Source organism: Ptychodera flava, chromosome 8 (assembly GCF_041260155.1).
Source record: "Ptychodera flava strain L36383 chromosome 8, AS_Pfla_20210202, whole genome shotgun sequence".
Taxonomy (NCBI): domain Eukaryota; kingdom Metazoa; phylum Hemichordata; class Enteropneusta; family Ptychoderidae; genus Ptychodera; species Ptychodera flava.
Genome location: NC_091935.1, coordinates 26,082,967 through 26,371,324, shown reverse-complemented (window position 1 = coordinate 26,371,324; position 288,358 = coordinate 26,082,967). Strand labels below are relative to the sequence as shown.

The 288,358-nt window shown below is 38.5% G+C and overlaps 9 protein-coding genes and 2 long non-coding RNA genes across 26 annotated transcripts; 8 read left to right on the top strand and 3 right to left on the bottom strand.

The window, feature by feature from the left end:
- The first annotated feature begins 4,280 nt into the window (after positions 1 to 4,280).
- LOC139138907 (excitatory amino acid transporter 3-like) lies at positions 4,281 to 45,361 on the top strand. Its single transcript, XM_070707501.1, has 7 exons — positions 4,281 to 5,036; positions 20,861 to 20,903; positions 21,731 to 21,975; positions 30,750 to 30,986; positions 32,399 to 32,593; positions 37,529 to 37,663; positions 38,670 to 45,361. The coding sequence occupies exons 1-7, from the start codon at positions 4,516 to 4,518 to the stop codon at positions 38,938 to 38,940; spliced, it is 1,647 nt and encodes a 548-aa protein (XP_070563602.1). The 5' UTR covers positions 4,281 to 4,515; the 3' UTR covers positions 38,941 to 45,361.
- Positions 45,362 to 55,962: 10,601 nt separating this feature from the next.
- LOC139138906 (sterol carrier protein 2-like) lies at positions 55,963 to 77,204 on the bottom strand. The gene is made up of 14 exons (XM_070707500.1): positions 76,973 to 77,204; positions 74,634 to 74,828; positions 74,003 to 74,131; positions 73,209 to 73,335; positions 72,080 to 72,143; positions 71,695 to 71,781; positions 70,860 to 71,010; positions 70,105 to 70,252; positions 67,620 to 67,727; positions 64,569 to 64,722; positions 61,244 to 61,322; positions 60,713 to 60,845; positions 59,884 to 59,960; positions 55,963 to 57,273 (listed from the first exon to the last, which is right to left on the bottom strand). Exons 1-14 carry the CDS (start codon positions 77,156 to 77,158, stop codon positions 57,181 to 57,183), a joined length of 1,731 nt encoding a protein of 576 aa, XP_070563601.1. The 5' UTR covers positions 77,159 to 77,204; the 3' UTR covers positions 55,963 to 57,180.
- Positions 77,205 to 77,230: 26 nt separating this feature from the next.
- On the top strand, positions 77,231 to 104,518 carry LOC139138904 (DNA polymerase nu-like). Of its 5 annotated transcripts, none has more exons than XM_070707498.1 (26): positions 77,231 to 77,383; positions 77,467 to 77,632; positions 78,223 to 78,428; positions 79,366 to 79,493; positions 79,904 to 80,016; positions 85,001 to 85,201; positions 85,748 to 85,923; positions 86,703 to 86,809; positions 87,718 to 87,843; positions 88,294 to 88,426; positions 90,286 to 90,350; positions 90,985 to 91,068; positions 91,351 to 91,449; positions 91,924 to 91,980; positions 92,253 to 92,306; positions 94,111 to 94,176; positions 94,729 to 94,792; positions 96,375 to 96,452; positions 97,586 to 97,701; positions 98,654 to 98,736; positions 99,516 to 99,587; positions 100,155 to 100,325; positions 100,683 to 100,761; positions 101,337 to 101,404; positions 102,480 to 102,541; positions 103,290 to 104,518. In XM_070707498.1, the coding sequence occupies exons 8-20, from the start codon at positions 86,750 to 86,752 to the stop codon at positions 98,660 to 98,662; spliced, it is 1,011 nt and encodes a 336-aa protein (XP_070563599.1). In that variant the 5' UTR covers positions 77,231 to 77,383; positions 77,467 to 77,632; positions 78,223 to 78,428; positions 79,366 to 79,493; positions 79,904 to 80,016; positions 85,001 to 85,201; positions 85,748 to 85,923; positions 86,703 to 86,749; the 3' UTR covers positions 98,663 to 98,736; positions 99,516 to 99,587; positions 100,155 to 100,325; positions 100,683 to 100,761; positions 101,337 to 101,404; positions 102,480 to 102,541; positions 103,290 to 104,518. The 5 variants fall into 5 exon arrangements, with proteins under 5 accessions (XP_070563599.1, XP_070563596.1, XP_070563598.1 ...); XM_070707497.1 differs by having other exon boundaries at positions 77,259 to 77,383; positions 78,223 to 78,509; XM_070707495.1 differs by having other exon boundaries at positions 77,235 to 77,632.
- Positions 104,519 to 108,999: 4,481 nt separating this feature from the next.
- Positions 109,000 to 165,003, top strand: LOC139138903 (nipped-B-like protein A). The gene is made up of 47 exons (XM_070707493.1): positions 109,000 to 109,154; positions 118,044 to 118,155; positions 127,873 to 128,041; positions 129,061 to 129,182; positions 131,484 to 131,756; positions 132,453 to 132,614; positions 132,789 to 133,258; positions 133,604 to 133,807; positions 134,192 to 134,345; positions 134,942 to 134,998; positions 135,346 to 135,438; positions 135,991 to 136,097; positions 136,846 to 136,932; positions 137,303 to 137,537; positions 138,127 to 138,281; positions 138,655 to 138,735; positions 139,341 to 139,441; positions 139,580 to 139,721; positions 140,349 to 140,437; positions 142,336 to 142,465; positions 142,901 to 143,044; positions 143,424 to 143,585; positions 143,995 to 144,173; positions 144,805 to 144,907; positions 147,250 to 147,348; positions 147,796 to 147,942; positions 148,590 to 148,724; positions 149,192 to 149,344; positions 150,252 to 150,332; positions 152,324 to 152,432; positions 152,880 to 153,022; positions 154,923 to 155,063; positions 155,329 to 155,422; positions 155,952 to 156,103; positions 156,903 to 157,100; positions 157,540 to 157,606; positions 157,984 to 158,038; positions 158,401 to 158,536; positions 159,123 to 159,233; positions 159,783 to 159,983; positions 160,939 to 161,085; positions 161,708 to 161,882; positions 162,123 to 162,237; positions 162,469 to 162,643; positions 163,028 to 163,435; positions 163,986 to 164,072; positions 164,754 to 165,003. Exons 2-47 carry the CDS (start codon positions 118,089 to 118,091, stop codon positions 164,808 to 164,810), a joined length of 6,672 nt encoding a protein of 2,223 aa, XP_070563594.1. The 5' UTR covers positions 109,000 to 109,154; positions 118,044 to 118,088; the 3' UTR covers positions 164,811 to 165,003.
- A 6,172-nt stretch (positions 165,004 to 171,175) lies between these two features.
- LOC139138902 (uncharacterized) lies at positions 171,176 to 174,654 on the top strand. The gene is made up of 3 exons (XR_011553692.1): positions 171,176 to 171,384; positions 173,962 to 174,026; positions 174,336 to 174,654. It is a non-coding gene; the product is annotated as an uncharacterized lncRNA (long non-coding RNA).
- A 2,798-nt stretch (positions 174,655 to 177,452) lies between these two features.
- On the top strand, positions 177,453 to 203,372 carry LOC139138896 (YTH domain-containing protein 1-like). Of its 11 annotated transcripts, none has more exons than XM_070707480.1 (17): positions 177,453 to 177,654; positions 178,005 to 178,106; positions 180,407 to 180,984; positions 182,141 to 182,189; positions 182,502 to 182,750; positions 183,622 to 183,783; positions 185,762 to 185,856; positions 186,164 to 186,272; positions 186,486 to 186,603; positions 186,882 to 186,966; positions 187,632 to 187,768; positions 195,726 to 195,799; positions 197,267 to 197,288; positions 197,869 to 197,911; positions 198,437 to 198,514; positions 199,186 to 199,362; positions 200,089 to 203,372. In XM_070707480.1, exons 1-17 carry the CDS (start codon positions 177,627 to 177,629, stop codon positions 200,200 to 200,202), a joined length of 2,220 nt encoding a protein of 739 aa, XP_070563581.1. In that variant the 5' UTR covers positions 177,453 to 177,626; the 3' UTR covers positions 200,203 to 203,372. The 11 variants fall into 11 exon arrangements, with proteins under 11 accessions (XP_070563581.1, XP_070563584.1, XP_070563582.1 ...); XM_070707483.1 differs by having other exon boundaries at positions 177,454 to 177,654; positions 183,622 to 183,732; positions 195,684 to 195,799; XM_070707481.1 differs by having other exon boundaries at positions 177,454 to 177,654; positions 195,729 to 195,799.
- Positions 203,272 to 211,056, bottom strand: LOC139138899 (pleckstrin homology domain-containing family J member 1-like). The gene is made up of 7 exons (XM_070707491.1): positions 210,490 to 211,056; positions 209,442 to 209,521; positions 206,882 to 206,960; positions 206,142 to 206,232; positions 205,686 to 205,749; positions 205,206 to 205,284; positions 203,272 to 203,874 (listed from the first exon to the last, which is right to left on the bottom strand). Exons 1-7 carry the CDS (start codon positions 210,593 to 210,595, stop codon positions 203,855 to 203,857), a joined length of 519 nt encoding a protein of 172 aa, XP_070563592.1. The 5' UTR covers positions 210,596 to 211,056; the 3' UTR covers positions 203,272 to 203,854.
- A 125-nt stretch (positions 211,057 to 211,181) lies between these two features.
- On the top strand, positions 211,182 to 217,613 carry LOC139138898 (probable rRNA-processing protein EBP2). Its single transcript, XM_070707490.1, has 9 exons — positions 211,182 to 211,321; positions 211,410 to 211,493; positions 211,782 to 211,930; positions 212,316 to 212,439; positions 212,971 to 213,060; positions 213,578 to 213,653; positions 213,780 to 213,894; positions 214,649 to 214,784; positions 216,731 to 217,613. The coding sequence occupies exons 1-9, from the start codon at positions 211,220 to 211,222 to the stop codon at positions 216,794 to 216,796; spliced, it is 942 nt and encodes a 313-aa protein (XP_070563591.1). The 5' UTR covers positions 211,182 to 211,219; the 3' UTR covers positions 216,797 to 217,613.
- LOC139138900 (cilia- and flagella-associated protein 144-like) lies at positions 217,492 to 222,112 on the bottom strand. The gene is made up of 4 exons (XM_070707492.1): positions 221,304 to 222,112; positions 220,511 to 220,570; positions 219,724 to 219,827; positions 217,492 to 218,123 (listed from the first exon to the last, which is right to left on the bottom strand). The coding sequence occupies exons 1-4, from the start codon at positions 221,437 to 221,439 to the stop codon at positions 218,010 to 218,012; spliced, it is 414 nt and encodes a 137-aa protein (XP_070563593.1). The 5' UTR covers positions 221,440 to 222,112; the 3' UTR covers positions 217,492 to 218,009.
- A 110-nt stretch (positions 222,113 to 222,222) lies between these two features.
- On the top strand, positions 222,223 to 254,406 carry LOC139138897 (fizzy-related protein homolog). 2 transcript variants are annotated; one of them, XM_070707489.1, is made up of 12 exons: positions 222,223 to 222,409; positions 222,534 to 222,589; positions 223,045 to 223,166; positions 223,409 to 223,619; positions 224,298 to 224,481; positions 228,948 to 229,013; positions 229,326 to 229,428; positions 229,787 to 229,971; positions 230,446 to 230,679; positions 231,249 to 231,353; positions 232,075 to 232,167; positions 254,193 to 254,406. In XM_070707489.1, the coding sequence occupies exons 1-12, from the start codon at positions 222,335 to 222,337 to the stop codon at positions 254,232 to 254,234; spliced, it is 1,476 nt and encodes a 491-aa protein (XP_070563590.1). In that variant the 5' UTR covers positions 222,223 to 222,334; the 3' UTR covers positions 254,235 to 254,406. The 2 variants fall into 2 exon arrangements, with proteins under 2 accessions (XP_070563590.1, XP_070563589.1); XM_070707488.1 differs by lacking the exon at positions 254,193 to 254,406 and adding an exon at positions 233,315 to 233,940.
- An 8,823-nt stretch (positions 254,407 to 263,229) lies between these two features.
- LOC139137934 (uncharacterized) lies at positions 263,230 to 266,886 on the top strand. The gene is made up of 3 exons (XR_011553501.1): positions 263,230 to 263,359; positions 264,272 to 264,376; positions 266,615 to 266,886. It is a non-coding gene; the product is annotated as an uncharacterized lncRNA (long non-coding RNA).
- Positions 266,887 to 288,358: the final 21,472 nt, after the last annotated feature.

Sequence of the window (288,358 nt, the reverse complement as noted above, 5' to 3'; positions counted from 1 at the left end):
GATAGTGGCTATTCACAAAATGTATCTACACACGCTAATACTAACTTCGATTTCGACGAATGCGCCGGAAAGGAGGACGAAGAGATCCATTAAACATGTTAAATATGCTTTTCGAGCACGACGCCATTTCTGACCTTACGGTCTAGCGCCACCTCACGATGATAACAACAACAAATAAGGCAATTCCTCTTCTCTAGTTTGTGCCATCCATTAATTTGTCTATGACATGGTTATCCAATTCCTGTTTGTTTCATTGATAAAGTAACTCCAATGCCGCTGTTCATCCGTACAGGTACAAGAGTAAAGAATGAACTAACAAACCCTCACCGCTCATTCTCAGACGTTGCACCTAGAATTTGAAAGTGGCTTAGAGGAAAGTTCATTTGTCAAATTTCTGTAACCATTATTCGGTAAATGCGGATGTGCTGTGGTCTTTCTTCACTTCATTGCATTACATTTGAACTCTGTTATTCCATTCTCTGCCAAATGACATGGGAAAAAGTCGCAAGAATAGCCTGGCAATAAATGGAATGCAAATCCAGCCAGGAAGGCTTCATCCCCGTGTCTGATGTAAATGCCAGTGGTGCGGTCATTCTGTCAAACAATAATGCTTATTATTTTGTTATCGATTGGCCGACTCTCTTGACGTCATCAAGTCAAAAACGCCATTTTTACCTGTGCCTGCTTTTGTTTCAAAGTTGAATATGTACGCCCTCGCGACAAGCAGACTGCAAAATACACGCCTTCTCTGCTTCTATTCCCTTGATGAAAGCGATTAAAAAACGTACCAGGTTTTAACAAGATGCTCCGGACTGATCTCAGACCAGCCAGAGCCGAGTATCCACTCAAAACTTTGTTTGAAAACGTCATTGTGCCGTTATCTCTTGCATGACCTTTAGGCACATGAATGAACACAAGTATGAGATCTAGACCTTGGGAAACAAACTTTTCACGTTTTCCTGACGTATTTTTTTAAATATTTTTTGCTTTGATATAACCAGAGATGACATTAAAATTAATGTGTGAATGATATTCTCACTGATCTCACCTATTGTTTGACAGACGGTCGTGCGGTTTTGATTGAGTATACAAGATAACGTTTTATATTGTTCCGTTGATGTCAGCTCTGGTCTTTCGTGACCTCCGGGTATGACCTTCAGATTTTTTTTTCATTTGATTCGAAGTTATGAAAATTGTTCGGCGTCACCAAACCAAGTATTGCAAGATTATTCTTAAACCTTTTACATGTAATGTACATGTGGTTTTTCCGTTTTTCTACAACAGAGTACTGGGTTAAGAACAAAACCACAGTCGTCTCAGCTATGTCCGTGGTTCTCACTAGGCACCTGCACGTATAACGATAAATCTGTAGACAGATAGCTCACTCCACAATCATATCCCCGCTGTCAAATTAAAATGTGCATGTGTGTTTTGCAGTTCACGGATTTATGATGGTTTGGTATGGATGACCACAAGATTATGGTATTGTTGAGGTACAGATTCCAGAAATGTTGGTGTCGTTACCATGACTTCATTTTGAAGACTTTCAACGTCTTTGTGAAGCATCATTCCCACGAGATAAGCTATTGCCGTTATTTGTTCATTTCAATCTAAAACAATTGTTTGTCCAACAATTATAGCTGTCACTTCAGAGTATTTGTTTTATCGATGACAAATTTCGCCATAAATCCCCCAAAGTGCAACGACCAGCATCGCTGCAGGGTTAACGTGCCCTGATCAGTCGCTGTCACGAACTGTCTCATATCCGAGCCGCGTGTCTGATTAAGCCGGTGATTTAAAATGAGTGGACAAACACGGTGCATTCTTTGACTCGCGTTTCTCTGACACAGACACAAACGGTGAATCTTCTTCCTTGGAGAGTTTCTCACATGTCTGAGATTTGCTGATCCAAACTCTCTCGGACAGATAGCAGAACAACATGTTAGGAAAGCGTACGATTGATGCAACATTGCGTGTAGGCTGCAGAGCACTTGCGCAGCCTAGGGGCCATAGATTCACACAAACTACAAAAATGTTCTCATTGAAGTTTATTCCGATGCGTGCACACTTCAATCGATGATAGAGACTAAAAAAGGTGGAAACAAACAAACAAACAGAGGTATAGACTTGAACGATTAGCAAAACACACCAACCGACTGAAAACCCAGTAATAGCTATAACATTTCGTATATATTTCTGTGTTTCGTGACATATCATAACACTCTTGTACACAATTATTCAAAGAAAACGTACTTTCGAACAGGAAACCATTGGAAAACACTTTGAACGAATAGGGTGCCCTTAAAAGGTCACGGAAGTACACAGAGGTCAATACGACAGTAATCAGAGAAAGGAAGTAAACAATTGTCCAGTTCTAATCTTAATTTCCCAGTAAAAGGGACATTATAATTTGTCGACAGAGCCACCGCTTGCCGATGAGTTTGGAACCAAGGCCGTCTGTTGTCTCTTTCATTGTCATCATCATTACCAACTCGGAGATTACCTTTACCTCGCGGCGTACCTGTCGACGACCATTAAACATGTAATTTGTCATCGCTCGGTGACAAGGTGACGTGCACTTCCTGTCGGCAACGCCAATAACAATTACGTCACTTTCTCTTTGGAAGAAATTTATTGTGGACCACTGGTAAAATGTTCATTCTTCGATGTAATCCAGTGAACAAATACCGATTTGCTGTTTCGTCAACCGACGGGTATATAAGCTTGACATGACCAGACTTGGGTTTTACACTTTTTTAACATATTATGACCATAGACTGTATCTTGTCTCTTGAACGACATTGATACCCGCAATCCTTTTGGTTATTATTATGCACAATTTGACGATCAAACTATTCTTGTTCGTATATTATCTGCACGTCTTCGTCATACTATCAATTTACTATAAATTTCGGGCTTCTCTCCTAGATTCGACAATAATTACGAAGCTCGCTGTTACAGTCCAAGTCAACCAGCCCTTTGTATATGCTATGTAAAAGTCATATACCAATTTTATGAACGCAGTTGCAAGTTTTCGTTTGGCTATGTCATTATTTTTTCTCGATAAGCCAACTCGAATTTTGCACGCTCCTAATAAGCATACACGCATACTTATTAATGATTGGTTTGCTATCTGTCCGTACGTCTGTTCTGTTTCTAGCATCGGTATTTTTGTCCGCGATCAACCTTTCAATGTCTTTTATTCTAATTGGCCGACTAAGATGAGATTAATATTGATTGAAGATGTAGTCTATGTTGACATCATGACTTTTCTATCAAGTCACGGTCACAAACCGAGGATGTTAAGATTAATATCAGATAGGAACCAACCTTTGTTATTCAGAGAATCCCGGATGATAATATAGTGAACAATTCAAAATTCAGAAAGGGAAAGAAAACTCCGAGTAAAACTGCAGTTGTCAATTAACATACTCTGTATATTTTCGGTTCCAACCAGAGTGGAAAGTAAGTTGGTGACACGGTGACTTACTGTGAGTTGTGATGTTTGAAAATATTTTTCTCTTCGCCGCGTCGGCCACAACTGTATATTTAAACCCCCATTCGGAATACGCAGTTGTTGTTAAAAATAATATTTACACTGACACCAAAAGAGAGACCGAAAAATAGAAAACGTCACAATGTTCAACAAACTTCTTGTGACCTCGCATTGCTGGGAATATCTTGACCTGACCGTGGAGGTAGTAGCGTGACCGTCACGGCTTGACATTGATTTCTGTTCGCCGCCCGATTAAGATTCCACCCGATACCGCGCTCTCGAGTCTATTAGAGCTCCCAGAGCCGCAACAGAGAAATGGACAAGTCTTGACCTTACAAATTGCATTGCTTGTTAGAGGAATACGTGATGTTTTCCCGCCCTATTAAAAACTTGTAGTCGACAGTCCCAGCAGAGTTCTTCTGTAGGCCATTACAAACATACAGTTATTCGCGCGCTCTCTTTTTCACCGACGAGTCGCATATCCTTATCGTTACGTGCGTCATATGTGCACGATCGCCAACAGAGAGTGATGCCAAACCAGAGATGCGTTATCTGCGGTTTCGAGGCCCCTCTTCTTGTTGCGACTCAAAAACTCACCAAATGGCAGAACAGTCACTCTTTCTCGGTAAGAACTGAGAGAGCGCCCTTCCCAGGTACGAAGACGTTGAAGAATAAAGCGAGAGTACATAATATTTCAATATTATTTGCATGATTATCATATTATTTCAGGTGTTTGGTCTTCTGCACGGCCAGTCATATTGATAGGGTCTGCCCTCCGTCAGTCAGTCACATCTCACCCGAGTCTGCAAACACACACATGTCAAAGAGGCCGGCTGGGACATAATTTACTGGTCTCAATATTTATTATAGAAAGCCACAGGCATTGGACACAGGCACCCGAAGCGGCCCTGACGAATCACAACGTACTACACACTCTCACGGCCGGCGCAAACTCAACTCCGCTGTAGTCTCTCACCGCGCAGTTTTATATCCCCTGTAATAGGCAGTCGCTTGTCACTATGAACCGGCAGAACGGCCAGGCTAGAAGCTCAGACCTTGATCTCTCTGCTATAGCTATGGAAGAAAACACCGGCACGCATCGAACATGTTGGCAGAGGTTTCGCGCCTGGGTCACCGCGGATAAAATTTTGGTGACGCTCCTTCTGTTCTCGGTCTTGCTCGGATTTCTGCTGGGCTTCACCATCGGGAACCAAGTTGACTTGACCGATGAGGAGATCGACTACATCCGATTCCCCGGCGACCTCTTCATGGGCATGCTGAAGATGATGGTGATACCTCCGATCACCTCCAGTTTAGTCGCCAGCTTGGCATCCCTGGACAAAAAGGTGTCGGGAAAACTCGGTTTGTACGCCGTTATTTACTACCTATGCACAACAGTCACCGCTGTAATAATCGGCATCATTATGGTAATGGCGATCCAACCCGGCAACCACGGGAAGAAAGATGACGGCCCCGCGGAAGAATCGGACGACGACGACCCACAGGCACCAATTCAGTACGCGATGATGGATTTGATTAGGTAAAGTTTTTACCTTTGTGAATTTTATAAAATGTGCTTTTTAATGCGAGCCCCTTCAAAGACGACCCTGATATAATGATGGCGACAGCCAAGTTCAATGGAAATGTGTGGCACCAGACCTCTTGTTTACTTCATATTTTAGCAGATTTTAAAGTAAAATATGGTGCGAGAACACAATGTTTCCCTTGAAGTCTCTGTCGCTTTTGATCTCGTTTATTATGTTTGTCCTTCATAGACACGCAAATATTTCTGACAAACAATTGTGTGCTTGAACACACGAGTGTTATCACAGCCAGCCATTTTGCCGGACTATTAAGTTGGTCGAGGACTTTTATGCCAAACTTTTTATTGCGCAGAGTAGTTTTTAACTATTGTTTATGTTGTGTAGTTTCCTTTCGAGACTACTGCGCCATTGCCAATCGATGTCGCGTCAGAAATGACCGTCGTTTCCCGCCAAAGCTTGGCCTTACCCCTGAAGGAGGGACCGTTCCCTGAGTCATATCTCAAGATGTCTGACACCTGGGCCAACGCCCACAAGTGAGTTTTCTGGTACCTCGCCTAGTACTTCTTATGATCCGAGACGGGAGTTTGTCCCTTCAGTGTCGATGAAACAGGATTGCGTTTGTTCGAGTACATTTTGCCATGATACACTTTTATGTTGGGATTTTTCCTTATAACAAACAGAGGTTCGTTTCAGCTCGAGGCAAACATTGAAAATGTATCGCTATACCAAGATAGAACCAAAACATTTTGAACTCCTCGTCAGTGTGGGCACTTAAAGGCATGGTTCAGGCGTCAGATTGTCTTGCCAGGAAATTTACTTTAGATTACAATTTCAATGGAAAACAAAAGGCTATGACACCTTCATAATCCTCTTACAGACTAGAACAAACTCGATCCCTGGGATCGATTCCCCTACCTTTAATTGAAGTTTGAACCAAATGATTGTTTGGTTTCTGTTACGACGCTTTGTACTTATTAACAGAACAGCTAACGCTTGCTTAAGAAGTGGCAATATCATTTATATAAACAGTGCCTTGGTTTCCACTCCAAACCCTTCATCACGGGACACAGGTACTTGACTGTATTACAACTTCCCAAGGATGATGTCGTTACGTTATGAGGAAATACATCAACATTGGGTTTCGTAAAGAGACTGCTACCAATCTATCGGCATGCCACTTGTATTTGATGGAATGTTCTGTTTGGGGATATCCGCATTACCTTGTGGACGGAACTTCCTTGTTAAAATTGATTGTAAAGTTTGAAGTGCGCAAGGAATGCTACAAAACATACAGAGTGATGCCAAGAGTCTCGGAAACCGTCTCCGATCTCCGTATCGCGCGGGTTTGCTATGAACACACCGGTTGGCGAGTGCATGTAAAAGTAAAGAGCAAATCCAACAATTTAGGGCGGTGTCATTGACTGGTGCTGTAAATATTGCCAATGCCGGTTGTAAATTCCAAAAAAGTGCAAACTTTCAATTCCTCACACTCGCGCATGGCACTCTGTTGGTGGACGGTGACTTTTTTCTGTGTTTGGCGGAAAGCAGAAAGCCTGAAAACGATGCACAGTCGATCGAGACATGAGAGAAATTGACAAATATCATGGCAGTCCTTATCGTGGCGTTTTCATGCCATTTAAAGTTTAAATTGTGTCATGAATTGCGGCCATTGAAAAAAAAGTGTTTACTTTAATATATTACTATTCATGATATATTGTAGTTTGGCTATGTTTGCATTTGGTTTATACAGTGTGTCATGCCATAACTCAATGTCTTAATTTAGACCATGGAAGATACAACAGTGGGATATGGCGGGAACTTATTATGATCGTACTTAGTACGACTCGACTTCACGCGAGAAGTTGATATGGAAATTTTTATCAATGCAAATAACTCTATCACGTCGGAGCAAGCTTCTCCCACAATCTACATGCGTAGAAATTCATAACGATCGCTCGCAGGCTATCGTTTTCGGCGTTTTAACACGGCAAATAAGAAAAACTAAATAAATATAGCTACCGAAGCCGTTCTTAATACTCATGGCATCGAGGGGTCCATTTTGCAAAGTTTCAGTGTAAACGAAGCAAAGAACAGACAGACCATCATAGTAAAACGTATACATTAGAATGATATATTTGAAACAGTGACGTTTATGTTTTGTCCCCAGAAAAGTCTATTTGTGATATTTCACGTACGTTGCTCAGGATAGAACGTGTATTCATATCCGACATTTGAGAAAAAAGAGCAAAATAACAAAACAAACAAAAAGAAAACAATAACCCAGGCCAGCTGTTACAATATTCCTCTATTGACCCAGTGTTGTTGATATGTGGTTATGTATAAATAGACTTTCCAGTTAATCTCCAGCGTTACTCCGAATCGCATATCGTCGATGAAAGCTATCACCGTTTACATGCGTTCCCCTACTTCTGTACTTGCATTCAAGGCACTGGCTCTTGGCGAGGACTTTATTTGATTTTAGTTACCTTATCACATTCACTCGATTCTTGGTGCTCCATTTAGGTCCTGGCAATTTGCAACGTAAGAAATGTCAATCTTTTCATAACAAGGGGAGTGATATATATATATATATATATATATATATATATATATATATATATATATATATATATATATATATATATATATATATATATATATATATATACTGCACACACGAAGTTTCCCATGTTTCTCACCTTAGCTAAGCCAAAACGCCCATACATTGATTGTTTATCACTTTGGATTCAGAGTAGCCTGCCAAAGCTGCTAAGACATACGGTTACACCATATCGACAGAGGAATTCATTATTTTTGCGAAACTTACAGACCCTAATCCGTTAAAATTAGAAATCATAATTCGCCGAAAGCTGTCCCTTGTGGTATGTCAGTTTCTTTTCAAGTAATTGAAACGCCGACTTCCATCAGTGTCTCGCACCGGGTAAATCAACCGTTATCTCCCACAATCCTGTGCGTCCCCGCGCGACATTCGTTCTCTTTGGTGTTGTGCATAGGGGTTGTGTATTAAAATGAGCGTGAAGCGGCGCGAGTCAATATGGATACTATGTTTGCCCGCGATTTTACACACAGATAAAAGAGCGAGCGGGCACTTTCACCGAGCGCTCTGTTCAGCTTCCAGATGACAGCTAAGAGAATTGATGAGCCGAGAGATAGAGAAGCAGCATTTACACGCTAACGCGAAGTGTTCCAAAGGTGCTAGGGAGAGTTCTTATCCTGATGTATCGTTTGCTTAAAATAGTCTGTAGAAGAAGATACAAACCTCTTTGCGTACGACGGAGCGGCTCCCTATACAATTGAAAGCTAACTGTGTGTACTTTCTTTGTCAGCTTTTGATCTGAAAACTCAATGCCTGTACGAGCGAGCAGTCGACCCAGCACAGTGCCTTGTACTCTTGCCGTCTGAAAGCACATGGTTTTTATACATGTGTCCAACACCAATGGCATGTGTGCAGCTTGTACAGTGTTGCTCAAAAAGTTAACGAGCTAGCTAATATTTCCCCCCGTCTGAGCAGTCACTTGCGACTTGCAAACCACAACTTTGACACTTGTAAACGCTGTACATGTAAGTCACAGGATCGCTCGACGCTGCTACCTATCTCCATCCATACAACATCCAGATTTTTAAATTTCTGCGAAAGTTGTGTTTATCGCGGTATCAGCGCTTTGCCGGTCTATTTGCTGTGTTACTCGGGAAAGTTTGGTTGGTCAATACGTCCTCCTTTGTTTATTGCACAAATTTGCTTTTCCAAACACCCTGACGTAAAATTTTAACAGGTGCATTCAACCACAGTCCCTCTGTGATTCGACGTTCAGTGAGTCACAGCGTCTTACAACATAAAAAGCCATTCGAATGTAACTTTATAATCTTGCTGATAAAGCCATTACCTCGCATCACTTCAGCACTACTTTTAGTCTCACGAAAACCTGCAAAATCTTTTCCTGTGAAACGTGTGCTTCAAAGGGCCAATAGCTTTAACTTAAGCGATGTTTTTCACTTTTTTAATTTTTAATGTCAGCAACACATTCTTGTTACACTCCAAAGCACGTTTAGATACCAAGTATTCAACGTGTCAGCGCTCTCTCTGTATAAGTTGTACTGATATTGTTGACAAGTGAATTCAGGTCTCGACTAGAATTCAAAGGTAAACAATAACAGAGCACTTTAAATGTATATTACATGTGTTGACAAGCTAAATAGAAGGTGTTTCGGCATGCTTTGGGGAGTAGAACAAGAACTAGTAATCGGCATATTGAACAAAAATAATGAAGAAACCGTCAAAAGTTTTGCAGCTACTGTTCCCATACGTCGCAAGGTATTGGAGCAAGCTAGACAGCAATTTAATCAGTAAACGTTATTCAACTTTAGGTTGTAGTGTTTGTAAATTTTGCAAGAGAAGGATGCTTTGCTTGCATAGCGAGCTTTAGAAATACTTTCCATCGCTCGATTTCAGCTCTCGAATGTCAAAGTTTTGATACGGTTTGTGCGTGCGTAAACCATTTTGCATGTTTAAAAAGAAGCAGGCCATCCTTAACACTGCACCTGAAAAGTCTCTGACGGACTGTTTTGACTATCTCCGCGTTTGTAGCGTCAACAGAGCACTTTTTACGCGCCAATTCAATCTTCGTTCAGATAGTCCAAGCCAACCGTCTTGACATGTACACAGACTGTCTTTCGTCGGCTCCATCGACGCAACGAGCAAAATGTCAGGGGTGACCAAACCGTGTTTTGGCGGGGTTTATTTACGGAAAGGTCGTGCCCCAATGTCGAAAAGACAGTTGTTGTACAAATATTGTGCCCACGGGATGAATGCAATAATTAGTAACAAACAAATGCCATGTTTTCACTTGCTATTTCGGACTGTCTGACCACCCGGCGGCCATCTTGCGATGACGTCAATCGCAGATGGCTGAAGAGAGATCGGGCCGCATGGTTGACATCATCTCGAAGATGTGACGTCGGCATGTGGAAAAGATACATACAACTTGAGAATGGATTGATGGAACAGTTCTTCAAACACTCATATGAGGATTATTACTAGTTTGTATGATCAAAGCGTAAACGGTCAATAGTTTTGAAGTCAATATTACGATCACAAGTTGTTCAAGATGGCGGCGACCTCTCTGTGACCCTTAATAAAATTCACGTCATATGTTACTTCGTTCACTTAAGAAAAATTCAATCTGGAGCCTGGTACTTTTTAACTTATAGAACTTAGATAAATCAATGTTACGTGTCTGCTTGTTATATTTGATTTGAAATCTATACCGCAAGTGCGTAGGTATAATAGTAATTAAAGGTGTTTTTCTAATTAAATCAGTGTTCATTCGGTGCACAACCTATGGTGTGTTTGTGTTTTTGAATGCGCCATGCTTGCACTTCAATGTCAAATTCGTCCTGACCTCGCCTTAATTAGCAGATTCATAGCTCTGTCCCCTCCTAGTTACACCATAGACCAAATTCTTGACATTCGCTTTCTTCATACCAGCAGGCAAAGCCGTGCTCGCTACATAAAAAACCCCGCCCGTCTCCAATTAACATTGTTTCCCGACATCGAGAAATGTTATTATTTACTGACGAGAGGGGAAATCGCACTTTGCAATTTGTGTAGATTTCAAGAGTGATTCAAACTCGGCGACTAATGCATGCTTAATGCAGCAGAAAGTTGGTACTGTATAGACTAAAACGCCGATAAAACACTTACTCCAACAAAACGGATATCATAAAATGTCGAAAAGGACTCCGAGGCAATTCATCATTTCTTGATAAGAAACGATAGGAACTCAACGAAGAAAAGATTACAACGAGGAAGAGCATTCACGCACGCGCACTCATTATCTCTGTTGAAAATTAGTATTCCGGACAGGTGTCAGGGCGCATTAATCGTAAAGAATAAATTTTGACGTTGGCGAGATGAGTAATTCCAGAAAGGGGAGACTAAAACCGTCACAAAAGAAGTCTAGCAAAGTGAACGAGCTCTTCGGAGAGACGAGAGAGTGCGATAGAAAAATATAATAAGGCTAAAAGCCAGGTAACTGCAGCGAGCGTGACCCGTGGAGTGTGGATACAAACTTCCATTAAAACACGGCTTGTCAGGTTTGATAAACGTTTACGAGATCATGATACACAGGGCAAATCTGAAAAACGGAAATAGAACACAGAGTGGTTTCATGTGACTTCAATTGATGAGATTAAGCGTGCATTTACTTTTATTCCTCCTCGTCCATCTGCACTCTCGGGGGGAGGAGGGTCATGCTGTGACCCTCCCCCGGGTGCCACCCATTTCAAGTTGCTTCGCATAAGCTTTATTTTTCGGAAGCTTTGCAAGGGGGAGGAAACGCCAAGCACCGCTTATAGTGTGACTTCTTCGTTGTTCGATTGACTTCTATTTAAGCCCACTCTTTTGCCAAATCCGCCGTCTTTATGTCATCGCGGGGACGCCGTACTTCTATGCGTAGCCATGGTGATTAAACCTCCTCTCCAATTTGATCGATCACGTGACCTACCTCCAGGGTAGCGGAAAATCAAGCGAGATTTATTTTGAGGGGGGGTGAAAGGGGTTTACATCGCTCACCCGGCCGCTCAAATAAGTCTGGATTGTTGATAAATCGAACACTGCTGCCCTGAGAGATTCAACCCTTAGTGTTAAATACCATACTAAAGCCCAGAGATCAACATTCTTGTGCCATGAGGATGATTGAAATGAGGTTTTCTCGTCTTCTATTAACCATTCTTTATTCTCTTCGCCTGTATTCTGGGTTTTCACTGAAATATCAAAGGAATGTAGCTCTTTAAGCTTTGAAAACGGAAATAAAGGATCAAGATTATTCTTGTCACCTGAAATGAACTCACTTTTTTACGCTCCAAAACAACTTTTGAAATCTCCAAGTGAAAGCTGTTTATCAGTCTGAAAGGTTGTTAGGCCTAAACTCTCTCTACTTTATCACGCAACGTATATTGCTCCGGCGTTATCATGTAAACCGGTTACTTTCAAATGCAAAATGGCAGATCTCTTCTCTGTGTGACCGGAACTACTTTCAAACTCGCACGTAAAGGTATACTTGACGTAAATTCAACTCAACTATTTCGGTAATGGTGCAAGACTTTACAATTATACCATTCTGATTGAATCTCGCAGAAAAGTCTCAGTGTTAACGGGTTTCATCTTGCGAGCATCTGTGAAAAAGTATAAATCCCCGTCAGCCTGGCATGCCATTGAAGAGAAACATGCAGACGACAGAGGTTGGCGCCGAGCTTTCTTTTGATCCGCATGCGACCAAGTACAGATGCAGTGAAGAAATACAGCTGTGTTTGGTGCATCAACTCGATGCGTCCACCAAATTTAAAGGAAGAATAATGGTATCGCAGCTTGAAATAACGCATCAAACTTCTTTTTTCTTTGCATACAGCTTCATTGTGACAGTTTGTATATATATACTGCATATGTTTTTCTTTGATACATTGTCAATTATTTGAATGACCCCGATATCGTCATCTCTACATTACATGAGTTACAAATATACAAATGAACGACGTTTTGTTGACAATTTGCTTGAAGACCAACGAGTAGAGAGGATTGCAGTGGCATGCAACGTGTCGTTCTATTTTGTTTATTTACCTTTTTGTTCGATTCTTGGCATGTGACGCTGAAGTAATTTCAGTAAACCTTTGTTCCGTACATATAGTCATGCGCACATTTCATATCAAGCTTTTGAGATATTGTGCAGTACATTGAGCAGTGCGACTAGTACCATTCCTTAGGGTTGCCCACAAATCGTAATGTACTAATTTTACTACCAAACCTCACAACTCAATCTCTTGTATAAATTACGCTCTTTAAAATTTTTCCCTATCGGTTTTTTTCTGCCCAACAGTTCCTGGAAGGTAGACATTTTGAAAGTTGAACAGCGTAATTTGACAACTTTGGCATGTTTTGATGATAAATGTCACTGTTATGGCGGACTGATACTTTTTTAGTAATGCGGTTGCTGTACAGCAGTGTACCTATCACTTTTTAAATGCCGCGCAATAGAAAAAACCCGCCGACAACACGTCGTTTATTCATGGATATTGACCGACGTATCATCGAAATTGAGCTAAGACATCGTCATGACGTTTTCACAGCTGTCAATATCGAACAGCCCGTTATATATTGCCTTTTTCTCTTCAGTTTTAACGAATGCGATTACAAATCGTCTCAAATCCCATCAATTATCAATTTGGTAATCGTCTTGATGTAATCCTTTTCGATCAAATCTGTAGATCAAAACAGCGCACACCAGAGCCATGTAGTGCAGTGAGAAGAGCATAAATCTGTGACACGAAAAGAGTTAAAGTTGTCGACATAGCATGTATGTTTGCTCATTTCGTGCCGTGTGCAACGCGTGTCAGTTTAATTGTCGTGCCTTTAGTCGCAAGAAATGAAAATTGCGCATCGCGAATCTGTGAAAAACCTTCAAACATCTTACGAGACTGACTCTAAGCCATATTAAATATGATAGGCGAATAGTAAAAAAAGTTTACTTTTATCTGCTTTTCACGATTTCCTCCGAAACACCGTGACAACGTGTTTTGAAAAATAGTAAAGTGACGACAATGATTTATATAGGTTGACTGTAGTCTAGATACATTGCGAGTGTTTTGCACGATAGCTGTGGTGTCCAGAGTTGAATCAACATTATTGTGACGACAGCATCGATGTTTCATGGCATTCACGGCAAGAAATAACAACATTATCAGCATATCAATGCTTAGGGAACGGGTCGTTCTGAGAGAAAAACACAGCCATTTCCGTCAACAGTAACTGCAGTAGTTGAAAACTGAAAACACTCTCTGGATGCTTGCATAGTACACACATAGACACTTTCACACACTGCGTATCTGAGAGAGAGAGAGAGAGAGAGAGAGAGAGAGAGAGAGAGAGAGAGAGAGAGAGAGAGAGAGAGAGAGAGAGAGAGAGAGAGAGAGAGAGAGAGAGAGAGAGAGAGAGAGGGAGGGGAGGGGGAGGGAAATGCTATATTCCCCCTCCACTATGTCAGTGTATTGCAGTACGGAAGCATGAGAAATAATGCTGAAGTTTAGAGCCACCTCCTCTGAATTCAGTTTGGGTGCCCTACCAAGTGAGTTAATGAATTAGTTCAAGTTTCTCTGTAGCAGACCACGCACACGGCTACTGAAATACAAGTTCCAACCATCGGGTGCACTGGAAAAGAGACGCAAAGGACTGTGGGAATTTGTTATTTGCTATTTCACTCAGATATCTTCGCTATCGCAAAATAGTTGGACCCAATTGTTTCAAAACACTGCCTTGGACCAATAAAAAAGATATCGAGGTGTTAGCTTTAAAGATTGCAAAAGTGATATTATGTTCTTATAAATGGATCGCTGTAATCGCACTCCCTATTGTCCAAGTCTGAACTCACCAACAGTACACCGTACGTCTGATATTACTCAACAATTATTGTAATTCTCCCTGCGCGAGAACTATGAACAGTGCATGTTTAGTTAACATTTTACACGGAAACTACATGTGTAAGGTTGCGAAAATAGTACTATTATTATAGTTCTTGTTATGGATTGGTTTGTTTTGTCCTTCGATTCTACATGGACTATTGATGACTGAAGTAGAATTCAGTCGACAATAACATTGACATCAAACACATTCTGTAGGCTTTGATTTACAAGTTGAACAAAACTATGTTGAAACTTCTAGTGTTACAAGGAATTTCGACGTATTTTTTGGAGTAGAACATAAAATTGTATTTACAAGCAGAAGAAAAATACTGGAGAATAATAATACGTCAACCGTTGCAGCTAATGGCGCTTTCATTTAACGTTTTCTGGTTGTCCCAATAAATATGGCACTTATGAAATATTCAACAATCTAACTCTCTCTAAATATGAGTTTTTCCCCCTACAAATTACCGAAATACGATAACGACACTTTGACTTTTCTCTTCAAGGTGACATCCGTTCCAGCAATTTAACTCTCTCTCTCCCCTCTCTCTATATGCATGAGCTTTTCTGCAAATTAACGAAATACTGTAATCCTATAACGATACACGCTTGAGTTTTTCCTTCATGTCCTGAACGTAAGATTATAACAGGGAAGGGCTACGATGAACTAAGAATAAACGAGATGGGTTGCATTTTAATCACGTCACAAAGGACACTAACCTAGAATTTAGTCGACAATATCATTCACACCTGAAAAGGAAAGAAATGATCACCTTTTATGGAAGACATACGAAAGACACTCCGGTTCGCTCTTAGTTTATTTAAATTTTGAACTGTGTGTAATCAAGTGATCTTTGAACTACGGCCGTGACGTTGTTTGCGAACACGTAAATGCCATTGATTACAATGTTGTGCAATACACATTAAGATCCGACACACCCCAGTCTTTCCCGATGACCTCAATTCAAATCAAATTGCTCCATTCACACCTGAAAAGAAAAAACAAATCATCACTTTTTTATGGAAACATACGGAAGATGAAAAATTGGACGCCTCTCCTCTCTTCAGTTGAAAATTGCAGAATTAAAATAAACGAGTTTTAGGTTCTTTTGAAATGTATATTTTATTCTTTTTAATTACTGTTCTTCAGATCTCAAGCGGAAGGTACTTTGTTAATGAGCAAGGATACAGCTGCAGTGTTGTAGATGCTTTTTCGGATTAAGGAAGGATGTGTCTCGAAATTGAGAGAAATAAACTTTTGCTCAAACCTCACTCAAGCAAACTCCGTTCTCTTTTTGAAATCATGAATAAAAATTGGGTGTCACCGTGCGAATTTTGACACTTTAAAAACAAATTACCTTAAATTTACCTATATTCGAAATTCATGATGGCCGCCATCCCTTTGTAAAACTCAAATCCAAAAATCAAATTTTCGATTTTTAAAAAACTAAGACGGTGGAAGTTTTGCTTACTCCAACAGCCTCAAGCTAAACCCCAAGAAGCGGTATACCAGAAAAGTACCTGAAATTTTTGACAGTTCGATTACCATTTTGCCTTCGAGAGAACGAATTTGCAGGTCTTTTGAAATTTGTGTTCGATTCTACAGACCACTATATAAGGGAGGGTACCTTTCGCATAGGCGAGGAATCAGCTGTGTTGTAGATACTAGATGATGTTTTCCGGGTTAACACGATTGTATGGTACGGTTTGTAACGGTGCCAAACAAACAAAAACTTGTAAACAACGAAAATTGTAAAAATGCCGTGTGGACGGAAGATTTAACTAAATGCATTATTCTAGGAATGTAGGTACTAGTCATAGTCTGTATCCGATAATGCCAACATTTCTCTGCCTCCAAAACTCACGGAGGCGATGCTCAAATCCGTGGTTGAGAGAATATTATTAAAAGCGACAAGACTGGGGCAAAAAATGGCAGACCTTCATTGCTACCTCCAACGAAGACGAAGTGTTTTGATGCATATATGTTTGATATAGTCCGTTAAGTCAAAGTGAAGACTAACGCAAAAAACAGATTTTGAATGGAATGGAAAGATAACGTGAGACCACAGGCTAACTTTATTTGAGCCAGTTGCTGTAAGAATCTGCTTGGCGCTCTGTACACTAGGAGAATGATAAAACATTCGTGCATGCGGATGACGGCTGTTGTATTTAGATGCAGACCAGGCATGCAGACTCCCAGTAACCATACAAAGTTTTCGGTTTGACTGTTTGTCAGTCTGTGTTTGGATGTTGCAATATTTAAGACCTATGATTTACCCAACGACGATAGTACGAAGCTGAAGTAGGTTTACTTATCGATGAAATATAAAAATTATTTCTGAGTAGTATGGCTGTATTTTTCAGATTTTCATGGTATTGGAGAGAGAGAGAGAGAGAGAGAGAGAGAGAGAGAGAGAGAGAGGAGAGAGAGAGAGAGAGAGAGAGAGAGAGAGAGAGAGAGAGAGAGAGAGGGAGGAGAGAGAGAGAGAGAGAGAGAGAGAGAGAGAGAGAGAGAGGAGAGAGAGAAAGAGAGAGAGAGAGAGAGAGAGAGAGAGAGAGAGAGAGAGAGAGAGAGAGGAGAGAGAGAGGAGAGAGAGAGAGAGAGAGAGAGAGAGAGAGAATATCTTAAAATCAAAACCAAGTGAAACACGTTAGGTTAGAGCATAGTAACTTCGTAACGCCCAACTTCCACTGAAATCGAGACATTCCATCTCCGACAACTCACACAGATTTTCAGCTCGTTCATTCTTTCCGGTTCATTTGTATGCGTAGAGTAAGTAATTGAATGTGCCAACGCGAAGGCTGGTCGGACAAATTCACAAGCTTCATCAAAATTCTTCTGTGAGGTTCCTACCACTCGCCGAAGTTTGCGAGGAAGTGCACTGCGCATTGGTGATAAATTGGAACGAGAGAGAGAGAGTGTTTTATTAAAAACCGGCGCAGAGAATGTGAGGTCGAGTTTCAAGTAGGGCGGGCCGAAGGAACGTGATGGAAATGGAAGAAAATAAGCCACCGACGCCTATTAATTGATCTACTTGACGTTTTGTGGAATAGAGAACGTGACACAAGAAGGTTTTGGCCTAATCCCTATCGCTTGCAAGCGAGGTTTATGCTGGGGTATGGATCGTGAACGGCACTGCTTGCATGCATCGCTGACTGGGGCTGCATGTTGGTAGGAAAACCGATCCTATTTCCCCAATACAACCGTAATAATATAAACACCAGAAGTTGAATGACTTTCGCCACTAATTCGGATTAACTTCCCCAGTACATTCCTCGGTACCCTGGATGTAACGGAGAACGCAAAGTTGAGCACAAATTTTTACAGAAATAAAAACGCAGGAGAGGTCGACAAGTAGCAATCGAAAATAGACCAAAGTGGTGACCTTCTCGGCTAGGTTTGGTTCGGTTTTGAAAACAGCATGGTTGCCCCGATCAGAGCCGTAGTGCATATCCATGCACATTCTGCCCTTCCGACAAAAATTTGTGTCGTCGTTTCTCTCTGTGTTTGAATCGGCAGGGATGCAACAACCCGTCCCTGGAAATTTGACCTTGTTTGTAAACTCTCCGATTATCTTGCCAAGATAAAGAATAGTCTGAAATTATTATATTAACATGCGTTCAATCCTTGGATATTGCCTGCAGCAATAAATCGCACTCGCTGTGCGCTACTTTAAGGATACAGTCATAGTATTGTGCCCTTCCAAATAATGAATTCTCTGCAAGCAACTGAGCTTGTAAACCCATTAAAGTATATCTTTTCTGAAAGTCTAAATCTCGGTGAATGCTGTCATTTGTATTTTGTAATCACTGTAAACATAAGGATCATGTGACAGTCACATTTCAGTTTGCATAACCTCGCAAAAACCGGTTTTTTACCTTCCCCTGTTCAAACTCAGTAGTATTTCAAGTTGACATTGCGAGATCAAAAGCTGTTCTTTAATTCTTGCCAAGAGCATTTTCGATTTTGGTTTGAGTCCCTAGCTCGTCTCCTGTAATGTGTCAATTATCAGACTGCTGACTGGTCCCTGGTCTTAAACATTCAAGAGTCTGTAACAAAAAAACTAAGACAGATGAAATACATCCGAGACGCTCTTTGCAAGTTCATTATCAATCGTTTGTGTTAATTTCCACCGGAGACACTGCACCGCAGCTATTATACACGGGAAGGTAAAACCTATTTTTGAGAGGTTTTGCAAATTGACCGTCACATGACCCCTATGCAAACAATGATTACAAAATACAAATCAAAGCAATAACCAATATTTAGGCTTTGAAAATATATTTTAATGAGGTTCCGAGCTCAGATATTTTCTTAGAATTCATTGTTTGAAAGGGTCTAATACTTGTCCTGTATTTATAAATCTCTACGAATTTATACACATGCACAGACAAAGTACGAGTCTTTGTTTACACGTATTCAGTGTATAATAAGTTCCTGTACAAGAACCTTTTGTACACAGTAATAACGCTCTTCCAGTCGACGCAGTTTCAATGCGTATATGGCAACTCGGAGTTTAATCATAGACCCTCGAGGGTCTATGGTTCAATATTGCGATGCCAGTAAGAATTATGGGTTTTGTGAAAACTTTCGAAAGTCGCTTTTACCACTTCCTCAAAATGATGCAACATAAAAGCCGAGTGAACGCCGAAATATGCTGGGTATAACAGCGTCGGACAAGGTGTCACTTAGTTGTCTTATCCGTTCTCATTGTGGGGTCACCGGTTGACGCTGAGTTTTGACGGACGTCTTTGTGAGATCGAGATTGCTTTGCATATGCTAGTGAAAGTTGCAGCTTTTAAAAGTACGAAGACAACTGCCAGTGTCAGATTACGCGACAAGAAACCTTGCAGCTTTACGCAAGGGATTGCAAAAATCAATTCACCAAGTTTGTCCAATATTTGTCAACAAGGCGTTATTCTACTGTATATTAAAGTGTGATCTCGTAATCAATGCACATTATATCCGAAATGCATGGGCTCGTCCAAATATTATAATGAAATCTTGTTTGTTGTATCGGAGCCGTCGGTTGTTGCTGACGAATGATTAAGATGAACGCCATTTTCAAACCTTGAAAATTGATCCATTACGGATTGTACTGCTCTGCTATCTATGCAGAGTTTACTCATGGCGTAATTTGCAAGGGATGACAATTCCGTTTGTTGACAATTTGAGAATGTTTTTTTCGTACCAAGTAAATCAATGACTTTTTTTATGAAATCGACTCTGCGTTACAGCGGCACAGTCAAAGCAAACATGGTCGACCTGATTGACTCATGTTACAAACCCGTGATGAACTTTGAAGGTTGTGTACTTTCCGGAAAAAATACACACTTTTTCACAGGGAAATCGTGATTTCAAAACTAGAATGAGGGTCTATTTGTAATTTTCCGAACACAGAACATCAGAGAACCACGGCACGTCTGTATTTTTCCTTCACATATAATTCCTGATGAAAATGCCGGAAACCGAACGTCCTGTAATTCATCAAACGCCATCTTGATTTATCCTCTGAATCTGTGCATTCAGAGTTTCGACTTTTTTTCATTATTGTAATTTTTTCGCTGCTCCGGGCAAGGGTTTAGCTTTCCCGGGCCCCGCGATCCGCAGATGGGGTTTGACTGACACTTAAAATTCCTCGTCTCACATTGTTTAAGAGCTGTAATTGCGAGTACAAATTCGATTCCGACACAAATGTTACCGATCAATTTCACGAAAGCTATCCAAATAATTATTTCCACACAAAAAAATGAATAAACGAGAAATAACTTTGCCTCGACTCTCCGATAGAAATTTCACCTCTTGACAAAAATCAAAATGTTATTAGATTACATTTTAAGCTTCCAAGATTAGATCCGGATTTGATAATCAAGAAACGTGTTTCTGTAATGGACCTTTCGGTAGATACCATTTTACAAGCAATTTAAACACTTGAAGACTCATCTTTCACTAGCAACGACATAGTAGAACTAACTGAAGCCGAGAGCATGTGTAGAATACCTGGTATTACCATTTTGTTCAGTGACAGTAACGTTAAAATAAATTCAGCGCGCATGCTCATGCTCGGCGAGATGCGCAGATGCTGCTTTGTCTCACCGCAATGATGTGGAGCGCATGCGCCGATCTCAGCGCGCGGGCACACACAGCAAATATTTACTTTCGTTCATTTCAATAACATGAAAATGCATCTCAGTCTGCCGAACGCATAATATTAACCTAAAGATCAGGAATAACGATCCCTGATCAGTAATAAAACCCTACTTCTAATACTTATAATGAATAATTTGCACTAAAAGATGTACAAGGGAAAGTAATATTTTCTTTCTTTTTTTCTCCAATTTGCAGAAATTGTTTTCCTGAAAATATTGTGGCTGCTTGCTTCAGAACGGTAAGTGTAACCGTCAACCAAATAGTCTAACACACAGCACAAGGGTGTAATCACGTGACATGGTGCTTCACCTTTGACCTCGCGAAATGCTTTAATCTGAGCATGGAGCTACTGTTTTGGTAGCTCCATGATTTGAGTGACCCCCGTTACTCTGTCCCCAAATTATGTTGAAATAAGTATTAGTATAGCTAAGACAGTGAATTTCGTACAATATGTAATGTTACAGTTCAAAATTTAACGAAATGTAGCATAAATTAAAGAAACAATTTCAGAAAAAAAGTGCCACAGCTTTAGTCCCAGAAATTTTTACAGAGAAATTTTTTCTCGTGTTCAGCTTAGTACGAGAAGATAATAGTGTTAGGACATCTGATATCCTCCTCGATATTGTTTGAAAACAATTAAGCGGCTAAGCCCCATAGCAAATTGAATTGGAACACTTGTCTCGGTTCTGCACGATAAAGCATGGCTGGACAACGGATGGATCTGTGCCTGGGCCGCCACCAAAGTATGACGTCACCAGACGTGACGTCAGCTCATCAACGACCGATAAAGAACTTGTCTCAGAGTCATTAATGGCCATCCGTGATTATTTCGCGAGGGTCTGGTTGTTGAGTGGTATGGTCCAGAGTTACTCTCAGTTGAAGAGGAGCGATAAAAGATTTTAGACGAGAAAAAATCGTCTCAATAACAATATTTCCAAGAGTCAATGGAACATATCGCAATAATGCCATTTTGAATGCTGGGAGTTTCACGCGTTTTGTTATGAATTAAAATATAGTCATTCTTTGAGGGCAGCATAAACAAACTCTCGTTCTTTCTCGCTGCAGTATGTAACCGACGCCGTCTGGGTGGACGTAGAGACCTTCAACAGCACAACCAATACCACCAACACAACCCAGACTATCGATTATGTCGCTTCCTGGTCCGACAGCATGAACATCCTCGGCCTCGTAGTTTTCTCCATCGCACTAGGAATCGTGCTGGGTGCCATGGGCGAAGACGGAGAACCACTGGCCAAGTTTTTCACTTGCTTGAACGAGGCTACGATGAGGCTGGTGATGATAATCATGTGGTGAGTATGACTCCCGATTTCAATTAAAATCGGAATTAATCGGAATTAATCGGAATTATTCGGAATTAATCGGAATTATTCGGAATTATTCAAGTGAATCCGCTTCTCTCTTCTTTCGAAAGTATTTGTGACCAACACTGCGAGAACTAAGGTTATTGATTCAATTTTGGTGATCTTTTTCTTTAATTTTTCAAAAATGCCTATGATTGACATGCGCTATCGAACATAACTAAGCACTTTAAAATTCATCGAGTTTTAGAACAATGTTTGAACATCGCATCCGTTACTATATGCAAATATTTACAAGATGGTAAAACAATTTACATACCGATAATGGATGGAGACTTGTCCACGAAATGTGAATCACAAATCTCGCTCTTCAAAACTCCTGTTCTGATCGATGATTATATTTGCCATCATCTGCCCCAGCTACTCTAAGCGAAAACTTACACAGCGATTGGCAGTACATTAATCACAAGACTGTGGCGATGTCAGCGGTTATCGCTACGTTGTATTTCAGTGCAAGACGTATCTACCCGCCATAGGCCTAAATGAAACTTCAGCGGCCATGAAATTGTATTAAAAAGAGTGTATAAAAGTCTTACTTGATTTAAAGTATTCCAAACAATCATTTTATCTATTGCCTTGAGAATTGTAATTTCTCAAAAATGATGGGTTGTGTTTGCCCAAAGCCTGGCACGCAGACGATAAAAGAGGAAGCGAGAGGGTTTAAGTTGCAATCTGAGATTGAGGATAATAATCATAAAAACGCTACTGATTAGTAAAACGCATACAGTAATTCATCTGAACGACGCCATCGAAAGTCTCGTCCACAATGTTAATTATTAATTTACGTTCGGGCAGAACGCGTAACGGGACAGTGAGTGAGGTTTGGATGTCACACATCATACTCTATGCAAAGTATATATCTGTGTTTTTGCGTTCGTGCGTGCATGTATGTATGTATGTATATATGTATGTGTGTGTGTGCGTGCGTGCGTGCGTGTATGTGTGTATGTATGTATGTATGTATGTATGTATGTATGTATGTATGTATGTATGTATGTATGTATGTATGTATGTATGTATGTATGTATGTATGTATGTATGTATGTATGTATGTGTGTGGGTATGCTTGTGTTTGGGTATGCGTGCAAATATGTAGATCTGCATATAATACGTATATGTCTGCGGTGTGTGTATAAATTATAGGGCTATGGTTGTCATGTTTTTGAAAATCATTGTTGTTCGTGCGATGTTTGTTTTGTTTTATATTGTTTATGTTGCCTTATCAAACGGGAACACTCGACATACTCTCCCAAAACTGTGAGTTATCTTAGCAACATAGCAAGTAATGACTTGTTTACAACTCTCTTAACCTATTTTCAAACGACCCTTGCTTTTTTGACAATTTTCAAAAGGCTGTCAAATAACATCAGTTTCGTTGACGACAGCTGGAATTTTCAAAACATCGCGTCCAACTATTCAGAATTGACACTGGAAACCGGGAACTTTGGAATTATTTCCACGCCCCAACCAATGATTTGAACCAATGAAAGCTTGCAAACTTGAAATTATAGAATGATTGACTCGACAAGGGTACTCCTCAGAGACCATGCCTTTGGAATCGATGGTGTGGTTTGCACATTTCCCCAGGTAGAATATTTAAATTTTAACAACCACCACTGATAGTCGAAGTACTCATGAAGCACACTCTCTTCTTTTTGACTCCATATAATGTGTGAGCTTATCGTAGGACCCTGTCGCAACTTCACCCCCCCCCCCCTCACGATAATGTCGTCAAGGACTGCCTCAACTTGGTTGATACCGTCGCTGCCACTTCCAATCGCTGGCTCATCACAATATCGTCCCGACTTTGACACTCTTCGTACATCAAAGAACAAACTGCGAAAGCTTTGTGATAACGCAGGATATACATGTACGATGAATCACCTAAACAACTGCGTGGAGTTCAATCACAGGCGTGCATAACGAGTCTATCTCAGTTGCGGGTGATGAGGTTTGATCAGCTTCCCAGGAAATTATGATAAAAATGAAAAAATGATAATGTTGGACCTAAATATTATATTTTATCTATTTCATCTATAAAGTCAATTACGGTATTGTATTTATTGGTGTGCTTGAAGCGTATACGTATAAGTAGAAGTCCAAGATAAAATATTCCCTTTTTTTCAAAGAAACACGTTAACCCTGACAGGGATGTTCAAAATCGCCAGAAAAAATTCCCCCTCCCCTAATTACAATCTCTGTTTTCAAACAAAAGCATGTAATGGTATCATGTACACAATGCGGATCACACTCTTTCACTTTATCGGTGTTGCGAGGGTCTACCGTTTCATCGGGGAGTCGATTCTTACACCCAGGCCTTTCATCCCGTTTTCCTGTGTAAAGGTTCAACTTCGCCATAGATAACAATTGGGTTGTAGCAAAATTTTGTGCTGAAAGAATGGATCAAGGGATTTCTGATCACTTTTCGCCCATCCTGCGCTAGCAAGAAGATCAAGTGTAATGTGGAACACGTCCCAAAAGATTACACGTTGTTCCTTAAAAACCTTTTGAGCGCCAAAGTCAATTTCTGTCACCTATATACAATATACCCCTAGTAAATTTTATCAGTTTTTGCAAAACTTTTGATAAAAGGCTCTAGCCAACGAAATATGATGTCCCTTCGGTCCAAATTATCAGAAAAATCACAGAAAATTCATAAAACTTGGTAAAATGTTGTACTGAAATTTTGGCGGGAAGAAATTCCAGCACTCAAAGGATTGCATGTAATTCCGCACATTCTGGCATGTGTACTCTGAGTCACACCAACAACAGTGGATATCAAGACTTGGCTTTGTGAGTTCTGAAAAGATAAAAAAGACGTCATTTATGATAATCTAGTTCTAGGTCGAAACGCTTGAGGCCTCACGTAATCTGAATATTAACAGGCGCATTTTTCTTATTTTTAGGAGCTTGGAGAACTACCTTTTGAAATATAAACACAAATAAATGATGTTTTGTAGACTGGAAGATAAAATATGCCACTCTTAGGTGTCTAGTTCCCGTATTTGGCCGTGTCATAATTGTCGCATTAAATATCTGTCATATAACCTTTGAATTATCGAAATAACAAGACATAAATCCATACATATGAAAGCTAGAGTGTTTTTCGTTTTTCATTAGTGTTTGTATATGACATCGTCCCGGTACCCTACGTCGCTTTCAGTTTAGTATTTGGCAAGGTGACAAAGTCAACATAGTCTATAGCATTCCAAAGGCGTGGTACCAGTTTAATCTAGAATCTAAAGCTGACGCATTTTTTTTCTCGGAGGGTTTCCAAATTTCTTAATTTGTTGTGACTTACGTAAATTAATGACCGGTAAGAGTAGGAAGACAGCGCAGTCGCCTTTTGCGCTCACTCACCCAGTACGAATGGAATTTTGGCCAAATCAGGGGCGGTATAACCTATGTACTGTATATTCGTAACAACATACAGATAAATGCTTCACTGTTTGTAAACAAACCCTAGCGACAATATGTCAGTAATGCTTAGTCAATATCAAGGTGACCCTTAAACCAGGTCACTGTTTGGTTGGGGCTCTTTGAAATATTGCCTGACTTACAAGATGTAAGTGAATTATTATGGCACCCTCATAAACTGTCGAGATAAATTCACGAAGTCAATTTGAAAATGTTTAAAAAAAATCCGTACATAAATTGACGTCTTAAAGTTTGTAGTTTGTTAATTCAACACTACAGTAAAAGCAATCCTGATAATGCCTCCACATATATGAAGATGACTGTTCGGTGTTTAAAGTAAACCTACATAGAGATTCTCCTGTACCTTCCAATATGGTTGTATGACTAGTTTACCAAACCGCCCATTTTACTAACAGATCCTGCTATTCTATGTAAGGGAACACCGTCTCCTCGCTCGATATCCTAGCTTTGAGATCGAAGAGAGAAAACGCTGTGTTCTTTGTGAAAACGACATTAAGAAAGGAAGATTACACATCGTCGCTCACCGGGGACGATACCATGTAATTTCAGTAGAGCTACCGAACATAACCATTGATTTACTGGTCACCGAAACGAAATTACGAGTTTGTTAGCAACTCTATCGATACGAGCAGGTCTGTGTAATTTGTATCAGGAGTGGGAATATTGTGCTAAATTTTGATGTGTATTTTAACTATGGCTTGATTATTGCATGTCCGGATATAACAAAAATTATTCATACTGACAAAATTATGACATTTATTATGAATATTTTAATATATTTAGCGTTTGAAATCCTACCATATTAGCTAAGTGTATGTATGTATGTATGTATGTATGTATGTATGTATGTATGTATGTATGTATGTATGTATGTATGTATGTATGTATGTATGTATGTATGTATGTATTTGTATGTATGTATGTATTTTGTATGTATGTATGTATGTATGTATGTATGTATGTATCTCTGTATCTCTGTATCTATCTATGTATTCTTTCTAGTAAAACTTTGTATGTTCTGCATTTTATTTTAATGGCAGATAATATGGGTTTTTACCTTTGAAAAATAAAACCAATGACTACATCCAGGAAAAAAAACACATACTATTGTAATCCCTTTCACTGAAACAGAAAAGTGACAGTTTTGCGACTCGAGGATAATCAAAATTTTGAAGGGGAGAGGTTTGGACGAGAGAAATCTGCATGTAGACAGACAGAGAGACAGACAGACAGTTATACAGAGAGACAGACAGACAGACAGACAATTATACAGACAGACAGACAGACAGACAGACAGACAGACATACAGACAGGCGGAACTGAACTAAATTGAGATGTGATGACAGGCTGAGAGACTTATAGAGAGATAAAAATGGAGAGACTGGCGAACAGAGACATAAATGACGGGGTGGAGAAATAGGAAGACATACAATGAAACAGAAAGTTAGGTAGACAGAGACCAAAACACTGAAAACACGCGTGCGCATTACCCATACCACTTGTTTGCTCTTGTCCATCTTGGTTATGGTGACACCGATACCAAAATCCAGCGCTATGCGGCAGTGTATGCAAACCAAACTGTATCGTGACACACGTTAAAGGCCTGTGTAAATATTGTCACAGCGATCGCTGAGTAATGTTGTGAATAACACTGTTGCTGGTCACGAGATAAGAGGGCCAGTTATTGTCAGACAGACCTGGCCTGTTTTGAAGACGGTGATCATTTGCAGTGAAGTGGCTGTCGAAAGGTTTTTAGTTTTTTGATGCAAAGTTGGCTAACGCTGTCAGCTTTGCACGCAAGGAATAAAATAATATCACTTAGCAACTTGTAGCTCCACTGAAACTATTATATGGACAGCTACTTTCATTTGAAAACTTTCTATGACGTTCGACCGATGGACACAGTCGCTTGTGGTCAGGTACAAGGCGAAAGGCTGTGTAACTTAGAAAAATATTATGGTTACAGGGGTTTTCGCCGTATAAACCACAAACAACTGTTGACGGATAGGCCATCGATGTACTTTGACGTATACACTCAGTATGTCGGTGTCTACAGCATGTGCAAACGAAACCGTGTGTTTGCATATACACATGCATATACGCATCACAATAAATGATAGAGGGACACACACGAGTGTGGGAATAAGCATGTCTAGACACTAGCAGTAATTAACAATTACTGACCCAATTTGTGAGTATAAAATGATAAGACAGACAAACATAACAAAGATGACACTTATGACAAATTGTCTGAACCTAAATCCATATTATTTCGTCGAGAATGTCATGCACAAACTGTCAGCCATTTTGTCACCTTATTTGTTTACAGAGAGGGAACTTTTGCCCAGCTCACAATCCTTCCGGATAGTGGGACTGTGCCCAGCTCCAAATAGAAAAGGAAATTAAATTTTTAAAGGGCCAGTAATGCTAACTTTTGATAATTTTTTCACTATTTTCTTAATATAACCATAATTTCTTGTTCTACTCTCCAAAGTTGTTGATATACCTAGTGTCCAGCTTGTCAAGTCAGCCTATACATGTGTAAACTGCATTGTTATTGTTGACAAGTGAATTCTTGTTCGGACTAAAATTGAAATGTAAACAATAACGGTGCCTATTTGCAAATATAAACGCTATGTTGACAAATTAAATGGTGGATGTTTCAACATTCCCTTGGAAAGTAGAATAAGAACTTGCCATTGACATATAAAATAATGAAAAAAATCACTAAAAGTTAGCATTACTGGCCCTTTAAGAGTCCTAGATTTGGTTTCCTTTCTTGTTGTTCACCACTGTGACAAGTAAGCTCACCACTGTGACAAGTAAGCTCACCACTGTGACAAGTAAGCTCACCACTGTGACAAGTAAGCTCACCACTGTCACAAGTAAGCTCACCACTGTCACAAGCAAGCTCACCACTGTGACAAGTAAGCTCACCACTGTGACAAGTAAGCTCACCACTGTCACAAGCAAGCTCACCACTGTGACAAGTAAGCTCACCACTGTGACAAGTAAGCTCACCACTGTCACAAGTAAGCTCACCAATGTCACAAGTAAGCTCAGTACTGTCACAAGGAACATTACCTACGAATCAAGCTCTTGCAGCAGTGAGAGTTGTTCATTGTTTGCTTTGTAAAAAGATGGTGGACAAAGCCTGACTTATGATTTGTAAACATTAAGTTGTGTACATAGCTCGTGGGTCGAAAGTGGCGAACATTACGTGACTTTCAGCGGCAATTCGAAATAATAACAAAATAGCGCCAAACAACGTTCCTTGCGTTGGAAGTTGTCTCCAAGAACGCCTAAGAGGCAATATCTATTTTCTTCTGACTTTATCGTTAAAAAAATGCTCTTGCAGCAGTAAGAGTTGTTAATTGTTTGCTTTACACAAAGGTGGTTTGTAAACATTAAAATCGTGTAAATTGTTCGTGAGTCGAAAGTGGTGAACACATTACGTGACTTTCACATCAATTTGAAATCATCAAAAAATAGCGCCAGACAACGTTCCTTGCTTTGAAGTTGTCTCCAAGAAAGTCTGGAGAGGCAATCTCTGTTTTCTTCCGACTTTATTGTTAAAAAAAATCTCTCCCTTTGTGAGTGGATCTAATCTGTTGTGAACAACACGAACCTTTCACTCTGCTGACTCAGACTGGCTGTTTACAAACAACCGTGGATTGGTGTACGTCAAATCTTATCTCACAAGTGGGCCAGCACAGGTGGGCCAAATCCCACAATGAAATGTTTGGCGTTTTCAAGAGGCACCGATCCTCGACTTCAGAAACACAGAAATATCCTTCTCCTGAAGCAAGTGTAGACACAAACAACAGCCATCTATGCAGACCCGTATACGACAATGTCATTTTGGCCTTTTCACAATCAGCATGATCGCCGGCTTATCCGAGTGGGTCTGCAGTCACTTAGGGAGAGATAAGGTGTCTTCAGTTTGCCTTTCAACCACGACTTACATTTTCATTTTTTATCTCAGCTTCCATCAAAGATAACCTTTAATTGATCCGGTCCCGGTCGAGTCATGATACCGGGACAAAAATAGTTCCCCTACAGCTATAGATCATTCGATAAATGTCGATAACCGATGTATAGACATAATATTAATCGATATCAGCAAAGTGGGCTGTACGTTCCCCTACGGCAGCTGCGCCGTGTCTTTAAGTAGTATGTTGAGAAGTAGCTGGGGTCAAAGGTCTCGGAGCTGAGCAACTCTGGGCCTTGTCTATAGCCTGTCATTGACAATGAGATTAATGTCTGTCATAATTTCAGTGCATTGGAAATTTCCCAAACACGACCCCCTTAGTCTTGTCAATACAATCTACGTTGAAAATGTTTTGAGCTTCAAGCCGACGGAGAATGCGCATTTCTATCGCTCGTTTGAAAATATGAATCATTACTTTATGGGCTGCATGCAATTTCGTCATCGCGGCGAGATTATAACGAAGTTATGTACCTACTAGTATCACATACTCATTCTGTAGCTAATTTGTAACAGTGTATTGTAAATTTGTGCATCAAAACTTTCGATTATCATTTACATACGTTTACTGTTTTGCCAAAGTATCATCAGCCAAAAATCAACGGGACTGTTTGTGCCCTGTGTAAATCAAAGACTGGGCAAAGGGTGGGAAAATGCACAGTCAGCGCTTTATGTTTGTTTGTTTGTGTTTTGTTGGAATCTCTACAAGTTATTAAACTTACTGGGCTATGGTAACCTGACCACCAATTCGATGGTTTGTTACATTTTTTAAATGATGGTGTCGGCCAAAACAAGAGTAATTAATGAGACAAATTTCTTACTCTTTAAAAGTCCAAAGCAATTAGATCAGGTTTACATCTCATAACCATATATATTATCACGGTCCCTCCACAACCGAGTACCACGAACTGGGTTGTCAACAAAACCATACGCACAACAGTTGTGCCGGCCACACTTCTTGAAGGTCACAAGCCTTCGTCAGCTTTGTTTTGTACACACTCAAAGCTGCAGTAAGAACTAAAGTGGCATTTTTGACCGTTGATTGATTTAAAAGAGTCGGTGTTTTTGATGCCAGTCGATCGATTCATCGATCAATCAATCAAATTGCTACGTGTCAACCGAAAAATCTACCGAGAATTTGGTTTCGTATTTGACTGGGTCAAATTGACCTCAAACGGAACTTTTTAATATTTTTTTTGTTCAATACGCTCGCAATCATAAAGTCGCTGAGAATTCTCAAGAAATAAAACCCCGATTTCTTTTTGCTTTCCCCATTCAGGTATGCTCCCATTGGTATATTCTTTCTCATATTAGGTGTGTGCTTCAGCGTGGCTGACAGATGGGCAGAGGTCATGGCGCAGATAGGCATGTATTTCGCCACGGTGTGTGCGGGTCTGGCCGTTCACGGAGTGGTCGTCTTACCGTTGCTATACCTCGTCATTGTCCGCAAGAATCCGTTCATTTACCTCAAGGGGGTCTTCGAGGCTTTGATCACGGCACTGGGAACGGCATCAAGGTAAGTGTCAAAGGTCAAGCGGAATCTCTGGCGGCGCTATAAGGAGTCCGTGTGCAAATCATGTATCCCATAATTCCTTCTAGCGTTGTCAGGAAACTTTCGCAATCGCTCTTTCACTCTGAAGGTCATGAGAGCCAATTGCTCTTACTTGAAAGACTACATCTCGTATGAGTTCCTGATACTGCATCCTGGAGATACTTATATAAACGTAACATCGATAGGACGCATTAAACAATTTTCCTGGTAGAATCTTACTGTGTCAAGGTGAACGTGGACGACATTTTAATGATTTTCATCGTTGTAAAAATACCCATTTTACAACACTAGTGGTGATAAAAGTCGAAGGCATGCGAATGAGTCTTGAGAGATAAGTCGCCGGGCAAAATTTCTCATTCGAGCACCCATAAAACATTCATTGAAACGCCGGTTTATTGTTTTATGGTTCAAACCGAGTCAATATCCCCTTCAGCAAGTGACAAATCAAATTGTCCAGCTTATCAGTGTGTCAAACCCGCACAAAATATTAACAAAACGATATTTTGTTCTGATAATTTTTTTCTAATATCCCAGTTACGTTTACCAATGCGATGAACGATCAAGGTTTTCTTTGTAAAGCTTACAGAGGAGCTGGTTGCTTTTCAAATTTTATCTTGGTACCCCGGATTGAGAAAATGGCCCGGATGATACTTTGACTGCTCCGTTATCGTCTAGTCTTTTATCTTAACTATTTTAGTTTCCGTCTGTGTCGACCGTCACATCCGGTTTATCACACTTTCGAGGAAAGCAAGGCAACAGTGTGTTCGAATATTCCTCACCAAAAGAGAGCAGGGGGCATAGAGGTCCTGTTATCAATGCAGTTTTCTACTCAAACTTAACGACCAATAACTCAAAGAAGTTAAAGGGACAGTAGCTGTAACTTCTCATAATATTTACGCAGTTTTCGCCCTTTAAACACATTATGTTTTCTTTTCCCTTTTCCAAGAGTAGGTTAAAATATTTAGAGGTTATTACCCTGTTCTTGGGTCGTATCTGCGTGAGTGTCATTTCTGCTGCTTTGGACACGATCGCAAAGAAAGCGTGATACTGGGTTCGAACCAATTTTCATCACGCAGTGCTTTGTGTTCTACATGTTATGTTATTGTTTGAGTAATGGATTCTTTTCTTGTGTCAACAATAACGTTGGAAATCTCACAAGCAAAGAGCGCAAACTGGGATTGCACTTCCAAGTTGAACACGGGGCATTTATAGACATGATTTTGGAGTAGAATAAAATATCTGTACAGAAAGAATAAAAATTCCGGGAAAAAACTCAAAAGTTACCGCTGCTGACTCTTTATAGGAGTCACAAACATCTTCGAAAAATACAAACATGGTCTCAATTTCTTGCCATTATTTATCTATCTCCTTCGCAGTTCTGCCACACTGCCTCTAACTACGAAGAATCTCGAAGAGAACAACGGCGTCGACAAAAGGGTGACGAGATTTGTACTGCCGATTGGAGCGACCATTAACATGGATGGTACAGCATTGTACGAGGCAGTAGCCGCCATCTTTATTGCCCAATACAGAGATATACCTCTTGATGCAGGAGCGGTGATCACTATCAGGTAAAAAAGCCGTCGCTCATGGTTTACAGGTTCCATAGATATGAATCGAATGCATCATGGTTCGGGTAATTTATGAAGTCGGTCTTATATTTAACACCTGGGGAGTAAAGATATTGCAAAATGGTGTTGAACAGTAACACGAGGGTTGTTGTACTTCTCATCTCAGCCCAAATCCGAACTTAACGAAATTATGCTGTCCACTCAAAGACAAGGTCATACTTTCTTCACTGAACAAATACAGCATTCCATGTACATACATAAATTATGCCATATGGGAAAAGTAGGTCACTCTCTACGTTGTCAAATCTTGCCCTTAGCATGCCGCCGAAAATAAGGTGAAATGTTTGATTTGTGATAGTTGTAAAAGAATCAACACTGTATATATACCCTATAATATATTTGCGCATTCCTATGCATCTATACTTGAAACAAGGCGACAGTCACAGCAAAATAAAGAATTCTTTCTCTCTTACGTTAATTATGCAAATTTCGTTAATTTTTTGCATCTTGCTGGCATTTATTTCTGACCCATCCTGTTCGCATATGTAAACCATTGAAATTCAAACGGTAAAGGTTATGCTAGACTCTTGTCCATTAGCTAGTAAATAATTAATAATTGACAGCTGTTCATCATAAAAAATCGCGTCGCTTGTGTGAGTCAGATAACAGGGAACCCAAGATGAAAATTGTTCTTTCCTTGTTTCCGAAAAGAATGTTCACAATTAGAGGTAAACACAATTTGAATCATACAAGATGAGAGATGTCTCCGATGTCATGCATAGTTAATGTTATGAACATGTGTTTTGCAAAAAAAAACCCACCGTACTCGACATACCTACAAACTGGTAACAAATTGACATTTTTTACATTGAGGAGTTTATGACCAACCAACAATCATATTTCTTATCTCGAAGACTTTATAACCCATGCCAGATACCCGCTAATCACGAGACCTGATATCGAGACCCATATCTCGATCGCTATCTACAATCAATACGTCAGTTGGCTAGTACAAACATGTCTTACCCATATATAGGCCGCTCATATAATATATAAGCCTGTCGCAGGGTAATATAATGATTATGTTTGTCTCTGAGAAGCGCTGTGAACTGAGCGACCTTTGACCCCGTCACGCTTCCTGTGCTTGGTACAGTCGACAGTCATTCATATTTTTTTATGATTTGTTACCAAATGTATAAATACATAATTTTTGATGACGTTCGTCGGGTCAGGTTGGTAAAACTGGACACGTGTACATCTGATAGTGTTGATCTAATATGCCCCCGGTTTTGGGTACATGAGATCGGCTTTATCCACGAGGCGTATGTGTGAGCTGGTGTAAGTGGCCGCCGATAACTCTATACGGGTTCAGATCACACAAGAAACATCTATGCTGACATTTTTTCGATGGAATCGCATAGCAAATAACCAGTTTACGAGAACTTTCTCGGCATTTTATTCCTGTCCAAAAACTTGCGATTGAAAGTTTGCGGCAAGATTACGGAAACAACGTTTTCGGATAAAAGTTTTGCATTTTGACCTTTCGCCGAGTGATTTGGTCCCTGCGCGAATAAAGTGTCAGAAATAATGAAATAACGATATGTTTTGGAGGATTTGTATGTGGTCGCCTCGACCGTTGTGCCGTGTAGCCACATAAACTGGGTGACCATATGGAACGCTTGACCAGTTGCGTTTTGCTAAAAACCATCATAGTGTAGATTCCTCCGCTGAGTGACATAAGTCTAAGGTCTCCAGACAGACACTTTAATATTTGTTAGCTGTCCATCACACAAGCGAAAAGTACAAAAAGCCGAAGTTGAAAGACAAAACATGGAGCCTAATTATATCGTTGCTGATGAACTGCACACAGAACACGACATTGAGCAATGGAACAATATGATGTTCAGGGGTGAAACATTTTGTTTGATTCTCGGGAAGAGACTAAACGGTTTGTTCTACTAGATAGAAGTGCATGAAAGGAAATTTCAATCAATGTCAACTGAGGAGGCCGGTCTTGTAAAGTGATAAAGTGACCAGAACGAATCTATCACGTGAAAGCTTTGAGACCCCCCCCCCCGGCCTCGCGAAGGAATAGCTATATTATGTGCAGTTTCTAAGCTAATTACTCTCTCCGAAGAAAAAGTTAAAGTGTTCAGTATTCATTGTAACTGTCTAATTCCTCGTTGAAAGGTCGATTCCTCCACTATAATCTTAGGCAAGTTTGAATTTCCCAGTCTTCGATATTTGCTTTAACACCATGGCATGGCGTGGCTGTCCTTTCCACGCATGTGCGTTAACGTTTATCGTTAAAGTCTCAATATTGTCGAAATTTTCACACAGGGCTTGGAATATCCTCGGGGGTACTCTCACAGAAAGAGTTTGCGGTGATGTGCCGCCCGAGTTCGTCCACTTTTCACGATAGTTTTGTTTAGAAATGGATTTTTAATATTTTAATAGCACTGCTTACGGAGGGAGTCCATTTTCATCCTGTTCTACTACGTACGCCAACGTTGCAAAGGAACTTCTGTCTACCCGGAAAGCGGAAATACAAATCACAAAAGTTCGGTTTTCGAAAGGGTACAGTTTAAGCCAAGGGCCTGCAGGTCCAAATATTTGAAGTACTACCAAGGGATGTCTCGAGCGCCAAGTAGCCTCTTCACAATTTCAATGGGCAGCCTTGTTTACTCTTTCTACACCAGAGATTTTAATCAAAAGTAATGGCGATGTTGTTCAGCACTTTATGTATTTTTTCTCCTGTTGATACGATTTGTACAGTCATTTTCAAGGAATGACAAATTTAGCTAGATTATCAAAGTCACAGTTTGCGAGAGGGAACCTTTAGGGCATTTTGTCGAGTGACGGCGTGCATATGACTTTCCAATCAAAGAGAGTTCAGGGAAGTCATTTGTCTCAGTTTTGGTTAAAGGCTGTATCTTCACACTTGTCGAAAACACAATTTTTTATGTATGGATTTCCATACATGGATGGATTATTATGTATGGATTGCCATTTTTCATGTATGGATAAGTTTTTTGGCTTATCCATTTCTGTGGGTAGCCTTCCCAAAATTCAAGTTCTTGAACCCAAAATGGTACTGTAACAGAAGTCTACCGCACACCGCTCAATAAGATGACCGCACGAATTCGTATAGCAACAATGATAGTCGATTTTACAGTAATTGGTACATGATGGGTAAACGGGGAAAATACAGCAATGAAATCTTAGACCAGCAACAAAGAGCACGCATGCGCTGTAGTGCCATATTCAGAACACGAACTCTACTGTACATTGTCCACCATCATCGGTGCAAAACCCGTGAAATCGACAAAAGCAGCCACGTACTTTACATGATTCGAACTCGAAAGAAAAACCCGATAAATGACCCATTTCTCATGCATCCAGATCGCACAGAACAATCAAAGAGGATAACATTTTATTTCGAAGAAAGCGTAGCACTTATCTGTCGTTAAAAAGTAATGGCCACATAAAACGTTTGTCTTTCGTGCTTGATTTTATCGCGCGTCCTCATATCCCACTTCTCAAGCGCAGGAACGCGCGGTGGTTGTGACCCCGGTCTCGGCATCACACTGTGAAGAGAATTTAATTGATACAATAAAAGGTGTGATAATTGTTACACCATGTAAAAGGCACATCACCATCCAATTACGTACTTCGTCCATAACGTAAGTCAGTAACGCACCGATAGAAGCAAAACAATCTCGTATTCTCTTTAAATAGGCAGGATAACAGCAATCGTTAGCTACGATATTTCACATATACTAAAATATTTTTTCAAATTATTTCAAGACATTGAATGCCTGTCTATTGCGAGTAGATATCGTCGGATGGCAAAAAAGCCCTAAATAATATATCTACATATGGATGCAACGAAAAAGTAAGAACATAGCTGATATAATTTCGCGTTAAAGAGTACAAAGTCAATACGGATGAATTTTCGAATGATTTGACGGAGACATTTGCGAAATCGGCAAAGGTAGGGCTATCGATTCCGATGAATTCGACTTATCTTTCATATACCAAGGATTAGCGAAGTTCACAATTTTACTTTCATTTGCATCTCGCGTAGCACTGAACTTTATCTATCAGCACTGTCCCCTGTCATACATTGGCCTCGTCCCCCTCATTTGCATATACATGATGTGCGATCAAATTGACATATGAAAAAAAAGTGAAGTTTTTCTGTCATTTAATCTTTGAACTGTCACGGTCGAAACAAGGTCACAGTGCTTGCACCACTAAGTGGTGGGTTGTTCAATAGAAGCCCTAAACTGTTTAAAATGATTTTTATGTGAGATGCAGCGATGTTTTATTCTAAGCATGTTTACTAAAGAACAGGGAGGATGAATTGCAGGCTTCACTTCTTTCGAAACCATAGACGGTGAATCAGCATACGTGAAACTTGAATTTTAAATCGCGACTAAAATTCACTGTGAAATGTCCTTCCTCATGTTCAGTATTCGTCACTTGCTAAACTTTCGACATAAAAAGTGCAACCGAGCATCACAAAATTGCGAAATGAATGCGGGGCGTTATGGAACATAAAGGCTATAGAAGAGCTGTGTAGGAGATGCAATAGAAATACATACCGAATAAAATGGTCAAAGGTCAAACCATTTTCCCTTGAAGTTACACAATATAACATATAACCAAGATAACGTTTTCAAATGACGACACCGCCCCTCACTGTACACAAACTTGATGTGACAATACAATGGAAGAAACCTTGGTTGCTCAGGCTGTTTTCCAGGGTTTTATAGTGAGATAAAGTGACTTTGGAAATTTGTCCCATTTCAACTTCCATATAACCCATCATGCATTGCCATGCTACATAGCATGCGATCAGCGTGTTCAAAAAACTTCCTGTATACAGCACTGTAGGTTAACTTCTTTGGTTTTCTGTTATTGTGTTAATAGTATCACAGCCACCATCGCCAGTATCGGTGCTGCCGGAATTCCCCAGGCTGGTTTGGTTACCATGGTGATCGTGTTTACCGCTGTCGGTCTGCCACTTGAGGACATCAGTCTCATCCTGTCCGTCGACATCATTCTGTAAGTGATATCAGGGCTCGACCGTATCAGTCGCGGGGGGAGGGGGTAGTTGTGTGTATGAGCACTTCTTCGTTTTCTATAGGAAAAACTCGCGGTGAGTTTGGTCCGGCCTATGGCAGAGGTAAAATAATACCACAACGCCAGGTATTTCGATTTTATCAATGGACAAGACTGTTGTTTGGAGATGACCTTGATCAATTTGTCAATTGATGTTAAATATTTGCAAAATGCAAACTAATTAATCGTTCTATGCTCAGATTTTGCCGTACAAAATCATTTTGCCCTCTAGGCATGCTACGGTTTGAAAAAAATATTCAAATCGTGTGAATAGGAAGTAATTATGCTGCTCAACTGAAAACAGATGTATCTCTTCAGACTGAATATGATAACTGTTCGGTAACATCGATGTGCAGATGGTTGAATATGAAACCAGCATTCTTTGATCGACGCCATCGACACTTGTGTCCAGTGAATAGTGAAATATAAAAAAACTACCCCGCGACGATATACCTCTAGATTTTGACCTGTTCATGACATGTGCACGAGCGATAGCGAGTGCATATATGGAGTGACTGGTCAAAATCGAGTGGTATACCTGAGATGAGATGGTTTATTACTATTATATCATAATATTAAATTGAATTTCTGGCGTAAAAGGTCAAAAAGGGAATTTCATCTGGCTGAAAGTTCGAGCCTGCTCTAACCGTGCTATATTGCAAATATTGCACGGTTATTTTCACATCTCGACCAATTAGATCCCAGTTTTTGCGTCATCAATATACTGGTATGATAAAATAAATGTTTTTAACTACTCAGTCATCGTAAATTTGCATGTGTCCATATATGGCTGAAGAGTACGTGTCAACTGTGTTTACCAATCGAACGTAGCATAATACATCTATTGCGGCGAACTTTTTGTGCAGCCTCAAGTGAAAATTATTATTGGATACAATATTTATAGGTGACCGCATGCCTTTAATTGTCAGACCCTGTCTTCGGATTTCAGGGACCGTATCCGTACAATGATCAACGTAGAGGGCGATTCAATCGGCGCCGGCATCGTTGATAAATTAGCGCGGAAGCACCTAGATCAACACAGCCAGGAAGATGCTCTCGAAATGACCCCGGAACCGTACACCCAGCCCGACGTTAACCAAAAACCACCGAGCTACGACGCCATGGACAAGAAACCCGGTCACCAAGGAAACGCCAACAAACCCACTTCCAGTTGGGAGAACGCTGGTTACGACCACGAAAGCGTGTCAACACCATTATAGAGCTGCCGCCCGTTGAACTTGAGAAATCAGTTTGCCGAATGATTAAATTGTAAAGTCAAATCTTTCTAGGAAGCGTCAAGGTGAAAATATTCAAGGCGATCGATAATGCGAAGTATCATGATGGAACGACATCATGGACAAGCAGATAATAAGTCAGAAACCCCGTTGCTTAGCCTTTTTCTTCTTTTTTCCCCTCATTTTTTGTTATTTCTTACTTTCTGTTTTTTTTATTTGCTCTTATTTCTTATTTTGCATTCTTCAGTGCGACTGCGTGACTTCCTTGATTGGGGTGGAAACGAACCGAATGCATTGACAAAATCGCGTGAAGTCAACGTCAAAGTTTATTCACCTTGTGGTGCGACCTCCCAGAGTTGGTGTAATGAAATGTTGGTTTTAACTTTATTAATTAACTTTTGCCTTCACCACATGATTTCAATGTAAAGAATGATAGTAAAAATTGAGTCGTTTGATTTCTCAACCTGACGGCAAAGAGTCATATTGCTTTGAGATATTGGTTTGGGACTTGCCGTTTTCTGAGTATGTTTATTTCAAAGTCAATTAGGATTATGCCATGGGGAGCGTAAGGAGCGTCCTCGAGCGACGGATCTTTCAGTCAATTGCACCCCTTAAGCTATCATTTATGGTAATTCATTTATTCTTACGTAGGTTGTTTTGGGTGAGGAAATATTGAGCTCAATTTCACTTTCTATGATAAATGGACGCAGTGAACGGTTTCGTCTAAGTCGAAAATTTAACCATGGATAGACGTCCTATAAGATCCTTAACTATGGGTGTGGTTAAACAAAGGGTGTATCATCATTCTGGTGACGTCATCGATGTGACGTCACACCCTCCATATCGTGCTATACTGGGAGACCCCCACCCTCCTTATTCTAAATGAACGACCAGTACTCAATTTAAGCCAATTTTTTCCCTTTTCCAGGTTAAACTAATTCAACCGAATTACCTTCCTGAAATATGCAAAGAAAAATCCTTGAAAATTAATCAGCATTTATAACTAATTAGGTTTTTTGTCTTTCAACAGCGTTCACAGTCCTAGTTCCTCACCGTCTCGATAGTGTTACACAATTATGGCAATTTAAACTTCTGTTTCCTTGGAAGGGGGGAATACACAAGAAAAACGCTCGAAAACAATGCAATAAACGAATATCTGTTTTTGTTCTGAGGGTCTTTATTTGTCTATTGACGATGAGGCTTATCCCTAGAATGTACAGATAGATTATACTAGAATTATATTTGCATGAATTGCAAAAACAATAAAAAATGACAAAAACAGCAAGTAGTCGGCAGATATGGAGTTGAAATAACAATTTTTTAATATGTATGACCCATAACCCGATTATTTTTCAGGATAAGGATTATGTAGTGTTGTAGATTACACACATTTCCAGGTTTTGGTTTAGTTTGGATACCATAGACAGTGGGTCTGTAGAGCCTTCAGTATTTATGTTGGGCGATATGTATAGGTGTTCAATACCCTTCAACTGATTGTGTTTTGATATAAACGGGAAAAAAATTCCAATGCGTAGAAAAACTAGTGACATCAGCGTTGTGATTGTGTGTGACTTGTTCATTTCAAAATGCACGTTTCGTACAGGAACTACTTGTTCAGTCTTTGTGTGGGTGATTTCTGGGTAAATTTTGCCACTTAGTGTTGAATCTTGCAGTTGTTATTGAGCTTCCGAGTCGTCGAGGCTCCTTCAGATGTCAGTTAGGATAAAGGTGCGTGCGTTTTCGTAAACTTGTGATCTCCCCTGTTAAGATGTTCTTGCCACGTGAGGCGTAAACATTAAATTGACAAGTGCAACCAGTTCCAGTGTGTATAATATTGTGAAAAATGCGCTAACGTCAGTCTTCGGAATGTGAGGAAATTTTGTAAAATTAGGTATGGTTTGCACACTGTACTAGTATAGTGTATGTAGAATACAGAGCAAAAGGGACATGATATTTCACTGGGCTGTAACGCTCTCTTTTTCGTTCAACTACTCAAATGCGAACGATGCACATTTATGTGAAAATTCGAGAGTTCGAGATGAACAGTTAATTACCATCCGGAGTCAGCAGAAGACACGGTAATTACAACAGTCGAATGAAAAAAGCAAATCATCGCGTTTGATATGATAGTAACGACAAAACCAATCACGTGCCCACTGGTTTGATTGATTGGGATCGGAAATGGAAAGAGGTCGTGACTTTGGCGCTCGACCAGTGTTGAGAAGCACAATTGTCTTTTGAGCAGCTCTCGTTCTGTACAAAACTGTAATCATTTCTGTCAGAAATAGATACTTGATTTTTCACGATGTTCATATTTCGTAAACAAAAAAAAAATGTTTCATTACACATTTATGAAATTGTAACAAGTACATTTCCATATATGGTAAATTTTGACGATTAGTCGATCATGTGTATCCATGGCAATATTCAAAAGTTCATGTATTTCTCTCAAAATTATTTGTAAAGTGTACAATTGTTAAATGTAAAATGTAAAATTTGATCATTTGATTTGGAATTCGTGGCACGGGGTTCGCACTAGCCGATGTGTCTGTACATGATTGTATACAGTGCTACAGGCAAATCCCAGTCCGCATAACTTCTTGCTGTTCGTCAGTTGTTTCTGTACAAAATAATTACTGTAGAAATAATACCAATTACAACAGAAGTATCGATTCATTCGGCCAGTAGCAAAAGTTCGGTGACCTTCTATCGCATAAGAAGATTCACACAAGATCCGTTCAAGTAAACTGCATCTTCGATACTCTAATAGCACATTGACTTTTCACAACTCTTTTCAAACAGCATTAAGCTTCTAGTTTTCATTTAGGTCATATTCAAATGATTATCGTTTCATTGTCTTCGTTTTCAAGAGTAAACCGTATATGCTAGCGGACACCGGTAAAGAACATCGTCATAATACTCTAAATGTATTGCGAATGAATTATAGATACACATACATACATACATACATACATACATACATACATACATACATACATACATACATACATACATACAGTTTATCTGTATGCATGCATGCATACAGACAGACATATATACAGACAGACAGACAGATAGAAAGACAGTTATATACATATGTATATCATGTATGTATGTACATAAAGATGAACACTAGTACATTTCAGTAAATATACATTCATTTTGCGATTCAATCTTTTACATTAATGTCTTACAAAAATAGCGTGTAAATGTATATATATATGTATTTATATGTATATTTGTTAATGTGAATATGCATACAGATATCATATATAGAGATAAGTGACAGATCTTTTATATCTACATGTGTGTCGTCCTTTGTCTGTACTGTGTTTCTTCTGTCGGTGACTTTTAAATGATTCATGGTACATTAAACTGTTTTGTTGAGACCGCTAATGCTTACTTTTTACTCAATCGTGTTTCAGAGCACAGTGTATTCCGTCATGTCTAGTAATCATGGTGACTGCAATTATGTCAGATTTCATGGAATAGCAAATAGCTTCCATGCACCATTTATTGCTTGTACTTGAATTTGACCAATGTTAATGTCTCTTGGTACAAAAAAAATCAGTTTTTTTCTGAACCATCAAGACAGATTTGCTGTAAAGTATCTGAAAATATTGAAAAAATAACATTGTACATTTAGAGTCCTTTGATCGAAAATCTTGTTCTTTCTCTGGGCACAACAGTAAAATTACCGCCCTGAAGAACGTTAGGCTAAAGCCCCAGTATGAAAACTATGTGTGTTTTTTCTAATCGGTCTCCCTATAGCTTTGTAAATCAACTGGGCCCCTTAGGATAGTGTTGATTTGTATAATTGTTTAGTGGGACCCAGTACTGGTCAGTCATGCCTGAAAATGAGACATTTTGACTTGGCAATAAACAATGATAAAGGATTCATACTATTTCAAACGTTATAAAGAGGAGTTACTGATAGGTTGAATTTCCTTGCTCGGCCCTGGAGACCTATAACTGTACAATCACAAGTTTTATAGCTCACATCAAAATCAGACTGCATGGAAATGTCTTGGAAACTTAAAAAACCTTCCGCCTAAGTGTTGTTTTTTTTTCGAATCTTCCTGTCAAATGTATTTAATGCATATGAAATACCAATAATTCTTATGTTGCAGTCCTGAGCGCAAAAGACTTGACTTTGCTACAGAGATTTTGCATCCTTTTATGTTATGTATGACAAAATCAAGGACAAACAGTTATATTCAGGGTTATGTTTGCAGTACATATATTTATAACCTCATATATTAACTCATCAAATAGGTAGTGGGAATAATATTTGGGTATTGTACTTGTTTGTTTGTTTGCTTTTGTTCCTTGCATCACAGTTGCTGTAGCAGCAGGACACCCAGGAAGACATCGACACGCGAGGTCCTTGACAGTCTCGCGCCTGGCGGATTCAGATTGCGACCGACGGCTCGTTCTGAAATCCGCAGTGTCAGTTCTTTTGAATGGGGAAATAATTGAGAAGTAATTGGAGTGTTTCCATGAATGGGAATCCCATTCATCGCGAGTTATCCCCTGGGTGACCGTGCCTACAGAATTCAATAAGTAAGCTGTATGTAATCGTAATTGTCCCGCAAATCGAATTAATGCTTTATCTCAGGGCTTTCGTTTTAATATTCGAAAGTCGTTCTGGAAAACGAGTTGAAAACAACTTTGAGAATTCTCTCCAAACCCTACCAGTGAGTGCCCTCACTGACACGAGATTGAACGTTTCTAGGTCAGGGGGTGAAATTGGAAACGGGGACTTGGAAATGAGAAAGTGTTGGTTTTTTGCAGATGCCGTTTTTGTATTCTGATAACCGCCGTGGTTTTATTATCACCGTTATGCGGCGATGTCTGTGTTACTATTAAATGGATGATCGTATAGTTTGATGGTCGCCAGAACTTAAGACGCCAAGGCAAGGCCGACTGCCGTTGATGTCTTCCTGGTCTATTGTTGTAGGTTACAAAATATCTGCATAACTGTCGCGAGGCTGTATTAATATTTGATGCTTTAACTAAAACGATATTGTAGAGAACTGGGTTTGCACAACAAAATTCCGGTGGGATGCGTCGGCATCATCTGTATATGAAGAATTGTTAAATCACTGTACAATGTGTAGATAGTTTTGCTGTAAATTAGGAAATATTTCGGACTCATTGTGATTATCGTATGTGGAACAAAGTATAGTATAGATTGCAGTATACCGCAAGCGTTTAGGGTGCACCAAAGTCAATTTCTGTCACTCTATGATAACATTTAGAATTTATATCACGTATATGAATTTCAGGTTATACACTTTCATTTTCCTTGCAACTCGTAATGTAATACTTTACGCCAAGTTACTTTTACCCCATTGAGGGTGGCTAAAAGATGAGGGGTGAAGAAAGGTGAAGTGGGAACAAGGCCAATAGCCATCACTATAGCAATGCTTACATTTCTTGAGGTGACCGAGTTTTGCAGTGTTATCAAAATAAGCTCTGGAAATTAACCAACGTTTTATCTATGTAAGTAAATGACACATTTTGCATGATGGGTATTTATGCGGCGCATAGGGTCCTCGATGAATTTATCGTTATGCGCACATTGACCTCTTTTCAGCATGATTTAAAGAGAAATGCAAAGACGATAGACATGCAATGCTATAAGTCAAATGGTTTATGCTCTGGTTTATGGAATGTAGACGATACCGCTAGAAGTGTAAACCTTATCATCAGTCAAAATGGATGGCTCACACTTTGTCTCATGCACTACGATTTACGCTTTCATTTGATGTTTTGTCTCAATTTGGAATACAATTTGTAACAGAGAATGAGGGTACAAATATGCAAATCAATTTATCAATGCATATACATGGCTAAATAAATACACACAAATGGCTGGCCTTGCCGTAAACGTTCTTCTGTCCTTTTCTGTAACGTAAGAGCGTACTTGAGAAATGTTACCCCTGTGAACAAACGTGGCAACCATCACTGTCGATTGTTAGCAAAGGCATTACGAGTGATTAAAATCAGCTTTACTGTGTAGAAACGAATTTGCGAAATTGTATAAATGTGCATAGAATCAACCAAAGTAAATATGTACACACACATTTCATGTTAAATTTTATGATGAAATAATGTAGAAATAGTTTTATTCATTCATTTATTCATTAACTCATTCAAAAATCGTCTTTCATATTAATTGTCATGTCAATTTTTTCTTAATTGGTACGGTTAATCGTATTACATAAAGAGATTTCTATAAATATGTGATTTTAGTTGATGTAAAGAACATTGTTACACACTTTGATGTCAGATGGTAAACACAGGGGAAATTGGTCAGTGTTGAAGTGTCGAACATGTTTTATTTATGCTAATTTGTTGTAAAGTGGATTTCATAGTAAATTAAAATGATTCGTTGAATAAAGAGTGTCTTCCTGTCTTTACATCGGTGGGATTGATGCATGAGAAAAACGCCAACAGGAGAACAGACAGACAGACAGACAGGCAGACAGACTGACTGACTGACTCACAGAGGAACTGTCAGCCGACAGGAAATATGAGATAATTGAAGTGAAGAACTTTGATTGCTGAACCAAGAGAAGAAAAGTGTACGGAAAACTAATCGTGCGATTATTGATAACTTTTTCGTTGCTAATGTCCATACTCATTCCACACCACTTTAAAAAATCGCCTCTCCTACAAAAGGACGAACCATCCAACCGTCCCCTTTTCTTTGAACAAATATTAAAAACCTTTTAAGTCTTCTTGAACAGGCACCAATACGACAAAAGCCCTACAACATAAAGATAATCGAAAAAATCCCGACTGCCACAGCCTCGGCTGCCCTTTCGAAAATCTCTGAAGAAATTCACCAGAAAAACAGCATACTCCAGAACAAATAGCGGACATTAACCCCTGAAGGTTAGAATGGGTCTGTCAATGTTGATGCTATGCTATCTGAACGCTTTCGATGAATAAATAGGGAAAAAATCTCTTGGGATCATGACCATCATATACTGAAAACGTATAAACCATCACGTATCCGCGCATTCTGTAGAGAGAAATGTTTTAAGATCGCCTTTTGGCCTTGAGTCGACCTTAATGTCCTGCCGGAGCAGTTAAAAGTGGGCAAATGACAAGCGAAATCAGCTGTACACAGACGATAAGATCCTTTTTAGAGAGCATTAGTGTTTGGAGACTTAATTGATCCAACACGCCGGTATATCCGCGGAGTGTGGGGCTGCCAGTCGCGTTCAAGGCTATGTATTACACCGCTCACCCTAGCGACCTCGGTCAAATATTATAGTGCGCGTATTCCATGCATAGGGCGATCTGGAGGGGGCAGAGGGGGATAACGGGGTAACCAGAGGGGAGGGTATAGAGGGCGCTTGTGCGTTTCGGAGGCATTCAAATAGGCGAAAAAAAAGAGTTGTTGAGAGATACCACATTGTGCAAAGGAACCCCCGTAACTACTAAACAAAATTGAAATTAATACGAAGATCATCAGGAAAAAGTATAGTGCCACCCGTTACCATGGTGATCGCATTTTCAAACTTTCGTTTTAACCGCCCACTGATGTGTTTTTGAAGGCCATGCATACATTTCAATCTTAAAAACGGGAACTATAATTATCAACGTAAGATTGAAGTACCGGGTACTTTTCAGTCACGTTTCGAATTGTTACTTTTTCAAAATGTACTTCTGTTGAGTAATATATATCATTTTTTGTATTTTCATACATTTGCGTGCAACAGAGAGAGAGAGAGAGAGAGAGAGAGAGAGAGAGAGAGAGAGAGAGAGAGAGAGAGAGAGAGAGAGAGAGAGAGAGAGAGAGAGAGAGACAGACAGACAGACAGAGAGAGACAGACAGAGAGAGAGACAGACAAACAGACAGGCAGAAACATACATACATACAGACAGTCAGTCAGACAGACAGACAGACAGACAGTCAGACAGACAGACAGACAGACAGACAGAAACAGACAAAGACAGAGGGACAGAGGCAGATGCAGAGAGACAGAGAGGGAACGCCTCCTGGTTTTCCTTGAAAAGAAGGCCCCTAACTCGAGTCGACAGGCTGGACATGTTTTCCGTGTATCGTATCAGAAGTAGTGATCTTGTCGACTGTGGCGACCGAACAGTAAGAGCGTTTCTATAAATACCTCTTCATCGCCTTTGAACGGATTACAAGTGTGAACTAGCCTGTCGACGCCCACTGCATTGATCGATCGTTAGCAGCACTGTTCCAGTTCTCACGGGGAATGACTGAAAGAGTAGTTACGTTTCCACTCACTCTCTCCCAACAATCGCGTCAGAGATTATCAGCGTGTTACTGAGTAGATCAGCAACGATATGACTGTCAGATAGCTCAAGAAACAAATAGAATAAAAAGAAACGTCCATATTTAGACAGAGTAAAAGTTATACGGTTTCACTCATCTATGGAAAAATAGGGCTTAGAAAACGGTGATTCATTGAGTGCAGTAAAATCTCCCTGTACAGGGTATTTCTTGAATTAATCTGATGTTTTATAATCTTCGAATTCCTTACGCCTGAAAGATTAAAACTTAGGCTACGCGAGTTACAATGAAGTACAGAGCTTTTATCTTTCAACTTTATATCTTCTTTTCAAACCCGACTTTTCGATGAGAATACCTACACAAAGAAGAGGCGCACACCTGGACTGTGGAGCGTTCTGTTTGTTGATAAATAGAAAGTTAGGTATTTGGGTAGGAACACGTAAGGCAAAAGTGCTAAATAATCGCGAACACTGTAGACAAAATTGGGTAAAAATTACAACAGTTATCGGTTGATGTTACACACATGTTACAAACATATTTGAGAGCTACTACTTAATAAAGTAAAAATCATCACTGATGCCCGCAGCTTTCCGACGAAACAAAAATAAAACATGAAAAAAATATTTGACGGCAGTCGGTGGAAATCTCCGATTATCTCCGATAAACACAGAGTGTTTGGATTACGGGCTGTTGCCGGCCAACCCATCATGTCGCCGATACTAAACCAACAGTGAGAAATCGGTTTTTACATACAGAAAATGACAAATTACTTTTAAAGCTTGGGATACATGAATCAATATAAAAAATCCTACTTTTGTCATTAATATCAGAAGTCTCGCTCCATCTCGAGATGGCGGCGGATCATGACGGCACAAATTCTGCTAACATGGAATGATTAAGGAAAAAGAACAGTGTGAATATTAAATCTAGTCAAGTCATTGTACATATATATATATATATATATATATATATATACACACACACACATATATATATATATATATATATATATATATATATATATATATATACATATATGTAATATATTTGTATATATGTATGTATATACATATATATACACACACATTAAATACGTACATATAGATATATGTACACATATAAACAAACACATTTTATGTTTGTTTGTTGTTTGTGTGTGTGTGTATATATATATATATATATATATATATATATATATATATGTATGTAATACGTATGTATGTATGTATGTATGTACGTATGTTTGTATGTATGTATGTATGTATGTATGTATGTATGTATGTATGTATGTATGTATGTATGTATGTATGTATGTATGAGTGTGTTAGTGTGTGTGACGTCAGTGACTTTAATTACCAGGAGGGGGTTGGAACAAAAGCAGAGACGACTTCATTATGATAGAGAAAGGCCATGACAGTGAAAAGTGCTTTTACTGACGCCTGGTTGCACACTTTTGCAATTACTGCATCCATCCACGTCTTAAGTGAATTAAACCATAACGCTACGTGTAAATGGGCCTTCGGCAAATTGTAAGCGTGTTGAAATTGTCAGCGGCCAAAACCCTAGGGGGTTTCTATATCAGAATTGTGGACGGGGCATCTTGTGTCAAATAAAAGAGAAAATAATCCGTCGCTGTGATTTGCAATTTAAAAGCTAGCTCAGTAACATTTCCCTTTTACCTCAAACACGTACATGAACAACCAGTGCCCCAAAACCACAATATATGCCTCGGCATTAAAGCAATGACTTTACGTGATTCAACGCCCTCTGTTCACTTTTTTCTGTCCATTTCATGATTTGGTTTGTTCATCAGTTCACTTCCATCGTTGTATGTCATCGTTCTTTGCCCATTTTAAGCATCACGTTTGATATAAATATTACACCTCCAATAATTAATAAATTTATCCAGTCATTGTTTATTGAATGATTGAACGATTGATTGATTGATTAATTGATTAACTGATTGATTGATCGATTGATCGAAAAACTCACTCACTCACACATTCATTCAATCATTCAAACAGAGATATTCACTGTTTCGTCTTATGTAAAATCCCACAATTCACGCAATTTGCTGAAGTACTGTCAAGTAATACAGCGCGAAACAGGTTTTAAATTTTCCTCAAACTTTCCCAGGGGAAACTTCAAACCAATCCTTTCATAATCAAGAATACAAATCAGGTGTCACCTCGCAAAGCCGGGATGAGAGAAACAAATCACTGAAATTTACCGATGTTTGAGATTCAAAATGGCCGCCGGACCCCGCTTTGTTAAAGGTATACTGTCACCTATTCCAATTTTGCCACAGTTAAAGAGAAAATCTAACCAATCACAGATTTTAAGCGGGTAGCCACTTTTAAAACAGCGCCCCCACATGGGCATTTTGAATACTAAGGAACGCCCCTTTGTCCATATATGGGCATATTTAGATTACAGGTGATGTATACCTTTAACTCCGAGAAGGAAATTTTTCGATTTTCACAACAGAAAAGGACGTTGAAAACTTCATTCAAAACACATCCACTTTAAAATGAATCCACACTAGCAGCAGACGAGAAAAGAATTGTAAGCATATAGTCGTCCGAAAAACTGTCTCCGAGGTTCATTCCGCCTTTAATTGTAAGTTTGAAGGATGAAGTGTTGCTCATTGGTGTTGTCTCCTTTCTCAGGTGTTCTCATTGGGTCACGCGAGAGTTGGATGTCCGCTTTTCATACACAGAGCAGTTCAATCAAAAATGATAAGGAAAACCTCGGTGTACCCTTGCCCAATACTACAGGACGCAGGTGCACGAAGATTTCGAAAATTTCCCCGTGAATAAAATAAACCTCAATTATCGAAACATCAGAAGACGATCTCCTCGCGTCATTAAATAAAGGCAAAAAAAACCAAACCCGAAAGAAATGAAGAAATCCGTTCGACAGATTGACAGAAAAGAAGTACAGCGGTTGCAAATTTTCGCCGAGCTAATCGATTCTGTACACAAAGCTATGTCAGTAAGGACAATGAGAAACAGTTCGCCTCTTTAATTGGTCATCGGTGTACACGTCGCTCCGCAGTTTCTGCGCACTCTTTGGAATCTGAGTTGACATTCTGACCCAATTGGGGTTACAAAGCTAACAGAAGCCGAAGTTGTTAGGATCACCAGATAATTCGATTTTTTCTTTTCCCTTGGTAGGCACGAGCGCCAGGCACCAGTGTACAAACACAATATTTGAAATATCTTCGATTAAATTCCGCACAAAACCCAGCAAAGTATACAAAGTGGTCATGTTCTCCTAGGCTTGCCATGCGTCTACCTCTGTGGAATGTTGATTGCAAAAATACGGAATACTTCAGCGTGTTCAAACTCCATGATGCAGTAATGCATCCACGCTGAAGGGAAGGGGAGGGGACTTTGCTATCAGAATGTATACGTGTAATAGGATACCTTCTCTGGCCAAGTGTGGACAACCTCGACCATTACAGGATTGGGGAGCAGTATAAGAAACTGTAGTTGATTTTATATCCTCATGTTATATCGTTATGTTTTGTTTTATCTCTTGAGAACGTTCTTGGAAAGTTGATACATAGCTATTATCAATGAGTCTTGATAAAGTGAAAGTTAGAGTTAATTCAAAATTTGACAGCTTTGATGAACGAGCTTTTGAACTTAAAATTCACCAGATTGACACATAAAGAATTCAAATAACTTTGTAGTCTTTAATCTCGCTTATTACATGTAACTTCGGGCTCTACAATTAGGGTGTGAAAAAATTGCGAAGCCGCACACCATCTGGTTAGATTCTCCGCTAATTACTTTAAGGTCCTTAACAGATTTACAGATGGAGTCAAGCTGTCCTTTGAAGGCTTCAAAGTTGAGTAAGAAGGAGGTATGACAGTTTACCAAATGAAACAAACCAAATGATGATTTCATTGCAAAGATAATGGCAGTCAAAAGGCGTTTTTTTCGTTCCCAGACTCAGGCGTCAACGGAGCTCCTCAAGATGGTGCTTGTCATTTATAAACCGTCTTCGTGTAACGAGATTTCAAAAAAAGTGGCGCCACGTTCTCTTTTCTTTGTGTCAGGAAAAGATAAACTCGGTTTGTATGGGCATAGTCACTGCAACAGTCACAGTGCCACACCATTTCAGTAAAGTATGTCGTAATGTCACAGTCAATATTTTCGGAAAATGTGCATCATGGTGATCGTTCACATTGTGCTATTTTTAGGAGCCTTATTTTTCTCAGTGACATGGATATCTCAGGCTCTGCATTTCTGCGATAAGGTAAATACAGTGACACCTTTGTATATATATTTTCGTTCCAATGTGACTCGTGAGGCATCCCGGACAGGAGCTCTCCATTCTGGAAGTCAGGGCTTCCGAAGTTCTTATCGTCCTATTTTAATCCATCAATGGCGAAGTGCATACTGGGTAATTTTCGGCGCCGAAACAACTATGAGAGTTTTGGCGTGTTGCCAGGAATCATATCAGATGAAATGCGATGCAGAAGATCCTCTGAGTCAACCTTCGACATCTACTATGCATTAGGGTGAAGAAATATTTCAAATAACATTAATCTTCACTGAAAATTATCAAAGACTGTTTAACATTTGTATGTATGTATGTATGTATGTATGTATGTATGTATGTATGTATGTATGTATGTATGTATGTATGTATGTATGTATGTATGTATGTATGTATGTATGTATGTATGTATGTATGTATGTATGTATGTATGTATGTATGTATGTATGTATGTATGTATTTATGTACGTATGTACGTATGTACGTATGTACGTATGTATGTATGTATGTATGTATGTATGTATGTATGTATGTATGTATGTATGTATGTATGTATGTATGTATGTATGTATGTATGTATGTATGTATGTATGTATGTATGTATGTATGTATGTATGTATGTATGTATGTATGTATGTATGTATGTATGTATGTATGTATGTATGTATGTATGTATGTATGTATGTTGATGTATGTTGTATGTAGGTGATGTGAGGAAGAGGAGAGAGAGAGAGAGAGAGAGAGGAGAGAGAGAGAGACAGAGACAGAGACAGAGAGAGAGAGAGAGGAGAGAGAGAGAGAGAGAGAGACAGACAGACAGACAGACAGACAGAGACAGAGAGAGACACAGAGAGATGACTACTTACAGGCTGTACAAATGATTCATGATGGTGTTTCTGAAGTGAAGTTTTGACTTCATATTGACTTCATACCACTAACCGTGCGTGCACGTGTACCGGCGGCATGGCATTTTCGTTTTTGCACTATATTTTGACCTGTACTTTGAAAATCCATGTATAACCTTTCTTGTTGGTTGACAGGAAGCATCAGAGGAGGGCAAGACTGATAACAGGGTGGCTAAACAAAACCTACCCTCAAAGGCAACACCCTTTTTTATAGCTAACCCAATGCCCGGTGCACTTGTGAACAAATTATAGGAAATGTCTATGATAGAAATACATAATGTCGCGTAGATGTGGCTTTATTTGAGCGTACTAGTATTCTTGTCGAACGGTTTGTCTGATTTCGTGGCGCTGACATGATTAAATTATTCTGGCGTAAGCATTAGTATGATGTAGGTTTGTGGCTTTAGATGTAATCGCTTTTAATTTCATTAACTTAATTAGCGTGAACATTTAATTTCATGGTAAATAGCCAGGTAAGTTTGATAGGATCAAAATATCCAATCCTCTGAAGGGCTTGGTCATGGTCCATCTGCCAAGTGGTAAAAAGCGCCTCCTGTGCTCTAAGATATTAATGGTATTAGATAAAATATTCTCAAAATGCAATAAACAGTCCCTCCCATCCGCCCTTCCGGCACAATGCTTATAAATGCTAGCAGAAATCACAAATATAGAGTGCACCGTTTTACGTATGGATTGCATGAGCAACAATATTTCCGCAAGTCACGCCCCCCCCCCCCCCCGCCCCCCTTCGCTAATGTGAAATCTTCCGTGCTTTATTCGTCACGCCCTTGGGATTTCTCTTGAGCTATTCTTGGATTCTTGGATATTGATGCACGGTGGGGGAAATTTTACAGAATCGCTTCTTTCTGATCGCTGGGCAGTCATCTATTTTGCAATTTTTTCCGCTTTCTTTAATGTTCAAACAGGGTAAAACACGAACAAAAGTAAACTGCCTTCAAAGGTGATGACGACCGTAATGTTTACAAAGTAATTTTTAGGCAGGACACATTATGGTCTCTGCAAAAAATATGATCTGATATTCAACGTGCCAAACCCATACATTATTCCAGGTTTTCTGATAAGACAAATCACAGTCACCTGTGATCTTTTCCGCTCTTGGCCTATGAGCCCCATAGACGTTTGTACATATGCCTGAGAAGGCATATGTACACACGTCTATGGGGCGCATAGACGCAGAGCGGAATAGACCACAGGTGACTGTGGACAAATTTACTCAAAAAGGCGCGTCCCAGGTCTAGCCTCATAGCCTTACCTACAAGACGCAAAGTCGATGTCTCTTGACTTCAGATTTGTCATTTTTTTGGCATTTAGGGGTCACTATATAAAACTGGCCATCTTAATACACGCGGACAAGATAGTGAAAGACAGAACTTTGACTTTGCTAACAAAAAGAAAGGATGGAAAAACTGATGATATTATTTCAAATGTCAACCAAAATCAAATTGCTGATTAAAGCACAACAGATGCCAGTTGGATATTTCCCCCTTAAATAATATTGACGTGCAATTCGCTCAGGGTGACTGTACACTGGAAATTCCATCCCTAAACCCTTTACGATTGTTTTGTTTTTGTTTACGTTTTTGTTTTTTATTAATCATGCGTACTTAAGGTTAAGAACATTAATGAAGACGATCATGATGACTGACACTCCGATGAAACGTCTGCACAGATGGTAGGTTCCCCCGGTTCGAGACGGCACGGCCAGTCTCAATCGCAATCGCAGTGTGAGCTTCTCCTGAGCCAAAAGACTGTTTAACAAGTGCATGGGTTTAACTTTCCTTTGCGGTGAGTGGCGAGTTCTTTGACTTTGCTCTCCTGGTTTCACTTCGATGGGGTGAAACGCGACACCCATATGCCCGTGCTATAAACATTCGGTTCAGTCGTAATTGCTTGAAAATTGGCTGAACTTTGTACGACACTTCCTTTCACGCGCCGATACATGCGAAAGTTGGGTGTACCCGATTGACTGCAAAATCTAATCAGTCTGATTTGTCCGGAACGTGACTGGGTAACTTTTTGGCGATAAAACACCAAAGGAAGGGCGCGACACCGTTTATGAACTGAACACACCTAAGGAGACGTTTAATTTTACCATTTCTTTTTTCCGAGCACGAAATCAAATATGTCCCAATAGACTTGGTCCAAGTCTGTGAATTTTGAATGTTAGAGTGGGGTGAACGCGTATTAAAGTAGGGTGAACGCGATGGGTGGGGTGAACGCTATACAGGGGAGTTTCTCCCGGAATCAATTAATACGGCAGACAACGCGTTCAATCGCTAGGAAACCTGGCCTAGGCTGCCAAATTCCAAATAGGTTTGTATGAAATGGGAGAGACACAAGAGAAACTATTACAAAATGATTTCATTTTTTAAAAATTCACCGACCAGAACCAAATCTAATGTCCTAAGTAATCGAATCCGGAATACTGACTATGCGGCTCCAAACAGACACAATGGAAGCAGGATATTGTAAAAAGAGCGAACTACAAAAGTCTGGTACTCACGTGAGGTCATCTGGGTCACATTGCATGACTCCTTATTGTTCTCTGACGGTTGAAGGCATTTAGCCCAGCATACTCCTGGGGAGGTGAAGGACGCATTGTACCGCGAACACCAAAAGGTTGCATTCAGGTCGATTCACGAGACACGCGCTGACTATATCTTACATATAGGCCTAGGGCCTAAAGACGATTTTTGAAGAAAAACTGTGAATTTTGAGTGGCAGTGCTCAGGTGCAGCCAACAAAGCTGTTGGTGCGCAATTTTTCAGCCGGTGGGCAAATTTAAAAATAATGGGTAGGAGGAGAAAAAGGTCAATTTTCCTGTGGGCCGCATAATTTCAGTTTTTACAGTTGGTGGGAAGCAAGTACCTAGCAGTGGGTACCAGAGGTAGAGGGAGGGAAATGCTGTGGTTGATAGAACTTAAGGGAAGATTAAGCGGTATCAGTGTCGGACAAAGGGCAGTGGAAGCCTTGAACTGTTGTGGGGATTGAGTAGCGGGCATTTAATTCAAAGGAGGGCAGTTACGAACAGTTTCACTTTCCCCTCCAAATTATAAGGTCGAGGTTAAAGATTTCTAAAGTCGGTTTATCAGCTTAACGAACATGTTTTGCGATCAGTTTGTAAAATTGTCAGAATTTACTGGTTGGCTGCACCTGAGTGATGGGCACATGCACAACATGAGCTCTCAAACGATGGAAAACAAAGGTATGTGAGCGAAGAATTAATGGGGGCGCTACGTGATTAGCATCGACAACTTTCTGACGGAGTACAAAAACTCCTCCGCAGTATTTATCGAAATCCTTTGTTCGATTTGGTGTTAAAATAAATACTCTACATGTTGCTAAATTTGTCAAACTGTTGAATTACTCAAAGAACTGGTCTCTTTTTGGGTACGGGAGACAGCCAACTGAGTGACATATATTTTGGCATAGACCCTTATGATTTTGGACAAAGCCAGTGGTGCAAGCAGAGTACAATTTACATGAAAAATCAGTCACATCAACTTCAAGTGAACTTCTAAGCGTCTTTATATTTACAAACCAATTTTCAAATTAAAATGCCTTACAGACAAAAGCCAAGCCGATCTAATAAATCCAACAATGAAACTGTTGACATTTCAGTTTGTAATTTCATGAATATATCTCTCACCGATAGCAAACATTCACACTCTATTCCACCTGGAGCGTCAGTTTCTTGTGGAACTGTATACACCGTCCCGTTTTCCCCCGAACTCAAAAAGAAAAATGCAGGAATTCTTTTTGTCAAGCCTTTTGTCCACACAAGAATAATATACATACTGAGTGCTTTTGGTGTAGGAGCAAGCCTACCAACGTTGGTTGTATGAAGAGTGTTGCAAAGGTGATTTTTGTCCAACACATCGAAATACAATATGTCAGTGAAAAACCTGTTGATTAAGCTTTCACTTTAAGATGGTTTAAAATTTAATGTTTTTTAATGACTTGATGGTGTACGATTATGAATACATAACATAGAGTACATTAATATTTGATTCAACAAAATCCATTTATAAAATGTATATTCCCAAAATACAGCCAACCCCATGACAACAAAAGAATCTGGCTGTCTATAAATTGCATAATTGTTTTCCTTTAACACTTAATTAAGCTGTATGCATTTTTTTGAAAGTTGAAAAACAAATTCTGCATGAACGCCCATGTCACACCGTATTGATCTCATCTAGCCATTTAGAAAGAAAAGGATGTATTTAAGATACATGTACCATCTTGTTGCTTACAAGGGTGACCAGAGACAACCTGCCTTGATCATGACTCTCTGACGCCTGCCGCCCTCACAGGCCACACCGTACAATTTATTGAATGCTTGTACAGACTGCAATTCAGAACACATGACTAAAACAATTGAATCTGACTGAAGAAATTTACATAATTCATTTTTTGCAGGTGCAATCATGTCAAAATGATTTGCTAAACACAGAATTTACATGTAAAAATTCAATACATGTATTGATATAAAAAAACCTGTTTCACAGATGTTTGACAAGTGTTGTCTCTTCGACATTCTCCAAAAGTGTTAGACATTGATGTGGTTATTCCGAGACTGTCTATCATTAGTATTGTATGCACTGTTTTGGGCAACAAATGATTTCTTTTCACTAGTCAGTCGTTTTTGTGTCTTTTTTGTAATTGTTCTTTATTTCTGTGATTTCCGTATATGTTTTCAGTAGTACTGTTGTCATGGTGATATGTCTACAATTTGGACTGTCCAGCTGGCTGGAGTTCTTTGAGTTTCATGGCAAGAGCCATATTTCCCGCAATCTTCAATTTACCCTGGAAGAATGCCTGAAAAACAACCAAACAAGAAAAGTAAATAAAACACATGTGATATCCGCTACAGAATCATCAAAAAACACCTTCTGTATTCCTTCTCTAAATCTTTCCGTGCAAAAAAGAGTTTATCTCCTTGGAAGTTAGATTTATTTTTTCTTTGAAACTAATTGCTTGCTTTGGTTATCATTCACAAATATATATTAACTTTGATTGACATTCAAGTGGATTTAATCTCTATCAGCTGTTACTGATGGCATATCTCTCTCAAGTGTTGTCTGTTCTGTTTGTGAAATGCAGCTTCCTAGTCTACTCCTAAAGTAATGTCAACAAGTCATCGTTGATGACACAGTCCCCGCTTGTCCATTTTGTTATAATCTTTGGTGTCTAGGTAGCTGTGGTCTAGGTAGCTGTGGAATGACATTGATGCAACGGGTGCATCAGGCCTGTGACTTGCATAATAAAGTAATCTGAGGAACATTAATAAATGACTCATCTTTGCCGGTAATGACCACTGAAGGAACTTTTGATTACATCACACATAACGATGCCCTCACTGCCTCCAGTGTCATGATGGCACATACTATACACAAACATGGTTTGGTGGAATTTTAGAAATGGTATGGGATCGGGTATGTTGTTGTAATCAGCCATTTCGGATCATAAATTGAAACAAATTAATGTGCACAAGAATGCAGCCATATCACGTTTAAACAAAATCAGTCCATCAAAGGACAGTGACCTATATTTATGTTTCAAAGACATAAAAAAATCACACCAAAATTGAAATCAAATGGCTGTCTATCGACCATATGGATCATAGCACAAAATTAGTAGACATGCATATGTATGCCATTAAGTACTTTATCTTTGTACCAAGTCTCAACAACATTGGATAAGGAATATTTGCATATGATTAAGCCTCAAAGACATGAAGAAATTCAAAAATGACCATCTGGCAGCAATATAGGGGAAAAATGACAATCTGGCAACCATATTGGAACATGTCACGAAGTACATTGACATGTATATATGTATGCCATAGTGCATGATCTTTGTGCCAAGTTTGGACAAAATCGGTGTAATAACCTTTGAATTAAGCTTCAAAGACATGCAAAATTCAAACAAAATGGCAGTTCTGCAGCCATATTGGCTCCTATCGCAAGGTTAATTGATACATGCATATGTATGCCATAGTGCTTTGCCTTTGTGCCATGTTTGAACAAAATTGGTTCAAGTATATTTGAGTTATGGTTCAAAGACAAGAAAAATTCGAAACAAAATGGCCGCCTCACGCCCATATTGGATCGTATCGTAATATAATGCGACATGCATATGTAGGCCATAGTGTTATGTCTTTGTGCCAAGTTTGAACATAATCAGTTCAAGGATGTTTGAGCTAATGGTTCAAAGACACGAAAAATCGCAAACAAAATGGCCGTCTCACGCCCATTTTGGATCGTATCGCAAAATAATTTGACATGCATATGTAGGCCATAGTGTTATGCCTTTATGCCAAGTTTGAACAGAATCGGTTCAAGGATGTTTGAGTTATGGTTCAAAGACATGAAAAATCGCAAACAAAATGGCCGCCTCACGCCCATATTGGATTGTATTGCAATATAATGCATTATGCATATGTAGGCCATAGTGTTATGTCTTTGTGCCAAGTTTGAACAGAATCGGTTCAAGGATGTTTGAGTTATGGTTCAAAGACATGAAAAATCGCAAACAAAATGGCCGCCTCACGCCCATATTGGATTGTATCGCAATATAATTCTACATGCATATGTATACCATAGTGTTATGCCTTTGTGCCAAGTTTGAACAGAATCGGTTCAAGGATGTTTGAGTTATGGTTCAAAGACATGAAAAATGGCAAACGAAATGGCCGCCTCATGCCCATATTGGATTGTATCGCAATATAATTCTACATGCATATGTAGACCATAGTGTTATGCCTTTGTGCCAAGTTTGAACAGAATCGGTTCAAGAATGTTTGAGTTATGGTTCAAAGACATGAAAAATCGCAAAAATATGGCCACCTTGCAGCCATATTGAATCGTATCGCAAAATAAATCGATGTGCATCTGTATGTCATAGTGCTATGCCTTTGTGCCAAGTTTGAACAAAATTTGTTCAGCAGTGTCTGAGAAACGGCTCCGGACGGACGGATGGACGCACGGGACCCAATCTATATGTCCCCGCCAGACTTCGTCCGCGGGGAACAAAAAATCCTGTTACTGAGCCAGTCAAAACAATGTTTGTAATGTCCACCAGTTCTCCCGACTACTGCATTTCAGTCTGGCCCAGAATTCAGGCGTCAACGACTTCATCTCATATTGCACACAATACATTGTGATTGCAAGGCTGATACTTTCTTTCTATCGGTACACATTCTTGACATCTAAGACTAAAGGAAAAGTACTTGTTTTCAAGAGCAAAAATAATGAAAACATACTGAAAGTGACTCAGTTGGGTTTGTGCAAGATAACTAGTTGGCAAAGCTTTATCACATGACCATGATACTCCAATCAAAATTCAGTGATGATTCAAAGTCATGTGACAGGAGGCTGATGTCACTTGACACCAAAGTATTAGATATATCAGATATATATAGATTACCTGCTGGGCATTCAGTTTGCCTGTCATCATACCAAGCATATCCTCATCTTTCATGGTAATTGTCACATCGCCTTTCTCTGTAAGTATGGAAGGGCAAAGCTGTTTGTTGCTATTTGTCATTTGTAAAATATTTAGGCACTGACAAACTAAGGAAAATACCACTTAGTTTTGAGAAGGGTCAGTCAAAATGAGAGAATGCAAGCCTTTTTGCTTTCAGCAGGTTGAACATGCATAAGATTATATTGAAGATTTCCACAAGTCATTACTGACTAGCCAAGTGAATATTTTCTGCAAAAGTGTCAAATCTTACAAATATTTTCAACAGTTCTCTCTCAACAGATTTTTGCCTCACATTTTGGTGGCCATTTTTTAATTCTTGTTTGCAAGAACAACAAATCTGAAACATTTTTCCAACAACTTTCTCTCAACAGATTTTTTTTTTTGGCTCCATTTTTAGCCTCCAGCCCTGATGCAACATAATACCAGACAGTCAAAGCAAAAATGCACAAACAGTCCAAAGAGTGAATACACAGAGTCTGTCTTACAACGTAATAATTGCCCTTATAAGATTTTCAGGAGTACACATTGCTGTCAATAAGAGATTCCTGTGACATTTGTAAGGGTTTACTTTGGTTTACAGATGTTTTGTTCAGGTATTTATATTTGTATTTGCAACTTCAATACATTAGAGAATGAGGTATATATGATTTTGAAAATCGTTGAGTCAATCAAGGTAGTTATGTATAGCCTTGTCATTATGAAACTTTTTTCTGGAATTCACCGTGGGGTGGAGGGACTGAGACTGAGATGGGGAAAATCTTCAACTTACTGTTGGAATCTGCTTCTACGGATCCTTTTCCGTTCTTCACATCCACCAGGTACGTCTTGGTAGCACCGCCCGGTCCATGTGTCACTTTGAAAGCATACACTGCCTTCATTTTCTTTACAATATTTTCACCTTCCTACAAGACAGTCAAGAAAAAACATTCTTGAAAGCTTGTTCCAGTAAAATTGCTCTTAATGGATGTTAGTTTATTGCTTCAGGAATATTCTTCAGAGCTAGTTCAACAGGGATTGAGACAGATGGTAGACCATATTCTCCCTCATGCTACAAAGTGTATGCATGATCTTTGAGTTTTGATTGATTGCTGATAGCACCTTCCTAAAAAGTGTATGAAGGTTAAAGTCTTCAACAGGGTAATTAAGACATAGTTCACTTACTGTCTCTAGAGGGCACTGTTTATGTGAGATGGCAAATTGCCAAGTTTTCATTTGCAAGCACAGACTACTGTTAAGTTATTAGGAAATGAACATTTACATATGCACACTGTACGTGAGATCCACAACTGGAATAACTTACCTCTTGAAGTCTTTTATCTATTTCTTTGAAAATGACAGCAGATTTAAAATCTTCAGAAGATGCTGGTGATGGTTGGATGCTGTGTTCATGAATACAAAAAAATAAAGGCAAAATATAAACAAAAAAATTCCTTCAAAAAAGGTTTCCAACATTTAAAGTGAGTAATTTCCAAATGCCTTTATCAATGCTGGAGTACGGTAACTGTAGGCAAGTCATGACTCTATAACACCAGCGGCCATGCGAAGCTGTGTTTTGACACGAATTTTCAATTCAACTGGTATTTTAAGTGAAGTAGTTTGACTTTTATAGTGGTCTGTGATGTGCGGTTTAAGAGATGATAACTTCCATAAACCTAGACAGTCTTCTGAGACACCATTCAGAACAGACTTTTTCACATGGTATGAGAAACATATCAAAATTGTCATTCCTAATTACAGGCAAAATCTTTCAAGTGAAATAAGGAAATTCATAGCAAGAGGAATAACTAACAGCTGTTGTGACTACATGGAACAAAAGTCTTTCAAAGAATAAGGGTTGCACCCTTGTGAGTCCTTAGCCAGTGAGTTGTTATGAGTTCCCTAACCCACTGACCTGTTCACCCGTAATTCCAAGTGACCAGGTCCACACTCACCATTGGTAACAATAGATAGGTTTGGGATAAACCATTGTGGTGAAGGGGTTAAAATCAACCGCGACATGTAAGGACTGATTCTAGATTTCACTGGATTTTCTAGCGGAATCTGATCAACAAAATGCAAACCTTATTTATTTATTTACTTATATAATTATTTATTTATTAAGATCAACTGGCAAACCTACTTACAGATCTAGAAATAAAACAACCATAAGAAAAACATGACATATGTATATTTCAATGTAATATGGATCTGAATTAAAATCTAGATTTAGACGATTAATATATGTGAAGTGAATGGGAAACATCGGTATTGCATCTGGTTGAAATTTCATCAATAATAGACATACATCTGAGTACTGTGGAAAAATTTCTGCAATTTACTGAATGTGTATTTGTTTAAAAAGAGCCTTCTTACACAAACTTCTTATAGCTTATAAACAGAGTTGATTTGAAGGAGGACACTACGGTCTAAAATGAAAGTTGGTAATTCCACACACTGGGAGTTGCTAGTCTGAACATCAAGGTCTAAATGCTCTGTTGTGAAGTGTCCATTACTCTGAGTTATGGCTATTGCCAGTACATTGTCTGTATGGCATTGTCAAGTAGGATTTTGATAGGCAAGATTACTAGTAGGTTATGTAAAGCAAAGCTCAAGCCAGCTTGGTTATTTTCAGATTCTGAAATTTGATACACAGAGTTTATTTTAATTATCGTGGACTGCAATTTTTCATCATTGGTGAGCAAATTGCTCTAATGTCTCCTTGATAGACATTGTCCCATAACACTCAGAACAGGGAAATCAAAAGTGTTTTAGACGTATAAATTAAGTTTGAAGACAAAACAATCTAAGCAAAGTTGGAATTCAGATCTGAAATAGATCAGTGGAAAGTGCTGACTGCGATTTAGAATCAGGAAAGGCTTACAAGAATCACATAATTTAATGTAAATTAATAGCATTTCTGCCATTTTCATATTGGATGTCAGATTATTAATAATAATTGTACACCTATTTTTAGTTACTGTTATATAAATGAGTCTGCATATAGACGTATACATGTTTTTGCATTTTTTCACCAGTGAAATAAAAGTTTGCCTTTGGAAAAAACAGTTGTCACAGACTGAGAGTATATTTGCTAAAAAACAGAATCAAGTAAATACATGAAGGTTTATATTGTAAATTTTTATGATAGTGTTGATGGCAGATTTATTTTGGACAGTCAAACAAAAACTGAGGAGGTATAGACAAGATAAATACAATCCTTTCAACCCCAATGCCCCTGTATATAGGTCTGCTTTGTGGCAGAAAGAAATAGCGCGGTAACAATATTTGGTGTGAGAGGGGTAGATAACATAACATTATACCACTTTTATTAATAATTGTTCTTGCATTAAGGAAATCAACTGATATTGGGCTCCATTTTAGAAGTGAGTCACACTCTTAGAGTTTGGTCTATATTTTAGAGCCTAGTACAGACAATTTGTTGCAGTGCTCAGTCTGCAAAACAGCAGAGAGATAACAATATCTTCCGACAATATGTACATGTAGATAGTAGATATCTCAAGGATATTAATTCTGACAAGCTCCAACGATTAAAGGAAACATGTTACACAAATCTTACCGACTCACACTCACAAAGGTACAAATCTTCATCATAGTTGAGCAGTAAGAATTTGAAAGACATTTATCAGACGGTAAAAAACTCTACACTGAAGCCATTGATATGTTTTATACATATCTTAAGGTGATGAACCATGTGTTGTTTTTTTTAATTTTGTTTCTTTTTTGCCTCCTCACTTTTACAATGATCACCGCAATCAATACGATTGATTTTTTTCAGGTGAAAGAGGGAGAGGAGGGTTTCAAGAATACTTTCTACAAAGAATATTATTGAGTTGATACCTAAGTCTAATGAGAGATTAATAATAATAAATAATAATTTCATGATTTGTTAAAGGGCATGACCTACTCATGACATTGCTAAACCCCATATCAGCATTTCAATAGACATGATTATAAATATAAAAATTCAGACATGACCTTGAATTACAAGTCCCATGGGTCTTATAAACCTTTTTTTAGCTATGCTGTTACAGTAGTTACAGACATTTGAATATTTTTATGTTAGCGGGAACTTGTCACCTATCACATGGGAAGCACTAAATATCTGCATTATCAGGATACCCCTCTGGCTGGTTAATTTTTTACCACAATAGTAATAACCTGTTGTAAGTTTTCATTCTAAATGCTTCCCTGGGAACACTTTGCAAATGTTTTGGCATTTTGAAAATCAATCTAAAGATTGATGACATGAGAAGAAACCAAAGATACACTGATGTATGGATAGACAAAAATAACTTCTATAAATGCAAGATGGCAGCCATCAAGACCGGGTGAATACGTTTTTATACAATGATAAAATAAGATATTTATACTGCAGGCTGAACATTAATTCGATTTCAACACAATGCATACAGAAATTAAGTTGAAAAGTCTGACAATGTGCAGCACTTGGTACCCTGGTTGAAGTTGTAGAACGGGGTCTACTACTACTATAGAGATTAGACTAGTCATTGAATAACATACACACACACACACGAATGCCTTCACAACCCAATGATTTACATAACAGTGCATTCTCCGATATCATTCACTGTCCGTCCCATTCCACAGTTGGAATTCCGACTCACCCATGGTGTTCTGGGAATCCCAGCCTGTAGGCTGTCACCACGGCAGCACCTCCGAGTCCAATGTTGTGCTGGAGGGCAAGCTTGGCACCGGGAACCTGTCTCTTATCCGCCATGTTTCTCAACTGCCAACACAACTCTGAACACTGGGCCAGACCTTGAATAAGGAGGACAAAGGGTGGAGTTCAAAGGTTGCTCATTAGCTATGCAAACAGTACAAAGAGCAAAAAGCACGAAAGGGGAGTCAAAAAGTTCATTCACACAGTTGGAGAAATCTATGCTGGATAAGAATTCTGTCTTTCAAAACAGATTTAATTTATTTTTCAAATGAATTTTGATGCAATTCATTGTACGTAAAATCACTATTGGGACTGTGATGAATTAAATATTACTACAAATAAAGAATGTATATTACATAAGACCAGCTTTCCTATTATTTTCATCTTTTCTGAATACAAATGAGCATGGGTATTGCAATGCTTACATGGAATGTACAAACATTGGACTTTATTATTGAAATTGTTGTTATCGAAATGCACTGCAGAGGAAAGTAAAAAGCTAAATTTTCACCTTGGATAATATTATTAAAGCCTTGCTTTTGGGGGAAATTTAAATTTCAAAGGTTTGAATATTTATCATCAAGGGGCCGTCAAGGGGCCGGCAGTCACGAGCTGCAAGGTCACACAGAGTCTTGGAACTGTTAGTCTGAATACAGACCCATGAACACTGTACATTGACCTTTGACCCATTGACAAATGAACTATAGAGCTGTGCATGCATGAATAACTCTTGATATTTGGATGTTGTCTAGAATCTCTCCATGGAGTTGGTATGACATTCAAACCAAAATAGCCTTACTTTTTAATGTCATACCAACGCTACAGGAAAGTTCTAGACACCTGTGCATAAGGTACTCAGTGACATGGGGAAGTGGAATAAAGGACAGACAAACTATACCGTACAACGAACAATCAAATGCAAGTCTTAATGAGTAACCAGATATGAACTGTAAATGCTCACGTGTTTCATTATATATTGCAGTTATGTGTGAATTTGAACCTTTGCCACATGTTTGCACTTCATTGAAAGTATTATGATCAACACAATAAACAGTATTCAACACAGATTAACTCTATAGGCCATTAAGTATTCAAATTAGCTGAAATAAAAATAATTGATTTCTTTGACTGCTGTCATTGTATCACCACTTTATATAGCAAGTGTAATTGCCTTTGGTCAAGTCCTTCAAACTATATATTCCAAACTTTGAAAGCTCATTAGATATGCAAACTATAAATTAGCTAATATGAAAACTCAAGTGCGAAATGACTTCCAATATTGGTATAACCTGGTATAATCATCAATGTACATAGCATGTTATGCCAACTTTGATCAAATAAATCCAAGTATATATCCCTAATTAGGAAAGCTCATTAAATACACAAATTTGGAATTGGCTGAAGCAAAAATGCTTAATGCCTTTCAATAATGTTAGCCTACATAATGGTATCTTTAATGTACATAGCAAGTTTCATCAATTTTGGTCATGTAAATTCAAATATATATCCCTAATTTCAAAAATTCATTAAATATGCAAATTAGAAGCTGGATGAAGTAAAAATGCTTAATGACTTTCAATAATGTCGTATCGTAGCATCTTTAATGTACATAGCAAGTTTTGTCAACTTTGGTTTAGTCAATACAGATAAATATCCCTGATTATGAAAGTTCATTAAATATGCAAATAAGGAATTGGCTAAAGTTCAAATGCTTAGTGACTTTCAATAATGTTCTATCATAGTATCTTTAATGTACATAGCCAGTTTCATCAACTTTGGTCTCATGAATTCAGATATATAAACCCGTAATTAGGAAAGTTCATAAAATATGCAAATTAGGAATTGATGTAAAAACGCTGAATGACATTTAATAATGTTCTATCATAGTATCTTTAATGTACATAGCAAGTTTCATCAATTTTGGTCATGTAACTTCAAATATACATCCTTAATTTCAAAAATTCATTAAATATGCAAATTAGGATTTGGATGAAGTAAAAATGCTTAATGACTTTCAATAAGGTTAAATCATAGTATCTTCAATATGCATACCAAGTTTCGTCAATTTTGATCGAGTAAATTCAGATATATACTCCTAATTAGGAAATTTCATTAAACATGCAAATTAGTAATTATCTTTCACGTCACCCCTTAATATCTTTCAAAGCTGATATATCTTGGTGTGATCAACATTTGTAGCGAATCTCATCAAATTGTGTGCAGTTGTTGTCAATATATATCAGCTTTTTCTAAAATCATTAATTATGCAAATGAGCAAAAAGCAAGCAAGCACACACACCAAAAACTAATCAGTTCTTGCCATTTGCAAACTGAATCTATGTACCAGATTTAGATTTGATTGTGATCTGATGAGCCGTTTTTGAGATATCGGGTACACAGACAGATGGACACAGAGACAGACCGACAGACAGACAGACAGACAGACATCGCGCAACATATGCTCACGTGTGTCAACACGTGAGCAAAAAACAGCTCCTCTAATCTTCCTAATCTGAGCAGTTATACATGTAAGCACATTTCAAAGTCTCAGTTCATCGAGATTTAATCATTTCATCCTTGATATTGATTGAGAACTGACTTTTTCATGTTTGATAAAATAGACGATTTCAAAAACTTAGATGGTTATTCCATATTTGAATCTTGACCCCTCAGTAGTTATGACCTTTACAAATTGTAGTATCAATATGAGGAGTCATTTCAAAAACAGACAAGCTATGCCTTCTAGGACTCTAGGACTCCGAGACAACAGAGATCATATAACACTGATGATGGGCACCCGCTGAATTGCACAGCTTTTCACTAATTATGGCTGGCTATTGTCCTCTAAAAACTTTCCTAATTGATCACTTGGGAATGTGCTCTTGGGGAATTTCTCCCCTTCCCTGACCCCCTTATATGTCACAATATACAGGAACAAAAGTTTGAAAACTCTGCATACATCACACAGTATCTCAACTGATCAAAGCCTTCTTACCAGTAGCTCCAAGGGGATGTCCTTTTGAGATCAACCCACCACTAGGGTTGATGACATACTTGCCACCGTATGTGTTGTCATTGCGGTCAATAAGTTCACCGGCCTTACCTGTGAGAGATAGAGCATTGAGTTCAGTGAGCAATAATTTCAAATATATATCCTTAATTTCAAAAATTCATTAAATATGCAAATTGGGATTTGGATGTAGTAAAAATGCTTAATGACTTTCAATAAGGTTAAATCATAGTATCTTCAATATGCATACCAAGTTTCGTCAATTTTGATCGAGTAAATTCAGATATATACTCCTAATTAGGAAATTTCATTAAACATGCAAATTAGTAATTATCTTTCACGTCACCCCTTAATATCTTTCAAAGCTGATATATCTTGGTGTGATCAACATTTGTAGCGAATCTCATCAAATTGTGTGTGGTCGTTGTCAATATATATCAGTTTTTTCTAAAATCATTAATTATGCAAATGAGCAAAAAGTAAGCAAGCCACACCCACCAAAAACTAATCAGTTCTTGCCATTTGCAAACTGAATCTATGTACTAGATTTGATTCTGATCTGATGAGCCGTTTTTGAGATATTGAGTACACAGACAGACAGACAGACAGACAGACAGACAGACAGACAGACACAGACAGACAGACATCGCTGCGACATATGCCCACGTGTGTCAACACGTGAGCAAAAAATGCACAAAGTTGTATATTGTAGGACTTTTAACATCAAGACTATTAATATGAATATTTGACACTCATGTGATGAAGATTTGTATCTAGATAGTATTTTCCTGGGTGGACAATTATAGTCTTTGATTGAATTCTTCAGAAAAGTTGGAATTTACAGTAGAATCAAATTTGATGTAGATTTTTTTCAATGACAGTATAGGATAAATTAATATTCAAACACAGATCCTTTGAAAATCCGAATGTTTACGATACTACACTGTATGTTCGTGGATTCATGACAAATTGTATGCTGTCAAAAGTCTATTCAATCTGCAGACAGGCATGTTCAAGGCATGGATAAGTAACATATGCGTGTGATAAACCAAACCCGCCGGGTTTAGATGGATGGAGTTTTGCTTTATTTTGATCCCTGCGCACAAATTTGCGCTGACCATATGCCATGGATATGTGATGGGAACCATGCATATGCTTGACATTCATCACTTTTCACATTTTGTTTTGAAACTATTGGTGTAAAAAAATTAGGGTAGAATAACACCTAGGGGACAGATAGTAGGCCACTAACACCTTTACAGTACCGGTACTCTTTCGATCTACCACTTGTGGGGGTTCATTGTGAAGTTCATAGGGTAAATAAACTTTTCACTAGCATACTTCTATGAAAATAAAAAATATCAATTTTTTCCTCATAGAGTTAACACAGGATTGACAGCCATTTTGAATTTCAAGTGAAGGTAAAAAGTGGATGTTTTGTTTCTCTAGTACCAAAGTTGGCTTAGAGAATCCTGATTTTTGTTCTGGATTTGGAAAAGGAATGGTTTCAAGTTTGAGCAATAATACAAGTTTTTCAATGCTGAGGCGTGTAAACCTAATTTAACAACAAACACCTCAGTAATTCATCATATTAAGGAAGTTCAAATCATAATTTACATTTGCACTTTCAAACTATTGTTTCTGGTAGGAGGTCAAAGGTCAAATGCACTGAGTTTTGTTCACCATTATCAGCAGTCCCTTGGATAACATAATTATAGGTGCAGTCCCAAATTTATTGTGGTAGGGGCTGTGTTTCCGCTATATGCCAGAAATGATATCATCAATATCCGACTTGTGAACTGCATCTACAAGTACAACTATCATCCCATATGGAACGATCATGATGACAGAATAGTTCTGATGTACAACTACAAATCTTAAATTACATAGTGACCTCAGAATCTTACTGAGTAAAAAGACACTGATTACACATCAACAAGAGAAGTCAATAGAGAGTTGTGTAAACTGATGATCATGCTCTTTTTTTTGCGGGATAACATAGACAACTTGACAGAACTTAGATAAAAAATATTGTCATAGAGTGGTACTTTGTCCACAGGATGGCAAATTTGTATCGGCAGAAATTTAAATGTAAGAAATTTGCTCAATTTCCAGTAAAAAAGTCCGCAATCACCATCAATAACAATTGGTTTAAAGGGAAATGGTCGTTGCAACTGCACATGTGCGACTTTCTTGTTTACAAACATTGTATTTCATGCACTATATATAGATGCATCATGTCAACATAGCTGCAACATTTAAATTTTACAATGTACATTAAGACAAACATGTTTTAACTTTCATCAATCACCAACGTAGCTTGGATACAGTGTTTATATCAGTCGTAGGGGTCCCTAGCGACCTTTGAGCGCCGTTCTGACGACCACCGCCCTTTAACAACGGAGGTGAAAGGGTTAACTCAAAAAAAGAATTTTACTGTGAAATAAAGTTTAGAAATATTCATATCAACCTTCTCCACAGAGTCCCAGAGCTTCATAAGTAATGAGTTCATTGGCTGAGAAGCAGTCATGGAGTTCAATGACATCAACATCATCCGGTTTGATGCCTGCCTTGTTGTACAGTTGCCGGGCTGCCTTTTTTGTCATGTCAAAACCGACCTGTGTTAGTAGAGAAAAACACTGATGATAGCTTATTTATGCTTTTATTTTGGTTTGTATTCTTGTTTGAAACAGCAACCACCGAAGGAAGATTTTTGTATTTGAACTGCATGCTTTCAGATTGCTTACGGATTGTTTATCGGTTTTGTTTCAAAACAAATTTACATGATTAAACTTTCAATGGAGGAAAAAGGACTAACATCATAAAAACAGTCAATGTCAACTGGAACCAATGTGAGAACCAGGGATTGAAACTCTGGCTTTTGTAAATCTTTTCCTCAGAGCTCTAGGCTGGGAGTTTGCAGCATGTAGACCTGTGGGTGGGAAGACGGGCAGGGGGTGGTCTATGATAGGACATGTTCTGTCTTCTGAACACTGTGATCCATGCGTACTCTGTTCAAAATGCCTAGATTATATGACAATAAACATGGTATATACACAAATATTTGAAATCTGGTGATTTTGACTCCTTATCAGACTTTGGCAGAACACTTTTTGACTTGTTTCATAACAGGATCCAAATACACATCAATACATTGTTACTTCCTCATCTTTGCAAAACCAGCATCACATGCAAATCATGGTTTAGATGGAAAAAGAAACTGACCAGTTTCATGTCGCTGTTTTCTTTGAAGGTGCTTGGCAAATCAGTAGCCATTTCCATGCCGATGATTTCCACGGCTTGTCTCTCCAGACCATGCCTCCTGACAAACTCCTCACTGGCAAGAATTGCAGCCGCACTGCCGTCAGATGTAGGGCTGGGAAGGGAGGAGTGGGGAGAATCAATTTGTTTCTTAAATTTATCTATGGAAGTACACATTCCTCAAAGTAAAACGTAAAGGTGTACGTTGTTGTTTTTTTTGTGGTGAATGCATCGTTCTACTAAATCAAATTCAAACTCGCACAGTCTTTCTTTTCAGTTGAGTTTCCTTTGTGTTCATTCTCATTAGCAACGCCCTCTATGAGCGAAATAGGAGATTCTGCTATTTCTTACTCAAGTACATTTGTGAAACTGCACATAGCTCTGTATTTCAGAACATTTTTAAAAAATCTTCAAAATTCTCGTTTGGTTGTTTGAAGGTCATCATTACCACATTTTGACGTTTTCTGGGGATGTTTTTGTTTCATGTGTGATTGGTGACTGAAACGTACACACAAAGTAACAATTTGAACTTTTCACTCTGCTGGCTCATAGCTGTATTAACTGTGTAAACTCAGACTAAAAAACAAGTGGCATGTGCCTACAGCTTCTGTTACCAAAGCAGTAGGCAGCTAGCATTTGAGAAGATGAAAATGAGCAAAAGTCTGGATGACCCTTTGGTAAATGAAATCAAATTCACACAAATAAGATATTTAAAATGACAACATCTTTTTTTCACTGAATGATGCATTAAAACAAGAAAGATATGTGTCAGTAGTAAAAGTGATCATCAAACACATACCAACACTGTAGCTTTGTCAGGGGTTCATAGACCATGGGGGATTTCTGAATGTCTTCCAGACTGTATTCATCTCGGAACTGAGAATATCTGAAATTGAAATGAGGGAAAAGTTGTGTATTAAAAGTTTATTTTATTCCAAACAAACAAACAAACAGACAAACCAACAAACAAATTAAAGTTTGATATTCAGTTGCATTAAAATGCGAGACAAACCCAATGGCAAAGAGATGTGGATGCCCCTGGTCCCTGATTTGATTGGCATGACTGGAACATCAGAATGTTGTCCTTTCTACTGATAGAGGGCAGACTTCCAGAATCGAATAACCTTGCCAGCTATGGCTTAAAATTTGAATTTTCATCGCCATGGAACCAAGTGGCTACTTACGGATTGTTCACAGAGTGTTTGTGGTTCTTGTATGCAATTTTGGCAAAATGTTCTGGCTTGGTGCCTGCAGACAAAACAAACATTTGTCAAGTGTTTAGCTATTCAACTGTTATCTCACAAACTATTGCCTATTGGTTTCTTATATTGCAGTAACATAAATTTGTGTAGTGTCATTATTTTTGTCGTAAATCTCTGCTGTAGAATGTCTGTTAACCCTTTGAGTGCTTTAATTTTTCCTGCCAAATTTTAGTTCAAAATTTTAACAATTTTTATGAAGTTCTTTGTAATTTTTTGACAGTTTTGCACTGAATGGATATCACTTTTTATTGGCTGCAGTTTTTGATCAAAACTCTGGAAAAAATCTGAAAAAAATTGTCATGGTTACAATTTATGAAGGTGACAAAAATTGACTGTGGCGCTCAAAGGGTTAAATATTTGGAAAGGTCTAAATCTTCATACAGGGGCTTTTGTGCATCGTTTATGTGTGTTCTTTAACTTTCATCCTGACAAATTCATATGTCATCATCAGGCCAAGTTGGTTAAAACCAGTGAGGCATAAAAGGCCCATATGCTGCATTATAATGAAAAGTTGAATATTCAAAGGCCGCCGAATACCTAGGTACTGTGAATGTGATTTTTAGTGACCTCAATCTGCTACAACGTACAGCCAAGCAAGTGAAAACGTATATAATTTTGGCTCAGTACAACTTTTCTTCTGACTTGGCACATGGGGAAGTGATACTGACTGGTAGGATCAGGGTTAAATCTAGAAATTGATTGAATACCTATTCTGAACCATGGGTACAGTTCCTTCATTCGGAAATTTACACTTTCCTGCCTTGTGCCTGATCAGGCATTAACTGAACACTTTTCTACCTTGAACATCTTTGTCAAGTCCAAAGTCTCTTTCATGCATGTTGTTTTGGAGTTTTACATTCACATTTGTTGTTTTACAGTCAAAATGAAACAATAAAGGCAATGAAAAACCGAAAGATGAAGTACAAACACTTGTTAGAAAATGCAGCTGTGAACCTTAATCGGTCAAAATTACACATGTAGCACTCATACTATCTTACTGATGAAATAATTACCAGATCTGTGGAAATCCCTAGAAAGTTTAGACACATACCATATTTTTCCATGTGTTCTTTTCCAGCATTTCCGAACATCTGGGCTGTGATTGGTGAGGCAGTCATTCCCCTCTTGTTGAACATAACCTCAGCATGCTTGTCCATTGGATTTGTGCGATCAGTGTACTAAAATTTTAAACAGCATAAATGTCATATCAGTCCTTGACGTGAAAAAAGTCCTAGACTGAAGGTTGAAGATTCATTCATGTGGAAGGATTGAAGAAACTCCCATACAACCCTAGAGGGTCCTAACACAAATGAATTTTTTTTTTGAGGCAAGACAAAGTGCAAATCAGTTGTATATATTATATGGCACAACTTTTAAGCTGTATTTAGTAAAAGAGTGTAAAACAAGGTAAGCCAGGAAGTAATCTGCTTGCATACTTGTGTGGGATTGTACTGTAATAAGTGCTGACAAGATTATATTAAATTTTGAATATCAAGAATGTACTCTTTTGCCAGGTCTGGTCAGGCATTCTCTGAAGTGATTAACTGTTTATAATATCTTAATAATTAGGAAAACAAATGTTTTTAATCAGGATGGCATTTTTCCAGACTTTTGTACCGTGGTCAATTTCTGTGTGTATAGCAACATGAGAACTTCAGAAATCAGTAGATTAACCTGTTATCTGCATATTGCCAGAAAACAGGTCTAAAATCACCATTGATAGCGATAGGGTTTGGATCAAACCATGATCACCGTGGTGAAAGGGTTAATATGACTGCATGTTGTAAGTGATCTCATTTTACTGGAACACTTCTTGGTATACAACAAGTTACAGTGAGAATTTACCTTTGATGAGAGAGATCCCCTCTCCATTTTTTCAAAGCCCAGAGCCATGACACAGTTAGCCAGCCCACCTTCTATCAACTGTTTTGCCATCATCAATGCCGTAGACCCCGTGGAGCATGCATTATTCACCTGTACATGAGAAGACACAATTATTACCCTACAAAGATACCCGTTTTTGAGTATACATTGCTGGGTGAGAGTTGTACATTGGACGGCAGCAAAGTTTTTGGTGGCCTTGGGACCAGTATCAAGGCACATGCAGTGGTCCTCTAGCCTGTTTCATAGTCCTGTATGCAGTTTCATCATAAATACCAATGACATAAACATCACTTGGTCAATTGAACTACCAGAACGGCAAATCTACTGGCAAGCCTGAGCAAAATAATCAATGCTTCCCCACATGGACCACTGGAAATATTCACCTTAGTTTAATGAAAATGGAAATTCAAGCACACAACTGTAGAAAGGGAATGAAGTTTTGAGATACAGAAGAAACAAGTACAGGCAGACCCATGCTGATACAATCAGCTCACTTGAATTCTACAGATTGAAAACAATGCATTGTGTCTGTTCTCGAATGTTTTGTAATATTTAAAGGGTAAAAATAGGCACTGAATCTTCATTAATTTACATTGTAAACTGGTATTCCTGTCAACCCAAGCTGATAGATGGCTCTCTGTCCGCAGGTGGTGTCACCATAACAAAATCCAACAGATGCATGCTCCACTTCCTGATAAGAAATTCCAGCATCTTTCAGGGCCTTCTCTCCGGCTTCCTTGGCCATGTCAGGGTAGTCAAAGTTATCTCGGCGGCCGGGTTTTTCAAACTGCAAATGAGGGAAACAGTTTTGAATTTAGGGTCCCTATGATGACATTTGCAAATCAACCACATTCCTATCATTATCTATTTCATCATCATCATCATCATCATCATCATCATCATCATCATCATCATCATCCTCATCATCATTCTCGTTCTCCACAGGGGGTTTTTAGGGGTTGGCCATCCCTCTATTTTCAAGCAATCTTATCATATGTTAATAACCAAAATAAAAGAAAATATTTTCACTACAAAAGAACATGCAAATTATGTATTGTTATGTAAATTACTGCACCTCTGATTTTCAAGCCTGTGCTGAAAACTGTATTGCCATTACTATCATCATTGTTATCATCACCATCATAATTGTCACGATTTTCATTATCAATATTATTTTTATCATTATCATCATCATTACTACCAATTGACACCATCATGAAAGTTAATCAAAATCCCACCTAGGAAAATTTGAACATATCATCTCCGGCTACTAGATGCTTGATTTCTGTTGAATGCAATTTCCAATCCTTTCATTTTCAACAAGATAAAGAAATATATAGAGCATTGATTTCTTGCACTAGGTGTCATGAATTTGTTCAGTGCACATTCTTTGATAGTTTTGAAATCCACCCAAGATTATGAAATTGTTTTCTGCAACAAAATTAGTCTGCAGGGCTCATGATTATTCAGTAATTTAATTGTTCAGTCGACTTGCATTTTGAATGGCATTGCATGTTGTCTTGTAGCATTGCTGCTTGGGGCACTCTATCTCTAAATAATGCAACTGTACGAATACACATCACAAGAAACAGCTCATTCTTACAATAGCACTGATTGCGATTTCAGGTTTGTTACTAAATGTAGCTGCATGCATGCAACTTCGGACAACGTTGCCTAAAATTCAGACAAATTTTGTTGTTGTATGCACAGCTGTCATTGCAACTTACAGTCTGAGCCATAAATTCATACGAATTAGTGTGACTTTTAGTATCCTTTGTGACACTAGCAGGTTTTATTTTCATCATTTATGCAGAAAATGCAGACAAATATTTATTTATGCATATTAATGAGAAAAAATGACATCATTTGCAATCAGCGCTAGGAAAAAACAGAAAGTAGCATTTCCCGAGTGCTTAGTGGATGGCTGGTAATACAGATCAGACCAGGTTGTAAAAGTTTATTGAACCATTGCAGAGGCTATTGTTTTCCATATGATCTCAGAGTACCGGGGTCAAAGGGCAAACTTCATACTTCAGAGATAGAACAATAGTCAGAATTGGCAGTCTCTGCTCACTTCACTTTGTATTTTGTTTAATTAATTTGAAGTGAATTCAATCAATTATTGGAAGAGCACACGAAATACAGCACAAAACAACTTATGAAAGTGACAAGGACAAAAACTTAGGACAGCAGAGCAAGGTGTTGGAAATATCATCAATATCAAAACATATACAATAACTTGACAGGACTGTGTACTGTACTGAACAAAACAAAAGTTGTTACACCTTTTGTCTAAATTATATCCTTGTAAAAAAACAGAAATATTTTATAGCTTTATAATTTATCATAGGTTAAAACAAGACTCCAGAGTATAATGAATAAAAACACAAACATTCTAAATAAAGGAGCATTCCTAAAATAAGCTTTTAAATATACATGTGGATAAGTATATTATGTGGTAGTTAACTTACAGCATGCAGCTGTCGTTTGTTTTTGTGGAATACTTTATTACGTGCAAATCTTTTTTTCAGTTTTTCTTCATTTGTGCACGGGACATTCATCCAAATTTTGGTGGATTGTAGCCCCGTGTACGATGCTGTGTGTTTCCCGCGTTATACGGGCTCCCACCACATGTAGTGCGAAGCCGGTCACCGTAACACCGGGAACACAGAGCATCGTACGCAGGGCAAGGCGGATTGTTGAGCGCTGCGTCACTAGGCAATCACCCGAAAATGATCACCCATTCATTGTAACCGTCGTTTCTGTTCTACCTGTGAGTACAGGTGTTGCCCCCTTTAAAGCATAAGAAAGATTGAAAATCTAATATCTAATCAAATGCTAATTGCTATAGGAGCCTTCGTCTTGTAATGAAACATCCGACTGATGGCCTGGGATAAAATCACACGGATTGATGAGTGGAGTTTGTCTTACCTTGGTCATTCCTACACCGATTACAAAAATTCGTGGCTTCGTCATCTTTGAAGAAGTGTCAAAGCTTGTTAGCGGGGAAGAATTAGATGTTGCTATACGTCGAGTGTAGGCTCTTAGCCCCGTCGAGCTAAGTCGCAGAATGTGAGATTGAGCAGGTGAACAGCAACTGGTCCACAAGAAGTTCATTACCTGTTATTTACACGATTTATATCAGCAACCTTTGAACTTTTTCTAATTAAGAGCGCCCTCTATCACTGTACTGCCTCGGACAGCTTTTCAGCACAAAAGGAGGCCCAGGCCCGGCTGACGACACCCTATGTTGGTCCGGGATGTTGGTGCTACTATAGAGTAAATAATTGTGAGGAATCTCATAGAAAGTTAGATAGAGGAAAAGTACCGTCTCTAGCACTGGTGAATATTGAACCATTTAAACTTTAGCTGACCAAATTCCGCTGATTTGACAACAAAATCAACTTCTGATTCTACGTCACCAGGCGCTCAGAAAGAGAATGTCGTCAGCCGTGTGGACTCCAGTGCAGCGTCCACCAAGTTTGGGAAATCATGACATTCTCTCATCGGATGGTTGCATCGTAATGAGGGCTCTCAGAGAACAATATGAGCAGGCACTCGGCATGATTAACAGGCGAAACAGAGGATTTGGTAAGAAGTATTTGTAAATAAGCATCTAGCAATAACCAAGCCATACATTTTAGTCAGTTCCATAGTGACCAACCCTGGGCGACAACAAGACCAACTTGAATTGATATCATCGTTATCATCATCATTTGCCAGATCAATATGAAAATGGAGGAAAGTGTTTCCGTGTTTTGCATTACAAGTCTCATATAAGAACAAGAGACACCTATTAAACATGCAAAGAGCTCACTGAGATCATGAGCATAAAACTGTAACATTATTTGCAAATATGAAATTTTGCTCAACTCTTTAGAATTTCTGTAGTATTTTCAACTTTGCAATAAATTTACCATTACCCTAAATTTATTTATTTTTAAATTTTAAACTGCTAATTTTGCGTTGGGGAATCATTTATGGATAGTATTTTCTTAACATATAAATTCAGAAATGCAACACATCTCAATGTATATTTAATATTAACTTTTGAAAGAAATTATCGGGATTGATACTTTTGAAAACTTGTTCCACATTTTCATACTGATTTGCTCTCCACAAATGTTCTTTCCTTCTTATTCTCATGGTGACAATACCTGCTTTCCACTCTTTATTGACAGATACGAGGATAAGGCAACATGCATCAGGAAATATGGAATACTGTAATTCTGAACGAGGTATTAGTCCAGCCCTACAAACCAACAATGCCCACAACGTCGGAAATATCACTGGCATTTATTTTCACAATGGTGACGTTGTTGACTATGCAGCTCAGGACAAAAGACATCACAGCATTGAAATAAAACTTGAAGATGTGGAAAGCTTGGCAAGTGCTCAGCAAGCAGGCCACATCATGGAGGTTGACAGCGTGAACCAAGAGATGCCATTTGTTGAACAAGTAAACAAGGCAAATATTGTGTCAGGGAAGGGTTTCACAGAAACGTGCAGTGATGTAGAAGCTATAACACTAAGTGCCACGCAAAGCATAGCAACTTTTGAGCCTTGTAGAAAGCAGGCAGTATGTTCTGAGTCCAAGAAGGCATCGCAAGACAGAAGTGCTAGATTTGAAGGACTCAGAGAAAGTGCTAGGCAGTTAGACAGGGACCATCCAAAATCATGTACGGTGACAGGGCCGCCTGTGAGAAGTAGCTGTAGCTTTGGTATCAGACCTCTGAAGCAATGTAAGATTGAGGATTTTGGTTTTCAAAGTGAGAATGTAGCCAAGAGTAAGATAGTTGGTTTTAGAAGTGAAATTGTGGCCAAGAATAAGGACTGCAGGCATGAAGATAAAAATAAGTGAGTAGGTTGCCAGTCAGCTACATAGGTGAAAAGAATGGCTGTCATTTGTCATTTATTTAAAAAAGAGACGTTTAAATGGTAAAATCTATCAGGTTATTATATTCCACTAATCAATATACTGAGTCAATCGCAGAATGTAATGTGTCAGGCAGTTGGCTGATATATCCTACATTATCATATAGTTATAGTTTTTGATTTGTGAAGGCACAGGATTCTAGCATCGTTGGACAGGTTTCTTTTGTGAAAAATAAACTTTTCCAAAACGTATTGGACTGAAGAGGATAAAAATCATGCATAGTTGCATAAATTGTGAAATTTTTACCAATGTTCCACAACACTACTGTTTTTAATTTAGTCAGTCACACTTGTTTGTGCTGGAATCTAATACAATTTATTAGTTCCAATTAGTATTAAAATTACCAAGAAGTCATTGAGGTCAATATTCTCTCTTTTCACATCTGTAGATTTTGCAATGATGGGATCAACTTACTGGAAGATCATACAAATGTAAGGACTTCCATCCTGAGATCAGAATTAAGCATACAGAGCTGTAATAGCAGACAGTCAGGTGATGGAGAACTTCAAGAAGTTGGTATGAAATAGTTTTACTTTACATTTACAGTGAAGAAGTTTTCCCCAGTGAAAATGTTGATGCCATGTTTTTTATTAGTTGATATAATTTGTTGTTTTAGGGCAAAAATGAACAGACATCCTCATCACATTGTATAAAGTGTGAATAATGATAAGTAATACAAACAGTTTGACTGATCCAAAAACAGACATTTTTTTACTCTAGTATCATACCCAATGTTGTGTCCAATTGCTTTTCAAAACTTCAGAATTCACAATAATGTGTTTCATTTGTCATACATGTCTAGCCATCACATGCAGAGGTTCAAAAATTCTTGTAATGAAATGGAAAGTCTTCTAACAGTTGTTTGCAATAGTTTTGTGGAGCTAACAAATCCCTGACGATATCGTACCTTTCTTCCTTTTTTCTAGAAAAGCTTATAAATCAGAGCAATCTTACGTCTAGAGCAATCACAGGAAGTCAGAAAGTGTTGTTTAAAGTGCCTTTCAAGAAGCAAACTAAGGTCCGAGTCATCAAACCAGAGGTAAAGCCATAAGATAGTTTTGCCACGTCAACAAACAAAAATTTTAAATAGAAGAAAATAGATGTTTTGCATCCATGGCCAGAAGTCTGGATTTTTTCATTTTAGACATTTTTACATTTTAGTAGTGCACGTTTGACATGTTAGGTCGGAACTAACGTGACCAAAAAAGCCAAACTTGCAAACCTATCGTGTACCGTGCAGACCTTACGTGTAAGAACCTATCGTGTCTAAAATGTCTAACGTGTACGTCATTTTAGGTTCTCAACATGGGTCAAAATCTATCATGCCAATCGTGCAAACCTATCCTGTAACGTGCCGACCTAACGTGTACGGACCTAACGTGTCTAAAATGTCTAACGTGCATGTCATTTTAGGTTCTCAACATGGGTCAAAATCTATCATGCCAATCGTGCAAACCTATCGTGTAACGTGCCGACCTAACGTGTACGGACCTAACGTGTCCAAAATGTCTAACGTGTATATCATGACTGTACCATTCAACTTATCTGGAGCCCCTAAAATGACATACACGTTAGACATTTTAGACACGTTAGATCCGTACACGTTAGGTATGCACGATACACGATAGGTTTGCATGATTGCCATGATAGCTCTTGACTCATTTTGAGACCCTCATTGGACATACACGTTTGACATTTTAGACACGTCAAAATCTATCATGCCAATCGTGCAAACCTAACGTATCGTGGTCAGCACGTTACACGATAAGTTTGCACGATTGGCATCATAGATTTTGACTCGTGGACAACCTAAAATGACATACACGTTAGACATTTTAGACACGTTAGCTCCGTAAATCTTAGGTCAGCGTGCATACGATATGTCTCAAGATTAACGTGATGGCCTACAAACACGGTAAGGTCTAACTCTATCATGCCAATCGTGCAAACCTATCTTGTATCGTGCAGACCTAACGTGTAGGGACCTAACGTGTCTAAAATGTCTAACGTGCATGTCATTTTAGGTTCTCAACATGGGTCAAAATCTATCATGCCAATCGTGCAAACCTATCGTGTAACGTGCCGACCAAACGTGTACGGACCTAACGTGTCTAAAATGTCTGACGTGCATGTCATTTTAGGTTCATGACATGGGTCAAAATCTATCATGCCAATCGTGCAAACCTATCGTGTAACGTGCTGACCTAACGTGTACGGACCTAACGTGTCTAGTGCAAACCTAACGTATCGTGGTCAGCACGTTACACGATAAGTTTGCACGATTGGCATCATAGAATTTGACTCGTGGACAACCTAAAATGACATACACGTTAGACATTTTAGACACGTTAGCTCCGTAAATCTTAGGTCGGCACCTTATACGATATGTCTCAAGATTAACGTGATGGCCTACAAACACGGTAAGGTCAATCTCTATCATGCCAATCGTGCAAACCTATCTTGTATCGTGCAGACCTAACGTGTAGGGACCTAACGTTTGCACGATTGGCATCATAGAATTTGACTCGTAGACAACCTAAAATGACATACACGTTAGACATTTTAGACACGTTAGCTCCGTAAATCTTAGGTCAGCGTGCATACGATATGTCTCAAGATTAACGTGATGGCCTACAAACACGGTAAGGTCTAACTCTATCATGCCAATCGTGCAAACCTATCTTGTATCGTGCAGACCTAACGTGTAGGGACCTAACGTGTCTAAAATGTCTAACGTGCATGTCATTTTAGGTTCTCAACATGGGTCAAAATCTATCATGCCAATCGTGCAAACCTATCGTGTAACGTGCCGACCAAACGTGTACGGACCTAACGTGTCTAAAATGTCTAACGTGCATGTCATTTTAGGTTCTCAACATGGGTCAAAATCTATCATGCCAATCGTGCAAACCTATCGTGTAACGTGCCGACCTAACGTGTACGGACCTAACGTGTCTAGTGCAAACCTAACGTATCGTGGTCAGCACGTTACACGATAAGTTTGCACGATTGGCATCATAGAATTTGACTCGTGGACAACCTAAAATGACATACACGTTAGACATTTTAGACACGTTAGCTCCGTAAATCTTAGGTCGGCACCTTATACGATATGTCTCAAGATTAACGTGATGGCCTACAAACACGGTAAGGTCAATCTCTATCATGCCAATCGTGCAAACCTATCTTGTATCGTGCAGACCTAACGTGTAGGGACCTAACGTGTCTAAAATGTTTAACGTGCATGTCATTTTAGGTTCTCAACATGGGTCAAAATCTATCATGCCAATCGTGCAAACCTATCGTGTAACGTGCCGACCTAACGTGTACGGACCTAACGTGTCTAAAATGTCTAACGTGCATGTCATTTTAGGTTCTCAACATGGGTCAAAATCTATCATGCCAATCGTGCAAACCTATCGTGTAACGTGCCGACCAAACGTGTACGGACCTAACGTGTCTAAAATGTCTAACGTGCATGTCATTTTAGGTTCTCAACATGGGTCAAAATCTATCATGCCAATCGTGCAAACCTATCGTGTAACGTGCCGACCAAACGTGTACGGACCTAACGTGTCTAAAATGTCTAACATGCATGTCATTTTAGGTTCTCAACATGGGTCAAAATCTATTATGCCAATCGTGCAAACCCATGGTGTAATGTGCCGACCAAACGTGTACGGACCTAACGTGTCTAAAATGTCTAACGTGCATGTCATTTTAGGTTCTCAACATGGGTCAAAATCTATCATGCCAATCGTGCAAACCTATCGTGTAACGTGCCGACCAAACGTGTACGGACCTAACGTGTCTAAAATGTCTAACGTGCATGTCATTTTAGGTTCTCAACATGGGTCAAAATCTATCATGCCAATCGTGCAAACCTATCGTGTAACGTGCCGACCTAACGTGTACGGACCTAACGTGCCTAAAATGTCTAACATGCATGTCATTTTAGGTTCTCAACATGGGTCAAAATCTATTATGCCAATCGTGCAAACCCATGGTGTAACGTGCCAACCAAACGTTTACGGACCTAACGTGTCTAAAATGTCTAACGTGCATGTCATTTTAGGTTCTCAACATGGGTCAAAATCTATTATGCCAATCGTGCAAACCTATCGTGTAACGTGCCGACCTAACGTGTACGGACCTAACGTGTCTAAAATGTCTAACGTGCATGTCATTTTAGGTTCTCAACATGGGTCAAAATCTATCATGCCAATCGTGCAAACCTATCGTGTAACGTGCCGACCTAACGTGTACGGACCTAACGTGCCTAAAATGTCTAACATGCATGTCATTTTAGGTTCTCAACATGGGTCAAAATCTATTATGCCAATCGTGCAAACCCATGGTGTAACGTGCCAACCAAACGTTTACGGACCTAACGTGCCTAAAATGTCTAACGTGCATGTCATTTTAGGTTCTCAACATGGGTCAAAATCTATTATGCCAATCGTGCAAACCTATGGTGTAACGTGCCAACCTAACGTTTACGGACCTAACGTGTCTAAAATGTCTAACGTGCATGTCATTTTAGGTTCTCAACATGGGTCAAAATCTATTATGCCAATCGTGCAAACCTATCCTGTATCATGGAAACCTAACGTGTACGGACCTAACGTGTCTAAAATGTCTAGTGTGTATATCATTTTCGGTTCTCCACACGAGTCAAAATCTATTATGCCAATCGTGCAAACCTATCGTGTAACGTGCCAACCAAACGTTTACGGACCTATAAACGTGTCTAAAATGTCTAACGTGCATGTCATTTTAGGTTCTCAACATGGGTCAAAATCTATCATGCCAATCGTGCAAACCTATCGTGTAACGTGCCAACCTAACGTTTACGGACCTAACGTGTCTAAAATGTCTAACGTGCATGTCATTTTAGGTTCTCAACATGGGTCAAAATCTATTATGCCAATCGTGCAAACCTATCCTGTATCATGGAAACCTAACGTGTACGGACCTAACGTGTCTAAAATGTCTAGTGTGTATATCATTTTCGGTTCTCCACACGAGTCAAAATCTATTATGCCAATCGTGCAAACCTATCGTGTATCGTGCAGACCTAACGTGTACGGACCTAACGTGTCTAAAATGTCTAACGTGTATATTATTTTAGGTTCTCAACATGACTCGCATTTCTATCATGCAAATCATGCAAACCTATCGTGTATCGTGCAAACCTAACGTGTACGGACCTAACGTGTCTAAAATGTCTAACGTGCAGACTTTTACAGCGTTTAGTCATGCACGTTTGTCCTGCACGTTTGGGTTCTATAATGTACAATGGCATACAAATGCCCATAGCACGATAGCTTCAACAATGTGAAACGTGCATTTTTACCAACTACTGGCCATAGCTCATGTTTTTTGACAAAGTTTTTGTCATGGACTCTCTGGTGACTAACATTTCGCTGTTCATAATATAGTGTATATACTTTTGTATTATGTTTCCGGAACTGATTGTGAGGTTTATTGATCATGTCTAAAATACTAGATCCACATCTGCAACAAATGCAGTACAGCAGCACTACAGAAAATGTTTTAACTTGGTGCCATCACCCTGTTGTTGTCAATGTTTATTCTTCCAACTTGCCCAGCCGTGTGTTTAGTTTTGCTTGCTATCATTGATATAAGTACTGTGAACAGTGTTTCATCCAGGATGGCATCAACAGGGGGATTTTCGTCCTTTACCAGAAAATTTAGGGGGGTTTTCACCAGTTATTGTGTTCTACTTTTATCTCTAGGGTGTGACTCGTACCACTTCATGGGGGGGGGGGGGGGGGGGGGGGGGGGGGGGGGGGGGGGGGGGGGGGGGGGGGGGGGGGGGGGCTGGTCTCCCCCCCTGACAAATTACTAGGGGGTACCAACATGTCAACAGAGGGGGAATCCCCCATCCCCCTCTCTAGATGAAACACTATGTGAAATATTGTGGGCATAGTATAAATAGAATAGGTAAAGTAACAAGAAAGACTGACTGAACCTTAAGCCAAAGTTCTTCATCCACACAGACTGTTTCATCACTGTTGTCATCATCATCTTCGTCATCATCAGCAACGCCAACAACATCGCAACTTCTTCATGGTGACCAGATTGATGAGAGCACCAGGTCAAAGGTCACAGATTGGGTTCAAAGTTCAGAAGAACTCTGTTTGACATTAGTGTACAGGAATAAATCCACACAACTCAGAGAAGTCAGAGTTCCTCCTGGAGTAAGTTCAGATAAGTTACTTTTTGAACTCTGTGATTGTGACGAGTGAGATCTATCATCATACTTCTGTTGCATGTATTCACTAAAATTTTGGAAATTACATTATCGTAGGGGATGCAGCTGATTCCAAAGCTATGGGAGGATTCAGCAATAAAGTCCAGCTGTTTCCATGACAAAGATCACCAGGGCCGAGGGTCCTTTTGTTCTCAAACCGTGATACACCAAATAGGTCAACCATAGTGACAGGATTTTTTAATCATTTTATTTGGCGCAATGAAAACAGTGAATATCACTTTAGATTCAAAATCAGATTCCTTGAGAACAGAATTGTTCTAACTGTTGTAATGCGTAGAGACAGCTCACTATTGACAAATGGACTCTGATTGGTTGAAAACCTAATGTACAAGGCCAGCTGAAGTTCTTAGCAATGTGCAAAGGTTTCCACTTTATTTCATTAATTTTGCATTAGTTTTGACTATTATAGTGAAGTCCCCATACACACTTACTGGTATAAAAGAAACTGAAATTTTTTTTCTTCCATAAACAGAAGCGGAAAAACAAATTAGATGATGAGAATGGCAGGAGAGAGATTGGTTATGTCATGGCTATATTGTTACAAGAGGATCACGACCCCTGTGATAAAGATGATTTACGATCAAGTAAATGCAGAGTTATAAAACTTGTATTTGACTCAGTAGACAAGGAGTACACAGCATGGGCAAGGTAGATGCACCAGTCACATACCCCTTTCCCCTGACACATTTTGGTATAACCCATCATTTCCAGTCGTAAGGCTGAGGATGAAAGTTTTTCATTCGTAAACTCTCCTATGGAGAGTCACTCAACACTATAGGCTTTCTATACATTGATGTTTAGGGTAGAATGTGCCTCGGGTAAAGATATTTCGACTCAAATTTTTGCAATACTTGTTTGGCCTACCACTTGTGTTGGCTCATTTTGAAGCTCAAGCAGTAAGTAAAGTAATTGCCAACTTATTTTTGTAAAAATTGAAAATCTAATTTCTCCCTTTGGAGTTTGTGTGTGTTGGTTGCCATGTGGAATGTCAAGTGTCAGTAAGTTAGGTAAATTGTTTCTCCAGTACCAAAATTTGCATGGTGACCCCAGGATTTTCATTCTTGATTTTGAAAGAGAGGTGAAAAAAGATTTTCTGTTTTTATACTGCCTGAGTATCTCTGTTAACGACTATTGACAAGTTTGCATTGACAATTAATTATTTCTTTGGTACAATTAACTAGTAGATATGCAATGCATAATTTGGACACTGAATATACCATGATTTGGCCACCAAGACAACCAAAAGCCAGATGGATTTGTTCTGCTCCTTGCCACACATGAGAAAGCACTGAATAAATGTAGGGAAAATGCAACTAATGAGTGTAAACAGAGAGTCACAAAGATTCCTTTGCATGGAAGAATGCTCAATTTACTTTAAAAAATGATTGTTAGGAAATACTAAGCTTGCTTACCATCTTCTTTTCCAGAGAACTGACGAAATGTGTTATGTCACAACGTACCAGGAAGATATGCTATGATGGACAAGAGTTGGCGTATCAGTTTATCAAACATTACAAATTTGACAATCAAGAAGGTATACTCTACACTGGATGACACTACATCATCCTCCAAGTCCCACCATATCTATGTTATCTTGTTACAACTACATTGTGTTCTCACATCTGTGACCAGCACAATGACAATAATTTAAGTTTGGAAAGACCACATCTAAGCAAACATGAGAGAATGGTATAAATTGATAATGATGGTTTTTCTGTTTTTTCATGAGCAGTGGCAAAAAATATCAGATGTCACTCAGCAACCAGGATACTTGAATAATAAAATTGAAAGTAATTTATCAAATCATTCTTTTCGGCAACTCTCAAATTAAAGCAGAGTTTGTATTATTGTACACACAACCTGACATAATTTGTTGAATTATTCTAGACTTTTACTAAAAGGCTCAGCAGTGGTCTCCAACAAAAACAAACTTTGTGACCATGCCCCTGGTCTATTTCACACACATTTCATTGTATTTACATTGTAATAAATGCAGAAAATATGGGCTTCACCATCAAATTCTTATGCTGAATGGGTCATATTTGTTAGTGAAATCATTTAAGAAGTTCTACGGTAGATACGGAGATGTTGTATCAAAATATGACCTGTCTGTTTCTCGAATGATGAGTGACAGCATACCAAATTTTGACTCACAAAAGTAATTTGGTGAATTCACTGAATAACAATGGATTTATCGCTTTGGGTCAATCGTGACTGGTGCAGCTAGCTCGCAGGGTATGCTTACCCATTCCGGACACCTGGTACCACCACTATTTCGTGGTTCAAGATGACCCTATTGCCTTTGTCATTTTCGATATATTCCTTGGACCTGGTATATTTCATAGTTACCTTGAATGATAATGATTATTGGACCTGATTTGATGTCTATTACTATATATATGAATTTTCAATGTTGTGCTTTACTTACGTATTCCCGTTTAGTGTGTACCCAGTGGTGCTTTCTGGATGTCAAGATTGCCAGTTGGGTGTTGGACCCTGACAATCCTCCACAGCAGTTTGAAGATGTTACGGAGTCACTCAAACTTCAACCACAAAAGTACACAGCAGGTAATCTTGAACTTGAGCCTGCTGAATTGTAATCATTCCGTACAGTACAGTGAGGGGTAGTTTGTTTTCATCCTCAACATAGGGGAGTGTTCTGACATTTCTAGCTTCTATGCTGAGGAGCAGTATCAGCTACTATGAGTTAGTTAGATTGTGGTTATCAACAGCAGCATGATTTCTACTAAAATTAAGACCTTTTTTATAGATAATATTGTCTATAGACTAACATTTTAAGCTGTAACTTTGAGTGTAAACCAGCTAGTTTAAAAAAAAAAATCATTAAATAATACCAGAGTTGAACTTTTCTAAACAGAATGGAAACAAAGTGAGTTTTTTGGTGGAATAAGCTTACCTGTCATTGTATTTAACATGACAATGCAGAACAAGGGATTGTTATCTCTGCTTTGAGATTCCACTGCTCTGTATTTTGACCATTTGCCAATTATGATGCAGGGAAACGACACAGTTTGTGAAGATTTGTCCATGCTAAGTACTGCCATGCAGAAACTGTACACAAAGCTGAAAGCAGTACAGCTATGGGACTTGTTCATCAACCTAGAGATGAGATTGTGCCCAATCCTTGCAGGTAAGCCAGGCCGACATTGACTATTATCAACCTAGAAATGAGATTGTGCCCAATCCTTGCAGGTAAGCCAGGCTGACTTTGACCATTATCAACCTAGAAATGAGATTGTGCCCAATCCTTGCAGGTAAGCCAGGCTGATATTGACCATTATCAACCTAGAAATGAGATTGTGCCCAATCCTTGCAGGTAAGCCAGGCTGATATTGACCATTATCAACCTAGAAATGAGATTGTGCCCAATCCTTGCAGGTAAGCCAGGCTGATATTGACCATTATCAACCTAGAAATGAGATTGTGCCAATCCTTGCAGGTAAGCCAGGCTGATATTGACCATTATCAACCTAGAAATGAGATTGTGCCCAATCCTTGCAGGTAAGCCAGGCTGATATTGACCATTATCAACCTAGAAATGAGATTGTGCCCAATCCTTGCAGGTAAGCCAGGCTGACTTTGACCATTATCAACCTAGAGATGAGATTGTGCCCAATCCTTGCAGGTAAGCTAGGGTGATGTTGACCATTATCAACCTAGAAATGAGATTGTGCCCAATCCTTGCAGGTAAGCCAGGCTGATAATATTATATAGGGCTCAGCCCTTGGTGTCGTGCCAGGGGTTAAGATTGGCAATGTTATTTGTATTGATTCATGATAAAATGTAATTAATTGTTACTTCATAAACATTTATATGACAACTATGCCCAGTTTCCCCTCTGATGAAAGCAGTTCAAGTACGTACACGATGTCAACCCTGCAGCAGTGCAGGTAGGCCTATAGATTTTCTGTAACGTGTAAAAATTTTGGACAAAAATTGGCAATTTTTACAATGATAACAGCCTATTGCGTTAAACAAGGGACGTATCATGCAATCATTATCATTGCAATGGTAACCGCACTGCCCAACTTCCACTTGCAAGCTGAAAACTATAGCGTTCCGTCTAAAAACTGGCAATTTTTGAATTTAATTATTGACACAGGGGGCGCTTTTCTAAAATTCAATCCCAGCATTCTTTGCGTATGCCACCGTTCATATGCACGACAGTTTTCTCCCTTTATCTATATGAACGATATTTTGTATCAGCGACAAGGTGCATAATAACATTTACTGGCTAATAAAAGAGGTATATTTTATAAATGGCATGTTATATAATGATAATTTGTTTCGTATTTGTTTATTTACGAGTACTCAAAAAAAAAACATGGCGGCGCCCATGAAAGAAGGGTACACTTCCGGTTACTCGCATAGTATATTATGAATAAGCGCATGCGTAGTCAGTAAGCCGCTGGCGCGACTATTAACCATTATTAACCCAGAAATTGGATTGTGCCAAATCCTTGCTGGGAACCTGGGGAAACCAGGGTGATATTCAGGGTGATATTCACCTTTTCAGAGAAAATAATCTGCACCATGTCATGCTCCTTACCTTTACTTTGATTTGCATCCATCAGCTTGAGTTTGTTCTTTACAACTTCATGAAAATAAACATTTTATCTATAATGTAATATAATGATAATTTAGTTGTTCGTACCCGTAGTACAATATCTCTAGAAGAGACTTATTATAATTATTATAATGTTACTGTGGTTATAGAATAGTACTCTTGAGCTGCTAACAAAGGGAAATATACTGTACTCATTTAACCCTTTCACCACCATGGTTTGGTCCAAACCCATCGTTATCAATGATGAGTGTGGACCTGTTTACAGGGCATTGGGGGTGAACAGGTTAAAGGAGTATTTTCCGGGTCTTCATCTATTCTGACAAACACCAACTGTACCAGTGGTGCTTGTGTCGCCTTGAAATTGTCTTCCAGTTGATGCCAGTATGTTCAAATCACAATGTTCTGTCTGTTGTCTGTTACAGTGATGGAAAAAGAGGGTGTGAAAATAAATGTGGCCAAGTTGGCGGAGTGTACAAATGTTCTCAGGGTAGGTAGGAAATTGATGACTCCCTAAATGAAAATGTATGTATATTACAGTAACTCCTGCAAACTTACTCAATGACATAACCATACTGATAGCGTTTCAAGAGACTGCTGCTATGTATACAGTTGTTGAATTTTACTCTGTTAGATGAACTTAGAATTAGCACATCCACCGTACAACAGTTCATTCCATACAAAATCAGAGGCCCAGGGATGTAGAAAATAGCCGGCAAAGACAACGAGCTGTTGGTTAAAATTTGCCGGCTGTGAAAATTAAGTTTTAGTGAAAAATGAGAACATTTTGCACAAACTTAATGTGCACATACACTACGTGTAACCGCCTGTACTTTGTATTTTTTTCCACCTATAACCAAAATGAAGAAAGCTGAGTCACAGTGGTAGAAATCAGTGCTCGTCTGGGGGTGCTATTCATGAATAATAATTACAAGCATACCCCCTAAGATGATATCTTTTGATACATCCTATTGATGGAGGGACTGTGGTTGGAACTATTAATGGCGGTAGATAATTATGGGTAAAAATGATTAGTTTATATCAATTCCAAACACTGCATTGCCATCCAATACCATGTTTTCCACAATAGTTTGATCATCGATGGTTTTCTATCAAATTCTTAGAAAAAGTTACAAGATATTGAGAAGCGAGCCCATGAGACTGCAGGACATCCCTTTGTACTGAGCAGCCTTGCACAAACCAGAGAGGTAGGTTTCACAGATGTTTGCCAAAATCTCCAAAGAGTATTGTAATACCTAAAACACCCATCCATAGTTTTACTGTGTGAACATTTTATCAGCAACTTTTCAATAAGTCACTATACAACTGCACTTCTCAACCACCCACACTTTAGGATCATCAGCCTACTCAGAAGAACTAAATATATCTGTGATGTTCTGTAGATTGTATTATTTTGCTGGCACAAAAACTACATAATCCAAGAAGCTAAGTCATGCTATTTTACCATCATGGTTTTTCTTGACCAATAGGTGCTATTTAATGAGTTGAAGCTGGATGAGAAGTACCAGGGAAGTACAAAACTTGCACGGACTCAAGTCAATAACTTCAAGTCAACTTCAGAATCGGTTGTATGTACTTGTCAAAAGTGTTATTGCTTTCAGCAAATTAACTGTGGCATTGTACCACACCAAGCTCTTGTTGAATATTTTAATGGTAGACAGAAATGTGACATTGATAATATGAATAATGATTGCTGCCAATGAACTTGGGTGTAATAAAATGTCATGACATGTAATTTCACAGTCAAGTGCTACTGGTATCTGTGTCAATAACCACTGTACCTAATGATCTAACACCTGATATAAGTCTGATACAGCTCTGAAGTTCAAACCAAAAGTGCAAAGCTGACCCCTGAATGCTTCAGTAAAATGGAACTTTTGTCACAAAAGTGTTTGCATTAATCACAAATGTGGATTACAGAAGCTACAAAAAATAAGACATTCATCCAGCAGATTGATTGATTGATTGATTGATTTGTTCATTTAACCATTTTTTTATTCATTCATTCATTCATTTATCCATCTCATCACTTTCAATCACAGCTGCAGCATCTACAAGATCTTCATCCTTTACCCAGGATAATTCTAGAACACAGACAGGTGAGGCAGTCTTTGATCACTCACAAACAAGTAAACAAATAAGCTTAATTTACAACAACCGTCATGCGAATTTTCAAAGGAATATAGATAGTTTGAAATTATTGGATCTGTCTGGCAGAAAATAATTAAATGACTGTAAAACAGAATGTTAAGATTTCAGGAAGGTTATTGTATACTCTATTTGTTAAGAAATGTTATCATTTGTTCCCATGATATTTTATGGAGGCATTTCAGGGTTGAATCTTTCAAATTTTCTCTTTTCTGTCTTACAGATCATGAAACTGAAATCCACATATGTGGATGGTATTCTGTCCTTTGTCGAAAATGTGAGTCTATTGTAATTGTTTTTTAAATTTTACACTGGAAGACTGCAATCTGTGTTAAAAATGGAAAAAAATGCATGTACTGTTGGAAATTACACTATTCTATGAAATCCAATGGACATGCTTTCATAAACTAATTTCTTCATGGTGCAGTGTAGTATAGAAATGCTGTTTTGTATGCTGTATCCTTCAACATAAAAGCTTGAATGTCCAGACAGTGAAATTAGCACTTTCATTGTGTCAGAGAGCATTACTAGTAAAAGATTACATACAATTCAGAATGCTTTGGAAAATTATTTCAGGTTGACAGTCATGACCACATTTAAGAGAGTGAAATTTCTGTCATATCTCTTTACTGTAGTTTGTAATATAGTGATATTCATTTGCGCATGGAAAGTTTTCAATCACAGAGAGTTTTGAAATGTTAAAGAGTTTGTGAAAGTAAAGTCCTTATTAGTCCCCACGGACACCGTCCGGGGGGACTTATAGGTTTGGTCATGTCCGTGCGTGTGTGCGTGCGTGCGTGCGTGCGTGCGTCCGTCCGTCCATTCACGCAGATATCTCAGAGATGCCTGGAGCGATTTCATTCAAACTTGGTACAAGGATTACTTCATATGTCATACAGATGCACGTCGATTGGTTTTGTGATACGATCCAATATGGCCGCCGTGCGGCCATTTTGTTACGATTTTTTCATGTACAGAGCCATTACTCAGGCATGCTTCAACAGATTTTATTCAAAGTTGGTACAAGGACATTGACCAATGTCATAGCTATACACATCAATTTGTTTTGTGATACGATCCAATATGGCCGCCGTGCGGCCATTTTGTTACGATTTTTTCATGTACAGAGCCATTACTCAGGCATGTTTCAACAGATTTTATTCAAAGTTGGTACAAGGACATTGACCAATGTCATAGCTATACAAATCAATTTGTTTTGTGATACGATCCAATATGGCCACTGTGCGGCCATTTTGTTACGATTTTTTCATGTACAGAGCCATAACTCAGGCATAACTCAACTGATTTTATTCAAACTTGGTAAAAGGACATTGACCCGTGTCATGCACATGCACATTGATTTGTTTTGTGATACGATCCAATATGGCCACCGTGTGGCCATTTTATTACATTTTTTCATGTCCAGAACCATAACTCAGACATGTATCAAGCGAATTTATTCAAAGTTGGTACAAGGAGATTGGCCAAAGTCATACATATGTACATTAATTTGTTTTGTGATACGATCCAATATGGCTGCTGTGCGGCCATTTTGTTATGATTTTTTGATGTACAAGCCATAACTCACACATATCTCAACCAATTTTAATCAAATTTGCTACAAGGACATTGACCTATGTCATACATATGCACATTTATTTGTTTTTTGATACGATCCAATACGGCCACCGTGTGGCCATTTTATTACGATTTTTTTCATGTCTGAACTACAACTCAGACATGTATCAAGCGAATTTATTCAAAAGTATTTTTATCACAGACCTAATGAAGAGGACTTTATCCTCTCTGAGGACCTGTAATCAAAGTACCCATTAACAAGTGGGGACTGTGTCATCAACGATGACTTGTTCTATCATTGTAAGTGTATCACAGAAATTCTTGCAGCAAAATATAAAATGGTACATCTGTAGGGGTGTTGTGTTGTTGAGGTCTTCAGAATCTAGCATCCTACTTCTGTGTACACTGTAGTGAGACTCATAGTAAGCATTATACAAAGGAATGCCACACTCGTGCTTCAGACACCCATTTTGAAGTGTCAAACATTGTTCATATCCTCTCAGGGTTGTCTCTACACAACATGGCAACATACAGCTGCAGCAACAGGAAGACTCACATCAGCAAATCCAGTAGGTTAAAACATTCTAAGCTAAGGTTTCCCTCAACCTTTTTAGTGCCCAAGTCAATTTTTGTCGCCTTTACAAAATATGCCACAGACAAATTTTTTTAGTTTCAGACAATTTTTTCAGATTTCCCAAGAATTTTGATCAAAACCTGAAGTAAATAAAAAGTTATGTCCATTTGGTCCAAAAATATGAAAAATATAAAGACAATTCATAAAAAATGGAAAACTGATGCATAAAAATTTTGATGGGAAAAATTACAGCATACAAAGGGTTAACTGTCATAGATGCCACAAAAGCATGTAATAATGAATAGATGTAGAAGAAACCGTACAATATCAAGACAGTTTTGATGTCATAAACTGTTCTTATTCACCAAAGGATAGAGAAAGATGCAGATTATAAACTTAAATTACTGGCTTTCAAACAATGTTTCTTGTTTTCTTCTTACTTTTAACCCTTTGCACCCTTACCCCCTGGTACCCTATGACATCATGCGGACATTTTTGTCTAAGCAGGGTTCAAAGGGTTGAATTTTCTGTACTTTTTTGTCCGCAGAATATTCAAAACATTCCCAAGCAGCCATGTACAGTTACCGTTGCTGATAAAATTGTTTGTAAGGGTAAGTGTCTTTTTTCCCAAAGTACTTCTGAAGATACAAAGTTGGAGTCTTTGATTTTACTTGGCTAAATTTTAGTTTGCAGTCAACTGAAACTCCCTTGATTTCAGTTGAAGTGTCAGTCCTGACGTCATTCAATCTCATCAAATATTTCCGTGGATTGTTTCCCTTTGTCCATGATTGCAAAGGTTGACAGGTCATTACAAGCCATCAAGCGAGCATTAAAGGACTTTTCATTTGAATAGCACTGATCGCAAATGACGTCACTGTTCTCTCTCATTAATATGCATAAATAAATATTTGTCTGCATTTTCCGCATGAACGACGAAAATAAAACCTGCTAGTGTTAAATGGTTACTAAAAGTCACGCTAGTTTGTGGTATTTTATGGCTCAGACTACAAGCTGCAACAACAGTCGCGCATGCAACAACAAAGTTTGTCCGAATTTTAGGCAGCATTGTCCGAAAGTCGCGCATGTGCAGCTATATTTAGTAGCAACCTTGAAATCGGGATCAACGCTATTATTGGTACAAATGATAGGCAGATATAATTTCTGATTGTGATGATGATGATGATGATGATGATAAATATCGCAGTACTATTTCTTCATTCATCATCTATACTAGAAAAGTTTTCTGCAGTGACAAAAACAAGGAATATTGCAAACACAGGAGTATGAAAACTTACAAAGTAATTCTATAAAAAACATTTCACAAGATTTAAAATAAAAAGGTGGCCAGATACCACATGATATCTCAAATAGTAAAAGTGCAAGTTTTTAATAAAAATATTTTAATCATAAAGGAGAAGGTCTCTCCTTAAGGTGGAGCTGCATGTTGCCAACACGTTTTTTTTCAAAGCAATATTTCTCATCAGAGATGACAAGGAAACCCCCTCATACTATTGTGGTAACATTAGTTTACTTGAAAGATGAAGTGGGTGTATATTTGGGGCAAAAAACCTCAATTTTGGTATTAATGATAAAAATTGATTTAAGTCAAAAACTTGGCGCTATTTTTCTGAAATGTAATATTGCACTTGAAAGAAGAGTACATGTAGAAAAAAGCTACTACCAGTATTTTATTTTGCATTATCTCTCCTCATTCTAAAATGGCAAGGGTTGAAAGACTAACACACCAAAAAAGTGATTAAAATAATGATTAGCAAAATTAAAATGCATCTTATTCAAAATGTAAGATGTTTATTGCCAAACAAAATAATTTTTGTTTGTAATATAGCATTTAAAGAACATAATGTAAAAATTTCAGAAAATTTGACCCAGCCAGAGTGGAGTTAGATTCTTTGGAAATTTTGAAATTGGGAGAAAAAGAAGCCAGGAAATTGTGTGATTTGCATACATTTGCATAAATTAGCACTTCTTTATCAATTGACTTACGACTGCTTGATAAGCTAAAAGGTGAACCCAACCATTATTTTAATCTTTGGTTAACAAATTAATTAAATTTGAATGAATATTTGCAAAAAAGTGATTTTTGAGCAAAATACGCCTGTTTGGGTGTAGCGCCCCCTTAATTACTGTACAATGATTTGTCATAAGTTTGTTATCGCTTCACGATCACTTCAGATAAAGAAGACACAGTGTATACAATTCTTGCCAGGGAACCTTTCATCAGTGAAGATGGATGGTCATTTGTTGCTGCAGGTAAGAATGTCCAGAGTAGAGAAAATATTGATATCTGCACACAGTTTTTTTGGCTGAAGTTACAAAAATTCACCACTGGTACATTACCTTTTCCTGCTGTCTCCTGATATGCTCTTTGCTTTAACTTTACCCTCTTCACCATAACTTCCAATAAAGAGGTCCACAATCACCATTGACAACAAATGGTTTTGACCAAACTGTTGTGGTCAAAGGGTCAAGATGCTTCACATATGGAAGGCGTATAGTGTAGTTACAGGAACACATATACATTTAAGTGTGAAGCCAGAAAGACATTTTACATTTTGAACATAAAGATTTTCATGTATTGAAATGCATATTATTTTTTTGAATATTTATTGTCAAGTTTTTGAAAGTAGATGCTTTGTTCAAACTTTCAACAAATGACTTGTGGTCAATTGTGTGGTTTTAAGTTCAATTATGTGGCTACATACCGGTAGAACATAGATGGTTAAAGTACCCTTGTTTTGTCACTGGGTCTTTCACTATTGACTTGTGCAATCTTAAGGCCAAAACTTGCTCAGCGCTGCTTACCAGATGTTATTCTTTTGTCACTGTTGAGAGCATTGGGAGTTACCAGTGTTCCCATTTATTCCATTTCACAAATTCCATCTACCAAGGAAATGTCACAGTAATCCGAAGTTCATTTATCTATTTTGCCTTAAACCTTTGCCGAGGCAGTCTATATTTACGTATCTAAATCTAAGGGGATGACTGAAGGTTAGTGGACCCACCTTTGGTTGCGATCTAAAAGGGATGTACTTAGGGGGCTCTGATGGGAACTGATGGTATGAGTGGACTCCCTAGGTTACTAACAATTCAAGCAAAATTTTTTTGTGTCCACTATTTTTCAGTGTTGCCAATCTAAGGGTATAGGATTAAGGAAGCATGGACCTTGAAATATTCTCATTTTTGTGTCTGTAGGGCAAGAAGAGGGTCAAAATTTATGAGATAATATTTTGCATCCCCTAATTCTGCAATTGACTCAATCACAATATTTCAAACACAAAAACAGCACAATCTCTTTCTTACCTCCTTTTGTATTTCTGTGTTTGTGCACAAGCCTCAAAAATTTCCATTAATATTTTGAAATGTTTGTGCTTTCCTGATTTCAGATTTCCAATCCATTGAGTTACGTCTCCTGGCTCACCTTTCAGAAGATCCCACACTGTTAGCAGTCTTTCAGAAACCAGATTGCAATGATATATTTTGCAGAGCTGGCTTCACAATGGTGAGTGACCAATTCCTTGATAACTTGTCATGATTATGCTGATTTCTACATGTTTTTTCTATAAGAATAAGCTAAAGGCCTGCTTACTTTAAACCAAGCAATGCTCCCATGTTTTTAAAACAGCTAACATGATAGCTGGAATCAAGTGATGTTCATTCCACTCCGTGACCTCTTGACCCCAAAATAATACCAATTAGTGCTGTGATACCTACATATCACAGGCTTTTCATTTGTTGATGAAGGCAACGTATTTTCAGCATCTAAAAATGAAAATAAACAATTACAGTAAGGTAGCATGAAATTGAAAGACTTAAACTTTTGCTTAAACTTTCCTAAAGCAAGGCTTTAAACTGTTCTCTTTTAAAATCAAGAATAGAAATTTGGGGTCACCTTGTAAATTTTGGTTCTATGGAATGAAATTACCCTAAATTTATCGATATTTGAAATTTAAAATGGCAGCCAGGCCTGTGTAAACTCTACAGGGAAGAATGAAATTTTCAATTTTCACAAAACTAAGACTGTATAAACTCTATTTACTTCAAGAGCCTTAAAATGAGGCCACACTAGTGGTAGATCAGAAAAGTTTTTTAAAAGGTGAAGTCCGAATATTTCTCACCAATAGAAGTGACTTTGGTTGCTGAAGATGCGATCTTTGATTGCCCTCAGATTAAAAAATTGCTGTCTAGGTTCTCTCACACATTCACCAAGAATGCATTATATTTTATTATAAGTACAGTCATCTATCATGTTGTGAGCAAATCAAATTAGCATGGTACCGTGCTTTTAACCCTTTCACCACCATGGTTCGGCCCAAACCCATTATTACAAATGGTGATTGTGGACTTGTTTACCGGGCACTGGGGTGAATGGGTTGCGTGAATAAGACGAGTCCCAAATGAAGAATAACTTTTTTCTTACAATAAGTGGATTTGTTTTCCTCTTGGATTTCCAGGCTGAATAAGCCAGCCAGTGAGATTGAAGTGACAGAGAGAGAAAGAACCAAGAGAGTTGTGTATTCTGTAGTGTATGGTGTAGGTGAGTAGTCTAGAACAGTGGACTTGATATGTCATTTGCTACACAGCAATTAGAAATGCCATCAGCTGAGAAAGCTGTTATGTGGAAAAGACTGCATTACACCAGTAGCAATGTAAACAATTTCGAAAAATGTAGAGACAGACATGTGGAATTAAAGGAAAAGACATTGCTGCCTCTTTCAAAATGTGTTATTGTAATTGTGTGTAATCATGAATATATACCGACTTGCACTGATATTGAGTGACATGGGAATTTACATATACATGTACTATGGTTACTGAAGTGTCACTTGAGAGACATATATCCTTCAATCATAACTTGCACCATCAGGTGGCTGAAGATGTAATCTGCTACTGGTTTTAGATTGCCAAAAGATACCATCTAGGACCTAGCTGTCCCAGATTCACCAGAAAGGAAAGGTTTTTACCTTGGACCAGATTACTGGTCCCAGGTTAGCAAATATGGAATATGCAAGCTCTCCCAGTTTGAAGTTCCCAGATTGCTCCCTCAATACCTCAAGTATACTGTATATAGTTATAGGTGCATGTATCTCTTGCCCACATCCAAAGAACTAGGTTGAATCTGAAAAATTGACTACAGCCAGGCAAACTGTTTTTTCTTTTTGCAAGGCGAACGATACACGAAAACTCTGAATGGTTACTGGTAGGTACCTAACTTCTGTCCAGAAGTGAACAAATGTGAATTCACAGTTTTGCTCTGGTCAGTTGCACCTCCAGAGATGTGCCCATTGAATCATTTTTCCATTTTGAACCATTCAGGAAAGGACAGACTTGCAGATACTTTGTCAGTGACAGCAGATGAAGCTAAAGAATTCATCAACAGTTTTCTAGGTGAGTTTTTTCCTTTGCTCATTCTGCCAGGCATAACTTGATGAACCCAAATATAGGATGTAATTGCATATGCATTATGCGTTCTGAGTATGGACACTTTCCAAAGTACGGTCCCAAAACAAATGCTCCAAATATGTAGTACATTCCATTGTCAGGATGCATGCTACAGTTTCATGGAATTGTTAATTCCCATAAAAAGATAATGGCTATCATCGGCTTTGTCATCATTAGATACACCCATAAACTTGCATGGCACTGACACTAGGCCTATAGACTTTCACGGCACTAGCAGAACCAGCATATGTACATGGGAATGGATTCAAAAAAATTGGTTATCCAAACATTTCTTGCTAATGATATGTTAAAGTACGAAAAGGGAGACATTGGTATATTTCAAATACTATTATCAGTTCATATAAATACATGTATTGTTGTTTTCTGTAATTCTATTATACATAGTGATAGCAATGGCAGTGTCTCAGTATACTAGTACTTTGCAGACAGTAATACAGTCACTGTGGTAATTTTTTTCTCACAATTTGTGAATTTTATGTTTTTCTCCCGAAGGCAAATTCCCTGCTTTGAATACCTTCACAAAGAAAACCATTGAGTGTTGTCACAGACATGGCTATGCTGTCACTATGTTCAGACGCAGACGTCTGTTTCCCCACATCCACTCTACAAACTACCAGCTCCGATCACAGGCTGAGAGGCAAGCTGTCAATTTCATTGTCCAGGGTAAGGATCACAAAGTAATCATCTGACTATCACAGTTTGATTTAATCTAAGGGATCTACATAGCAAAGGTGGATCTCTATAGAGATGAATGGGGATTACCTAGTTTGTAACAAATGTTGCAGTGTTATATTGATTCCTCTGAGTTCTATGTGTTCATCAGTCTCATATTTACCATGCACTCTGCTTGGGATGTTCACTTTCTTGCTAGCAATTTGAAATGCCAGTATTATTTCCCATGTATAATAGAACCGCTCATTCTCCTGTGACCCTAACTGTTACATAGATGGACACATTTTTTTTGGTAAAGTCAAGCCAAGCATTGTCTCATATTTTTCCCTGTAATTCTCATCACACCAGGTTCAGCAGCAGATATCTGTAAAGCGGCAATGATTCAGATAGTCCATCAACTTTCACAACATTCAGATATACAGGCCAGGTAAGACTGATTTGTCTACTTGACAATAGCATAATGCATGCTCATTTTAGTAATATGTACACTAATTTATAGTGGGTTTATGCAAAAATTGTCACATCTTCTGAATGTTGTTTTCTTATTCCACAGCAGACTCTCCCTAGATTCACAGATGTAGAGCTATATTTTAGGAAATGGCATATATTCATAGAAACATTTTTTGCATAGACCTGTGCCTAATCATGTGTAAGGAGAAAAGGACTTTGATGTTCACTCGTGCATATAATGTGAAAAGAGGAAAACCCATCAACTCTCATTTTTATATGTTTACGTGATTATGGGGATAGGCAATATATGTGTCATTAACCCTTTCACCACCATGGTTTGGCCTAAACCTATTGTTATCAATGGTGATTGTGGACCTCTTGACCGGGCATTGTGGTGAACAGGTTAAACCCTTTCACCACCGCAGTACGCTACTGAGTCCTATTGTTTTCTATTGCAAAGATGGATCTCCGGTATGTACAGAGAATTTGGAGATAACAGGCTTAAACTTCAGATACAGGAATAAAATGATATTTATGTCCATTTCCACCTAGGTTGTTATATCAAATTCATGACGAACTGCTTTTTGAAGTGAAAGACAGAGATGTCACCGCTGTCCAAGGTAAGTGAGATGAAGGAAACATCTAATTCTACAAGTGCGACATATCAATATTCATTTATGAAAAGTGAATGTATGAGTTTCACTTAAGTATGCAAATTTGCCTGTAATGACACGTATTATCAGTGGAGGATATTCATGAATCTCCAATCATGCACCACTGTATCTTGTTTGAAAACATGAAAGTTAATATTCTAGTAGCAGTCATTTTGATACTGTCTCAGTGTTTAGGTGTGTATCACTAGCAATTTTGAATTCTTGGCACTTTGTATGTCAAAAGCAAGTCAGTCCTCTGAGAGTCACCATGCAATTCTTATATATACCATGTTTGTGTTTCGGAAGACCAGTATAATTATAGTATTACTCTGTGCCACGAACACATGTGATGAATGACCTCTAGTAATACTTGACATACATTTATATCATTCTGCAATACAAGTTGCCTCTAAAATTTAGAAATGGAAATCTGAGTTTTATTATCTGTTCTAGACATGTCCTATGTTAAGTCCTTATACATCTGGGATATGTTTATAAGTACAAAAACACATATCTCCTGAGATATGCCAATCAAACAAAGTTGTTTGGTGGATTTCTCTAACAACACCACTGTCAAGCTAGTATTTTCACACACTTAGGAGGTAACATTGCACTTCAAAACCAAAAGATTTAAATTTTGCTCAAACTTCCTTCAAGGAAACATTAAACTGTTTTCTTCCAAAGTCAGAATAATAGTCAAGGGTTACCGTGCAAATTTTAGTACAACAGAAAAAAATTATCCAAAATCTACGGATAATTAGTTATTTGAAATTCTAAGTGGTTACTGTCCCTATGTTAACTATTGGTAAAACATGGATTTTTGATATTCACATCAACAAGACAGTGAAAACTTTAAAGTGAGTACACACAATTAGCATATAGCTACAGTACTGTAAAAAATTTTAGTCTGAAAACTGTCTTCAAGTGCATTCTACCAATAATGATGTAAATATTCTCGACGCATGTAGGTACTGCTATATATTACAACAATGCCACCTCCCATCCCTATAATTATCACACACTTTTATTCCTGTATGTGCAGATATTTTGAAAACAGTGATGGAGTCCACAGACACACTCTGTGGACACAGAGTCAAGTTGAAGGTGAGCAGTATAAACGTCTCTATATTCCTGAAGCAAGGAAATCCTTATGAGTCAGTCCCCATAGTATATGTATTTTGCTGCATGATGAGATTATCGAATTGTGAAAAGTACTATTGATATTTTTGGTTTTTCATTCGTGATTCCCCCTTGAGGGATATTCTAAGAAGAGAAACATTATTCAACATGGTATTCTATAAGGGAGAAGGGGTAGAGGATCATAGAATACATTTTTTTGAAAAAGAATATTGTTCTTGTTGTTGTCCACCACTAGGAACTTAATTTTATATCATATTCATACCTTTCTATTGGTTTCTATTAAAATTTCACACACTGTGATTATTCATTAATGTCTGTGGGATGCATATGCACCCTGGCAACAAATGTCACTCCATGCTCTCTCACACATGAACTGGTACAATAATATCATGGTGAAATCACTGTGTAACATATATTATGTGGCTAAGCAAAGATTCTTCACACTCCATAGCTGGTCTTTCCACCAAACTTCACATATCCAATCATTCCTGTTATCGCAGTTTAATCCATGCAAGGGTAGTGGCTTATGTACTCATGGATTTAATGACATTTAAAAATATGTGGAGTGGAAAAGGGGGCTTTTACACAAGCAGAGACCAACACTCTGCTGAATACAGCACTTTATACAGTACAATATACTCAGTATGATCGCAATGTATAGGTCAACTATCACACTCCCTCACATGTTAAATGATATTATTTTATACTGTAGGTACCATTGAGAGTGACACTTAGTGTTGGCAAGTCCTGGGCACACATGGCTGAAGTGCCATAGAAACCACCAAAAGCCACACAGTGGAAGACAAGTCAGATGAATTCCAGCAGGGGGAGAGGATGGACTTAGCGGAGGGGGTAGTTAGGTCAAGTTGAGGAATAGAATCCACCAATAGGCACACAGCGGAAGGCAAGTCTTATCAATTCCAGCAGGGGGAGAGAACGGACTTAGCGGAAGGGGTAGTTAGGTCATGTTCAAAATAAGTCTTTAGCATTTGATTACATGTATTATCCTCATTGATATCCACTCTGCATGATTTCTTACACATTAATTCTCAGCAGATCAAATCTACAGTTAATATAAGTATATGATTTCCACCATTGTCTTACCAAGCTTTCACTGCTTGCCCCATGCATCTTCTACGCGCTGTTCCCAGCGAGCAGGAAGCTGAATACTCCAATGATTCTTTGCAAAATAATGAACATGTACACAAACATCCATGAATGGTTACCCCAGGGGTTGATAACAGTTGTCATCACAGCATGTATCGTGTGTTCATATTACTTGCATCTGTCCATGCAATATAGCTAAACATGTTCCTTGGGTGCTCCTATTCCATTGTCTGTGTAAAACAATGCAATGCCTGTTTCTGGTATTCCTGTGTCTATAAAACAATGTAATTCCTGTCAAAGTAACTAACTACAACTCACCTTTGAAGTTCCTCTCTAGCTTGAACATCTCATATAGTAACAACTGTTTCATGTTTATCATCTAGATGTGATCCACAAGATGGACTACGTTGTTACCCCTCAACTGCATTACTTTATCATTGGATGGTTGCTTTCAGGCGGCAAAATGTTATACACAAATGCATGGACAATACTGAAATAATGTACGTGCCAGAATTTCAAATGTTTTGATACCATAAAAAATTGTAGATATTGTTTCAAAATAAAAAAATGTAAACACTTATCAATATGTAAATAAGTATTCTCCTGGTAATGTTTTAGATTTGTCTTCAAGTTTAGCAGAGGAAGTTGGTTTTGTTTTTATGTAAGTTATAAGAAAATATCTCAAGATTTCAATTGTATAAGAGAATTTATTCAGTAATATTCAAAAATTTATCAGTAATATCTATGCGTCATACTGGAAATTTATCTTTACCCTTGCAGCGTGTTAAGATGTAAATTTATCGTTTGTTGAACAAATAAAACCTGTACGACTGATACTTGTGGTGTATTTAGCTTTCGGATGTGAAGTATGTCATATTCTCACATGCTCATGGGCCTTGATCACAGATTTCAAAAGCAAACAACTTTGACGTGAATGTCAACATTCTCAGCCCAAGGACAGGTACTTCCCCATTCATATACTTTGAAGTTGGACAGCGTACATCAGCAGTGATATTTCCAAGTTCATTACTTGTTCATTACTTGCTTTTGAAATATGAACAATGACAATGAGTGAGCACATTTACAAAGATTGATCACTACCAGTTATTATTTTGTTACTATTCAGTCATCAGGGGTCCTGAAATGAGTCTGGAGGATATACCTCACTGGGTAAATGCCCCTCCATGTGATAAAAATGAATTGTTATGTGGTGATCAGAAAGGGCACTACAGAATTTCCTCTGATTTGTTAAGTGCAGTTAATGATGCAGTGTTGCTTATATCTAATCTCAGTATCAGTTTTACGGTGTTGTCAGCGCAATCAGCAAACTTTGCACAGCAAAACTTCTTGATTTATGGCTCTCACAGCTTGTTCAATATCAAATCTACCACTTGTTCTGCTTTTTGTAGGACAAATTTAGTTATGTACATTTTTCACGGCACTAGAACCTTGATAGGGAATATGTCAGCTAGTCCATAGGCTATTTGTGTGTGTGGAATGTTTTGTGGACCTGAAATACACAGGGCTGGATGAGAAACTGAGTGAGAGGTGATGATTAATGCACTCCCTGAAATTGCCTGTATCCTGCATCTTGTTTAGAATGGTACTATAATCATTGGACTCTCTTCTCTGAGATTAATAATTCCCCAATTTCATTGCTAGATCATTTTAAACCTCAGACTATCAAATGATGTGCTGAAATACAAGTGCACCACATGGGAAAGACGATATTCCCTAGCGATCAAACTATAGGGCCTTCTCTGTACAATAAATTTTTTAATAAACACAACCAGGGGGATAAAAATTAATCATGTGAAAGAAGCAATCAGAATCACAAAAGACTGTTATATATTTATAGTCTGGCTCATCTACTGGACAGTCTATACTCCTTGTTGACATTCATCCCTGTAGATTTCATCCATAAGTCACATGTATGCTTCTATAATGAATGACCATGATAGAGCACCTTGCATTTTTGATATTAGCATCTTCCATTATCCAACAGATATTCTGGTTAATTTGGTCCATTTTGCCCCTTTCACTGCACTTTGTGGGGTAGCCCTTCATGTGTGATCTGAAAATGTCCTCCCTGATCATAGTGACAGTAAAATGCCATCTGTGTCATATTTGTCCATTTACTCTGCCATTTAAAAATGTGCTGACAAGCAAGTATGTTAGTTTGTCTACTTTGGAACTGTGACATATCTGTAATTGGGCCTTATTGGTTGTCATGGTAGCATTCACACTTAGGCTCCACTTCCATCCAAATATGAAACAAGTCGTAATTTTTGTTGACATATGGTATGAGGAAGTAATATACCGTTGGTGTTTGATACAATAAATGAAAAGTATCTAAATATACTAGAAAATATTATAATTTACACAGTAAATTCTGATCAAATTTTCATGTTTTGACAGTAAATATTGTGGTGGTGTACTCTTTGATCACAACACTTTGAATGTTTTGATTTATTCTCCTGTGAATTCTGTCATCAAGATTGCAAATAACTCTGTGAATTTGTTCATCAAATTCAGCTTCACACACTTGTATCAGTTGTGTTATGCTGTTCTGCTGAAAAATATATACGAACTTCTCTGATCACAAAGGTCAAGGATTAGTACAACCATCACAGGATGGTGTAGATGATTCAAAATGAGTTTCCGCTTAAAAACACCACGTCAAAACAAAAGTCCTTCGGAGTTTTCATTACGGTCTATAGAGGGCGCTAGACAGTTTGATGAACGTTACACGTTTACTTCCTATTGTCATAAACAACGGAGCCGAACACCGTCCGTGATCACACCATACGGGGGTTTTGAATCGAAGTCATTTTTTTTTCTTTTCTGTTTGTCTGTCTGTTTTCTTTTATGTGTTTTGTTTTGTGTGTTTTAAAATGTCATTATATTGTTATATCTCTAAAGCAGACAACCTCTATGCAGGGCTAGGTCACACATTTTCTGAAAGAGAATTTATTTATTTTATTAAACTTTATTGTCCCGTAACTGGGAAACTTGTCTTGCAATGGCACAGACAAACAACATTAAAATACGGTGATAAAAAGGATAATACACATCAAAATTACGAAATAAAAACTTGTTACAATAAGTGTTGAACAGTGGACTTAAGACATTCTCTGATTGAGAAGTCGGATGGCAGAGGGTACATAACTAAATCGAGCACGACGTGTTCTTAAAGCTAGAGTTTTATACCTGCAACCGGACGGGAGCTCCTCAAAATGCTGAGACAATGGATGGGAAGGATCCCCGATGATTTTAACAGCTTTGACAAAGCTCTGTTCTCATACAGTGATTTCATGCTCTTACATTCACGGCCACAGATTTTGGAACAGGTGTTAACAATTGTTTGTAGTTTGTTCAAGTTCGAAACGGTCAGACCTTCATACCAGCTCAAAAATGAGAAGGTAATTACACTTTCAATGTGACTAGAGTAGAACGTTTCCAATATATGTGGATGAGTATTCAGTGATCTCAGTTTGCGCAGTAGGTACATTCGCTGTTTACTTTTCTTGTATTCAGTGTTCTGTCGAAAATGACAAATATGATAACAGTGCATAAAGTAGGGGTGGGGAGTAAAAGAAATCGTAGAGAATAGTTGCAAACACAAGAATATATGTATGTTCATTGCCTATATAGATCGAGACCCATTATTGGGGAACATTCAAATACATTCCAACTAAATCACAAGGGGTAAAACATTTTTTCAGGTTGGTCTGTAATCATTGTCCAAATAATTGTCAGAACGGAAGAAATATTTCAAATGTATTGTTATCCTCACTGATATCGCAAATGTTGTCATATATAAGAAAAAGAACAAGAAGTTTTCACACTTTATTGACTCTAACATAGAAAAACATTTAGATTGACTCACACAAGAATGGAAATGATATTGTAAAATACAAACAAACCAAGCATCCTCTTGGGTCATAAGATTGTGGCAAGAAAATGTTTCTATACATGAAAAGCATATTGATTTATATTTTTAAATGTAAATAAATATCAATTAACTTTTCAATAGAGTTTTACGATTCTGCAACATTAGCAAAAGGAACACATTAGAACCAACCCCGGGACTTTTGGCATTTCTTCTCAAAAAGTGTCCGTGTGCAAATGGGAAAATGGTGATGACGGATTAAAGTAAACTGAGCGACCAAGCGGATGTGTAAAACAATTAGAGGGTAGTGGAATTTCTAACCGTCAAAAGGTGGCAGTACATCATATCGTAAGCAAGTTAGTTTGTTCTTCTCTGGGTATGTCATCGATTCAATGGACAGTTTCCTAGTTTTTGGTTAAAAGAAACCGATGTCTTAAAATAGACCTGCGTGAAATATGCATTGTGGTCTGACAAATGTAGAAGTTCTATAGAACGTCGAAATGAGATCAGTGTGTGCTGAGACAGGTCATTGTAGAATATATGGGTAAGATTAATCTGGCTAAACTGAAAAGAAATAAGGTCATCCATTCAAAAATGGTGGATTGGTTTCAACGCTCTGTTAGAATATTCCCAATAGCTCCAAGAGACAAATGTTTCAGGTATATCTCAAAATATCCCAGTGCCTTTCAAGCTCCGAGAACTAAATTCTTCACTTTTAACCCTGAATGTACTGCACTTGCCCAAGATGATATATTTTCCAGAATTTCACCAGAATGGGACTTTAGTACTGTAGAATAATTATATCTCTTGAAAAGTTTTCCATTCATTATTGAAGCATTTTTTAGGTCCAGAAGTCCTTTTTTCTGCAGCTGTACACACTCACAACAACATTGAATTTACTTAAGCAGAGAAAACCTTTTGACTCTGTACAAATACCTTGAGCAATTATTATCTTAAATTTGTTATTTTCATGTCCTGAAAATTAAAATGAACGTTAAATTTCATTACAAAAAAGGAAAAGCAGAGCATTTGGAATTCCTTGAGTGATTGAAAGACGAAAGATGCGGGTCATACGTTCCTCAGAAAGGGGGCGCCCTCGTATTCGTCATGAATAAAGTACACTTTGAGAAAAAATTGGACGTACGGAAGGCGGCCATCTTGTATCGCTTCACTGGCGTAAAGTAGATCTACGAATATTTTTCACCTGGAAAGACAGTAATTTGTCGAAATATGCCATAAAGTGGCATTCTGATGAGTATCTCAGGTATCTGATCCAAAATTATATTCCAAAATTATTCGTTCAAAGAGTACTTACGAGCAGACTTTCGCGCATTGATTTACAGTGACGGTCAGGGTCAAAAGAGTGAAGTGACCTCGTAATTTTTGGCGCGGTTATTGTTGTTCCAACATGTGGGGATAGGACATTTTTGCGGGATATTTATAATTATTTGTGGAATTTTAGAATTTATTGGACTCCTGTATGTCCTAACTTTAATACGGTACTTGTAAGGACCAGAATTTTGCGCTGTGATGGTCGATCTTCGGCGAAATCTGTAGTGGGTTCAGAGCTCGGCTGAGGTGAGTGTAAATGACGGAATACGTTCAGAATTACCCATTCAGTCATGTTGGACGCCATAATTTTGCATGATAATGTTGATTTAAACACATTACGTACAAGTACAAATGTTATTGAAAAGGGGTGAATTGGGCCTATTGGAATTTCCGTGAAAAGGGGGGTTTGAAAACCGACCAAAAGATCGGGCGCAAAAAAGCGGTGTCAAAACCGAGGAAGTGAAGTGAGTGATATTTAAACTCACACACATTTCCCGCCAAATTAGAACCAAAATTTTGGATGGAAACAAAAGGTAATCACAAATTAAAATGAGATATATCTCATTATTCTCTTGTGATTGTGATTATCTGAAAGTCCTTTTATCCTAAATTTATTCCGTTCGGTTTTACTCATTTTTGATACCGAAACCATGGCGCTGATACGGAACACCGAATCGCGTCGAGGCTGTGACAAATGTTTTGCAAATTTGTTATTGTAAGACGGCCTTTGTTTTGATGTACTGTGGATTTGAGCGAATGGCACGACTACAAACAGGTATCCCAACTCAAACTTTATAGGATTTACAGTATCTGACATACATTACTGGAAGTTATGTGAATATTTCTCCTCTATCCGATGGCATTTTCCTGGATTTTGACCTGGTTTTTACGGCGTCACTGTTCGACGTATTTTTATCACTAAATTAGGGTTAGGTATTTCTAAAGGTTATTGACTTATCTGCTTCCGTTGTCGATAGGTACCATAACAACATTATACCTCGTGAATTTTTATGCAAGTTCTGCGTAGAGAAATGCTTTTTTTTATAGGGGTTCTTTGCCTTTTGGGTTGCGGTTCCTGTGGCACACTGCTGATATTCGTGGTGGCCTACAGGCGTCACTCGGCATACTGCATGCCTGTGTGTGTGTTCACACATTTGCCTCAAGGAGAAACAGACATTTAATGATAAATCGATCCTTATGAAGACAGGGTCATAGTTTATCACCAAAAGGTAATTCCTTGAAGGCTGTCAATATATGATTGTTTCAGAAGTTGACTTGTAGCAGAACTTGCAGAAAGCAAACTTGGCTGGTTTTTGGAGTAAAGAGTCCAACATTTGTGGAATGTTACTGAGTGCTTGTTATGAAAATTCAATAATACGTTTTGCGGGGATATAATCTCTTTTCACTACTACGAAAATGTACTGACACAAGAACCAACGAGGGTTGTTATCATCTTCATGTAGTCTGGTAGCTAAGGTCTGTACCAAAACATTTCCTCCTACATGTAGTTCTGGCATATGTACTCATCACAGAAGGCATGTACTGTAGTGTGAGGACAGATGGAGCTTAGAGAACATTTTCATATTCTGTGCGCACAAAGTGCAGACATGTACAGTATGTATAACCATGGAGGTCTTTTTTACCTCCTTGGTACAACCATGGAGGTGCTTACTACCTTCATGGTATAACAATTTCTTTCCATGTTTTAATGTCAATCAGTTAATACTGGGTGGACTTGATTGGGACGCCCCAGTTCATCTGACCGGAGTATGACCGGTTCTTTCCGTCACGTGGTCGGGGTCATCCGGTGGATTCTCCAATCGATTAGCCACCATATTGTATTCGTCTGCCCGGACCAAAATCGATCGGGCTATTCGGGGATCCCCGAATAGATGCGCGTGCAGGATCCCCGACCCAATCAAGTACGAACTTAGTTGGCTCGGGTGCACCGGTCTACACCAGGCGTCCCAATCAAGTCCACCCACAGACAGAGCTACTGTGATTACTTTTGAACATAACCTGTCCTCAAGTGCTGTTGGAAACTGGAGGAATGCTTACTAACTCAGACCATATGATAAGTAATACCTGATTGATGCATTGTCCAGAAATTTTAGTATCCAGTCAAATTTTTTCCACCTGTAAAGTCCACAGTACAACTGCAGTTTTCGTGGAGAAGTTTTGCTTTTTCACATTAAAAGGTATGGAAAAATCTGGTAACTTTGTGCCGTGAAATGGATCCTAGGAGCTATTGCTAGCGAACAGCTTGGCAAAATTCTGAAACGTCACTTTTTAAGGAAGCGTTGGCTTGAGCAAGTGAAGTTAAATCAAATTTGACAGCTCAGCAAAGTGTGGACATCATCCAAAGACGCAGTGTCACCAGAAAATGGATAATATTTCACATTTCTGCCTGGCATAACTGGATGATATTCAAACTTTGTAAAGCAATTTGGATTGCTGTAACATCAAAGTCAGGTTACCAGTGCTTACCCGTTTAGTTGAAATATAATGATAAGGTAGTCTGAACAAAGAAATTTACTTTTTGTCAAAGGCAAAAGGAGAGAATGAATTATTAGAAATGCCTTCTTTTTACTGTTGTAGTAACAGCCACACTTTGTAGAAATGAAGCAGCACAGACCTTGCAATGATACTTACGACAAAAATTAACACAAGTTTTTGTAGTATTCCAGTGCCTTTGATATGAACATAGAACCAAACCTGATGATATAAATTTGATGCTAATATTTCATTATAATTGATGAATTCTTAAACACCAAACATAGTCATGTGCTGTATTCAAGCTCATGCAAACAAGTGTTCAAATGCTAAATACATGTAAATGTCATAGGTTAGTAATTGAAAAGGGGTATCTCATTTCTTCTTCATATAGTATGTATCATCTCAATTGTACAAGAAACCTAAAAGCTATTTGGACATATGTTTTGTTTTAGAGTTGATGAGGGTTATGATGAATTATGAAAAGCCATTCTGTTTGTAATTCCATGAATTGAGATAGTTATCAACATATCCTTCTCAAATGTGATGGGTGTCTTTATTAGTTTGACCTTCATTGAAGAAAATAATAGCAAGGTACATTAGTAGTACATGTGGCTAACCAGTGGTTGACTGTGGATGTTATATTCTGCATTATCAACAAAATGTCAATAATGCCAGACCAGCCAATTTCACAATTTTCATGAATTTCTGTGGTGACATTCGTACCCTGACCTGTTCTTTACATGGTGTTCTTTCTGTCATATGAAACACTGAGGCATCAATGCTACATCATGCTACCTGAGAGGGCACATTGGCTACCACTTCATTGATGTGTGCACAAATTGATTTTATTCTCAGCTCTCTGAAGGCAGAGAAAGGTGGAAGAGTTACCGTGTGACATATGTACAATTATTATACATCTACCATTGAGAACAATAGAAGTTTGCGTGCGCTAAAAAAGTTGTACGGAACGCCCGCTCCGTAACACGAACAGTTTCCAGGCTCCCCATCCTTTGCAGCTGTAGCTGTGCGTACATAGTCGAACGGGTTCAACGGACCCATTTGATGAGTACCAGAACAAGTCTCGCGAGTACTTTGTACGTATGTGTGTCATGCACACACTCGAAACCTTGCAGAAGTGCGTCACACTGACATGATAAAATTGGAAGAAAAATTGTTGACATTGCACGAAAACAGTCACTAATCTGATAATTTGATGCCCAAGTAAGGAATGTATGATATATAAAAATAAGGTTATTACGAAAATACCGCAAAGGATGCACGAGGACATTGGCGCCGCGCATCGCCCTCTGCTGCGTGTCAGGCGATATGCTGCACCAATGTCCTCGTACATCCTATGTGGTATTTTCTTAATAACCTCATATTATTCAGAATTAAAGTTTGTGGCATTATAATATCATTTCAGTACTAGTGCTGTCAAAATGAGGCACAACAAATAACAAGGCCTGCCATTACAAGCCGTACTCGTTCAGTTATGTTTTATCAAAGAGATAAGAGGATTCACATAATTAACATACTCATATCTTGGTGCTTGCCTTCTTGCATTACTCAGAATAATACAGAGTACTATTATACACATACTTATGTCATGATATTTGTCTGTGAATGTAAGGTATAACGTGACATTCTTTTCAAGTAGCCTGCCTGAATTCTAATTGCCATTATGGTGCCATATATTCTGTAATTCTGTAGAACACAAGACAAAGGACAGCTAGGCCATCCAAGGAATGACTTTATCATAGTACAGTAATAACTACTAGCGTCCTAGTGAAATTTGCCTGCGGTAATCATGCTACACTCGAGAAGTTTAGAGAGAGAAATGCTAGGATTCTAGCACTCCTTGTGATGGTAAAATGGTGGTAATTTCAGTAATGAATGAAACGTCGGAAATTAGGTAATATGGTTGTGGATATTACAATTTTCAACATGGGTTATTGTAGCAGTACTATAGTTTATCCACCTACTGTCACCATCTGAAAGTTGTCTAACCAGATACCATAAAAACTGATTTACTCTTTCCAAACTGTCAGATCATGAAAGATATTGAAAAGAATATTTCAATAGGCATTGTATGCATAATTAGGTCAGTGTTACAGGATAGCTGTTTGTAAATATATCCAGGGTGTGCATCATAAATGATCATCTCAAAATAGTCGTTCACAAATGTAAATTAGGGGATTTATATTTAGATGTTGCAAAAGTGTAAACAAGGAAAACAACACATGTAGTTATCATATGAAATGATTTTGATACATGTTTTCTTTACATGTAAGTATTGGTGTCATTATTACAATGACACCAATACATACATGTAAACAAAACATGCTTATCACAGATTGAAAACACTTCCTTCATACTGTGTGTTACATGTAAATTTGGAAGTCGTGTGTCATTTTATGGTCTAATGCATAATGTTGGAATAGTGAGTGTGTCATCTTTGTGACAACAGAATAACAAGAAGAAACTTTACTGTCTAAATGTGAAGCAACCCCACATGAAACACACTGACTTGAACAAAACATACAGTTCTATGTCCTCCTGAACATTTCAGTTGTTCCACTATTGTTTGTTACATCTGTGACCATTTGACCCAAATTGTGCATTCAGTTTTACACGTGTAGAATTCACCCATCCAGAGAGAGTTATTATGCAAAGTGATTACATTTGTCCTGTACTCGTCCCTATTGAAGATTCGTCTTTTGCTCATTGAAGCCAACTTGAAAATCAAAGCAGATCCTACTTAGCATTTCTTTTCCCAGTCTCACTGTCTGCTTATTGACCTTGCTGTAGTGCATATTATACTGCATGGTTATTTTTTTAGAGACAGGTATTTCTGTCCTCCAAAACCAACGTCTTCTTAACACGTAGGTTTGATAGGAGAATGTTTATCAGGGTTCGACTATCAGCCCAAGCTCATTTTTAAGAGTGTTCCTCATTACAAATATAGTGATGTACAGCCTTGTCAAGTGTAATAATTCTATCCATATGATTAATGCATATAAGTGGACTTTGTTGGAAGGTTACCGCTCTTGTGTTTATTTAGCAAAAGTTCATCCTGTCATGAAAACTCATCAGACAAGCTGCTACAGTTGCTCCAATGTTTGGCGCCCTCTATTATTGTTTTAGCAGGCAAGAATGTATAAGACATTAATTCATTAAATAGCATGTAATTGTCATGTACATTTTGGCTAGACATATTTCATAAAAGATATCTGATGGACAATTAATATGTCATTGGTAAATACATTTTTGTCGTAAATACTGAGCACAATCCATCCTCAACACTGTGTAAGCAGTCAATGACTTGATTGAACCTTCACGATTTGGAAAAAAATACACAAAAATGGTTAATGCAAAGATTTTTGGTAGTGGTTTTAAAGGTTGTATGTTGATGGTTGTAACATTGCACAAACAGTGTCCACACATATTGAAAACATTTTTGTTGCACCAAAAATATGGATAATCATAAGGACAAAAGTCATGGTTGATTCCAGTTATTTCCAGTGCAATAAAGATGTTACAAACAGTTTTTTGGTATTTTGTTTTTATGAAGTTGGTTATATTGCCTGCAATGAAAGACTTCATCAGTTACAATCAGAATGGTTTCCAATTTTAATGAAAATTAATTATATCACTATTTATTCATTAAATTAAATTAGATTAATGAATAGACATTAAATAAATGTAATAATGATGATAATAAATAAAATATAAACCTAAATGAATATAAAAACTCCTAAATTTATCATGGCTAAGTTAGTGTGTGCATAGCATACTTAAATATTCATTTGTGAAATAATAATTCAGCTATGAGTAAAATTTATGTAAATGTCATGTCAACGTGTACCAGAAAATGTATAAACAAGCCAACTTGAAAATATCAGTGATCTTATGTGCAGGACTTGCGTTTTGCTAGATGTATAGGTAATTTGAACTTAAATTTGTTTTTTTCGCACGTTTTAAGGCTGAACACCCTCTACATGTATAGTTTGGTCTGTTGATACCTATCCTATGCTTTTGTCTGTACATTTAGGTATAATTCAATATAACAGTCTGTTGTATATCTCTTGTATGCTAAAGACATTTCATTTGAGTTCATTTGTTTCTTTGGATATAAGCAACATCTAAATTTAGGCCATGTTATATTTGTAGAGCAATAATTTAACCCCTGATTGAACTCAACATCTGGCCTCTATCAAAGATCATTAGTTGTGAACACTGTCTGTAAAAATGACCAACAACAAGCAGTGATTTCATTATTTTTCTTTGTTGAAAGAAGATTGTAAATTTTTACTTTAGCACAGATTAAATTTCCGAAAATATATTGAAAAATTTCTTTCTCTGCGTTTTGCATGCATACATAGTCAAAGTGCTCTGTGTAGTAATTCTAGGATGCCAATATTAGTGTCGTTGTGCATTTTGAAAGCCTTATCTTCAGTCACGGAAAGACTCATTCTCAAGATTGATTCGGAAGTGAATTGTTTACTGCATTGCGGTTCAATGTATAAAAAAAGATGCTCCCCATTAATCATCTCCTCACCTCAAATAACTAATTCTAGGGGTTAATCCTCTTTCTGCCAAGGGGTCACAGTTCACAACTGCCAGGTTGAGTTCAGTCAAGCGTTAGAATATATTAACTAAGATACTTCCTATAATCTCATTTGATTTGATATATGATTGAACTCACAGCTCATCAGTAATTCTAATGAAACTGATTGCTTTTTATCAAGATTTCTCTCGATATTGTGAATTTGAGTGTATTCATTTTTAGCCAGATGAAGTGACAAGCTATTTACAAATTTTTGCATTGGACAATCCAACCGTAATTGTTTAAATTCATGGAGAAGGACACCGTATTTTCTCATCTAAATCAATAGTTGGCACCTACATATGTATTGAAACATTTTTGAACAGCCATTACTGTAAACCCTGTGCAGGACATAAAAGGCCCCCAACTTATTGAAAATCCATAATGGTGCTTGAGTGACAACTGCCATAAGCAAGGTCGACTGCTTTGTGAAAATCAGCCCAAATGATCCACAAAGTTTCACGAAGTTTTTTCTAAGTACGACAATTATGGGAAAAAAATCGCTTTCAGAAGAAAGGGAAGGGCCCTTTGGAAACAGTTGTTCTGTAATTAAAACAATTGTCAATCATTCAATGACGCAAAGAGGTGTAAACTGCTTATAGATAAGGAAGAAAGCCCTATTGAGTTTGATTCAATTCAACCAAAGAGAAATTAATTCTGCAGGCTTGTGTTAACAAATTACAATTTCAGCATTATGATCATCCAGATCACAATCACACATGGTTTTACAATATTACATGTAAATCAGTGCTCTCTGCCCAGCTTTAAAAATTTACCAGAGACTGAGCTCTAAAAGGAAAGATGTGAGAGATTTACCAAAGTGCAGATAGTATTTGTTCTGTCAATGATGAGAGAACCCTAAGGAAACTCTTCTGAAAATCTTGTTTGACTTTGAACCACAAATAATAAGGTATCTGCAGGCAAGGTCGCGTTTGTGAGACACAGTTACTCATAGTGTAGCAACTGTAGTGCTAATAAAAGAAGAGCTTTTTGACAGGTATTTTATAAAGTTAATAATCTACTGGTAGCATCCAAGCAGGTCACAAGGGTGTCATACCTTTTTGCAGTTCCTAAACTTTTTTATGTGGTATTGTCACATGAGGACATCAGATTCTTTATGAACTGAAAGCTCTAGTGCTAAATGTTTTAATCACTCATCGTGGTCCGTTGATCAGGTGTTATTCATCCTATCAATAGTCTAGTGTCATGGGTGAATTATGGTCTTCACAGGGTTCTTTCAAAGTACATGTAGGTGTACATGTATTCATGCAATGAGGCCTGTACCACTAAGTGAACTCCGAACTGCCCATCTCATCTTCAGAACTGCCAACCTCCAAATCATTATGCAGGTGTTCCTCCTTGCTTGTGACGGAAGATACAGATCCGCTGACAGAGGTGTACTTTTGTACAATGTGACTTCACAGAGTGGTGAACAAATTTCAGTGTGTGGCCTGCAAGGTTACAGTATGGAAAAATCAAGCCACAGCAGATATAGCATATGGAAAGGCAAATCTTGATAATGAGTGTATACAGCTCTCTGTTGATGTAATATTAGGCAGCACTATGATGCAGTTTATAAGAAATTTCCAGAAAATAATAACTAGACGTTGGGGCAGGTAACTCTTGAAAGTTGCCTGCCGGATGTCTTGAATCTTGTATATTGGTATATCTTTCCTCTGATCTAAGCAACCTAAAAATCTACAATACTTTCCATATGCCCATTGGGCAGATAGCTAAAAGATCACCTGCCCTAGGCATTTAGGCAGAGAATTAGAATATTTCCTACCCTGCGTAATGGCTGTTAAATATATTTATGCACAGCATGGTTGCATAAAGTTGATTTCCTGTGGCATTTCAATTGAAATGCTGAGCTCTTTAGCTTCCTAATACCTATATGTTTATCGAGTTCACACTGTACAGTACAAGACAACTTTTGTGCATTAGACATTGCTTACAATACAAATGTACGTAGGAACATGAAGGTATGAATATGAACTAATTATTTCAATTATGTGGCTTCTGTATTTTTGTAGATTTCAAGTTTACTCAGTTATATGATACCTGACTGAAGAATTTTCATGATGAATGGTGAAATACCAAGTGTTCCCATAACAACTCTAGCTGGAGTGAACAGCCTCACAGATTGTAAGTATCATACTCTAATGCCCTCATATCAGTTGCGCATAAATGTTTTCATCCATCTGTGTACTTGGGGAAGTTGCCAGTTTACTATTGCATACGGCCAATGGCCAATGTCCACTCATAACATACAGCAGTGCATTGACCCATGTGATGTCAAAGAGATGGAAATTTGTTCAGTTTATTCGTATTCCACCCTGTTCAAAAAGCCATGGTTGACAATCTTGTAGTAATGATGAATGATATCTATTGTTTGCTTCTGTCACTTGTAATGGATAATTCATGCTTCAAAGGTCCTACAGTACTTGTCCATTAACATGATATCAACATTTAAGCTGTGGTAAATTCATACAGATATAAAAAAGAAGAGGGAATATCATTAATTCTTTAGACCATCTTATAGAAAACAATGTAAAATTGTGTTGGCAAAGTGTTAATTGCCCAGCATGTGGAGTTTTGTGTCCGTCTTTAGAACTGTTTTGCTCATTATGCACACTCACTGAATGGTAAAAATAAGTAAATGATTCAGAAAGAAGCAAGATAATTATTTAATGTAACCCTTTTCCTGCCAGACAGTATCACTTCCCCATCTGCCAAGTCAGAAAAGAGTGGTGTTACTAATGAGCAAATGTAATGTGTTTTCACCCAATTTGCTTAATCTGTAATAGCAGTTTCAATCTATAAAGATCATGTTTACAGTAGCCATGTTCTTAGGGGCTTTCAAATGTTCAAGTTTTTGTTAAAATGCTGATGTTTGACATTGTGTGCTTTACAATTTTTAACCAACTTGACCTGATGGTGAAATATGAACTTGGCAGGATTAATAATAGGTTAACTTTTAAATAAAAAAATATTACAGAACAACAGAAGAGATATGATGATTGATTGATTACAGTGCGATTGATCAATTGCTATGTTGTTGTAGAATATGCATTGCTCTGAACCAGAACAGTGTTTGTAGTCAGTTTAAGCATTACCGTACTCGTCCGAGTATAAGCCCCTGCTCGTGTATAAGCCCCCCTACTGATTTTAGAGGATTTTAGAAAATGCATTACATCCGTGTATAAGCCCCTACCCTAGTGTAACTCAAATACAGAAAGGTTAGGAGAGTATATTTGGTCATTTAACTTGGTAAAATTAATTTTAGATAATAAAGAAACCATTAGAACGATGGGAAACTGGAGTTCCCTTGAAAATATTGTAAGGAAAATGACACGTTTTTCCAGTACTATCTTGATTCTTTGACCCTACTCACCCCCGTCGCCTAAATAGAATAGTCTCACTCACGTCCGCCATTGTTTATTTTCATTCACGGCCACGATGTTTTCATGCTTGAAACATGCAGCTTCTTTTGTTTGAAGCAATTATCCTTTCATTTGTGAAGACTTTTCCTGGTGACTATTACAATTTTTACTGCTATGTTGTTGTTTTCACAAGATGTAGACAGTTTGATATTGGAATATTGAGTTGCCTTTCCGTGTGGGCAATGCATGCCTGTTCACAATCACATTACTGTTGATCAGCAGCATACATGACGTCTTTGTTTCAAGTTTGGGTTTTTTTCGACGCTGAAATTTCACCAAAATGTCACTTCTGTATTCAGAGATTGTACAATCAATTTCTTTGGATGTGTAAGTTGATTTTGAAAGCGATAGAAAGATCGAGTGGTGTTGAAAAAAATCGTGCATAAAATTAGCATAAATTAAGCGTCCATGCCAGATAACATGGGTTGCTCGAGTATAAGCCCCTCCCCTAGTTTTACCGCTGTTTAGTGTTGCCGAACCGGGGGCTTATACTCGGGCAAGTACGGTATATATGCTACTGTCCAGTAATTGACAAAGCCTTACAATACTATGATCAAAGGATTGCTATTGCAGTATATTTATCTCAAACTCACTTGTAAGCAAATAATGAAAATGATAATTATGTGGCAATTTATACAATGCAAGAGCCGAGGTACATGAATATTCCAAATTGATTAAGGGTCATTAGCATAGAATTTTAATACCGAAACAATGCTCATTAATGTAATCTGCATATTTGTATATCATTATACCTCGCATCTTGCACTAATAGTGGCAATTTCATGGAAAGCTGTATTAATCATCTGTCAAAAGCCAGTGAGCCTGTCGTAAAATGTACATGAATATTCCACATTGATTAAGGGTCATTAGCATAGAATTTTAATACTGAAACAATGCTCATTAACAGGGCTCGACGTAAGGTCAAATCATCCACTAGCCCGAAGGACTAGTAGCAGCTCATTTTTAGTAGTCCTAAATGAAATCTACTAGTCCTGCTCAAGCAAAGCCAAATGTTGCTCTCATGTTGTAAAGAGGTGTATATGACCATTCTCATATTTTTTGTCGCAAATGTTTTTAAACCCAATAACTAACTTTCATGCAAGACTAGCACATTTGCTTACTGCAAAATGTTTAACTTTGAATCATATATAAACCACAAAAATAACCTGAATGAAATGTCCTGTGTAGGAGGAGAGGTCATGAAAATAGCCTATTGCCATCAAGAATAAAATCAGAGGTAGGGATGAATTTGTTGGAAAATCCTTCATAGCTCAGGTAGTGCGCCATTAATTTGCAAAGAACATGTTTGTTCATGGTGGGGACAGATTTGTTTCTCCAGAACTGAAATTCATACTGCCATTCACAAATGTTCCAGTGGAGTGCCTTCATATTTTTGACATATTATCACATTTTAACCCTTTTCCTGCCGAGCGCCCCTGTCCGTTATCCTGCCAAGTCGGTCAAAACCGGCCCCCTTTCCGTGTCTACAGAAGATAGGCTCTCCTGCACGCTTTCCTGCCAGGCATTTGGCGGGAAAATACCGCATTTTCGGGGTACGATTACCGACCATATACGTGTTAGACTTCAAAAATTTTTGCATGCCCGTATAGAGGGGCAACCGCTGATGAGGTTGTGTCCAGAAAATGACGAGGTCACGGGCGTTGTTTGCCCCGGGGACGTGCACTTTTATGCCCTTTTCTAGCTTACTTTCGCGGAAGTAAAGCTCGTTCGCCGGCACGCACGGCCACACCGGGGAAACGTCACCTCTCTCGTGGGTTAGTAGAAGACCCAGGGGTTAGTGCTATGGGTGCGGGAGCACCCTCAAACCTGTCCTGTTTCCCCTGGGTTGTGTCACTTGGCCACGTACTTTGAACGACTTGGAAGAGTCGCACATTGCAGTCTGCTTTGACGTAGTGTCAACGACATAGTTCCGCCATTGAAGGAAGGCGTGTACGTAGTTTGGCCAGTTCAGTGAACACTTAGCTCGTTAGTGTTACCGTTTCCTAACACGTTAGTTGTGCAGTTGTTCTAAGGTGCAGTTTTGTACCACCTTAGCTCTGGACAGTGCAACTGCTCTATGCACTAACCCCAACGACAGATGGTTGGTACAACGTCTACGTCGCACGAGCACAGCCTCCGTTGGGCTGTGCCCCTCCACGTGATACAACGCACGTTCATCCATTACTATAGCGTCCTTACGGATCTGCCAAAAACGAAAGTGGGGTAAAAACAAAACAAACGAAAATATGCGATCCATAGATAGTACTTTATTCGGGAATAATTTACATTATGCCGAACAATAAATCTCGGAGTCTGTCTCGACGTCCGAGTGCATGGTCCGTGTTTCAAAAATTACAATCGGGGTGGCAGATCCGTGTTTCAAAAATTATAATAGGGGGAATTGTACAAAATAATCCGTCTAAACAAAACAAAAAAAAACGAAAATATGCGATCCATAGATAGTATTTTATTCGGGAATAATTTACATTATGCCGAATAATAAATCTCAGAGTCTGTCTCGACGTCCGAGTGCATGGTCCGTGTTACAAAGATTACAATCGGGGGATTGTACAAAATAATCCGTGTTTCAATTTACAATCAGCGGGATCGTAAAGCACAAACAAACGGCACAACCGTGCTCAAATGTGATCATGGTCCGTGTTCAGAATACAGTCAAGCCACTGTTAGGCGAAGCTGTCCCCTGTCCGTTATTTACGTCGGGTTCTCTTGCTGATGGGTGTCGTCGGGGCTGTGTGAGTAGAGGTCTGCACGCCAATGCTCCTCTTACCTCGTAGCATCATGCGATGATGAAAAGCCGCAAAACACTCGCCCTCGTGAAGATGAACCCCGCACAGACTACATCCTTTGGACGTCTCAGACAGTCGTCGCTCGCAGTGGTCTTACCCTCTCTGCTACATACTTTACAGCATTTCTGCCGCCCCTCCAAACGGCTGACAACGTGCATCGGCTGATTTTGTGGATTGATGTACGAGGCAAGAGAAACAGTGGCCTCGACCTCTCTCACACTGGGCTGCGATCGCCCACAATAACCGCCAATGAGTTGTTTCCCGACACGCAGATGAAACATCTTATGGGTCAGCTTACTATCAGGGTGTACATGCTTGAAGCATATATATGCATTTACCAGGGCAACATCAATCAGGTAACATGCCAGATATGTCCACCATCTGTGGTTCTTGCGCCCAGTGTGAAAGTACTTGCGCTTCTGGTTGGCTCGGTCGACGCCTCCCATGTACCGGCGATAATTATACAGCGACAGAGGCACTTGTCGCCGCTCGTCTCCCTCCCCCACTGGCACGCACTCCAAGGGTGGATAGACCGTATTCAAGATCAGCACCTGAGCGTTACTATCCTGATAAGCAGTGATGTTAAGACGAGAGTCCGTTCTGGTCGTGGCTTTCATATCCCCAACAGACAGAGGAAGGCGCTTCCTCTTACCGGCGGAATTAATTGAGGGGGCATGGTGCGACGATTACGGCGGTTGAAACTCCCGACCATGTAGATCCGGTCTCCATCAGCTCTCTAGCAGTAACGACCGTGCTAAACAGGCTATCACAGAATAGGCTGTGATTATATCCACAGAATGGCTGGACCAGCTCCATCGTAATTCTTTTCACCACACCTCGCTCCTGCCGTCTCCCATCAGTCCGATCCCGATATTTCACACCTAGGTACGGTGCAAAGTTAGCTATGTATGCAGTGGTGGAGTCGCACAGCTGCCATATCTTGAAACCGTCTCGATCAGGCTTATGCGGTAATCTCTGCTTAAATTTAGAACGGCCCTTAAATCGCACCATGCCCTCGTCGATGGAGATCTCTCTACCCATCTTATAATTATTTACGCACCGGTCAACTATGGGCTCCATCCATGGATTGATTTTATACAGGGGATCCTCCTGACACCGACGTCGGCGGCGTGCCTCATCAGGATCACGACGTGGATCGTTCTCTGGGTCTGCCAGATGAAAGTATCGCATAAGCTGCTGAAAGCGACTGCGGGTAATCACAGTAGAAATACCCTGGTTTCTCAGAAAGGGATCGCTAGACCAATAATCCTCCACTGATGATTTACGGTCGATACCCATACAGACTAAGACGCCAATGAACGCCTGCACCTCTCGGTAGTCAGCGTTACGCCAGTATTTATCTATTTTCCTAGCGATATGTCGCTGGTGGAATTGGCGTATTTATTAGTCTCGTCCTTGGCCAATCTGATCAGTGTAGCTGGAATAAACTTAAAAAAGTAATCGAGCTCACGGGCGTGGCTGGGCAAGGTGAAAGTCGGTCCTCTCTCATGGTCAAAATCGGTCTCCTCAAATATATTAGCATCGGTAGTCTCCGACATACGCCAGACAGGAGGTGTGTCGTCCTCCGCCAACACAGCAGCAGCGTCATCATCGTCGTCAGAGCTTGCCTCACCTACGTACTGCCTGTCATAAAAGTCATCGTCCTCTGCCGCATCCTCGTCAACCTCCGAGTCGGACTCAGCGGTGATATCACCGTCGTCTGAGCGTCTGGGCCTGAACTCGCCCGTAGCGGCATCAAGGATCATATCTGGCTCAAAATCAGGTGGGCTATCCTGATAACGAACCCTCCGCACTATCTTTTTCGGCGGGGACATCGCAGCACACGAAACTATGGCAGGAGCGGGCTCGGCAGCCTCTGCTGATGACGAGGACTCAAGCTCTTTCGCACTGGGCACAGGAACCTCTCCTGACGCAGGATGAGGGCTCATAGTAGCAACAGGTGGTGTCTCTCCCGGAGCAGCCGGGGGAGAACCAATGGCATCAGCCGTCTCATTACTCACTGTCTCACTAGCAGCAGCAGACGTAGTCTGTGCAGGTGAAGTATCTCCCACAAGAGCAGATGTAGTCTCTGCAGGTGAAGTAGTCTCTCCCGGAGCAGCCGGGTGAGAACCACTGGCAACCGGTGACCGTCATCATCCTCATCGGCAGAACGATCGGTCTTACGTTTACGCTTACCACTGGGTTTTTCAGCCGGAGATGGCTTCGCCTTACGGGAGCGTTTCTTGCCCGACTTCTTAGAACGTTACTAGGGACATCACAACGATCGCTACCACTACCGCCCGGAGACTCTGCATCTTTGAGCTTCAGTCGTCTGCTCGCCTTCAGAAAACTTTTGCGGTCCGTCAAGCTCATGTCTGGAACAGTGTCGACAGACTAGCAGGTCCCTCCCTTTTAAAGCCACAGGGAAACAAAGCCGTGGACATGATTGGACGCAGGGGTGTTAATATATGCATCCACCTGTTATTATAATGGACCTACGGCAATCAGTCCACCAACCGGCGCTGACATTCCTACCCGTCATGTAAATTGCCTGTCCGCACCATTTGATATGCTAATAATACTCATTTGCGATGCAAATCAATCGAGCACTTAGCATAACATAGTCAATGTCATTAGCATCTCAACTTGACATTCCGTCCAGCTGGGTACGTGGCATGCGCACCTGCCACCCAAGGACGTTGCCCCAAGCCCATGTTTAGTACGGGTGGGAAACCCGTATCTTTAACCTCATGTCCCTTCTAAGTACGCCTGCGCAGGGCGTATTGTCATCCAAGTCGGTGACAAGCCAACCCGACAGATTGCCCATTAAGCAGTAATGGACTGGCCGTCTCGTTCTTGTACGGCAACGAACAGTGCTTCAGCAGCTTGTTTAGGTCATAACCGTCGCCTGCCGAGCGGCTTACCCAACTAAGGCGGTCAAAGATGAAGGATGCCAAAATTGTCAACGGCTGTCTCGGCCTCGTCCGTTGGGCAAACATGGCTCCTTCAAATAACGTGGCCAGCACGTCTACGTCATCAGCGGTGATGACGACCCGTCATTGACGCCCGAGTGCGTAAAACTCGGAATATACCGACAGGTACCTCTACCTGAGTCGGTCATACTACGGTATAAACCAAACACAGGTCTGCCAACTCCCGTTAGACTCGGCCGTTAGCCGAACTTCACAGGGACAACATAGGCGTAACAAGTCGGTGAACAACGGTTCACGCACCTAACCGCAGCCGCCAAGTCGGTGAACAATGGTATCAAATTTTGAGGCCATGTTCCTGAATGGCAAGGCTGAGGCGGTGTGTTTCGTTGCACGGCTTGAACGTCTAGAGCCAAGTGCAGCCGACAACGTCCGACATCTGAGTGGGTAGTCTTTTCGAGAAGGTAACAAGTCGGTTAAAAGCGGTGGTTACCCTTCACAAATGTCGCTCAAGTCCGTTCGGATCAGTTCCATGTCAGGGACTAATCAAGCCGAGTCCGTCAAATCCGTCCGCACTTCCCGTCAATCAGGACCAAGTCCGTGATTTTCGTCTCGCACCATTGGCAAAAAATTGCACCGCCAGCTGAGGCGGTCTTAGGCGGTTGCCTTCGAGAAAGCCGAGTCCGTCAAATCCGTCCGCACTTCCCGTCAATCAGGACCAAGTCCGTGATTTTCGTCTCGCACCATTGGCAAAAAATTGCACCGCCAGCTGAGGCGGTCTTAGGCGGTTGCCTTACAGATTAGCGTTGCCGAGACGGTCAATTTCGGCCGCAATCTATGTAGTGCCTCAGAGCCAAGTTACCCCAAACTCCGCTAGAATACGTCAACGTGCTAACCTGCCAAGTACGCTACTCGTCCCCCAAAAAAAAACCAGTCCCCCACCGGGGTGGGGGACTGGCTGGGTAGCTTCCGCACCTTTCCTGTCGTTGGACTCTCTGTGAACCCATTTCGAGAGCAAACGCCGTTCCTCGCCCAAAACCTGTCCTCGAACGACCCCTAGCGCGAGCAAGGGTTTGCTACACGTAGTTCCGTCGACTAGGCAGGAAAGGGGGTACCAAAAAGTAGCCCGATTTCCACCGCCTTGGCAGGATAACGGCCGTGGCTGCTCAGATTCTAGCTACACCGAATTTCAAGCGGATTTTCACCGACTTGGCAGGAAAAGGGTTAAAATTGACCAGCTTGTGGGGAGGACCTCTCATTTGTAATAATGGTTTGTGAAAAATTTTGTTTTTAATAGTAAAAATGTTGCATTTTTACCATTTCATGTGCTTGTGTCTTTTATAAGTTTTTGCCAGTTAGTGGTAACAAAATGTGATTAGCACAAAAATAACCAATGACTCCCAGAAATGATTGGATACAACAGTCTGATACACCCATTTCATACGTTGTTTTTTCACTACTGTTTTAAGGTTCACTTCACTGTTATTGCCCCAATAATTTACACTTTTCCACTAAAATGGCAAAACAATAAGTTGCTAGCACCAAGTTATTATCTGTGAGGAATTCCCTCACCTGTAAGCAGTAGCAACTTGCCATAGCACTGTTTTGGCAAGCTAGATGGCTCTTTTTAAGATCAGCTTCAATAAAGCTAGGGGGTCTTGACTATATATGGAGGTCAGCATGTGGAGGCATTCTAAAGCAGGGTCAAGCTGGCTACGAACTATCGGAGGTGTTGTTTGGGAATGCCCCTGAAGAAATCTTGAGAAAAATCTTTGAAAGGCAAGGATACAGTGTTTGAACGAAATTGTGGGGTTGCTCATGTTTTTAGGCGAAGTGATGAGCTTCAAGCAAACCAAAATACACGACGTGCAGACAATTCCGTTTGATGCTCAGCGTTGCATTGAGCCATGTTTCCCGGGGCCATGTTACTGGCATGTACAGTACAATTTGATTCTCCGTAGCAGGTAAACTGTTTCATTTTAAGTTGGTGATCAATAAAGTTTGCTTCACTGTTTCACTGTCCAATTTGTTTGGGTAAAAGTTAGTTTATTTTTATATAAAATGATCGAGGCTTGGTTCATTCTTATCTATATGAGTGGCCTGGCGTCCCATTAGTTTTGTAGCGATAAACTTTCCTAGCTACGGAACTTGAAAATTGCACTAGTCCGCAGGACTACCTCCGAAGACATTTTTACTAGTCCTCTTGAAAATTTACTAGCCTCGGGCTAGTGGGCTAGCGCTTATGTCGAGCCCTGATTAATGTAATCTGCATATTTGAATATCATTATACCTCGCATCTTGCACTAATAGTGGCAATTTCATGGAAAGCTGTATTAATCATCTGTCAAAAGCCAGTGAGCCTGTTGTAAAACTTCTTGTACTACTCTAGATGCCAGAATGAGTGATTTCATTTTCAGGAATTGTGTGCTGTTTCAAAAGCCATAATTATACTGTTTCAACATGTGATTGTTCACTAAAGAGACAAATTTTAGCTTAATTGTAAACATCTTTTTCATTAAATTTACACATATTCTATGTGTCAATATATTTGATTTAGTATGGTTCTGTTTTGTATGTATCTGTGAAATTTTCATAAGCCAGATGCAAGAGTGGGATGCACTGACCTGCAAGGCTGTATATGCAGTATGTAGTATCTAATGATTTACATGTCTTTCGTTCTAGTACTTCCTGAGTTGCCACTGCCATCGCCATTACCTGCAACATTAGGCAATAAAAGTTTGTTGTTCAATAACCGGGTGGCTGATGAAGCGAGGCGGCTCCTCTCAACTCCAGATGAAAATTTGGTGCCTCAGTTACTTCAAGCTCTTAGTCACAGTAGCACTGATCACATGTAAGTGCATGCACTGAGTCTTTTAATACATGTCAATTACCCACAAAGTATTAGTATTTATGCTCTGTCACCATTCCACATAATAAGCCATAATGTCAAAAGCATAAACACTCTTCATCAAAGTGTTAACATTATAACACTGTCTCCAAAGTTATCGCATCGGTGTCATTCTGGGATTATACATATTGCGTGGTTTGATTTGTACATGTTATTTGTGATGTCATTTCTGTATGAATTGTCTTTGAGTTTCTAATGAAAAAATCTCAGAATGTCAGCATGCTTTCATCTTTCATATACACAAAATATTATGACACAATTTGTAATTGTGTGTGCAAGGTTTACATCACTGAGGTCACTGCCCAATTCAGTAGAAATTTATACTGTTCTTTTGGCTTACAATTTAGTTGAGAGCTAAAACTGAGTTAAGCTGTGATTCTGTGATCATTAAACCAAAGTTGTACACAGGTAAAACTGATACACAAATTACAGCATGATGAATGGATTAATCAAAATATTCCTGGCCAACACATGCATTATGAAAAACTGCACAAATTACATTACGTATTTTTCATCTTTGAATTCTGTATCCACAATATAACTGATCAAATTGCCTCCTATTGTTGAGCAGTGCTGCTTTGGATGCAATGCCAAAAGGACAATGATACTGATAACATATGACCTTTTCCCGTTCAAAAAATTGAATGCCTTTTCTCTGAAGTCATTGTAATATTGGCTGGTGAATTAAAACAACCCCAAAATACCTCAAATAGTTGATATACGTAAAAGAGGATGAGATTCCAAAATGACAATGATATTACAAATGACTATATCATTAGACATTTTCACCTTCTAGCAATCTTCAACAGGATTACACCATCAAATCGTTCCTTATCATTTGTGGCATTTGGACAATAATGATAACGGTGTGTTGGCAGAAATGGAAAATAATGACGCAAACATTGATATGGTGTAACTCAAAGTTTAGTTTTGGTTGTTAAGATATGTTCCTTTAATTTCAGTGAGCTGAAAGATAAATCAATTGGTGATGATATTGAGGGTGAGATGCCTGCATTGCTGCAAGCTATTCTAACAAAAAATCCAAATGTCTTCAAACAGAAAACACAGTTGGATCGAATGGGTGGTAAGTATATATACAGTCATGTCTGTTGTTGGTAACTTTATATAGTATCAAGTGGATTTCATCCTTGTAAATCTTACCCCATCATAAGTAACAGAATATTGTATTTATGTATATAGTAAGACAGGGTTTTAGCTGAAATACAAATTTTGGTTTGAATATAAAAATAGTAAATTCTGCTTAAGAACCGGTATTCACATTTACTGGTACAGTGTTCTCCCAGAGCAATTATAGAGTGGTGGCTGCAACTCTTTAATTTTTTAGTAAACAATAGAAACTCATTACCGTAACAATTACAGTAATTGTTATGCAAATTAGCCATCACTCTGCCAGAAATCCTGGGGAGAGCATTGCCTTAGTTATTTAAATTGCATGTACAAACATGCAAGTAATAACAGTGGCAAACCAGTATGCATGGTCAACAACAACAATGCTTTGTCTACATACAACAGTATAATATACAGGGTTCATACGCTCCTGGAAAGTCCTGGAATTTAAAACCACTCCTGGAAACTCCTGGAAAATCAAAATTTACTCCTGGAAACTCCTGGAAAATCGCTAGTTACGATCGCACACGGTCGAGAACGGCCAGATCGTAAAGGCGAATGTCAAACAGTATAATTGTCAAACGTCAAAATCGTAAAATGCGAAAAGTTGTTTTGCGACAGGTGGGGAGCCCTCCTGAGACAAAATTTGGAAAGCGTAGTAGTGTTTCTTATAATGTCGTAAAGGGGTACTCTTGCACTAGGGTGGGCGAGACCATGTTGTGTATAGTGACATCGAAGTAGGCATGAGTTGCTTGTGGAGGGACCGTGTTGAAATTTTAAGTTTGTTCGGGTCATCAGTCACAGTAATGCCTCCTGGAAAGTGTTTATTCAGCGATCATTGGTTGAAACAGCCCGAGTACAAAGGATGACTGGAGCGGGCACAAGATAAATTCGCGGCAAGATGCAAACTTTGTGAAAAGACTTTCGTTGTATCGAAAAGCCTAGCCCTGCATATGATGCTCCGGTGTTCCCGTGGCTCGCCATTCGGTACATTCATGCGAGATATCGCCGGCCTTTGGGCCCTTGACCGTGCATCGCCAGCAAACTAATGGTTTTGGACGTCATGCGAACAGTTCTTTAACAGTCTGTGAGCGGTTGAGTTATTCGGGTAGGCATACGGTAGATTGGAATCGAGTTGATTTCAGCCGAAAGTAGTTAGAAAAATAGTTTTTCGTGTGCGGTCCAAATTGGGACTGCATGTCTATGGACCTTAGCAGGGCTGTAGTGGGAGGCTTCATAACGCCGGGAACACACAGCATTGTACGCAGGGCTATGAAAAGCCATGCTAAAGGAGCAAAACATCGAGCTCTGGTAGGAAAAAAACAGGAGCAAGTAAATCACAAATTAATGATTTCTTTGCCCGATCTTCATCAAATGTAAAGTCATCGACTAATTCTAAGCCTTCCCCGAGTTTATCTTTCCTGACACCACACTCACAACTCACAACTCTCTCAGTCGTCAGTGATGTTATTCAAGATGTCGTCACCATCAAAACCTGTCAACTCGTCATTGACTGCATTTGTCAGCGAAAATTATGTCTTATGGGCTGAAGTTTTGTGGACAATGAAAACTTTAGAAAAAATTAGTGTATGATGCTTATTAAAATTGCAAGCTTTATCGTGCAAACACTCCTGGAAAATGGCATATTTCAACCACAAATACTCCTGGAAAATGGCAAAAAAACTCCTGGAAAGTCCTGGAATTTTGATTTACTTGAAGTGTATGAAACCTGATATAACTATGGCACAGCCCATCTGTTAATACTTCATTGTAAACATTGTAAAGGCTCTTCTTACTCTGTCACATTGCAAACTTTGTTCATCCTATGGAGTCTCACCGAAGATGAAAAGAGGAAACCTTTCAAAACTTGTAATGGCCTTAATTAATTAAAGGTTGATATTCTGATGGGCTTTTTTCTCACCGAAGATGAAAAGAGAAAACCTTTCAAAACTTGTAATGGCCTTAATTAAATTAACCCTTTCACCACCATGGTTTGTCCCAAATCCATTGTTTTCTATGGTAAAGTTGGACCTGTATACATGGAACTGGGGGTGAAAAGGTTAAAGGCTGATATTCTGGAGGGTTTTTCACCGTATTAGGCAAAAACAAGGAAAAGTTTTCTGGAAAACATTAAAACATTAAATCTGATTGACTATGTCAGTGACAATGTCAGTGTGCTATGCACAGCTGAAACAGTCAGTGTCTTGTTAGGAGCACATGCATGCAGTGTACATTTCGAAATTGTTGTTTTCTACAGGAATGTCACCAAGGCAGCCAATGGCGCCATCGCCGTACTACCAACAATCACCTGATGCAATAGTGCAGCACTCACCATACCCTAGAGGACATACTTCTATGCAAGGAAGTCCTTCAGCAGCATTAGTACAAGGGAGTCCGTCGCCTAGGTTCACCCCTGGAAGCCCTGCAGCAAAATTCACCCACAGCAGCCCGCAGAGGTTTCCTCAAAGTCCGAATAAATTCCAGCAGTACGCATTCCAACAGCAGACTCAGCAACAAAACACCACGCAAGGTTTGTGTCCATTCTTCAATACTGCAGTGCCAAAGTATGGAAGCAAGTGGTGCAGCCAAGTTCAGCATGAGTTCATGATGAAATCTCAATGTACCCAAGCTATAGTAGCTATGTTTATTATATACTTCGTTTCCAAATATGCCGAAATTGCTCCAAATGTTGTCCCTTGTCCTCATTCAATATGTTGACTTGAACATTTGAAGGCCTGTGAAAACACATACTGTAAATGTCACCTTTATTGACATAACATACTATGCCAAGACGATAAAAGTGCATATAGGTTTGGCTCAATACCACATTCTCATTGACTCCGCATATGGGAAAGTGATATGCCTGGCAGGATAAGGGTTAAATCAAGTATTATTTCAATTATGCATGGTGATAATATTGAGCAGCATGTTGTCTCATATCGCAGACATAAACTATGTATCATTTTGTTCAGAACTGCTAGAAAGTTTCTAATTTCAGCTTTACAATAAAGATAACACATCATGGGACAAAACTTAAGTGATTTCACATTGTTTTTTATCAGTCTTGCAAGAGCTCAGAATGAGCATAAAGTAACATGCTTTTGTTTTGTATGCTAACAATAGCTTCCTAGTGACATCAATTCAAAAACAGTACACACCAATTAGACGTAACAACGCATCTCAACTGTGAATGAGACATGATGCTAAAACTTGTTGATTTCTCTAGGTTCACCTGCACCAGCACCCCAAGCGTCTATCAATGGTTATCCAGGCTCACAATACTCACCAGCTACTGCTCCAAGCCCGGCAGTCGCTGCTGCATCCCCTGGTGTTATGTCCCCACCTCAGTCAAGAGCAAGGCCAGTACCGCATAGCCCAGGTGCTGCTGGTAAGATCCAAAATATTCCATCATCCTTGTTTTCCATGAAATTGCTTTTTTGTTCAATATTTGTTTATTAGCAGAATTTAAAAAAGAGAGGATACATGCACTGTTTCCGGTGCCCATTTGAATTCCTCTCAGCGACATATTCATTTAGTGGAATGAACGTTTTATATCTTGCAGTTGTCCCCTCAGCAGCTTCTCCTGGTAGTAGTGGCAAACCTTACCAAAGACAAAAACAGTTTCAACAGCAGTTCCAGCAGCAGCCACAACACCACCCAGCCCAGAATCAAGAAGGTCTGCCGAAGCAGCCACAGCCACTACCGCAACAACAACCACCAAAGTCAGAAGACCAAATTGTGCCGGTTGTGGTTTCCCAGGCACAACCAGAAGTCCAAAACAATGTTGCAACACCAAACCAGGATGCTGCGCAAGAAAACAACACAGCTGATGCAGGACATTCAGAGACACTCCCGAAGGCAGAGGAGGAGGAAGAGGATGAAGTGCAGCTTATTCCTATGGAAGACACACCGAACAGAAGGAGAGAGAACTCTGAAAGTGTCTCCTCCTCAGAAAATGGTACCAGAAGGAAATCTAGTGGTTCAGGTGTGAAGAGTGGACCGGTGGTTCTCTTGAAACCCCTCTCAGAGGCAGTAAGTAAAAATCGATATTGCCTGTCGTGCCGTAGGGATGTGATTTTGTAAGTGACCTGGAGTTGTTGATTTCAAAATAAGTCAACATCTTTTTTTTGGTCTCCATAGACAGTAGCGCAATTTTATATTCATGATTTTGATAGCTATAAAGTTTAAAGCAGAACTTGAAACATTTTTTCTACGATGGACTAAAACTCCCAAAAATTCCAAGTCTTTTGCCCTCCACCATCCCCACCACCAGTTTTGCTGAATGGGGCAGAAACTGCCCTTTTCCACAAACAAGCTGAGAAAACATTCTCACACTGCCTGAATGGTTGCATCAGTTTCATGTTTTTTTTTACACAGGATAAAGCACTTGCCAAGAAGAGTGCTTCAGCATTTGAACTGAAATCCCCATCGCAGAAAGGGCCCATGCCCATGGTCAGGCTAGAGCGACTTGATCTCAGTGCTATAGCTGAAGGTAAAGACTCACCGGGTAGGGAAAAGCTCTCTCTGACTTTGAAGAAGAGGAAAGCAGACAGAGACAATGAGGTGCCTAGTTATGATATTGTCAGTGCTCCTGCTGGTGATAAAATTACTTTGAAACTCAGCAAAGCAAGAGAAGAGAGGAGGAGAGGTAAGCTGAACATTGGTATCCCTGTCTACTTGTTTATCCACGCACAACCATAGTTTGACTGTATCCTGTTGGTTTTCAGTGGTGAAGCTGACTTTTACTCAGGGAAATGGGATGAAACTAGTTTTATCTGGTCTGGTAGGGGAACAACTTTGTAAGCTGACCCTGATTTAATCCTTATTTTAACCCTCTACTGGTATCAGTTCAGTTTAATGGCTCTTGTATGGCAACAGGTTTTGCAGAACCTGATTCTGTGAACTGATAAATACAATTTGCCTGTCATATTACAGGGAGACCAAGGAAAAATTACTATGAAGAAGAGCTGTCCCCTCTTAATCTCTGACGAGCCAATATCTCCTCCCTCGCCGATAAGAAGAGGTAGAAAGAGGAAGAGATCTAGTGAATCAAGATCTGTTACCAGTAGCTCTGCAGCTGAAATGGAAACTGCTATGAGTACAACTTCTTCAGAAGATTGTAAGTGTAAATGCAGTTTGTTGTTTCATGTGTCTGTATTGCATATATTTATGTGTACTTGTACATAATTCTGCTTATCTGTCCATGTTTATGTTTAGTTGGAATGTATTGACATTCCCATTATCAAGTTAATTTTTTGGAAACTTAAGTCGTGCTCTTTGATACTTGACGTCATGACTGGAAGCATCAACAAGTGCATCATTTTCATTGACATAGCTGACTTTAAAATATTCCTGTCCTCTAAAACAAATTTTTCAAAACATTTTAGCTGATTCGAAATTTCTTAGCATTTCTTTGTGTTAACCCATCATGATAAACGGACCGGAATCTCATGTCGTACGGCCTAATGTCCTTTCGTCTAGTGGCAACTTTGTAACAAATTGGTTCAAACCATTTACCCTAGCGGAAGAGGGCATGGGAACAGAGCTATCAAATATTGATGTTTAGTTATCAGGTCGCTGTGTTGTAACTCCGAATTTTTCACCCAGTATTTTCTTGTGATATATATCTTCTGAAATTTCAGAAATTCCCAAATCAGCACATTTGAGAAAGTTGCAACATCATCTGATTCATCTATTTTATTGTTGTTATTTCAGTTCCAAGCAAAAGAGCAAGGAAAGGAAAGAATCGTCGACAAGTTCTAGATGATGAAGGTAACTTGTTTTGATTAATTTCTTCATTGGTGTGATTATTTTATTGGTGTTAGCATTTATTTTAAGATTAAAAAGTCTTGAATAAACTTGTCAAATATGCTGCATTACAAATTTATCAAGGTATGCCATTATTTGTTCAGAATTCTGAATGTGCTAGAAAGAACAAGATAAAATGTCTAAGAATTTTTTGTTGGCTGATTCTTTTCAAGAGAGTGATACAATGCATTGCTCACAAATTAAGTTTTTGGACCGTAATGTTCTTCGAGATTTGTAAATTGTAAAGATTTGAATAGAAAGAGCACGACCAGCTTTATATGACATTTTGTGTGCCTGTTATTACCTTACAGAAATGATGGAAGGAGCGACATTTAAGAGGTTCTGTAATGCAATGGAGACTGTGTTTGAAAATTCTGAAGAAATGGATTTAACTGTTGAAATAGGTACCTTATTACACATGTTTACTGTCCATAAAGCATAGACAGTATCTAGGACAAACTGGAGTTTTGAAAGAAAGATATTTTCAACTGATTTTGAATAGTATAATTACGTGGACTTACAACTGAAAGGCTTATGAGTATGCTTTTTTGTTCATGTCCAATCTAATTTGAAAAGCAAAAGCATATACATCTAAGATACGTGTAAGAATACTGAATATCACTCATCACCTGGTTCAGCAAATTACTGCCATGTGCATTTGCAAATATGTAACGTTATTACATCACTTTTATACTTGAACCTGACACTGTCCAAATATATCCTAGCTCCTGATATCTGAGGTGTTCTACATTTAAGTCTGCCAAAGACAATAAATTTACATAAAATGTATATTGGGAAGCTTTTGTATGCTAACTGGGGTGTTATAACACATTAGTAAACTATTACAATCCCTCATTAGTAATAGTGCACAGAAAGTATGAGAGCCCCTTATAAAAAAAAATCCTTGGTATCGATAAGGCTTTGTTCTGTTTCATTGATTTTAAATGCTTTTGCAGATGAAGAAGATGGAGAGTGTTCCCCTGACTTGCTGATCTCAAAAGCACTACTCCTAGAACTCAGCAGCCAAGCTGCCAAACTGAAATCAATGGGAGTCATGAGCAAGGTAAGCCAAATAAGAATATCGTTATTTTGCACATTTAGGTTTGATAAATCTGCTGGAACTTCTAGTTCCAAGGTGAACTTTGTACTTTACTCTGTCTTAATAATTTTAGGGACAATAGGTTTTAAACTTTTACCGTTCAATACTGTTTTTAGAGTTTGAATTTTAGATCAGAAGTGCATACTCTTCTCCAAAAAATATGCTAAATACGAAACGTCGGCCTAGTGAAAATAATATATTGTTTAAAATCAGCAGTGTTTGTCATAACGAATTAGTTCTTGTCTAGACTAAAATTCAGTTGTCAACAATAAGAACATAAAGCCTGTGTTGACAAAACAAACACAAGGTTTTTTCAAATTCGAGATTGTATTTTTCAAAGTAAAAAAATACTTGAAAGTACATCAAAAGTTACAACTGATGGCACTTAATATTGATGAGGCGTTTGAGGTGTAAAACAGCTCCCTTTCAGGAAACATCTGGCATTAAAAGCACCCAAGCAGAATATCGTTGGGAATGATATTTGTATGTATGGAATTACATTTGTGTAACCCTCACACTTGTTGATTCAGGTAGTATTTGCAAGTCTACTTTCCCACCATGCTGTCCTTTATCAGATGTTTAAGTATGTAATTTGTTGATGGTCAGTCATATCAGTGTCCTGATTTCCAATTGAATGTACACAATGATATAGTGTGTCACCCCTCACTTGCTCTCTATCAGTTTTAATGCATTATTTTTCTCTCTGATACAGATACCACCTGAAAAACTTGTTCGCCTGCTTAACATCTTGGAGAGAAATATCAGAGATGGTTGTAGGTTGCAACCAACAATGAACCAGGTGAGTGATGAAGTGAAGCTAGGTTAACGACACTCATCACGTGTACATTCAGTAATATTTCTGTTGGATTTGAACTGGCGAAATATGCTACCATCTCATCTTAGAAAGAAGTTAGTGTCAAAAACCATTCAACATCATTTGCACATTAAACTAGAGATGGTTCATGTTCTAATATCCCTAGTCAATACCTTGAATGTATGCTCAACTAATGGTTCAGGTTTGTTCAATAACGACTACCAGTCTTAAAAATGTATGCAAGTGTATACATGTTATATGTAAGCAAGAGTATCATGAGGAAGCATGAATATTTTGAAGGAAAGAGAGATTCACGAAGAACATGTTGTTTAATTTTCATCAATTTTTTGACCAGGATGATGAGGACAAGCACGAACAAAAACTTTGGCGTGAGTTGACAATGGAGCGTGTGACAAGATCAATCGACGCCAGCCTGACAGCCATGTATATCATGACGTCTCCCAACATGCCAAAGCATGTGTACATTGAAGATGTTATAGAAAGAATGGGAAGTTTGGTGAAGTTCCAGCTGCAGAACACGATCTATCCCGAGTATGATCCAGTCTACAGAATCAATCCCCACGAAAGAGGTAAATTACTGGGATGACCATTTCTCTAATTTGATACATAACTTTGACTCTCCAGCTGCTACAGCTTTATTCATTGAAATGTCACATTTTACGGTTGATTCCACTGGCTGTACTCAGTGCAATATCTGTGAACTCAATAAAAACCCATGTAAATTAACTCAATTCAACCAAGAGTAAGAAATGCCATTCTCAGTAGGATCAGTCGAGGAAATTCAGAAATGCCAATAATTGACAGGTACAAACAATATAAATCTAAAGGTAATAAGTTCCCAATGCTACCCACTGTGATTGCTTCTGCAAGGCATAGTGCAATTATTTTCACATTATGATGCCTCTACCGCTATCATGAAAAAAGCCCATATGTAATTTGAAAAGATGACCAAATAAATGTTCGTTAAAAATTCTGAACTTGATTACTGAGGGGCAACAGGCTTATGGTCTCTGCAGCAAAAGAGAACATTTTGTGGTGTGAGTAATATCATCTGTCTTGCGACAAAATTTTCCAAATCATCAGTGTTGAAAAAGCTAAAATTTGAGTAAATATTTTGTACTATAAATGTTTTTCCTCTCTCTTTCTCCTGTCTTGTAGATTTATATGCTGGCAACATGAGAATGAAACGTGCCAGGGCAAGTGGTACCAAAGAGAAGTCTATCATAGCGATGTACAATAAACTCTGTGAACTAGTGTCGAATTTAGCTGATTTAATCGACCTCCAACCTCTTACTGATACATCAGTATTACTTGTAAGTATCTGTATTGCATGAATTTTCAAACATCGTCTTTAAACTTGGCAATTAAATTGCTAGTGTGTGACATTCTGTGCCACAATTAAACAATTTGACTTTATCTGGTCATGTTCAGTTCTCGTATGGATTTTTACGTTTGTTTTGTTGTGGAATTTCTTTTCCAAGATGTTGACTTGCATTGTTTTTGTCTCTGCAATGAAATTCTTAATGAAAACTAGAAGAGTTGTGGTTTATAATGATAGTTATGTCATAGCAATTGGATATTATTATTTGAAAGATTGAACTGTGAGGAGATGCGAGATCTATCAATTTTGCATAAATATAGCCATTATATAAACCAGACTTACTTGCATGTTGGCTGTCATTTCAGTTATCGACAATTGGTCTCGCTCCGTTCTTTGTCGAGAATGTCAGTGAATTACAACTCAGTGCAATGAAAGTGATCACAGGGGTAAGTCTTTCATTTGTTTTTCCTATTTGCCCAATGATATAATGAATAAATGAGGCAGTGTTTTCTTGATCATCTGGCAAGCTAATTTTGCTGTTGAAACATCTTATAATTTGAATATGAGCAATAATCTAAGTTTGGAACTTTGATAAACTCTTGTACAGTGTTACAATGATTCAGACTTTCATTGTAGTGCTGTCAATAGGTGAAACCCTGAATTTGAATGGACCATGATACGAAGAAAACCATGTGCACAAATGTCATAGAACTATATGTATTCCTGTGTATGTGTATGAGATTGTACTGCTGCAACTTGTCGTTTTCAACGTCTGTTTTCCATAGAGCACTGCCATTAATCAGAGTGTGACATTTCAATCACTGAGTAGACGTATTATGGAAGTGTATATATTGATCAGGAATTTTAGGTGTAAGTTCTCTGCAAGTATGGTCATGGGCAGTTTTGCTTTCATAACTTGATGTGGCTCATAAGTTTATGTTGTATTGCTCAAATGTCTGATAGCTTACAGTTATCCGTGTGGAGTATATTTATACATGGAATAACTCTGTTGAAAAAGTATATCTAACTGTGACCATATCTTTTCTTTTAGGTCTTTTCTGGTTATGAGAAGCACAGGCAGCTTATCTTAGAAGACATATTTGCATCTTTGGCAAGACTGCCATCCAGTAAGAAAAATCTCAGGAACTTTAGGTAATGGCATTCTCATAGATATGTTTCATTGGTGTATTTGTGTTCAAAGCATTGCTGAACAAGAGAAATGCAATCAAACTGATTCCCTGAATTCTGATCTCAGCTGAAAAACTTCTTCTGTGTATGCCACTCTCATAGGCTGAATTCTGAAGAAAACATTCAAATGGTCACAGCCTTAGTTCTACAGCTGATTCAATGTATAGTAACACTGCCCGTAGAAGAGGGCGACGACACTCCTGCAGATGATGATGACAGCGATGAAGAAACTGCCCCAGCAAAGGTATATTTCAGAGTTTTCCATCACAGCTATTATCAAAGATATCTGTCAGTGAGACAGGGATGTTTGAATCATGTTTTGTAAGATTCTTTATGTTTGTTCTGCACAGCAAAGTAAATCAGCCGTCTGTATGTCAGTTGAAGCGGCAGTCCTCAATCCCTGGCTCTCGCATTAGTGGTTGTTGACATCGACTGTGTGTTGGATTTTAGTTCTTTGTTATCCTTTGAAAATTGTCCACAGCTCCCAGTTAGCCAGTTTGTCTAGAGATAAAGCTGGTTAAAAAACCTGTGCCCTGAACAGGCAGTGTCTTCTGGCTATATGCAAGTGAGATACGATAGCACTCTTTGACCAAAGCAAGAAATTCCTATTATCATACTCCCTCATTAAGAAACAACCAATGCTAATCATGAATGACAAAATCACTTAGAGGTTTCCTTTTACAATGCTTGCAAAACAGCTTTTGTCAACAGAAGCAAAAGCACCAATGTTTTACAATGTTCTGTAGGTTAGCATAAATATGTTGGTGAGTTCTTCAGAAAGATGCAGAGGATAAACCAGTTATCGCCTGTCAGCTTTTGTGCTGAACTGTTCTTTCACTGAGACTGACTTTATATTTTGTTGAACTTGCAGGGAGATCTTGATAAAGGTGTCGTCATAATAAATCTCTATGAAACTGCCCTGAGAGTTGCTCAGAATTTCCTTTCAGTCTTCCTTAAAAAGTAAGTACTTCAAAATAATTTTATCTTTATGAGGCCATGATTCTGTTTAACCCTGTTCCCGCCAGACAGTGTTACTTACCTATCTGCCAAGTCAGTAAAAGCAGTATTGAGTCAAATCTATATGTATTTTCACCTACTTGACATGGTATGGTATTGCAGCTTTTCTGGTACCCCGTCATCACAAATCATACGCAAAGCAGAACCATGTCAGCCAAAAGTATTACTTGAGAAATCTTCAAAACTCATGTCATGATGATCCATAAGATTTTTCAAAATTCATTATATGGACAGCTTTCCAACTGGTGAGTGTGGAAAATATCGAGTGTATTTGTATGATACTGGAATCCCAAACCATATGACCATAAGGCATTTGTGCATGGGCTTATCCAGTAGGTAATGGGATGGGAATGGAGAGCAAAAATAGTGGACCCTTGTGAGAAAGGCACATTCCTTCCGTAAAATGAATGGAAAGGTGTGAAAGTTTTGTAAACATTCACTACTATGGCATGTCGGGCAGTGTGTTATAATAGGTGAAATGATTATAAGTTGAAAACCCTAGCCATGTTGATCTTATCACAGGGATCACTTTAGGGCGCGATAACGCGATATTTACGCTCAAAAATCAGAAAAATCGCATTCAGAAAAATCAATTGGGACAAAAAGTCACGCCGATAATTCAAATGGCGCGTACGTGATACATTTACGCGATCTCAATTCATCGGTAATATTTGGCAGGTTTTCAGTACAGAACTACTCATTGTGTCGCCGTAGAGAGCGCTATAATTACGCTAAAAAAAGCTGTTGCAGAGTTACCCGTTTCAAACAGCATTTGTGATTGGTTTCCAACAGGAAGTTTTGCGTTCATTGACAAATCATTGGAGTCGATACAGCAAGTGTTCATTGCTGATGTACAGTGTGTTGTCGTCGCTCAAAATAGCGCTTTCGAAGGAATATTCGTGTCCAGCACGAGTGGTAGTGCGAAGGAAAAATGAAAATGCACTATTCTGGACTACTGTACTTCCGTTACCCCGCACTAGAAAGTATGGATTCGATCGCCTCCGATTACAACTACACTAGTGTCACAGTTTTCGGACAGGGTAGTGAATTTCGCCCAAAGCCGTTTCATAAATGACGAGCACAACGAAATCTTATTATTATACCTTTCAAAACTTTATTGTGTTTATCCTCAAACTGTTAACACCGACAGAAGTGGCATTTAGGGAGTCAAAGTTGCCAAATTTTTGCCCCCATGTGGATTGCGTGTAATCGGACTGCAATCGCAGTAATCCGACGTCCTATTTTGAATGTGATAAGGGGCTAAATATTGATATTTTGAAACTTCGAACCCAGATTTTCAATTTCGACGTGTTTAGAAAACTATATGGAAATATTTCGTGATAATTAGTTACGTTTAATCCATGGACGGCGCAACTATATTTCAACGTGTATAGCGCTTAGATATCGGACACGGGCTGTCCCTGTGTGTTGCGTTCGACACCTCGTATCGTACGGTGTGGCTAACTTCACCAAGTTTGTAGCGCCCGAAATAGCTTCTACCAAAAAAAAAATCCAAAACAGGACGGCAGCGTCACCTGACTTAATATGCTGTAGCATGACTTGTAAAATGCTATCAAAACGGAGCGAAGTGAGTGTAACGAACAGCATGTCATTAAATGTCTGAAATCTGAGGTCTTCTGAAAACTGTCTAACTGAGTGTATTGTTATGCAAATTAACCAATATGCAGAAAATCAGGGAAAGTTAGGTCCGGTTCCCACAGACTTTGAAATTCTCCCACTGTTTTTTTTCATGTGCGATTTTATCTCATGCCGTTCTTGAGCCAGGGTAATCCCTGTTATCACCTTTGTGCTCAAACAGACACTTTCTTTGTTAACTTCAGATGTGTGAGTAAAGATGAAGAAGACTACCGTCCATTATTTGAAAATTTTGTTCAAGATCTCTTATCCACTGTCAACAAACCAGAATGGCCTGCTGCAGAAGTCCTCCTCAGTTTACTGGGAAGGCTGCTTGTAAGTAGCATTTGCACTCACTTTTGGATTACACATAACCAGTTGATAGTGTTTTACTTTTGCACATCATTTAAATTCAACAAACTGAAGTTTTCTGGAAAAGGTTACATTTCTTTCGCTGTCTCTGTTGTATCAGCAAGTGTTTGAGTTTGAATTTCCTAAATATGCCCAAAGTGGTGGTCAGATGGTTTAAAGTTCCTTGGCTGTCTTTTGTATAGCTTTTAAAGTTTTTTCGTTGCAATATTGACTTTTGATCCGTGAACTTGCATTTAACAGCACGAGTTTATGCATTCACAACTTTGTGAATGCATAAATGCATGTGTTTGATGAAGTTTTGTTGTCTTTGCATAGTTTACACTACCCTTGTCTTTCATAAGTTACATTATTTTCTATCTCATTAAGTTTGACATTTTGATCCCCATCTTGTCTCTTTAGGTACACCACTTCAGTAATCGGTCCAATGATATGACAATGAGGGTGTCTTCACTGGATTACCTTGGGCAAGTAGCAAGCAGACTTCGAAGAGATGCAGTGTCAAGTCAGTTAGATGAGAGTACAATAGATGCCATCGTTGATGATGTGAGTAATCTCTTTCAGTCTTTTCTGGTGTGCTCACGCCGCAATTCCCTGTAAACAGGTTCACAATCATAACGGATAACAAAGGGTCAAGACCAAACCATGGTGGTGACATTGCTAAACCTGGTTTTGCCATATGTAAATATTTTGTTTGTTTTGAAGTCACAGGAATACGCACCACAAAATTTGAAGTACAAACTTTTTAGAAGTAATTTTTAAGAAGCAACTTTCATAGAGATCGGGAGACAGAGGAAGAGATGAGAGATTTAGAGGGCGGTAGAGGGGAGAGAGAAAAAATCGGTCACCTTCAAGTTTTGTGTGGAGCTGTTTGAAAACGTCTTACAATTCTATATTTTTGGCCATTGTCTCTGTACCAAAACAGTCAAATGCTTTAACTGGTCAAGAGTCTGATGATGAAAACGATGACAACTCCGACGATTCAGGATCACGGAAGCAGAAGAAGAAGTCAGATAAAGTTCAAAGTCTACAACGTGCAATGTTACATTACTTGGCTCTCCATGGGAAAAATGACCCAGCTTTACTGGTAAGGAGATGCATAACCGAATTTCTGTCAAAGTGTTATCATTTTCTTTCTGACAAAATAAATGTTTTGTGCAGCGAAATTTCATTTTCAATGTTAACAAAAAATTTCTGTTGTATACTGTTGTATATGCAATGCTGTGTGTATGTGAATGTTTGAAATGAATGGACATAGGAAGAGGAGTCTACAGATTTCCACAAAAATTGAAGCAAAGAATTGCGCAGTAATGTCATCTGATATGAGTACTCCTCTCTCGTGATGTTCACTCTGCAAATTGGTCAAGCATTTCTGAAGATTTTCATCAAAAAGATTTACTTTTTCTGAACGGCACATTTTTCAGTTAGTAAAAGTTATATTCTTTTGAATTTCAATTGACACGATGATATTGAAACTTCGTTTCATTTGTGAACAGTTCGCAAGACAATTTTACATAGCACAGTGGTTCAGAGATTCATCATCGGAAGTGGAGAAGACAATAAAAGCACAAGAAACCAATGAGGACACGACAGAATTGCTTCAGGCAGCAGAACAAAGGAAACTCTTCCTTATATCCATGATCAAATGCAGAAATGGACCATTTGGTTCAATAAGGTAATTTTGGTTATCTGTCACAAAAGTCTACTGTACATGTATGCTGTTCAGTCTTGTGATTTCATCGTTACAGGGTCTGTACGCTCCTGGAAAGACCTTCAATTCCTTGAATTTGAAAGACTTCTGGAAAGTCCTGGAAAAGTCCTTGGAAATGAAATTGAGTCCTGGAAATTCCTTGAACAAATATAATGCAATAACAATTTTCAAAAATGACAAGATAATCAGTTGTGATATCATAAAAATGATATATAGATTTAATATTTGTAAAAACGATATCTGGAATATTGTATATTGGGCCTCAAAAAGTCCTTGAAAATCGCTAAAAAGTCCTTGAAAGTCTTGCAAGTTTTTAATGACTTTGAGTGTATGGGCCCTATCTATAGTTCTGTTAACTTCTCTCACCTCCGCCAGGTAATTATGTCTTAATGAAGTTACCATACAACTGTTCAATTCACCTGTAAGTTTGAACCTTTTGTAGAAAAAAAAAGAGAGAAATGAAAGTATGAAATTTAGAATTATAATCATCTCTGTCAGGCCTTGTGTCATTGCAAATTTTTACATCATTGATGTGCACAACATTTTTCACAAAGCAGTTGATAGTTGATAGTTCTGTATATTCGTCTTTTTTCAGACAATCACAATGTAAGCTCTCGTATGAGAATGCTGCTTTAGTAGCCAGGTACCTGACATCAAATCGACCGTTTTCACAGAGTTTTGATATTTATCTCAGTCAGGTGAGTAAAGTTCTATCTATCAAAATTAGTGTCTCCTTTAATGTCAGAATGGAAAGTTACTCCATGTAGAAGGTAGCTCTGAAGCACTGTTCAGTGCTTTTGTAGAATATGTGAATGGAAGGTGACATCTGTCAGCAAAGAGTTGTATTGACTTGGCAACAAATAGCAGCCAAACAAAGGTTGCTGTCTTTGAAACTTGTTCCAGCTCCAGTGCATGTGTCACATGTAACAGGGTAGAAATGCATCTTTAATATTCCAGCTGCTTGCAAGTTAATCTACCATGCCCTGAGAAAAGAAAGAAAGGCGCATTTATACAATCAAATTCTTCATCTTGTATACCTCACCTTATTAAGGTAGTGACTCTGGTTCGTTGACACATATTTTCAATCAAAAAGTTTCACATAAAAAACGGGGTCTCACACCCAACATGTGGTACATTTTCTGTTAGGTCTATATTTGAAGAAGGTAAAAATTTTGTTTAGTTGTCAAAACATGCATTCGTATGTTTGTTTAAGTCAAAAACGTGTGATTTTGAGTTTTTTCACTTAAAAAAGTATAAGTAAGAATTGGCAGCACCACTAAGTGATCTGTTAACGGCACTAGACAGCTGAATATACTGGGGGAAAAACCGTGTTTTGGATTTTTGAAATTCGCTTTTGTTTCTGCGCAGTGGGCCTTCGAAGTGTAAACTGTTGGATTTTTGCATAAATTAACGGCTTTTGTTCACGTTTGTCAAGTTATCGTCCCTTCAGGGGGGTTTATCAAAAATCTGAAACACGGTTTTTCAGGTCTAATCATGAAGTGTTAGCATGCGAAGAATTGGGGAAATCCGCCCACGCGTCGCCGACTTACACTCATTTGAAGGTGCGCATACATAGCAAAAATCGGAACTGAGAAAATCGACGACTTGTGTAAACGTCCCATTTTTCACACAAAATCGCCGAAAAAGTCAGATTTTTGCGCGTTTAAAAAAGATTCATTCAATCTGGGTCTAGGTTAAATATTGGGCATCAGATTGGAGAATTTCTGACAAGTCCTGAACACTAGTTCGCCTAAAAATGATGAAAATTGTGCATAGAAACGTGAGGCTTTACAGCGTAAGCGGTGGGTACTGTTTACACGATAAACACTAGAAAGATCATTCAGGGCATAATCTGTTTGTCAAATACGTATCTAGCTAATTATTATATTAACTGTGCACTGTTTGGTAACAGTTAGAGTCTGGTTACAAGACTAGAAAAGTTTTAAAAAATACAGCCGGAATGGTTTACAGGTCTGCGTTCTGCCGACGACGCGCGTTCGCTTGCTCGCAAGCGCTCGACTTCCGGTCTCATAGCCTGTAATTTATGCACGTAGGCCCTACCAAATGTGAAATGGTTGTCAAGTTCATTTTAGCGCCGATTTTTGTGACTATAGTACCGTACAGGACGTCAGTTGCTTGCTTGCTTTCGAAGATGAGACGACCAACTCTCGATGCTCTAAAAAATTCTGTCGTTGAGAAGTTCAATGCGAGTAAGTCGCACTTGTTTTTGTAGTTTTCACATGTGATCTGCTGCAGTCTTTTTGCTCACCATCAGGAATGATACCGGGCTTTTCGTGCGCTATTTCGCTTTTGACTGTGACATGTACTATTATGGTCCCGGGTATGAAACCAAAATCAACTTCAGTTACACGTAAAAGTGATTCTTCATGACTTAAAATAAACGACTGAGGCGATACTCGACGGATTCACTGATTGTAAAACTGAAACGGCGACGTGTCGCGACACCCAGCGACACTCTCTTGACCACAGATAGAAATAGACAGGCACCGATCGTGAAGCGACATTTCGCGTACGTTGCTGTGCTCTAGACCGACATAACAGTGTCTGATCGACAATTTAAAAACTAAGTCCAAAATATAGCTGTTGTTTTAGAACCATATTTTCCCGTGAAGATTAAATAGAGTCTCTTTGGCCTCGATTACGTTTTCTACACCGCTTATACTGCCGGCAGTCGTCAACCATGTTGGAATTGCGTCTCTTATGAAGACGTACGCGCATGCGCAACATAGTGAGTAAAAATTTACATAATCTCCTTCAAGGTATAACGATAATGCTGACAGTAATCCGGACCGTTAAAACTAAAAGAAAATAATAACTCGCGCAGTGGTTAGAAGGCCGTGCTTTCACTAAAATTTCAGACATTTCGTAGTATAATGTTACCTCACAGTTTTCTCTAATAGAAAGATCTTATTTCAGGGGTTCAGAATGTGAAATAATCACAAAATCGCTAAAATTGACCGGCGAACCTGAGTCACTACCTTAAAAGAACTAAAGACAAGCTTCCCTGCGTTCCTTTCAGATCCTGCGAGTGCTGAGTGAACAAGCAGTAGCAGTAAGAACAAGGGCAGTACGGTGTTTGACACAAGTAGTAGAAGCTGATCCAAGTATGCTTGCCAGAGTAAGTACACCAAGCAGGTTGACAGTTCTCCCACTTTCAGAATAAAGCCAACACTTCAAGATACTAGATCTGAAGATGTCCATACATACTGTGACATGGTTTTAAATTTATCTTTTTTAGCCAACAGATGTATGGAATGTTCAATATCATTACATTTATCAGGAAATTACCTATATATTGTACTGAAATTTACATTTATTAAATACCTAGTGATTCATCATATACTTCTGGCTCCTTCTACAGATACTCTCTAATTTGAATGAAAGTCGTTATGTCCAGAAAATTTGAAAATTCCCAAAGCATGCAAATTTCTTCTCAGATTTCTTTAATTTATTTTGTGGTGAAACTTCAACAGTTTGACAGAAACAATTGGAAAAGTTGTTGTAGTATATCAGCTAGCTCATGTTGCACAAAATGTTTAAATGTCTATTTCATGTGTCTTCACAGCCTGACATGGAGAAGGGTGTCCATGGCAGATTTATGGATCACTCAACCAGTGTCAGAGAAGCAGCAGTAGAACTGGTGGGCAGATTTGTCCTCAAGAAACCTGAACTTATTCCACAGTATTATGACATGTTGATAGAAAGGATACTGGTGAGTCTTTGAAACATTGCTGTGTATAATGTGAATCCTCTTCGAGTTTGTCAAGTGAAAACAACTATATACACCAACTATTTCTCTGTTTGAGTCTGGTACAACCCTTAATCTTTAAAACTTACATGAAAGTGATTGATTGAGAGAATCTGAAAAAATAAACGCTGCATTGTAGAAAATGACTTGATGACAATATGCTTAAATCACATATCAATACTTGTTCACTACGGTGTAGTTTGTACATTACTTCTAAAAATTGAAAATAGTCTGTAAGAGTTTCTTAGATCCTACTTAGAAGTTTCACTTACAGAAATACATCTATTTTGTTTGCATCAAAGAGAATGTCTGTTTCAGCAGTGGATGTTTAGCCATTGAGGGCATTCTATTATTTAAGAAACACCCCACATTATGAACTTACTCCTCAAAAGTAATATGGAACTGATACAGAACAATTTTTTGTATTGTTTTATATGTTTGATGTAAGATTGGATCAAGTGCAACTTCTTTCTTTTTAACACAAGTTTACTGTCATATTGCTGTTAAGAAGTTACAACATCACTTGTTCAAACAAACTATGACAGAAGCTGTCCACTGCATGCAAATCTTCAAATAGTCTTTTCAAATTTTTGTTGTATTTTGCCTTTCAGGATACTGGTATAAGTGTCCGAAAACGTGTCATCAAAATACTCCGGGATATTTGCATTGAACATCCGGACTTTCCCAAGGTGCCGGAAATGTGTGTCAAAATGATCCGCAGAGTCAATGATGAAGAAGGCATTAAGGTCAGTAAAGGCTTGAATTCATAAGTCAGTCAAGAAAGCTTTGTCAGGACAAACAAGATAAGTGAGATGACAGTAATCTTACATTGAAGAAAGACTATTAAAGGTATACTGTCACCTGTTCCAATTTTGCCACAGTTACCATGGAAAGAGAAAATCTAACCAATCACAGATTTTAAGTGGTTGGCGGCTTTTTAAAAACAGCACCCTCACATTGACATTTTGAATACCAAGGAACGCCGTTTTGAATACCAAGGAACGTCCCTTTGACCATATATGGGCATATTTAGATTACAGGTGACTGTATACCTTTAAATAAGGTTACCTTGACTTAAGTTCGTCGAGCTGTATATGTCGATTTCAGACATCATAATAGCAAAGACGCTAATTTCAGTGATAGCACAAACCTTGTCTTTCTGTACATACATGTTGTCATCTCTCTGATTTACGTTTGATCGTTCACTTTGCAGAAACTGGTGAATGAAACATTCCAGAAGATGTGGTTTACTCCGGTGCGAGGGTCTGACTCAGCCAGGCTCATCCAGAGAGTACACCACATCACGGATGTTGTAACAGCTTGCAAAGACACCGGCTATGAATGGTTTGAACAGCTGCTGTGTAATGTAAGTATTGTAAAATCATTAAAGTAAGAAAAGTCACCTGTTCTTTCTGCACGTCATGTCATTCTCACTTTCACTCTGTGCAGGGCTTGCATTTATCAGTCAATATTTAAAAGATGTGTTCAATTTGCATACCAAAGGTTTATTTATACAATCACACTTCATTTCTCTTGAAATGCCTTGCAAACACTCAGCGTCAAGTTCCAAGCTCTGAATATGCAGCATTGCCATGTCATCACAAAAGAAAGCTCTGCACTCTTTCCAATATGTTGGTTTAAAAGTTAAACGCTTTCACCACCATGTTTTGGCTAAAACCCATTGTTGTCATGTCATTGGTGAGTGTGGATATGTTTACTGGGAATAAGGGGTCGAACAGGTCAAATGAGAGTTTGCAAGGATGTGATGAATAAGGTACCAATTTTAGGCATGCACATTGAACATTCGGGGTTTGTAAAAATACAATCCTAGAATTCTTTTTATCTGGCTAACATTTAACACTCTTTGTGGACGTGGTGTATTAAAGAAGTTATACTAACATTATTAAAGTAAAAGCCTTCTTCAACTTCTCCATTTTATCAAAACACTGTCAGCTCAAACTTCCTTCCTCATCAAGTCTTCTGTCATTTTCCATCTCAGCATTTAAGAATCATAAACTATTATCGTAAAAGTTAGATGAGTTGTGTATCTCACTAACGTTTGAATTTGGTTTAAAAATTGTCTAACACTTACCTTGTGTATGACATATTTTGAAGCAGTAACCAGCAAATAAAGCACTGATTTCATCGAAGTAAATCTAGAATATTAAGTTGCAAAAAACATGTATCAAATCTTACAAGGAAATAACTAAGAGATGACTGAACCAGCACAGTACAGCTGACAGATAACCCAACCCATGCTAAATTTATTGCAGTCCTTAATGTTGCCAGATGGTTCTAAATCAGACTCCGGTCCTCATGAAGGAACGAGTCGCACAGAAGCAGCTCACAGGAAGGCAAGTGCAAGCCCTGCAAATGGCTAAGAGTATTTTGTGTTTTATTACAGGGTTATTTTATTGTACTAAGTATCGCTATACATTTTATCTGCAATATCCACTAGTAATATTGCTTTGATTATTAAGTTGGTACGTTGAATGCTTTCTCATGAAAGCAAACATATCATTTTATTGTATTCCTTCACAATGCATTTTCTATAGTTCAATTCAAAAGTTGATGCTTCCCAGTAAGTGAAGCCGGAGTGTACACAGCAGTGCGGCAATCTGTTACCACATATCCCAAAGCAGTCTCATTGTCAACCTAAAGTTACAGGACCACACTGTCCCACACACCAACCAATCCTAGCAATTTTTTTCTGCCGTAAAGTATTTCATGATGACTGTTGCACAAAGTATTCTTTTGGAACAAAACAAAATTTCACAGCTGTCAGAAGGCGTGCAACCAAAAGTCTAATGGTTCTGGGTTTCGCCAGTGTGGTCTGTGAAATGATGTTCTGGGTGCCTGGATGTATCACAGAGTATTTCCTTCATATTGTAAAGCGTTTATGTTTGTGAAGAAACAAAATTTTGTGTCATAAGCACTGAAAATTTATGTTGAGACTAGCAGTACACAGGTGTTCAGCGTGAGAATTTTATCCAATGCAAAGCTTCAGTGCAAATCAATTTAACATTTACTGTTCAAGTTTCAAGTAAACGAACAGAACTGCTAGCCAATATTGACTTGCATGTTGTATTCTAGCAAGGACACTTTCTATCAATTGATAGTTTTTCACCCTTAGAAATCAATTAGTTGTAACTTTTGATATATTTTGCAGGTTTTTTCTGTTTGAAAGTTTCCACTTTTACCCTCAAAAACATATCCAAATGTGCAGTTTCCGGCTTGTCAACACAACCTAAATGTGTGTTGCGTTGGATACTGAATTCCAGTCAAGACTAAAATGAATTGTGAACAACAACATTGCATATTACACACAATGTGTTGTGTTTGCAAAACCAATACTCTGTATTTCAGCATACTTCAACGATAAGAAAAGCATTGTTTGCAAAATAAAATCATGAAAATAACTATCAAAAGTTACAGCTTTTGTACTGTTAAGGAGTTATTTAATGTGAAGTGCCCTGCCTAGCGTGCAGGGTTTATTTCTTTTGTTTGCTTTGCTTCATGTGATCATGTTTTTCCTCTCCATGATAATAATAACAATGAAACTGAAACAAAAATTGCCATCAGTATCATCAAATTTGTAATTTCGATAATGTATTGTACTGTCCAATCAAAGGGATAAGGCTGTGCAGGATATTGGGAGAGGGGATTGTTTTTATGGTTTTTCAAGAGCAGATACTGAAAATTCCGTCACCACTGGCTATTCTCACATTCTTTCTGAATTTTCTATGGGTTTACATAGTTTTAGTATGACTATAACAGGCAAGAATTTTTCAGATTCTGGATTTTCATTCCTTGAAATTTATTTACAAAATATGTCTTGTTACAATGCCAAAAAGTATGCAGAGGTGGTGACTGGATTGAAAGTTTCTGTGTTTTGTTGATAGGAAAATTCTTTGGTGTGGTTTGATAACAAAATCTGAAAGACATAATTATTCTAATGAAGGCAGTGACGGAAATGGGAGACTACCTCAGTGGCAAAATTCAGTTGTTTTGTGAAACATCAAAGTCACTCTTTTGATGGTTGAAAAGTGTCAAAGCTAGGAAATAAATTTTTTAGTATTTCTGCTAGAACTGAAAAAATGTGTCTTCCATTTCAGACAAAAAAAAACCATGTTATTAAACAACCACACCTATGTGCTAGTCTCCCATCACCAAACTTACTGATAATGGTTTTAAAAAAATCAAGGTAAATATAAGTAATAAAATCAAACCGAAAGATTTGATGGTGTAAATATTAAAATTGACCATCATTTGGTTTGTGAAGACACTAGAAACTTTCCACTCTTCCTACTTTTAACGTTTCCTGATTTCACATTTTTCAATGCAGTTACTTCGAGGTGAGGAAGACAACTACAACAAACCTGTCTTCAAGGCATGTGAACAGATCGTTGACTGCCTTGTAGAAAATGTCCTGCGCTTGGAAGAAAAAGCAGCTGGTAAGAAACTTAATGAATACTACTCTCACGCGGGAGTTTCATGTAAAGCTATTTGCCCTATTTCAGATTTAAACCACAACTGCAGGGAGGTTCCTGTCATCCAAAAATAGTGAGGGGACAAAAGTTGTGAAATTGCATATAACTAAATCAAATCATTTAAAATATTTTCCAAGTAACTTAATCCATCTTCATCATAGTTTTGCCATTCTTCATTGTCTTTGGTGGTGAGACTGGACTTAAGTAAAAAAAATGGGTTGAAAATGTAAATCCTGTTTGTTTTGAATATGCTGGCTTGCAAAAAATTGACAGTATTTCAGGTGTTTATTTCATCATCAAACATTCAAAATTACTCCAGTTAATTACATTTTCTAATGCATAGTCACAAGCTGTAACATTTCTTTCGGATATTCCTTTATGTTTCTGTTTTTTCTCCCCGCCATTGTACAGAGCTTTCTGCTGAAGGCAAACCAACCAGCAGCCATAGATTGGTATCGTGCATGCAGACATTGTATTTGTTTGTGAAAGTGAGGCCAGAGCTTTTGGTGTCCCATGCCACAACTCTCCAACCCTACCTCAGTACCAAGTGCAGTGTAAGTACTCATCTGATTTACCAACTTCTTCATGAGTTATATCTAGAAGCTGTCAGACAACCACCTTGAATGTCAACTTAGGATTGTTAGCCTGGCTTGAATTTCTCAGTCGTAGAGCTGCTTTGCAAACCTGGAAATGTTTTCTTATTCCAACATTAAATACCTCAAAAACAGGCAAATATTACCAGGGTTCGTACGCTCCTGGAAAGTCCTGGAAAGTCCTGGAATTTAAAACCACTCCTGGAAAGTCCTGGAAACTCCTGGAAAATCAAAATTTACTCCTGGAAACTCCTGGAAAATCGCTAGTTACGATCGCACACGGTTGAGAACGGCCAGATCGTAAAGGCGAATGTCAAACAGTATAATTGTCGAACGTCAAAATCGTAAAATGCGAAAAGTTGTTTTGCGACAGGTGGGGAGCCCCCCTGAGACAAAATTTGGAAAGCGTAGTAGTGTTTCTTATAATGTCGTAAAGGGGTACCCTTGCAATAGCGTGGGCGAGACCATGTTGTGTATTCGATTATCCATGGTTTTGCACGCACGTACCGTGACATCGAAGTAGGCATGAGTTGCTTGTGGAGGGACCGTGTTGAAATTTTAAGTTTGTTCGGGTCATCAGTCACAGTAATGCCTCCTGGAAAGTGTTTATTCAGCGATCATTGGTTGAAACAGCCCGAGTACAAAGGATGGCTGGAGCGGGCACAAGATATATTCGCGGCAAGATGCAAACTTTGTGAAAAGACTTTCGTTGTATCGAAAAGCCTAGCCCTGCGTATGATGCTCCGTGTTCCCGTGGCTCGCCATTCGGTACCTTCATGCGAGATATCGCTGGCCTTTGGGCCCTTGACGGTGCATCGCCAGCAAACTAATGGTTTTGGACGTCATGCGAACAGTTCTTTTACAGTCTGTGAGCGGTTGAGTTATTCGGGTAGGCATACGGTAGATTGGAATCGAGTTGATTTCAGCCGAAAGTAGTTAGAAAAATAGTTTTTCGTGTGCGGTCCAAATTGGTACCGCATGTCTATGGACCTTAGCAGGGCTGTAGTGGGAGGCTTCATAACGCCGAGAACACACAACATTGTACGCGGGGCTATGAAAAGCCATGGTAAAGGAGCAAAACATCGAGCTCTGGTAGGAAAAAAACAGGAGCAAGTAAATCACAAATTAATGATTTCTTTGCCCGATCTTCATCAAATGTAAAGTCATCGACTAATTCTAAGCCTTCCCCGAGTTTATCTTTCCTGACACCACACTCACAACTGTCTCAGTTGTCAGTGATGTTATTCAAGATGTCGTCACCATGTACCATCAAAACCTGTCAACTCGTCATTGACTGCATTTGTCAGCAAAATGATGTCTTATGGGCTGAAGTTTTGTGGAAAATGAAAACTTTAGAAAAAATTAGTGTATGATGCTTATTAAAATTGCAAGCTTTATCGTGCAAACACTCCTGGAAAATGGCATTTTTCAACCACAAAAACTCCTGGAAAATGGCAAAAAAACTCCTGGAAAGTCCTGGAATTTTGATTTACTTGAAGTGTATGAACCCTGATTACATACCTTCAGTATAGAATGCAAGTGAAGATCTGTAGACACAAAATTTTGGATATAAACTATAAGAATTTCCCGAGAAGGCTTCTAGCTACCATATGTACTGTATCCCTTACCTTAGCAACTCAAAATGTTACTGATGATCGGTACAAAAACTTTATCCAGCAATTTTTACTCAACTGAAAATAGCTTCCACCAAGGTGTTTGAATCTTTCATGCACATCAATTTTTACAATCACATACTGTGAGAGACGTTGGCTTATGTAAATCTGGGAAAATATGTTGTTTCAAGTTTCTTTTTAACTGTGCTTCCAATTTTGCCAATGATTTGATCGTTTACAACTTACAGACACAAGGAGATTATATGCTGTTGTTCAATGTGGCTAAGACACTTGAGTTGGTAGTACCGTTGATGGACCATCCCAGTGAAGTCTTTCTTGCTACACTGGAAGAGGATCTCATGAAGCTAATTATCAAGCATGGGCAGCTGGTAAGACAATATCTTTGTTGCGTCAACTATCATTATCATCCGTAAATTTTGTTATTTTAAGAATCCAACTTTAAGTCATACCCAGCGGAAGAAATGTATCGCTGAAGGATTGTCATGACTTCAATCCATTCTGAAATATTTATCCTTTCTCACAAATTTTTCTTAAGATATTCTATATCTAATCACGGCTTACACATCAATGCTTTTCCATAAGTATCTGTGATACTCCATATCTAATATCTGCCCATTTGATATTTGTTTCTAGGTGCTGCAGAGTTGTGTCAGCTGTCTGGCATCAGTAGTCAATAATGTCACTCACAATTATAAACTTGTGAAAGACTGTTTTCAGAAATTCTTTGGTAAGTGTATCTCTCATACCTTGCATTTTAAGTCATTACCAATCATATTTGACACCTGCAGTTTGTCACGGATGTTTTATCTTCGTATGATGCAAGTAAATGGCAAAAATTGCCAACAGATTTTGCATTACTTGTGTATCAAATATTGTCATGTGTTGTGTTCATCATGTTTATGAAACGTAGCATCGTTAACTTTGCATACTCATTGTAGCCGTATGTGTATATTTTTGACTGTCAGAAGTTGAGTAATATTGAAGGAGTCTAATGTTGTTTCAGGGTACAAACAACTGCAACGTACTTTTGCAATACAAAGTCGTAGATTCATATGATTGATGAGAATCAACTGTGTTGTAAGAATAATTTATGATCAGACATTGAGTTTGGGAGATCATTACATGCATATAAAAATGGTTTGCATACCCTGGCAACTATCTTATGCATCCTCATACCAAGGGAAACCCTTTCACAATTGCAGAGACACTGACCAAAACAACTGTGTTGTAACTTCAAGACTATGTTTCTTTCACAGGTGTCCTCTCGAAGATCAAAAATGAACTAACTCAAAACCCTGGTAGCTCAACCTTGGCTACAAATAAACCATCATTGTGCAGGTCACTATTTACAGTGGGTTTGTTCTGTCGCCATTTCAACTTTGAGAAGGACATTAAGGCTTCTAGTAAGGTAAGGGGCAACGTTTTCATTCCTATCACCCTTTGTAAAGGTCTGACTTTGACACAGGAAATGGTAGGACTGACGCAACATTTGAATTTTTTAAGGGACAAGTTTGAGAGCCGCATAGAGTAACAACTCCTGTCACCCCTCTTTTACTGTCACCAAGAAAGCATTCAAATGAAAAAAGAGTCACACTCAAGAATTGTAATATGTTGAAACTAATCCACAATCATTGCTGCCTTCCAAAAGTCCATATTTTTTGAGTGTTTAATGTTACTTATTTGAAAGACCTTGATTAAGCCATGTCAAGGTTTCACTGCCATGAAACTTACATAAAGGGAAGAAGTCACACCTTTCAACATTATACCAGTTTTGTAGTAAGAAGTCAATTGTATGGTACAGTGTCTGGAAACATGCTGAGAGTGGTTTATGTGTTATTAACACTTGATAGAGAAATGGGTGACAAAGTACTGCACCAGTAATATGTGCTGATGAGCTAACAGCTTGTCTACCAAGCTGAAAGCGCTGGCCTTTACAGCGTTTTGACACTAACTGCGATATGATTTTAACACATAGTTGAAGTTAAAAATGCACTTCATTTTGTTGTTGCATCAAAAAAGCTGCCAATAAGAACAACTTTACTTCTTCAGTCTCCAACAGTATTTCTCTAAATACTCTGTCAACCGTCCTTCTGATAATGGTTTGATCAGACCATGTGATGTAATGACAATGGAAATGCTAAATGCTGACAGGCAGACATGTAATCTGTGGATACAATTTATCAACAAAGTCCATCATCTGTCTTTAGGTATCTGTCAAGGACAGAGTGCTGGAAGTCTTACTCTATTTTGTGCACTATGAAGATGAGGAAATCCAGCTCAAAGCTTTGCAAGGCCTTGGTTTCTTCTGCATCACGTACTCAGAAATAATGCTTGGCAGGAAGGTGAAAGAGCTGTACAATGGCGTTCTTGACAATCCTGACGCGTCAGTCAAACTCAAAGTTCAGGTATGTATAGGTTGGTAATACATCGCAATTTCACATGTTATATATGATATTGTTTGTGTAAATCGAGGCAAGTCTTCAGGTAATGTGTGCCTCGAAACAGAAAGTTTTAAACTTCTGCACAAACTTCCCTTGAGGAAACAATATCTATCTGTAAGATGCATTCTAACAATACACCAATGACTTACCCAATCATGTGTATTACATCTAGTTAACCCTTTTCACCAGTATCTCCTACAAGGTCCAACTTTTGTCATAAAACATTAGTGTTGCACAAAAATGGGGTAGGAAAAAGGGATAAAACAGTCAAATGGATGAGAGCATTGTCAAAGAATATACATATACCGTGGATGGTATGGTGTTTACTGCCTGGCAGTATAACAATAGCACTTTTATATGCATAATTTAATGTAATTCTGTATTTTCATTTGGTACATTTCAGGTGCTACGAAATTTAACTACATATCTAACAGATGAAGAGGAAAGAATGAGGAAAGCCGATGCAGAATGTAAGTAAATTTTTCATACTTTTCTCTCTAGACCTTATTTCAAGATTGGTCTGTCTTACGTGACAATCATGTCACAATAGTACGCTGCAGGGTACTGAGCAGTCAGTCTCACGGAGCTGTCACATGTATAGCCAGAGAGGCTGTGAGGCTATCAGCACTCGTGATGAATAGGAATATACTTATCTGAAACCCATCAACTAAGAACAGTGAACTGTCCACTCTATTGAAATAACATAGCTGCAGGAGCTTTTGCTCTCAGCTGTAGTGTGATGTTATCCATTTTCATAGAATTGATAGAGATGGTGAGAGTAGATGGTAAAATTATCTTTTAGTGGGCTGATGTGATTGACTGATCAGCCATACTATCTATTTTACAGGGAAAAAGGTCAGACAAGAAGAAGACCTGAAAGAAATGGGTGACATCCACTCAGGGTAAGTAAGAAATCTTTTGAAATACCAGCTCTTTCGATTTCAATGAAACAGTATCTATCTTTACATAGTCTGTATTTGTGACTACCACTGATGTGAAGTGTGAAAAAATCTTTTCTTACCCATTACACTTTCTAGGGGTTCATTGTGAATTAATCCACGAATCTGGTGTCTTCAATTGCAAACGTTCAAGTCTAAGATATTATGTATTTAATAATCTTTCCAAGGAATTAAGTGAACTCTATCTGAGTAGCCAATCAGTGATTTTGACAGGAAGGATAATGACTGCACAAAGGAAAAGAATGTTGTTAAAATAGCCAATTATAGACCTACTCAATTTCAAATGTTTTGATGATTTATTGCAGGATGAGTAGTACTGTTATGCAGATTTATCTCAAAGTAGTGATGGAGGAATTCTTTCATACGCAGTCTTCTGTGAGAATGTGTGCCTTACAAGTAGTTAACCTTATACTCAGACAAGGATTAGTTCATCCTGTCCAGGTAAGATGTTACTTATTAGCCTTCTTTATCCTGACATCCCCCGGGGAACACATGACGTCTCACAGATTTTCACCCAAAAAGTGTGTAAAGATTAATGATATGGTCAAATGGAACACCTGGTACCAGTTTTTAGGACTTTTTTAATCAAGAACAGACTGAAAAATTTGTTCAGCCATCAGAAAATTTAAATCAAAACATGGCTGTCAGAGGCATAATAACAAAATTTCTATTAAGAAATTATAGATAATTTATTAGAAGTATTCACAGAGAAATGACTAATGATATTCATTCAGAAATAAAAAAAAATTACATTTAATAGGAAGTGACAAATTGTAAATATTATTAAAAGAAGGAAATATGCATATCAATTTCATTAAGGATCACATCAACTGTCCATAGAAGAAATCAAATCAGAACCAGTGCAACTAAAAGATATCAGAGATTTGTTTATAGCCTTCATATTACCCCACCCGTTTTGAATTTTGTTTGTTCACGGAGCAGCTGTTTTTGTGTATGCATCGACATTTTACAAACCGGTCCGTGTAAACCCAGACATAACCCACTCACTATTTGCATTTATTTATAGTGTGTGCCATACTTAGTTGCCATTGGTACAGACTTTCAAGAGCCAAGCATCTGTGTGAAAGCTGATCAGCAGCTGTCAGACATTGACAGCAAGTACCCAGGTTTCATCCATGTAAGTATGTCCTAGATGGTAGAGGACAAAATTGAACAGCTCAGTGTCTGTCTTCGCACGCTCTCTCTCTCTCAAACTCAAACTCAAACTCAAAATATTGTGAAACTTGTAACCAGAAAGGCTTGAAGGAAAAGCAACACTTGTATAGAATGGATGGAGCACAACTTTACGATAAGATTCTAGCACCAATAGATATATTTGAATTATTCATTGTTGGTACATATAGCAGAAACTGTGGGGATCCATATAGGTGTACCACAGTGGTGGACCATTCATTCATGCAAAGCCAGAATCAGATATGTGTACTATTACCACATATCATGACTTGTCTTTTGCATTCTCTTTGCTAGATGTTTTATTGTATGCATGGTATTGAAATAAGGCTTATGAAAATAACAATCATACTCGGTTACCTGATCTTATTGTAACCTGTTTTATCAGCAAGGGGAAAAATTGTACGTTACTGTAGAAGTTTTGATAGAGATCAACAGATCCCGTGTATGTTTGATACAGATTGATAAATCTGTTATTACACATTTCATGTTTCAGATGAAGGCTCTAGCTGGTATAAGGATGTCCTTCCGTCTTCAGAGACTTATCTGTGCTGATCCAGCAGAGCCAATTAGGGGTATCAAGTCGGAAGATAGCCTTTCCAGCCTCTGTTCACATCTCTACACCTTGATTCGATCAAACAGGCAACACAGAAGGGCTCTTCTGTTGAACCTCCTCAATCTGTTTGATGAGCAGGCAGTAAGTCATCATTGCTATTGCAACATTGCTACATTCACCAGAAATAGCAAAGTGTAAAGTTCTGCAATATCTTTAACAAGAGTACACTGCTCTCAGCATGATGCAGTATGACATTTTACACTTTTCACATGGTTTTACTGTTCTTTATGGTACATTTTAAGAAGTGAAATTAATACAGACACCGATGTATTCAACTGGTATTTAATTTTGCTTTTAAGTTGAAGCATATTATAAATCTGACATTAATTGGGTTGATCACCCACAACCAAGACTAAATGAAAAGCTTGAGTGGATATAGCACCCTCAATGGCATAAAAGTGATTTTCATCTAGGTTTCTAAGTTATCTCTAGATAACCAAAGAGGCTATCCTGTCCAAAGTGTTCAAATTTTGCAGTGTCTTAACGTTGAATGCCCCTCAGGGACAGATATTCAAATTGTGTAGTACTTCTTTGGTGATCTACATGTAGAAGCTCATTTTGAAGCTAATGGATTAACGAAAGATTTTATTGGCTTACTTTTGCAAAAATCAAAAATTTACAGTAATTTCAAATGCTTCATAACACAAGGATGGTGACCTTTTTGAATTTCAAATATCAGTTGAATTTAGGTAATATGTTTCCATAGTACCAAAAGTTACATGGTGACCTGCAATTTTTCATGATTTTGAAAAAAGAGAGTGGCTTAAAGTTTTGTTGAAGAAAGTTTGAGCGAAATTTAGTCTTTCAATTTTGAGGAGCATACTACGGCAATTTTCCTTTTGATCCAAATTGTGATCTTAATCTGAACTGCCAAGATGGCAGTACATCTATTTATTATTTATTGTCTGTTACATTTATTCTCCATACCTGATTGGTAACATGAGTGCGATTTCTCTGAAGTTTCATCACTATAGATCAAACTCAAAAAAGTGTACTGTAACTAAAAGCTTGTTCTTTTTCATTTTCTTCCCCACAGAAAAATCCTCTGGGTTTACTGGTGTATGTGGCCGACAATCTTGCCCACTATCCCTACCTTGTACAAGACGAACCTTTATTTATTATGCATCATATTGAAATCGTCGTGTCCGTGTCTGGTGCCAACTTGCTACAGTCATTCAAAGAGGTATGGAGACTGAAATTCATCACAGTGATTAATACTTGGATGAGAAACTTGCAAAACTGTACACCCAACATCATTAGATTTCAGTAGATGTGTCATCTGAGAGATGACAAGGACAAAAAAGGAACAGTTCATTTTACCAGAAACAATGACAATGTGAATATGCTCCTTGCTCTACAAGATATATTACCAAAATATTTTTTGTACTACACACTTTCAAACAAACTTTGTGGAAATAATTTCAAGTGCTGGTTAATATTCTGTTTGGCACAATCCTAAAAGGAAACGCACAGTACGTATTCACAATTTGTTATGTATTTGTTTGACCAGATGATAACATGTACTGTTGTACCTACAAAGTCATGACAAATGTATGATTTTGTTTTTCTTGCTTATTCATCGGGGGGGGGGGGGGGGGGGGGGGGGGGGGGGGGGGGGGGGGGGAGGCTGCCCTGTTAGACTTTAGTGTATAGTTCATTTGATACCACTGGCAGCAGTCGCTGAACAATTGTTCAATTTGCCCCTGCATGATCAAAAATGATAGAATGATAGTGCCACTTTGTTGATTCCCATAGCATGTATGTATGTAGCTGGGTAACTCAATTACTTTGTCCGTTGCTCACAGTGCCTGTTCAAGAAAGCCAATCCCCCAGCTCCAACAAACAGTTCTTCCAGGCCTCCATCCAGAGCCAGCAGTGGGGCGAAGACACCGGAACCAGAACAGCAACCACAATCGCAACCACAAGTGGTGAATCCACTGTTGGAAGATGAGGATGAAGAAGATGTTGACATCCTAATGAGTAAGTATCATGTTTCACAAAATCTCTCAAGTGCATTATTTAAAATTTTTCAGTTCATAGTTTCAGTCATCAACATGTACAAAGGAAGCGTTAGTTTTTACAGCTTTTCAAACATGTGCACCCATCTCAGAGCTATACTAGTGTCAGACACTGTCGATGCTAATTAAGTTTATCAAGTGTCCTCTAAAGTGATGAATCCTAATGCTGTAATGAAGAACCATTTTGCATTTTATTTCACAGCACGAGTACCAGAAGATCCAACGCCATTGATTGATTGCTGCATAGCATCTCAAGCATGTATGGTTCTTCTCGTTCTTAAACAGCACCTTAAAGATATGTATGGCTTCAGAGACAGGTATGTCTTGTAATTTTGTAATATGGTTTTAAATGTGATATTGTGGTACCAGAATCCCTTATCCACTTGAGCAACTCCAGCAGAAGAAAAAACTTCAGACCTAATTGCTGCTTACATGTTATATTTAAGTATTGCATCATCAAAATTTTACATCACTTTGAATTTGTGTGAGTGCGACAATGAGAGGTGAAAAATGCACTTTTCATGGAAATCCATTTTGTACCTTCACAGCACAATACACAGGTATTCACCGACAGAGTCAGCAAAGGTGTATGACAAGGCACTGAACAGAAAGCAAGGTGTCAAGTTTGAACCGGCAAGAGCTTTAGAATATCTGAGGGATGGTGTGCCAAGAGCACCACTTTCTGACAGAGCTAAGAGGGACATTGTAAATGAGTACTTGGATGTAAGTAATCACTCTTGTGTTGAGTCAGAAAGTGGAGTAGCCGCTGATGTGTAACCCTTTAAACTCCTATCTCTAGTCTGAAGCTTTGAACCTAACAAAAGTACTAGTACTTTGGTTGTACTACAAAAATTTACAAGTGTTAAAGGCTGTGTGTACAAGTAGTGTTCAACCAGTCATGCTGGCCATAAATTCCTAAATGCATCAAGTTTTATTGCCAACGAGCGATGTTTTTTTACCTGAATGATTTTGAACCTTACTGTGATAGTTATGAAACTGAAAAGTCTGCTGAGGTCCTCCATTCACAGGAATTATAATTTATCTTGTAGAATCAAATATGTTTAAACTGTACACCATAGAAAGCATGTGCATTACTTTCATTTACAGTTCAAGCAGCTGATGGAAGTGCTAGACCCAGCAGAGGATGATGAGCTTGAGGAAACGGGTCAGACCACTCCAAAACAAGATCCTATGGCAGCCAAGCAAGATGCATCAACTTCTAAACCCATCATTACACAGCAGTTATCGGTGGTCCTAGAAAGACATGAAGTGCCACCTCAAGTAGTTGATACAGCCAGCACTGGAGAGCCCCAGGGAAAGGTCAACGACAGCAAGGATGGCAGCCATGTTGGGAAAGATGAGGAGATCAAAGATGATGCAAGTTACACTGGAAAAGATGATGCCAGCATTACTGGGAAAGAAGATGCGGAATCAACAGATGGTGGTGCTATGCCACACACACCAGCTAATGGCAATATGGATGCAAATCTGGACATGTCTGTGCTTCCTTTACAGGCAAGTCTTGCCATAATTTCAGACTTCAGGCTCACATTTTATGCATTAGCAGTAGGCCTACTCTAGATAAAATGTTGCAATCTGCCGTGTTCTGTGAAAAGCAGACGCTGGGAAGTCAAACAAATTTATATTGATAAATGTGGGAATACTTCTACGTGCATTTCTGCATGTGGTTTATTTTTTCTTGGTCGATTCATATTCTGGTATTCACCTTTTGAAAACAATGAACTGTGCATATTATTATGGTACTGTCTTTTTATAGGAGATTTGGAGAATATGGAATGCATATTTTTGTGATTGAATTGTTTGTAAAAGTTTTCCTTATGCATGTTATAATGGTCCGTCAAAACTTCTTATTGATTAGTGTCTCTTCGTCTGCTATTATGTTCTCTCTTCCAATATTACTTTTACTCAAATTCATCTAAGGGGTTTTAGTTTTTCATTAATTTGAAACGTTTGATCAGGAGTTTGTTGACATAAGTTTAAGCGTACCACTCCTTTATTATGATATTTCCCTATGATGTGATAATATCAATATTGTCTGTTGCAGGCTTCAAAACACAAGGCAAGAGCCAAACCAAAACAACGCAGAGGAGGAGGAGGGAGAAAACCCAAACCACACAAGAAGAGAAAGAAAATATCCTTTCAGCTCACTTCACTGTATTTGTTTGTTTTGTTTATCTGGTCCAATTGTTCGATTGATACGTTGATAGGGGTGGTCAGAGGGGTAGCAATAGCAATTTCTGCTACTTTATCAAAACAGTGTCCAAAAAGACTTTCAGGCAATACAGTTTGCCCTCCTGTAATTCTGAACACTGACTCTGAGTAGTAAGAAATTTGATCAGTGCAAGCCCCTAATGCTTTGCCAGATATTAGTTTTCTAGTCCTACCAACCAGTAGTGCTTACAGGGTTTAACTCACCAGACAAATATTGAGTGGAGCCAAAGTTTTACCACAAAAGAATGGGGATGAAGCAATGTTAAAAATAGTGAATCAATCTTCAGGTTGCTCCAATGATTGCTGTATTACCAGTAAGTTGTCACTGAACTGAGTCTGCAATATTGAACACTATGCAAGATGCAATTTTTTGAACATCATGCAAGATGCAATCGAGTCAATCATGCCAAACATATACAGAATTATGTCTTCTCATTCAGAGTAGATTGTTCAGCAACCAAACTGGATGAGTTCTTTGTGCATAGCTGGATGTATGGATGTACATTAGAGATCTGAATATAAATTTGAAACAAGGTAGAATTGTAGTAGCATACTGCTAACAAAACTTGTTTTCAGTTTCTTTCCTTAACCACATGCTTACTTCTCCTTGGATTATACTGACGACAGTGACTCAAGTGATCCAGATTTCCGAGCATAGACCCAGAAATCTCAGCTTGCCATGGTTACAAAAAACAATATGCATTGGACCCAGACAACCTTTTGTGACACTTTGCAAACTTGGAAGTCTGGGAGACTTAAGGAATAAGATCCAGCATGTACAGTCCTGGATTCAGTGGCACATTTCAGAGATAGTGACTCTTAATGGAATGTTGCTAGTTATCCATGGAATTCTGGAGTACTCACGGATTGCAGGAGGAGACAGCCTAGGCTTGATCGTCATCCTGCCTCCAGTCTTTTAAATGCATCGCTGAGACACTGGGACCAGCATTACCTCTTCCTTTGAAATACATTCCTTGTGGAGGGTGTTCCTCAACAACGATATGGACTAGTGACTCTGACATTGCCAGTCACAACATTGACATAGAACTTATGACTGTCAGTGCACTGCATCCTACACAACTGAAGTTCAAAGGCCATCAGTACTTGCTACGCCACTGGAATATTTTTTTTGTTGATTTCGAGCCACAAGACAAGGAATGGACTTGGAAGTCTTGTGACAAATACTGTTATGTGTAAATGTTTCAGTCAAGCTGACACATCTGTACAGTTCCTCACTGACTTTAGTCTGCTTTGCCTCTAATTCCATACGGACATGATTCTGTACATACAAAATTTTGCACAGAGCTTTTGCATTCAGCAAAATGGTTTTCATACTGCCGTTACCCCTGTGATCTGTCAATTAATTTACAGAAAATTAGCAAGGTTGTACAAAATATACTCAATATAAACTGTCAGTTTCCTTGTCACTGGAAGCCTAGGTATTTCAAAAAAATTGATGCTTCAAATATGGAAAATTCAAACTGTAATATACTGCAAACTTATACAGGTTATTGTTTATTATACTATTTATAATACAGAAGAGAGTATTAAGTTATGCCTCTTGTAATATAATATAGTCAAATTCTTCAAAAAAATGGTTATGCAATGAATATGGTTTGAAAAACAAAAAGCCGGTGTCGCTGAATTAGCTTGGCGTAGAAAGAAGATCAAGACTTTGCTAAGTTTGCATCAGGCAAGGGAAAAAAGGCATCCATGTATTTTTATTGAATCATAAAAAAGGTCTAGCTGTAGATACATGATCTTGGCTTCTGATAATTTCAATAGATAGAGAACTTCCCTGTTTTTAAAAAAAGACATGTTTATACAGTTTATACTGCATCTTAATTTTGAATTTTTCAGTCTTTGAGAGAAAGTTCTGCCACTTTTATGTAAACACCTGCCAAAGTTTTAAGAAATTGGTCATTAAAGTGTTGTGTTCATGACCTTTACACTATGCTGTTCCTTTTGTTCATTCCACGAAAAACTTTGGTACCATTGCAAATTTTTTCCTTGTAATCAAACCAGCCCTGAAAAAAAGTCAAAAGTGCTGTTGAAGAGTTGATGTCATCTGCAACATAAAATGTGACAATTTTGTGACCTTTTTGTAAATTTATGTTAGGGGTGGCCCATTTGATTGGGGGGGGGGGGGGGCTGGAGGATTTTTGACAGAAGGGAAGGAAAAAAAAAAATTTGCTGTGATGCACCCTTGGGTGGTAGACCAGCACTCAGTGGTCTCTGGAAATGCTGCCTATGGCAGTATTGTTGAACAAGAAAGCTGCCACCTATGGCGGTATTTTGAATGGGTATCTATAGAAGCAGAAAGCCCTTCTCAGTAGCATGAATCACTGTCACTGTGTGCAGAGTGACCATGCATACATAGTGACCATACATGAATGGCGTACTTGTATTCTTCTGCTGCACTCCCCAACTGCACTGTATTATAAATGCAATGATGCCAGTGTGAGAATAAACGTGAGAATGTTTGTCAAGTCTACAAAAGAGATTGAAATCAATAAACAAATAAATCTCATTATAAAGCATTAACACTTTATGTCTATTAAAGTTTTAAATTTTTCTCAAATTTTACTAGAAAATAAAACTGGTCAATGTCATGTCGTATGCCATCTGATCAGATATTTAATGATGAAGAAAAGAATATTAATCTGCTGTTATATCTCAGTACATAGTATGATTTGTGATATTCATATGTGTGTAATTGCTTTAACTCAAGTCTTCAGTTGCATTTGTTGACATTGCCTTGCTCTGGTGTACTTTAAACAATGACTGGAAATGGAAAGGATAAGATTTGTAAAAACAGCTGAGTTTTACAAGATTGTGATTGAATGATTTTGTATGTTGAAAAAAAATTGCCTTGAAGCAACCTCTGGAGAGAAAAAATTGTTGCCACAACCATTTCCTCCAGCCCCCTCCCCCCTGAAATCAAATGGGCCACCCCTTACAATCATATACTTGATTACATCAAAGGTTTGGTTGTTGAGTAATATATAAGCCAATGGGAAACTACATACAAGTTTTGCAAACTGTGTATATTTGTTTTGTACTGTTTTGCAGTTTTCTGTTTTTAATGTTTGAACTTTAAACAAAATGAAATAGTCCCCCATTTCTCACTCAGTTTGCCTTCGATCAAAGATCGCATCAATGGTACTAATTCTCTCAGCTCAACATCGCATGTACTAGTGAGACAAAGTTGACAAGTGATTTCACCTTGTTGATATAAAAAGCCATGTCTGCTAAGTGTCAATCATTTGGTTCCGGGGGAGGGGACGAATCAATTTACTTTGTCTCATGAGGTAAAGGGAGAGATCGTCAAAATTAAGGAATTACTACTTTGCATGTAATGTTTTGACCTGTCAACCAAATGCATGTAATCAGGTCTATGTGTACCAAACTAGCAAATCCTGTCTATGAAAAAGTTAACTAGTGATGGCTCCTTGCTTATTTATTTTACATGATATGATCATGATAATGACACATGGCACATACTTTCATGAAATTGTAAGACTTACCACACTGCAATATGATGCTTTATGTTGAGCCAGGATATTGACAACTACCATACATGTGCAAAATAGCCAAACAGCACCCCCATTGGTAAACCCCCAAAATACCGCGGTATTTTTGAGACCGAACTCTGTGAATACCCCAAACAAGCCAAAACCATTCTGCCATTATTTATACCACATACTTGTTCCACATGAAGTTGCATACTGACAATGAACTTGAAATATATCAATGCAGCAGACACTACCAGCAGAACTTCACTCAGGACAATCTTCAAACTGCCTAGAAAATAAAGGACTTTCTGTTAAACTTTTGCAAAGGAAACTTTAAAGCAGTTTCTTTCGAAATCCAAAATGAAAGTCACAGTGCAAAATTTGGCACAAGAGAAACAAATGACTCGATATTTACTGACACTTGAAGTTCAAAATGGCTTCCATACCTGTGTGAACTCAATCTGGAAAAATTGAATTTTTGATTATCGCAAAAATAAGCATGTCAAAACTGCATTTACTCCATGAGCTCCAAAACAAGTCCCCACAAGTGGGAGACCAAAAGAGTACTGTAAAAGTTTTAGAGTCCAAATATCTATTCCCAAGGTATATACTTGATATATACTTTGTGAATGAGATAGAGTACAGGCAACTTCCAATGAATATGCTACATCTGCAATTTTTCTTCAATGGGAACATAATGTCAGTTTATTACTCGACAATTGGTACCAGCCATAAACACACAAAATATTATTCCCTTAAACCGCAAGACTTCATCACAAACACTATTGCATAAAGATAATGTGAACAGTACTATACGATCTTGCAGGAATTTTCCGAAAATTTCTGGTATTCAAGGAAGCTTATGGGCAAAGGTTTCCCAAGTCGCCATTGCTTGGCTTGAGTAAAGCATAGACCCCAAAAACGGAGTCTATGAGTAAAGACAGAAATAAATACACAAAGCAAAAAAAATGAGGTGAACCATTGAACTGGTAAAATTTGGAGCAGGAATAGCACCACTGTCAAGGAAAATATAATGATTTCATCACATTTACATTTAAATTGCTGTGTGCTGTATCTTTCATCGGTTTGATAATTCACAAATTACTATATTATCCTTAAATTATCTGCATACGCATACTCAAAGAACAGTATTTATAGCACGATACAAGCGGGTAGCCATGAAAATTATAGGGCAGATGGTAATTTTAAGTTAGGCTAAAGGACAAAACCTCTGTGAAAGAATGAATCGTCATACACTGATTAAAAAATATTGAATGGTTACCATTTCAAAGATCTGTCGATGACCACCACCTCCCAACATCATTGTAAATCCAGAGGAGTGACTGAACTCTTCAAAAAAGAGTTCAGAATCACACGCACATCCACTAAATTCTGTCGAATTGTCAATATCACCTTGAGTCCTGAAAGAGGCTTAAATTGGGCATTTGATTCTGAAGTTAATAGAATAATATATTTGTCCATGTAATTCTTTTGCTCTGTAATAGTACTGAATATATGCTGTGGAAATGTTTGGTATTATTTTGCTAGGGATTTCCAACATAACCTGATAACAGAGTGAGATACTGTGCACAATATATAGGAACCTTCATTTAGAGACTTCAAATGACTGTAACATCTCTCTAATTCACAGTTCAAGAAAGTAATTTTATCAGTTTGAAACATACCACTTTGTAATGCAACTCACTGAGATAATGGTCTTTGTTAAGGTAGAATGTGCCTCGGGATCAGATATCCAGACTCTCAAACTTTTACAGTACTTTTCTGAACAATCTCTTGTACCGCTGGGGGTCATTTTGAAGGTCCTTGAGTTAGTAGTTGTTACCTGTTTTGTGAAGATGGAAAATTTAATTTTTCCCCACAGAGTTTGCTGCCATTTTGGATTTCAAGTATTGGTAAATATTTGCTAGTTTGTTTCTGCAGTACCAAACTTTGCTGGATGACCCTGGAGTTTATCCTTGATTTCGAAAGAGAATGGTTGTAAGGGAGCGTTCAGTTTTTACGGCCTGGGGGGGGGGCGGCAAAATCTTGTCGCCGGTGTTCAAAAAAATATAGACCCCCCCCTGCATTTTTTGTGAAAAAAAGATGACCCCCCCCCCTCCTTTGTCAGACGAAAAAAATTGATGACCCCCCCCCCCCTGAAAAATAACCAAAACCCATATGTCAAATTTACCTGCATGGTTTGGATTAGCTGTGGAAACGCAGCTATCTGTTGGCGGGGTAACGGGGATCGATATGCAGGTCAGAGGTCAACCCCGCCCGTGGCGGGGTTGACCTTTGACCTGCATAGCGATCCCCCTTACCCCGCCAACAGATAGCTGTGTTTCCACAGCTAGGTTTGGATTTGAACTCCGGTACGCGGCGCACTTTATTCGATGCCAGTGCACAAACTTCTCAGCCACATCCATTGAAACATCTGTTAATTAGGACGACTGTAAGGCAATTTTTAACTTCATGTCTATAGACAACTCATGTCCATGGACATTGCTTAAAGTAAACTTTATTGGAGTGGTTCGCCAAAGGCAGCCCTCCGGTTAAGAGGGTCATGGGCCATTACGTAAAGTCAACTTTATTCTAGTGGGCCACCAAAGGTGGCACGCCGGTAAAGAGGGTCGATCATGGCTATTGCATAAAGTAGACTTTACTGGACAGGGCCGCTGAAGGCGCGCAACCATTACCATTATTCAGTGCGTGATCCCAGGGGTCCCTCAAAAATGTTTCTAATACAAGCCGCGGCTTCAATTGGGAATTTTATGGTAAGATTGCCGTGGGGTATTACATAAAGTCAATTTATTGTAGTGGGCCGCGCAGGCGCAGGCGGCCCGCGGTAAAGAGGGTCAATCATTGCCATTGCATGAAGTAAACCTAATTGGAGTGGGCCGCCAAAGGCGTCTGCCCGTTAAGAGGGTCATGGGTAATACATAATGTATATTTATTGTAGTGGGCCGCCGAAGGCGGCCAGCCGGTAAAGAGGGTCGATCATGGCCATGGCATAAAGTGAACTTTATTGTTGGTATTATGTTTTTGAAAATGTGGTGACCCCCCTTTCCTAACAGTGAAAAAGCGATGACCCCCCCTTTACGGATTCCAAAATTATGATGACCCCCCCCCCCCCCTGGATTTGCCGCCCCCCCCCCCCGGCCGTAAAAACTGAACGGTACCTAAGTTTCCACATGCAAAGTTTCAGCAAAAGTTTGTCTTTCAATTTGAAGGCACAAAATACATCACAGTATTACATTTGATGCACGCCGTAATTAATATTGTATGCAAATCCGGAGAATGACATTATAAAGCAGTCATGATAGTGTTTCCATTTTTGGACCGGTTTCTGGCCTGGCTCCAGCCGACCTGGCTCACGATGCTGAAGTTGGACTCAGTTTCGGATTCGGTTTCGGATTACAACTTCTCTCAGTCACTCCAATCCGAAACCGAATCCGAAACCGAATCCGAAACCGAAACCGAAACTGAGTCCAACTTCAGCATCGTACCTGATAGAGGGAGTACGCGCGTTTGGGAGTCCTGTCATCTGGTTGTAAATATGTCATGTGGTTGTTGGCTATGACACACCCATATTTGGTTATGTTTCGATGTCAAAGATCAGAGTTGAAAGTCCAAGCATGGGTAATTCCTTGCATTCTTGATACCTTGTGCTAGCTCTGGTTGTCAAAGCACGTTTTCATTTGTGCCATTTCGAAGCAAGTGAGTACAAGTATAGTAGTCTGTTCGATTCTTGATCGTAGGCTTGTAACACAAGGATACGATTTCTCATATATCTCTGGTGTTAGCATGCAGGCGGTTTTAAAATTCAAGGGTCTTTAAAATTCAGAGGTCAGACGAAACCAGGTCTACATGACAGTTCGCCTCTGACTTTGTCTACATACATCAGTCATCATGATCGACCTCGATAGATTCAGCACTTTAGTGTTTGATCGTTATGGTCCGAAGCCGTACAAAGCTACTGTGCTTGCTTTTGTATTCATGGCACTGCTTCAGTAACAACGGTCGAAAATGCTCAAAGCATTATAAACCTGGTTGCATGGACACTCCGGCGCATCTCTCTTAGTGTGCTATGGCTGTGACTTCTAAGTTTTCCCAGTGGTTTATCATCTTTCTATGCTATCACCAAACTAATTTAAGTTGTCTAATCAAATATTTTTGCAGAATCTGCATTTGGAGTATGCTAGTCACCATGTGTCACCTGGTTGCACGGACACTCTGGTGCATCTCTCTTACTGTGCTAAGGCTGTGACTTCTAAGTTTTCTCATTGGTTTTCATCTTTCTATGCTATCACTAATTGATTTAAGTTGTCTAATTAAATTATTTGCAGGAACTGCATTTTGAGTATGCTGAGTCACAATGTGTAACCTGGTTGCATGGACACTCTGGCGCATCTCTCTTAGTGTGCTAAGGCTGTGACTTCTAAGTTTCTCATTGGTTTTCATCTTTCTATGCTATTGCCAACTGATTTAGGTTGTCTAATCAAATTTTTTTGCAGAATCTGCATTTGGAGTATGCTGAGTCACCATGTGTCACCTGGTTGCACGGACACTCTGGTGCATCTCTCTTACTGTGCTAAGGCTGTGACTTCTAAGTTTTCTCATTGGTTTTCATCTTTCTATGCTATCGCCAACTGATTTAAGTTGTCTAATCTAAATATTTTGCAGGAACTGCATTTTTAGTATGCTGAGTCACCATGTGTCACCTGGTTGCACGGACACTCTGGTGCATCTCTCTTACTGTGCTAAGGCTGTGACTTCTAAGTTTACTCATTTGTTTTCATCTTTCTATGCTATCGCCAACTGATTTAAGTTGTCTAATCTAAATATTTTGCAGGAACTGCATTTTTAGTATACTGAGTCACCATGTGTCACCTGGTTGCACGGACACTCTGGTGCATCTCTCTTACTGTGCTAAGGCTGTGACTTCTAAGTTTTCTCATTGGTTTTCATCTTTCTATGCTATCGCCAACTGATTTAAGTTGTCTAATCTAAATATTTTGCAGGAACTGCATTTTTAGTATACTGAGTCACCATGTGTCACCTGGTTGCACGGACACTCTGGTGCATCTCTCTTACTGTGCTAAGGCTGTGACTTCTAAGTTTACTCATTTGTTTTCATCTTTCTATGCTATCGCCAACTGATTTAAGTTGTGTAATCTAATATTTTGCAGGAACTGCATTTTTAGTATGCTGAGTCACCATGTGTCACCTGGTTGCACGGACACTCTGGTGCATCTCTCTTACTGTGCTAAGGCTGTGACTTCTAAGTTTTCTCATTGGTTTTCATCTTTCTATGCTATCACTAATTGATTTAAGTTGTCTAATTAAATTATTTGCAGGAACTGCATTTTGAGTATGCTGAGTCACCATGTGTCACCTGGTTGCACGGAGTCATGTGGTACATCTCTCTTTCCCTTATAAGGCTTTGTCATCTAAGTTTCTCCTATGTTTTGCTCTTTTCATGCTATTAAAAAGTGATTCAAGTTTTCAAATCAAAATTTTATGCAGGAATCTGCTGTTAGATCATGCTGAGTCAGAATGTGTCACCTGGTTGCACAGAGACTTTGCAGTGGTATAAAACTTGCTAATTAAGGGGCGCTGCACCCAACACAGGGTATTTTGCACCAAAATCACTTTTTGTAGACATTCATTTAATTTAATGAAATTGTTTACCCAAGATTAAAATATTATTATTTGGGTTCATCTTCAAGGCTGTCAAGCAGTCTTAGGTTGCTTGATAAAGAAGTGTTAATTTTTGCAAATGTTTGCAAATCACCCAATTTCCTGGCTTCACTATTCTTCCAATTTCAAGATTTCCAAACAATTTAACTCCATACTGACTTGGTCAAACTTTCTTAAATTTTCACATTATTTCTTTAAATGTTGTTAAACAAAACTTTTTTTGATTGGCAATAAAGTTCTTACATTTTGAATAAGAGGCATTTTAATTTGTATGAGGATCATGTACTGTAAAATATGTTCAGATTGAACCTGCCAAAAGAAGGAAATGACGACCATGTTAAAAGTGATATTTTATTCAAAGCATATGTGTCACTGCCCATTTGGGGCAACTGTTGTCAGCTCCACTTATACATAACCATTGCAAGACTAATATCATTTTTATATGCAAAGTAAAACATAAACTGTGTCTTTGAAGGTTTATGGCATGTCTGTTGAAAACAGAGAGTATTCAAAAAGAATACTTTTTAATATGAAACGTCTGTTAACAGTGTTTATCATTCTGATGTAATAATGGATTTCTGTTTGTTTTGACAGTATCTTTGAATGATATGACACTGCCTTAACAACAGATGGAAGAGGAATGTGAAAGAAACGTCAATGTTAGTAGGGTATTATGTTCATATGTTGCTACTCACATTGGTGTACCATTTTGTAGTTACAACTTGAGCTGTATCCTGTGAATGGTTTTGGGATAATTGTGTAAGTTATTATATTACAACTTTCAAAAATTTAGAGGCCTGTAATGCTTACTTTTGATATTATTTTCATTATTTATATTTGTCCACTGTAAGTTGTTATTTTACTACAAAAAGATTGCTAAAAAATCAATATTTAGCTTGTCAGCATAGCATTTGAAATATACAAAAATGTATTAATAGTATATCTATATTTCTATTTTTCTCACTCAGGTTTGTTGTAGACTACATCACAATTGTGTTGTTGGAGGAGGCTGAAGTTTACCTTATGTCAAGGAAAAGAATGGTTATGCTTGAAGAAGCAAATAAACTCTAGTATTGCCACAGAAATCTAAATATAATGTTCTGCAGGGATAACCTTATTGACATTTGTTCATATTGTTATGAAATATTTTAAAACTTAAATTTTAAGGCAATTATTGTCATATTTAACCAAAATATCATTCAAAAGTTCTGGTCAGACACATTAATATTGATTATACATGTCCCTTAGGATGGCAGCAATAAGATTTTGTAAAATCGTGCCAAGATATGCAACTTTGTATTTTGAGATTATTTTGTCATTGTAGATCTATTTTTTTCTTCGAAACTCTTGTCAGACTTTTTGATATTCAGTATACAGGTCCTTAGGATGACTTAAGTCAGATATTTTTATACAGTGAGAAAATGCAAAATTTTGTATTTTTGGAGCAATTTTTGTCAATTTCGGTCAAAAAGTGCTTTTGTCTCATTGGTGTTTATCTGATAGCTTTGCATTTTCTCATAAAAATCCCTGGAGACTACCTAAGCCAAATCATTTTTCAAACTGGTGGAACCAATGATTTTTGTTTTTGGAGCCAATATATTAGTCCGCAAGCTTGAATGACCTATTCCAACCCGGAATACCTTGTAAATCAATTTTGAAGACACTGAAAATAATGTAGTTTTATTTGATGCCAATTTGTAGTGAAATATGATCTACAAAAAGTTGTGAGCTTATGTTTTATGTAGTGGATCAACTTTAGCAAATATTTCATGGAGGAAACCCCATACACTGATGAGGGATTTCAATCCACAAGAAGGCATATGGCAAGATGCACCATACCAATAAAACAGACTCCAGTTTATTTGTATCAGTTCCAATCATTATGTTACATAAACAAAAAAACCTGTCATGGTATCACTTAATTAAGTAAATCTTCACAAAGATGAAGGCAGCCGAGTCAAATCATGTGTAGATTGAATAAGATGAGTGATGAATGATAATATCAGGTAACTTCACCACACAAACTTACTTACACAAACAAACTTGTGTATATTTAACTCTGAGTAAATCTTAACATTTCAAGCAAGGACCATCAAATTTTTATTGTTGATCTACAAAATTGAAAAGTGGCTGTTAAAACGGAATTCTGCCCATGAAAATTGAAAGTTCAAACTCTTTGCAAACACAATAGTAATTTGAGTGAATAAGTGGAAATAGGAATACCTCTTGTTGTTTGTCAGATAGGAGCAATACTGTGCCCTTGGTGGTATATTTTTAAATGACTTGCAGAAATTGATATTTATTACTGTTGTTATTTTTGCTAACTGTTGTTTTGCCTGATTGAGGCACACACCAAGCTATCCTATGGATTCTCTTGAACATTATCACAGTACAGCTACATGAGATACCAGGCCGCTGCTAGTTGAAACGCCTATTTGTAGGGGTTTTAATGACTGCTAAGCTAGTACGAATTAGTAATGTAGATATTGTGAGTTCAAGCCCCATAAAATGCATCAGCAAGACTGCATCAAAGTTGACCACTTTTACTGTACATGTTGTTCACAAATTAAAGGCCATCAAGAATATTTTTATGGGTCTTTTAGAGTAATTTAACATAAGGGCCTGGGGGGGGGGTTTCAGAGGAATGTGACGGTAGTCACTCAAAAATTGAAAGCTACAAGGGGGTTGTTCAAAATTGGAAAGAAAGAAGGGGTTGCTCAATTTTTGGTACAAAATGAATTGAAATACCTCTCAGATTGCACCATTTCATCAATTTCTCAAAATTCTTAATGCGACCCCTGTCACTTCCTCTCCCCCTGGGGTGTTCTGACAGTTTTACTTAGTAAAAACAAATAGAAACACCTAATATTGCACCAGACTGCATCATTGAACTCATTAATTTCTCAAAATTTCCGACGTGGCAGAGAGACACGCCTCTCACACTTTTCCCCTGTTGGGTGTTCTAACAGTTTTACACAAATTGATAACATCTCTCATATTGCACCAGACTGCATTATTGCACACATCAATCTCTCAAATTTTCAACACGAGAGGGTACAACTCCTCTGACACTGCCCCACCCCCCAGCCTCCTGACTGTTCTCCTGTACTTTCAAATTCTGCCCTGTCAGATATCTTAGTGGAAACCTTGTCATGATACCCATCCAAAATAAACAATACTGTATGGTAAACAATACTATATGGTTGGATAGTGGTTACAGCATGAGCTTTTGTATCTACATTTTATTGTGACTTTGAATTTCTTTTGCCGGTCACATATTTTTCAACTGTCATGAGGTAACGATGATATTCCAGCAGGATATGAAAGGTCTGTACTATTGCTGTAGTTTTGTAAATGTTACAAATACATGTCTTGGTATTTAACTGGTCTAAGTGGGGGGGGGAGGGGAGGGATCAGTCAAAATTTCTGTGTTAGAGACTGGGTTACTCAAATGCATTTGGGTTGGCATGGGGTTTACTCGAAATTTCAGAATACTATGAAATTCCCCAGACTTCCCCCCCCAGGTCGTAAATAATTACAACTCCCTAAGTAAGATTTTTACCACGGAAAAACGTTAATTTTATTCACTCTTCATCCTTTGTTAACCTTAGAAAGTTTGATTATGTAAAATTGTGTTGTTACTTGTTGTAATCTTGAATTGTTGAAATGAATAAAATCTTGGAAAGTAAAACATGATCCTGTGTCACTGTTGTTCCTGTCTTGTTTCACCATCAGAGAAAAAAAAAGATTCTAATAAATTCACACCCAATTGCTCTAGCAAAACAGAAAAATTATTGAAATTTTTCAGGCAAAACACACGCCGTCTCACCAGTAATACTTGTAAGTTCAATGCAACTCTGCATAACATGTTCGGACGAGAGAGGTGACCATAGAGGGCAAACGTCCCACTGGTACTCATGTGACAGGCTTGCAACCACATGACATACTCCGAGTGCGCGCGTACTGGTCTACAGGAGTACCTGGCTCATACATAGCCGGTCGACGGTCGTTTGGTGGCGCATGATCCCATCGTATTCTCGTACAGTTCCACTGTTTCACGCCAAACTATCGCGAGACGTGTGACGTATATATGTTGACTCCGCCATTTTGGAACCTACGCGTAGGAAACCCTAGAATCATGAAATTGTAGTTAAAACGGTGAAATTAGCGGAAAAGGAGCGGGTTTCCAGTCTTGGATTTTGCTCTAAACTCACCAGGAGGTTACCTTTTTACATTTCTGCCTGATCTTTTGGCAGGATATGGCCGAGGATAAGTCAGATGCAAAAGGTAAACGACTCAAACAGTTCATTTTTTCAAGCCAACTTGAGTACTTGAGGCCTCCGCGTGCCCGCGCGATTTCCTGGTGAACATAGACTTTGTATTTTGTATTTTCTGAATGCGTAGTGGAAAATTGATGTCTCCAAGTACGCATTAGAAAATTTCAAAGTGTTTATAATGTGCTGATTGCTTTATCTGCGTTTTATAGCTTTCATTACGCAGAATATAAGGATAAAAAGGCCGTTGTCTACGACTGTAGTACAACTACGAGATCTCCATGTCTAGCGAGAGGCCACGTTTCTGGGCAGAATGACCTTCCCAATATTACCTGCTTCAAATCTGAATTTTGTTATATTTAGGGCCAGGTGACAGTGTTGTTAACGTCCTCGAAGATATTTTGGTGATAGACAATGAATTTGATGACGAAGTAAACGATAGCAGTGCACCTGAGAACAAAACAGGTAAGTTTGGGTCATTTGCATATCTCAGTCGTATAGTGTGTGTGTGAAATCTGCATAACTGTTTATTTCTCGCTGACGTCCAGTAAGTGCGACTGTATTTTTTCTACAGTATAAGCAGGGAAGATTAATTTTATCATCACCCCGAATTTTTGAATGACTTGAACATTGACCAATTGATTTAGGAATGAAAGCTTAGCTATTCTGACATTTATTCACACCCCAGGATGCCATGGTAATTTATACAGAGAGCACAATGGTTGTAACTGTCTTTGTAAGAGAGTACAAGCCTTTTCAGCAATGATTCAACTGCGAAACATCATTACCCAGGGAAAGACACTTATTTTTTTATCCACTTGCCCTTCGGGCAAGTTGGGGGTTCGGTTCACTTGCCCGAATTGGAAAACCACTTGCCCAGTATAATTTACGTGTTTGAAAAAAGCTCAAACACTGGTTTTTCATTTCACGCACTTTATTTTATCATGTTATCATGAGATAATGTCAGACATTCTCATAGGGTTCTCCTCACACTTCTAAGAGTGCTGGATGGCTCATTTATATTAAATTAATTATTAAAGCCCCACTAGCTGTATCATTTAGCATTTTTTACGTGATTTTACTTCTGAACTAAAACAAGTTTTTGGGAATGTGCTCTTGGGGGGGGGGGGGGGGGGGGTTGGAATACAAGTATTGTTTACTGCCCAGTAAGACTGCATGTGCAATTTCGAACAAGAGAAATAATAAATGTGTGCCCAAACGTAAAATGGCACCCCATGCAAATATAGCAAAAACAGTGTACACCGTGCATTTATGCATTTGAATATTCACGGAAACAACAGAGTAGTCCAATGTAATGCATAGTGTTTAATGTTTTCAACTGGGACAAAAATGTTTGTTTTCTTTATAGTATGGTGGGAAATCAAAATAATGGTTAAAATGTAATTTACTTGTCAAATTTTTCACTATGTTTTTGTAAAGCTGTAAAAGACTATATCCTGTAAATGGGTAGAATTTAAAGAAAACCAGAGAAAATAGGAAGCCTTTTTTAGGTCAACAAATTTCAAGATTTACAGCTAGTGGGGCTTTCATATTCATAGAAAAAATTCTAACAGTTCATATGTTTGCATGTTTACTTTCTTGCCAGGGCTTAATGTACAAATAATAACAGCCATTTTAATTGTACCTTCAAGGTATTTTTGCAGTTAAAAGTTTTAACTTATATCTATACAGAAAGAAAAAAATCTGCAGCTATAAAGGAATGTTTTTAAGCTTCTGAAAAATAATGTACTTCTTTGTCATGTTTTTACTGCGCTGATATCATACACAAGCCCTATGAAGTTTGGATTACCATTGCACTATACCAGTATCCTATGTTTTTCTAATAACCTAGGTGGTCTTTTTACTGCTCATGCGCAGTCTAAATAGAATTTAAACCAACAACCTAAGGCGTCGGTGGTTTTCAATGTGCAAGCTGAATTTCTCGATGTCAAACTCGCTCCAATTGCTTCTTGACAGTCATTTTAGAATGGGAAAATTCACAAACAGAGAGGTTGGTCGCCACTGACAGGTAACTTTTGGCTTATTGACCTGAAAATTAATTCAGTGTTCATTGAAAATTCAAAGACTGGACCCGTTGACACCAAAGCTTGCTCATGACTTTCATTGCATGCGGTCTTGCCAGAATGCCACTCACTGTCACTCAACAAGTTAACATTGAAGAGTACGTTTTAGTAAAAGTCCCTTTTTTGGTGATTTTTCACCACTGGACTTTATTTTTACATCATTATAAACGTTCATACAAAGCACAAAAACCGCTGTGTGTTTCTTTTTTTTACCGTATCGATATATTGTGAGACACCGTAACCTCACAGTCAATGCAATGAACTTTGGTGAACGTACGCTTCACCAGCTGAACAGCTTTCTCATATGCAAAATCAGCGTACGGTAACTGGTGGTATTGTTTGAACTGCATTTTATTGAAAGCGATTACATGATTCTTTTCATCAACTCTTCATGCAATTTTATGAAAAATATTATGGAAATGTTCACAATGACATAATATGATTATTTTTTGTTGTTTATAGTCCGTGTTCCGTCACCAGAAAATCGCTCTCGTGAATTCGATTTCTAGGTATTATTTTTTTCACTTGTCCCGTCGGGCAAGTGGCATCGGAGGTTCACTTGCCCAAACGCGACTTTCACTTGCCCCGGGCAATCGGGCAACCCTTAGTGTCTTTCCCTGTTACCACATAGGGACCTCGTTAAATAATACTAGAAAATTTGACTGTTTTTTGCCATTCTAGGAAAGAAACCCAGTAAACCTCCCGTGAAAAAGCCATCAAAGTCTGCTGTCTCCAGAACTGCAAACTCAAAGAGCACAAAAGATGTGAAAACGAAGAAAACCGTGAAAGAAGTGAAGTCTTCAGGGCAGAAGTCAGCGACAGGAAAACCAACACCATCAAACAAGAGTCCTGGCAGTGCCAAGGCTGTTGCTGCAAAGGCTGGAGAAAAGAAAGGCGTCAAGAAGACGGTTTCTGCAAAGCCAAAAACTGATAAGAAAGAGCCAGAGAAATCCAAGCAGATCGAGAAGGAGAAGAAGAAGCTGGAATCCATCAAGGCAGAACACGAGAAAAACCTTGAAAAGTTAAAAGTCGAAGAGAAAGAGATGAAGAAGAAACAAAATCTGGTGAAAAGTGCATCGTCGGGAAAAACAAACGATGGCTCATCGGCTGGCCAGCAGAAATCTACTGTTAGTAAAGCTAAACAGAGTGTGATTGAAAAGAAGCCAGATTCTGCTAAGAGAGTCAAGAAAGTTGTGCCTGCCAAGAAGGTTCTTAAAAAAAGTGATGATAAAGAGGTCGGAAAGGACAAACAGAGTCAAGTAAGTTACACTTTGTCACAAATGTCTAACCAGAAATACACTGATGATGCAAATGCAAGCTTTTCTGAATGTGCGTCCGGGACAGATTTTTGGTCTCTCAAATTTGCACAGTACCTTCTTGTCTACAGCTTGTGTGGGCTTGGGCTCAATTTGAAGTTTGTGAAGTTTACGAAGTTTACTCTGTCGTACTTTTTGGAATTGAAAATTTTGTTTTTCCCATATAGTTAAAACAAGAGTGATGGCCATTTTGATTTTAAAGTGTCCAAAAATATTAGGTCATTTATTTGTCTAGTACCAAATTTTGCATGGGGAACCCTGATTCTGGTATTGTTAATATTGAAGTTCAATTTTGCGACCCGCATTAACTTAAAGCCAGTCATTTGCATCTCTGACAGTATTTTTAGTAATTTGCTCCATGTATACACTGTAGATTAGGGTGTCTCATTTGGGAGTTCCTGACTAGAATGTCCTAATTAGCCAGTGGTTGGGTTTTTCAACTCTCTATATTATGAGTAGGATATTTGTTTCCAATTGTTTAAATTCCTGCTGGGAAATTGTCAGCCTTCAGAGATAATAGAGTGCTTTGCATATAAATCCAGTCAATCCATGTTGACTAACCCAATACTGGATATTGCATCAAAAGTTCAAAGGAAATTGTACCCAAATTTTCCCCAGACGAATTACATCAACAGACAGTGAAAATTTTGCCTTGATTACAGAAACACTCATCTGCATTACTCAACATTGCAAACATTATCCAGGGAGTAGTACATTGAACTTGGCGACAAAAAACAAAAATATGCGATCTAGAAAGAGAAGAGTTAGCAGCTCAGACTTTAAAAAGCAAATTTGTCATTAGTTGCCCATGCAACATAGTTGAGCCCTCAGTAATATTATGTGTGTATGTGATATTTTATGAAGCTCCCAAGCTGGTAGTGTAACAACAGTGAGAAAACTTGGCTGCTTCATTCAAAAAAATCAAATATCTTGGAAAATCGTGCAGTTGTTTGAAAGTTGTGTAACTTTGCAGTCGTCAAATGCTACATTCAGCTGTCATTGCTTGAAAGTTTGCACACGATAACTAGGCTGTCGTAAGCTTTATAATGTTACAAAGAAGTAGGTTTTTAAGCTTTTGTTCTTTCTTTTTTTTTGACAGGAGGCTATGGAAGTTGACGCAAAGACTGAAATCAGCCTGGAAAAAACAGGTAACTTACACTGTGAGCCATCTTACTGTGGCTTAGAGTGTTTGTGTTTTTTACAGTCTTAATGTACTTTAAGTTTATCCAGCATGAGACACATTACAGATAAAATATGCCCCACTATATAGCATAGGTGTTGTTTGCAGAGTTAGTTCCTTTCTGGTAATGGATATGGTAAGATTTTACTGTCATATAGAAGTGGTCAGTGTATCACAAATACAGAGTAATTTTTGTAATATATCAAGATTGGTCATTGCAGTGATGTGTGGTGTCAGTGTGGCAGTGCCTGTTACATTCTATTGCTTTCACCCAATATAGTAGAGGAAAAGGCAGAGGATAGCAAGCATGACACAGTTGCCATGGAAGACAAGCTGAATGTGACTGTAGAGGAGGATATTGGACAAGAGGAAACCACCATCAGCCATGACCTAGAGGAGTTTGACACTCGCAGTGAGGCAGGGTCTAGCTCAAGTGGAGGTTCATCAAGGTCCGTCTCAAGGTCACGATCCAGGTCAAAGTCTGGCTCTCGTTCCCGTTCAAGATCAGCAAGTGGAAGTTCAGCATCAGGTAAGAAAAGGTGGTGGGTTTTTTTATTTGCAAGACTCTGTTCTTCGTGTGTCAGTATATTACAAATTCAACATTATCGTAGACATCTGTGGTTAGTTTTTGTGAAAGCCACCCTTAGAAAGCCAGGTAACTACATTGGGGGGATTTCTTATCTTGGAAATGAGATTTGATGTTACTGTTGAATTCTAGAAATCTTGCAATGTCATGATTAACAGTATTTTCATGTGTTTGCCTTCATGATTACAAACATATTTTTGACATGTCTTTATAGCAATGTACTCGTTATTCTGTCATTGTGCATTTGATTTTATAATTTTATGTTTGCCAGAGTCAAATATGCTTAAATTGAATCACAAACTCGATGTGCCATATCAGTGATGGTAATTTCAAAGGGAAAAAATCTGTTATAAAGGTAGTTGGCACCTCAAAACTGAAAGACTTATTTTGCTCAGACTTTCCTCAAGCACACTTTCAACCATTCTGTTTCAAAATCAAAAAGAAAATCAGGAGTCACTGCGCAAATTTTTGTACCAGAAAAACAAATTACCTAGTATTTTCTGATATTTGAAATTCAAAATGGATGCCATCCTTGTGTTACCTCTACGGGAGGAAATAAAATTCCTGATTTTCACACAACATAAGCCAGTAAAAACTTATTTACTCCATAAGCTTCAAAATAAGGCCCCCCCCCCCCCCCCCCCCCCCCCAACAAGTGGTAGGCCAAAAGAATATCGTAACAGTTTTAGAGTCCAAATGTATGATCCTGAGGCACATTCTACCTTAAGGAAAAGTGGTTTTCTGTCCTACTGGTCAAAAAACAAGTTATGAACACCAAAGCTGACAGTGGGTTTTCCATCATCTTTATCCGTAGATAGTGGAAGTGAAGGTCGAAGGAAACGTGAGAGAAGACGCCGGAGGAAAAGAAGGCACATATCCCCCATTGTATTCGATAAGAGCCAACGAAATGAGTCCGGCTCTGAAGGTAGTCACAAGATATCCACGGTGTCATCATCTGTAAAACAAATATCCAAAGGTACCCTAGTTAAATTGGCATGAAAATTAAGAGATGGGACTCCATAGAGTTTCCAAACAGAGTTTGTGTAGCAGGCAGCACACACTTGGTAAAAAATCCTATTTATTTTGAATGTTTGGCCTAGGCGTCATCAATGTTACTGTCATGAGCACCAATCCTTTCCAAGGATGGTGAAATATCTTGCTTCACATGTTGGTCATGAATTTGAAATACTTTCTGTTTTTGTGGTTCACACTGTTTTCTTTATTCAAATCCCCTTGAAAGTAAAGCCTGTGGGGCAACTTTCCAAAGTCTGTATTAAAGTTTTCTTTTCGTCAGTTTTATGTTAGCGAAAGCCAAATTTTGAATCATGAATATTTCGTCAGTTAATCAGGTGGCTTTTCGGTGTTTCTTGTACAGCGCATGTTATTTTATTAGTCCCCACGGACACCGTCCGGGGGGACTTATAGGTTTGGTCATGTCCGTGCGTGCGTCCGTCCGTGCGTCCGTCCGTCCGTCCGTCCGTCCGTTCACGCAGATATCTCAGAGATGCCTGGAACGATTTCATTCAAACTTGGTACAAGGATTACTTCATATGTCATACAGATGCACGTCGATTTGTTTTGTCATGCGATCCAATATGGCTGCCAGGCGGCCATTTTATTACGATTTTTTCATGTACAGAGCCATAACTCAGGCATGTTTCAACTGATTTTATTCAAAGTTGGTACAAGGACATTAACCAATGTCATAGATATGCACGTCAATTTTTTTTGTGATACGATCCAATATGGCCGCCAGGCGGCCATTTTATTACGATTTTTTCATGTACAGAGCCATAACTCAGACATGTCTCAACCGATTTTATTCAAAGTTGGTACAATTACATTGACCAATGCCATAGATATGCACGTCAATTTTTTTTGTGATACGATCCAATATGGCCGCCAGGCGGCCATTTTATCACGATTTTTTCATGTACAGAGCCATAACTCAGACATGTCTCAACCGATTTTATTCAAAGTTGGTACAATTACATTGACCAATGCCATAGATATGCACGTCAATTTGTTTTGTGATACGATCCAATATGGCCGCACGGCGGCCATTTTGTTACGATTTTTTCATGTACAGAGCCATAACTCAGGCATAACTCAACCGATTTTATTCAAACTTGGTACAAGGATATTGACCTATGTCATGAACATGCACATTGATTTGTTATGTGATACGATCCAATATGGCCGCCGTGTGGCCATTTTATCACATTTTTTCATGTCCAGAACCATAACTCAGACATGTATCAAGTGAATTTATTCAAAGTTGGTACAAGGAGATTCACCAATGTCATACATATGCACATTAATTTGTTTTGGTGATACGATCCAATATGGCTGCTGTGCGGCCATTTTGTTATGATTTTTTCATGTACAAGCCATAACTCAGGCATATCTCAACCAATTTTAATCAAATTTGCTACAAGGACATTGACCTATGTCATACATATGCACATATATTTGTTTTGTGATACGATCCAATATGGCCACCGTGTGGCCATTTTATTACGATTTTTCCATGTCCTGAACTACAACTCACACGTGTATCCAGCGAATTTATTCAAAAGTATTTTTATCACAAACCTAATGAAGATGACTCTATCCTCTCTGAGGACCTGTAATCAAAGTACCCATTAACAAGTGGGGACTGTGTCATCAACGATGACTTGTTTTCATTGGTTCAACTTGCTTATACCATACTTTACTATAAAAATTTCATAATCGGTGCCTTTTACTCTGCAGCAAAGGTTTCTGAAGTCTGTTCTGCCCATGTTGAGACCAGTGCATAGTTTTAGTACTGAAAAGCAAAGTCTATAAAACAATGGCAAATATTGAATCACGCAAGAAATCTCTCATCTCAAACTCAGTGCACTGAAAACAGAAGTACAGGGGGCAGACACTGAGGGCGCCAAACAAATTGAGAACATCTGCTTCGCTTTCAGACCAAAGCTCCAAGCTGAAGTATCTGTTCCGTGATGCAAGGTACTTCCTGATAAAGAGCAACAACCATGAGAATATTGCTTTGGCGAAAGCAAAGGTGAGTTTGTTGCCCTCATTGTAACAGAGTGACAAAATGAAGATACATGATACATGTAACTGTTCTGTTTTCAGTAGGGATTTGTTTTTGTGACAAGATAAATTCATTTGAACTTTTTAACTTTCGTTTGTTTTGTAGAAAGGAATAGAGAAATAATGTTTTCACTTTCAAAATAGCTTTGATGAGCATGAATGCAACAGCAAAATGGCACTTGAAAGTAATTACTCCTATTTGCACAACACACATCATGTCTACCAGCACATCTCATCTCTAACAACAAGGTGTATGTTGTTCGTTGTCTCTGCAGGGAGTTTGGTCCACTCCACCTAACAATGAGCAGAGAATCAACCAGGCATTCCGCGACGCCCGCAATGTGATACTGATCTTCTCGGTGAAAGAGAGCGGCAAGTTTCAAGGTAAGCTCAGATATTCACGTAGTCTACCACAAGCCACATGTATGTAGCAATGTTGTTTATGTTGGTCTTGATTTTTGTCCGATATTATGTTGCTCCATACTGTGTTTGTCTTTTGTACCTACTTCAAGCGCTTGGTCTACTTCAAATTTTCTAATGAGATTTTTTCCAATACTTTGTTTGAATCAAGAGGTTTTGTTGGTTTTCTACTTGTAGGATATGCACGCGTCGCGGGGGAATCTCGTCGTGATGGACCAACCGTCAACTGGGTGCTGCCACCTGGGTTGAGTAAAGCTGCTCTTGGAGGTGTATTCTCAGTTGATTGGATAACCAGGTGCGTACATCATTTGAATATACTCCAAAATAAATTTTAGTTCCAGTGCAGATTTAGGAATCTTTCTTAATCATAATTTATTTATTGTTGACTTGTACAAAAAAATGAATGGGAAAGGTTGGGTTTTAAAGGATGTGTGTAAAGATAACATCATGAGCTAGTTTAGTATTAGTTAATGCAGAGTGAGACCCACATCTCGATTGCTGTAGTTACTTGAGTGTAATGACCCACATGTCTTTTCGATGTTTACTCGATAATGGTATCTTTCCTTCCCGCAGACAAGAACTTCCATTCATCAGGACCTCACAGTTGTACAACCCATGGAATGAAAACAAACCAGTGAAGATTGGACGCGATGGACAGGTACGCACTCTGTCTGAATTGTAATCTCAAGGAGTAGGCTGTGCAGATTGGACAGATAGTCTAAGTGGGGAAAAAAGCTACAGAAAGTTAATAATTTTGACACATAATGTTTCCAAGTCAGGTGAAGGATCACGGTCAAATATGCAAGATCTCCTTAGAGTTGTCCACTCAACTTTCTCATTGCTATATTTTCATGCAAATCACCGAAATTGTATCCTTTGAAGCTGCATAAATTATTTATAGGAACCACTGCCAGTGGCAGTGCTGTGGTGGGATTAGGGCTATAATGTATCCCAGAATTCAAATGACCTGTTGCTATATAGTAGGACCAACAATGTCATTTTTAGCTACTGTAGACCATCTCTTGGGAATTATTTAACAATTTACAATACAAGTCATAGGTGTTCAGTATGCTTGGGAGTTTAATTTACCTCCTGTTGATTGATGTAAGGTTAATGATTTTGAAACCTCAGTAACATTTCTGCTGTTCTGAATCTGAGTGCATTGATATACCAGGGGAACCCCAGTAAAATTACTTAAGAACGATGGCAACATTTACCTGCTTACCTCCTTTAACAAAAAAAACTGTAAGGTTTTAATACAAATAACACTGCAAAGGTCACTGGACAGTTTACTATCAAGTTTTTCATGTTCTTTGTTTCCAGGAGATAGAACCCAAAGCCGGATACGCATTGTGCCAGATGTTTCCCAGGGATGACAATATTGATATTTCGTCCATTGTGCGGCGTGCAAGACGGCAGGACAGTCGGTCTCGGCGGGATCATGACTCCTCATCATCAAGGTTAGGGAACAGTTGGTGGACATTTGGACTCTTTAAAGACGCTGTGGTATATTGTATTTGATGTTCCGTGGAAATCTCTGTGTCAAAGCAGAAGATAAGTCGGACAGATACAAAAAAATCCTACCAACAGAGACCTGTTGGAGAGTGTAGCCTGTCCCATGACAGCGGTGCGGAGGTTCAGTGTCTTTAAGGGTGGGAATAAGGGTGGGACTTTCATCATACCTTCAAAAACAGGCACTCAGGACAACCAAATCTAAAAAAAAATTGTAAGTTTTGAAAAAATTTTTTCCTCTGATAATAATATGTGCAGGCTAGTCGATCTTTCACCAGGGTCGGAGCCAAGGGCAATGGCTCTGCAGTGCAGTTGGCAGCATTACAGTCCGCGGTTGAAGGGAAAAGTCTAGCAGCCATGGAAGAACAGGAATTTGCTGCTGTGAATTTCGGCACTGATCAGTCGGCGCCTCGACTTGTCATTGAACTCTAGTTCTTTTCCGCTGCAAGCTCGCGTTGTGACTGCCACACCGTGGGGATCTTTTCCATGAGGGACCGTAAATGGGACCGGCCGTCAAGCATTCCCTGATGCCGTTCACTGGTGTTAATTTCCGTTTGGTTGTTGAAGCTACATGCGTTTTTGTCTACACACCTAGCTGAAGTTCCAGGGACCACAAAAATAGGCGCTATCAAAAAAAAAAATAAACAATTCTGCCATTAGTGTTAATCGTGAATAAAATAATGACCACAGAATAGCAAAGGTGGAAAAAAAAATATTTTGATAAAGGAACAATTTTAAAGCAAGATGGATGCAGAAACCACCCCCAGAGTAGAGGGAGTAATGGCAAGGACTATGTCATAGAACTTGGTGTTCCAACTCAAACCTAGATTTTACACCTTTGCTATCAATGGCTAGTCATAGTAGTTCATGCATGCCACATCCGTGGACTTCTCCCACCTATGTTGACACAGCTTCAGCTCACAGGACTATGCTTTCACACTTCAACCACTGGGGAAAAATATTTGACCCAACCACCTTCATCCTGGAGAGATTTCTATGATATGCTGCACCAAGTAGGACTTAATCCCAGAGTTTCTAAAGGACTGACAGTCAGTTCAAACATTCCCCTTCTAATCTACCACGCATCAGAAGGCTCAGCACTATCGATAGAAACTCTCTGGCTACAGAGAAAAAAATGTAGCGGTTTCTCTGAGATGACTAAATGTTGATGAGAGTGTCGTCTTCTTGGCCCCCTTCACGGACTAGTACATTTATCCCCCCTAAAGAGACTAGAGAACTGTGTTCACACATCAGACATTGTCAGGGTGGTGCAGTTGGATTGTGGTATGTTGACAATATTTTGAGTTGCCTCTATTCCTGATTTACACCATGCTGGCGTACTTGTCAGTGATGGGAAGGGGGCATTGTTGATTTTACAGGTCCACCACATGTCAAAAAAAAAACCAAAAAAAAAAACCAACTTGTACATGTATGCATTTACAAATATACATTTCATGAGGTTTGAGGGAGCACTTCGAGAGAGCATTGTCAGCAACAGTGCATTATGTTTCTTTTTAAGCATTCAAAATGACTTTTGACTTTGTAAGACAACATCACCATTTGTGGACCGACGATAACAAGTATTTACAGAAAGAAGAGGTTTCTGTGTGAAGATTTGTCAGTCTCTCAAGATGGATGTAGCTGGGTTATCTCAACGATTCAACTGAAGCACCCAAGACAAAAGAAGACCTTACCTCTTTGTCAAAGGCAATGGCTTTATCTCTGAATTACCACATGAGTTGTGTGTACATTCTTCAATCAAAATGTGAAGGGGCAGAATCACATGCTTTACTCTCACTTGTTCCCAAATACAAATCTCAGCTTTTCCATCTCTTGTGGCCAACAATCAGCAGCAATACACTAAAGCAATCCATGAATTGGCTGCTTTTGATACCACGATATGTAAGAGCTATCATTGGGTCTGTTTCATGTCATACAATGTTGCCTTAATGCATCATTTTAGACATAAATGACAAAATCAAAGTCTTTTCTCGAAGAGTGAAAACTATGTTAGGAGTGTAAAGACGGTGATTTTGCCTCTAAATTGTACTAAAGTTACACGTGTAGCTAATCAAAATATGGAAGTTATCATCTATGTGCATGTAGAAGGACATCACCTGTTGAGAAATAGTTAACTTTTCAGCTGTAAAAAGGATATTGGTGATAAGTGACATTTTGGTTTTCTACAGATCTTTAACATCACTGTCATCAGTTCATCAATGTGTCAGCATCTTTGTGTAGAAAACTAGATCTTTGATCTTTGTCAAAGAGATCTTAGGATTACTCGTGTGGTTTCTTATGCAATGGATCATGTATTTTCTCAAAACCCACATGTTGTAGTCCAGCTTGCGAAAGCTTGATCTAAGGCCAATGTTACATTTCTCATGTCAACAATAACCAAGTGCATGAGACTTACACAGGCTTTTCTGACAGATTTTAAGCTTGATTCAATGTTGTTTAGGAAGTCAAACAGGAAACACATGTTACATACTCAATGATGCAAAAGAATCTCATCTGTGATACAGAATATTTCCTTTTACAGCTGCAACTCTTGATAATTTTTTTCACGAGACATTCAGTTTGAAAATACATGTATTTGTGTAAATTGCATTGTTATTGACAACATTTGCATCATATGATCTGCACTGTTCACTCCTCAACAATAACAAAGCAGTCTACACATGTACAGGCTGAGTTAACAAGCTTAATACTGTGTATGTCAACATGCTTTGGGCAGTAGAACAAGAGAGTGTACTCTACACACAGATCAAAGGTAGTGAAAAAATCATGAAAAGTCACCACTACCGTCCCTTTAAAAGGGTACAAGGACTGTTCATTATCACGTCTGTAACATGAAAACTTCAGAGAACATTATCAATCTCCTGTTTGAAGCAGGCCAGGGCCCATATACGGATGGAAAGTTCAGAAATTTCAGAACCTCCTGGAAAATCAATAAACTATCCATGATTATTGAAAAAAATGAACTGATCGGTCATGTTGAAAAAAATGAACTGATCGGTCATGATATTGTCAAAATGATACATATGATTTATGAAAATGATGTTGTAAAAGTGATGCCTTTAAAATGGTATTTTGGATCTCAAAACGTCCTTGAAATTGCTGACAAAGTCGTTGAGTTTGAAGTGACTTTTAGTATATGAACCGTGGCATGCTGTTTCAGGAACTTCCAAGCTGTAAGGGTAATCATTGTGTACATCAAAGATGATTAGAATGCTCATAGTATAGGGATCCCAATCTATACCAAGAAGCTGGATTTTTATACAGTTCAACATGTTTGGACAAGTTATAAAAAATTCAATGTTCTATTTTGTGTAATAAGTGTAGTGGAAAAAATTATATAGATCAAAAAGCTTGACCTTGTTCCTTGTTAGCCCCATAGGGACCAAGGTTTTGTTGCCTTTGTCCATCAGGCATTTCCCTGTGGAATTAATAATAATAATAATAATTTATTGTTTAAAGACCACTACACAAAACTGTCTCAGCGGTCTGTACAGTACAGTAAAAATTAAAAATATAAATTAAAATAGTAAAATGAAAGTGTAACAATCAAATTAAAACGATTCAGAAAGAAATTAAATAAAAAAATTAAATTTAAGATCATAAGAAAAAAATGTGAACTGGCATAAAAGACTAAAACCATACACTTTAAAAATCACACAGTCTAGTATAAGCAGTAGCAGTCGCGAAAAATAAAAGTTTTCAAAGATTTCTTAAATAAAACAATTCCTTGACGATCCGGAGCTCAATTGGCAGACTATTCAAAGTTTAGGTGCGTAAACGCTAAAAGCCCTGTCACCATATATTTTGAAGGCTGCTTTCCATGATCTTTGATTGAAAACGGACAGAGTCTAACACCTGCACTGTTTCTTGTATTACGAACTGGACATTCAATACTTAAAAGTTCTGCTAGGTATGATGGCGCTGATTTACAATGAATTACTTTAAAAATAAGACACAAGATTTTAAAACGTACACGGTGTTCAATCGGAAGCCAGTGTAATTCCTTAAGTATGGGTGTAATATGACTGCTGAACTTCCGCCTGGTTACCAACCGAGCAGCAGAATTCTGGATGTGTTGAAGTTTGCTTAATTTGTATGCAGGTACACCATAAAATAAGCTATTACAGTAATCTAACTTTGATGAATCAAATTCTCGCCAATTTGAATTGCAGCTGATAAGTGCTACATTCATTTGCAAAATGGTACATGATAGTTTTAGTAACAGCTACTTTGTGACAATTTTAAAAAAGTCATGAGGCCAAAACAAACATGTTTGTTTCTCATTATGATGCAGGTCAATCAAGGCAAGCCAGATCACTTTTTTCACATTCATTGGAAAATATTGAATATATAAAAACTTGACCAAGAATAACACAGCAGAAAATTTCAGTGTCTCTCTTGTCACAACTGTTTGCAGGTCTGAACTGACCGTCATCATCTCACTAAATGTCACTAAAATCATTGCATTCAAACACTCCTACTCTGCTGTTTCATGTCAGTAGTTGCCTATTATGAGCTAAAAAAGGATCAAACAAAAATGTTTTCACTGCATCATCGTTTTTAAGATACCTAAGATGAGAAATAAACATGTATTCTGTCTTTGTGTGACATTAACAGGTCTGAACTTGTTATTTAAAAATTAGGGACAATGCAGTATGATCTGCATTTGTGTATGAATTTATTTCATTACGAATTCCAAAATGGCAGCCCGGCAACCACCGTTTCATCATTCAACCTTTTATCAGGACAACTCATTTGCAAGTACAAATGAATAGTCCAAAGAGGCGTTTTCTGACATTTGACCTTCATTGAGGCATGCCTGGACAGGTTTCTTTCAAATATAGCCCCGAGGACAAAAAGTTATGTCAGTTTTATTTTGTGTGTCAATTCAGTATAGTGACTGCGTTTTTTGCAATTTTGTCCTCCAATTGGATAACACTTTCAAATTGTTGCTTTTATCATTATTATAGCTTGGTGATAAGTCACAATCTTTGCGTTATTGTACACTGAAGTTTATTCAGTAGAGGTAATGATATGCATCTATGCACAGCTCCAGGTACTATTTGTCCTGCGCAAATTTAGAGTAATTTAGCTGGGAAACACAGTAAATTTTACTTTGAAAATATCAAGAAAGTTACACTACACACTACTGGATTTGAATTTGCATTTAAGCAAGGCTGCACACTACACAAGGGACTCAGTTCTAAGTTTGTATCTGATAGCAAAGACGTGCCTGAATATCATTTCAACGCTGAAACTTTTTTTAACCTCATCCTGACATTGATCAAGTGAATGTATGGTACTTGACATCTAGTCCTTACTGAGTCTATTTTAGTGGTGCAAGTTTCACCGTGTGATATTGGGTACAGACAGTGAATTTTTGCTGAATTTTTTGTATTCATCTTGTGTGTTGCATGAGGTAGCGTTTTGAAGTATTTCTTGTTTCAATAGTTCAGATAGCACCAGCTGTATTGATGGAGAACATTTATCACAATTTTTTCCCTATGCGTTCTTTTCTTGTGCTATTTAATAATCCTGGGTCCATGTTCCTTGTTAACAGGGAAGTGCAGTATTTTAAACTTGTGCAGATAGTGTGTTTTTAAATGCTTTTTCTCTAAAACAAGAAGGGGAAAGGTACCGCATCATGTAACATCATTAGTCCATAGGATACAATGAGTGAAGTGTAAAAAAATTTAAAGACATTTCAGACTTCCCAAAAAGAACATCCAAAATTATGACGCTATTTTATCAAATATACAAAAGTGATTAGTTGACCTGAATTGGAGACTTTAGAAATATGAGGACAACAACACTGGAAATAGATATGTGTTCATACAAATATTTTTTAATGAAAATCATAAAAATGACTGCTCTAGATTTATGATTTACAACAACAAACATAGGCACAAAACAGAAAATGTTTTCAAAATTCCTGTAAAAGAGCATGTATTATGTTGTATGCATTACCATATCTGGTAACATTGACAAAGCTACAACTGAAATCAGCTGTATTAAGTACCTGTACTGGTAATCCAGTGTTGTATAGGGGACAATCTCATGTCAGGATGAAGTGGAAATTGAGGATGTTACTTGTTCACAAGTTTATGATATCTTGCAATGGTTTGCAATAACAGAACAAATATAATATCATAATGTAAGAGATTTGTTTCATTCCATATTATGTTTTTAAGTCATTTGAGATCTGAGAGGTAGGCACATACCAGCAAGGGTTCATGAACTCAGTGTACACAAATTGTATTTGTTAACAGCAATCCACACAAGTATTTTGATTGTAGACACACAGAAAAGTAGGTTAAAGAAAATTTTTTTGTTATTTGGTGGTCTTGTTCAAAGACGACTGCGGTGATTGTAAAACCAAGTTTGGTGATCCAATGTGCAGTCTGTATTACTCAGTTATGCTAGAGCACATGGGCCTAACATGCTGGCAAAGGTCAAACCTATGAGTAGTAAAATTGTTCGCCTCAGTCCTTGGGACTTATTTTATTCACTCATTCATGGAAAAATGATTGATTTTGAGGTGTCTGCTTCTCTAATTGGCCAAAAAAAGTGTCACATTTAATTTCATATGCAGGATTCTCAAAATCGTTTTCTTACATGTCAACCATGAAATTGCAATGGTATGTGTATGCTACTACGGTAATTTTGAAATATCGTTGATGTTTTTTATTTCCAGGAATCAAAGTCCACAATACAGGAAGTATTTGGTTAATGTTATGTCATAAAGTGTGTGTAACAGATGTTTTAAAAAATTTAATAGCTTTTCAAGTTATGACAGGCCTTGCAGGTCAGTTTATAGAGTGAAGATAATGCAATGATTTTGTCAAGGGTTGTAATCTGTGTGATAGTTACCAGGGTTTCTAGATTGTTGTACAAGAATTCTTCCCAGTACATATTTGGGAACAACAGCAACAATATCATAGTTCACATATCTCCGACCTTTGAACTCAAGTGTGGGCAAGAAAACGATAGTTATTCTAATTTGTTGGGTGAAAGGTTAAAAAAATACTTAATGAAATACCTGTGTTTTAGTGTCAGTCATAACTTAGCCTAATACTTTTGTCTTCAGTATGACAAAAATTTGTTTTTGAGAAGTGGCTTTGGCAAGCATTGAGAAAAGTGGACCAAGTGGTCAAGCAGTTTTCAAATGTTGTAAACTGAGACTGGCAGTTGCAATGTTAAAGATAGAGTTTGTCTTAAAGTCAAGATCATAGCTAAGGTTGAAATCATAATCCTGAAATGAACAGTCTCTAACAGTTACACATTTGATGACTGTTTCCTACAGGTTCACTGTGCTTAATGTATATTGAAGACTTTGTACGCTAAGATATAACAGTACTTATAGAAATATTTTCATGTATTATTTTTGCTTTATTTTCATTTTACGGAGATGTTAATGCAGCATTTTTACATCATGAATTTAAATAATGTACACCACTTTACCAACATGTAATCTTATTATGTATGATCTTACTTATCCTTGCAACTAAACATAGATATGTAAAAGTTTTATCAAATGTACCTTCTAGGCTGTGCTAAACCAAGTGCTCTCTCAGACCCCACGGAATTGCATAAGTTGCATGTGTTAATGAAAGAGTTTTTCACAAAGAAAATTAACATGTAATGTTTATGATACCATTTTGAGAATTTGATCATATTTTTAACGGACCAGTTTTAAACCATTATCGTTATGCATGTATTTGTAGACCTGACTGATAACTCACATGTGTTTGGAACAGTGTTGTAATCATTCTGTCGGACTCCAACTGAATCTGATACGGTGAACAATCATGTTTTGCTGAGTTGATATCGTTTGAATTTCAGTCGGACATCAAGGCTGACTTCTGATGTTTTCATCTCTACTAGCAGACGTCGTAGAGTGCGCGAGGACTTCTCAGAGCCAAGGAGGAAGAGGCGACGGGATGAGTACTCACGAGAAGGTTTCTACCTCAGTTACCAAATGAGAGTTTTCCCCAAAGTGCTTCCTACTGGAGTCAGTCTTTTAGAGTGATTTGTCAAAACTGACATTGCTGGGCCAAGCGCATACAGTGTTGCTGACTAAAACATGTTTGATATGAAATAATTGCGTGATGGTTTGAAGGCTAAATCTGACAGTGGCTTGTCAAATATAAAATGTCTACATTCATTTTGCTTCATGGAATATAATGATTTGTTGACTGAAGTTACTTTATTTAGCAGATTCAATGCGGTTTAGATTTGAAAACATTTAAACATTTGTAAGATACGACAATAATGTGTGAAGGTCGGGTCTCATAGTGACTCATCAATGAAACTTTTGTTACCACTTTCTCACATTTTGCATCAGAGATCATTTATCTTTCAAAGAAAGGTTCTCCTTTCAAGGCATCCACTGCGGTCTGTCTGTTCTTTGTACAAACTACACTGCCACCATGACAGGTGTATTTCTAAAGTACAGACAGTGCTGCTTTTGATAGAAATTATCCAGTCCAGCCAGAAGATTCTGTGAAAATATGCTCTGCTTTCAAAGGACAATGAGCTAATGATTGACTTAAAATAATTCACAACCAAAAACTTACACTAACAAGATGTTTATCATAACTAGTTTCGGTCATCACTACTGTTCCTGAAAGTAAAATATGTCACATCTGCAGACAGCGAGTGGCAATTTTTCAACCAATAGGCTGCAAGTTAGACATGACCCTTGGTGCTGCAAGGGTTCTTTGTCATTTTGAGTCACATTATCATAACCATGAACAAATTGTATTGCATCAGGCAGCAGAACTTCAGAAGATTTTTTTTTGAATCGTGAACATTGTGCACATAGTGTACTTAATCATAGATTGACTCCAGTATGAGGCGCTATGGATTGTATCTCAGTGTAGAGTAGACTTGGTACTGAACCCAAGATGTCATATTGTCATATCAGGGGCATTTTCATTGCTCCCGTAGTATATAACACTATCATGCATACAATACATATTGATTTCCAATGGAATGCTTGAAATGGTTCCCCAAAACAGTATTCTTTGATACGATTGGTTTCTGGAGGAAGTACAGTTTTTAATGAAGGATACTCAAAACAAAAGTTTGGTGCCTCTTCCTCCAATCAACTGGAGTAGAGTCACTTTACGTAAGGTAGTCAGAATCTTTGGTTTTGAAAAGAAATTTCAGTTACCTTTCACAGAAAGCATGGTGTACCATTATTCAAATTATTTTTGCTGAAATTGCCAAGTTAAGTGAAGTGTATTGATACTGTAATGCTGTATCAGGTTCATAACAGGCCAAAAATTTCCAAATCAAGTCAGGCTTCTGGAGCTTGTTATATGTTTTGAATCACATGTATATACTTTTGAAAGTTGTCTAATGTTTGATCAGCTTATGGCATTGTAACAGCCTGTTACTAACATTCTTTATTTCCTTGGCAGGGTACAGTCATAGAAGTGACAGGTTAGTGTTTGTATTTTGGCAAAGACTAGGGATTTGTTTGTTTTTGAGTGATGTAAGTCAACCATGGAAGGTATTCCCAGTAGATTTGGCTAATTGTGTAGTATTGTGTTACAGAAAATATCAATTATATAACCCAAATTGCACAACATGAAGAGACATGTCATTTGAAATAAATAACTCCTCATTTGATATGTATTGTAGAGCTGATGTAACGGCACTTTTAAACACATGTACCATATATCAGTCATAAAGAGATGCGGAAAGCTCTATTTGCCACTATTACTATTTATACTGTGATATCATTGCATTATGATCAGTGCCATAGATACTATAGTGTGACTGGAAAGCCGTAGATATTTTAAGGTTTTTGTTATGGCAGAAAAATTGTAAAGTACCTTTGATAGTGTGTATTGTGTGTTAGAAGCAAAATCTAACCAAAGTAAAATTTAATGACCCAATCTGCAGTGAACACATGGTATGGCTCATACCATTCAAGTCTTAGCTATGGGGTTGAACTTGTTTTTTCTCATCATTTTACACTGGGCATTTCTTTGAATTTGTGTCTTTGGTATCTTCACAGGAGAGGCTACATTGGAGTACGAAGAGAGGTCATGATAAATGGGGTAAGTGTAAGTGTTGACTTCACTGCATATGCCTGACACACTGAAGTAAACATCAGTGTTTGAAGTTCAAAGTGATGCCAAAAGTAACACCCTATGCATGTAATGATTCATTCACTGTTAGTTGTCCATTTTAAAAAATACACTACGAGGACACTTGATTTCTCAAATCATTTTTCATTGCTCTAGTTTTAATAATTCACAAGCAGCGAAAGAACAAGAAATCTGAGGAATTTTACCATCCCTGAAAATCTCTCCCTGTATGCAAGTTTCCATGAGTATGTAAAATACTATGTTGGAGTGTATTTCCTTGTGGATGAGTTCATGGAAAAGGTGCAAGTGTACCATGGAATTCCAATGCTTTCACAGACCAGTAAATATATTTCTTCAGACCTGTGGAGTCTTTAAATGCGCGATCACATCACAAGATGTCAACCATAAGACGCACCTGCAATAATGACGTACATATTCCATCGTGAATCCAATACATTGTCCTGACACACGTTTGCTTTTGTTCTCATTTTGTAGTCATACATGGATTACATGAGGGAGTTCCATGTCAGTAGTAGGCCTCCTCCCATGCCAATGAATCCGTACTCAGACATGGTAAGTTCAGACACGCGTCTGTCCGTGCTGATGACATGTCCTGTCCTGTCCTGTCAATGTTGTAAGCTATTGTTGATGTGTCCTGGATGGTGTATTGCAGTGTGACAGAGATGGCCATGTAGCTGTAACTCTCATACATATCAACATGCCCATTAGTTACCTAACACTGTACTTTTTGTCACAAAGTAATTCCTGTTCACATCAGTAACTGCTGCACCAGTCAAATTTCCACATTTAAGGTTAAAACACACCTTGGGGACAGATATTTGGACTATCAAATTTCTCCAATGCTTTTCTGATCTACCACTTGCGGGGGCTCATTTTAGAGAAAGAGAAAGAAACAAGTCACTGTGTTAGTTTTTCAAAAATCCATAATTTAATTTTTCCTCATAGAGTTGACACAGGGACAGCGGCCATTTTGAATTTCAAACATTGCAAAATGCTGAGTACTTTGTTTTTCTCCAGTTTCAAACTTTGCACGGTGAGCCCAATTTTTATCATTAGGTTGATTTAGTAAGAGAATGGTTGAAAGTTCATTGAGGAAATTTTGAGCAAAAGTTCAAGTTTCACTTTTGAAATGCATACCACCTTAACTTTATCCAATTGGTATATTAATGATTTCGCCATGTTTGTAGCTTCACACATCTATTATTTTATGCTTTTTTTCACAGAGGCCTTATGGAATGGATGGCCCACCACACTACTTACACCAGGGACCACCTCCACCAGTACCACGCCACATGGATCCGTACCCGCTACCTCCACCCCCACCCCCACCTAGAAGCCGCGACAGAGACCGAGACAGGGACAGGGGGAGAGACAGAGATAGAGACAGGGACAGGAGATTGGTATGTCAATCATCTGGACATTCTCACTGTTTTTTTCGGTGAAGATTAATGGGCACTTGTTTAGATTGAACCAAAAGGGTTCTCAGGAAGGGGACTTTATTCTATCAGTAATTGTACCCTGGAGGACTCCCTAGGTTACTAGTAATCAATACAAAATGCTGTCTATGCCCAGTCATGTTAATTGACATGTAATTTTTAAATCTCATTTTTTGCAGCTTAGAATTTCCAGTTAATAGTTGTGTAAAAGCCCTGTAACACGCAAAATTACTCAACTGTTACACTAGACATGTGACAGCCCTGTCAAAATTTCTGTGCATCAGCTTAGTATGTACCAGTACTTGTAAAGCAAAAATTTTGATTTGAAAGAGAGTTTGTTTAAAATTTCATTATTTCAGACAAGTGTGAGCAGCATACTCATGACAACCCTGTCAAAATTGTTCTGATAGCTCAGTATTGTACCAATACTTTGGTGATGTCGAAACAACAAAAACTACTAACATCTAGGACCGCAGTGTAACTGTACAAGACGGTGTTTTGAAAAGTATGTAAATGACAACTATAAAAGCTGGCAAAGCACTCAAAATATGTGACTTCTCACAGTCAAATAGCCATATTTGATTCAGTCTAGCGACTGAGAGATGATAAGATTTTCCAAATGACATCGCCACGGCCATTGTCACATGATCGCCTCACATTCACCTTTGACCTTTCTTTGGTTTCCTACAGAGTTACGATTCCAGATCCCATGCAGTTGCCTGCGACGACTTTGTGCGCCGGACGCAAGGTGGCGAGAGCCGCCGCAGTAGTGGTAGCAGTAGCAGCAGATACAGTCGCAGATAACTCGTTTTGTGAATCTGGAGGACATCTTGAATTGTGTAGCAAAAAAAATATTTTGAGATCTTTTGAGAGTGGATACAGAAAACGTGTAATAAAGAGACGTAGTTTTATACAGTACCATTTACTTGTGTTTTAAGGATAAGACAGAGGATGAGGAGAGAAAATCATGCAGTTTAAATGGGAGAAATATTGTACAGTTTATCAGCATTGATGGGCGTATTGTGAAACCAGTGTTAAATTACAGCAGTTTCCCCGTCATTGAACAAACAACGTCAGTCAACAAAGCTGTTCAGTACTGTTCAAATGTAACTTCTTTTCAGAATTGGACCAGTAGAGCTGGTCAGCTGGAATTTTTCTGCCTCTAACAGACTCGGAAATTTGTGGTATGTAGGCGCGTTCTCAGAAGAAGTATGGATGATAAATTTCTTCAAAACAGAGATGATCTGAATAATGTATCGAAATTGACCTTTCATTACTACTCTTGGAGAACCATTCATGTCATCAGGCCGTGACCTGATAAACTATTGATTAGGATAACCATTGCACATTTCAACACTGCGTCATTCCTGCATAAATTTGTGAAATGGATCCAAATTCCGTTATTGTGAGCATTCACTATAGACTGATGTGATTGTTTGTCAATCATGGACACTGCTGTAACAGAATTTTGTCCGAAGTAAAGATGAAAGAAAACCACTCTCTAGTTTTTGCAGTAGCAAACCTGGAAAGCTGCCAAAATATTACGAGTGTTTGAATGTTTGACAGTCTCTGTCAATTTCTAAATGAAATCTGTTCATTAATTTGACAGGCATTTTTTATATATTTATTTTGTAAGCATTTGTCATGAACTCTTTTTAATCATTCGAAAAAAAGGATGCATATCTGTCTGTTATGGGAGAATTTCTCATATGAGCTGAGATAATGCCTCTATATTAGAGAAGACAAGGAATGTGTACAGAGGAGAAATTTATCGTATGAACAGCAGAGCAAGCTACCAGTGACTTTTTTTGTTGCACTGATGTGTATTTGTATTGTGTTCTGAGCAAACTTGGAATTTTTGTTTCAATGTAGAATCCTACAAGCATGTTGTACAGGTTGCAAAGAAGCAAGAAGATATATTGTATTGTTTGTTGAGCTTTGGAAAGATAGGTACGCTATTCAAGAACTATAGTAATATATTTGTCGTCCCTAGTACATCTGCTGTCATCTTTCCCAGCAATGGTAATCTGTACAGAAGAATTACCTTCACTTTAAGCCGCTTTTATTATCGACTTCAAGAATTCATAGATCTGTAAGTTCCGTAGTGAGATGATTTCCTTACACTTGTCTTTACAAGTGCGTGGATACCGGTTCAGTGCATGCAAGCATACTGAACTTGTCTCCATGACAACATGCTCATTTCATCTACCCAGAAGCCCTCGGAGAATCGAGTCCTTCCTGGATCATTCACGGAAAACTATATCTCACTTACTTGGAACTATGGTGCAAAAGGTTATGCATTGGTCTCCATTAAAAATTATCAACTATCAACGCAAGTTTATGTAAAATTGAAGAGACATCTAAAGAACAAAAAAACATTATTCTGTAAGGGATTAAAAAAAAGACTTATTTGAACAGCTGCATTTGGCAGTAATTTATTGTATTATGTGATGAACTCGTCTCTTAATTTTTACCCCCTTTCTTCAAGCAGTTGGCAATTTATTTACACTTGCTAGATTACTCTACTTAGAAAAATTGTTTTAACTTGCATTGATTGTAGCGATTTGAATTTTTGTTCAGTCAGTAGCTTTTGAGTCCACAAAGCTCCTAGTACTAGTTTCAGTGTTTATTTTTGTGTCTTGTAGTGTATGTTGGCCAATGCGATAGTGTTACTTAAAATCTGTACTTTTAGTGTTATAACATATTGCTGGTGGAAGTTTTGTTACTCTTTTGGAGATACAATGCAATCTTAGTGAAACTAAATAGTTTGGTAAGAATCTCACTAGGCATGTCCATTTAAGTTTGTTCTATTTAACATTGCTACCTACTGCCAACTGTCAAAAGGTACCATAAATTCTAATGGAAGCTATATTCAAATTGGTTAAGGTACATCCTGGCTTTGTAAAATTCAGTTTCTGCAGTTTTTAACTCCCATTCTTATTTTATGCACACTTTCTACATGAAAGCCACATATTTCTTTTGGGAACTGATCAAGATGGTACAAACAAGATGACTCAATTAAGGTAGAACGCACCTCGGGGCCAGATATTTGTACTCTCAAATTTCTGCATGCTTTTCTGATCGAGCACTTGTGGGGGCTCATTTAAAGCTCTTGGAGTAAGAAAAACTTTCACCATCTTAGTTTTACGACAATCCAAAATTAAGGTTTTGTTCCACAGAGTTAACAAGGGACGGCGGCCATTTTGAATTTGAAATATTGCAAAATGTTTGGTAATTTGTTTCGCTAGTTCCAAACTTTGCATGGTGACCTCTGATTTTTATGGTTGATTCAGTAAGAGAATGGTTGAAAGTCTCATCTAGGAAAGTTTGAGCAAAAAGTCTTTCACTTTCGAGGCGCATACTTCCTTAAGCTGGAATAGGAATTTTAAGTGTGGTAATACATGCACATTAAACACCGTCACCCCAATTGTACCTGTAGACAGGTCGACACACTGCTGACATCAATAGATTTGGGCAGAACCATGGTGGTGAAAGGGTTAGACCAACAGACATGTACCAAATTCTGATTATGTTAAAGAGAAAATAGAGTACACAGTCAAAAGAAAGCGTATTTTTCAGAAATAAAATGGTTCTGTTTCTCTCCCGTTTCATCTTGGACAAACCAATTTAGTTAGCGAACCAGACTAGACAGCTGTGTCGACTGATATATAACACTTGAGTTCATGTCTACTCTCTGAGGAGGAGTAGTCCCTACAGTTTGTTTGAATAGTGCAGCTTACAGGTTATTCTGTGGTGTTATGGCTTATATTGGTGTCTTTCACGTTCTATAATAAACTAAGATAGGCCTTGCTTTGTTCTTCTACATTTTTGAAATTTAGAAAAAAAAGATCAAACACACACATGCGAACAAAATTATCATTGGAAGTGTTGGGTTTTATTTCATCATCTTATTGCAAATATATTGTATTTTATGGTGAAAATGATTAAACAGAAAAGACTTATTCTCAATAAAAGTTGTAAATTGCATTATTTGTGTAAATCAGTAATATCCAAATAGTCACCCAATATACCCCAGACACGGTCCCACCCTTGTACCCGGAACACTGCCACCCAATATACCCCAAACACAGTACACCCTTAATACAGTCCAACCCAATATACCCTGAACAGAGCCCAACTCACACACACAGTCCAACCCAATATACCCTGAACAGAGCCCAACTCGCACACACAGTCCAACCCAATATACCCCAGACCCAGTTCCGCCCTTCTACCCTGAAAATCAGGAATGGTACTGTGGTTTTGAAGGTTGGGCCCTGTTTGCCAGCAATGTCTTAAAAAGTCCAATCTATTCTCATCTAGTAGTCCTGCATGACAGTAGTGCGTAGACTTGTCAATCTGGAGCTTGACTTGTCCTCTGCCTGTAAGAACGGTATTGCCTAGTTCTGTATTCTAACATTTATCACAGCATCATTACTGGAAGACTGCAGTCGGATCAGTTTGCAACTTGGGGTGCTGTTTTGGAAAAAAAGTCGGAAAGAAAAATTAAAAACATTGGATGGTATTGATGGACATACAGACATTGACACTTGTACATTCATGCAAATTATTGAAAATCTCTTTTAAAATTGTTTGATGAACTGCACTGATAAATCAATATGAACTCTCAATTTACTGGGTTTTGATAAAATGTCATTTTTGTGAACTAAGTTGCCATAATATAAACGTCATTCCACCCATTTTCTGTTATCTACAATGTCAAAGTTGTGCACAGTCACTTTGTCAATAGGGTTGTTCACAGTTACGTCACTGTTCTCTCATTAATATGCAAAAATAAATATTTGTCCGCATTTTTAGATTACCCTTTTGAAAATTACGCATGCAAGAACGACGAAAATACATCTCAGTGGGCGACTGCTAGTGTAACAATGAATACTAAAAAACATATTCACGACTCAGAGTACAAGCTGCAAAAACAGCCACGCATTCAACATTGATAAAATTTGTCCGCATTTCAAGCTGCGTGTGCGATGTCGCGCGCGTACAGCTATATTTAGTAACAAACCTGTAACCGTGAACAGCGCTTTGTCAATTATAGGCCAAGAAGAATCAAAACACACCCATGTCAAACGAAACTTGCATTTTGGGAGGGGGGACCCGGTCTAGCTCTATTTTGTTTATTGCGCATAAAATTGCACACAGACTACATGCCAAGATTACACCATGGAAACCATACAGTTGTATGATACCTAATCACTGCAGCTTTCGTTTTGAAATGTCTGTTGTCCAAAACCTGTTAGAAGTTTGAATGTCAAACAGTCTATTTCAATGCTATATTATTTTGAAGGGTGAAGTTCAAATCATAAAATTCCCTGCTTGAATTTTTACACTAGCTTCAAAACTTTCATTTAGGGGAGGGAAGAAAGGGAGTTTGAGGTAAAATAAATGAAATTTTGTTTGCCATGCTCTGGTGTTAAATTATCCATGGTTGCTATGGTTGATCATATTTTATTGTTACTATCCACAAAATTTGAAGATCTCTGTTATCACTTAACTCTGACATCTGTCACCCTCAACTACACTGAAATTCTATCTATGATTGAAAGGAGAATCAAACTGCTGAAGAAATGAATCTGCCACCATAGTATTTTGAGAGGAGGGTTTAGATTGAAGATGCACATTGTCCTAACTCTTCCCTTTACAAAATTTTAAGTATTTTGTTTATTTTAGAGTTAGCAGAGCATAATACACTATTTTTCCATGAATTTCATATATTCAGTTTCCAGTCTGCTGACAAAAATGCATCACAATTACTCAACCCAAAACATTTGATACGTGTGACTTACTTTCTGCAGCATATCCTCTCATTGTTCTGGACAGTTGTTGCTGTTTGAGACTCAGTATGGGCTTGGACTGCAGCGGGTCCTGTCATGAAATTTAACAGAAAATTGAAAAGTCTTGTAAGCATCGTACAATGGTAGACAAACTCAATGAAACCAACCACCATGAAGCCTGATCACTTGTGTGACAGTACCAGCATTCTGCGTAGCTAAAAATATTATTTTCAAAACACATGTTGAAGTTGTTTTGACTGTACGATCACTGCTTCATTTGTCGGTTTGGTGGTTCATACTTGCCACACATACAAGGCAGTCTAGAATTTGCTTCCATGAATCAACAATATTGACATAGCTCCTCTTGATTTCATTGATGTGGAAATGCAAAGGTTACAAAGAAAATTATATTTCTGTGAATTATATTTCAAAATTTTGTTTTACCAAAATATTAGCTGTTGCAACTTCTACTATCATAAACTATAACCTTACCTCACCAGTGAGTTTCTTCAGCTTAGCCCTCAAAACTGCCAGGTTCGTTTGCAAGTTTTCATAACTGTATATGGAAAAATGAAAACAGAGACAGGAATCAGGTCAAATTTCCAGGGTATATATACTGCAAAAGTCTCAACCACTGCAAAGCCTGAAGACAACTCAAGAGTGAAACCTTTGGGATTGACAGATGGATGATTGAGCTCTTAGTGTAGATAAAAAATGTGGTAAGTATTACATGGCATAAAAATATTGCTCTAAATGTAACATCAACAGTAATAATTTGCCTAACAATAAATTTTGTCAAAAAGTGATATGCAGATTTCATCAATTTTAAAAATTTCACATTAAGCAAGCATGCCTTTATGAATTCATTGACAAGCTAGTGCCGGACACAAATACAAAGTGTATTCATTTCATTCTAGCACAGTCTCAACTAAAAGCACTTTACATTACCTTGCCTGAGTTAAAGCCATTACCCATTGTTCTGTCTGCTTGTCAGATGCTCCCACAAAATAATGCTTTCTGTCGCCATCATCTGGGTATGCTGTGCATTGAACAAAGCAAAGATACATGTATTATATAAAAACAGCAGATGGTGTCTCAGTGAATCCATTTACCACAAAACAAGTCTACCATATAACAAATCTGATCTTGACTAAATACTATCAGTGAGCTTAATGACATCAGATTTTGTCAAACACGGCATTCCAAGAAACAGTACAATTCTGAAAAAATCCTCATCTTCCCATGTGAAAATTATAAAGATTTGTCTTATTTGGTCATGTTTACAGATTGCTTCCTCTTTAATTCCTGAGCACATACAGTATAACCATAAACTGTTTAGTAAAAAGATAAAAGCACAGCTTGAATAAATGGGAGAGTAGGAATCTATGTAGTGTTTAAATTTTTACTTGGAATACTGAAATGCAAAAGGTCAGCTTTCTTAATATTCCGCCATCTTGGAAGTGTACGGCGTTCACAATTTTGCGCTAACAGCAACTTAACCATTTTGTGGTCAAAAAAAGTAATATACATAAATTCATACATTTGACAAAAAAGGCATGAAATACCTTACATATAATTGGAATTATATGAACAGGATTGAGTGAGGTATGGACAGGTGTTCTGAAATACAGTGAGACTGTAACCAACTGGTTTGAAAGTGATAATATGTGCAAGTATTGAAAACTTACAAATTGAAAAGGCAAAGGACTTGTCCACTGTGTGTTCATGTTGAACTTTACATCTCTCGATCAGTAAGGCACCAATGGGCTGCAAGAAAATGCAAATTCAACACCTAATTTTATCAAAAATTTTACAAAGTAGGGTCAGAGGTCATCTGAAACATAGCCACAAATACACAGATCAACATTTGATTCCCAGATATTTTTCACAAAGATTGGTCAGAGGTTATCTGAAACATGGCCAAAATTACAAAGATTGACATTTGATTCTGTGGTAATTTTCACAAAGCTGGGTCAGAGGTCATCTGAAACATGCCTACAGTTATCAATATTAACATCTGATTTTAAGATAAGTTTTAATAAAGCTGGGTCACAGGTCACGTGAAACATGGCTACAATTATCAAGATGACCTTCTATAATAATAAGCTTTGTCAGATTTCACTCTCATCTTATAAAAAGGGGCTACATGTGCTGCCATTAGATAATATTTCAGTGATACATTTGATTTGAAATTATGGTATTTAACTCACGAAAGTGTTTTGAAATATTATAATAATTGACAGAGTAGTGTCTCATACCCAGAATGTTTTTCTTCGTTCAACCAAAACTTACAGGATGGGAGCGCTGCTCTATCGTCTAATATTTCATCATGTTTCACAAGCCAGAACAACTTGTATCATACAAATGATTCAGCCAACTTATGCAATGATACAATAATTGACCCTTCACATGAAGCCATCACTTTGTTAAAGCCAGAGATATTGGTTAAGTGGATTGGGCTATGAATTGTCTCTGTAATTTCCATAAATTCAGTTGCACTATTTTTGCCAGAGAAATGTCAGACTTTGAATGCTATACACACAGTAGTGATTGATAGTCAAAATGTAAATCACATGTGTCAAGGGTTAATGATGTTTTTATCATTTCCATGACGCTATGTCAATAATATCACAACGGTGTACTACGATATTTTGTCTTTCATGAATGCTTATCACTTTTGTCTTGATGTTTATCAGTTACACCTGTCCTTGCAATCTTAGCTGTACTAGTCTGTAACATGTATGGCTCGAGATTGACAACTTTCAAAGACTTAACTACTACAGTACCAATATTGTCACTTGTCTGTAAAAAACTGTATCTCATGATCATATGCATACAGTGTCTTTTTCACTCTTGTTTTTCACAAATATTATTAAATTGTGATCCCACTTCCTTTCAGTCCCAAAACGCCAAAGTCAATATGACCTGTGAAGTTTTGATAACATCATTCCTTGGTCTGGTCAACAGCTGTGGTCTTTGCATGCATAATTGAGAATGAGCACAACTTTCTATGACTGGATTAACTACTGACAAACTGATCTCATCTGCACAAATGTCCATAATTTTTCAGGTAAATTTATGCAAATAAGTCAAAACATTAACCAATCAGAGTGCAGAGTCATCATTTGACCTTTGCTGACCTGGATTGCATTTTTTTTTGTTTCTATACAACGATACTTCCGATTGGATTTCTATGTATTATTATTCTGTTGTCATTACATCTCATGAACATAATGTCAGTGGAATTCATACCCAATAAATAAGTCTGAGGCATTTTGTGCTCAGCACTTTATGAGCACACTGTTAGCTTGCACGGAAATAGAACCTTCGAGTAAATACCATATCTTGGCCAGTCTTGTTATTAAGAAATACCGTTTCCGTGTAACCAATGTCTCATAGTTTATTTCAAAGCTCATCTATCACCTTCCAGTATTCAGCAATATTAAAATACTGTCATAAACTATTGTTGCATGACAGAAATAAAGTTCACTGCATTGTTTGTCATTGAAGCAAGGAAGGCCAGTTAAATGATTGTTAACCATATTATCCAAGTATTGATTTGACAGAGCGTACACATGCTGGGCAAAGTTATCTTAAAAACTGTACATGGGACTCAATATTTTGAGGAGCAGACAAGGATATTTTGTGCATCACATTAATTCATTTCTCAAATGGACATATCATCAACATAAATCTCTCAGTCAGTGTAAATAATTTTTGGGGGAAACAAACCTGTCAAAACTAAAGTTCCTGAGATACAGTATAAAATTATTAAAAATACGCTTTCACTGATAGAAGGCTGGTCTACAATAAACATTTTAGTTACATAGTTTTACTTTCATTGTCATTTCATTCACTTGACTTTCATTTTTATTAATTCTATTTGACAACACAAGTAAAAAGATTACTCAACACTCTAAATACTGCTTGTTTTTCTTGTGATGATGAATTGAATTCTATTTTTAGTATTTCAGCTATATGATATCATTTCTTTAGTCGTGCAGCCCCTTTTACTTTCTGTTGGTAGTTTTTCAATAAAACTATACAATATACTGCTAATTATCCTACCTTGCAAAGATCGGGATTATGTAGCAAAATACTACTAATACAACTGATCTTAAAAGTCCATTGAAAAATAATCAGTGTTATTGTTGAGGACTGGATATCCAGCAAACCACCACATGAATTCATGTAAAGTCTGCGAGCAGCCCATAGAAAAGAAAAAGTAAACTGAAGATAGTGACCTACTTCTTGGCATTCTCCCGTCTCATTAGTTCTGCAGTAAAACAGAAAGTTGCCTTTCAGCTTGCACCAGCGTTCTCTGTACACTACAGGAACAAGGAAAGAAATATTAGAGCTCAACAATGTGAAACATTGATGTTAAACCAACTTGAACAATTGATAAACTTAATTATGTCATGCCTCATATATCAAACGTTGCATGCCCAATCATTCAACGGTAACTTGTTGATAATGTCACGGGCCACAAAGTTGACCATTTTACTGAAAATGACTGGGAACTATTTTAAAGATGACAACTGCTGGATTTAAAAATGATCAAATTTAATACATGTTTTCCATGGGAAATCTGGTTTTTAGAAAATTACGTATAAAATATTGATAAACTCCTTAACAGTGATTTGGATATATCAATGCGCCAATCAGTGATAAAAATAGTTTCATTTTTGAACGGATAGATAGATGGATGGATTTGATGGACGGGGGGATGGATAGATGGATGAGGGGTGCACTTCAAACTACTTATACAAGGTTGGACTCTGCCCCTGGATAGTGAAGTACTATCAGCCAATTCAATTGGTTTGCCGTATTCAGCTTGTCACCTCAGCCTGAACCTGTGAATATGGCATTGTTATTGTTAACAAATAAATTCTCTTCCAGACTAAAATTAAAATGTAAACAGCTTGCATTTTCCATGTATAGATACCAACTCTATAAACTAAATGTTTTAACATGCATTTGGGAATAGAAGACTTGCAATTGACATACAAAACAAAGATAGTGAAGAAAGCATCACAATTTACAGCTACTAGCCCTTTAATCAGTTCCCCTATGTCAGAAGCTGAAATTTATACAATTATGAAGAAAATGACAATATTTTCACTTTTGCATAAGCTAAGTCATGATACTACACATCATTTGTTCATATACATTTTTCTATTTTTATCTATTTTATATGCCTTTTATATGCGTTGACGTCTTAAGTACACATTAATCTAAATAAACTTTGTATATTTTCATAGAATGAATTAAGGAAAACTGACTTGTGTTCACTTACCTTCTCTAAACTTCAAATTACTGCCTGGAGGTTTGTGAAGCAGGCGACTTTCAAAGTCTGCGGTTCCATATGCAAGCATTGATAGTTCCTTTTCATTGAAACGCATGTTTGCAGCCGAGGATTATTGTAAATACAATTAGTACTGTTCGTCTCGCGGAGTGTGGGAGATATTGCGATGTATTAATGAATTTCAAACGACAGCTAAACAATAATTAGGCGTTTACTGGGATGGTGCAACATGTACAACGCGCAACTGTTGGCAACATTTTACAACAAGTGCTTCGGAGAAAAATCTTGGCACCTCCCACTTGAGCGAACTGCTAAGATTGATCGCGTTGGCACTTTCACTTTCAACATAACAAGCAGGCTTTCTGCACTATCGCAAATGAACTGTTATAGCATGACGCCTAATTATGACTTTAAAACGAAACTATGTGTAAAACAAACACAACGCCCTGCTCTCAACAGAATACCTCTCTCAACACGTACCGCATCCGTCACTATCACATTTCGCTTCCGGGGTCTTACCTTCTAGCGACATGTCGCAAACACATTGTACAATTCTATCGTAAAAGCAGAAACTTTCCACCAAGGGGGAAGAGAGGTTATTAACCTGAACACTATCAATTAGGACTAGCGCTCTTGGGATATATAATTATTTTAAGCATTTACAAGTAATATAAGTGATGATAACGTGTATTTTGAGAGAGCAAGGTTACAGAATTAAGTCATGCATAAGAGACACGATATCACCAACAAACTACTTTTAAAGATGGCTGACTCCGACGACGACTCCGTTACTAGTGGAGAAAGTGTCGATTCTGACACTCAGGTGGGTTTCTGTGCCACGAAAATCTATGTTGTCATTTGATAAACGTATGTTCACTCATTCGCTCTTTTGTCTTTCGCCCTCTGAACAGCTTCGACGTGCGTTCAGTCGTGGAGAACTCAAGCCCGGCCTCCTTGTTCCAGCACGTGCTCCGAGGCGACACGTGAATAATACGGTAAGTGTATATTGTACTCAGAAGGTGAGCCAGCTGCTTGATTTTCCGTGGGTTCGAATAAGATTAACTGATCCATTTAATAAAACAATATCATTTGTGAATCGGTGCAGGAGAAACGTTATGCGAGATCGATATAGTGTCAAATTGTCAAAATGTTACAACCTGTTAATGGTTTTGCTACACTGTATCCATATCTATAATTGTTGAATATCAGGACGGAACTGCAGCATGCACCAAAAGTACACAATCCGTTCATTTTGCTTACATTGTTTTACCTCAAATTTTTAGGAAGGAATGAAAGACAAAGTTGACACCTTCAAGAAAAGCCTTGATTGGATAGAAAGAATGGAAATAACAGTTACAGCCAAGGATTCTGAAGAGGGAGCTGATGAAAACAGTGATGACATAAACGATGATTTCAAAAGAGAATTGAAATTGTGAGTGTGTAGTATCTTCTTACACAAGGTGTATATAAAGTGCTAATACTACCTTGCTTAAATTTGCAAGCCATGTAAAACCGATGGTATACCAAAGAGTTGCCGTGTACCACTACCATTAGGATATCTTGCTAGTCAAATTTTCATGACAACACATATTGGATATCTGTGTCTCAAGTGTAGAATTTGTTGTATTTGAATCCGAAACTTTCCACTCGAGCTCATCTAGCAAAGAAAAGTTTATATAGAAACCACTCAACCACATCTCTCTGAACTCTAAAATTGCCTCTGTTGGGACACTTTCAGAGAATATTTTACTTCTGATTGTTTCAATGCAGAGCAATACATTTACAGGAGTTTCAATTTCACATTCAATTATTTTCAGTTATCACCAGGCTCAAGCAGCTGTATTGCAGGCTTTGCCAAAGTTACACAAATTGAAACTGCCAACGAAAAGGCCTGAAGACTACTTTGCAGAAATGGCCAAAACAGATGATCACATGAGAAAGGTAAGGACATTTTTAACCTCAAAGAAAGACATGCTTGTACTTGTATTTCATAGTAATGAAAATAAAATGAGCGTGTTCCTCAAAGCACAAACTATAACTGTCTAGTTGCAATTTTCCATCTACTACATCGCAAAAGAAGCAATTGCGTAAGGTCAGTCATGGTTTCATCCAGGATGGCATTATCAGGGGGGGATTTTCTCCCTTCATCAGAAAATTTAGGTGGGATTTCACCAGTTTATTTGTTCTAATTGTATCTCTAACATGTGACTGGCACCATTTCATGGGGGTTGGGGGCTGGGAGGGCTGGTCACCCCTTTACAAATTACTAGGGGTTGCCAACATGTCAACAGAGGGGGCATCTCCCATCCCCTTGTCTTGATGAAACACTGAAGGTATGTATTTACTTGACTCCTTTTAACAATGGACATTGATGATAATGGGTGTTAGCTTTCATGGGAGAATTGGGAGTACCCAGGCACAACCCTCGACAAGGAGCTGATTGGATCTCTGTGTATCATTTCCCCTCCACAGGTCAGGCAGAAACTTCTGAGCAAGCAGTTGTCTATAGAGAGGTCAGAAAAAGCCAAGAAACTCAGAGAGCTGAGGAAGTATGGTAAAAAGGTACGTTGTGCAATTGTAAGGTTTCTGACTTCTGATTTCAGTGTTTCCCCACCTACTCTTGTCTCTGTGGATGTCAGACTGAAATGATGAGACATTTGACTTTGTAGTAAAGAGTAATGTGCCATCAGTACAGGTTACACACACAAATGTGGCTCAACAGTGGTTTCAGATTAACAGTATACCACAGCAGTAATGGTGGTTTACCGTTTTTATTTCCTTGAAAAAACGTACCAAAACCTTGATGCTATCACCCATAATTGTTGTTTTGTCATTCATAAGAAAAAACCCTTTAACTCCACAGCCTTCATGTTACCTGTTGAAACTATTTTACTTGTTAAGGCTTTGAATATTGTAAAATTAGTGGAAAATTTTTGTCAATAGATTCTGCACTATGTGTTTACTCTGAACCATACAATGTACATATTTGGGTCAACCAGTCACTCTACAGTAGGACTACTAGTATGTTGCAGTAGAATTGTTCGCAAACAAACAAGGTTTCGTTTGTTCCATCTTACAGGTCCAACGCGAAGTACTCCAGAAGAGACGGAAAGAAAAGAAGGAACTCTTAGAATCTGTCAAAAAGTTTCGAAAAGGTAACAGATGAAACATTGAATCTTGAACGTTGATTATTCTTTCTTCTATTTCACACAAAGATTTACTGAATCTTCCAAGTTACTTCCTTGCTGCTTGACCCTAAAGTGTTAAGTATTGCCTTTCAGGTCAAAGGGATAAGTTAGATTTTGCTGACGATACAAATATCATGCCACCCAATGAATTCAAGGGAAAGGCAAAGAAAGGAGGAAAACCGATGATGTCCACAAAGAGTAAACCTCAGTAAGTAATAGACATTTTTTTAATGTACATTATGTCATTATCAGTGCTTGAAATCATGCAAAAATTAATTATTGGCAGAAATAGTCAGGAATTATAAGAAAAGAATTAAAATATTCATGTATCATTGACCAGTTGAAATAATTTAAATTTCTTACAAGGTAATGAACTCACATGATGCTCATCATGAGAGCTTTGTGAAAGGTTAATAGCATTAGTTTGATTTACTTCCAATTGTTTTGAAATCAGCTGTGTTGTCGTGTATATCCATCATTTACAATGCTGAGTTCTATGATCTTAATTTTCTGTCAATGATGTTCGCTCATATTGAAAATTTGGTTCCACCTTTTTGGATGCTCAAACTACAGAGAAAGCCATTCTACAACAGCAAACACACATACAAGCCTATGATATAATAATGTTTGTTCAAGTTCAATCCGTCCCATTTAGCTCTTGCTTGGTGTCTTGTACAACATTGTACCCGAATCTCTTGTACACTGTACTGGTCTGTGATTTGGGGGGGGGGGGGGGTCATTGCTTAATGGGCATGGTAAAAAACAATTTGCAAAACGACTTCAGTGGTTCATTTTACATTTGTGTTAAAATATTGGAGTGATTACCAAGTATCGTGTATCATTATCATTATTAAAGGACCTGCATGTCAATCAAACCGTGATGGAGGAATTTTCTGAAAATGGAATTTATCCAAGATTAACCTCTTCTTGAATAACCTTGAAAAAAAAAACTTTGTTTTCAGGGTGAATCCAAAAAGATTGTTTAAAAACAAGAAGTTTGGCCATGGTGGTCCAAAGAAGAGATCCAAGTACAACACAGCAGAAAGTTCAGCCGATATGTCACAGTTTAGATTCAGAAAAGCTGGTGGAAAACAGAAGGTATATTTCATTGCGTAAACTGATGCACATGTATTCTATGTGAATGTTTGCAAGTTTTTTTGGCGTTATTCAATTGGTATTTATACTTATGAGAACTGCTCATGTCATAGCGTCAGTGGATTGTTCCTTCATATCCAAATCAATAATTCAGGATAGTTTTGATCATGTGAAAGTGTTAGCTTTAAAAGTTTGTACTGTGAAAAACTTTGCTTGAGTCACAGAGAAATCTCTTTTTAGGCAATTGCACATCAAAGTGTTATAGAGTGCACACTGCTACTTCATACCAAATTTAGGGGATAAATGAGCTGTGCCGTACAAAATAGGGTTGAGTGGAGTTTTCATGAAATGCAGTCACTTATGGAAATATCCTTGAAATCTGTCGAGAGACTAAGAGTGTTTCAAAAAGTGCAAAATGAAACGAATGTATCATTCTTTCCGGAGAATGAATCAGGATGGCTTTGTGGGCAATATTATGAAGTTACAACGAAAATACTGCGAAGAATGCACAAGGACATTGGCGCAGCGTATCACCCAAGGGCAATATCCGAGTGCATCGCTTGCGGTATTTTCATGGTAACCTTATTACACGTATTATACCCTTACATTCGTGACAGAGGAATCAAATTGTCAGATTAGTGACCATTTTCGTGCCATGTCAGTTTTGCTTATGATTTATAGCGCAAGTGTGGAATGCTGTCTCGGACCCGCTTCTGCAAGTTCTGGATGTATGTGTGCACTACACACATACGTCCAGAGCGCACACGAGACATGTTCAGCGTTTCCATTACAATTTCGAAAATTGCGTACGATTTACGCAACTGAGTTTTTATTTGCGTAAAATGTTTTCAAAATGCGTACGGTAGGAATCAGTATCTGAAGTGAGTTGGGCAGTCTTTTCTGTAGAACTTGGGGGGTTTCCTGTAATGCGCATGCTCTATTAACAAAAAAGAACAACCTGGCGGGTATCAAGGTGTAGCTGAACACTTGCCATGCCGTGAATCATGTCTCTAATGATCGTTGATCAGCCAATGAGTTCATGTTCAAAGAAAATACCTTCTGAGAGGCTACAAAATCAGTGTTTTCAAAGGGCAACAAAAAGCAGATACTGCTCAAAGTCCAGCGGGACCTCTCAAGAATGCAACCGACAGAGTCTAAATGGTCACCCGTAAACACTTACCAAATAACATGCGACGTAATGACCATTAACTGTATTGTGTTACCAACAACGTAGACTCAGACTCGATCGATTCTCGAATTTTTTTGCATCTGGAGTGCCATTGTCTGTACAGAACTGATTGACATGACGTTTTGTGATGATGAATACAATGTTGCATAAAGTGCTGCGGTCTGCTAAAGTCTAAAATGTTGCAATATCATGGTAAATGTCACTTGCAAGCAGGTGCATATGTCCTATTTTTGTCCTGCATTGAACCACGTTCAGGCAATGTAGTGCGAGCCAAGTACGTTGTGTCATGGGGCGGCATTTCTCAATGCGTATTAGTTTATGCAGTCATGATTTTTTTTGTGTATTTCCGAACAATTTTGCGTAAAATACGCAGGATTTTGCGTTAACGGCAACACTGCATGTTCTGGCACTCTTCAAACGAGTCCCTTGAAACCGTTCAACAGTGAACGCGCAGATATAGCCACATGGGATGGGGTGCCTTGAAACCATATATGTCATGGAACAGGCATTCCATACAGTTCTTTTAGCGCACGCAAAATTATATTGTTCTCAATGGTAGATGTATAATAATATTAATTATTAAGAGATTTTACAGTGCGATTGAGATTTTTGTCAAACATCATTTCAGTGTAATGTGTATTAAATATCAGCTTTCCTGGTCCAGATCCATCACAAAAAATCATAAAAATATTAAGCACATGCCCTAGGTATGTTGCAAGTTAAGGTTCTACAAAGTGACAAGTCATATCTTTGTTTGCAGGGCGGTGGGAAAAAGAGACTTGGTAAAAGTAGAAGACAAAAACCCAGGGTTAAGGCAAGACGATAGTCAGATCGATTCTGGAGGAGAGAATTTTAGCAATCAGCCTTCAAAGAGCAGCTGAACTTTTTAAAATCAAGTCCCTCTTCTTTTGAAGTGAAATAGTCTGTGTATCATCAAGAAATATTCCAAGAACACAAGTGTAAAGGATATTGACACATGACACATGTCGACCAATAGCATTGCAGATGGTTAAGGTCACTGGCTTGATTACATCAGGTTGAGCCAATCACAGTGGACCATTCACATGAATGAGAAATTCAAGATGTCTCTGTTTTACATTAAGAAATTGCACAAAGTTAAAGAAACTGGTAGTTGCAGCTTAACTATTTGCGAATGGATACTTCAACGGGATTTGACATCCGGTTTAACATTTTTGGTATATTATAAGATGTCCATGAATGATATATTTGTTTATCAGCCATTCAAAGTGCATCATAATTCTTCATCATGAGCATCAGGCAGGCTGTACTGTTTATTCACAATGCACATCACTTGAGGTGAGCTCACCCTTGAAAAACACATAATCAGGTCCCAATTTTGCATTCCACAAAACAACCCGAAAACCTTGGACCACACGTCAACAACAGCATTTGCACAGATGGACATGAGTTCAAAAGTTCTTTTCAAGCCCTAGAGAGTGTGTCACTATCATGTCTACCAGATTCATGTAACACTCACATCATGGCACAATGATGCAAAAGTCTTGTGAAATAATTCAATATTTATTTCTCAAATTGATGGAATACCTCAATGTCACTTCCCCCATAGTATGTACAAGTTTTCGCTGTTAACTTTTCTTGAAATAAACTATTTTGAATTGTCATCTTTTTAAATCCATTGTGCTTTAACTCCCAAAGTCACGCAACCAAGTCTAGCTCCAAAACGACAGAGAAAAAAAATACAATCCTATATTGCACCAATAAATGTACACATCATTGGCAAATTCTTTTGTGTCAATAACGCAGAAACTACAAGTTCATCTTTACTAGAGTTGAGACCCTACAAACTTGATGTTGTGTTTGAAGTGCATCACAACAGAATAGAAGTTGAAGTGGACGGAGCTAATTATCGTGGCAGTCAGAGCAAGGAAACATTTTCTTAATTCAGCTTTTAAAAAATTCTATCATCATCGTAAGCAAAAGTCAAAATTTTAGATGCATCAGTCGGATAGTAGACAGCCTGTAAAGATTAGTTTTTGAAGTAGAGTCCATTTGAAAGTTTATTGAAGATTCTCCTGCTGTTCCTTCATTCTCCATGCCGCATCCATGTATTTTGTGATCTCTGAGTTTTGTCGGGGAAAGTGTAATCGTCTGTCTTCCCGATCCTGTGGGATCTACATGGGGAGAAAAGAAACAGTTTGAGATTGATCAAAGTTACCAGACACCAGGCTCATCAAAGGACATTAAGAATAAAATTTAAAATATCTTCACTTAGTATTTCTGCTGATGTGAATTTGCCCTCAAACTATGAAGTGTAAGGAGTTTTAGGCTTCTCATATTAACCCTAAAGGCCAAGTATGAAGAGGTTTCAGGTCGTCATTTTATTGTTTAGTCTGAAATATGAGGAAACTTCAGTGTATTTCAAAAAAATGTTTGGCAATTTCACTCAATGTGCAACAGATATCCAAACTACTGGTGTAGTCCAATATGTTTAATTGGATTAGTTGGCTTCTCCAGGAAATTCCAGATGTTCTTCCAATTTAATGTTTTTGTTGTATCATGATATGTCCTTAAATATTATAATTTAAGTTTTTTTGCGGGTTTGTTTCTTTTCTTTGGCAAGGCAAAATCTCTGTCCGCATAGTCAAACATCAAAAGGTGCAATTGTTCTGAAAAACAAAAGAATATACTCAGATCTTCTAGAGGGAGCTGTTTTCTACGCTGACTGGCAGGGTCTATTGGATGAAATTTATGTGTACTGCTAGACTGAATAACTTTATAGACAACAAGGTTGAACACAAATGGACTCAAAACTTCAAGTTTATGAAAATACTTGAACAAGGACCATTGAACAGTCTTTTTCTCTGTATGGAAGTACATGTATGCCCTCAGTCAATTTGGCACAGGTCAAACCAATGACCATTTACTAATTCAATTGATCTCAAAGCAAACTTGTTTCTTTGTATTCACAGTAATTGGATACCGCTAGTCTCACAGAGCACAATAGCACATAGGCAACAGCAAAATACTGCACACATATGATTGATACAATCCCAATGTAAGATACAATGATACAGAATGGAGTCCGGTTTCTTATTACACCTTGCTTTTACAGTAATATGTGCAACCATGCAAAGTAAATAACAATGCAGCATTGGCACGCACAAAATTAGATTTTCCAACCTGTGCCATGAAATGCTGGTATTTTATAATGAAAAATAAAGGCCTTCTTTCAAGCACTGACATCAGAGCTTAACTGTACTTTTATTGTTATTGTTGTTTTCGTTTTGCAAAAGATCAAAGTAACCTTTTTGTGTTGAAGAAGCAAAGTGACATCACAGAACTATGGAGTTGCTGAATGTGGTGGCCCCTCTCTCTTCTCAAAATTTTAAAATCCTGGAGCAACTAACTGCTCAGATGTCAGAATTAACAAATCGCCATACGTAACTTGACAAAGAAAGACTGTTGAAAACCTAGTAAACTCCGGTTAACAATGTAACAAGGTACCATTGATTTGTTGGATCACAATGCCTGAATCGTTAAAAAATTTAAATGTAGCTGTACAAAACAACTGAACAACACTTGAACAACTGCACACACTCTTTCAGGGCCACTGCTTCAGGCCATTAAGTTTTTGGTATTATACATTCAAAATTGAATGTGTACATTCAGCTACAGGTTTTAATATACAATTAAATTCCATCTATTTTAGATATTTTTTGTCTGTGAAATCTTTGCTGTGTATGAATACACATGACATGTATTGACACTTACCAATGGTTTTGAAATCCAGCCGTATTCCTGAGCTTCTGTTTGTGGGAATGTGTACTTCTTGACAGGCTCCTGATGTGCACGGTGGATGATCCTCAGAAAGTGATCTAGGAAAGAAAAGAAAAACAAAATACCAATTTGAAGTCTAAAAAATCTGTCTTGGTCACACCAATAAAAACAACTGACCTACAAAGTATAAACACAGCAGACACAATGCAAAATAAACATACAACAAACAGAAACCAAGAAAAAAGTTATGGATTTCTGGTCATAAAACTAATAACTGATGTGAGGAGAGTTATGTAAAGTTGAAAGAGACAACATGATGTGGCAACCACACATGTCCCTTTTATTTAACCAACAGAATACATGAGATAAAATAATAATAGCATTGCTGTCAGATCTTATGTGAAGAAACAAATTGTTCTACCACATGCCATTCATTGGAATTTATCTCATCATTAATGACTTTTCCTCTCCTTCAATTCAATTTATGATTAACCTGAACAAGTATCATACTCAATTCCTTTGATGTCCTACACATGCTATTTCTGGTTCTTTCAAGTAATTCGGGTACAGCAGTGCACTACGAGGTGTTGTTGAAGAGATTTCATTCAGAGGTTTGATGATGGTAAAACATAAAATATTAGACACTTCAGGGCAGATGGCAGGGACCAGGGTGCACAAAATTTCTCTCTCTCTCTCTCTCTCTCTCTCTCTCTCTCTCTCTCTCTCTCTCTCTCTCTCTCTCTCTCTCTCTCTCTCTGTATATGTACATGATGGGACTTACCATCTTCCTCTCCATCAGCTGAATCATGCAATGAGTTGGGTTTGCCAGTTAAGGTATACACTGGAAGAAAAGATGAAAATATTAGTGCAACTCTAAGCAAAAATATACATTTGTATAATGACAGTTGTATGTGATCAATTTCTTAAAATATTTACAAAATTTCTTATATTGTTGTATCATAAAGGTGTTTTTTCATTATTGATATATCAATGAACATCAAAATTTACAAATCAGTAATAACAAGTACAACTTTTACAATATTTTTTCGTCACCAAAAGCGTAGAAGCCATAAAGTGTGGCAATGAAATAAATTTCAGGCTAGTTTTCAGGCTGTATTATTATAGCTTTTAATTTATTTTTGTGAATTAACATAGATACTTGTCTCATTTTTTGTGTATGCCTGTGCTTTAAACTCATCTTTCTTCAATTTGCCACTATATTTGGAACATAGAATGTACAAGTAAATGCATGATTGGCTTCTTGAAGTTAATTCATCGAATTTGTGATCATTATGAAAGTCTATTATTTCATCGTTATGTCAAGTCAAGGTCAGTATTGTTTTAGTACAGTGTATTTTGTGACGATGTCTAATTCGATGCACTATTGTTGACGGTCAACGATGTAACCTCTCCCTATCTCAGTAAATTGGGGCGTTGGATCCCGAGCATTGTCGTATCAACAATGCACAACTATTATAACGAGCGAGATTTATGCGGTGCTGATATGCAAAGTACATAAACACAGCTCTGTCGCGACAATACAGGGTTACGTGTACAGCGTTCGTGTGACTTACTTTTCCTAAACGGATTCACGCTGTACGTTGTGTACAGCTTTTGATGTCTCTGTTCCTTCTTGATCGTCTCTTCAAGGATAGCACTTTGATGTACAATATTTACAGGATCCTTTGCAGCCGCTGCTGGTTTTGCCATGTTGAAAAATGTCGGTGCTAGGAAACAAGGTACTGCAGCCGGACACAGTCTCGTCGACTATCGCTATGAAGTGACCCTATCTATTTACCCGCTGTGACGTCAGATAGCAACCGTCGTTCGGAGAGAGCGACCTCATCTGTCCAATCACAGAACGAAAAAGAGGGCGCTTTTTAGGACGCGGTATTTTTTCCCAGCATACCTCAGTATTGAGACGCCATCTTCCAGAAGTAGTGAATTGTACGAATTTTACAGTCTTTTACCAGTTTTTTCGTCTTATTCAACAAGGAAGTGATAAAGATTAAGCTGAAATAGGTGTCAATTACTGTTAGAGACATTTTGTCAAATACTCCGACCAAAGGTAAAGTATTATATTGTTTGGCTGCTGTAGTTTGTTTTGTTGTTGTTCATGCGGTGTTCGGAATCACTGACTCCGTCACAATCACACGCTATATAGTACATATATTATTCAGTCACCTAATAGATAGTGTACATGTGTTTAAGAATTTGTTTGCCAGTCCCACTTGATCGTAAAAACATGACAATGAACGAAAACAAAAACGTTGCACTGCAGTTGTCAAACGTATGCGAACATGCACCACTCTAACTGGGCCCCAATTTGACGTTAACACGGTTACAATGCTTTAACTTAACTTTCTCCTCCACTTCAGATACGTGATGACATGAAGTATGGAGTAGAATAAGCTTCATATTAAAAACGAACGACAAGACTTGTGTTCCTGGTAAAATCTGGACTCCTCACCACATCAGAGTGCGACCTAACAGGGAAAAGTATTACAGGAAGTGCGACAGTTTGTGGACACACTTGGAGTTTTCGTGCAATATATAAACAACCCATCTCTTTCCCGGTGGTGTCCCTTCATAATATCAATCAAACATGGATCAAGATTATGAGAACAGGCTGGTGAGACACCAAAACGGACAGACTTCTGTTGGTTCACCCGTAACATCTGTGAGTATAATTCTCAACATATGTGTGTTCATGGATATATTCGAATTGTGTGACCAGTTGCAACGATTTTATGAATTTACTTTAATATTATATTAATGTATTTCTCCTTTGTTTCGTTTTTCAGCCTTTAAAGTCGCCAAACTCGCTTATTTCTCCAAGCAGAGAAAACTACAGTGACAGGTAGGGGTTTTCAGTCTAGAATTTTCAAGCAAACATTGCAATGTGTACAGAAATTTAAAGGGCAAACATGTCCCAACAAGTACCATAGTTGGAACTTGTGTGCTGTGTGGACTATGAATGAACCTTGCCTGTAGAAATTTCTTTGGAAATAGTCAAGTCTTTTCTGTCTATTTTAAAATATTAAAAGACAAGGGAAACTGACACATTTGTGAAACGGAAACATTCACTGAGTGAATATGAGCAGCGTACCAGTTTTGGGGGACAGCAATATGGTCATTTCAGTGAGTTTGTCCATCGAACTTCACCCGTACAGGAATAACAACCTGTCTCATTCAAACTGCATTCCAATTCCTGGACATTTGCAGTTTCTGATTTTGTGTTCATCTGTTGGAAATCACTGTGAGGGAAACAATCCAGTTATGTTTATTTACATTTCCTTATTTCTGCTCCGTTAGATTCATCCCAAGCAGGGCAGGTGCCAACTGGCATGTTGGCTTCAACTTAATTCAAGAGCCGAGCAAGGAGTCACCCACGACAACAAGGAAAGCAAGAGAGGCCCATTCAGAGGCTGCAAAAGGTATGTTGGAGCAATGGCCCAGTACTGCACACTAACAAAATAGAAAAACAGATTATATTTTTTGTGTGTTGAAACATTACTGATGATTCCTTGTGCTTCAATTCATCAACTTGTTTTCATGTATTAAGAATGGCAAGACAATTTCCATAGCTTCTTTTTTGCAAGTTTCTGTGAGCACATGAAAGTATGATATACAAAGTGACACAGAACAACTAATATATGTTTATATTTTCCATCTTCAGATGGCTTAGCATACCACTGTCTACTGAAGAATGAACTGCTTGGTGCTGGTATTGAGAAGATCAAAGACCCACAGGCTGAAGACAGGAGACTCTCCCTCAACAGCCCAGAAAGTAGGAACTTATTTCAATTCAAAAGTCACGCCAAGAGGCCGTGTTCAGAAGCTGATGAAGATTCCTCTCCGTACTCACTATCACCAGTAGGAAACAAAAGGTAAGGGCTCGGTTTAGATATAGATAAAAAATCCTGTCAACACCAACCTTCTGGAATAGCCCTTTTGTTTTCTATGACAATTGCAGACGTTGCTTAGGGAACTGGAGTGAAAGAGCTTAAACCACACCACTTTCTCTCTATACATCAATGTCTCAATTCATAGACTTGTTCATTTTCAAAATTATATGTCCTTTTCATAACATGTGGCATTCTTTTCAGGGTTATTAACCCTTTACCTGCTAGACAGTATCACTTCCCCATGCGGTATTGAGCCAAAACCATATGTATTTTCACCCACTTGACTTGGCATGTTTACAGTATCTCTGTCTTCAGGGACCTTTAAGTCTTTGTTAAAATGCACCATATAGGACATGTTTTGCTTTAGTAGTTTTACCCGACTTGGCCTGACGGTGAAATATGAACTTGGCAGGAAAAGGGTTAAATTAACATTCAATCATTCCTTTTCTTTAGTAAAAGAAAACAACTTACCCTTTATTTAAAGTTTCAGTCTGGCCACTTGACTTGTGTGTTACAAGGCAAATTCTTGACATTTAGAAGAAGAAAAAATGCCATCTTATTTCAACTTCCTATGTGTATATCCCATTTTATTCCAGATGGATAATGTATGCTGCATATTTGATGAATTATAATAATTGCCACTTCTTTTTGTTTTCGCAGCCAAAGGTTACTCAGGTCCCCTCGCAAGCAAACACGAAAAATTTCCAAGATTCCGTTTAAAGTATTAGATGCACCAGAACTGCAAGATGATTTCTATCTGAACTTGGTGGACTGGTCATCAAGTAATATACTCAGTGTTGGTCTGGGAACGTGTGTTTATCTTTGGAGTGCTTGTACAAGTCAGGTGAGACTCGCAGATTTTTCTGTCCTTCAAGTATGAAACAGTCACATGTAAAGTTGGTGCTGCATAAGATTATTTACAATAACATGGCTTTTGATGTCCCAAACTGCATACGTGTTGACATAAAACTTATTTCTGACGAGACATAACTTTCTCTTAAACGATGAAAATTCAATCACAAAAGCAAACCTGCATATACCAGTAGCTTTTCTTTTTGATGCAAAGTTTTTGAAGCTTCATTGAAACTGCATTGTTGAGATTGACCTGTACGGAGATTCTATTTTATGAAATGAAATTTCAGTGAGACCTTATATTGTATTCCCCTTAGAGGTACAGTGTAGCATACAACTGTTATCAGATAGCATACTCTACTATTATGTATTGTTTAGTAAATAAGATGTTGAATCAGAAATATTAAAGGGAAACCTAAGTCCAGCGACATTGACCGTTTATCCCTTCCTATTTTCAAGGCAGGGTTCGCGGTAGAGGTCGCCACAGTCGCAAAATGCGACTAAAACTCGTTTGTGGCGAACAAAAACTCATCGGCAATCGCCACGATCTCAAAAGCGTGGCGACAGCTGATTTCTATAGTCGAAATTGATAAAACTAAACTGTCCAAATCTTAATGCTTTTCCACTGATATAAGACAACATAAAAAACTCTTTAGTTAAAGCACTTACTGGAAATTGTAAAGGAAGACAAAATACAGAAAACAGTTACAATTACATTCTCGCGATCTCGATCTCCATGAACTGGCATTCCGATCACGTTGATTAAAGATAGACAACCATAGCCAAAAGCAGCAAAACTCAGTGACGATTCCGAGCTTTATTGACACAGTATTTCATATCGCAGTATCAAATCAAATTGATTACACAATCCCTAGATCAGCGACATTTAGTGAAATTTCCACATTAATCATAACTTGAAAAAAGTAAACGTGAAACAAAGACGTCGTGTATGCTGTCGATCAACAGCATAGTGTGAAACGTAAACTAACTGGCATGGCATGTGCATTGACTGCACAAAAAAGCAAGTCGACATTGCAATATCAAACGGTCTACATCTTGTGAAAACAATGACAGACCAGTGAAAGTTGTAATAGTCACCGGTAAAAACTCTTCACTGATGAAAGGATAATAGCGTCAAACAAATGAAATTGCATATTTAGAGAAGGAAAACCAACGTCGCATCGTGGCCTTGAGTGAGAATAACAATGGCGGATGTGCGGAGTGGGACTATTCTATTTAGGTAACGGGGGTACGGAGGGACACAGATTCATGAAGGTACTGGCAAAACGTGCCATTTTCCTAACGATGCTGTCGCGGGAACTTCAATGTCTCATTGTTGTAACACCTTTTTAATAGTTTTCTGATCGGAAAAGCAATTTTACTAACTGTAATCATCTATTATACGCACATCACCTTTCTTTATCGGGGTTTAAGTAGGGTAGGCATGTAAAGTAAAGTGAAGTAAGCCTTTATTGAAATCCTATCCCAATTGGGGATCTTGATCATAAAGTACAATATAGGTTTTGCAAAATCAACAACAAAAGAGTATATATAGATGAGGATGTAACATGTTCATCAATATTTTACTCTTTTTCATTTTTATTTGGTCTGAGTTCAAACAATTTTCCCAAATCACATAATGATGATTTGATTGTTCTTGAAAAATGTTCATAAGGTCTTGTGTGTCTCTGAATGTGTTTTTACAAATGTTTAGTTTACTTAAAGATCATGTCTACTGTCCGTGTAGCCTTTGCAGTGAAAAAAGAAATGTATAGTCTCATGTATCTCGTATATATATATATATATATATATATATATATATATATATATATATATGTGTGTGTGTATGCATTTATGAATGTATTACATCAAAAACTTGAAGACTGAAGCATATTTCTACCAGCATTTAGTATGTGTGGCTAATGAAAGTTGCGTGTGGCTAATAAAATGAGGACCAAATTAGCCACACCGAGTAAGTGTGGCTACTAACTTGAAAATCCTACCGCTAACCCTGCTTCCAAAATCACCCTTGAATAAAATGCAGCTCAAATTTGCAACATAATTGCACGCGCCGACGACTACGGAGCGACGAAAAGAGAAGTTGAAGTAGACGACATTTATGGAAATGAGCTCGGAATCCCATGGGCGCGAAAGGGCTCATGGAGAAGCGTGCGTGACGTCATCGTGATACACGAACGTGTGTGACCGCTTTACCAAAGCATTGGAGTCTATGACTGCAGGAGTGCAGTTCTGCACGTTACGACTCTTTAATTCTCATCAGTAGCATAAAAGATTATTAACTGTTGTTCAGTTGAGTGCAAAAATCACTCAAGGAAGAACAAACGGAGTCAGCTTTTATCGTCGTCCCACAGAACAGCTTTTTCGAAGACAGTGGCTAAAGAAAGTCGGGCGAGTTTTTAAATCTCAAAAGATACAAAGTTATGTTCTACTTCTTTCAGGATGATTTTATAAGGGATTTCGGGACTCTGATACCGATACAAGACGGTACTACACAATGCGGTTCGTATCTTGACATGCTGAGTCAGCCTACTATCGCCGGTTTTAACCAGATAAATGTTAATATTGGCGATTTCGGGACTCTAAAATCCGAAGACGAAACTACACAAAGCATCTCTCATCTCGACAGCCCGGATCTGCGAAATCGCTCTTATATACACGATAAATATAGGCAATTTCGTGACTATATCTGGTAATATTGATATTACAAGATACTGGAATGACTTCTTGCCTATTCTCGACCGCGGAGTGACGTCAGTAGGTGAAACGCATACGAGCGAGGTGAATGAGAGATCAGACGATACAGAAGAGAGAATGATACAGAAATTGTGTGGAAAAAAGCAGAACTAAAAGTTATGTCATTTATGTATATTGAAACTTTGAATATTTCTTTGGTGGTTGAAAAATTCAAACTTCCAACGGCGCTGACGCAAAAATGACGTAAGAATCCGCAAGTACCCGGATGGCCCGAGGTCGAGAATGATGTGTCTCGATCGGCACGCCGGGTCTGAGAAATCGCCGATATTATATTTACCCAATAAATATCAATTGCACCGGGACTCCTAGGCTAATATCGATATCGATACCAGACGATACTAGATTTACGTGCACTGTGTGGTGTCGGCACGCCGGGTCTGCGAAATCACGGATATTTATCCGATAAATATCGGCGACTTTGGACATTAACTCTGATACTAGACGCTACTTTGTCAAAATGTGGGTAAATATCCGATGTATATCGGAGATTTCACCACGTGCCTAACAGTTCTGACCACCCGACCACCTCTGTCCGACTCTTAGTTCATAGCATCCGTGGCTGATAGTCAAGAATAATGTATGTTTTACATTATTAGAATTATTCATGCACGAAATACATTTTTTACATGTAAAGGATTTTTTTCATTAAATTTCCACACGAACTTTCATACACTACAATCGGAACTTCGTCGAGAGGGCCGATCAGATATCACCGTGAGTTGGGGATTGCCTTGCACGAATAACATTCTTTACATGTAATACATTTTTACTTGGCGATCGAGACCTGAACAGAGGACATATCGGACATCTTCAAGAGTTTTGGCTGGTCTTGTATGAAATGCATTCTTTTCAACAATAGACGATACTATAGTTTTAAATAGCGTGCAAATATCCATTATATCGGAGATTTCATCACTTTGTAGATCTGAGTAAGCCCGACTTCCTAAGTTCGACACCAACTTCGAAAAAACTGACGACGCTATACATTTGTCAAATTGCGAATAAATATTTTCCGATATATATTGAAGATTTCACAACCTTAAAGATCTGGCTAAGCTCGACTTACGTATCATGCACGAACCAAAAATTAATTTTAAGCGACTTATAAAGAAAACTCTGTTTTAGAAACGTAACGCTGAAGGATCGCAGAGTCACTCAGTGTCAGGTCTCCAATCCAGAACGGGGTCTGTACAAGCACAGGTGACTCGCTCCGCGGAATTACGAACGATGTGTGGAGATACCTTCCCATTATTACATATCTTGGTTCAAATTAGTATGGTTTGATTTCAGTGTGGGAAAAATAATACTCGATGTCAGAAATATCGCTGTCCGAACTCTCCAGAGTCGTCTTACAAACGCGCTAAACTGTTCACGGTACTCCTCCAGCTGCAAGCTACAATCGTCTGTATCGCCGATGACGTCACTCACGCTTCTCCCATGAGCCCTTTCGCGCCCATGGGATTCCGAGCTCATTTCCATAAATGTCGTCTACTTCAAATTCTCTTTTGGTCGCGCCGTAGTCGTCAGCGCGTGCAATTATGTTGCAAATTTGAGCTGCATTTTATTCAAGGGTGATTTTGGAAGGGATAAACGGTCAATGTCGCTGGACTTAGGTTTCCCTTTAAACAAGTGGATGTGCTATACATGACAATCTCTTTTCTATCTTATCATATATTTGTTTAGGTTACAAGGTTATGTGATCTTTCGTGTGATGGTGATTCTGTCACGTCAGTGTCCTGGAATGAAAGGGTAAGTTACTATTTGACTATAAATCAATACTGTGGAGAATACATTAACATTAGTCGATTGAGTGTGTGTACTGGGACTGAACAAAGCTCGAAGGACATTTTATAAGAGACATGCTGTTTGGTACAAAACATTTCATTGGGCGTGTCAGCTCATACTTTGCTATGCTTGGATTGAAAACTGAGTGATCATGATCAGCACCGTAGAATCGGTGTATGATGAAATGCATTTTACTAACTTAATGTCTGATGTACAGATAGCCTAGCTGATAAAAGTCTATAATTAACTCAATAACTCGTTATGGCTGATCTGCAGGGTAATTTAGTGGCTGTTGGAACACACAAGGGTCTAGTTCAAGTGTGGGATGCCATGGCACAGAAAAGGATATCAACATTAGAAGGCCATTCAGCCAGAGTTGGTAAGTCTCCCCCCTCTTTCAGCCACAGTTTTGAAAAATATCAAAGCAGAGAACATTTTTTCAAGGTTTGTTGCAGTCTGTAAGTAAATAATTAGTGAACTGGCAATAAGAAATTTACAGCTTCAGTTTTCCGTAATTACAATGTCACTGCAATTGAAGTGTGAAAATTTTTATGTCATGCCTACCAATGCAATTTCCAGCCAGAAAGTTAACCATTGTCAGCAAACGTTATCATCAGCAAATATGCACCAACAGCGGGCTTGATTCTAAACTTTATAAACACAGAAAGTTCAAAGATACTCAACATGACACAAAATGTGCAGTGCTGTTAAGATAACATGATATCGTCTTCCCACAGGTGCTTTGGCCTGGAATGCAGATATTCTGTCATCAGGAAGCAGGGACAGGTTAATATTACAGAGGGATGTCAGAACGCCCTGCATAGTGCCGGAACGAAAGCTACAGGGTCACAAACAGGAAGTTTGTGGTTTAAAGTGGTCCCCTGATCACCAACACCTTGCCTCTGGTGGCAACGATAACAAGGTATGTTGATTAAAGTCAGAATTCAGAGTTATTCTGTGGGTATATAGCTCTAACATGCAGGAAGTCAAGTAAGAAAGTCTGTGTACAGAAGAAACTGGCTTTTGCTCAGCTGTAAATTCTTTTAATCACTAATATGAGGAAACACTCATTGGAATATATCTAATGGTGCTTCACTCCAGACTTAGTAACACCTGCTTCCCTTTGATAACCAACAGTCCTACGTGATATGAATTTGGTAAATGATTGAATCAGGATACCAGAAGTAAAATATGAACTTCATGGCACTCTCTTTCCACAAATAAACTTGCCATTTGAAATAATCCAGCAATAGTTTTGAGGGGAAAAGGTTAGTGCAGAGTTGTCAGAAGGAAAAGACAAAAGTAGATAATAATTCAAGCAATAATAACCTAATGAAAATCTCAACACTTGAGCTGAGTTTCTAAAATTGACAGGATGTTTTACTTTTGCTTACAGTTGTTTGTGTGGAACACGTCAAGTCTGTCGCCAGTACAGCAGTACACGGAGCACCTTGCAGCAGTGAAGGCCATAGCCTGGTCACCTCACCAGCATGGTCTGTTGGCCTCCGGTGGTGGGACAGCGGATAGATGCATCAGATTCTGGAACACGCTGACTTGCCAACCTCTGCAGTGCGTGGACACAGGATCTCAAGTCTGCAATCTAGCATGGTCCAAACATGCTAATGAACTGGTGAGAGCTCATTTAAGGTCTCAAAATTTTGTGCTTAGATATTAAAATTTGAAATCAAAGGGTTTAGCCTTCCCTTTTGTGATTTAAGATTGTTTTCAGAGAACAAAAGTTAATCAGTGGGTAGTAATATTTCAAACTTTTACATGTTTTGATTATCAGTTTACTTTGTGTGTGCAGTCAAAAGATGATTTGAACTAGTTAAGAAAATTTTATTATAATCAGGTGAAAGATATATCCATACATTTCATCTTGTGTAATAGTAATTTTTTTTTCCAACTTTTACAAAATCATTATTGTGTCATTTTCTCTTCCACAAGAATATTCTTGATGCAACATGAGAAAATTTTCCATTCTCTTATTAGCAATATTTTTATATGATTTTCTGAAAACGTAAGTGAGACATGAAATGCCTCCTAGCATATTTTTTCATTGGTTTGTAAAATTTTCTGTGAACTTCTCAATTATGCATAAAGTTTGACTCAGCTCTGTGTTAATTGGAGACATATATTATCCAATAGGATGGGAAATATTCTTCAACCGGGGAAATATAAAATTTAATTACTTTTCAGGTGAGCACACATGGATACAGCCAAAATCAGATTTTAGTCTGGAAATACCCATCATTGGTGCAAGTAGCAAAGCTGACTGGCCATTCCTTCAGGGTGCTCTACCTGGTAAGTCAACCACTACGTGCAGTTGTCACAATCTTACATGTTAACTATGACTGTTTCTCTGTGGAACTGAGTCTGTTTTCTGAGTGTATTTTACAGTTAAATGAGAACTTGTTTTCCAATTTGACCATTAGAAAAGCCTGTTGGAACAAAGTGTTCACAATAAGGGTGTAATCTCTAGCAAGCAAAAAAGTCCACTTTTCTGTTTGTTTCTCAGTTAGCATTCAATCTCTGCTTCTCTACATCTAATCTGCAACTGCAATGACTACTGCTCACATCAACATATATAACCACAGTACATATTTGTTTCAAAGAATATCGTCAACTAGTGATCAGTCACACAACACAGTAGTCCCCTCCTTATCTGTCATAGAAATATTGAATGATTTGCATGTAAGTTTCAATACACTCTCACAGTAACTAGTGTTGACTGCTTCATGGTCTGAACAAAACACAAAAATCAAAAATAAGCTGTACTCAGATGCTGATTTCAAAGAATGACTACAGATCTTATGTTGATGAACCTGCGAAATGCTTTCCGTTTAGATTTGTACATTAGACAACAAGAACAAACAAACCCACCCTTTTTCAAAGCACCTTCCATGTTGCCATCAACTATTGCCGGGTCCTATGATCAATATTTTATCAGCATATTTCATCCATGGCAATGCCACTGATTGCCAGCTCCTATAACCAACATTTTTTTTTTTTGGCATTCATTCAGGCAATGTCTCCCGATGGAGAAGCCATCGTTACCGGTGCCGGTGATGAAACACTCCGATTCTGGAATGTCTTCAGTAAAACTAGGTCAACAAAGGTGAGTGAACGGCCAACATAACCCATATATCTTTAAGGGACTGCCATTTGCACGTTATATACTCTCTGGAAATTCTTTGGACTAAGTAGAAATCATAAATAAATAGCCTACAATTTTATATCAAAATTTTGGCAAAAATCTGAAAACAATTTTTAAGCATATTTTATGAGGGCAACAGAAATTAAGTTTGGCGCTCAAAGGGTTTATAGAGATAATAAATCATGAATCCATTCCCATCCTCCCCAAACTTTTAAGTCCTTAGAATTGTGCTTTATGGTAAATCAATCGCCATTGTATGTCTCTAGATTTCAGCAGTTTAACATCGTGTGAAATGTTGATGCATGTTATGAACAGAAGTGACATATTACAACATCAGTTCAACAGACACGTTTAAATTCTCGTGCAGTAATTGTTCAGCTGTCATGGTCAAGCAGTGTAACAGTTTTCAGAGTTGTTCACCTGTACGTGCAGTTTGACAAGCAATATCCCTACTGCCAATCGTGATATGATTAATTTTGATGTGCGTGCAGCTATCCAACTGTTGATAAAGCCAAAGTTATGTAAGCAGAAATTTAGTGTAATGAAAATACAAAATCAATGGTGCTTGGGTTAATTTAGCAGCATATTTCATTGTTGTGCCCATGGTATGATGGAGATAATTACAAGGTGCACAGAAATCTTTGCTGTCAATGAGAACATCACTTGTTGTAGATCAGTGTAGTACATTGTTTATGACAATATGGTTAACCTTTCAGGCGCCAAAGTCAATTTTGCCGCCTTTATAAAATATAGCCCAGTGAATTTTTTTCAAATTTTTGCCAAAATTTTGATAAGAAACTGCAGTCAATAACATGTGATGTGCCTTCGGTCCAAAATTATCAAAAAAATTTCAGAAAAATTCATAAAAGTTGGTAAAATGTTGCACGAAAGTTTTAGTGGGAAAAATTACTGCACTCAAAGTGTTAAAACAGATGATTAAATCACTCTGGCCATTGTTAGCTCTGTCTTTACTCAAACAGAATTTCTATGTGCATCCATTGAGCTTATAACAACAAATAGTTGGATATTTGACTCACTCAAATGTTTTATACACTAAATAGTATACATTGTATGCCATATCCGTTTTTCTCACTTTTTACTTTTTTAGGAATCCAAGTCAGTGTTAAATCTATTCAACCATATACGCTAGAGAGAAGACCTTCAAAGAAGAAAAAGAAGACTTACGAAACACTCTAATCATGAAATATTTATCATCAGTAAAATATGAAATAAACCCATACAAATCAAGGATTGAAGAAACTCAACTCTGCCAAGTTTCCCAGAGCAGCTTTGATGGGTTTTTTTTCTGGAGAAATGATTAAAAATGCTGCATGAATGATCATACAACTGAAGCATCATAAGACACAGAGACAATTTATCATATTTGAAGAGGATATAATTTCAATATTTCATAAGCTGAGAATCCAACACTGTGATGGTCATATTTTGTATGCAATATTTCAAACACACTATTTTGTCATCATGGCCCTTTCAACTGCCATTACACATTGATGTAATCAGTAAGTTTTGTTTTTCTTACTCACTCAGTATTTAAAAGTTGATATGTCTTTTCGCCTTTGTTTTGCTTGTAACACCACCTACTGTAAATGCTTGATCATTTTTACCAATCATTGAACAGTTACAGCCAACAAGATTGTAAAAATGTAGAGTTTTATTTAAGCCATTCCCTTTGTGTTTTCATCTCGGTGTACAATAAAAAAAAGACCCACATCATTATGAGTTGTGGTTTTGTAAATGAAATATTAACAAAAGCTCTCATCCATCAAAGTGTTACATCCACATGTTTAGAACAGTCAATGGGACTACATGTAACAGTGAATGGATTTTACCAGGTTGCCAATCAAGCTTGAAATGTCAGTGAATGGTTCACCTCTGGTATATGAGGTTTGCATGCTGTGTACTTTACCATACTTTAGATAGATTACATGCGTGGGTCACGGTGTAGTTGGATTATATGCGTTGGTTGCTATGGTAAAGCATACTTAAGACCTATTTTTCTTGAGTTTTGGTTCATTTTTGGTACTCTCTCACTTGCCAAGAGAAACAAGTTATCCTTACTGCTACAGTTGACACCAACAACAGGGCTCTGGTAACATAGGGTAGTATCATTCCTTTACATTTTGACATTTCAATAAAAACCATTTGTCACCATAGCGTCAATTCCCATAGCAACAAAATTGAACTTCGTTGCTTGGTGATTTGGACGTGGTGATAGCCTTCAACACCCTTTGGCTAGAACCCTGCCTTGCAGCATCGAACGCAATATTCTAACAACAGATAACACTATTAGGCTAAAAACTGAAACTCCAGATGCACATTATCGTTTAAGGTGGTTGGAAAGGCTAGAGCGTCAGTTATAAATTTCAACAAAACTATTAAAATATAAAAGAAGTCAACATTCTCTGTGGAATAAAAAAAACTAGACATTTGGGCACAAAGGCATTGCAGAGTTATAGCCTGTTAAAACTTCTGAAAAACTGACCAAATAAGAAGAAGTTGGGGAGTCCTTAGTGTATTAACTATGGTAGAGGTCCCCTAGCTTTTAATAAAATGTTTGAAAAGGGAAAGTCATTATTTGCTGTTTTTCAGGAAAGTTTGACAAGGCGGTGCTGGCATTCAGAGTGAGTGACTGCTATTGTAAATGCATTTTTAGATTCTTTGAGTGTCAGGTGTCAAAAGTGAGATTAACCAAAAAAACTGCTCTATGACTTCAAAAGAGGGGTGCAAATATGGCTTGTTTTCAACATTTTGACAGAATAACAGTTTCCCTACATAATTGTATACCAATTTAATCCAACTTTGAAAGAGATATGGACATGGAATTTTTACGGCCTATTAACAAGGTTACAGATAAGATTTGTACGGCACAATTTTCCTGTATTTGAAGTACTTTTTGAAATATCACATTTTGAAATTTGAAAGAATTTTTAATAATTTTTTGATATATAAACCCATGTAAAATCATAAAAACAAATTTTATTTACAAATCCTGCCGTACAAATCTTACAATAAATAGTGTCAACATATTTATAACTAATTTGGTAATATTAATACTATCCAATTATTATTAAATTCAAATATGTAAAAAAAATATGAAAAATTAAATTTTAATATTTACTGGTGTCATATTTCAAAATCATGGCTGCAAATATACAATTTTTATATTCTTTGGAGAAAATATTAACTAAGGGAGTTATCCTGAAAATTTGAACTAAATATCTTGATTCTAACACTTGAAACTTGACATTAACTCTGAGAAAAGAATCGGTGCAAAAATAGCCTTTCCAACCACCTTAAGGTAGCATGCGTTTTTAAAGTAAAAGACTTTTGCTCAAAATTTTCGAACTAAAATTTCAACTGTTCTCTTGTAAAATCAATAAAAAGCAGGGTCACGTGCAAAGTTTGGAACTAGCAAAACAAATTACCAAACATTCTGCGATATTAGCCACCATTCCTGTGTTAACTCTACAGGAGGAACTAAGAGGGTGAAATTTTTTCTTTCTCCAAGAGTTAAAGGCAAAAACGAAATACAAAACATTTAAAAATGAAAGAGAGCATTAAATAATAACAGACATTCGTTACAGTCTCAATTTATCGTATTTGTGAACAATCATATGCCAAATTAAGAAAGACTACACTGCTATTGGAAGACATCAGTGAATACAATTTTTCGAGTGTTGGATGTGAATATAATCACGCACAAGGGAGTGTGCATTTTCCCCTTAAATTCTAGTGAGAGATTACGGGATTAGTTTGTTTGAAAATGCTTTCCTACTGAGTGTATGCCAATAAAACGTACCCCTCTTGAAAATTGGTTTGAAACGTTGCAAGACTGGTCGAAAATCGCGATTGGAAGATTGATCGGTAAATTAGGACTCATGGCCAGAGTGTATTTACAACCCTTTTCAGAATTAGAGCGCGAAGCCACTGCAGTGAACTGCAATAAAACTGCTTAGGGATGGACCATTAGACCTTGGGAGGGGGTGGTCACAATGAAATTGTGAAAAATTTTTTTTACTATTGTAAATTTCTGAAATTTTTTTTTCCAATTGAGATTAGCTGTGCAAATTTTTTTTTCAGAGTAAATTTTCAGATTTATAATTTTTTTTCGTTCGTCGCTGTCTGAAGATAAAGAGGGCAAACATGTGGTGCCAAGCACCACAAGCGGCCACGCAAGCGGTCACTGGGAAGAGGTCAGGAGAGGGGTGTCCCCCTGCTGCTGTTGGAGCTTTTGAAAAATAGAGATTAAAATGGTGTTATTTGGTGGCACTTGGGGAGTATTTTTGCGGGGGGAGGTCAGGAGGGGGGTCCCCCCCTCCTGCCGTTGGAGCTTTTGAAAAATAGGGATTAAAATGGTGTTATTTGGTGGCACTTGGGGAGTATTTTTGCGGGGGGTGGTCAGGAGGGGGTGTCCCCCTCCTGCAGTTGGAGCTTTTGAAAAATAGAGATTAAAATGGTGTTATTTGGTGGCACTTGGGGAGTATTTTTGCCGGGGGGAGGTCAGGAGGGGGGTTCCCCTCCTGCCGTTGGAGCTTTTGAAAAATAGAGATTAAAATGGTGTTATTTGGTGGCATTTGGGGAGTATTTTTGCGGGGGGGGTGGTCAGGAGGGGGTGTCCCCCTCCTGCCGTTGGAGCTTTTGAAAAATAGAGATTAAAATGGTGTTATTTGGTGGCACTTTGGGAGCATTTTTTTCGGATTACACATCTTCCTCTGAAACATGGTCTTCTTGCTCCTCAGTAGCTTCGTATAGTTTTGAAAATTGACTATTTTGGTTTCCTGGCTTCCCTTTCTACTGCGTGGTGAAATGCCTACATTCACCCCACCAAACATCATGCATATCTCATGATTTACAATTGATTTGACAAGCTGAGAAGCTAAAATAAGCTAAATAATATAGTGAAATTTGCATATTTGTGTTTTTAGAGCAATTTTGCCCTTTTTAGCTCCGCTGTCAGCGACGCGGAGCTTATCAAATAGGTTGATTTTCCGTCGTCGTCCGTCGTCGTCGTCGTCCGTCGTCCGTCGTCCGTCGTCGTCCGTCAACAATTGCCTTCTCCTCTGAAACCGCAAGTCTGATTGCTTTGAAATTTTATATGCAGTTCACTTGGGGTAACCTCACTTAAGTTTGTTCAAATCGTGGTGAAATTTGCATATTTGTATTTTTGGGGCATTTTTTGGTGTTTTTGGTAAAAAAATCTTCTTCTCTGAAACCGCTTGTCCGATTGCTTTGAAATTTGATACGCAGTTTACTTAGGGTGACTTCAGTCAGATTTGTCCAAATTGTGGTGAAATTTGCATATTTGTATTTTTAAGGCAATTTTTGTCATTTTGGTAAAAAAATCTTTAAAAATCTTTCTCTTCAAAACTAACAGTCAGATAGCTTTGATATTGGTACATATGTCCCTAGGGATGATTTATTTCAGATTTGTTCAAATTGTGCAGAAATATGCAAATTTGCATTTTTAAGGCAATTTTTGCCATTTTGGTCAAAAATGTATTTCTCATAAAGTACTCAACTGATAGTTTTGAAATTTGGTGTACAGGTTTGTATTGATGAACTAAGTAATATATATTGAATTTCTGATGAGATCTGTGATTTTGTATTTTTGGGCAAATTTTGCCATTTTTGGTCAAAAAATGTGTATTTCCAAAACTACTCATCTGATAGCTTTGAAATTTGGTATACAGGTTTCTACATATGAACTAAGTTATATATATTGAATTTCTGATGAGATCTCTAATTTTGTATTTTTTGGGCAATTTTTGCCATTTTTGGTCAAAAATGTGTATTTCAAAAACTACTCATCTGATAGCTTTGAAATTTGGTATACAGGTTCCTACAGATCACCTTAATGATATTTATTGAAATTATGATGAAAATTGCAATTTTGTAATTTTGGGGCGATTTTTGCAATTTTTGGTCAAAAAAATGTGTTTCTCAAAAAGTACTGGTCTGATAGCTTTGAAAATTGGTGTAAAGGTTTCTGCAGATGAGCTAAGTAATATATATTGAATTTCTGATTAAATCTGTAATTTTATATTTTTTGGGCAATATTTGCCATTTTGGTCAAAAAATGTGTATTTCCAAAACTACTCATCCGACAGCTTTGAAAATTTGGTATACAGGTTTCTGTAGATGAACTAAATTTTATTTATTGAAATTATGATGAAATCTGCAATTTTGTATTTTTGGGGCAATTTTTTCCATTTTTGGTCAAAAAATGTGTTTCTCAAAAAGTACTGGTCTAACAGCTTTGAAATTTGGTATACAGGTTTCTATAGATGAACTTAATTTGATCTTTTGAAATTATGATGAAATCTGCGATTTTTTATTTTTGGGGCAATTGTTGCCATTTTTGGTCAGAAATTTTATTCTCAAAAAACTACTCATCCGATAGCTTTGGTTGACATGTTCTTGGGGATGATCTGATGTGATATATTCAAAGTATGATGAAATCTTCAGTTGTGTTTTTTGCAGCTTTTAGCCACTTTTTTCTGGCCACTGCATTGAGCTATCAAAGATTTCCACCTTCTTCATCAACATGTGTCAAAAATAGTTATTCTCTACATAAACACAGCGGAGCTATATCGGCCGCTAGGTCGCTTGTTTGATCAAAACATCTATTTCTCTGTAGCAGCATGTCCAAATTGATTTGATGTGTATAGATGTGTTGAAATTTCAATATTTGTCTTTTTGGGCAATTTATGCCATTCATGGTCAAAAAATCTGTATTCTCTGAAAGGGCTTGTCCAATTTCTTTGAAATTTGCTACACAAAAACGATTAACCATGCAGATTTATTCAGTATTTGCTATCGAGAAACTTTCAAAGTTCAACCCTTTTGTGTTTTTGTGTTGGGATTTGTTGGATAGATGGCATTCTACGTAGTGTATTGTTGAATGTTAAAACATGTGTTGCTGTTGTTATTTGAGGCTGTTTTTTGAGAAAAAAGAATTGAAAATGCCTTTTTAAAAGCAAAATAATACATAATGACTTGATATGTTGTTTTATCATTATTGACTGTTTCTACTTGTTTACCCATTCTTGCATTCATCATTGTAATAAAATGCTGTGAAAAAAATGAAACTGATGTGGCCTGCATCTGTTTACCTTGCTCTTAAAAGGCAAATACAACTTTCTGTCTTAACAACCATACCATAGTTTCAATGTTTTACCTAGTGTACCTGCTTGGTTTGTACGCAGGAAACAAGTAGAAAACAGGCTCTATAATTTCATAATTTTCAAGTGATCAGAATACAAAAGTCCTGAAAAGATAAGATAATCACAACTTCCAGTATAAGGGATACAGTCACTCTAAATGTATAAATTAAAATTAAAAATGTGCCGGGAGGATGTATTAAGAATACAGAAAGTTACTTACTGTCGGTAAAATCTAAAAAAAATTCATAATTTTAAAGACTTTTGCAGATTTTTTTTTTTTTACGCCTTTGTCTTCTTATTTTTTTTTTTTTTTTATTTTGCAAACTATGTTTGAAGATTTTTTTTTTCCTAACTTTCTGCTCTGAAAATTTTTTTTTTTTCTGTTTTTGACCACCCCCCCTCCCAAGATCTAATGGTCCGTCCCTTACACTAATTAGTTTCAGCTGTAGCCGTGGCCACTTTGATGTTGAACAAGGCTACTTGATAAAGACTAATAGAATCTCACACCCCCAAGGACCTGGGATCAGATTTCTCACACGAGTTGGGGATATTTTGTCTCACACGAGCTGCAGGCGAGTGTGAGACAAAATATCCCCAACGAGTGTGAGAAATCTGATCCCAGGTCCTTGGTGTGTGAGATTCTTTTTCTCACATGACCACAAAATGCTTTAAATTCACATTGGACACGTACAACATTATCCAAAATCGTGACAAGTCTATCGTCTGCCACTGTACTTTGACCTGCTTACTTTGTAGTTCTGGTCCGTGTGTTACTCGTCGTGCCATTGGATAACATTTTACGCGTGGAACAAACAGACTGTATATCATCCAATCAGAGCTCGTGTAATATTTACTGCAGAGTGTGGGACGGTTTCTGAGAGTGTGGGATCGATTTTTCCCACACTGTCGATCCCGCACTCCCAGCGGCCAGGAATGTGAGAACAAAAAGTCTGCTTGTACAAAGGCAAAACTAGCTCTGTCTGAGGCTCGAGTTGTAAATGAGAGTTTACGATTGGCACCCTGTGTTCAAGATTAAGATACAATGTAACATTACCATGCACTGGTCCATGTACAAATCTTTTGTATTTCAACTTCCCCAGACAAACTGTCTGCATGGGATATACAATGTTGTCGACTTTGCCAGCTGGCTACAGCTGAAACTAATTAGTGTGAGCAGTTTTATTGCAGTTCACTGCAGTGGCTTCGCGCTCTAATTCTGAAAAGGGTAGTAATGACATTGCACTCTATGCCAATTTGCTTGTCGTCGGTAGTGAATTGTTTTCGTGAATTGAAATTTCTGTACGTGACCCAGAAGTTAGCCCAGCTTACACCTGTAGGCCCAATACTTGCTTATACTTGTCCAGGCAGTGTGACGGTTCTGACACGGTGTGTGTGCTGTTCTGAATTTCATTTTACAATTCACGTTTTATTCCTTGCTCTATTTGAAAGAAACTTACATCGTCATATGTCATCCTTCGCAAACAAACAAACAACGAGAAATCATCGGAGACCCCCCCCCCTTTCGCATTCCATGCAGTTAATGATTCTTTCTGATTCATTCTCCCATCTATAACCATCAGTGCATGCTGTACTCAGCAACCTCCTCTTAAATTCATTACATTTGAATAGAAATAAACGCAATCATTTGTTATACGGTTGTATGGAATTGCTAAGTTGTAAGGTAGCAAGTTCAAATACTTTTGAAAAGTTTTGAATCAACCGGCGTCACCTTTTGGATAAAGTTTTGGCTACAGACATCCCTTGCAGAAAGTTAAACAACAAATCAGATTAATTCAATGGGTTACTGTTTTTAGGATGTTTCGCTGGTCACAAGATGGGTCTACGATTGGTGTGACTAAAACGAAGGACAGCGAAGGAATGTGAAAGACTACGAAGGACGGTTTTTCTTGATGAAAAAGGGCTAGGATAGTATTGTCTTTACGGAATTACGTGAAGGAGAGCGTAACCAACAACCCCCCGCCAACCCCCAAGAGTACGGTGATAGACTGGGTTGTTTCATAATAAGAAATGAGTTGAGGGCAAGTATTTTCACTACACCATTGGAGGAAGGACATATTTTCATGGCAAAATAGGGCGAAGGACAATGTTATAAGTGCAGAATATGGTGAAGGATGCTAGTCATTATAGTGCAGGTTGAAAGATCATTTCTCAACAGGATGGGGTGAATGCAGTATTTTCACTGCAGAATAGGGCGAAGGACATTGTTATCAGCGCAAAATACTGTTATAGGACAGCAGTTTTATTATTGTGTAGATAGGAGGATTATTTTAAATACTTACTGCGCGAATCTTTATGAGTCAACTTTTTCCAATATATCAAGGGTATATTTAGGCTGCGTTCACAAAAAACGGTGGGAGGGGCTGGAGGAATTCAGGGGAATTCGAAAATTTTGGGAGTAGTTGAGGGGAGATTTTGAAAGTTTTGCTCTGTCTGTAGGGGGTCCTGAAATTTTTTTGGTTCTCTCTTACGATTCCAAGGTTTAGTGGGTAATTCACTGAAAATTGAATAGCGTTTTAATGTCATCCAATTGTTCTAATGTTAGTAATAATTAAACAAGATCTAGAACCATTTTGTTGCATTTAATTTCTTTTATCTCGAAAAACCTACAAATATATTAGTTTTCGGAAAAAAAGCTGCAACTGTTGATAATTGTTTCAATATTTCTACGCAATATTTCAAATGCCGTTTCTTGCTGTCTCCCTACAGCATGCTGAAACGTACAATGTTCACTTTGTAAACAAAAGCCTGCATATATAAATATCGGGTGGTAATCGAATTTTAGTCCAGACTTAAAGTCATTTGTCAATGATACAAATGCAAAGGCTGCAGTGGCAAGCTGAATACTGGACAGTTCAACATTCTGCCGGGAGTTAAAGAAGAACATAGTCGTATAAGCTGAACAAATATATTGTTAAAATTATCAAAAATTGTCAAAGTTAATAGTCGCGCCAGCGGCTTACTGACTACGCATGCGCTTATTCATAATATACTATGCGAGTAACCGGAAGTGTACCCTTCTTTCATGGGCGCCGCCATGTTTTTTTGAGTACTCGTAAATAAACAAAAACGAAACAAATTACTATTATAAACATGCCTTTTATAAAATATACCTCTTTTATTAGCCATTAAATGTTATTATGCACCTTGTCGCTGATACAAAATATCGTTAATATAGATAAAGGGAGAAAACTGTCGTGCATATGAACGGGGGCATACGCAAAGAATGCTGGGATTGAATTATAGAAGAGCGCCCCCTGTGTCAATAATTAGATTCAAAAATTGCCAGTTTTTAGACGGAACGCTATAGTTTTCAGCTTGCAAGTGGAAGGTGGGCAGTGCGGTTACCATTGCAATGATAATGATTGCATAATATGTCCCTTGTTTATCGCAATAGGCTGTTATCATTGTAAAAATTGCCAATTTTTGTCCAAAATTTTTACACGCTACAGAAAATCTATACCTGCCCTGCTGCAGGGTTTGACGTCGTGTACGTACGTGAACTGCTTTCATCAGAGGGAAACTGGGCATAGTTGTCATATAAACGTTTATGAAGTAACAATTACAGTTTATCATGAATCAATACAAATAACATTGCCAATCTTTAATAACCCCTGGCGCGACACCAAGGGCTGAGCCCTATATATAATAGAGATACTGCCCTGCTACTGCCTACTGGCAGTGACAGAGATAGCTCTGACTATGAAGTAGCTGAAAAAGAGTTCGGGTCATGTGACATTCATGACAGTGAAATATACTTGTACACAAGATCAGTCTAGAGAGGAACACATGAAAGAAAAGAAGACTTGAAAGTTATCAGGGATCTTTGGATTCTGGCATATGAGAATGATCAAATATTCAATAAAAGAGATGAAGTCACCATCCTTGATTTTCTACATTTTCACACTCTCATCGTAAAATAACATAAAAGTAAAAACGACTGTAATTAAAATAAAAAAATATGTGACTAAATGGAATTATTTTAATTTTACCATTGAAATTTGCCATTATTACACTCAAAATTTCAGAGATTGAAACGTTTATTTGATGGAATATTTTGATCCTCCAGTATTGTCAATTTTGTAAAACCTTTATGAGTAGCATCTAAGTAACATCTACATGTTTTGTACTTTTGAAAAAAATATTTTTGGTAGGTCACTGTTTGGCAAAAGGTAGCCAGGAATTCACAATTTGCATTCTCTCTCATGATCGTCATTTTGAGTGTTTTCAGTAGGTGCCATTAACTTGGCAAGAGTTGGAGTAACTCAAGTCGGCTTTGATTTATAAATCGAAATAGTCCACTGATGCGTTTAAAAGTGAATCAATTTAAGAACTTGCCTTAGGATATGGCCCTGCTGATAAAGAGTAGTGTCAAACATCTACGAGTAGAACAACGCAATACATGCTTATTTGTGCTCTGCGTGCATCCCTAATAAATATGCGGCTATATCATAATCGGGGGAACTTGAAAAAATTTAATCATATACACGGGGAGACTTGAAAATTTTTTAGGGTACTGTGGTGCAATCTGAAACAAAATATGATTTCAGTCGCGATTCCTTCAGCCCCCCAACGTTATTTGTGAACGCAGCCTTAAGTACGAGAACAGTGTTCAGTGCAAAATTGAGCGGCGAACAGCGCGATCTTTTAAGGGTAGGGTGATAGACAGTGTACTAAAAATTGGTCAAAGGAAAATATTTTCACTACACAGAGAGCTAAGGACAACGTTATGAGTGCAGAATGTGACGAAAGACAGCAGTTTCAGTAGTTTCACCCAAGAATAGGGCGAAGGGCAGATTTTTCACTACAGAATAATAGAAAAATGGACCAAACTTGCTGCTTTGACACCGGGAACGTTTGAATCCTGGTTAGAAGTCTGCCAACAGGGTCCTCGAGCTCCGATGATGATGGTGATTAAACATTTAAAAATGAAGAAAAAAAAATATATTTGGACTCAGTAAAGTTGTTGTTGTTGTTGTTGTTATTGATGTTGTAGTTGATAGTATTTGCAGAAAATGACAAATTATGCGCTGCAAAATTCAATACAGCCTCACTGTACACATGGAGGTAAGCTACCTCCATGCTATACACAAGCGCTGCAAAATTCAATACAGCGATATTGATGATGATGATGATGATTAAATATTTAAAAAGGGAGAAAAATAAAAATTTATTGGACTCTGTAAATTTGTTGTTGTTGTTGTTGTTTTATTATTGTTGTTGTTGTGTTGATAGTATTTGCAGAAAAGAACAAAGTATGCGCTGCGAAATTCAATACAGCCTTACTATACTATGCGCTGCAAAATTCAATACAGCCTAACTATACATGTGCGTTGCCGCCTAACTATACTATGCGTTGCAAATTCAATACAGCCTAACTATACATGTGCGTTGCCGCCTAACTATACTATGCGTTGCAAATTCAATACAGCCTAACATTACCCAAGGGTTGTCACTTCATTGCCACACACTTTTTTTTCAATCGCCAAAAATGCACCTAGCAAGCATCGAAATCGGTAAAATTCGACGTAGGGTCAAAGCACATTGGTCCTTCTCAATCATACTCAAACATTTTTACCTCTTACCGATGAAAAGTCGAGAAATCAGCAGGTTTTTCAACGCATCTTGTCGTCTCTCACATTCCAGATTTAAAAGACCGCGCGGTACATTAAGTCAAGTGGGCGCATTTCAAATCGAACCAATAGCTGAGCCCGTACTGAATGAATGGGCCCGACGTGAAAACCCGGCAGTAACGTAAGTTTCTCACGTCTTGGAAAGAACTTTCTCTTGCTATGGGTGAACTGCAACTGTTAAAGTTACCAGAATTTCATACGCAGACAGTGTCACCCATAGTCTTCAAAAGACGTAAGAAACTTACGTTACTGCCAGGTTTTCACGCTGGGCCCATCCAGCTCTGCTATTGGTTCGATTTGAAATGCGCCCATGTGACTTAATGTACCGCGCGGTCTTTTAAATCTGGAATGTAAGAGACGACCAGATGCGCCGAAAAACCTGCTGATTTCTCGACTTTTCATCGGTAAGAGGTAAAAATGTTTGAGTATGATTGAGAAGGACCAATGTGCTTTGACCCTACGTCGAATTTTACCGATTTCGATGCTTGCTAGGTGCATTTTGGCGATTGAAAAAAAAGTGTGTGGCAATGAAGTGACAACCCTTGGGTAATGTTAGGCTGTATTGAATTTGCAACGCATAGTATAGTTAGGCGCCAACGCACATGTATAGTTAGGCTGTATTGAATTTGCAACGCATAGTATAGTTAGGCGGCAACGCACATGTATAGTTAGGCTGTATTGAATTTGCAACGCATAGGCCATAGTATAGTTGGGCGGCAACGCACAGGCTGTAATGAATTTTGCAGCGCATAGTATAGTAAGGCTGTATCGAATTTCGCAGCGCATACTTTGTTCTTTTCTGCAAATACTATCAACAACAACAACAACAATAATAAAAACATCAACAGCAACAAATTTACAGAGTCCAATATATTTTATTTTCTCCATTTTTAAATATTTAATCATCATCATCATCAATATCGCTGTATTGAATTTTGCAGCGCATGTGTATAGCATGGAGGCAGCTTACCTCCATGTGTACAGTGAGGCTGTATTGAATTTTGCAGCGCATAATTTGTCCTTTTCTGAAATACTATCAACTACAAAACAACAACAATAACAACAACAACAACAACAACTTTACTGAGTCCAAATACATTTTCCTTCATTTTTAAATGTTTGATCACCATCATCACCGGAGCTCGAGGACCCTGTGTAGAAGTCTGCCAATATTTCAGTGGTTACAAGCCAAGATAATAAAGTTGTGAAATATTTCAGTGGTTATAAGCCCAGATAATAAAGAGTTGGGATCTGAAAAAAAAAGATTTCAATCGCGATTCCTCAAACCCCCAAACGTTATTTGTGAACGCAGCCTCAATACAGAAAGTATGAGAACAGTACGTTCAGTGCAATATTGAGCGGCGAACAACGCGGTCAAGAGTTGTCCAAACTTTTAATGATTTTTTCACTATTTTTGTTTTTAATGCAAACCGTAATTTCTTGTTCTACTCCCTGGTGCATGTTGATATAGTGTATTCATCTTGTCAACTCGGCTAGTGCAAGTGTAAACTGGATTGTTATTGTTGATAAGTGAATTCTGGTCCGGACCAGAATTCAAATGTAAACAATAACAGTGTACCTTATACATATAGACGTTATATTGACAAGCTAAATAGTGGGCGTTTCAACATTATTTTGGGAGTACAATAAATTGCAATTGACTTACAAAATAAAAAAAATCATCAAAAGTTAGCATAACTGGCACTTTAATATAAACACCAGATTGAATACACTGCCCCGTTACATGATAGCAACATACATGAACAGCACTCTACTCAGCATCAACTTGAGAGCTCGTACCCTTCCACTATTGGGAACGTGATTTTAAAGTTATTATATTGTTTGGTTTTTTGATGATTCCCTATGCATATATCCGCATAGCGTGTGGAAAATGTAGTTATAGGTCAACAAATAGGGCTAGAGGTTTGGTTTTAATGAATGTCGTTTATTGTCGGACATTTTTTGTGCGTATTTGTTGATGACCTTGGATGACCTTTGACTTACCTCAGTGTATCTCAGCATGGAGCTAAAAAGCTCAGCAACCGCAGGGCCTACAGGTTTCGTTTCTCTTGAATATTGCAAGGCGTCCGACGAAATTGCTACTGGCAATCACGACATTTGAAATATAGGGGAAACTCGCAGAGCTGTAGGTTGTGGCATTTTTGGCCATATTTTCAAGGACGAAATGGAAGAAATGTGTTAAAATTGCATCTCGATATGGATTTAAGGTTATAGAAACGATGTTTTCGGGCACATTATATAAATTGCTGAGGATTTATGAACATTTTTGACATTACACTCTTTATGCATATGGTACATTACGCGGCCGAACTTTCTCAAGTTTTGAATGAGAAAATTTTTGTGTGAATCAGCCTCCAGTGGTGTTTATCATAATTCCATTACAATACTGTACGTCGGGCGGTAGTGGCTTTAGTTGAACGTATTTTGACATAAGGCACAGAATCTAAATTTGGCATGCAGTCGTTATTTCAATATGCGAGTTTCATATTGAGTTTTACCCGACCAATATCTTACATCCTGCCAGCCAGACACTGAATTTGCAAAACATTGCATTGTTCTTTTTTGATACCGAAAATAAGTGTCAGATCTAAGTATTTGTATTTCGAAACTTCAAATTCTTTCGTTACTACATACTGATTGCCCTCACCTTTACAACTGTTAGATTTTTTCATCGATTGCACTTAGTTGGATCGGAAATGTCTAAAACGAACGGCGGTATATGAGAAGGTAGTTGACGCAAGAGTTTCAAGATTTGCGAAATCATTATCGTGAAGTTGCTCCTGCTATAAACAATCGTATAATTAAGCGGCATTCCTGTGATCTGAAGCCTTCGTCGGCTTTGTCCAGGCTGGTGTATATATATATATCTATAACGCTCTGCTTAGCATCGAGCACTGCAATTTCCCACGAGGACATCTGTACAATTCGAGATATATATATATATATATATATATATATATATATATATATATATTGCGTCTTAAAATAAATGCCATACAAAAAAAAATCTAATCAGCGATTCTTCGGTTTTTGACGGTCGATTCCCTTATCGACCAATCACCTTTCGTACGATTTCGGGTCGGCACACCAAAGCTTGGAAATTCTCCTTCAACGCATGGGAAAATAAATTGTGACAATACAACGCCACAGACTGGCTTGCTGTAGTAAGGAATTGACCAGTGGAACGTACTTTGGCGAGGGGTTGTGAGAATGGGGATATAATTTATTTTTTGTTTCCTACAGTTTTTTGATCTGTATGAATTTTAAGCTTTTGCTCACAACATCCATACCATATTCAGAAGTTCAGCAACTTTTATCCTGAAGTGAAATGCATGTCACAGCTTTCGGCGAAAGGTCTGATTTTAAAATTAGTCGACACCACACACGCTCTACTATTTCATCACTAGAGCTACCTAGCGAAGACATTACATGCATCAGAAAATTACATCATTGAAGGAAATGACCCTGCAAAGACAATGTATGTGAAATGTAATACCTTTGGTCACAATTCTGTCCTTCGTCTAAAGCAAGTATAATAATGGTGGCCACAGGGAAGCTTCGTTAGATCTTTGGAGGGGTGGTCAGAATAATTGTACTTTCTTCACTTTTTTTACATTTCGTGGTTTTAAAGTTGGCACAACATTTTTTGCACTATATCAAGCATCAAGCATTTTCTATGAACGGCATTTCTCAAACTTTTTCATGGACTTTCACTCTGCATATTTCTCACACTTTTAAGCAACCTATTTCAAATATCTTAAATGAACTTTCCGTAAACCTAAGGTGTCCCAAATAATCCGCAGTGATAATACCGTACTTCACCTATTACCCAATTCTGTAGTAAAAATGTCGCCCAAAGAGTCAATCTGCCCCTGTTAGGAAAATGTTGTTCTTCACCTGATTCGAGGTGAAAATACTGTCCTTCGCCCATTTTTCAGGCTAAAATTTTGTCATTCGCCCTATTCTGAGGTGAGAATGCCGTCCTTCACCCTATCCAGAGATGAAAATACCGTACTTCGCCCAGTTCTGAGGTGAAAATGCCGTCCTTCGCCCAGTTCTGAGGTGAAAATGACGTCCTTCGCCAGTTCTGAGGTGAAAATGCCGTCCTTCGCCCTGTTCTGAGGTGAAAATGCCGTCCTTCGCCCAATTCTGAGGTGAAAATGCCGTCCTTCGCCCAATTCTGAGGTGAAAATGCCGTCCTTCGCCCAGTTCTGAGGTGAAAATGCCGTCCTTCGCCAGTTCTGAGGTGAAAATGCCGTCCTTCGCCCTGTTCTGAGGTGAAAATGCCGTCCTTCGCCCTATTCTGAGGTGAAAATGCCGTCCTTCGCCAAATTCTGAGGTGAAATTGCCGTCCTTTGCCAATTCTGAGGTGAAAATACCGTCCTTCGCCCAATTCTGAGGAGAAAAATACCGTCCTTCGCCCAATTCTGAGGTGAAAATGCCGTCCTTCACCGTATTCTCAGGTGAAAATACCGTCCTTCGCCCAGTTGTGAGGTGAAAATGCCGTCCTTCGCCCAGTTCTGAGGTGAAAATACCGTCCTTCGCCCTATTCTGAGGTGAAAATGCCGTCCTTCGCCCTATTGTAAGGTGAAAATACCGTCCTTCGCCCAGTTATGAGGTGAAAATGCCGTCCTTCGCCCTATTCTCAGGTGAAAATACCGTCCTTCGCCCAGTTCTGAGGTAAAAATGCCGTCCTTCCAGTCCTTCGCCCAGTTCTGAGGTGAAAATGCCGTCCTTCGCCCTGTTCTGAGGTGAAAATGCCGTCCTTCGCCCTATTCTGAGGTGAAAATGCCGTCCTTCGCCCTATTGTAAGGTGAAAATGCCGTCCTTCACCGTATTCTCAGGTGAAAATACCGTCCTTCGCCCAGTCGTGAGGTGAAAATGCCGTCCTTCGCCCAGTTCTGAGGTGAAAATACCGTCCTTCGCCCTATTCTGAGGTGAAAATGCCGTCCTTCGCCCTATTGTAAGGTGAAAATACCGTCCTTCGCCCAGTTATGAGGTGAAAATGCCGTCCTTCGCCCTATTCTCAGGTGAAAATACCGTCCTTCGCCCAGTTCTGAGGTAAAAATGCCAGCCTTCGCCCAGTTATGGGGTGAAAATGCCGTCCTTCGCCCAGTTCTGAGGTGAAAATGACGTCCTTCGCCAGTTCTGAGGTGAAAATGCCGTCCTTCGCCCTGTTCTGAGGTGAAAATGCCGTCCTTCGCCCTATTCTGAGGTGAAAATGCCGTCCTTCGCCAAATTCTGAGGTGAAATTGCCGTCCTTTGCCAATTCTGAGGTGAAAATACCGTCCTTCGCCCAATTCTGAGGAGAAAAATACCGTCCTTCGCCCAATTCTAAGGTGAAAATGCCGTCCTTCACCGTATTCTCAGGTGAAAATACCGTCCTTCGCCCAGTTGTGAGGTGAAAATGCCGTCCTTCGCCCAGTTCTGAGGTGAAAATACCGTCCTTCGCCCTATTCTGAGGTGAAATTGCCGTCCTTTGCCCTATTGTAAGGTGAAAATACCGTCCTTCGCCCAGTTCTGAGGTGAAAATGCCGCCCTTCGCCCTATTCTCAGGTGAAAATACCGTCCTTCGCCCAGTTCTGAGGTAAAAATGCCGTCCTTCCAGTCCTTCGCCCAGTTCTGAGGTGAAAATGCCGTCCTTCGCCCTGTTCTGAGGTGAAAATGCCGTCCTTCGCCCTATTCTGAGGTGAAAATACCGTCCTTCGCCCAATTCTGAGGAGAAAAATACCGTCCTTCGCCAATTCTGAGGTGAAAATGCCGTCCTTCGCCCAATTCTGAGGAGAAAAATACCGTCCTTCGCCCAATTCTGAGGTGAAAATGCCGTCCTTCGCCCTAGTTCTGAGGTGAAATACCGTCCTTCGCCCTATTCTGAGGTGAAAATGCCGTCCTTCGCCGATTGTGAGGTGAAAATACCGTCCTTCGCCCAGTTATGAGGTGACAATGCCGTCCTTCACCAGTTTCTGAGGTGAAAAAACCGTCCTTCGCCCAGTTCTGAGGTAAAAAATCCAGCCTTCGCCCAGTTATGGGGTGAAAATGCCGTCCTTCGCCATTCTGAGGTGAAAATGACGTCCTTCGCCAGTTCTGAGGTGAAAATGCCGTCCTTCGCCCTGTTCTAGTTGAAAATGCCGTCCTTCGCCTATTCTGAGGTGAAAATGCCGTCCTTCGCCAAATTCTGAGGTGAAATTGCCGTCCTTTGCCAATTCTGAGGTGAAAATACCGTCCTCGCCCATTCTGAGAGAAAAATACCGTCCTTCGCCCAATTCTAAGGTGAAATGCCGTCCTTCACCGTATTCTCAGGTGAAAATACGTCCTTCGCCCAGTTGTGAGGTGAAAATGCCGTCCTTCGCCCAGTTCTGAGGTGAAAATACCGTCCTTCGCCCTATTCTGAGGTGAAAATGCCGTCCTTCGCCCTATTGTAAGGTGAAAATACCGTCCTTCGCCCAGTTCTGAGGTGAAAATGCCGCCCTTCGCCCTATTCTCAGGTGAAAATACCGTCCTTCGCCCAGTTCTGAGGTAAAAATGCCGTCCTTCCAGTCCTTCGCCCAGTTCTGAGGTGAAAATGCCGTCCTTCGCCCTGTTCTGAGGTGAAAATGCCGTCCTTCGCCCATTCTGAGGTGAAAATGCCGTCCTTCGCCAAATTCTGAGGTGAAATTGCCGTCCTTTGCCAATTCTGAGGTGAAAATACCGTCCTTCGCCCAATTCTGAGGAGAAAAATACCGTCCTTCGCCCAATTCTGAGGTGAAAATGCCGTCCTTCACCGTATTCTCAGGTGAAAATACCGTCCTTCGCCCAGTTGTGAGGTGAAAATGCCGTCCTTCGCCCAGTTCTGAGGTGAAAATACCGTCCTTCGCCCTATTCTGAGGTGAAAATGCCGTCCTTCGCCCTATTCTCAGGTGAAAATACCGTCCTTCGCCCAGTTCTGAGGTGAAAATGCCAGCCTTCGCCCAGTTCTGAGGTGAAAATGCCGTCCTTCGCCCAGTTTTGAGGTGGCAATACCGTCTTTCGCCCAATTCCGAGGTGAAAATGCCGTCCTTTGCCAATTCTGAGGTGAAAATGCCATCCTTCGCCCTATTCTCAGGTGAAAATACCGTCCTTCGCCCAATTCTGAGGTGAAAATGCCGTCCTTCACCCTATTCTCAGGTGAAAATACCGTCCTTCGCCCAGTTCTGAGGTGAAAATGCCGTCCTTCGCCCAGTTCTGAGGTGAAAATGCCATACTTCGCCCAGTTCTGAGGTGAAAATGCCGTTCTTCGCCCTATTCTCAGGTGAAAATACCGTCCTTCCCCCAGTTCTGAGGTGAAAATGCCGTCCTTCGCCCAGTTCTGAGGTGAAAATGCCGTCCTTCACCCTATTCAGAGGTGAAAATGCCGTCCTTCGCCCAATTCTGATGTGAAAATGCTTTCCTTCGCCCAAATCTGAGGTGAAATTGCCGTCCTTCGCCAAGTTTTGAGGTGACAATGCCGTCCTTCACCAAGTTCTGAGGTGAAAATGCCGTCCTTCGCCCTATTCTGATATGAAAATGCCATCCTTCGCCCAATGCTGAGGTGAAACACTTTGATATTCTGCAGAACATTATACTATCCGTCAGCCTTATGATAATACTGTCTAGCATCAGCGTAATTGAGTCCTGCACTGAAAACGTTGTCCTTTTTCTAATTACGTACAGAAAATAGTATGTTTGTACACCTAATTGGGTTTTCTTTTCGTCCTTCACTTGTCCTTCGCTTTCCTTCTATGTCCTTCCTTTTAGTTTTTGCTTCTACGATTGGTGATCTCCGTTTCTCTTTGTCGAATTTTCTCTGCTTGCATTCATGTCACTTGTTCGGAAGCAGAAATTACATAGTAAGTAAGAAAAAAAGTCAGGATAGGCATTTTCTTTTTTGGCTGGCAATTGAATTATTCTAAAAATACCACCGCATCATCTAACTAATCTTCGACTTGACAAGATCACCAGTGCCATCACTGTTTAGACTAAAGTATGGCATATACTTAGACTAAAGTATGGCAAGCTGTCTGTAATTTTTTTGATAATTTTGGACTAAATGGACATCATAAATAAGTAGGCTACAATTTTTCATCAACAGTTTGGCAAAAATCTGAAAACAATTTTTAAGCATATTTTATGAGGGCAACTGAAATTAAGTTTGGCGCTTAAAGGGTTTCTAGAGATAATAAATCATGAATCCATTCCCATCCTCCCCAAACTTTTAAGTCCTTAGAGTTGCGCTTTATGGTACTTCAATCGCCATTGTATGTCTCTAGATTTCAGCAGTTTGACATTGTGTGAAATGTTGATGCATGTTATGAACAGAGGTGACATATTACAACATCAGTTCAACAGACACGTTTAAATTCTCGTGCAGTAATTGTTCAGCTGTCATGGTCAAGCAGTGTAACAGTTTTCAGAGTTGTTCACTTGTACGTGCAGTTTGACAAGCAATATCCCTACTGACAATCGTGATATGATTAATTTTGATATGCGTGCAGCTATCCAACCGTTGATAAAAGCCAAACTTATGTAAGCAGAAACGTTGTGTAATGGAAATGCAAAATCAATAGTGCTTGGGCTAATTTAGCAGCATATTTCATTGTTATGCCGAGGGTATGATGGAGATAACAACATGGGGTGCACAGAAATCATTGCTGTCATTTAGAACATCACTTGTTGTAGAACCATGTAGTACATTTTGTTATCACAATTTGGTTAACCCTTTGAGCACAAAAGTCAATTTTTGTCGACTTTATAAAATATACCCCAGTCAATTTTTTCTCAAATTATGCCAAAATTTTGATAAGAAACTGTAGTTGATAAAATGTGGTGTCCATTTGATCCAAAATTATCAACAATATTACAAAAAAATTCATAAAAATTGGTAAAATGTTGCTCTAACGTTTTGGTGGGAAAAATTACAGCACTCAATTTAAGGGTTAAAACACTTTATTAAATCACTCTGGCCAATGTTAGCTCTGTCTTTACTCAAACAGAATTTCTACTTGCATACACCGAGCTTATAACAACAAACAGTTGGATGTTTTATTTGAAATTTGAAATATTTGACTCGCTCAGATTTGTTGTACAATACTACACATTGTATATCATATCCAATTTTCTCACTTTTCACCCGTAGGAATCCAAGTCAGTGTTAAATCTATTCAACCATATACGCTAGAGAGAAGACCTTCAAAGAAGAAAAAGAAGACTCATCATAAGAAACGCTCTAATCATGAAATATTTATTATCACTAAAATATGAAACAAATGCATACAAATCAAGGATTGAAGAAACCCAACTCTGCCAAGTTTCCCAGAGCAGCTTTGATGTTTTTTTTTCTGGAGAAATGATTAAAAATGCTGCATAAAAGATCATACAACTGAAGCATTGTAAGACACAGAGACAATTTATCATATTTGAAGAGAATATAATTTCAATATTTCATAAGCTGAGAATCCAACACTGTGATGGTCATATTTTGTATGCAATATTCCAAACACACTATTTTGTCATCATGGCCCTTTCAACTGCCATTACACATTGATGTAATCAGTAAGTTGTTTTGTTTTTCTTACTCACTCAGTATTCAAAAGTTGATACGTTTTTTCGCCTTTGTTTTGCTGGTTACTCCACCTACTGTAAATGCTTGATCATTTTTACCAATCATTGAACAGTTACAGCCAACAAGATTGTAAAGATGTAGTTTTATTTAGCCATTCCCTTTGTGTTTTCATCTCAGTGTACAATAAAAAAGATCCACATCATTACGAGTTGTGGTTTTGTAAATGAAATATTAACAAAAGCTCTCATCCATCAAAGTGTTACATCCACATGTTTAGAACAGTCAATGGGACTACATGTAACAGTGAATGGATTTTACCAGGTTGCCAATCAAGCTTGAAATGTCAGTGAATGGTTCACCTCTGGTATATGAGGTTTGCATGCTGTGTACTTTACCATACTGTAGATAGATTACATGCGTGGGTCACGGTGTAGTTGGATTATATGCGTTGGTTGCTATGGTAAAGCATACTTAAGACCTATTTTTCTTGAGTTTTGGTTCATTTTTGGTACTCTCTCACTTGCCAAGAGAAACAAGTTATCCTTACTGTTGCAGTTGACACCAACAACAGGGCTCTGGTATCATAGGGTATATCGTTCCGTAACCATTTGTCACCATAGCGTCAATTCCCATAGCAACAAAATTGAACTTCGTTGCTTGGTGATTTGGACGTGGTGATAGCCTTCAACACCCTTTGGCTAGAACCCTGCCTTGCAGCATCGAACGCAATATTCTAACAACAGATAACACTATTAGGCTAAAAACTGAAACTCCAGATGCACATTATCGTTTAAGGTAGCATGCGTTTTTAAAGTAAAAGACTTTTGCTCAAAATTTTCGAACTAAACTTTCAACTATTGTCTTGCAAAATCAATAAAAATCAGGGTCACTTGCAAAGTTTGGAACTAGCGAAACAAATTACCAAACATTCTGCGATATTAGGCGCCATTCCTGTGTTAACTCTACGGGAGGGGGGGGGGGCAATGAAATTTTGGATTTTCGAAAAACTAAGAGGGTGAAATTTTTTCTTTCTCCAAGAGTTAAAGGCAAAAACGAAATACAAAACATTTAAAAGTGAAAGAGAGCATTAAATACTAACAGACATTCGTTACAGTCTCAATTTATCGTATTTGTAAACAATCATATGCCAAATTAAGAAAGACTACACTGCTATTGGAAGACATCAGTGAATACAATTTTTCGAGTGTTGGATGTGAATATAATCACGCACAAGGGAGTGTGCATTTTCCCCTTAAATTCTAGTGAGAGATTACGTGATTGGTTTATTTGAAAATGCTTTCCTACTGCGTGTATGCCACTAAAACGTACCACTCGTGAAAATTGGTTCGAAACATTGCAAGACTGGTCGAAAATCGCGATTGGGAGATTGATAGGTAAATTAGGACTCATGGCCAGAGTGTATTTAATGACAGTGCACTCTATGCCAATTTGCTTGTCGTCGGTAGTGAATTACGCCTTGTTTTCGTGAATTGAAATTTCTGTACGTGACCCAGAAGCCGGGCCCAGAAGTTAGCCCAGCTTACACCTGTAGGCCCAATACTTGCTTACACTTGTCCGAGCAGTGTGACGGTTCTGACACGGTGTGCGTGCTGTTCTTAATTCATCTTACAATTCATGTTTTATTCCTTGCCTTATTTAAAACAAACGGATATCTTCATATGTCATCCTTCGCAAACAAACAAACAACGAGAAATCATCGGAACCCCCCCCCCCTTTCGCGCTCCATGCAGTTAATGATTCTTTCTGATTCATTCTCCCATCTATAACCATCAGTGCATGCTGTACTCAGCAACCTCCTCTTAAATTCATTACATTGGAATAGAAATAAATGCAATCATTTGTTAAACGGTTGTATGGAATTGCTAAGTTGAAAAGTAGCAAAAGTTTCGAGTCAACCACCGTCACTTTTTAGATAAAGTTTTGGTGATAGACACCCCTTCCATAAAGTTAAACTAACATAACAAATCATGGGTTACACTGTTTTGAGGATGTTTCACTGGTCGCAAGATGGGTCTACGATTGGTGATCTCCATTTCTCATTTGTCGGATTTTCTCTACTCGCGTTCATGTCACTTGTTTGGAAGCACAAAGTACATAGTCCAGGATAGGCATTTTCTCTTTTGGCTAGCAATTGAATTATTGTAAAAGTACCACTGCATCATTTAGCTAAACTTCTACTTGACAAGATCATCAGTGTCATCACTGTTCAGTGTAAAGTACGACTAACACGATTGGAACTAATTTGGGATAATTGGATGGTGAAGTAATGCCGATGTAATCTACAAATGTAATCTTACCGGCTTTTCTTTTTACATTACACACTTGTTTTTATGAATACTTTGCAATATTGCAAGATTCAGCTATAGGGCACCAAACACTCTTGAGAAATTTGAAAAATATGAAAATCCAATTATCCCAAATTAGTTCCAATCGTGTTGACTATTTCATCGCCTAATCAAGACAGTTATCATTTCCAAGAATACAAACAGCAAACAAACAAACCACATCCCCCCAAAAAAAACGAAAATTATGAACACAGTAGAATCATTGAGTCAATAGTTGTATGAGCAATGGTTATCACCGAAACTCTTCTTCCTCACACAGGTTAGTGAAATAATCGCAATCATACCAATCCATAATCCAATAACACTAGGTCAGAATTTGTAAGACAATAGTTGTAAACATAGACACAAAACAGCACAGAACAGACAGTAAATAGACGGTACACAAACAAAGTCAAATTCATGAAAGAAAGATATATGGACCTCTGGCCAAAAGACCAAGAAGTGATGTCAGGTGTTTCGAAAATAGTAAGCGCATCCTGCCCCACATGTGGCACCCGCTATATATCAATCTGTAAGTCAGATAGGTGGTGGTCACTAACTAAGGCCCCATGTCACCGATGCCATCAGTGATCATTTGTCGAAGAGAGATATTGTATTTATCTACCAGCTTGCGATACCTGCCAAAAAAGCGTTTGAATGTAGAGACAAGTCTTGCTCTGGTGTAACCTTGATTTAACAGTTTGTAAGAGAGATGGCCATGTCTCTCTACAAAATCAGCATATGAACTGCATGCTCTTGCATATCGAATAAGCTGGGAAATGTATACCCATAAGCAGGTGAGAGTGGAATATTACTGATGAGTGTGGAAAATTGATTATACTAAAGTTGAAATCATCTCTCTTGTCATATAGCCTAGTAGAAAGGTGACCATTAGAGTCAAATTCAAGTAAAATGTCCAGATATGAAGCAGAAGAGGCCGTTTCTGTAGTTTCTTTAATCTCCAATTCTGGAGGATAAATCATAGCGAGATATTTACTGAATTCAGAGTTAATCGATGAAATAACATCGTCTATGTATCTAAATGTAAGGTTGAAAGTTAGAGCTACAGAGACCTTTTTCTGCTTGATAAGGTTCTGGATATTAAATTCTGCCTCGTATGAGAACAGAAATAAGTCGGCAAGTAAGGGAGCACAGTTAGTACCCATAGGAATTCCTATACACTGTTGGAAAATGTGTCCTCCAAATTCAACAAATATGTTGTCAATGAGGAAATCAAGCATACTGATAATGTCTTTCTCGGTGTAAAACACTTTAGCGTTAGTAATATTTTTAACAAAATATGTAGAATTATACCCTAATACTACATATTTGTAACGGCGTGAACCGTTTTTGTAGAAAAATGCTTGGTTGATGATGTTTTTCAAGCGTTCTTTCAATTTATCATGTGGTATTGTGGTATACAATGTGGAAAAATCGAAAGTTTTAATAGATGTTATTTTTGAAACAGATCTTGATTTCAAGTTTTCCAAGAGTTCCTTCGAGTTTTTTAATATCGACATTTGATTTATACCACTCCGAGAAAAGACAATATCACAGTATGCTTGAAGTCCCCGTTTAACAGTACAAAGAACAGAAGTCAGTATCTTCGATAACTCTGTCGTTGAACTTTTGAAGATCCTGCGATAAACCTAGCTTTGTAAGGTGTTTTGTGGAGCTTTGGTATCCAGTATATAAGCTAGGCAACTTATTATGGTCATCCTTTTTTGTAATATTAAAATTATCCATGAATGACTTATGATTTGCCAAAATTTCAGATTTGTTGAACATTGATTGTCTGTAAGTGGAGTTAGTGGAGGTCTTAGTTACACCAAGTTCGTCTATAAGACATTCAAAATAATACTTCTTACAGACAAATACAATGTTATTGGCAGCTTTATCAGCAGAGACGACAACATATTTGTCATGGATATCATTCAAACACTAAACAGCATCAGGATCTTTAAATACAGAATAGGGTCTATTGCAAACATGTGATTTTAGTCGACCAATACGGCCACGAACTATTTTCCTCACAGAATTGACCCATTCTGACAGTGTGTCTAGCTCATCATCCTCCCTTTTAACCCATTTCCTGGCATATTCTTCAACAGAGTCCATAATGATCTTAAAATTATGGTTCCAGTTGATCCTGCGAGGTTCTCTGAACTTGGGTCCACAAGATAATATCTTACGAAGGTATTGATGTTAAACCAAGTTCAGATCACCAGTGATGACATGGCCAACTGGAGTATATTTGAAGGGAGATGTAGAGCAGTCACAGGATGCTGGTGTTTGAAGGAATTCATCAATATTTAAGTGCCGCAATGCCTTATTGTAATTGAATATTTTATTGGAGATTGTCTTGGTGTACCGATATGACAGAATAGGTACAGACTGGTTCTTAAAGTATACAGGTATAGTTGATGTAACCTTTTTGTTGTGAATTATATTGCTGATATTAATGGCATCAATCCCTTTGTTAGTAAATGGAAGATGTATGAAATGACGATGATCATCAGTCATAGGTTCAGCACGAACAGGCTTGTATAGTCTGTATAGTGCAATATCAGCAATAATACTGACCAGTCTGTATGGTTGTTTGTTCGGATCTGTCAAAGACAATCCCAATGCATAGGCATGCAACCTTCTCAAGTCCTTGATGGAAAGAGCAAATAATGAAGTACGAATGTGATGGAGACCTAAAGGCTTCTGTAATAAAAGAAGCATTTCATGAAATTTGTCATGGCAATTGGAGGTAGATGTATTCAATTTAGGCCGATGGTAACGCCTATGACAATGACTACGTCTTCTACGGACAGAAGACTGAAAGAGGCCCATCACATTCACTTCTGAACAACCAGGACTTCAGAGATTGCATATCTCTTTATATATGAATATATGACTTTGTCTTCTATGCTTGCAGTGAAAATACGGAAGACATTGTAATATCGGTCACGAAAAATACCCTCACACATAAAAACACACCTCCTTCCAATTCCTCCCGACCACATTGCCGTCAATTATGTCGTTCCTTTAAAGGGAAACAGTCGTGGGAACTGCGCCTGTGCGAGTTTCGTGTTTACAAAAATGTATTTCGTGCACGATATTTAGATGCACCTCATCATCATGGCTGCAACATTTAAATTATACGGTGTAGACTATGACAGACATGTTTTAATTTTCATCAATAACCATCATACCTTGGATGCAGTGTTGCCATCGGTCGTTTGGCGCCCATACGACCTATGTGCGCAGTTCCGACGTCTGTATCCCTTTAAAGGTATATTGTCACCTGTAATCTAAATATGCCCATATATGGTCAAAGGGGCGTTCCTTGGTATTCAAAATGCCCATGTGGGGGCGCTGTTCTTAAAAGTTCCCGCCCGTTAAAATCTGTGATTGGTTAAATTTTCTCTTTCCATGGTAACTGTGGCAAAATTGAAACAGGTGACAGAATCCCTTTAACTGCCCGTGCGATGGAGCAATGCGTTGACGTGGCATTGGAAACAGGTGCGGTACTATGTCCCAGAACAAATCAGCACCTACCGTATCGTGTTGCCCCTGGATACGAACGCGACACGATCATCTGATCAGAACTTTATTATTTCAACCGATCGTGTAATGCCATTGAACACAGGCGAAACATCCAACACTCGAGAACCTAGCAAGGAAATGCCCGACTTCATTTTCCATTGTACTCACACTCGACTGAAAGATTCGGACCTGTATGGGTCTCCACAGACTCCATCCCCAACTACTGGAGTTGGAACTGGCGGAGACCTATACACGACTGAATTTTGTAGCAAGGACCTGCTGTCATATACATGCAATGGTAATATGGCTGACATTCAAAAGAAGTAAAATTGTCGGATCACAAAATTCCATTAACCAGATTTTAAGGGCCAGTAGTCGTGACCTTTGGTGATTTTTTACACTATTTGTTTTTAATATCAACTGCAGTTTCATGTCGAGATTACGAACACTGTTATTGTTGACAAGCGTAGTCTGGTCCGGACTAGAATGCAAACGTAAACAATTACAGTGAATCCTATGCTTACAAACGCTGTGTTGGCAAGCAATGTAGTGTGTTTCAACATGCTATTGGGAATAGAACAAGATTTTGCAATTGACGTACAAAACAAAAATCACGACGACCATCAAACGTTACAGATACTTGCCCCTTTGAAAAGCCGAGAAAACATTTTTTACAGCAACACTTTAAGGTATGTTTTCGAAGAGACAAGATATACTAATAAATGGCAGAGAACTGACTAAGTTAGTTCGACAAAAAATTGCATAATAGTCTCGCACATGCCAAACAAAACTGCTGTGACTTCGCAAGATTCCCCCATTTGATGCTTGGTAAACTGGACCTTGTTCCGTCACGTCAAATCTCATGTGAGATTCAGGGGAGAAGTTTAAATCGTGTATTTTCAATGACCTAAATGACAATGCCACTCATGCATTCTGCCTGGCAACTTCCTTTTTAACGTTATTTCCACATTGTGTAAACATCGTATCTTATATGTCACCGATATACCATTCTAAGGTCAAAGCATTCTGAAATTACTCCAGAAAAAAAATTTAGAAAAGACCTATATACTATCACAAAGAGGCTTTCTTGAATGGCATCACCGACATTCTTGGGACAGTTTGGTGAACTATGATGGAGGAGAGCTTTTGTTGGTATTTCATTTACAACACAGCCACAAGTCAGAACCAGGATCTTTTTTTCTTGTAGACCGAGGAAAAAAAACACAAAGGGAATGGCTTAAATAAAACTCTACATTGTTTTACAAGTTTGTTGGCTGTAACTGTTCAATGATTGGTAAAAATTATCAAGCATTTAAATGATGTGCCCAGCAAAACAAAGGGGAAAAACATATTCACTTTTACATGTAAATGCTGTGTACGTGATTCATCTGTAGATCAATAAAATGTGCGGCTTTAGTTAGATTATATACGCGCACTGCTATGGCAACGCACGCGTAAGACGTATTTTTTTTTAGTTTTGGTTCATTTTTGGAACTATCTGAAAGGCCAAGTTATTCTTACTACTAAGCGCATTCGTGGAGTAATTATTTGTTTTTTTCATGTTCTTTGTGGATGGTATTGCTTGAAGACATTTTCAAGCGTCGATCATTTAAAACGGAATGATAAATACCTTGAAATACTCTAAATATCTTCATACGAGGGTGTGTCGCCCTAGTTGAAAACATATGACCATCTTTACTCCAAAAATTTACCCACTGTTCGAGGGTTTCTAGGAAAATCAGTGTCATAGTTAGGGATCCTTGACAATAAATCCACGGACTTAGAAAAATGATATCTTGTTGTGAGCGTTTTCATGCTCCTCGTTAGGCGCTTTAGATAAAATTCTTTGTTTGACGTCCGCGTGCTGATACGTTTTCAGAGAAAATTAAGAAAACAAACACAATGTTAATAATATTATAAGTAAAAGTACTATATTTCTGACAGAAACCAAATAAAAATTGAGCTTATGTCAATACACTTTTGTTTTTTGTCTGTGTTTGTTTTATCCCTGGCAAGCTGGTAGGTTTCTCTAAAATCCAAGGACGGCAAACAAAGAATTTTCTAAAAATGTCCTTACTGGAAACGTCACTGAGCATTGCTCGATATTGGATTATGTATGATAGTAAGAGCTGTATAAATTATATAGATAGATGGATACTGGTGACCGGATTATAGGCCTGCTCTACTTTAATGAACTAATACTTGCCCTCACATTTATGTACTGTAAATCTGGGCGTCACTGGAGTTTACGCGTACGCGCGTGAATTCTACAATACTCACAACGTATCTAACACTGTTTACAGTCCCGTTTACGCCGTAAACACTACCTTGTTCTTATTGAGCTTGAATGTATTGGAGAGCTCATGTGGTGACAGCACTTATCACAACACAAAAATATTGACACTTTAATAGGCTTTACGAAAGAGAATGCAAAAAGATAGTTCTGTCATCAAGAAAAGTCGGGGGAGGGGGCAAACCATGTTTCCTCCGCTTTCGAAAAGTTTGGGCCATGTACCCCCGCCTCTCCCGGTTCCTACGCCAGTGTGATATGGTCTATTGGAATATAAATTTCTTTTGGTTGCAAAATGTCACGAATAGTTTAAATGCGTTGTGTGGGTATCGATGTGACGGACTTACTGGTTGGAAACATGTCTAATAAAACTTAAAAGGCTATTTACATTTTTTGCTGTGATTAACTGCGACTGTGATGTAAAGAGATTCTTCATACGTGGATATATATTTCAGCGCTTGAGGAACAGCGGGGAAAGTATGATATATAAAGAATGGCACACAATCCCGTTTATTTGTCGCTCCAGTAGATCTGTTGTCTTGCCGATTGCGTCGACTGCATCGTTGACTTGAGTAAGTACACAATTTCAAGTTCAGATTTCTTTTATGTGAGCGAGAATATTTACAGCTCAACTAGTCGTAACTTGCTAAGTATTTCTGTCATTTTTGTTTTGTCTGTAGGAGATAGTATCTTGTCCTTCTCCCAAAGTCATGCAGAAATTCCACATGATTAACTTGCCAACGCGGCGTTTGTGCGATGGTCGGTGTTGACATCTGTATTTCAGGCCGGAGTAGCCAGTCCATTCGCCCATTAACATTAGTATCGCGTGTTTACGTGTAAACAATGTGTCGTGCTTGCACGGTCAATATTTCGAAAATATCGAGAAGACGAATGCGTACCTGTTGTCCAGATGAAAAATAATGAGAGTATTATCAAAAGCTGCGAGTAATGTCCCCTTAATCCACTTACTTTGTCCTCAACGCATCGTGGGCGACGCACGTGTATTCACTGCAGCTTAGATCTGCCCAATACATTTCGGCTTTACACCGCATCACTGACTCACCTATGGGCGCATTATTACTATGTAGAATATCGAGTCCAGTACACACTCAAATAACAAAGTGAAACACATCGAAAGTCTGTCTCACTTGCCAGTAACCATCGGATCCATCGACGGAACATGGATCTAACTGTTTTTATTTGTTTACAGTAAACACGGTGGTGGGGTGGGCATGAAGCCTCTTGATGTTAAAACTGCCCGTCTCACGTTCTGCCAATTGATTACGAGTTATTTTGCCAGTTGTTTAAATTCCTACTTTTAAATCGTCGTAACAAGGCAATTAAAACTATGTCTATTGAACTACATGATCTAAGAAGACTTTTGAACTGTGTAAAGAGCAAGAAAGATAACATTATATTTGATTTCTTCTGATCAGTATTTCATTCACACCGATTTTTAAATATTTTGCATTATTGCTTTACAGTTTGCAATGAAGAACTTGACGCTCTTCTCCTTTCTGGTCGTTGCAATGGTAATGCTTGGAAATCTCATGCCCGTCACAGAAGCACAAGGGGGCTTCATCGGCGGAGTAAGTATAATTCTTAGAGGTTATTTAAGCAATAAAGCACACCCAGCGACGGTATACCACTCGATTTTGACCAGTTCACGACATATATGCACTCGCTATCGCTCGTGCATATATGAAGTGAACTGGTCAAAATCGAGTGGTATACCGTCGCTGGGTGTGATTTATTGCTATTATATCATAACAGTATATTGAAATTCTGGCGTGGAACGTCAAAAACGGATTTTTGCTCAAGCTGAGAGCTCGCACGTATGCCAGCCGTGGTATATCGCCAATATACCACGGTTCTTTTTGCGTCTCGACCAATCAGATCGCTGTATTTGCGCCATCAATATACTGGTATGATATAATTATGGTATTAACACCCAGCCAAGATAGTATCTTAGAAGCGAATGCAGTGTCATGACAACAGGTTAAATGCAAAATTGGCATTTTTCTTCATTTCCGGCATATATTGTCATTGCGTGTTTTTCAAACATAATCAAAGAGTGAAATTTGTATTCCCTTCGAGGTGGACATTATGTAAAAATCAGAGAATTATCATAATGGCAACGGCACAAAGATGAGAACGAAAGCAGTTGCCCGGTATCCATACCATCCCAAAGCATGTAACACCCAGTAAGAAATATGTAATACACAAATGCACAGACACGTGTTTTATTGCTATACCAGATAAAAATTAATAGAAAGCAGCCGAAAATAGATGTATCGCGGTCTACCAATGTCTATGCATGTTCTCAATCAACAGCAATAATTTGCATGAACAGAGGGCTGTTGTTGATGATTTTTGGCAGACTTACATCTCCGTGACTTAGCTGAGTGGGACAATACGACTAACTTAAAATACTCCCCCGGGACATATATTCAGACTGTAAACTTTCCGAACTTTAAACAATGCTTCCCTGGTCTACCGCTTCTTGCGGGGTATCATTTTGAAAGCCTTGGAGTAAATAAAGTTTTCAAAGTTTAGTGAAAATCGAAAATTTTATCCCCCCCCCAATAGAGTTAACACAGGGATGGCGGCCATTTTGAATTGCAAATATCGATAAATGTTAGGTAATTTACCAAAATTTACATGGCGACCCCTGGTTATTGTTCTTTATTTGCGAAGTAATGTATGGCTGACAGTTTCCTCTAGGAAAGTTTTAGCAGACGTTCTTTCAGTTCTGAGGCAGTACTACTTCAACCAAATAACGCACCACATCAGCAAGTCAAGGACCATCAATCTGGTTTTAGAGAAGTAGCAATTCGGCTGGGCACGGACACCATTAAAGGCCCAATAGCTGTATCTTTTAGCATTACTTTTCATGATTTTACTTCCAATCTAAAACAAGTCCGTTGGCACGTACTGATCGAGGGGTGTTTATACAAATATAATAAACTGTCCACGTGGACTGCATGTGCCATTTTGTGCAAGATGAATAATAAACGTTTGCCAAAACGTAAAATGGCGCCCTCATGCAAATAAAGCAAACACACTGTACGTCGTGCATATATGCATTGGAATCTTCACAGAAGCAACAGAGTAGTCCAATATAATGCATAGTGCTGAATGTTTTCCACTGGGACACCATATGCTATGTTTTCTTTGTAAAACTACCAGTTTTTAATAATGGCGGGAAATCAAAATAACGATTAAAATTTAAAATTACTTGTCCGATTTTTCAGTAGTAAAAGACTATATCCTTTAAATTTGTAGAATGTAAAGAAAACCAGAGAAAATAGGAAGCTTTTTTCAAGCGACGAACATTCTCTATTTAGTTGCCGTGTCCGGGCGGGGTGGTTTGAGTGTCTGTCTGTCCGTATGACACAGACACAATAGTGCCTTCACTTAGCACATACAGCTGGCTTGATGATCCTCAACATTACCTCAAGACCTCATAACGAATACTGTGGGCAGCCTTCAACTTCTGTTGGCCGAGCATGGCAGCCAATTGATGTGGAGCAGTTCAGGGGTCCACATGAAATTTTGGTACATTTAAGCGTATTAAAGTTGGCGAAATTCTAAGATTTTTAAAGTGTTTATATACCCTCATGGATGGAAGAGGGTTAAAATACCTCATATATTTTTGTTGAAACGGTTACAATTTTCGTTATGTGGGCTTTACTTTCCCACCCAAAATCAAGAGTACTTGCCACCAGATCACATTTATCATCACAATGTTTTAAGTCATCAATTATGGACTGCAGAAACTGTCAAACAAATAGTTTAATCAATCCTCCGTTCCGTTTTGCTTTCAGTTTAACTTCGGGGTGTTGTTGGAATTCCGCGACATGCGACGGATGTGCAGACACATGGGTTTCTGGAGTGACGACGATTACGATGACTATGACTCGGACGATGACGATGATAGGCGAGCAGTTCAGGCAGAACAGTTACCCTGAGCTGCGTAGTAATCTTCGACGTCAGCGACCCTTACCTTGTCCGATTATCTATCTTCTGAAACGGTGAACCGTTCAGGGCTTAATGGATACTTAACTCGCTGAATAAAGAGTTTGTTTTTTCCCACCCATATGAAAGTTCATTGTCATATATTCATCATTCATTATAGATTTTCGGCCAATTTCAACTTTTCTAGCATGTATTTGAATGTATGTATGTATGTATGTATGTATGTATGTATGTATGTATGTATGTATGTATGTATGTATGTATGTATGTATGTATGTATGTATGTATGTATGTATGTATGTATGTATGTATGTGTGTATCAGATTAGCCCTGCGTAAAGGTCTGTGTGTTCCCGGCGTTATACGGCTGTGGTGGAGGCCGTATAACGCCGGGAACATACAGACCTGTACGCAGGGCTAGTATCAGATGTAATTGTGTGATTTTTCTGATTAGTCTACACAATGTATTTCGACGGTACGCTGCAGTAGGGAACACGTCATATTAAAACATTGTGTAAAGTTAGATATAAATTACGGTTCCTCAAATCAACTCCTTAGTGAGTACTGCCAGTGTAAAAATCTGAGGTCTCTTCCGAGGAAGGAAAATGCCCAACAAGACAGCGCACCCAAGACAACAACAATAACAAAAATTACAAGTAAATACGCCAATCTTGTCAAGACTCGGATAAATTAATAGAAGTCACACGATTTCGTTTGAACCAAATTCTCGAAGCTCATACATAAAACATGTAATTTAATATGTTTCATTGTGATTCCAAGGGACCAGAAAAAATGAGCGGAGCCTGAAGACACTGGTGGCAACGGTGCATGATGACTATCCATTACACTATGATGACATCTGTATCTCCATCGGCCACGGAGAGCGCGCTATACGGCTCTCGATGCCGATCACGTGGTTCCTCCTCGAACGCGTCGTATTCGGAATGATCAGACAGCAAAAACATATTCTGTTTTAGCGACAACTTTCGTTCAACAACTCAACTTTAATGTGAATAAATGGAATAAACTCATTGCCAACAGTTGAGTTATTTTATTTTAGTAAATCCAGAATATATGAATATCGTCAATGTATCGATCACGTCGTTTTAGGCCTATGGCAGTACGAGGTCGTATGATTCGTAGCGTCACAAACGCGCTCGGAACGCTCGAATCGCGTTTGTTGTGCAGTGTCGACACATACGCAAACAAGCCTTACTTCGTGCTGAAGAAATTGTTTTAATTCGCAGAGAAAGTTTACTCAGTATGGCAGCAAATCGACTTACTGGTATTAGCAACCTGTCCGATGACATCGAAATAATCGATCTTGATTCAGCAAGCGCCCTCAATGCTGTGCAAAAAGTCAGGACAATCAATGTGAGACCCGCGAAAAACTCCGACGTCTTGCGTTCTGACTACGACGGCGAGGCTGGTGCACCGAACAAGAACTCCAGGATGCCCATCCTCGTCAAGGTTGACGGAAGTGTGAAAGATGAAGGGCGGTCTCTGGAACCTGTCGTCGTTGGTCGTACAGCTTGGGACGACAGTACGGAAACGGCGAAGGGAAGGAAGAACTCCTGCCGTAAAGGAAGCAAGAAGAAGAACGGCGGCAAGGGCAAGAAACGCCGCGGCGAGAAGAAGGACGCCAAACATCACGATGACGGCGATGTACCATTCGACAATAAAGGCGAAAAGAAAACCCAAAGGGAGAATTTACTGACGACGAACCAACCCCGTCTTGCTTCTCGGCCTTTGCTGCTAAATTCACTGGACTGAAGCAATGGTTTCTCTTGAAACTCGGCCGTACTGTGTCCATCGGTGAAACCTCCTCCATGACATCCATGTCACCTCAAGTAGGTTCAAGGCCTCAGTCTGCACAGGAGAACTCCTTCAAGACTCCAAAGTCTTCCCAAGACAGCGGGGTCGGCAACGATGCTGGCAAATGGACTCATGGTAAGTTTTAATTTAAAGAATATATTTGTTTGTGATAAGCAAATCTGTTTCTGTTGTCATGCTTAATTGTTAAGAAATAACTGTAAGAAATAAATGTTACTCAACAACGCGACAGGAGAAGCCGGCGAAAGACCCGAGGGTTACAATGGCGTTGATCGCGATTTCAGGTTTGTTACTAAACATAGCTGCTCGCGCGCAATATCGGACAAACGCTGCCTAAAATTCGGACAAAGTTTATTGTTGTGTGCGCGGCTATTGGTGCAGCTTGTAGTCTGAACCATATATTCATACGAATTAGTGTGACTTCTGGTAGTCACTGTTATACAAGCAGGTTTTTCGGTTGTTTAAAGTTTCGTATGGGGATAGCAACATTATTTAGCGTGCAGAAAGGTTCTGCAATGTTTCACCTGGCAAATGAACAAATGGTAAGATTTTGATAGTCCGGGAACTGAAGCCGCGACTTTGTTTCTTTCGTCACTTTCTCGATTCATTCGTTTTTAATCGGAAAATCCATTGTTCTCGTCTACACATGAAGCAAAACTCGACCAACACTATAGGACAGACAACAAAGTCGTTCGTACAAACAAATGTCCGTCAATCAGTTTCACAGCGGGAAAGACTTTTTTCTCGTTCCAGTGGGTATACGGAAACACTACTTTGTTGTTCAGAGAACTACTTTGAAAAGTCCGATATGCTGGGTATAGAGTATGGAATTCAGTCATTTCGGGAAGTTCCCAATGGGGAGAGCAAAATTGCGTGTTAGGGTGAGGGATCGGTGTCGATGCCGGCAAAGGAACGAATGGCAAGATTTTTATTTGCTCAGATACAGGGGCCGTGGTTGTGACTCTTTCAATGTATTTTGTATGTAATTAGCAAACACATGGCTTTGTCGTACATATAAAGTAATATTCGATCGACACAGACGGGCAGTTAATAAACCTAGTCTCGAAAACATCTTCCCAGCGGGCGCGGCGGGCTTTATTCGGCAGGCAGTGAACTTGGCCGGATGAACATCAGAAATTATTAGGTCTTTCAGGGATGAGTTCACCATAAGGAGAGTAAAATTGCGGCGGGAGAAGTACACTGATGAGTGTTTGTCATAGTGAAGTAGCATTCGGGGGAACGTCCAAAACGGAGCAGGGACCAACTGGGCGGTTTTACTGGTTGAGAGAGGGTTTGGCGGCTAGGACTGTAAACTTCTAACAACTTTCACCCTTCCTGTCAAATTTAGTTTTCTCCCAAAATGCCTTAGAATGGTACAATTTCATAAAAAAGCTCCGAAAACAATTTCTCGTTAGACGACCGGCTAACTGCCCCTGATATCGTTTTCAGTATGGTTTGTACTACTTGAGCAAGTAAGGTGTATTCAAACATAATATCTTTTGGCAAAAATAAAAGTACATATTGTGGCACTTGAGTCAAGGTCAAGTACAGGTTGTCAGATATTCTTCAGGTGGGAGATCAGCGCGAAGAAATCACGGTTGTTAGTACACGTTACAAATATATTACAATGTCGATGTTTGGGAGTTAACCTGAACATTTCCTCATCTCGATCTCATCTTTTCATTTTGCAGGAAATGCTCCTTCCTACAGCGGAAAACTCGACGGACATGCTACAAACATCGTCAACAAGTCATCAATCATTGACGGCCGCAAGAGCTTGTCTTACAAACTCGAGTTTGACGTCACTAAGCCGGTCAAGGAGCCCCCAACCTACCTGAGTCTGCTGAAACGTAAACCAGTGATGCCACTCACGGCTTACGCCCTCAACGCTAAAATCAAGAGAGCGGAGGAGAGGCGAAGAAAGGCCGAGGAAAAGAAGAGTGCTAAGGCAGCGGCCATGAGCAAACGACTTGGTGCTGATGTCGTTGAAGAGGATGGAGAAACGGCTATTCCGAGAGCAGAAGTGGAGAGGAAGAAGATGGAAGCTGAGAAGGAGCGACGGGATTACTGTGAACAACTAAGAAACCGAATCCAACAACAGAAGAGAACGCAGGAGATCAAGAACGAGGACGACTTCTTTTCATAAGACGTTACCGTCGAGGGAAAGAGAGAGTGGTTCATAAAGAGAAAGGTATACAGGAACTACTAAAATATTCACAAAAGAAATGAACTACATCAGTATAAAGTATGAAATGAAAGAAAACGGCGCAGCAGTGCTGCGTTCTCAGTCTGTAGTTAATGAGACTCAGTGTCTTAACCATCCACTTGTCTTGAAGAAGATGGTGAATCAGAGAAGATGTTGATGAGGAAGAGATGCGGGAGAAAAAAGAGAAGTTGACATAATGAGAATCCAAGAAGAGAGGAAACGGCACAGCAGTGCCACTGACTAAGTCTGTAGTGAATGAGGCTAAGTGTTCGTACCATCCACTTGTCTTGAAGAGGATGGTGAAGCAGAAAAGGCGGTAATGTTGAGGAAGAGATGCAGAAACAACAGAGAGAGGCTGAAGGAAAGCTGATCAATGAAGAGAGGAAATGGCGCAGCAGTGCCAATGTCTCAGGATGTAGCGAACGAGACTCGGTGTACGTATCGCTCACTTGTCTGGAAGGAAGTTGTGTGTCGGAGAAGAGGATGATGTTGAGGAAGAGCTGCGTAAGATAGAAAGAGCCCGAGTGAACGCTTATATAAGAAGGGAAGATACAGGAGCTCGCCTAGAAACATTCAAATATTGTGTAAAGTATAGAGTGAAAAACTTGAAAAGGCGCAGCAGTGCCACTATGTAAGTCAGATGCGAATGAAACTCGTGTTCGTATCTTCCACTTCTCTTGAAGAGGATTGTTATCAGAGAAGGCGGCGACGTTGTCGTTGTTGTTGGAGGACGCAGGAGTAACAGCTAGAACTTGAAAGAAAACTGATCTAAGAAGAGAGGAAACGGCACATCAGTGCCATTGCCTCAGTCTTTAGTGAAGGAAAGTGTGTGTTCATATCATCTACTCGTCTCGAAGAGGATGATGAATCAGAGAATGAGATGATGTTTTGCATGAGATGCAGAAGAAACAGAGTGAAACTGACAGAAAACTGATATAAGATGGGAAGACACGGAGTTCACCAAGAACCACTCAAACAAAAAATCAATAAAAAAGTATAAAATGTGTATTTAAAAAATTGAAACTGCGCAGCATTGCCAATGTCTCAGTCTGTAGAGCATGGGACTAAGTGTGTCAAACATTATTTTGCCTTGAAGAGGATTGTGAATCAGAGAAGGCGATGTTGTTGAGGAAGAGATGCAGAAGATACAGAGAGAAGCTGAAGTAAAACTGATTTAAGTAAAAAGGAAACGGCAGAGCAGTGCCATTGTCACAGTCTATTGTGAATGGAATCAAAGAAGGAGATATGCTGAAGAAATATAGAAAAGCTGAGTGAAAGCTGATGTAAGAAGACTGGAAAGGCGCAGCAGTGCCATTGTCTCAGTCTATTGTGAATGGAATCAGAAAAGGAGATGTTGTTGAGGGAGAGATGCTGAAGAAATATAGAAAAGCTGAGTGAAAGCTGATGTAAGAAGAGAGGAAAGGCGCAGCAGTGTCACTGTCTCAGTCTGTAGTGAATGAGACTGAATGTTCGTACCGTGAATTTGCCTTGAAGAGGATGGCGAATCAAAAGAGAATATGTTGTTGAGGGAGAGATGCTAAAGAAATATAGAAAAACTGAATGGAAGCTGATCTAAGAAGAGAGGACACATAATTTCAGCAAGAAGCATTGAAATATTAAAAAGATGTAATCAAAGAGTGTAAATTATGAAACTTGAAATAATATGCAAAAATAAAAAAAAGATATCACAAAAATATGAAAGGACTATCATTTTGCCTCGAAGAGGATGATGAATCAGAGATGGAGATGTTCTTGAGGAAGAGATGCAGAAGAGAAACAATGAGAAGCTGAAGTAAAGCTGATCTAAGAAGAGGAGGGAATGGCGCAGCAGTGCCACTGTCTCAGTTTGTATTGAATGAGACTCAGTGTTCGTATCATTCGCTTGTCTTGCAGAGGATGGTAAAAAGAGAAGGGGATGATGTTGAGGAAGAGATGTGCAAGAAACAGAGAGAAGCAGGTACGAGAAAGGGAAGACAGAGGAGTTCGCAAATAAACATTCGAACAGAAAATTAACAAAATAAGTAAATTACAGTGAAAAATATTGCAACGGCGCAGATATTCAACTTTCTAAGATGTTCAACTTTCTGTAGTGAATAAGATTCAGACTTTATTCCGTCCACTTGTGTTGAAGTGGATGGTGAATCTGAGAAGGAGATGATGTTTAGGGCGAGATGCGGAAGAAACTATCATAACCTGAAATAGATCTGATCTAGAAAGAGATTAGATGGTGCAGCAGTGCCATTGTTACGTCTACAGTGAATGCAGAACTATGTTCGTACCATTCTCTTGTCTTTACCGAATGTTGTAATAGAGGAGGAGATGATGTTGAGGGAAGATGCAAAAGATACAGAGAAAAGTTGATAGAAAGCTGATCTTATAATAGAGTTTGTAGTGAAAGACATTCAGTGTTCGTACCGTCTATTTGTTTTCAAGAGGGTTGTGATTCAGAATTGAGGTAGAGAAGCGAAAGAAACTGAGAAAATCTAAAAGAAATCTGATCTAATAATAGAGGAAACGGCACAGCAGTGCCAGTGTCTTGGCTGTAGTGAATGTCTTGAAAAGGATGTTGAATCAGAGAAGCGGTCATGTTTTGGGAGAGATGCAGAAGAAACAGAGAGAAGCTGAAAAGAAGGCGATCTAAGATGGCGAGACACAAGAGTATAACTAGAAAGATTCAAACTGAAAATAAACAAAAAAAAACAAATTATGAAATGAAAAACAGTGATATGGCGCGGCAGTGTATTGTACGGGGCTCAGTGCTCGTATTGAAATTTTTTCTTGGAGGATAACCAATCAGAGAAGGTGGAGATGTTGAGGCAGAGATGGAGAAAGAAACGTTTAGGATCCGGAGAGGAAACGGCGCAGCAGTGCCATTGTCACAGTCTATAATGAATGAAAGTGAATGTTCGTACCGTCCACTCGTCTTGAAGAGGATTGCGAATCACAGATATGTTGAGGAAGAGATGCTGAAGAAACAGAGAGAAGCTGAAAGAAAACTGATCTACGAAGAAAGGAAACGGCGCAGCAGAGCTATTGTCACAGTCTATTGTGAATGGAATCAGAGAAGGAGATGTTGTTGAGAGAGACATGCTGAAGAAATATAGAAAAGCTGACTGAAAGCTGATGTAAGAAGAGAGAACACATGATTTCAGCAAAAAACAATGAAATATAATCAAAATTATATAATCAAAGAGTGTAAATTATGAAACATGAAATATGGAAAAATGGAAACAAAATCACAGAAATATGAAAGGACTATCATTTGGCCGGAGATCTGGTGAGATAATTGAAACTAAGTGGACGAGAAGTAAAAAACTGAAAACTGTCTTTTTTACAGAATAGGAATAAATTGATATGAATATTATTTAATAATTTCAGCTTATATCCCTTTTATATTCTGAATGTTCATAGTTTGTGGAGAAAAAAGAAATGGCATTTTTGGAAATAATACCAAAACGATTTAAGCATAATGGAGCTTTAAACATTGATAATCGAAAAAAGAATGTATCTTTTAATGCGACATACAACAACATTGAGTGTAACCTTCCGTTTAGCTTCTTCAACCATCCTGACACGTGTAATCACGCCAACCCATCATACAAATGTCGGAATAAGTTTTCGACAAAAGCTTTTAAAGCGTAATTGAAACAGGTGCCGCTAACTGGTATATTTCAGCAATTTCGCAAAATCATCACAAAACACGTCTTGAAGGCTGATATCCCGATTTTATTTATTTTTGACCGTGGTATAATGTTTAGAGGGGAAAGCGAGTTATTCGTAAATGCTTTCCCACTGGCAAATACGGAAAATATGCCTTCTCACTGAATTTTGACTACCCTCCAGTATCTATGGTCTGCCCGCTCCCCACTTCCCACAACCACTTCCCACAACAATTCAAGCTCCCAACTGCCCTCTCCCCACTACTGAAATTCCCCATTGCCTACTGGATTTCCAATGGGTAACCCATGCCAGCTCAATGCAAAACCGTGTGTGCAGTTAGCAATATACATTGGAACATTGCTTCCCTCTAAGTTAGGCGCTTAATCTCCCCTCAAGGTCTATCACAGCTTTCCCCTCCCTTTACTTTTTCCAGTTCCCACACACAATAAATGTCTGCCTGCCCCCTGAAAAAAGAAAGAAATTTCTTCCCCGCCCACAGTAAATATTGATGTTTCTCACCGCATGTTTATCAGTTTTGAAATCTGCCCGCCCGCTGAAAAACTGCGGGGCACGAACAGCTTCGTTGGCGGCACCTGTTGAAATACGGTCGACATGATGATAATGTTTTGCAGGCTCCATTAACTTCGGATCACTTTTTGCGCTATTTGTGAAATCATAGTTTCTATAGTTGTGCTCCTAAGATCATGTATGTTGAAATGCAGCTTGTTTTTGTTCAATTAATGTATGTGTTCAATGTTCATGTCTACAACTGTATTTTAGTAAACAAAAAACCTACATTCGTCAACAAACACATTTTACAGAATGCATTGTGTGGACAAGGTTGATATTTCGTTCTTAAACATGCTGTACAGAGAAGGGGAAAAAAGATAAACTAGTTTTATAGAACCAAAATTTCGAAAATATTATAAAAAGCTACATACAGCTACTGTCCCTCCGTAGTGACTTTAAACATTCTATAGTGAAGCTTAGTTAGGCTTTCCAATGTAGCGGCCATTTATAACTCTGACAGTCCAACGTCAAAAGGTCGAAGGAACTCGAAGGTGAGGTTTTGGGAGTTTAAGTGAGGTCTTGTTTGATACGTATACAAGGTGACTTAACAATCAAATAATTATAATTTGCTTTGTCGCACGGATCTCTGTCGTATATTCCACTGGGTAATTTCATTTTACGAGAAGGGACACAGCGACGTTATTAACAGGGTATGTCTGCATGGTTAAGAATATATAGAATCAGAAAAGAACTCCAACTTCCGTGTTGGATATCACAAGCGTTGAAAAGCACAGTTTCCTGTCGTGTAGTTGCAGCTCATGCTGCACTTCGTACACGCATCCATTCTATAATGGTGGTTCAAGGCCTTTCCGATGAGAAAAGAGCTCCAGACCAGTGTAGCTTCGAAATGAGACGCTGAAAAGTTTGTTGCATGACTTTACACAACTTGTTTACTACCTTGTCGCAGCTTCCATGTCATTCTCGCAGTTTTAAACGGTTGGTAACCAACCCTTTGTTTGTGTAATCTGTCCTACCCGTCGTCGTCATGGCTGAATCGAAACAAGGTTAACATGAAGACTATAGACAAAGAGTCTTACATTCAAAAATATCGGTTATTTGCGGGGGGGGGGGACGAATCTATTCTACGAGGCATGCTATAATATAGACCACATTGCTGAAAAACTTCAAGGTAGTGTGAGAGGTGCGTTTGATGCAAGGTAGTCTGAAATCGGTAGAAAATCCCGAGGAAATCTAGCGATACCTAAAAATCATGTATCACATATATTTTGGATACAAATTTAACATGTACGTGTGATCTTCATGGGCATGGTTGCTTTAATCAAACCCCCGGTGATTTCTTTATATTGAATGGCATAAATTGTGCCTTCTTCTCGACTTCATAGTTCGTAACGAGGAATAATTCCCCGGAAGAAAATTAAGGTGGGTGAAAAAAGTAAAGGTGCAGAGTATTCTATGGTGATAACCGATGAGAATACTGGCTTCATAGATTATTGGTTTTTGTTCCGATAAGCAGAAAAAACATGCCCTCCGATAAATGATCAAAATTTACCAGTGACCGTCCTTAGAACAGTAAGAATAATCTGTTATCATTGTCCTGCCTTTTGCGAATAAATATTTCTCAGAGGAAAGCTGAAAAATCATCGACAGGGCTTACCTGGAAAATTCCGGACTCAATGTTCATTACGGGTGGACCATTTGATCTCGGGGGACGGGGGAGGGGGGGGGGCTTGGAATACTTTTGAAAAAGATTCCGAGAGGCTGCTTGTTAGCAATTCGAGGAAACTTTGAGTATGGCAGACAAAAATTCTCAGTAGATATGAAAAAAAAATGTACGGACAGTTACTTTACGTCTTTACTTTTCATTGTAGGCGCGGCTCCACACCATTGCATAACATCTTTAATTTTCGGTGTGACCTTCTGACTCACCATTTTGATATTATCTTTCAATATCGGTGCGCCTTTCGGGTGCCCTATTCTAATAGAATTTTCATTTTTGGCGTGCCCTTTCGTCACGATATTTTAATGACATCTGTGAATTCATTAAATTTCGTTTCATTGATGCCCTTATTATTGGATACACACGGATATCCAAATAGAGAGTCAGCTTAAAAATGAACAGCCACACGCTGATTTTGAACCAATGTATCACATGAAGGTTTTAAAACATCAGAAATCCCTGGCACTTCTGTAACATTTTGATTTATTTACATGAATTTGCATCTCTTTGCATTAAGTAGTGAAAAAGAGATTAGAAACTTCCTATAAGGATATTCACTTATCTCTATTGACAAGGTAATAATGTGAAATCATTTTGTCTCAAATATTTTGAGTCTTCATGAAAACTGTTTAAAACATTCAAAATGGCCACCAAATAACCCATTTAATACGTCACATTTTTTGTATCAGAAGGGGGACACCCCCTCCTAGCCACCCCAAATAATTAGATTAATTGTGTCATTTCAGTATTCCATTATCCATATGCATTTTGCCGTCTTTCTAATCTTTAGTCGGTTGTGCCACATGCTTTTAGCCTACTGCCTATATAACAAGCTCACCGACAGTGGTCACTACCTAGTGATTTCCCATGATTTCTTTACAGATTGAGACTTTGATAACTTTTGATTTTGCTGTAGTAAAGGATTCTCCTATTATCTTTCCAATTTCACAGTATTCTGAAGCGGGTGACGTTTGCCTATAGTTCCATACAGAGTTTAATTTATTTCATTTCGTGATGACATTAGTCACCCATGACCAGATATATGAGAGATGCACCATGCACCTGCTGACACTTCACACCATGTGAGGGCGCACTGGGCTCCCGATCGTCCCGACGAACTGAAGCTAATCGTGTACGAACTGATCAGAAAACGATCGGTAAGGTAGATACCCGTACGAAACTGAAATAGTTACAGGCAATTAAGGGAATGTTTTGAAGGATCTAGGTTTGAAAATATTTCAATGAATTAATCTACACTAGTACTAACAATTCATGCAATATTTCTTATTAAATTAATTAAAAATGGACTAATGTCTTTTGAACAAACAAATTTAGGTAAATGATTGGAAGTTAATTGCTTGACAGTGTTTACTTCGCTGACATGGGCACTCATAATGGCTTTCAGAATGAAACGAGTATATATATATATATATATAAAAAAAACATTGCTTTACAGAACTTTAAACTGTGGAATTGTTTGAGAAAGTCGATCGATTGAAAACGATATGTGATTTTGAGATAAAAGTACCCACATTGCGGTCCGACGCCCAAGGTTGGAATCTGGCGTGCGGATATGCAGGTGAATGGTTATTTATACCTCCTGGAAATGGACTGAGAGGGCGCTGTGGGAACTTATTTGAATATTGGGCGGATACAGGTGAAAGAGTATTGAGTTTCTGGATCCATAGCGATTCGATTTGTTTACGCAGCTTATCATCTGATTGATATATTTGCACTATCGCGGAAATTGTGATGTCGTTGATGTCATACTGATCAGAGTTGAAATGAGTGGCTACAGGGGTCTTTATTATGGCGAGTAGTCGAGAGATCTATGATTGTTGATACGTAGTCTAAGTGAAGTCTTAGTTTCACCCACATATTGTTTTGAGCAACGTTTGCACGTGATGAGATAAATAATGTTCTTACTTTGACAGCTCATATTATTTCTGATTACATGGATGGTATTATTGGCTGTGCTAGTGAAATGGGTGATATCCGATGAAAATTTGCAAACATTGCATGCCCTTTTTGAGCCGCATTTAAAGAAACCAGGTTTGTGTGTAATGGACGTACTAATGTCGGAGTGAACCAGAAGATCGCGGAGATTTCTGTTACGACGGTATGATATTATAGGTGTATCTGGTATCGCTTGTGTACATCTTGGTGATTTGTGTAGGGTGTTAAAGTGTGAGGAGATAACTTTTTTCAAGTCGGGATGACGAGGATTGAAGGTGGTGACAAGGGGGATGCGGGATTGGGTTTGTTTAGTATGGTATTGCAGTAAGGTTGTTCTGGGGATCGCCTTGGCACGTTCGATTTGGTTTACCACAAGATTTCGTGGGTAGCCTCGTTCCAAGAGAGAAAATTGTAGTTCAGAAGGGTGTGTGTCTCTCCATTGAGTTTCCGAACAAATGCGACAAATTCGAATGGCCAGACTATATGGTAAACCCAGTTTAACATGTCTTGGGTGTGAGAAATTAAAATGAAGATACAGATGGATGTCGGTAGATTTTTCGTATAAATCGGTCATAATTTTGCCGTTATCATCGACATGAACTAAATATGGGATGCTTGTCTAGGATACCTTCATGGTGAATTTGATAGTGGGATGATATGAATTGAGATACTTAAAGAAAGCAGTAATAGCTTGCGTGTTTGCTACGAAAATGCTATAAATGTCATCGATAAATCGATGCCATAGAAGCGGTTTTGAGGGTGCGTCCTGTAGAATTTTTTCTCACCCATATAGATAATGGCATAACTAGGTGCCATCTTTTGGCCCATGGCTGTGCCGTGAATTTGTAGGAGGTGTTGATTGTTGAAGACAAAGTTATTGCTGTTGAGGACTAATTTTAAGAAACGTATGATAGTATTTGTTGGTGGGGTCTCGTCGGATCTGCGATCTAAGGCCTTACGACAGGCTTGTATGCCTTCCTCTATGGGAATACTTGGGTATACAGAAACCACGTCAAATGTTATCATGGAGCTTCCTTGAGGAATGTGTTCTAGATTATGGATTATCTGTAAAAAGTGGGTCGTGTCTTTGATATATGATGGTAATTTCGCTGCTAGTGGTTGGAGATGATAATCAATGTATTCAGAAATACTTGTGTTGGATGGTTAATAGTGGAAATAATTGGTCTAAATGGGATGCCCTCTTTGTGTATTTTGGGTAAAATTTGCCTGGTTTTGGGTTGTTGCAAATGAGATAATCCCGGGTTGACTTGGAAATATTACCCTGTTGGAATTCACCATTTATCGCTGCTTTGATAGACATATTGATTTTGTTAGTGGGTTCTGATTTGAGTCTCTTATAATGTTTTGTATTGTTCAGAATCTTATCAGCTTCTAAGATGTAGTCTGACCTGTTCATTATTACCATAGCCGATCCTTTGTCTGCTGGTTTGAAGATCCAGTCCCTCTTTTTCCTGAGTGATTCTAATGCATCTCTCTCTGATTTGGTAAGATTTTCTTTCATAGTTCTGAATATGGAATGATCTTTTGTATCTTCTTTGGTCAAAGTGATGAATGCCTCTAGAAATGAATCACAGTTCGGAGGTGGTGTGAAGACATTCTTTTTGCGGAATGGTTCATTATCATATTTTGTCATGTCCTCTGTTTCGTTGTCGAAGAAATATTCCGCCAAGCGTAGACGACGGTGGAAAGTGTTCATATCGATGGCTAGTTGAACTTTGTTAGCTTTTCGTTAGCTTTGCCGTAAAGCACGATCTTTGTATTTTCCGTTATACAGTACACCTGAAGAAGCTCTAGTTTTGGAGCGCAACGTTGTGTCACCAGTTCATTAAAATACGTTCAGACAAAACAACTGGGTGTGGTAGTGTGTATCAATCAAGTTTTCTATATCATTCCACTCCACTTTCCATTGGGGATAAACTGCTAACGTCCTCTCTCTCTCTCTCTCTCTCTCTCTCTCTCTCTCTCTCTCTCTCTCTCTCTCTCTCTCTCTATATATATATATGTATATATATATAACACGGATTCATATCAGTACCCTCTAAACTATAGGAGAATGGCAATACAGGCATAGCATGTATGATGATTAGGGATTATTACACGAAGTTTGGTCTATAACGCGTCGTATTCGAGTGAGTGTCCGTATTTTGACGAGTTGTTTATATATATACAGACCAGACCTGAAAGTACTCGTCAAAATACGGACACTCACTCGAATACGACGCGTTATAGACCAAACTTCGTGTAATAATCCCTAATTATCATACATGCTATGCCTGTATTGCCATTCTCCTATAGTTTAGAGGGTACTGATATGAATCCGTGTTTTTATATATATATATATATATATATATATATATATATATATATATATATATATATATATATATATATATATATATATATATAGTGAGAGAGAGAACGACAGACAGACATGAATCCGTGTTTTTATATATATATATATATATATATATATATATATATATATATATATATATGTGTGTGTGTGTGTGTGTATAGTGAGAGAGAGAACGACAGACAGGCTGACAGACAGACAGAGACAGACAGAGAGACAGAAACAGAGACAGAGAGACAGAGACATATATGACATATATGACATATTACGGTTACAAGCCCGAAAGGCCCGCTGAACCTTACAACTAAGTGATGCAGTTTGTAGCTGGTATTTTGCACTTTGTGCAATTTTTACGCCGGTGTCTTTATTCAGAACACGATGACGCCCCCTATTGAGCATTTCAAAAACATGGTGACCTCAATCACATAGTCAATAATAGGGTGACGCCATGGATCCACCGGCGCTCCCTGGGCTGAAGAAAGTGACTGGTCCCTTTCTAATACAATTATTGTAGTCCTTTAAGAACTATACAGCAAGTTGTAACGTTGTCAGTCAAGAGAGTAGCAGAGAAGGACGATACCTTGTGACATATAAAATAATAATATTTTAATGCAATATGGCTACGATTTAAACTCACATTCTATGGATCATTTTAAACCCTAAAATATTTGCCGTAAAGACGATAAGATGCAGTGTTGTGATTGTTCTCATTGGTTTACACAATATCTTTCCATGCTGCACTGGGGAACCTATCATATCGTAACATGTATAGTTAGTGATTGCGGTTCCTCAAACAACTTCCTCGTGAAAACAACAGTGTAAAATCTCAGGTCTCTTTCGAGGATGAGAAATACCCGACACAACGCACGTCAACAAACTTGAACCGATCTGTTCGCTCAGTTGGTAGAGCATCCGGTCTGAATTTAGGGGAAGTAAAACGTTGGTCCAACTCATCCTGGGTAATTTTTCAAGCCCCTGAACATTTGCACTGTACAATCAGATGTACTTGTGTGATTTGTCCCACTAGTCTATACTATCGGTATTGAATTTTTGGAGAATTGTTATTGAGCAGCGCGAAAATTGATAACGGCTACGCACCTCGGGTAAATTAATTCACTACCATACAAATCGATGTATCTGCTTGTTAAAGATTACGATGGCTTCTTTATTTTATTTTAGACGGTAAATGTTTTAGAAATTTTCACAGCGGCCTTCACCTTGTTTGTAGTATTCACACTCCTTGCTGTCAACTTGAAACTTGATTTTGTGACTTGAGTTTACCAGTAATCAACTGTGGCAGATTTTGTCTGATCACGACGGACGAAAAGTTACTTTCGGTTCTTGTTTTCATCGAAGTTATTAGGTTTGCATGGTTCAGTCAACCCTAACGTGAAATGCTGTTACGGGCAAGATATACGTCGGAGTGTATGCTTGTAAACCACCACAAAATGGCATCCGCCGGACATGACGTGATTAAAATTACACTTCACCACCAGGGTCCGCGACGAACTGCACGGACACAGATTTAAAAAAGAAATCAAAAAAGCAACTTTACAAATTTAATTCAAACAAGACCAAGGCGGCTTGTCGGGATGAGTGAAAACATTTCCCGGGAATGGCTTTATGCAAGAGTTTTCATGATTCAAACAATGAAACCCACGGGACGGGACTTTCATAAATATCAGACCGCCAGATTTTTTCCGCTCCTTCTCCATGTCGCGGAGTATGGCGACTTTTCTGAATTGTTTTACATCAATATTCAAATTCGACGGGGGTTCTACCTTCATCTTGTACTTATCAAATGTGCTATCTAGTTCATGTCGACAAACATCTCTAAGTTCAAAGGCACCGGCACCAGAGATCACTGTTTCACAAAGACGAAAAGCAGCCTAAAACGGATCGCATCGCCGCATCACTTGCTTAATACCATTATTCGATCATTTGCTTCAACGTGCACGAACGTGTTACTTCAGCGCATAAAATTATAAAGTTCACAGAAAGAATAACAACAACAAATCAACGTAGGGACAAGACTTTGAGAAAGCAATAGGAGTCAGACTACTTTGTTTGACTCAAATTATCAAAGCTCATTTTTAAGAAAACCAATATAATTGTGTTTCGTCTTTATTTCAAAGGAAAAAGACAAACTTTGAAGAGAATACGAATACTGGTAGGAACTGTCTATGTATGACTGTGTTTAGCGCGATGACATCCGTATCTCCGTCGACCGCTGAGAGCGCGCTGCGGCTCTCTTGGCGATGCTGATCACGTGCTTCCTCCTCGAACGCGTCAAATTTAGAATAATCAAACCGCAAACGTCTTTTCTTTCAAAGACAATTTTCGTTGAAGCATGTTAACTTTAAAATGTTCGAATAGAATAACTTCATCGTCAACAGCTTAATTACTTAATTTTAGTCAATCACTTATGTCTGAATATCGTCACCCTTTTGTTCATGTCGTTTTTTGGCGATGCAAGGTCGTATGATTCGTAGCGTCACAAACGCGCTCGGAACGCTCGAATCTCTATTGTTGTGCAATGTCTACACATAAGCAAACAAGCCTTACTTCGTGCTGAAGAAATTGTTTTAATTCGCAGAGAAAGTTTACTCAGTATGGCAGCAAAGCGACTTACTGGTATCAACAACTTATCCGATGACATCGAAATCATCGATCTTGATTCAGCCAGCGCCCTCAATGCTGTGCAGAAAGTCAGGACAATCAATGTGAGACCCGCGAAAAACTCCGACGTCTTGCGTTCTGACGACGACGGCGAGGCTGGTGCACCGAAGAAGAACTCCAGGATGCCCATCCTCGTCAAGGTTGACGGAAGTGTGAAAGATGAAGGGCGGTCTCTGGAACCTGTCGTCGTTGGTCGTACGGCTTGGGATGAAAGTACCGAAACGGCGAAGGGAAGAAAGAAATCCTGCCGTAAAGGAAGCAAGAAGAAGAACGGTGGCAAGGGCAAGAAACGCCGCGGCGAGAAGAAGAACGCCAAACATCATTACGACGGCGATGTACCATTCGACAATAAAGGCGAAAAGAAAACCCTAAAGGGAGAATTTACTGACGACGAACCAACCCGGTCATGCTTCTCGGCCTTTGCTGCTAAATTCACTGGACTGAAGCAATGGTTTCTCCTGAAACTCGGCCGTACTGTGTCCATCGGTGCAACCTCCTCCATGACATCCATGTCACCTCAAGTAGGGTCAAGGCCCCAGTCTGCACTGGAAGACTCCTTCAAGACTCCGAAGTCTTCCCAAGACAGCGGGGTCGGCAACGATGCTGGCAAATGGACCAAAGGTAAGTTTAAATTTAAAGAAGAGAAGCCAAGACTTTGTTTGTTTTTAAAATATATTTGTTTGTGATAAGCAAATCTGTTTCTGTTGTCATGCTTAATTGTTAAGAAATAACTGTAAGAAATAAATGTTACTCAACAACGCGACAGGAGAAGCCGGCGAAAGACCCGAGGGTTACAATGGCGTTGATCGCGATTTCAGGTTTGTTACTAAACATAGCTGCTCGCGCGCAATATCGGACAAACGCTGCCTAAAATTCGGACAAAGTTTATTGTTGTGTGCGCGGCTATTGGTGCAGCTTGTAGTCTGAACCATATATTCATACGAATTAGTGTGACTTCTGGTAGTCACAGTAATACAAGCAGGTTTTTCGGTTGTTTAAAGTTTCGTATGGGGATAGCAACATTATTTAGCGTGCAGAAAGGTTCTGCAATGTTTCACCTGGCAAATGAACAAATGGTAAGATTTTGATAGTCCGGGAACTGAAGCCGCGACTTTGTTTCTTTCGTCACTTTCTCGATTCATTCGTTTTTAATCGGAAAATCCATTGTTCTCGTCTTACACATGAAGTAAAACTCGACCAACACTATAGGACAGACAACAAAGTCGTTCGTACAAACAAATGTCCGTCAATCAGTTTCACAGCGGGAAAGACTTTTTTCTCGTTCCAGTGGGTATACGGAAACACTATATTTTGTTGTTCAGAGGGCTACTTTGAAAAGTCCGATATGCTGGGTATAGAGTATGGAATTCAGTCATTTCGGGAAGTTCCCAATGGGGTGAGCAAAATTGCGTGTTAGGGTGAGGGATCGGTGTCGATGACGGCAAAGGAACGCATGGCAAGTTTTTTTAATTGTTCAGGTATAGGGGCCGTGGTTGTGACTCTTTCAATGTATTTTGTATGTAATTAGCAAACACATGGCTTTGTCGTATATATAAAGTAATATTCGATCGACACAGAGGGGCAGTTAGCAAACCTAGTCTCGAAGACATCTTCCAGCGGGCGCGGCGGGCTTTATTCGGCAGGCAGTGAACTTGGCCGGATGAACATCAGAAATTATTAGGTCTTTCAGGGATGAGTTCACCATAAGGAGAGTAAAATTGCGGCGGGAGAAGTACACTGATGAGTGTTTGTCATAGTGAAGTAGCATTCGGGGGAACGTCCAAAACGGAGCAGGGACCAACTGGGCGGTTTTACTGGTTGAGAGAGGGGTTTGGCGGCTAGGACTGTAAACTTCTAACAACTTTCACCCTTCCTGTCAAATTTAGTTTTCTCCCAAAATGCCTTAGAATGGTACAATTTCATAAAAAGCTCCGAAAACAATTTCTCGTTAGACGACCGGCTAACTGCCCCTGATATCGTTTTCAGTATGGTTTGTACTACTTGAGCAAGTAAGGTGTATTCAAACATAATATCTTTTGGCAAAAATAAAAGTACATATTGTGGCACTTGAGTCAAGGTCAAGTACAGGTTGTCAGATATTCTTCAGGTGGGAGATCAGCGCGAAGAAATCACGGTTGTAGTACACGTTACAAATATATTACAATGTCGATGTTTGGGAGTTAACCTGAACTTTCCTCATCCGATCTCATCTTTTCATTTTGCAGGAAATGCTCCTTCCTACAGCGGAAAACTCGACGGACATGCTACAAACATCGTCAACAAGTCATCAATCATTGACGGCCGCAAGAGCTTGTCTTACAAACTCGAGTTTGACGTCACTAAGCCGGTCAAGGAGCCCCAACCTACTGAGTCTGCTGAAACGTAAACCAGTGATGCCACTCACGGCTTACGCCCTCAACGCTAAAATCAAGAGAGCGGAGGAGAGGCGAAGAAAGGCCGAGGAAAAGAAGAGTGCTAAGGCAGCGGCCATGAGCAAACGACTTGGTGCTGATGTCGTTGAAGAGGATGGAGAAACGGCTATTCCGAGAGCAGAAGTGGAGAGGAAGAAGATGGAAGCTGAGAAGGAGCGACGGGATTACTGTGAACAACTAAGAAACCGAATCCAACAACAGAAGGAACGCAGGAGATCAAGAACGAGGACGACTTCTTTTCATAAGACGTTACCGTCGAGAGAAAGAGAGAGTGGTTCATAAAGAGAAAGGTATACAGGAACTACTAAAATATTCACAAAAGAAATGAACTACATCAGTATAAAGTATGAAATGAAAGAAAACGGCGCAGCAGTGCTGCGTTCTCAGTCTGTAGTTAATGAGACTCAGTGTCTTAACCATCCACTTGTCTTGAAGAAGATGGTGAATCAGAGAAGATGTTGATGAGGAAGAGATGCGGGAGAAAAAAGAGAAGTTGACATAATGAGAATCCAAGAAGAGAGGAAACGGCACAGCAGTGCCACTGACTAAGTCTGTAGTGAATGAGGCTAAGTGTTCGTACCATCCACTTGTCTTGAAGAGGATGGTGAAGCAGAAAAGGCGGTAATGTTGAGGAAGAGATGCAGAAACAACAGAGAGAGGCTGAAGGAAAGCTGATCAATGAAGAGAGGAAATGGCGCAGCAGTGCCAATGTCTCAGGATGTAGCGAACGAGACTCGGTGTACGTATCGCTCACTTGTCTGGAAGGAAGTTGTGTGTCGGAGAAGAGGATGATGTTGAGGAAGAGCTGCGTAAGATAGAAAGAGCCCGAGTGAACGCTTATATAAGAAGGGAAGATACAGGAGCTCGCCTAGAAACATTCAAATATTGTGTAAAGTATAGAGTGAAAAACTTGAAAAGGCGCAGCAGTGCCACTATGTAAGTCAGATGCGAATGAAACTCGGTGTTCGTATCTTCCACTTCTCTTGAAGAGGATTGTTATCAGAGAAGGCGGCGACGTTGTCGTTGTTGTTGGAGGGACGCAGGAGTAACAGCTAGAACTTGAAAGAAAACTGATCTAAGAAGAGAGGAAACGGCACATCAGTGCCATTGCCTCAGTCTTTAGTGAAGGAAAGTGTGTGTTCATATCATCTACTCGTCTCGAAGAGGATGATGAATCAGAGAATGAGATGATGTTTTGCATGAGATGCAGAAGAAACAGAGTGAAACTGACAGAAAACTGATATAAGATGGGAAGACACGGGAGTTCACCAAGAACCACTCAAACAAAAAATCAATAAAAAAGTATAAAATGTGTATTTAAAAAAATTGAAACTGCGCAGCATTGCCAATGTCTCAGTCTGTAGAGCATGGGACTAAGTGTGTCTAACATTATTTTGCCTTGAAGAGGATTGTGAATCAGAGAAGGCGATGTTGTTGAGGAAGAGATGCAGAAGATACAGAGAGAAGCTGAAGTAAAACTGATTTAAGTAGAAAAGGAAACGGCAGAGCAGTGCCATTGTCACAGTCTATTGTGAATGGAATCAAAGAAGGAGAAATGCTGAAGAAATATAGAAAAGCTGAGTGAAAGCTGATGTAAGAAGAGAGGAAAGGCGCAGCAGTGTCACTGTCTCAGTCTATTGTGAATGGAATCAGAAAAGGAGATGTTGTTGAGGGAGAGATGCTGAAGAAATATAGAAAAGCTGAGTGAAAGCTGATGTAAGAAGAGAGGAAAGGCGCAGCAGTGTCACTGTCTCAGTCTGTAGTGAATGAGACTGAATGTTCGTACCGTGAATTTGCCTTGAAGAGGATGGCGAATCAAAAGAGAATATGTTGTTGAGGGAGAGATGCTAAAGAAATATAGAAAAACTGAATGGAAGCTGATCTAAGAAGAGAGGACACATAATTTCAGCAAGAAGCATTGAAATATTAAAAAGATGTAATCAAAGAGTGTAAATTATGAAACTTGAAATAATATGCAAAAATAAAAAAAAGATATCACAAAAATATGAAAGGACTATCATTTTGCCTCGAAGAGGATGATGAATCAGAGATGGAGATGTTCTTGAGGAAGAGATGCAGAAGAAACAATGAGAAGCTGAAGTAAAGCTGATCTAAGAAGAGGAGGGAATGGCGCAGCAGTGCCACTGTCTCAGTTTGTAGTGAATGAGACTCAGTGTTCGTATCATTCGCTTGTCTTGCAGAGGAT

Excerpts from the sequence above, each read along its gene's own strand:
- LOC139138907 (XM_070707501.1), top strand. The coding sequence starts at position 4,516 with ATGAACCGGCAGAACGGCCAGGCTAGAAGCTCAGACCTTGATCTCTCT. Across the intron at positions 5,037-20,860 it reads GCGATGATGGATTTGATTAG|AAATTGTTTTCCTGAAAATA; the intron begins GTAAAGTTTTTA and ends TCCAATTTGCAG. Across the intron at positions 30,987-32,398 it reads GCACTGGGAACGGCATCAAG|TTCTGCCACACTGCCTCTAA; the intron begins GTAAGTGTCAAA and ends TCTCCTTCGCAG.
- LOC139138906 (XM_070707500.1), bottom strand. The coding sequence starts at position 77,158 with ATGAACTTCTTGTGGACCAGTTGCTGTTCACCTGCTCAATCTCACATT. Across the intron at positions 71,782-72,079 it reads AAACACTCTGTGAACAATCC|ATATTCTCAGTTCCGAGATG; the intron begins GTAAGTAGCCAC and ends TTTCAATTTCAG. Across the intron at positions 70,253-70,859 it reads AAAACAGCGACATGAAACTG|GTCGGTTTTGACATGACAAA; the intron begins GTCAGTTTCTTT and ends CTACTAACACAG.
- LOC139138904 (XM_070707494.1), top strand. The coding sequence starts at position 77,482 with ATGTCGTCAGCCGTGTGGACTCCAGTGCAGCGTCCACCAAGTTTGGGA. Across the intron at positions 78,899-79,365 it reads AGGCATGAAGATAAAAATAA|ATTTTGCAATGATGGGATCA; the intron begins GTGAGTAGGTTG and ends TCACATCTGTAG. Across the intron at positions 86,810-87,717 it reads CAAATTTGACAATCAAGAAG|TGTGTACCCAGTGGTGCTTT; the intron begins GTATACTCTACA and ends ATTCCCGTTTAG.
- LOC139138903 (XM_070707493.1), top strand. The coding sequence starts at position 118,089 with ATGATGAATGGTGAAATACCAAGTGTTCCCATAACAACTCTAGCTGGA. Across the intron at positions 148,725-149,191 it reads ATGATGAAGAAGGCATTAAG|AAACTGGTGAATGAAACATT; the intron begins GTCAGTAAAGGC and ends TTCACTTTGCAG. Across the intron at positions 150,333-152,323 it reads CAGAAGCAGCTCACAGGAAG|TTACTTCGAGGTGAGGAAGA; the intron begins GCAAGTGCAAGC and ends TTTTCAATGCAG.
- LOC139138896 (XM_070707476.1), top strand. The coding sequence starts at position 177,627 with ATGGCCGAGGATAAGTCAGATGCAAAAG. Across the intron at positions 182,190-182,501 it reads AATCAGCCTGGAAAAAACAG|TAGAGGAAAAGGCAGAGGAT; the intron begins GTAACTTACACT and ends CACCCAATATAG. Across the intron at positions 197,289-197,868 it reads TACAGTCATAGAAGTGACAG|GAGAGGCTACATTGGAGTAC; the intron begins GTTAGTGTTTGT and ends GTATCTTCACAG.
- LOC139138899 (XM_070707491.1), bottom strand. The coding sequence starts at position 210,595 with ATGCGTTTCAATGAAAAGGAACTATCAATGCTTGCATATGGAACCGCA. Across the intron at positions 206,961-209,441 it reads AGACGGGAGAATGCCAAGAA|CCCATTGGTGCCTTACTGAT; the intron begins GTAGGTCACTAT and ends ATTTTCTTGCAG. Across the intron at positions 203,875-205,205 it reads GAGAGGATATGCTGCAGAAA|CACCCCAAGTTGCAAACTGA; the intron begins GTAAGTCACACG and ends TTTCCAAAACAG.
- LOC139138898 (XM_070707490.1), top strand. The coding sequence starts at position 211,220 with ATGCATAAGAGACACGATATCACCAACAAACTACTTTTAAAGATGGCT. Across the intron at positions 213,061-213,577 it reads TGAGGAAGTATGGTAAAAAG|GTCCAACGCGAAGTACTCCA; the intron begins GTACGTTGTGCA and ends TCCATCTTACAG. Across the intron at positions 213,654-213,779 it reads TGTCAAAAAGTTTCGAAAAG|GTCAAAGGGATAAGTTAGAT; the intron begins GTAACAGATGAA and ends ATTGCCTTTCAG.
- LOC139138900 (XM_070707492.1), bottom strand. The coding sequence starts at position 221,439 with ATGGCAAAACCAGCAGCGGCTGCAAAGGATCCTGTAAATATTGTACAT. Across the intron at positions 220,571-221,303 it reads CGTGAATCCGTTTAGGAAAA|TGTATACCTTAACTGGCAAA; the intron begins GTAAGTCACACG and ends CTTTTCTTCCAG. Across the intron at positions 218,124-219,723 it reads GCTGGATTTCAAAACCATTG|ATCCCACAGGATCGGGAAGA; the intron begins GTAAGTGTCAAT and ends CTCCCCATGTAG.
- LOC139138897 (XM_070707489.1), top strand. The coding sequence starts at position 222,335 with ATGGATCAAGATTATGAGAACAGGCTGGTGAGACACCAAAACGGACAG. Across the intron at positions 222,590-223,044 it reads AGAGAAAACTACAGTGACAG|ATTCATCCCAAGCAGGGCAG; the intron begins GTAGGGGTTTTC and ends CTGCTCCGTTAG. Across the intron at positions 229,972-230,445 it reads CTGGTGGCAACGATAACAAG|TTGTTTGTGTGGAACACGTC; the intron begins GTATGTTGATTA and ends TTTTGCTTACAG.